The sequence below is a fragment of the Clarias gariepinus genome, chromosome 4 (assembly GCF_024256425.1).
Source record: "Clarias gariepinus isolate MV-2021 ecotype Netherlands chromosome 4, CGAR_prim_01v2, whole genome shotgun sequence".
Classification (NCBI taxonomy): Eukaryota; Metazoa; Chordata; class Actinopteri; order Siluriformes; family Clariidae; genus Clarias; species Clarias gariepinus.
Window position 1 is genome coordinate 37224716 of NC_071103.1, and position 288358 is coordinate 37513073.

Consider the following 288358-nt stretch of genomic DNA (forward strand, 5'->3'; position numbering starts at 1 on the left):
GTGGACAGAGCAATGTTTTGGACTTCATGTTTAGAACTGACGTCTTTTGCTTATCTAAAAAGCAAAACCAAACACAGACTCCCGGCTCATAAGGACGTGTTTAGCCGATATCTGCACTGCATTTAAATACGCGTTGCTGTTTCTGAAAAGGCCATGCATTCTAAACACATTCTTTAGTGCTCTAAAACAAGCCTGGCTATTTATTTCTGATATCTCAGAAGGCACACAGTCACATTCTTCACATGTTCTACAAAACTTTTAAACTAAACGAAAGAGAGAGAGAGAGAGAGAGAGAGAGAGAGAGAGAGAGAAAGAGAGAGAGAGAGAGAGGGGAGCTTTGTTTAAGGCCAAACCACTACTGAGAGTCACATGAGCTTTGAAGAAATTGGTTTAAATCCTATAATTGTATGGTGTTGCAATAAGAGGAGAATAAAGAGGGGGAAAAAGTAGGACAGAGAATAATGTGTTAGTTTAAATCTATTCTAAAAACTCACATTTTAGGCTATTAAAAATACTGACTAGTCAGGATAATATCTTACAATCGCTGCAAGAGTGAGTTAGAAGGTTTGTTGTTCTAGCTGTGAACATCAACGGCCATAGTAAGACTGGAGCAGTATTAAAGCAGAATGAGACAATAGGTCGACAGGAAATTTTGAAAAAAGAAAAAAAAAAGAAAGAAACGAGCACCCGGAGTCTTCTAGAAACAGACATGCAGGCCAAAGAGACGGAGAAAAGGCATTACAGAGCACTTTAATGATTGTCTCTGAGAGCATCCTGCACTAACTAAACAGCATCACCTGCTTCACAAACGAGAGCTTCGACTGGTTTTCACGTTTTCCTTTTGCAGTTTTTTTTTCCCGCAAACAAACTTTAAATGAACATCATAAACATCCCAAAGAGAGAAAAAAAAAAATCAACAAATTATAATAAAAAATAAAAATGAACTGAAAAAAAAATGAAAGCATTTTCGACGCAAGACACATGTTTCACATAACATCAAGGCTCATCTCATATTCAAGTCATGGTGCAGTTTGTCATACACGTACATAATCAATCCACTTAGAAAAGCCATGGCAGCATTATAATTTCACAACTGAAATAATAATAATAATAATAATCATAATAATAATAATAATAAAACACTACATTCCTATGAGGCATGTCAAATCCCTCAATGAAACACTGAAACAAAATAAAGCTCCACAGTTATCGAGCTACAACAGAAAAACAATCATTCAAATGAACTTTTTTTTTTTGTAGGTCTTTGGTCAAAGGTTAGCATCACAGTTTAGATGCAGTCAGCAAGGATTTGCTTAAGTCTTTAGCCTCGGCGGCTGTTCTTACGCGTTCGTAGCCCAGCACGGACATGGACTGGTGGCAGTAATCCTCGACTTGTTTGATCTGCTGGATGCTCAGGAGCGTCCTCCAAGCGCTCGCCGCCAGCGTGGCGTTCCTGGATGACACGATGAACGGCTTGGAGGACGAGTTTGTCCCGTTAGTCATGTTCAGGGCGAATGACTCGACGTCGTGATTGGCGCTGAGGTTAGCGAAGCGGTAAACCTGACGAAGTACTTTTACCGGATTTTCCACCAGGTCCTCGTAGCGCACTGCCAGATACTTTCCCTTCAGCCAGCTGGGAGGGTTCAACGCCGTCCTCAAGGTCCTGTAGGTCCTATCGCATATCACCTCCATGGCCCCGATAGAGTGGTAGTCGGCGCCGTCCTTTTTGTTCGTTTTGTGCGCGGCGTCTGCGAGCGGTAGCCGGCGAAGTTTAGGATCGCGACTCCTGACCACCTGCAGGTTCTCTCGGATCAGTCCGTGCCTGGATTTGATCCTGGAGTTGGCCACGGCCCTGGGGTCCCTTACCAAGTGGATGACTTTTAGCTCCAGTGAGGGATCTTCCATGAGAGGTGCCAGGACGTTGACGTCCAGAATGCGCACCCCTTTAATAACGATAGTGTTGTACTTCAGACACTCGTCCTCCAGCAGACGGAGGCTCTGTGGCGGACATTTCTTACACACCTTGTCGTCCACCATTCCCACCACGTCCTTTCTGTACGCGGAACACAGCGGGTACGAGCAAATCACTTTGTTCAGCGTGGCCCCAAACAGGCCAAGAGAGGTAATGTTTTTGCCCCCGGGGCTGTTATACAGCTGGAATACAGACAGATCGCAGCGGTACAGCGAGCTCAGCATGTCTCTGGCTGCACCCTGAAGAGACACCGCATCACCGGGGTAGAGCTTCTGCCAGATGTGCCACATGGGTTCGTACAGGAAGAACACGTCAGGGTTCTGGTTGAACAGCTCGCCGAAAAAGCTGGACCCGGATCGCCACGTGGTCAAGACGTAAACGAGCTGGCGTTTCTTAACCAGAGCGGGTCTGTAAAGGAACCGTATGTCCGAGCGGCCCTGGTACGTGGTGCTCCTCAGCTGGTGGCTGCACTGCTGCGGCTCTTTGCTCCATCTGTAGTTGGCCAGATTGAGCATGGTCAGAACCAGCAGGAGGAAATAGGCCACGAATAGGATAATCCGCTTCCTCCTCAGCACCTTCATCACGATGCCGGGCTGGTCGATTATTTTCACAGGGTTCTGGTACGTTCGGAGTTTCCTCCCATAGTCAGCGTCGCTCTCTCGAGGTCCTGCAGGTTTGATCTGCTGATACTGTTTGCCTCTCATCTGGAGCGGACCGACCGGAGAGCGGCTTCACCACCGCTCCGTCCACTTCGACTCACAGATCACGACGATGACGAAGAGGATGGGATTGTGTTGTGATGCAAAGCAGATTTAAAGCTAAGTAAGTCAGTACGAGCACTCAGGCAGTCATGATCAGATCCAAACCCCAGTGCAGATCTCCACTGTGCTGCTGCACTGCGCAATCAGACTCTCCATCATCCTGTAGGGGAAAAAAATCCTTCCATCTTGGTGCTGCTGCATGAGAGGAAAGAGCCCACGCATGCCGTCTCAGAGCGCTTCCGGTCGCGAACTCGGTTATAACGCGGAATAACAGCGCGAGCCTAGGACAAAGGAGAACAATACGCGGACAATAGAGCGGGAGTAACGGCGCGCGCCTCCATCACCGGGGCTTCGCTCAGCGCTGATCCGGCACGCGGAGGCCCTCCGGCGGCGTCTCTCCCGCGCTCACCTCGGCGATAGGACGCGGTGGATCTGATCCTGAAGTCGGTCGGCGTCCGTCTCTCTCTCTCTGCTGTGTTTTCAAACTGTCCTGCTGAACTGATTCAGTCCGAGACACACGGAGGCCCCGCCCACCTCGCACCCCTATTGGTCGACACATTCGTTTCGTTTTTTTCCTCCTCAGACGCTATTGGTCAGGCAAGATGTCAGTCAAACTTCCTTAATCCGTCCAACCGTTAGCAGTATGTTATTTATATACAGTATGTGTGTGTTTTAAAGGGCGTAACAAATATAGACACAAGTCAGAAAGAAAATAACAAGATTAGATAGATCAAAAAAAAAGAACAATATATATTTATTTCATATAATAATAATAATAATAATAATAATAATAATAATAATATATGCATAAAAACATATACACACAAACACACACATTATATATTATTATTATTATTATTGTTGTTGTTGTTGTTATTATTATTATACCAAAAACATAATTGAATTTTGAATCTAGAAGAAGATAAAACAAAACAAAAGAAAAAAATATTTATTAATATTTGTGATTATTGTCTTTTGTAAAATAATCTGTAATATCAGGAATATTTATGACTATCCAATTTACTGTGCCAAATGCTTAATTAATTTTTGTGATGTATTGAGAATGTTGGTTTAAATTAGCCTGTAATTATTTTATTTTATATATTTTAAAAAATAAAATAAACATGCTTATAAGAGACTTTATTTTTCCTGTCTAAACTTATAAGATCATACATGCAATGTTCCTTGTGTATTTTTTTTTTTTTTTGATTTTTTATTTATCAGCATTCATTCTTGGTTTCTTTTTTTTGTGTGTGTGTTTGTAAGTTTGATATAAATTTTCCGTGCAAGTCATACATGATTTATTCGCTCTGGTCAGGGTGGTCAGTCCAGAGCCCATCCTTGAAACACATTTATTCAATTTACTTTATTTACCCGTTCACCTTCAGTGAGCCTATTATCCTGTCGAACCCGGAGGCTATGCTAGGAACGCTGCAAGTGAGCATGCAAGGTTTCAGCCAAATACTCTGGGCCTTTCCCATACCCAGTCCATCTACGTACCTTAATAGTTTGAAGATAAAACAGAAAATCCTGAGCAAACCCAAACATACACTGAGAAAGCATGTGAGACTTTGTACAGACAGAAATCCAGAAAAAGTCACATCTAAACCTGGTGTACTTTAAAGCCTTTTGTGCCAAATGTCCTTACTTACATATATTTTACAACCAAACTAGATAAAAGGCAATTAGAGTATATGTTGCATCACCATCATCATCATCATCATCATCATCATCATTATTACTACTATAACTCTCATGCTATGTTTTGTATCCAATTATATACTCCTCTATTTATTTGCACAATCAGTGAGCGGCCGCCTAAAGCTGCACAACAGGATAGTCATGCTTAATTATGGCTTGTCATTTGGGAGTCCCTGTGCACTGAATATATTAATATTTATTTCTTCTCCAGTACACCTGAATCAACTCATAAAAGCTTTATTAATTAAGTGATGGTTTATGTCAAGTGTGTTAGAGCACAAATTACTAAAACATTCAGATTAAACCGTCACACACAGACCTGTGTGAGTTAAACCAATGCCCTAACATAGAAAGCCGTATATCTTTCAGATGATCATTATTTGAATATTTCTAATAGACGTGAACAGTTTTGGGTATCTTTCGAGACAGTCCCTAATGTCAAGTAAGCTATTTTTGTGTACGGTGTTATATGGTGTTGATTGAGTGTTATATTTTCTTACCTGAACATCTGCTTTTGTATTTCTGCATGTTGGAGGTTGTTAAACTCTTTGGAAGGGATCCAAACCATTCTATTTTTTAGAGAAGAACATAAAATACTGTAATGGCATGAAGTAGCAGCTGATAATCATATGTATTTTTAAAGATAATGATGAAGAGAGTAAGATATCTAGCTAAACAACACCAAATACATTTTTAACCTTCGTAGGAAATAGGAAAAAGCTGTAAAATAAAAATGACATAAATCAACTATATGCATTAAAGACCATGCTTTAAAAAAATGTATTTCAGGTCTAATTAAACCAAACTCTTTCATTTGTAGAGTTGAGTAAGTCAGGTGCTGTTATGGAGTGCCATCTACTGGTGCCATTACCAAACATACACCAATTATTATTATTATTGTTGTTGTTGTTGTTGTTAATAATAATAATAATAATAATAATAATAATAATAATAATAATAGTAGTAGTAGTACTGTAGTATAACTACTAATACAAATAATAATAATAATAATAATAATAATACAGTGCATCCGGTAAGTATTCACAGCGCATCACTTTTTCCACATTTTATGTCACATATGTTATGTCACAACCTTATACTAAAATGGATTAAATACATTTTTATACTCAGAACTCTACACACAACACCTCATAATGACAACATGAAAAAAGTTTACTTGAGATTTTTGCAAATGTATTAAAAATTAAAAAAAAATGAGAAAGCACATGTACATAAGTATTCACAGCCTTTGCCATGAAGCTTAAAATTGAACCCAGGCGCATCCTGTTTCCCCTGATCATCCTGTTTCCCCTGATCATCCTGTTTAGCCCGATCATCCTTGAGATGTTTCTGCAGCTTAATTGGAGTCCACCTGTGGTAAATTCAGTTGATTGGACATGATTTGGAAAGGCACACACCTGTCTATATAATGTCCCACAAATGACAGTTCATGTCAGAGCACAAACCAAACATGAAGTCAAAGGAATTGTCTCGAGGCACAAATCAAAAAGGTTACAGAAAATTTCCTGCTGCTTTGAAGGTCCCAAGTTCGAGACCACCAGGACTCTATCTAAAGCTGGCCGGCCATCTAAACTGGGGGGAGAAGGGCCTTAGTCAGGGAGGTGACCAAGAACCCGATGGTCACTCTGTCAGAGCTCCAGAGGTTCTCTGTGTAGAGAGGAGAACCTTCCAGAAGGACAACCATCTCTGCAGCAATCCACCAATCAGGCCGATATGGTAGAGTGGCCAGAGAGTCTCATCAGACCTGAGAATTTTGGTTCTCATGTCTGAGAGTCCTTTAGGTGCCTTTTGGCAAACTCCAGGTGGGCTGCCATTTGCATTTTACTAAGGAGTGGCTTCCGTCTGGCCACTGTATCGTCTGATGCACTGTATATGCATACTTTAAGATTTCATTAAATTACCTTTGATGCCAGCGCTCAATGTGGTGACCAGTTCGTGTGGTAAAAAAGTTGCTTATGCTCCCAGTAGCACTCTTTTACAGGCTGAGTCCTGGAATATGCCCTGTGCAACCAGGTTAAAAAAAAAACCTCCATAGATGTGATAACCTGGTCATTGCAGGTCATCAGCTGACTTCATTTTATTCCGACATAACATTGCTGAGCCCAGACCTGAGCGGCTGAAGCAACCCCAGATCCAGAGGCTTGTATAGTGAATGATGGATTCCCTTCTTACCCTGACACACCCATCGCTCTGGAGCCTCAAACTGGATGCACAGACTGTCAACACCACATGACCTTTTTTCATTGTTCCAAAGTCCAATCTTTATGCTTCCTAGCAAAGTAAAGCTTTTTTTTCTGATTAGTCTTACTAACACATTTTTTGCTCATGGTTCAGCATTATCCTATCAGGATTTGATAATTTGAGAATCTGAGATTCTGAGATTTTTAACCAGTTTCAGTAATTTCAAATCTCCTTAGATGCTTTCTTTACTTGATACTGGACACTTATTTGACCCTGAAATAACTTTTTATTTGGCTGTGCAGTGCAAATTTCAAATATCCATCTTATGAAATAAGGTAGAGGATGATAAAAGTGATCTTTTGTGAAAAAAACCTAGAAAAACATGAAAAAGGCTAAATCTTTATATATAGTCAGGTCCATACATTTTTGAACAAAGATACATCTTTTTTTGGCATTTTGGCTTCCATACACCACCACACTGAATATTAAATGAAACACTTTAGATGTGAGCAAAGTCAGGATTTTCAGCTTTAATTTAAAAGGGGTTTGACAGAAGTGTGGCATTAATCATTCAGGAATTACAGCCATTTTTTATACACACACATTTTAAAGGGGCTCATAAATAATGGAACAAATGGCTGACATAGCCTGGTCTTTTGACTATATTTTTTTGCAGGGAAGTTTTTCTTGTTTCATTTTTAACTATTTAGTTATTTAATTTTTAACATTTGTGATGTTTTCTCTATTCATTATGAGCTGATTTTTGAGGTATAAATGTGCTACATAACATTATTATTAGTAGTAGTAGTAGTAGTAGTAGTAGCAGTAGTAGTATAACACCACATTTCTTACCCCTTCTTTTCAAATCTACCCAAACTTCACTGAGCACCAGTTTGCAAAAGAAATAATAATCTGACCAGACCTCCCATAACTATTTTAAGTTTTCAATCTAAAGTCCGTGTCACTTTATGACTCTAATTTCCTTACAAATATATCAAGCCTGCAGCTTTGTGCTCATATTAAAACGATACCTGCCATTTTTCTATTTATTATCTTATATACATCCAAATGTATATAAGTTCCCCTGGAGACATAGCTTCATCTTTTCTCTGTATGGTTTCAGTGCTGCTCTTTAATCTCGAACATGTCGATTTAATCTAGAATTATAACTTTACTGCATGCCAGAGCACGGTTTGTTTTCATTTGAATCTTGGCTTTGCTCAGTGATTCTTCTGCATGCCCTCTAAAGGATTTTATTTTTCATTAAAGTCAGCCTCCACTGGCTGATTTGGCTGGCATCTGTGCTTGGGTTTGAGTAAAGCTTTTTTGTGGCATCATCCAAGTATGTACAGCGGTATTCAGATAATTCCTTAGAATCAAAATCATCCTGACTTTCCTTGGCCATGTAAGATTTTACTGAGAAGGAATTTGGCAATCAGCAGATTGTGTACATAAAAAAAAAAAAAAATCATATGCAAACTATTATTCAGATATAGGTCAAGAGCTTCAGGTAATCCTCTCTTCAAACATCAGGATGAGGGTTAAAGTGACACTGACCTTGGGATGATTATTAAATATTATTTAAAACACTATACTCAGCAAAACAACACCTTCAACCACTGGACAAACCTTACATGGCCTTTTCCCAATCTTTCTTTGTCCAGTTATTTTGGTCTCATCCCTACTGCAGCAGAATAGAACTTTGTCTCCTGCTGTTGGAGCTCATCCACATATTGTACGTTCTGAGATACCTTTCGGCTCATGCAGTTGTAACAAATGGTTATTCAAGCTACAGTAACTGTTCTTCCTATCAGCGAGAACCAAATGGTCTAATTTCATGACCACTCTCATCAATAATGCATTTGATTTACATGATTCTGTGTAATCTGACCATCACATCAATATCTACAGTATATCTGTGGTTCTTCAAACCTTTGACACAGAGTTGGAAGGGCACTCTTGGAACTAAGAGGTGCACACTTGCTCCAGAATGACAACGCCCCAGTGCACAAACTCCATGAAGACATGATGAGTGCTAGAACTTGCACGGAACCCTGACTGAACTCAACCCCACTAAACACCTTAAGGATGAACTGGAACTCGATCTGCCTCACCCAGCAATTGTGTGTATTACTTTATCATACTGGGGCAGGTAGGTTTGGTTAAAAAAAATCTTATTAAATAAAATTATTATTTAAAAACTGCATTTTGTATTTACTCAGATTCTCTTTGTGGAGGGAGCATAGGCTGAAGGTGATATTACTATATTATGATATTATATTATATTATGATATATAGTTGATGATCTCAGTCATTTAAGTGTGACAAATATGCAGAATTTAAATAATACAAAAAAGCACACACTATTTAAAGAAAAATATGCAACGCATTCAATCATGATAATCTATCATTTTACTCTTTAGGGTTGCATTAATCAAAGTAGTGTTTAAAGAATTCAAATACTGAGAGCATATATAGAAATATAGAGTGAATTAGAGTATAAGGGTGCCTGCTGAAATGATAATGATAATAATACAGCACTGTATAAACAGTAGCTTACCCACATGTATAGTTTATTTTATTGTAGCTAATTATCTTTGCAGCTGTACTGTCAAAAGTCAAATGCAAGTTGAAAGACATTTCTTGCATTAAAGTCTCTGATAATGTCCATAAAGCCTAGTCTTATCAGTTTTCTCTCAGTGGAGTAAGTGGATGGCGAATTGCTTGAGCATTTCCTGGCTCATTGTCTGGACTTCCAGGGTCAGGGGTAATGGAAGGGGTTAAGGCATTGGACTATTAATTGGAAGGTCCGTGATTCAAACCCCAGCCCATTGTTGGGCCCTTGAGCATGGCCCTTAACTGCTCAGATGTATAATGAGCTAAAATGTATCAGTATGTATCAGTCAGTACACACTACCGTTCAAAAGTTTGGGGTCACTTTCTAACTCCATGATAGTTCCTGATTTTTATTTCATTCTACATTGTAAAGGAATGCTGAAGGCGTCCAAAAAATGCATTAATCTCCTTTGAACAGTTAATGGTGAGATGTGTCTGCTACTTACAGTTTGCTCTGTAAAGACTTCATAACGCCTCTAATCTAAGGTGCTGTTAATTGGTCATTTTTCAGGATGATAACTCTAAATGAAGAGGTAGGTTTGGGTCTCGCCCTCCTGGGACGGCCTTCATGAGAGCCAGTTTCATTGTGGTGCTTGACGGATTTTGTAAATGCACTTGACAATACTGTTCTTGCAAGAACAGAAAGGCTGACCTCTGTATCTTAAAATAACAACTAATTGTTGTTTTTGTTGTAATTACCCATTTCCATATGTGTTATTTTATAGTTTTGAAATCCCCAATATTGTTGAAGAATATAGAAAATAAATCACTAAACAAAATCAAAGAAATGTGCAAGTGACCCCAAACTTTTGAACGGTAGTGTATATGTATTAGATATATAATGTGATCAAAGGTCTCTTGGGTCTGCTGAATGCAGTAAATGTACATTTCATTGTGGAGTGTGTATAGTTTTTCATACAGTTGCAAACGTAAATGCACCGATCAGCCACAACACCAACACCTGGTGAATTAAATAACACTATGTACCAGTAAACCCGGATGAGTGGATTATGGGCACCAAGGCTCATCTACGTACTCCAAAAGCTGGTCTGATCCGATCCCACAGAAAATCTAATGCAGCATAAATTGCTGACCGGTGCATGTTGAATAAAAACATTTCTGAACTCTTGTGTTAGTTTAAGATATATAATTATTTCTTAATCATATCTAAGATATATAATCGTTTTTAGATGTAACAAAATATAAAGAAATGTGACTCGTCACAGTAATCTCTGAGAATTAATCATATCGTATCTTTATTTATTTATTAGGGAAGATGGTTTTCTAAAGGGATTCAAACTTACAACCTTCCCAACTACTGGACTGCTACTGTAAGTAATATTTCCTCACTATAGAGCTGTCTGATGCTATGACCTGACATGTGTGTGACTAAATGAAACCTTTGTAACATTTCTGTTCATTTCTACAAATTCAGACGAATCGACCCACACTGTGGGGTTATGTAACGTCCCTGTTCATTCATTGTTGCCAGATTGTGCATTTCTAAGAAAACCCCGTGCGCAGTCCGTGAAATCTGATCGCCCTGGGTTCAGGTGGTCGTTCTGCGCATGCGCAGTTGTGAGCGTCAGTACCATCAGGACCAGAGCATCAGTCAGTGCGACGGAAATCATCCTACGTGTTTTATTCAGGAGAAATATTATCACTACTACATCTAATTACTGCTAGAGTGATGTTCGCATGAACATTGTGCGGAACTGATCGGGTTCTCCAGCTGAATGTCAGATTTCCGCACTGAACAAAAGTAGAGCTCGGGATCATTGCGTAATCATTTCCAGCTCATCGGAGAGCTCGTTGGTGTCTTTTTATTTCCTAATCCCTTCCAGTCGCAGGGGCTCAAAACGGGGGCTTCAGGCGCGCGGCCGCCCGGTGGGATGCGCCTCGGCCTCGGTGTGCTGTCCTATCCGCTCCCCGTGCTGATGGCTGCGCTGTACCGGGGCCCGCACGCCGCCTCTCCGCGCGCCCACCTCGCGCTCAAGGATGTCCGGGAGGTGCAGGAGGAGACCACGCTGGATGAGAAGCTCTTCCTGTTGGCCTGCGAGAAAGGTCAGCATCTCTCTCTCTCTCTCTCTCTCTCTCTATATATATATATATATATATATATATATATAAATAACACACACACACAAGTTTGTTGTCTTACTGTTCATGTAAAGACCTTCTGTTTAGAGTTACTGAACAGCTTTTTAACTACACAGTATCTAACCTTTAAAGAAACATTGTTGCAGGTGTTAAAGAAACATTGTTGCAGATGTTGACTAAACTGTTGCAGGTGTTGAAGAAACATTGTTGCAGGTGTCAAAGAAACATTGTTGTAACATTATTGTAGCTGTTAAAGAAACATTGTTGTACCATTATTGTAGATGTCAAACATTGTTGCCGGTGTTAAAGAAATATTGTGGCAGATGGTAAAGAAACATTGTTAAAGATGTTGAATAAACTGCTGCAGGTGTTGAAGAAACATTATTGCAGGTGTCAAAGAAACATTGTTGTAACATTATTGTAGATGTTAAAGAAACATTGTTGCGGGCGCTAAAAAAACATTGTTGTGGGCATTAAAGAAACATTGTTGTGGACGTTAAATAAACTGTTGAACATGTTAAAAAAACATTCCAGATGTAAAAGAAATATTGTGGCAACATTTTTTTCAGGCATGTGAAAGAAACATTGTTGCAGATGGTAAAGAAACATTGTTGTAAAATTATTGTAGATGTTAAAGAAACATTGTTGTAACATTGTTGCAGATGTTAAAGAAACATTGTTGCTATTGTTAAAGAAATATTGTAACAGATGGAAAAAAAAACTGTTGCAGATGTTGAAGAAACATTGTTGCAGATGTTGAAGAAACATTGTGGCAACATTTTTTTCAGGCGTGTGAAAGAAACATTGTTGCGGGCGTTAAAGAAACATTATTACGGGTGCTAAAGAAACATTGTTGCGGGCGCTAAAGAAACATTGTTGCGGGCATTAAAGAAACTGTTACAGGAGCTTTTTAAAGGTTAGATATAGTTAATAATCTGTTTAGTCATCCTTACGGGGCCCAAAACGTTAAATGTCCCAACCAGGACAAATTTTTAGTTGGTCCCTACAAGGATAGTTACTTTTGTAACTGTACAACCTACATTTTAAATCACATTAAGATCTAAACACACCCTTTGTAAATTAGTAATTTTTTCATGCAGTCAGGTACCCAAATCTAACTCAAATCTTAATCTTAGTGATCAAAACAAAGCATTTTTGCATTTTTGTTTCTTTGTTTAGGAATTATTTTGTAAGATTATTTGTTTCGAAAATAGTGTAGTGATTTAAAATAAAATAATTGTGGTGACCGGTGACATGTTATGATAAAGTCAAAACTCAAAAGAAGTTCCTATCCTGATGGGGATGTTTGGTTGCACACAAAAACCCTGTGAAAATATACTGCTAACCCCCCCGCCCCATCCACCCCCAACCCCCAAACACACACACACACACACACATTCTATAATCCCATAGCAGTCTCGAGTGTCTAATTGGTCAGCGTTGTCCTTACGTATCCAGCTCACATAATTGGTTTTGTCTTGACAGCGCACATCAATAATTTAGAACAGGAACGGGAAGCGTAAGACATTTTCCTCATTGCACAATAAAGGAATAAAATGTCCAAAATGTTGTTTTTGGGTTTTTTTGGTAATCTTCCTCTTTATGTTCACATTCTTACACCCAGTTTTGAAACCATTTTAAATGCAATTGCAGGATAAATGGATAGGAACAAAAAGATGTGGCTACACGACCATGTCTCAGCCTGTAATGGCATGAAATGGATGTTGTTGAGTAGGCAGCTTTATTGTTTTTGTTTTTTTTATTTTTTTCCTATGGTGCAGTCCTGGGATTGTCATTATTGTTTAGTGCCTATGAACTGCGGTTCTTAGATGCGAATAAAGTGTTAATGTTATGTTCTGCAGAAGAAAACCACATCAGAATCGCTATGAAGGCGCAGACGAGTGTCTGGTGGCCTTTTTTCCCGAAGGTGTAAGGCTTCCAGGCGAATTATACTGTATACGTAGAATGAATTATGCAATCAGACAGGTTTTACATAAATAAATAAATAAATAAATGAAAATCTGTAGATCATCTCAAAACCCTATTTAAAAACTAAGGTTACCAAGACCTCCGTGTCTTTCCATCAGAACAGGCAGATGAAAGTCAAATGTCTTCCTTACCATATAAAGGAAAGCTAAATCTGGCTCAGTGAAGAATATCTCTCTGTTAACTGCCTGTGTGTTTATGCTAACCCGGGCTCTGGACTCTCGCATGTCATTTTTATGAATTCTTCCAGTATAAACGTGATGCGTTTGTTTACATGACTCATTGAGAAATTAATAGTTCAATCAGAGAAATGTGTGTGTGTGTGTGTGTGTGTGTGTGTGTGTTATGAAGGTGATTACTACATGGTGAAGAAGCTGCTGGAGGAAAAACGCAATGGCGAGCTGAATATCAACTGCGTGGACGTGTTGGGGAAGGATGCCATCACTATCGCCATCGAGAACGAGAACCTAGATATCCTGCAGCTTCTCCTGGACCACGGCTGCCAGGTAAAGTCTTCTTTTTTCACATAATGGTGGTACATTTTGTGAAATTACTGCACCTAAGGCAAGATATACTTTTAGGTCAAAGCCTGGGTCTTCGTTGTTTTTTTAACCCAATGAAAGGAACATATCACTTCGATATTAGGGTTTTGCTGCAAATCTGTTGTTAATTACCACTCTGAGATGTGTGCAGTAGTTGTGGATTAATTTTAATCCAATCTTCTTGTCAAACCATCTTCAGTACTCTAACGTCCCTCTGATGGACTCGCGAGTTCCAGAAAATAATCACCATGTAATATTTGGGCCAGAATATAGACTAGGCCATGCAAGTCCTGTGTGTCGAGGTATTGTGGCTGTATTTTTTTTGGTTGATGAGCTTAAATTCTTTTCTTATACTGTATGTTCTGCAGCATCACTCCATTCTCATTTCCCTTGATGATGTGTAATCCACCACTAACTTTTACAGAGAAGCAGCATATCATGATTATCCGACCACTGTGATTTAGTCTTTTGCATCTGAAGTCATGACGTCTTTCCACCATGCTCGCGGCCACTTGTGACGGCAAACTCCACGTTATGTACCAGTTGCTAGAAGTAAAAACTTGCTTTTCATTTTCAGCAAGAAACCTCATCTGATAATGTTATATCATCCCAAACAATCCTTTTTTGTCCATAGTAATTGTTTCTAAGTCACTCTGAATCGCCCCTGCACTGTCCGTGTTGTTCTGTTCTTGGCTAGCGTGAGCTACAAGGCTAACTAGCTTCTAACACAGCTCTGAATTCCAAATCCTGCTCTAACCCTTGATTAAGGGCACTACTTGGTGTGTTGAAGAAGGGATTGTACATTGTATACTAGCTTTGCATTTAACGCTTTGGGTTTGACCCCAAGACATTAGTAAGCTAGTAATTAGCAGGCTTGTAATGTCAGTATTAGTAAGCGTTACCTACACATTATTTTATGAAGCGTAAAACACAGCGTATTCCATAGTATCCTCTCATTTGCATCATAACCACTGAATGAGCTCAGAGTAACACCACCAAATCCAGGAGGAATGGATTCACGTGTACACAGCGTGAAGTAATCGCGTTATGCAATCAAATTAAACTTCTGCACATCATTACTACAGTCTTAATCCATTTTCACATGCTTGTTTCTCTTTTGAATAAGTTGCAAAATCCAGCACAATATACCCGCTAGTTTATCAGATCATTTTTTTTGTTATATTTTTTACTCCAAAATACACCTCGAACCTAATAACTTTGGTACCTCGGCATATGAGCGCCCTTCTTTGTGAATTTTCACCTTAAGAGATGATATTTTGCAAGAAATCTATTCGGCATATGAAGCAGCTTTATCATATGAGTGACCGACTCATTTGCTCGTACTTCTGGTTGTGCACTTCTGATAGACTATTAAAACTTGTTTGCGTCAGTGGAAGGCCAGATTTTGTGGATTTTTTTGCATTTTGTGGAAGATTTAGTGAAGACACAGCACCATGGGTCTCAAGAATGTTATCAAGGACGGTAGCAGGAAGAAAAAGGAGCTGCTTTCAGTTTGTTTTTTAAATCAGCCCGTGCTGAGAGGAGTCATGAATTAGGGTTAAGTGAGGTTTAATGTCTTTTTATTTTACATTTTACTTAATTAACATTTCTTTTTTAAATGTTTTATATACATGCAAAAATATGATTATAACATCATAAATTTGGAAATGTAATAAATTTAATACATTTAATAAAATTGGTGATATTGTTAATATTTTTGGGTGGCTAGAACGAATTATCTGCATTTACATTATTTCCTATGGGAAAATGCGATTCACAATACGAAATTTTACTTTGAAAACTCTTCTCTGGAATGGATTTAATATGTCCGCAGCGGTACCGCTGTATCAAGAAAAAGACATAGTAGACTAATGTCGGTTAATGGTTCTTCTGCTGTACAATTCAATTCAATTTTATTTGTATAGCGCTATTAACAATTGACCTTGTCGCACAGCAGCTTTACACAATCAAAAGAACACTTTTGTGACTTTAGTCACATGACTGCAAAAGGTCAATAGGTATAAGAGTACTAGAAGAAATAAGAAAATAAATAGTAAATAAATAGTATAATTTAGATGAGAAAGCATGTGTATAATGTAGGTAACATGTGATTTGCAGCAGCAGCTTTCTATTTACAGGGATTGGTTTTTATTCCAGTTGTGTTTTTTATACTGTATGTGTGATCTTTGGAAAAGAAGCTGTTGGATGATGATATTCATGGAATCGCACTTGTAACCCTTCTTTCTTCACAAATGACTTAAGCTTCTATTTATCTCATTATTATTATTATTATTATTATTATTATTATTACTATTATTATTAATATCTGAGCAAAGGATATTGTCCCAAAGAAATCTAAATTCTCTGGTTTGTTTAGGCGTGCACCTCTGTACTTCCTTTTTTATCAGAGGAGTCGTGTGTAAGGTGTAGGACCTGAGATCATTTTGGTGCAACCTGTTGCATATTGGTCTCAGTGTTACTTTTGTTCCTGCTGCTTTCAGGCCATCCTGCAACTCTTTAAAGGGTCGCTGGCTTTTATCCTTATTAATATGAGGGTGTGCTTTTGTGGTACGTGTCCAGGGATGAAGAGTTGTGGGCCTGTGAACTTTTCACCTACATTTTATTGAGCCAGGGGGATTGACAGGGAAGTTTATGGTCTTTGAAATGGCTCTGTAACGTTTTTCTATTTGAATGTTGTTTCATAATGTCTTCCCTGAGAACATCTGGAAGCAGCTTCACCGTCACCATGATTCAAATAGCAATGTGAACATTTCACAATCAGTGTGAATATTTTTTATGGTAACTGTTCACAAAAAGTTTTTCTATAGATATATAGATACAGTAGGGATAGTACCATCATCTTTAAGCCTTACAGGCCCTATTTAATGGGTGTACTGTACACATTACAATTTAAGAGGCAACTGGAGGTAAATGGAAAAAAATAGATTATGGGGAGAAAAAATCTAACTGCTTATGTATCGCAATTAATGTATTATCCCACATTGATTGTGGGAGAGTCAGATCCTTTTTTTTCCAACACTCTACAATACACTCTGTATGCTCCCGAGTCTCACTAATAAGTCATTTTCTTAAGGCTACACAGCTGTTTAGTCCCAATCCCTTGAGTTCTCTTCGCATTGTGCATGTGGAAATGCTCTTACTCTCACTATTTTTACTCATTTTCCCACCAAACGTTCACCATTCAAAAATGTTTATCCGACCACAGATTCCTCGAAGGTGATGATTCACCACTAGGTTTTACCACCAGGTTGTAGGTTTTAAAGGTTGCAGTAATGAATTGGACAGTTGTTAGTTTCAGCGATTTCCATTGTGTTTTTCTTTGCTTCGTACAGGAGAATAATTTGACCTTTCTGAACCAGAGTAATATCTTTGCCATGATCACACAACATGTCTTCTTGGTTGATAAAGTAATGAGAAGCTCCTCAATGCCGTTAAGGTTAAATACCTATATTAACCGCTGCAGTAATTATCTAATGAAAGGCTCTTGGTTATTCACTTAGTTGGCAGTGTATCTATGCATTTAAGGTGGTAAAATGGTGCCGTTCCTCTATAATCCTACAGATGGCGAAGTTTGCTTAGAATTGTAACAAAATTTGAAAAAAAAAAAAAAATTAATTTGAGAAATGTATAAAATTTTGATGCATACAGAATCAGAATGTAAATAGGATCGTAACCTAGGTATTGTAATAATTGGGTGATTATATCACGTGATCCCTGTTGATTCCCATCCCTAATAAAAAAAAAAGTAAACAAACAATCATTATATATTTAATAACATATTTGAAAATTTTAAAACCCTCATGACATTTTGCTCTGGGAAAATAAAGCATGTTTGAAATCATCCTCTTGGGTGACATTAATTGGGAACGATATGGACGCTCGGACAGCGCTGGTTGCTTTTAAACATTAGAATGACTCGGATGAGATGAAATGACATCAGAACAACATTGACTACATGACGATGGGATAATGTTGAACGATGCCTCCTATATACAGCACCAAACCGACAGCGTGAGTGGGACTCAAACTTCCGGTACTGCGGTGAGAGCACTGTGTGCTAACCACTGGACCACTAGGGAGTAGCTGTTGATGCTAGGAAACGTACACACATAACAACAAGCACTACCCAAAAAAAAAAATATATATATATATATATATATATGTAAATACTGAACAACAGGAAATGAATGAAATAGTTAAAGTGGAAAGCAGCCAAAAGGGTACAAAAAAAAAACACCTAACGCCTGAGATCTATTGTGTGATAATGTTTAGACTCAAATTTATGAATAGAGTTTAAAAGTTTGTTATCCTGAGGTTGTATGTGCGACATTGTGTTTTTAAAAAAAATGGCATTGTCTCAACGCTGTCTCAGTGATGGAGACCATTTTACAACTATATTACAACAGTCGTCCACTTTTAGGGTTCCTCCTGGGTATTTGATGGATGGACAAATATTAACGATTATTTTAATTCAGTATACACTACCAGTAAAAAGTTTGGACACGCCTTCTAACTCCATGGTCTTTCCTGGTTTTTATTTCTTTCTATACTGTTAAACAATAATATCCCTTGAACAGTTGATATTGAGATGTTTATCTGCTACTGTTCTTCTGCTAGCAGATGAAGGTGCTGGTTATTAATTGGTGATTTCTGAGGCCGGTGATTCTAAATGATCTTCTCCTCTGTAGGTATGTTTTGGTCTTGCTTCATCATGGAGTGATGGGTTTTACAAACGCACTCGACACAATACTGTTCTTGTTGACCTTCATGTCTTAAAATAACAACTGACTGTTGTTTGTGTTCCTTTATTACATAATGTCATATGTGTTATTCCATAGTTTTGAAATCTCCAGTATTGTCCTAGCGTTCGGAAAATAAATCCAAACTTTTAACTTTTAAATACTGCTAAATTCAATGTCAGGTATCTTAAATCATTCCCTGTTTAGTGCACTTCTCCCTAATCCTCATCTCAATTCAACAATAAACTTTCCTGCAGGATTGAGATGCAGTGATTCTGCAGGTCAGTCAAGTCAAAATAAGAGGATCAAAAAAACCTTTGTCATCCTGGAACGTCAGCGTGTCTGGTTTGTGTTTATGCAGACATTTGCACTCAACAGTACGAAAAGCGGGACTTCCATGACTCACAGATGGAAACAGTGGGATTCTTTTAGGAGCACTAATGTACTGCTTGTTCAGAGCGCCATATTCACCAGAGTCATAAATTATTTCCATCTCACAGTAAAATCCTGATAGAAAACAGAAAGGCGGTGATCTTTAAGCTCATCTGGTTCTGTTTTATCTTCTCTTGTGATTTACTTCGGTTTAATTTAGTGTCATTTTATTTGTGTGGCATGTTATGTTAGATGCGTAGACGTTGTGGTTAAACAACTGTACAAAAAAAAGTAATAGTGGTGTTTAACATTTGCACAAATCAAATAAACATTTTGACTAGAAAAATGTCAAAGGCAGGGTACACCCTGGACAAAGTGCAAATCCATTACAGGGCACACAAACACATACAGTCTTATGCAAAAAGTTTATGCACCCTTGATAAATAACAGATTTTGGTGATTTTTTTTAATTGAAAAACACAGTCTCTCTTGGAAATGGAAAAAATGCACGACATTGATGCATAGTTACTTCTTATGCCATAAATTGAACAACAAAAAAAAACATTATTATGGCACTGTGCAAAAGTTTGGGCACCCTAAGAGTTCCAGAGTCTCAGATTCTTTTTACAAGGTTTCAGACCTTAATCAGCTCATTAGATTTGACGGTTAGCAACAGCTGTCATTAGTAAATGCCAATTTCAAAGCTTTACAAATACTTTGCGGACCCTCAACAAGCATGGTTTCCTCTAAGCAGCTGTGTAAGACTCTAAAAATGAAAGTTATTGATGCCCACAATGCAGGAGAACGCTACGAGAAGATAGCAAAGAGTTTGCAGTTTCCACCGTGAGAAATGTACAGTACTTAAAAGATGGCAGTTCAGAGGAACTGTGGAGGTCAAGATGAGATCTGGAAGACCCGAGAAAACTAAACTAAATAAAAGCATTATTTTTTATTATTTTTCATTTTAACTAATTTATTTTTACTCAGTAGCGAATATGATTTCAAATGTAGCGAAAGTACAATACGTTAAACAAAACATAAATTTTAGCATTTTGCATTGCATGCAATTTTACGTTGTAAAAGTAAAATTACAAATTTTAAAAACTACTTTAAAAAGTAGAAGTACACAAAAAAACTGTTCAATTACAGTAACGCGAGTAAATGTACAGTAATTCGTTACTTTGCACACACTACAGGCAGTTTGGGACCAGGCAATTAGCCTAATGTGCATGTCTTCAGACTGTCAGAGGAAACCCACCAAGCACGGAGAGAACATGCAAACTCCATGCACACAGAGACGGGAATCGAACCTGGAGACGCGAGGCGACAGTGCTAACCACTAAACCACCCTACTGCCTGTGAGACAACACAATGTATCTAATAAACGTAGCACAGTTTAACCACAATTTGTAGCCAAAAAAGTGTTTAGTTCATGTGCAGCCATGTATTTATGTGTTTGATAGTCGCTGTGTATGTATGAAAAAGTTTAGGACATGCCAGGAGTGCCACCAGTATAACATGGAACGCTGGTACATAGTGCAGTGCAGTGTGGCAGGTTAATGCAAAAAAAAAAAAAAAGGTAGTTTTCTACACTTTCCCTTCTAGGCAACTTTCCATGAATATGCCTCGATACAGCACAAACAGTGAGAACAGCGAGCACTTGCAGAGATGACCTTCTGTGGGTTACGCTCCTGGTGGAGGGTGTTCATGACTGTCGAGTCAGCAGTCTTTCCCATGATTGTAGCTGTGTGTATCGAACTAGACTGCGTGATACATTGTGTTTGTACTGTATGAACAGTAATGTACTAATATTTTGTGACTTTAGTATTTGAAATTAAAACAAAGAAGGCTTGAAGTATTTCATAGCATGTTATTGTGTCCGAGGAGGATGGTGAGAACCAGTGACATGTCCAGTCTGGATGGTAATAAAGTCTTTTTTTTTTTTTTTAGGAAATTACCCCAAAACCTCACGTACTGTACATTCAAATCCATTTGAATAGGGTGAATCAAGAGGGACTGGATTGCACAATTCGATGCTACAATTAACAGGAATTAACACCTCTGAGTAAGATGAGAAAGACATTTGGGTTAAAGAACAGAGAATAAAATTATTTTTTTTAAAAGACAGATATGTAAGTAAGTCAGCACTGAATATTTTTGACATTTAACAACCCCAGCCTGTACAGTCCTCTACATATGAATATTTTAGGAGTTACAACCTTTTGAAGATACAAACATGCAATCACACATGTTTATTTAGTCGCAGAAGTTGGATCACATGTCCGGTGTGCATAGTAAAAGCAGTGATGATGAAGCTGGTACTGCTAAGAAGTGAAAATAATTGAGAGAATGGAGCGAGGTGCAAAGATGGCAGACGTTGCTCATTCATTTAACATGAATCGTTCAACCATCCGCACAATTCTAAAGAACAAGGACAAGATCAGTTGTGTTAGTTAGAATAAAAAAATTCTGGAAATAAATTAGTTAAATGTAGGAAAATATGTATAAATAGGTAAAAGTATGTAAATAATCCATTCATTTATTTTGAGTGGATTCAGAGCCTGGAGCATGGCGAGTGGACACTCCCATTAGAGGACACAAGTCTATCGCGGGGCATGTTGCACACGTTTCCTGTTAGCCATTTCTGCTCTTTGCATTTCTTGGGACAGTCGAAGTAAACCAGAAAATCCACAAGAAATAATAAATAAATTGTCTCCTATTACACAAGACACTGTGCTGTGTGGGTAGTTTAGAGCACGCCACCTATAGGACTGTAGAGGAACAGCAACACACTGTAATACCACCTCAAATGCAAATATACAACTCTGGGAAAAAAAATAATAGAGCACTGCATTTTACTCCAGAAACGTCTGTAATATCATCATGAGGAAGATGGAGGGTCACGAACCATCAAGTAAAGCTCAGCTGTTGGTTTTTTGTTTTTTTTGCAAAAAGAGTGGCATAAAGTTACCCAACAGCAATGTGAAAAACTGGTGGAGAGCGAAAATGCATGAAAGCTTTAACTGCAAATCGGGGTTATTATTCCACCAGATACTGATTTCTTGATGTTATTAAGCCAAAGCATAAACACAATTTTTTTTACAAATGATTCGCATTTTTTTTTATTTGAGTTATTAAAGCGCTACAAATACTGCATGATCTTGGGTTATTTTGATGTGATGTCATTTCCTTTAAATATACATTTATACAGTATATTTGAATTTAGGAGAAATATTGTCAGCAGTTCACAAAAAAATGAAGCAAAACTGTCCACTTTTGTTTTATCACCTGTAAGGAAAGAAATCCGTGGTTAGCACTATTTTATGTTGAATCGTAATACCTATCTGAATCGCTTTTCCTCTCGTCTTTAATTGCTGTATATTATAAACTCCTAAGATGCTGACTATAAAATTTGTGTTGTTTACAGACGACAGATGCTCTGTTGGTTGCCATTGACTCTGAAGTGGTTGGAGCAGTTGATATTCTCCTCAACCACAGGCCCAGGCGATCCTCCAAACCCTCGATTGCGGTCAGTTTGTCATGTTTATCCCTCTCTCTCTCTCGCATAGTTAATAATTACTAAAAGTATTTCAATAAATAATTTGACACTTGGGCTGTCTCTTGATTTTTCAGCAGCTCCATGCTAAATTATTGTGATGTTGTTTGCATTGTATGCATTGGATAAAAATCAGAAAGGGGCAAATACTTTTCCCAGCATTGTACAAATTATGTTACTGTTATATATATTATATATATTTTGCCTGTTAGAGTTGTTACACCATTGTGGATTAATGCATCTGTGATGTACTAATGTATCAAAAATGCAAATGATGTAATATGCACTTCATATCACTCCACTTTAGAAATCTTCGTTCATCGTGTATTTCCAAAGTGCCGTGAGACGCCCAGGCTTATAGTGAGATTTTAATCGAGGGATTCCGGGGACATGGGTTTTATGAGAGTCTTCAGCCATTAGCAAATAGCTTTCTGTTCAATTAAAGTCCACTCAGATGGTAGTACTGGCCATTCCTAAGTGCGTTCTTGAGCAGCTGTGTAATCGTTCATATTCATGTGCTATGTGAGAGATTTGCATGAAAATAAGGAGCTTAAAATAAGGAGCTATCAGAGACAGATGGTAAATATCACAATGTTATGATCTCAGTGTACCGCTCCCTCAGTCTGTTTGTCTAAATCGAAGAATTATTTTAAGGAATGCAAATAAAACCAATCCGCCTGAAGACTATGATGATGGATACATGCAGCATCTAGCAATTGCTCAGTGTAGTTCTGAGATTCGTCTTACAACCTTCTGGTCAGTAATAAAAAGCTTAAGCCACAGACTGGAAATGTTAACGTACAGTAAAAACCTTTTACATTTACATTAATTGTGTGTGTTTGGTGGAAGTTCTTACAAAAGTGCTTTGAAGTTCCGTTTATTGGATAGATCCTTGCACTGATTACTAGGTTACTAGTTAAAACTGTTGGGAAGTTCTTTTATTTATTTATTAACTACAGTGGAACCTCGGATTACGAGCATAATTCGTTCCGGAAACGGACTCGTATTCCAAACACTCGTAAATCAAAGCAAAATTTTCCCATAAGAAATAATAAAATAATTTGTTCCACAGCCCAAAAAAATAAATACATAAAAATAATTAACACAAAATATAAAGTAAAAATAAAACAAATTAACCTGCACATTACCTTAAAAAAATTAAAAATAAATCCTGACAGATAAGTGTTTCCATTTATGCGCACAGGCGCTGTGTGTGTGTTTTTCTCTCTCCTGCGCTGCTGTGTGTGCGCGCGAGCATAATTTGACAAATTACACGCGCGCACACACATAACACACACACTCAAACACTGACACACACTAACAACGAGAAAGAGTGTGTGTGTGTGCGCGAACACCAGTAAGAGACGAGCACTAAGACCCAGCAGGGGAGATGATTACCCGCAGCGCAAGAGAGAGAAAAACCGTTGGCTCAGTTGTGATCACGTGACACTCGGCATCAAATCAAGAAGCGCATGCATGATACATAATCCTCGGTGCTTGTAGACCAAGACAATGCTCGTTTTCCAAGTCAAAATTGATAAAAAAAATATTTGCTCGTCTTGCGGAACACTCGTAAATCGAGTTACTCGTAATCCGAGGTTTCACTTATTTATTTAAATGGGGTAATTAACCCAAATATCTAAGAAACAGATAGGTCTTTAGTCGTCTCTTAAAGATTGCCAGTGAGGGACATCTAGAGGAAGTTCATTCCACCACCTAAGTGCCAGAACAGAAAACAGTCTACATGCATGTCTTCCTCGATCCCTCAAAGATGGTGGGACCAGTCGAGCAGTGCTGGAGGATTGGAGGGAACGTGATGCGGTGTGGGATGTGACCTTTTGCACCTGTTGCCACAAAGTTTGCCATGTCCACCAAGGTCCCGCTCACTTCTAGACGGCAAAAGGGAAGTTACTTACCGGACGCCAGCGCCGAAACCCACATACAGTACAAAACCAATCACACAGCTAACATTAGGCTGAATCCCAAAACTCAATCTAACCCCTGATCAAGGGCACTACTTGGACTGTGAAACAAGGGAGTGTACACCCTACAGTACATAGCGCACTACCTTTACATTTAATGCTATTTGGGATTCAACCATAAAACGGTTAGTAAGCCATTAATTAGAAAGTTCGAAATGCCAGTATTGGTTAACGCTTTCGTGAAGTGTAAAGTACAGCGTATTCCACAACATCGTCTCATTTTCACCAGAGCTGTAAATAAGTTAACGCTAATGCTAACGCTAGCATTCAGTACCAAATCCAGTAGGATTCACATATTTGTTCGCCGTCTGAGGTCATCACGTTATGATAACAAATCAAACTTCTTAAAAGATTAATTAATATCTTTATTACCATCCATTTTAACACACTTGATCCATGACGTAAAGAATATGAAAATAATTGCCAAAAAAGAAAATATTGTTTGCTAGGTTACTCTTGTATTTGTGTGACAACGCATCTGGTAGTCCTGTAGGTCATCAGGTAATCTGTCCGTTATGTTTATGGTTCTGAAATACACCACAAACATAATTATGTTGGTTTAATGGTGCTTGGTTTAATGGAACACTGTCTTGACTGACTTCATACAGTAGGAGTCACATGACTCTTTAAGCACTAGGCAATGACGTGCATGACATCGCTGAAATAAAAAAAAAATGGTAATGTGAACCACTGGAGGAATTAAGGGAGTTACAAGCAACTCTAGAGAAAGCAGTGCTCTTTTTGATTTTGTTTAGAGACTAGACTTAACAATATGGCTGCAGTAAAAAGGCGACCCGAAGTGAAATATGTAGATAATCTGGTTATAAAGTGGGTCACAATGAGTAACAAGAAGCAATAAACTTTGTCGTGAGTTCTGCTTCTACGTTCACATTTTCGTTCCTGAACCCGAAATGACTTGTCGCTCTACAGAAACTGATGCAGCGGATCAAGAACCCGGAATATTCCACCACCATGGACGTGGCCCCCGTGATCCTGGCTGCTCATAGGAACAACTACGAGATCCTGACCATGCTTCTGAAGCAGGACATCTCACTGCCGAGACCTCACGCCGTGGGCTGCGAGTGTACTCTCTGCAACGCCAAGAACAAGAAGGACAGCCTGCGGCACTCCAGGCACAGAGCATCTCTTCTCTCCTTCTTCATCCTTGTGTTCTGTCTTACTTGGGCCTACGGTTATTGTGTATACTAGGAAAATCATTCCACATGTAATAAAATGATGTAATTAAATGGGTTGATGTTGTGAGCTGAACAGGACGATAGAGAAAGATTTAAGTTCTATACAGATTTAAGATAAGTAATTCAGTATAAGGGTTATTGTATATTAGTGGCTCAGTGGTTTCTCGTTTTGAGTTTGATTCCCAGCCAATGCCCAAAACCAGAGCCACTGCATCCAGTGCCAGTCCCAAGTCTGAATAAAAATAGTAGGGTTGCGTCAGGAAGGGCATAAAAAACAGTGTAAAAGTTAAAAGGGTGCCGATCAGATAACCTGCTGTGGCGACCCCTTGACAGGAGCAGCCAAAAGACCAGCAACAACAATTCAATATTAGGGTTAAAAGACTGTCATGGTTTCTCCTGAAAGTTTTCAAATGATTTGGATGCACCTCCTGACATACCTCTATCTGGCCCACGTAAAAAAAATTTTCAGTACTGAAGTACTCATCGTTATAAAACATCTGTAATGATTGGTAGAGTTCAGCTGATCTGTAAGATCTGTTGGTAAGGTCTATTATTTCCTCAGGTTTCGGCTGGACATCTATCGCTGCCTGGCGAGTCCGTCGCTCATCATGCTGACGGAGGAAGACCCAATCCTCAGAGCGTTCGAGCTCAGCGCTGACCTCAAGGAGCTCAGCCTGGTCGAGGTGGAGTTCAGGTACAGGAAGAAAGAAATCAATATACACATTACAGGCAATTTAGGAACGCCAATTAGCTGTGGGAGGAAACCCAACGAAAACCATGTAAACTCTAGGGACACAGACCCCAGGCAGGAATAGAACCTTTGACCCTGGAGGTGCGGGGCTTTAGCGCTACTCACTACGGCATCAAGCAACCTAGAAAAGTAGAGAAAGAGAGAGAGAGAGAGAGAGAATATTGATTTTATCTTAACACCCCTCAAGTCCCATACACACAAGAGACTCAGTACAAGGCAGACTGAGCATTTCCCAACCTGAGTATTATAGAGTTACTGTGTAACAGTTGTGTGTTTATTAAGTTATGCATCTGATGACTGATGAAGCGTTAACACATAAGAGGTTATGAACACATTCGGATAACAAACTTATAATATCCAAGACTTACAAAAGGGACAAGAACAAGAAACAGTGCCATATTAAATTTATTTTCATTGGAACCGCCTGCCTTGGGAGTCTATAAAAGTACAGAGACAATACATCATTTCATCTGTTTTTGTTTCTCTCTCTATCTCTTTGTCTTAATAAGACAAAATTTTATAGCAGTGTTTGCTTTTTTTGGCGAAACAAGTATTTAATAAGAAATGTTCAACATTTTTTAAACATAAGAGAGTCGCAGAGAGATGGACAGAGTGAGAGAGAGAGACAGAGAGACGTGTCCGATAGAGTGAGACAGAGTCAGACAGACAGAGAGAGAGACAGACAGAGAGACATGTCTGATAGAGTGAGACAGAGTCAGACAGACAGAGAGAGAGACAGACAGAGAGACGTGTCTGATAGAGTGAGACAGAGTCAGACAGACAGAGAGAGAGACAGACAGAGAGACGTGTCTGATAGAGTGAGACAGAGTCAGACAGACAGAGAGAGAGAGACAGACAGAGAGACGTGTCCGATAAAGAGAGGGAAAGAGAATCAGGCAGAGTGAGAGAGAGAGAGAGAGAGACAAACTAAGAGAAAATCGGACAGAGAGACATTCAGACAGAAGGGGAGAGAGTCAGACACAGTTAGAGAGAGAGAGAGAGAATCAGACAGACAGAGTAAGAGGCAGACAAAGTGAAAGAGAGAGTCAGACAGTGAGAGGGAAAGTCAGACAGTAAAAGAGAGAGTGTCAGACAGAGTGTAAGAAAGGGGGTCAGACAGAGGGAGAAAGAGACAGACAGAGCGAGAGAAAGTCAGAAAGACAAATAGAGAGGTAGACAGATGAGAGAAAGTCAGACAGAGTGAAACAGAGAGACAGTCAGACAAGAGAGAAAGTATCTTATTATTGCAGTTATATATGGAATCAGTCATTATGAGAGTGTTGTCGTGTGATCATCTCATTTACCTCTACATGTTGTTGTCCTCCTTATCATCCTCACGTCTATCGGTGAGACCGGGTCAGAATCTCTCCGCTGCTAAAGAGCTGAAGCGAGAGTTTCAGCCGTACTCATATACTGAGGTCATTTCTGGCCAGTTTAGCAGTGATGGATAGCACGGAGCTGAATTCTTTGGCCCTGAAAGACAGCGTTTTTCATTTTAAACGAGCTGTCGTTGTCATTTTAGCCTGAACGCCAAAAAAAGTCTGCCATCAGCCGGTGTCCACATGGCGTGAATAAAATTTAATAAAAAAAAAAAAGACCATTCTCGTTTCACTGCATTGCTGAAATAAAAACCAGCAGTCTAACAGTCATGCCAGTAACAAACACTTGACCAGTAAGATTTATCTATTCAAACCAGCACTCGAGAGCTCTGTTTGAAAGTGTATGATATTTGTCTTCGCCATGAATACAGGACTGATTATGAGGAACTTGCCAAGCAGTGCAAGATGTTTGCAAAGGACCTGCTAGCCCAGGCACGAAACTCGCGCGAGCTTGAAGTCATCCTGAACCACACGTGCAGCGAGGATCACGTGGATAAGAGAGGACTCCTGGAGGAGCGCATGAACCTCAGCCGACTCAAACTCGCCATCAAGTACAACCAGAAAGAGGTAAGGAGACGCCACAAGGATAGTCACAAGGCTAATGGTGTGTATGCTAACTATACTACTTAGGTCCAGTCCGTCTTTATGTCTTATCAGTCACATGGTTATAAACATCATGTTTAATGGGGCACTTGAGAAGAACTACAACTGTAATAAAAACACTACTCGACTGGATCACACATCTGGAATTACTGTAACATCTGGGTGGGGCTCTTCTGTCTAGGGGCGGAGCTTATTTATGACAAAGAAGCCTGAAATAACATAACAGTTGTAAAGTTTTCAATCGTATTTGAAGCCGTCTAGAAACTCTTGAGATCGAACACAAATCTACAATATATAACACAAGGGTTGTTCAAGTCAAACCGGGACTTTTGATTGTGCAGAATAACAGAGCACAGTTATGAGAGTAAAAACTTCCTTTATTTCTCTATATAATCAACTTTTACACTAATTCACTTATCCCAGTGTTTCACCAGTGCTTGGACACCATTAAGGTAAAAAGTTTTCTTAGTACACCAAAGCCAAAAAGTGGACTGCCTGCTTCAAGTCCAAAACCCCGGCCTCCCAGGAACTCTTTTAATGACCCAAACATGTGGAAATAGCTTGGAGCGAGGTCAGGACTGTACAGGGACTGTGGCTTTCTGCAATGTGCAAGTAGTGCTGGTAAATGATGATGTGTACAGTTCACACATAATAAAAGAAGATTCACAAGTTTTCAGCAAGTCATCTGTCAATTTAAAAAAATCAGGCTGGATGCTTTCGTTGAATGTTCACAGAAACGACTGCAGCCACCTGAGCCAAGATCATCATTCATGGACGTACAGTCTTTTTTTAAACGTTTGCACTGTTTAAATAGTTTTTTGCAATTAAGAGTCTCATCACCGTACTGAGCTTGAAGTCTTCTGTAAATGTCAATCGCTTTTACACCTTCGTTTACCAGAAATTTAATCAGAAGTCCCAGTTTGACTTAAACGCCACATTTTTTTAAATTGCAGCTTTAGTTCAAAAATGCAATTTTATACATTGTTTTTATTTTCCATGTTTTAATAAAAGGCTTATTTAGGTGTTTGTCATGTTGTTTTTCAATAAATTAAAATTTAGAATTTATTTTAATTAGAATAAAGTTACCTTGATAGTATATAATATATTTAGATAACAGTAATAAAATCTTTCCAGGAGAAAATACGGTATAAAAGTATTATTTGTGTATAATAACATTTAGAAACTTTTGATGTAACAAAGAGTGACATATTTGGTCTTTGTCTTTGTAATGTTTTACTTACACTTCAAAGAGAAGATCTCTTTTAAAATAAAAAATAAAAAACTTTTTTGCTGTTTCGGGATCCATTATCAATGAGAGACATTTTGCTTAAAGTAAAAAAAAAAAAGTATGTACTGTACTGGATGTGTCTGTATCATTTTTGTTTGTTCCGGTTCAGTTCGTGGCGCAGTCGAACTGTCAGCAGTTCCTGAACACGGTGTGGTTTGGTGAGATGGCGAGTTACCGGCGTAAGCACACGGGGCTGAAGCTGCTGACGGTCCTGAGCGTGGCGCTTCTCTGGCCCCTGCTCTCCGTCTGCTACCTGCTCGTACCGCGCTCACGCGTCGGCCACATCATCCACACGCCCTTCGTTAAGTTCATCCTTCACAGCGCCTCCTACCTCACCTTCCTCCTCCTGCTCAACCTCTACTCGCTGATCTACGACGAGACAAAAAAAAAGACCATGGGTCCGGCGCTGGAGTCCATCGACTACCTGCTCATCCTCTGGATCATTGGTGAGTCCTCTGTCAGGGTCAGTATCATCATCGTCAGTGAGGCTTAGCTGAATGTTCCAGCATCACCATGTCAGATTACATATTCCTTCAATACAGACAATCAAGTAGCTGCAGTGGAATACACATCATCATGGTGATGCAGTGACAGTCTGAGTACTAGAAAGTATAAATGGTAAAGTGTGAATAGTGTGAAAACCAATCTTTCGACTTTTTACAACAAAAGTATCTCAGAAGACCAGGGCCTTCTACTTCTTTCAAAAGCAATCGCAAACACAATGAAGAACCACAATATGTACACGCCATGCAGACATCAGTTCACACCAGGTATGAGAGTAGATCCATATTACTCTAAATTACTATATAAGGTACAGAAAAATAAAATGCTGAAAAGAAAGGAGACAAGGCTATTAAAAGGAAAGAACAAGTAAAATAAAAGAGTGATGAAATGTAAAGGAAAGTGCTGAAAAGATAAGATGGAAAGAGAAAAGACAAAGACAAAAAAAAGACAAAAAAAAAAAAGGAAAATTAAGTGCTGAAAAGAAAAAAGAAAAGACAAAAAGTACCCTAAGTACACCTCATCCCTCCCCCATGAGAGAGCTCGGCCAATCAGCTCTCTCTAGACCTCCGGCTGCGAGAGGTTACAGCATCACCCGGGAACCGAACCAGCGATCTCCGGATGATAGGGCGAGAACTTTACCACCTCGCCACTCAGAGGTCCCGTTCCAGGGCACTTTATTTTTTTAAAATGTGTAATAATTTCCCTTTAAGGAAAATTGTTTGTCCCAGTCTAATGCATCGTGTTTGTGTAAAGCGTCACGATGACCTGCAGTCGAAACATCACAGAGTCGCGAAGTTCCATCCCAAAGTCGGGAAAATTTCCACTATATGGAGGAATATCATTGCGTTACTCCGTGTGTGGTTTTGTGTGTGTGTGTGTGTGTGTGTGTGTGTGTGTGTGTATATACATACCTGTACTCAGTGTGTTCATGGCTGCAGATGTGTGTAAACAGACTGGGAGGTCTAAATCCTATGAATGCAGCTCCACTGTGCTTTTTTTTTTTTGCTGTAGTGTAGGTTATTTAGAGCTCACAGACTCGCATTGTGTGGGATGGAAAAAGTGTGTGTATGTGTACGTGTACGTGTGTACGTGTGTACGTGTGTACGTGTGTGTGTGTGTAGGGCGAATCTCATTTACAGTAATTAAGCAGAACAGAACAGTGTTGAGATGCCAAACTGCAATTCGGAATCGTTTCGAGTGTAAACACACACACGCACACAAACACGCACACACACACACACACACACACACACACACACACACACACACACACACACACACACATTTATTGTTTAAATAAAGGATAAAAGACACCTTTCTTGTAATGTTTTAGAGACTTTTTATAAGACAAATTATGTCACAGTACACTTTAGTGAAGCCATGTCTGATGTTTTAATTACAAAATTTTACTATAATATTATTAATATTACTAGAAACTGGCTAGGTTAGGTGTTTTATAAATTTTGTAAATAAACATAAATAAAATGATACAATTACAAGTATTTTTATCAGGAAAATAAATAATAATAATAATAATAATAATTAAAGAATAATTCTTAAAAATAGAGAGAAATAGAGGGATGAGGGAAGGAAGAGATAGATAGATAGATAGATAGATAGATAGATAGATAGATAGATAGATAGATAGATAGATAGATAGATATAAATATTATAGCCATTTACTCATCCCATCCTCATAAATGTTAAAAGGTCAGAACAAAGGTCAGGTTATGGACCTGTTTAGGAGATAATGGCAGAATATAAAAGTATGCTGTAAATGTTGCATCGTAACTCAGACTTCCATATGTAGATGAAATGAAGCTCCTCAGCTATAGGGGCAAACAGTTATACCATGAGTCCAGTCTATAGTATCTATCTATCTATCTATCCAGCCTGGAGGCCTCATTTACACATGCTATTCCACACATGATTTAAATAGGAGCATTAAATCCAGATAGGGATTAACCACATGCACATGTGAAAATAAGAATACAGCTGTTTCTTTTTTCGAGCCATTACAGCATAACACAAAGTGATAAAATGAAGGACACAATGGAAACTCACACATGTCAAAAACAGAGAGACAGGACTAGAGGAGGGAGGTAGTACGGTAGAAGTGGAATTTGTTATAAAAAAAATTAAAAAAAATCAACCCTGGTGTGAAGTTACCATCTTGAGGAATTTTCCAAAAACAGCAGAGTGTTCAATTTGTTTTTCTACATTACCAGTTTCCCAACTATTAAAACTTTTTATTCATTAAATAACAAGATGTTATACTTTTAAATATTTTATTTACTTATAGTTATTTCATATTCAAGACCATCCCCAAGACATGTTAGTTCCTGCCCTCACTTATGTTATAGCAGCTATATTTATACACCATACATATATACACAGTGGCTTAATGTTTAGGACCTCCATGGTCAGGGTTTGATTCCCACCTCGGGGGTCCCGTATCTTCCGGGGAGGGGAGTATCTGTCGATCGATTTCGCCAGATGGCTCCTAGACGGACCAAATTACAGTAGAAAATCACATACCTATGTATTTATCTCAGAATATTTATATAGCTAAAGATTTAAACTAATTTCTTCTTTTTCATTTTTTTCTTTGAGAATGGTCGGCAAAGGAATGAAATGAATGTGTGCGTGTGTGTTTGTGTGTGTGCAGTGATGGAGAATCTCTCTCTCTCTCTCTCTGCAGGAATGGTGTGGTCAGATGTAAAGCGTCTATGGTACGAGGGCCTGGAGGACTTCCTGGAGGAGTCAAGAAACCATCTGAGTTTTGTTATGAACTCTTTGTACCTGGCCACGTTCGCGCTTAAAGTTGTGGCCCACAGCAAGGTTAGAGATAAAAGCAAATACCCATGCTCGTATGCTAACAGTAATAAAAATGAGAAAATGCTTGTAGGTATCAGGTGCGCAAATAGTTCATGCCAAGCGGCTACTGTAGATCTTTACACACCGCACCGAGGGATCTCTGTAAACTCTACTACACACTCACTGTCCACTTTTTTTTTTTTTTTTTAACCACACTTGTATATAATTTCCAGATACTCAGATACAAAGTAATAATTTATAAATAGTAGGTCATTATTCCAAGATACATGGCCAGAATGTCGAAAAAAGTTAGTCAGAATTATTCAATTCAATTCAGTTCAATTTTAGTTGTTTAGCGCTTTTAACAATTGTCATGATCCAAAACAATTATGAGATACTATGTCATGATTTTGAGATACTAAGTCATGAACATGAGATAATAAGTCATGACTTTAATGCAAAGTCACAATTATGATATACCAGACCAAAATTATGACACAGTAAATTATAAGTATGATATTGTCTTGTTTATTTAATAATGTTATGATTAAGATAAAAAGTCATGGTAATGAGATATTAAGTCAAGATAACAAAATACTTACATAAGATTACAGAATTTATTTCATGAGATTCTGAGATACTATCCAATGATTGAGATACTTAATCTGTCATGAATATGAGATGCTAAGACATTATTATAATTATGGGATAAGTCAACATTGAGAAATAAGACCATGATTATAAAATATCCAACCAGAACTAGAGAAGAAAATGTGAGTGGTGTCGGTCCTCAATATTACAAAGTTTTTCATATTTCTTTGTGGAAAGCAACATTTAAAGTGCTGGTTTAGTTTGTAAAAAAAAAAAAAAAAAAAAAAAAAAAAAGCATGATTAGCATGTTGTTAGCATTATGCTAACTATATTCTAGCCCATCCACATGTCTCTATGACAGTGAGATCCACGGTTAGGTTTAGTTACAAAGTTCCTATGGAAGTTACCATAGCAGGGAACGTAACTGTGAGCACTTCCTGTTTCAGTGGGGAGAACCTTCACTATTATATGTCAGTGGGGCAAAGTTGGGAACCTCTTGCTCCCCAGGTGTACCACTCATACCCTCTTGGAGGACATGTTCTGACACAGCTTACAAGCCTCTTCAAATCTGGTAAATTTTTGCTTTGCGCTAGAATCTGTGAAAATTGGTCTCAATGTTAAGTCTATGGGATTTTTGGGGCTCTTACAAAAATCATAGCACCCTATTCCCGCATAAGCTACACGTTTCGACACCTCTTTCATGGGTCTACAATAAATTTTATAAGACTAGTTTTGGTGCCAAACTTTGGTACGGAAGAATATTAAGCCTGTTAAATAATAATAGTGATGCTTTCCAAGCACCCCCAATTATAAGATAAAAAGTCTTGATTATTTAATATTGTTATGGTTGAGATACAAAGTGATGATTTTGAAACACTAAGCTATATTTATGTGATACTATGTCAAGATCTTGATTGAGATACATATTTATGATTGCAAGTCATGATTATGATTTACCACGTCATACTTTGATTTAGTGATATACTATTATATTAAGCTATAATTTCTGATTATAAGATTGTAAGTCATTATTATAAGATACTAAGACATTACTATGAGATACCAAGTCATGACTGTAAGGCTGTAAGTCATTATCATAAGGTACTAAGTCGAGCTGCAAGGTCATGACTATGATATACTAAGCCATACTTATGATATATTAAGCTTTATTTAAGAGATACTAAGTCATTATTATGAGATACTAAACCATTATTGTGAGATACTAGGTCATGAATTTAACAGTCATGATTTTAACAGAGCAAGTCATTATTACAACATGATGAGTCATGATTATGATACTAAGTCATTGTTGATTATTATTATTGATTAGTCTTTATAACGAGATACTTTCGGTCATTATTATGAGATATTAATTAGTTCATGTGTATAAGACACTATTAGAAGTGATACTAAGCTGTAATTTAGATATGAAGTCATAATTATAAGATACTAAGCCATAATTGTACATTACTAAGATAGCTAGTTATATGCTGGAGGTGGAATTTACAAAGTATATGATTTTAGCTGCTTTGAAGTGCGAGGTTATAGTTTTGAGTATTTCAGAATCTGCTGATCTCTTGAGACTTTTAAATTCTCATAAACAATAGTGTTCAGACAGAATGATGTGAAAAAACACAAACATCCAGTTCTATTGAGAGAAGCAACTCGTTGATGAGAGAGGAAAGCGCAAAGCATCTCAGAATGCATAAGATGTCAAACGTTGAGGGAGATCAAGAGCAGAAGACCCGAACGATCCTGAAACGGAAGCTGTAGATGGAGGGAAAAGACAATAGCAACTCGGAAGATGTAGTTTATGGTTTATAGTTTTAACGATCCATTGTAATGCAGATTTATTCCAAACTATCACAAATCAGGGGATTATTGTTTAAACATTGGAAATGGTTCAGTTTTTGTTATCCAGCTATAACAAATAACACAATATTTTTACTGGAAGTGAAATTACACATTCAATTCAGTTCCAGATTATAAAGCATTGACTTCTACCGTACTGAGTTTGTTTTATATCACAGTCCAAGTTTCAGTCATGGTTTAGGTTAAGTGCTTCAGTTGAAAAGCCTCCAGCAGAACAGCAGAATTAAGCATTTTTCCGGAACACGTTTATACATAACCTTTAAAATGATCTTCTGTCTCTGCTCTCTCTCAGACATATGGAAGGATAAAGAGTGGATTAGGCTTTAATCCCCTGTACATTACTCCTAAACTTCTTTACACAAAGTGCAGCTCTGGCATGTAACGTAGCATCGTTAAATCTCATCCTGACTCCCACGCATGACTGGTGTGTTCCTGCTTCCACAGCTCAATTCATTTATTATTATTATTTATCAAGGCTGTGCTGTGCGTGTCTTGATTCAGTTTAAGAGCGAATGCTCCAACTGGAAAGACTGGGATGCCTCTCACCCCATCCTGGTTGCAGAAGGACTTTTCGCCGTCGCTAACGTGCTGAGCTACCTGCGTCTCTTCTTTATGTACACCACCAGCTCCATCCTCGGCCCTCTCCAGGTAAACAACATCATCGCTGTTTATACACCGGTACACACACACACACACACAGGGCTCTATGAACAGATAGCCGCTACCAGCTGTGTTTAAGTACAGCTCATCATCAATACATGTAGAAACAGTCGAACCTTATCTCTATCCACTGCATCTGTAATGTAGGTCTGAGCTGCATAAGGAGTCATTTGTTCTTTAATTGTGTAAATAAACATTACATAGATATATAACACAATTTAAACTTCTGAGAGTTGATGTCAAAACGCATTTCCTCTCATAATGAGGGCTTCTCATAACCTGGACAAACTCTTCGTGAAGTCACCCATAGGTTTTCTGAAAAGTAGTTTTAAAGCTTAAAAGTGGGCGCTCTGTTCGTTGCCATCTTGGCAGGATCTGACTCCACCTACACCAATTTTAATCCGTCCATGGACAGATGGGCGGCGCTAACGAGTCTAATTTTAGCTTAGCTAAAAACAATTTCAGCTACTAAAACCAAGACCTTTTTTTTTGTAGCAGGTGGCAAGCATGTGTATTTCTTTGGTAAAGTTGAACATTTTAGTATGAAGCTTAATGGAGATTAAGTCACTTTTGGAGCCCCAGTGGACATTTAAGGAACTGCACATTATGGCACTACCGTGTTTGGCTTCACTTTCACACAACTGAAGGTTCCCCCTTGAGGCTACTGTTAATTGTTCGGAAATGACATCACTTTATTTTACTAATTTTAACTTTTATTTTAACAATCCCTTTTGCTTCCTCTTCCTGACTCCGCCCCTCAGTATGATTGGTGTGCAGTACGCACCTGTTTATGTATTTTAGTGTATATTTAAGCAATTAATTTTAAGACATCCTTTGTCAGGTTTTAACTTTTGGGTAAATTCTGAACATCAGTCGTTATTAATGATTATTTCTCAGGTTTTTATTACCCCTTTTTCTCTTCTTCCAGCTATCTCAGAATGTATGAGATTTTATGAGAGATAAAGATATTAGGATGTTAGAACATGTTAGAAAATTTATTTTTTTTTTACTTTTATTAAATTTATATAGGAGGAATACAGTAAAATGCAGGTTAAAATACATTGAAACTCTGAAACCCCTTTAATGGCTCACACATGTGGAAATGTCTGGACTGTACAGGCAATGTGGCTGTAACGCCCAGCTGAGTTTCTGGATCGTGCAAATGGTGTTGGTGAATGATTGTGTGTACAGTCCCCACAGACAGACACGTCTCTTCCGCAAGTTATCCCTCTTGGTTTGACTTGAATATTGCTTGTAACTTCAGCCTTTTTGTCTTTAGGCTGAATCTAAAATGGCTTTCGGTTTACTTGGTTTGTACCTTATGTCAGGGAGGTACAGTATAATGTAGCTGTATACACTATTAATGTTGTGCATTACATTTGTGACGTAGGTCAGGCGCCATTTTAATTGACTACAGAAAACTTTGCTCTTCGCGTAGATATTGTTTTATTTTATAAGGTAAAAGACTGAAATGTTCTTTACTGACAATGAATATAGATAGATAGATAGATAGATAGATAGATAGATAGATAGATAGATAGATAGATAGAGAAGAATGGATGGATAGATGGATGGATGGATGGATGGATGGAACTTTTTCCATTGCTTCAATATACCAAGACATCTTGGACAATGCTATGCTTTTTATTAAGTTTGTGACAACAGTTTGGGGCAGGCACTTTTCTATTTCAACATGACCGTGCCCCAGTGCACAAAGCAAGGGCCATTAATACATGGTTTGATGAGTTCAGTGTGGAAGAACTTGACTGGCCTGAACACAGAGCCCTGACCTCAACCCCATCGAGCCAGACCTTCTCGTCCCACAATTGTGCCTGACCCCATAAATGCTGTACAGAATGAACGGACATGAATTCAAACAGTAACACTCCAAAATCTTGTGAACAGTCTCCCTACCAGACACATGTCAGTTCTGCATTAGACCGGCACTTATATACTAAGCTGTACAGAGATTAAAATCAATTGTAGGTCGTTTATCTTTTAGTTAAATCTAATTCAGAAGAAAAACATTTCCCTTCTTACAAGCCTGTTATGTCTCTGTAGCTTGGAAATGATGCAGTGAAAATGTATGCAGTGTTTGGTGTGTGTGGTCAGATGCTCTGTAGATTTAATCTTAAAAACCTAAACAAAATCTATGTTTCTGTTTCCTGTAAGCTATTTAATGGTTTAATCCCTCAGCATGACAATACTATAAAAAGATGCTCCATTCTGATTGGTCAGAAGGTGTTTTTATGACAAGACAAATGGTATTAATTCCTATTAACTTCAAGAGAGAGAAACATGACCATAAAATAGATAACAAAACACAAAAGTGTGGTACATCAAGTGTCACCCAAATGAGGATAGTTTCCCTTTTGATTTGAGTTTTTACCTGAAAAACTGATAAATGGTATACATAGCTATATCTGTACATTTCTTAAATTTAAAAAAAATATATATATACAGTTAAGCCTTGTGGCACTGGTGGCTCAGTGGTAGGTGTTTCGCCTGCCATGCGGAAGGCCCTGGGTTCAATTCCCAGCCACTGGATCCAGTCCCAAGCCCAGATAAAATAGGAGGGTTGTGTCAGGAAGGGCATCCGGCGTAAAACCTGTGCCAAGCTTGTATGTGCGGACCGGATGGTCCTCGAACCCTTCCAGGGAGCAGCCAGAAGACCAACAACATACATTTAAATCTTGGATTGCGAGCATAATTCGTTCCGGAACTGTGCTTGTATATCAAAATTCACTTCCCTATAAGAAATAATGAAAACTCCTATTCCATAACCCAAAAATATCTATATAAAAATAATTAATACAAAATATGAAGTAATAATAAAACAAAATAACCTGCACTTTAACTTGCATTGTTAATGCACGCAAGGATGTTGACTATACGAGTGGCGCACGCACCTAGACCTAGCATGGAAAACAATTACCCTCAATCCTGCTTGTATTTTAAGATCTCTGTCCATTTTTTAACCAAGTTAACCAAGTTAAACCAAGGTTTTACTATATATATATGGGTAGGACCCGACTTGCGAACATATAATGAACAAATGATGAATTTCCACAGATACAAACGGGCTGCGGTTCTACTCCCGCAGTTTAATTGCGAAAGTAGCTCACAAAATCCTTAACAAAACAGAGTTCACAGTCCAGTACAGTGGAAAACCGTTCTGAGGCAAAATGGCAGCCGGGATTCCTTTTGCGATTTGAAGGCGCAGAGACAACACCGTTAAATTTGTGTGAGATTTATTTCCATAGGTGTGATTATGTTTTTTGGCCACATGATGGCAGTGTGGGGAAAGGAGACAAAGATTTAGGATTAGTATGCTTGACATTATATATTCTTGTCAAAGGCGTAAAAGATTCACTTTGTCTGACTTAAGAACAAATCAGACTTATGAACGTGCTCCGGGAATAGAACTCATTCCTAAGTCAGAGACATATCCTGTTTAATTCTGTGTAGCTGCAGTGTGACTTGAATAAGTGGGAAAAAAATATTATTATTATTATTACTTAATAAAAATTGAGAAATGTGGCTTGTAATGTGTACATAACCAAAACCTTTTCTGCATCCACTGTTTTGGGTGTCTGTATCTGCTGTGTTGGAGTTCATTTAGCATATTTAACTTCCTAAAACGTAACTCAAATCAGCAAACTGTACCTAAAATTAGCAGATGCTATTCTATAGAGACATGTAGAGTGATTCTAAGGTAGAGAAAGTATCAGCATCAACCTGACAGACATGATGTAGCTTTTATTCAGCTTGTATTTAAATGCCAGCTTGTTGCCTATAAATTAATGCTAGCTCACGTATAATGATCACAATCCATTAATACAGCGGAGCAGATGAAAAAGCACATCTTGTCACTCCACTTCTGATTATGATTATGGAGAACCAGATGTATTCTAGCAAACTCTCTCTTTCTGTCTCTTCTTGTGTCAGAACCATTCCTCTTTTTCCTTTGGTCTCGTTCCCTCTCCCTCCCTCAGTTCTTTGTCTGATCTTTCAAGGTCATAAACAAAATAGCACGGATATTCTGCATCATGTGAAACTCATTCTCAGCTTTTGCACAACAGTTATATAAAACCGTGGGAGTCAAATCCACTGTATAAAAATGTGCGTTCTTAACGTCGTGCTGTTTTTGGATGTCGTATTGCTTTAAAACAGCGGGTTAACTGTGCCCTGAGTGATGGGTTGTTATTACAGCTATAATCATCATTTCTAGTGCGCAAATACCTTCTCCATGCTTTTTCTGTTCTAGTAGACGAGCTCCCGCTGTGACATCACTGCCTGACATTACAGCATGGAAATGTGCTCAGAAAAATGGAAGGAATTTCTCTCTCTCACACACACTGACTCTCTGTTTTTCTCTCTCCTCATACTTGTTTAAGAGATTTAAGACGTCAGACATCCAGATATTTAGTGCACGGACTGATGTGTTGTTATTGCACTGTGTTTAATGGAGTTCAGTTGCAACAGATACTGATTTGTTATTTGCAATAACAAATATAATCAAATGATATTTCAGGCTTTATTACCAGAATATCACAAATATCATTGAATCGGTGGGAACCCTGTTACGAGTCAGTGTTATAACTCAGACTTAAAGAACAACGAAGTGCAGTTAAGTTAAGTCAAACAAAACCGGCAGGGATAGTCCAAATCGAAAGTCGAGTAAACAGGCAAGGGTCGGGCCATGTGATAAACAGGATCAGGCTGAACTCAGAAATGAGAAAACAAATTGGGCCAAAATTAATTGTAAGTAACTAAAGACTTGGTAAAGACATTGGAACAAGTCACAGGGAGTGTCACAAGTCACCTATTTACTTTTTACTGTTATTTAAAAATGCCTCATTTTTCAATGTCAAATAAGGTGAGATTTTCACATGAATTAAAAAAATATAATGATGTACCATAATAGAAAATGTGTAAAAATGACACATTTTGATGTTGACATTGGGTAACACATTGTAGATTCTTTTTTTTTTCTTTCTGTTTTTTTTCTTAACCTCATAGTAATATTTCTGAAATAAAACGAGGTAACACTTAGAAAAACAGATGTAAAGTGTGATACACACGCTGTGTGTGGGAAGCTGTTGTATCCGTTCCAATCTCTGATCAGAATTCTAAACTCTGTTAGAAACTTAAGACACCATGCATATGATTGGACATTGTGCCAAAGGATGTCAATCCCCATAAATTCTCCATATAAACATTACAATTTAATTGTTTAGAAGTTAAAATTGCATCGTTGTGTTTGAGGGGTCCAATCAATGTTATCTCAATGTTATTTTATTAGAGTCATCCTAACTGACGTTCTGATGTAAACATCATCTTAATGACATTACAACTATATACATTGAAACCTCGGATTGTGAGTAATGCGGTTTGCGAGTGTTCCGCAAGATGAGCAAAGATTTTTATAAAATTATGATTCGGAAAACGAACAAGTTTTGGTTTACAAGTATCGAGTATCATGGATCACGCATGTGCTTCTTGTTTTAATGCAGAGCGTCACGTGATCACAACATCATAACACTGTGTAACCACGTGTGTTCACGTGAAATATATTTTATTTTGTGTCTGTATGCGTGTGTGTACAGCGCGCGTGTAAAGCAAAAGCAAGTCGCATTAGAGAGGTTAAAGATCCATTTTCACTCTCTGTATCAGCCTGCTCTTGGTGTCTGTGTGCGCGCGTCATTGAACACCATGCCACACAGACCCCTCCTACTTTCGCTTCACAGACACACACACTCTTTCTCTCTGCTCTACATAGAAACACTGCTCTGTCACGATTCTTTTTAATGGTAAAGTGCAGGTTAATTTGTTTTACTTTTACTTTACAGTCATTAGAGAGATTTCTTGTTTATTTTTTAGATAAAACAGTGTTTTCAGCGCATGTGTGAAAAGAGTGGAGAAAGAGTAACTGTGTAAGATGAGAAGGGAGAGAGGGTAGCTTACTTTAAATTCACACACACACACACACACACACACACACAGTGCCTGCACGCACAAACTGAAACACTTATCTGTCGGAATTAATTTTTTTACTTTTTTTTAAAGGTAAAGTGCAGGTGAATTTGTTTTATTTTTACTTAATATTTTGTGTTAATTACTTTTATGTATAAATGTTTTAGGCTGTGGAACGAATAATATGAGTTTCCATTATTTCTTATGGGAAAATTAAATCCGGTTTACGTGAGATTTAGAATACGAGCCCGCTTCAGGAACGAATTATGCTCGTAATCTGAGGTTCCACTGTACAGTATAAGCACTCATCCAACTTGGTATGGTTTTTCCTGGGTATAAAATCACCAACACAATCAGCAACACATTTGCAGAAGTTATAAGCTTATAAATGAACAAAACATAAGAATTGGTTAATAAAAAAATAAGGTGAAAAGGAAATAAAATAATAAAACATAAATAAAATAAAACAGAATAAAATAAAAGCGCCTTTGCCAGCACCACACAGTGGACCTGGAGCAGCTCGTAAGCTTCAAGAGACGAGAAACTCTTTCAAGTTGTTTTTAAAGATTTATTAGAAAAGCCTACACATTACATAAAAGATGTCTTAAAGGATAAATTATTTACACTGCACTGAACTTCTGATGATGGTAAAGATTCCTGCTGACTCATAATATCAGAAAATAATCAGCTTTGCCTCATGGTGTTCTTCCTTCTGCTTCATCTCTTTGTTTTGTTGCTACTGAGAAGCTTTGTCGAGGATTATCTTTAAATCCTGTATTTATCCCGTATCTGGTGTCTGACCAAACCCCACTGGGTGTTGACTCAGCAGCCTTCCAGACGTTTTCCATAGAAGAGCTCTTGTGCTATTACCCCCCCTCCCTCCCTCCCTCCTTTCCACCCCCAGTGTCTGGTCATGGCTGTCTGGCCAAACTCCGGTTAAGATAATTTAAAGAAATTCTGAATCACTTCTGAGTAAGACATTCTCCTCATTGCTTTTTCTCCCAGAGTGAGAGTGAAGCATGGGCTGTTTGCATGGCCAGATTTGTTCGTTGTTACTGAGCCGGTCTGACCCTGTGCACTCAGCCATCTGGTGATGATGCTACGTCACATCTCGTACCAGCTAATGCTAAATCATAGCTGCAGAGCAGGCCTGTGAAAGATTAGCCTTGGGACTTGCTCTCTTCTCAACCGCACAGTGACAGGACAATAAATTACATGTATTGAAAAATGAGCCTGAAGCCCATACACTGTCCTCCAGACATTCAGAAGAGTCTAAACCCATGATCTAAATCCAAATTGTAAGAAAGTGTTAGAAGGCTAGTAGCTTACACATGGTGACTTTTCTTGGGCCAAGAAGTCTACATGTTCATAAAATGATAACGCATTAGAGTACTTGAATTACTTTTTTGATGTAATGAGTAATCTAAAACATTAGGTCTGCCATTTAAGTTATCAGTTATTTAGTTATTATTTAAAAAATGTAATCCTTTATTTAGACAATTTATGTAACCCGTGAGCCAGACAGCAGTCATTCCCAATCCGTTAGTCTGTGTTTGCGTGTGTGAAAGTCGTCCTACAAGCCCCGCCCCCGGTAACTCGCCCCCCTCTGGTATTCCTGCTGTTATACCGCTATCTCACCTATGCGGATTGACTATGAGAGGACCGACGCGCGGAAAGATAGAAACATAATCACAGCATCAAAACTCGCGGTGAATCATGATGAACCGTACTTACAGCGCGAAACTGCATAGGTGAGATAGGGGTATTAGTAGTTAACAGATTACGGGCCAAACTTCGCTTAGTAATGATGGTGGAATAATTATAAAGGTCTTGACTAAAACAACATGCAAGAGGAATCACAAAGGAGTTTTCATTTTCCCGCAGTGGAAAAGTACTCGAACTAGTTACTTTTATCAGAAAGTACGCTGTAATGTAACTGATTACTTTTTATAGACAGTAATTTTGTAACGTACTTTAAAAACTAACATCCCTCAACACTGATGTTATAAAAGCCAATGATGCTCTTTCCTCCACATAAAGACAGACTTCCATATATGGACTCAGAGACACGCCTATATTTGTAAATTTGGTTTTCCAAATCAGACGTCCAAGTTATGAGCTTTCTTCGCAATAAAACTTTAAAGTATTTTAGCCTGAGTAACATAAAAGGAAATAATTAAATGTAGTAATTCTTCAGGATTCAGGACTTCAGTGGAAAAGGGAGTGAGTGTATGTGTTATATCTGTCCAAACACAGTTGATTAATGATATTATTCATCAAAATATTTGCTTTTTCAACTCCCATTTACACAACCTTAGTCATACTTTGGAATACCCAAGTTTAATAAACAGCAAGGCAAAAATAGCAACTTAAAATGCTTCCTGAGCTGCTAAAGTTTACAGTCGCCTAAAAACGATGGTTCTTTTTAAAGCATGTGAAGTAGAAAACACCTTAACGGGTCATAATTAGACCTGATGTTTTCCTGAGGCTCGCTATGATTGCAGGTCTGGAAATGACAAATAACCGCACAGTTGTGTAGATACTGAATAAGTTCCTGAATTAATTCAAGTGTTTAAATGTGTGTTTATGTAGATCTCGATGGGTCAGATGCTGCAGGAGTTTGGAAAGTTCCTAGGCCTGTTCCTGCTGGTGCTCTTCTCCTTCACCATCGGCCTGACGCAGCTTTACGGAAAAGACCAGAAGGATCCGTCCAAGAGCAGAAATGACAACAAGGACTGCGAAGGCATCTTCTGTGAACAGCAGAGCAACGACGCCTTCCACACGTATAACTTATAGTTATTATAGCTTTATTCTCAGTTATCCAGATGGAGGAGCCTTACAACATGGCTAGCTTTAGCCAATTAACCATAGCACTGTTTTTTGCCACTTATTTTACCACTCATTCACATGACATAACTATAAGCTAAAGTTGATTATAAATTATTCATATTAAAAATGATAAAAAATCAAATTATTAGATCTGCCGACCCTTAGGATAAAAAGGGACAAACCTCAAGAAAAGAATCCAAAAGTGCTGTTGTTCATATTCAAAATTTTTAAAATGAATCTCAAATGCTTTTCTGTTGACTTTGTTTGCTCACTACATAGGGTATAACATAATGGTGTTAAACATCCTACTTAGTGCACTTCTAATAAATGCTGTTTGGGATTCAGCCGGAAAAATTGCACATTGTATTTTAATTGACAGGCAATTTTATTTTTTTATTTTTTTTGGGGGGGGGCTAGATTTAAGTAATAGCACCTTTGGCTTAATGTCTGTTTAAAATTGTATAATATCAAGCATGATTTATTATTTCATAAAACACTACACTGAATTTGCAGGTTTTATTTATTTTTTTAGTCACTTACTTATTGATTGATTGATTGATTGATTGATTGATTGATTAATTGATTGATTAATTAATTGATTGGTGATTAAAAAACGCTGCTGATTTAATGTTAACATTTTATCACAGATTTTTCAAAGTCTTAAAGTGTTAAAGTCACCCTGGCTTGTTTTCTGTCTCCTTTTTTCTTCAGGTTTATGGGGACGTGTTACGCGCTTTTTTGGTACATCTTCTCTCTGGCACACGTGGCGCTGTTCGTGACCAGGATCAGCTACACAGAGGAACTGCGCTCATTTGTGGGCGCCCTTATCATCGGCACGTACAACATTGTTGTCGTGATCGTTCTGACCAAGCTTTTGGTGGCCATGCTGCATAAGAGCTTCAGACAGATCGCTGTGAGTGAATGTTTCAGATTTTGACTATAGCTGGCACTAGTTATTGCATTGTTTAAGAAACTAATGCAGATTTCTGAATTTATAGAAAATGCTGCTAAAGCTAAACAATAGGTTAAATCTAACTGCTCACGTGTGCATTCTAATCCGATGCTTTTCTTCTTAACGTTGTTTTGACCACAGAACCATGAGGACAAAGAATGGAAATTTGCCCGGGCCAAGCTCTGGCTCAGCTACTTTGATGATAAATGCACATTGCCTCCTCCGTTAAACATCCTTACTTCCCCAAAGACGCTGTGCTACTTAGTGACCAGCCTGAGCAAGTGGATCTGTTCCCACACATCCACTGGAAAGATGAAGAGACAGAACAGTCTTAAGGTTAGTCAGTGTTGAACTTTAAGACATAATCCTGGCAAACTCCAGAGCGATCTGGATTTGTTAAGATTCTGAAGGTGGTTCAAGGGGGCTTCATTAACTGCTGCTGAATTCATTTATTTTCAGTATTATATCACAGTGATACCCCTGGTCAATAAGAAGCAGGGTGGGTGCAAAGCAAAATCTATCAGGGGCGTTTAAGACGCTCAAAACGGGACTTGCGATGAAACTTCTGGTGAATGAAGATCTCATGCACAGTACAATGAAGACCACATGCACAGTACAATGATGAGACTCTTACAAATACTCAGTAAAGTATTTGTATGGTGCAAATGTTTTTAAAAAAGGCTGTTTGTTCGTGAATGACGATCCCGGCCGAGGTGGCTCGGATCCTACCGCAGTTGTTTACATTGCCTGATCCTTGAAAATCGACTTAGAACTTGTCACTCCAAGACATTTCCACATGTTTTGGCCATTAAAAGAGTTCCTGGGAGGTCAGAGTTTCAGACGTGAAGCAGGCAGTCTGATCAGGGCTCTGTCGTACTGAGAAAACTTTCCACCTTGATGGTATCAGCACTAGTGAAACTCTGGGATAAGTGCATTAGTGTAGCAGTGGATTTAGAAAAATAAAGGGAGTTTTCATTCTCTTCTGTTATTCTGCACAATCAAAAGTCCCTTGAGTCCCAAAAGTTGAATGCCCTTTCCATTTATCATCTTTTAAATGAGATTATGTAAATGTAGATTAATCAATAAACAGAGTAGCTGGTTAGCCGGTTAACTTATTGCAAACAAAAGACAAGCTATTGTGTTTTTTTGCGCCTTTGTAGCTCAAGTTCATAGGGTAAGCAGTACACTTCCATTTCCATCAGCTTTACAATCTAGTCATTTAACTTCAAGTCCAAATAGAGTCTTAAATCAATAGGGTCATATCTATGTTTTTTGTCTTGACAGGATGAAGAAACATTAGGAAAACACTTCTGTAACATTTTATAAGACTTTGCTTACATCAAAGCATTAAGTTCAATTGAAGTTTATTTCTTAACTCATAGATAAAGGAATGAAATCAATTCCACATTGTTGCCTGAGAAATAAAAAACCAAGGAATTCGCTTTAGTTGTCAAAATACAATCTTTGCACAAACAAGGAGATTAAATCGAATCCCTCCTTTGGACATCATCATGAACCTGTGGTGCTGAATGTTCTTTCTGATTGGATTATTTGGTTCTGGTTTTCAGGCCAGATGAAAACAGAAACGAGGTCATTGTGCAATGGTCTGCAAGGTGGAGACAGACTTCTGGCGCTGTTTCCGCCTAGATTACTTTGACCAAAAATAGTAATGAACTTACACTGATGGAAAGCAAGTGCAGATTTCTGATCACAGCTCCAGGGTCCTGGTTTCCATTCTGAGCTTGAGTTACTCTCTCTCTTTCTTCTCTCTCTCTTTCTCTCTCTCTGTCTACTGTATCTCTGTGGTTGTTTCACAAGTTCTCCGTGTCCTTCTGGGTTTCTTAAGAGATCAGTGCTGTCCTTCCACCTTCCAAAAAAAAAAACAAGATGGAAGGTGGATTGGCTACAATAAGCAGTGAACTTCTCTGGTTCCTCTTGCCTTTAAAGCACCAGTTATTTAATCTAACCTGGTGTTATTGTGAATTTGACTTTATCATACAGTTATTTTTCAGGAATGGAGGAACCTGAAGCAGAAAAGGGATGAGAACTACCAAAAGATAATGTGCTGCCTGGTGCATCGTTACCTGACGTCCACGCGGCAAAAGATGCAGAGCACGGACCAGGCCACGGTGGAGAACCTCAACGACCTGCGGCAGGATCTGTCCAAGTTCCGCAACGAGATGAGAGACCTGCTCGGCTTTCGCACATCCAAATACGCCATGTTCTATCCCAGAAGCTAAAGCCGCGACCCGACGTTGAAGTCTAGCATGCTTGGAAATGTTCCTTCTTCAACTTTTACAGCAGGGACACTGACACTGGAAATATATAATGATATATTCATTCTACACGCAAGGTCTCCAGATTCAGAACTTGTCCAAGATTCCTGATTATCACGCGTGTTTTTTTAGGAAGTGTCTTTTCTTTGGATGGAAGTATCTAATAAAGGTGTTGTTTTTTTTGGAAAATCATGCATTTCACTTTTATTTCGTTTGGCTTTTATTTGGAAAGCTGTCATCTTAAATAAGCACTGCTTCTATATTAGATGTTTATATTAGAAATATATTAGAAGCCACAAAAAGAGAGCGGGTTACAGTTCAGGCAGTTTTTTTTTCCTGAAACCTTAAGGTTCAATTTATGGTTTCTAAAGCCAGTACTGCTAAAGCTGAAACTGTACATATAACACTAATCAGCCATGAAAATAAGAACGACTAATAGCTGAACACTGATTATCAATTATACCCCAGTAAACTGGTGACAGGATCATGGGCACCCAAGGCTCTTGGCCAATGCCTTTGGGGACCAAAATCCAGTCCGATCCTACAGAAAATCCAATGTAGCACAACTTGAGAAAAAGACTCAATACTGGCTAGAATAGAAACGTATCAGAACACTCAGTGCATCACAGTCTGCTGAGTATGGGACTCAGCTGGCAAAGTTTTCAAGGTTGTTGAGCCAAACTCAAAATTCCCTTTCTACCAATCTGATCAAGCATCCATCGGAGGCACTGAACAACACAGCCAATCTACCAACGTCCCAGTGATGGACACCGGACGTCTTGTGGCATCATGTTCTGAGCGGCCAGAGCCACACTGGTGGCACAAACGGGAACCCAGACAATTATAGGCATAATGGTTTGCATTGTAATGTTATGGCTGACCTGTGTGTGTTAAATAAGAACAACATTCTCTTTTTTTCGTTAAGATACCTCATTATTTCTAGATTAAAGTCTATAACATCAATAAATGTAACAGAAAATAAGGAAATGTTACTCATACAGCGGTACCTCAGCATATGAATGTAATCTGCCCTGGAGGAGAGTTCTTTAGATGCAATTTTGTATTGCGAAACGCATTTTCCCATAGGAAATAATGTAAATACAGGTAATCCGTTCCAGCCACACGAAAATATTACCAATATTACCAATTTCCAACACTATAATTATATTTTTAAATATAAAAACAATCAAAAGAATTAGGAAAGACGTAAATAAACTTAAACCTTAATTTATGATTCCTCTTGGCACCAGCTGCTTTAAAAAACAAACTGAAAGCGTCTCCCTCTTCTTCTTGCTACTGTCCTTGATAACATTTTTGGGACCCACGGTGAAGACAATTTAATGTCTTCACTAAATCTTGCACAAAATTTAAAAAAAAAAGGAAACTAGCTTCGCTTGACTTTCCAATAACACAAAGAAGTTTTGAACGGCTTCTGGACGTGCGCACAACTTATACGGTTTGGCTCGGTTCATTCGCTCTTGGTTCTTAAGGCGCAAATTTATTAGGCAGGAGGTTCATATGCCGTGGTACCGCTGTAGAAGGTAATCTCTAAAAAGAATTATATTTTAACTTTTTTTATCAATAAGGGATTTTAAAAAAGAGGATTTAAACTTACAACCTTCACCACTAGACAACTGCTGGACTATTACAGTAATGTTTTTTCTTTTCAGTTTTGAGTTGAAGATTGTGTTTTCAGTGATATACAGTAACTTTCCAAACCAAAACAGATAAAGAATGTTTATTTTATTTGTCACAAAACAATCTTTTATAAATTAACATTCACTATCAGGAAGCAGTTTCATATGAAAATATTTTATAATGAGAATTTCAGTACACACTCAACAATGAAACAAGTCTGCTCGGCACGTTCCAGCCTGGTTTTACTACGCATTTCGGGAATAAAATCAAACGAATGCAATCGTTTCAAAATGTCGCTACTAAATTATTGCACTTTAGTCACCACATAAGATGCACCTTGAATTTTGTACATAGTAAACACTTGTGTGGCTGAAAAACACTAAGCACGACTAACACCTTGAAGTTTATTCAAACATTTGTATATCTAAAAGGAAACCTTTGTATATGTACAAAAAAATGTAGTTAAAAAGAAAAAATACTTTATAAAATGAATGTTACTGTGAAGAAGATTACGTGCTGCAGAAACCACAGTGGAAGAATGTTGGCTCGTATCAAGTGAATAAATCTGCAAAATCCTTGGATTTAGATATTTTAGCCTTGATGCTGAACAGTCTTGATTTCACATACTGTTTTCCAATATGCCAGCAGTCCTAATCCAATTTTTCTTTTGCCAAAACAAAAATGTAGGCACATGATGTTTTAATGGCACGGTGAGCACCTCATGTTCAACAGCTTTATTCCAAATAATTTCTAGCTAATAATTATCATAATTGTATTTTTTTTTTATATATAAATAATGGTATTATAGTTTATAAATAATCTAATAATAGTAATAATAATAATAATAGTAATAATAATAATAATAATAATGGTAATAATAATAATAATAATAATAATAATAATAATAATAATTTAACCTTGCCTGTTGATTTTATGGCTTTTAATCAACAGATTAGTGTTTGTTTTAATGCATTTCTAATTATTTCTACTCATCTTTTTAAAAAATGTGGTGTTCTAAATGAAGGACACCGATCACTCATAACATTATGAACACCTATTTAATATTGAATTGGTCCCCCTTATGCCATAATAACAGTGCAAGACTGACACGTTTCTAAGGAAACCAGCATAAAACTTGTCAGCAATTTAATCTACACTAGCGCTGGATCAAAGCTACTGGATTGGACTACACAGGCCAGCCTTTACTCCTAATGTGCATCAGTGAGCAATGGTCGCCCGGGACCCTGTCATCAGTTCACCAGGTTTCCTTCCTTGTATAACTTTTGGTATGTCCTGACCGCTGCAACCTGAGAACATCCCACAAGACCTGCAGTTTTGGAGTTGCTCCGATCAAGTTGTCTAGCCATCACATTTTGGCCCTTCTCACAGTAGCTACAGTTACAATATCTCGTGCCAGTGGAACCTTGAAGTGGATGGGATACGTATATTAGGCAGCAGGAACGTTTAGTCCCTGAAGTTGATGTGTTGGAAGCAGGAAAATTTGGGCAAATGTTAGGATTTGAGTGATGTTGACAATGGATAAATTGTGATGGCTGGAGGACTGGGTCAGGGCTTGTGGGATGTTCCAGGTCTGCAGTGGTCAAAATGTACCAAAAGTCATCCAAGGAAGAGAAACCGGTGAACTGGCGACAGGGTCACGGGCAGCCGAGGCTCACTGATGCACATGGAGAGTGAAGGCTGGCTTGTGTAGTCCAATCTAATATAAGAGCTACTTTAGTTCTAATTGCTGAAAAGGTTAGTGCTGGTCTGCATAGAAAGGTGTTAGAACACACAGGACATTACTGTTTTGGTGACTCAATATTAAGCCGGATTAAGCCATAATGTTATGGCTGATCGGTGTATATTTGTTGATATGATAAAGATATTTATTTAACATTTACAGAAGGAGTCTCCGGTGTCAGCGCTTTGGACTGTACCAACTATAACATTATATTTTATACAAAGTCATAAAGGCTGAGGACTTCGCACTCTGTGGTTTTTCTTTATAACATGCCAAGAAGTTTTTTTTTTTTTCCTGTCTAATAAGTGTTTACAACTGCTGTGATCGAGTGCTGATGTGTTTCCTGCACATTCCATTCTTTAATTATTAATAATAGAAAATGTTCGTGCAGGTAAATTAACATGTGATTAGAGGAACATTCCAGGACATTGCTATTATTGCACAATAATCAGTGGCAGGGTGATGTGATACTGCCTGAGGTTAAGTGGTGGTAATTTTATTATAACAGCACGCCCGGGGGAGGGGGTTTATTCATTACACACTATGTATCTAGATTTGAGAAAATTATATACAGTTCTGTGCAAAAGGCTTGAGCCAGCCGTTATTTATTTACTCATCCACTCATTCATCTTCTACACCACTTTATCCCAGGAGGATTAGGACACGAGGCGGGGTACACCCTGGACAGGGTGCTAATCCATCGCAGGGCACACACACATACACACACTCACACACTATGAGCAATTTGTGAACGCCAATTAGTCTAACCTGCATAACTTTGGACTGTGGAAGGAAACCAGAGTACCCGGAGGAAACCCACCAAGCACGGGGAGGACATGCAAACTCCATGCACACAGAGACGGGAATCGAACCCGGACCCTGGAGGTGCAAGGTGACAGTGCTAACCACTACACCACCGTGCCACCTTATTATTTCTTCTTACTAAATAAAATGAAATCATGTAGATTAAATCAAAGAATTAGGAACAAATGTTTAACTGTGACAGGCTGCAAAGTGCCTAAAGATGTGAAAATTTAAAAATTATGTAACAACCTCAGCAGCGACCTCATTTCCCCTCTCGTCTGTTCCAACTACCATTCAGCATCTGCAGTATACTAATCACTGGCCTGATCATCTGTCATCATCAGTTTCTCACTGGTTCATGCTTCGAGTTAGATGTTTTTTATGCTTGAATGGTTCATAGGTTACTGTGTGGCTTAACAAACAAAAACCATTCCTCTAACACTGCTCAGGTACAGGGACTGGACTGAAAACGAGAAACAAAAAAGTTCTTCAGGAAGCCTGGAGAACTGTTTCTCAAGACTAGTTGTAAACCTACAAAAAAGTCTGGCTCTTTGAAAGCAAATTACGAAGAAATGAGTTTAGGTCATGACTTTTGCACAGTACTGTAAATCAACAAAGAAAAAAAAAAGAAACCCTGCAACTAAATGTGTTAAGGATTTCGGGACGGTAAGAAATAAATCTTAAACTTTACAACTTCTATACAACTTTTACAGTTTTTACAGTTCTAGTCTCAATGGGGGGGTCTCAATTTTAACAGCGGGACATTAAGGGTGCCTTTTCAGTAAAAACAAACAAGAGCGCTGGAATCCAGTCTCGCCTTCCGCACCGGCACTGGAGATCAGCCATCATGATTTCTGATTTCCTCCTTATCATATACACTTCACTACTTCCCCATTATCTCCATGCATACTCTGTGATATATATATATATATATATATATATATATATATATATATATATATATATATATATATATCACAGATTGGTCCTGATTTAAAAAAAAAAAAATCCTAATGAAGGAAATCACTTTCAGACAAATTCAGCTGGAGGAAGGAGTGAGATCAGCACCGCTTGTTCTTTAGGACGTTGAACGCTCGCTGGTTCTTGGACTTGAAGGCCATGACGAAGTGCTGCGGAGAGATCATCCCGCGGCCCTCTTCGTCCGTCTGGCCCATGAAGATGTAGTTCAAGCCTAGTGACAGCACACATAGAGAACCTGAATGCAGTGACGTTACGGCAGAGACATTCAGGACGGGTGTTCATCAGTACCTCGTGTTTCTGATGGTCCATATGCTTATACGCTGCCAGATAAGCATATGAGGTTCAAATTATGTTTTTTTTTTTTTTTTCTGAATTTCGTTTCCGACAGTGAGTTTTGCCGCTTACCTTACGCTCTCATCAAGCTTTCATTTATTCAGCTCGATGCCGCAGCAGTCTGAAGGCAAACTCAGAGCCATATCTTAAACAGGCATTAGGAACCTACTGACTGTAGCACACTCTGTCTTTATCAACTTAAACTGGTTTAGGCTGTGGCCATTCATGCAATAATTCATTCGTTCATTTATTCATTCAGCATTACACAGTAGCTGTGAAAAATAAATTAAATCTAAAACATTAAACGTGCAGAGTATCAAGCCTCTATAAACAGCTTGGTTTTATAACTGTGTCATTGTGGCTGTCTGAGTGCCGGAGTGTTACAGAACGTAATCGAGTGTAATTGGTGAAATCGTGCACCCGCAGGCACTTGGCAGGGGCTAAGACTCACCTCTTTTGACAGAAGGACATTTCTTGCACAGGATAACGATTTTAGTGCTCATGCTTTTTCCAGCCTGTTGGATGGCGAGGTTTCCTTCTTTATAAATGTTGATGATGGAGACTGTGGTGTGCATGCTTCCTCCACGTGGCACTGCTGTGATAATCGTCCCTGTGATGGCTGAGAAAGACCAAATCACGCAGAATTGATACGTTATAAAACAAAGCTGAAGGCGTTTATAAGCTTCATAACGGCTCTAATCTGAGGTGCTGGTTGTTAATTGGTGATTTCTGAGGCTGGTGACTCGAAATGAACGTCTCCTCTGCAGCATAAGTCAGTTTTGGTCTTGGTCTCCTGGGAAGATCTTCATGAGAGACAGTTTCATCATGGAGCTTGATGGGTTTTGCAAACGTACTCGACACAATACTGTTCTTGCAGGAACTGTTCCAGAACAGCTGACCTTCATGTTTTAAAAATAAAAACTGACTGTTTATGCTGTTGTTGCTTAATTACCTTATGCGAATTAATTCCCTTATGGTGTAATTTTATAGACACAATCCAGGATTGTTCTAGAATGTAGAAAAGAAATCACTAACAACAACAAAAAAAACATTGAATTAGAAGGTGTTCGACTGGTATTGTATTTTCTACTATGAATGATCTGTGAATAAATTGAGACGCAACATCTTTAAAACTGAACTGTAATGATTTCGGTAAACAATTTGCATGATGTAAAAGTTTGTAAAAAGCTTTAGATTTCAATTTTTATTCCGCTACTTGTTAGCCTCTTCTTAGCTGCATTACAGAACTAAAGCAGCAGCTCTCTCGGTTGACTGACTGTGTTTGGGGTAAAAGAGCAAACTGTCGGGGTTTTTTTTTTTCAATCCAAGTTAAATCCAAACAGTCAAGCTGTGAGGAAGCTAAACTTTTTGTCCCTGTGTAACAATTTGTGAAACAGGGTGATATAACCGATTTGGCGCGATTTGAGTGAAATTTTCTGCCACATTAGTCCAGGCCTCCGAGCGACTGGGCTACTCTTCCGTATGCAAATCCGAGCAAACTCTGCAGGAAATCATAATGAACGTATCAGCCCTGGCTTTGTAAACATGTCCCAGATAGAAACGTTTTAGAGAGAGGCCACGCTGAATCAACACCTCTATTTACGCCCGGTTTGCTTTCGGTCCGCTGCAGCCGTCTGGCACTGAGAGAACTGTGTTTTTCACACACACTTTACTGTGCAGGAGAAAAAAAACCTGAAGGAAGCTTTTCAGGCTCTTAAAACAAGCCACCAAGCCCAAGATAGTGCATATTTAAATGCATAAATACACACACTTGTTAAGTAGCAGGGATTCTGGGAAACATTTTTCCTCCTTATCAATTTTTTTCTACTAAATCTCAGTTTATATACCTTACATGTGAGGGTGTGTGTGTATGTGAGTTGGTGTGTGTGTGTATGTGAAATAAATCTGCTTTCTCACCAAAGTTGCTGGAGCAGTAATGAGTCTCTGGACTTCCTTTTCGTTTGCATTTCTGCTGACAGAGTGTCGCTGAATATTTCAAAGCTTCAAAGGAAAAGAGCAGAGAAAAAGATCAATAGACCAAGTACTGAGCCTTGGGGAACTCCTTGAGAAATTTAAGACAGATTCTTTCAAGTTCTTCTCTAAACTAGTCTCTCTAATTGAAAATGTAACAAGTAACTAGGTCTGCTGTAGTTTGCCAAAGAAGAACAATTGTTGGTAAGAATCAAAATATCATTAAAAATTTTAAAAGTCATATATTATTAGTAAGATGAGTCAAATGAATTGATTCAGTGAAACAAATCAGAATTCACATATCACTAATAAAAAATTAACTAAATAATTTCTAGATATTCATACGGGTCTCTAGTGTGTGTTTATCTAGTTAAAATAAAAATTGTGTTCATTTTTTTTTTTTTTTCATTTTTAGTAATAAATTTGCTCGAATAGGTGCTTTAAATTGTCCACCTGGTATGACATCATTGCAGAGAAAGGAACAAAAAAGGGGGGGGGGGGGGGGCATGGTCTGTCCTTCTGCTTGACTCCATAGTTCTCAGGGAAGTCCTGTGTTCTGTATACTGATAGGCTAAAAAGTAAGTGCTCTTCCACAAAGGGTGTGTGAAGGGAATTGACTTGCATTGAATCGAATTGAACTAATCACATTTATTTTAATTAATTCTTAAGTGAGTTTAGAATAGAAGTGAAGCAGAATGAATTTTAGGCATGTCATAATGTGTGATCTGAGTGGTGTTTCGTCTGGAACATCGACACACAATCTGGAGACTTACAGTATGTTAACTTGGTAAAAACAAGCATCAAGTGGCATCTTTAATGTAGACAATCAGTAGTGAGCAAACAAATGCGAAATAAATGCAGGACCGTGTCGCTACACAGGTGCTTCAGAGTCACGTACGTATGAGTCTGACTGTGGTGGGCTGAGCGGTTGTGGTTGGGGCGATGGTTGTTATTGGGATCTTCTTGTTCCTGAATTTATAGTGGCCGATAAAGCCGTCTGCTGTTAAGCTGAGGTCCGAGAGAAACTGGATGAGAAGCTGATTACCCTCAGAAAACACCGGTCTGGAAAAACACACACACAGATATACAGTACACACACCAAAATGCACTAATATAACTCCATTTGGGGTTTATGACTCTATCCTGATAAAAGTGGCCTACAGTGGGAAAACCACTTCTCTGAGAGCCAATCAGAAGTGTCGGTCATTGCACATGCAGCCTACACTCCTGACTAATCATGTGCTTGAAAATCGTAAAAACTGAAATGTAACCAAGGCAACCAAACTCTGCTACAGATTTTAGCAAGAGGCTATTTTGCCAGTCTCAGTACTTACTGTAATATTTGAGTAGTATTGTGGTTTGTGAGTGTGTCTCTTACGCTGGAGGGCTGTCTCCACAGTATTTCCCAATCCTCTTAGCATCGTTGATTTCTCCTCCGTTAAAGATAGCGACGTAGTCGTAGCGGCAGTAGTTGTCTCTTTCCACGTCAAACTTCTCAAATTTTACCTCTATGATCTAAACAATGTGAAACAAACATGGCAAACCTGCTCATATACATGTATGTGTTATATCAAATAACAACGAGCTCAATGAACATTGAATGATTCAATGGTAATAATCTTAATTTTAAGGTTTAGAAAAATAAAACCTAGAAATCCTCTAACACCCTTTTAACATGGAGCAACATGAAAGGATCTATAAAGCTTAGCTTTAACTTTAAGCATATTAAGCAGGGCTGCACGGTGGCATAGTGGTCGTCTTGCACTTCCATGGACCGGGTATGATTCCAGCCTCGGGTTCTGTGTGCATCAAGTTTGCATGTTCTCCCCGGACTTGGTGAGTTTCCTTCGGGTTCTCAGGTTTCTTCCACAGTCCAAAGACATGCAGATTAGGCTAACTGGTGTTCCCAAATTGGCTGTAGTGTGTGAGTGTTGACCAGAGGTCCTACGATGGTTGTGAAAATGGGAATAAATACAATGGTCACTATTGGCCTCCACGGTCCCTGGTTGGACTACAGAGATTCCTGGATGGATGGATGGATATTAGGCAGACCACTGAGTTTCCCTGTATTAGATTTTGGTACTGAATAAATGCTTTTTGTAGCCTGCTAGGAGTATTGCTACTCTTGTTTCATGATTTTTGTTGCAGGTGCTTTAGTTCTGTCTTGAATGCATAGTATGTTTAAGATCTATCTATGATGTTTGATCCAGGAGAGAGTGAGGGCCATTCTGGAAGTCTTAGCCATTGCTTCCGAATTGAAGGTGTCAACCAGTAACCGTGTGTTCCTGTGCTCATGCCTGTCACGCAATCCAAAGGTATAACAGAATAACCTCCAGGCTAAACAGATGGCAAGGTGATCTTTTTTAATGAATTGTCCTGGTTAATTGTGGCCAAAGGGGTTCCAAAACACATTGAGCTTATCTAGATATTATATCGCAAACAATAAGACAAATAAGATCAAAGGTTCAGTTTCCCACTGATGATTCTTCCATGCAGATCATCTTTTTTGCAAGCAATGCTACAAAGCAGAACAAATCACCCATATCATGTGGGATATCACCACGTCCCACATTTCCTTACTGTCATATGATTTGGGGTTTTGTTGTTGTTTTTGTTGTTGTTGTTGTTGCAGTTTTTGGCTTTGGCTTCCTGCCCACTGTGTTCCAGTACTCACTTTGACTTCCACAGTTCCACATAACTTCCATTTCTTAATGACATTTCAGACAGTGAAAATTGTGTGTGCGGGAAGTGCTTTGATATCCTTCCTCTGGTTTGTAAGCATTAATTATCTTCCAATGTTAGACCCTCAGGCGACTGCTGAGAGAAGCCCATGATTGTACAAAGTACGAGTCAGAGAAATGATCACCCTCTGTAATTTTTTTTTTTCATAACAGTTCATAAAATTGAGTACCAATGTCTAAGGGGTCAATTAGGACTAAAAGAGTGTTTTGCAGAACTTTAGCATATTCCAAAATGATTAGATTTAAGAGTTTTTCGTTAAAATCCAAAATAAGAAAGGGTACTTTAAACAGCTTGCAGCAATGTTTATGTGATTTGTTTATATATCACCATATATGGTTTAACAGAAGTCAAAATATATGTTTTACAAGGTGTGTTCAAGTCAAACAGGGACTTGTTTTTGAATAACAGAATATGTTTACAAGAATAGAAACTGCCTTTATTTCTCTATATAATCTCCTGTTACACTAATGCACTGTTTTGGCAGGACAATGCACAACGTCGGCAGGCCAAGGTTTCAGACGTGAAGTAGGTAGGACGTGGACGTGATCATGGCAACACTAGTGAAACAGTTATTAAAAGTCCTGGTTTGACTTGAACGCCCTTTATATTAAAATGATTCCTATTTGAAATATATGGATATGTCTAAAGAAATACATAATTTAAAACAGACTGCTTTACCAAATGAAAGTGTAGGAAAATCTAGCTCAAAAATTTCACATTCCCATCATTCAATTAACATTTAATAGGTTTTTACTAAACATGTAGAAACATCACCTGGTTTTTCGGTGCCACTATATGCCATGAGCACGTGACTCCTGCTGGATAGTCTTTATCTGGCCAGTTGGGGGTCTTAAAGGTTCCTGATGGCTTCACCAATCGTCCACCGCAATACTGATCTCCTGAAAACCGAATCAGATGACATCAGATTCTGTGACTTTTACCAGCACAGCAGGGTTAAGCCCAAGATCATAATCTCCTAATTAAAAGGGTTGGCGTTCATAATTCACAGCCTGTGATTTGCAGACTATAATAAGCACTCCAGGCTGTAATGAGTGACTGTAGCACATGAAAGTATGCGCATGTTGATGATCCTCTGCACTGAGCTGCTGAAAGCCTGTTGAAAATGTGGCCGCTTACAGCAGATGGCATTAAACATGAGAGAGACATTAAGCCTGCAACCGCACACGATGCAGAGGCTGGTCTGTCCAGGAATAGGACTCCACATCAATTTACAAGACCACAGCTCTCCCCAGATTGAGAAAAGACTGCTCTTTTATTTTAGTTCCAGCAGCACCCAAACTCTGACTACACAAACAGTACTTTACATTGCATCAGAGATCAATAAATATTTTTTTCCAACAAATTCTATTCTCAACACTCATCATTTATCAAGTGCAAAGCAATAATGATATTACATAGAACACCATATTAACATAATTTGTGTGTTACAATTTCAATAGTATATACAGTACAAGAGTGATTTGTGAATTTTAAAAGAACAGCAACTGAGGATTCTATGGTCTAGACCTCATAATTTATACAACGTTTACCGTAACAATCAGTTGCTTGCGGTGAAACAAAAGCATCAGTTATTTAAGTAGATACTAGAAAAGTGTACACCAGAAAAGTGAGAATCCTTTTTTTTTAGAAGAGAATGTTCAATTTAAAGATGTGTCTCTGAAAATTATAAGTACCAAGATTTGACCCATCTAAAATGTAGTAAAATGATTGTGTCAAGCAAGGGAAACTGAGTACACTGCCTAGGAGTCCTTGCAATTTGGGAAGAGCCCTTCAGCACTGACACAGAGTGCCATGGTATTCAGGGTGAGAGTGGATGGACGGCTCCTGATACCCTGCTTTGACAAAAAAACTGGCTCCATAGAGTGCCTGGATGTCTAGGTTAAGGCCAACTGGACTGCTCCTGATACCCTGTTCCAACAAAAATACCGGCAGCAGAGAACACCAGGATGTTTAGGGTGAGGCCGAATGGAGTTCTCCTGATGCCATGCTCTGACAAAAGGCTGACTGCAAAAGGCTGAGTGCCTGGGTCTCCAGAGTGAGTAGTAGCTCTACTCAAAGGCTTAGTCATGCTCTGCTTTCAGCCACGCTCCCATGCTCACCACACTGTGGAGGTCTACTCGAATCATGCTATACTCAGCCTGTATCATGCCCAGCACTGTCATGATCTGTTCCATCAATGCTGGGACTGCATGAATTGCTCTGCTCCAGAAATGCTGTGCCATGTTTCAGCAATGCCAGATCCTGGCCTCACAATTCTAGGGACTGTCCCCACAATGCCTTAATCTGTCCCATTAATGACATGCCTTACACCAGCAATGCCTTAACCTGTCCTATTAATGCCATGGCTCATTCCAGCAAGACCTTAACCTGTCACATTAATGCCATGTCTTGTTCAAGCACTGCCTCAACCTGTCCCATTAATGCCATGTCTTGTTCCAGCAATGCCTTAACCTGTGCCATTAATGCCATGCCTTGTTCCAGTAATGCCACGCTATGTCCCAGCAATATCATGCTCCACCTGTGCCTAAACTCCATCAGATAATTACCCTAATAAACCTGAGTCATGCTTTGCTCTGCCTCTGGTGCCAAGGACACTCTGCTGTCTCCACCAGCTGGCTTTGGGAACATTGTACATGCCCTGCATCCAAGCTTTAAGACGGTCATGCCTGCAGTGCACTTCAACTTCAGTGACTCAACCCTTGCTCTAACACTAGCCTCAAATACACCATGCCTTCACCACTGCTCAGTGTTGAGTATTTCATGTTTAGTCCGCACTTGAGCTTTGCTAAAGTCTGTACCCCAATGTCAAAAGCGTAATGTTGCCACCACTGGCTGGTTTCTTGGAGGGGATGTAGGTATGTATCGCCATCTATTGTAGCTTCAAGAACATTGTGCTGGTGCTATACTTCTCTTAAAGCTCCACAAAGTAAACACGTAAGCTCCAAGCCCCAGCCCAGACACAGTCATACTATCCCCAAGGCTCCACAGGGTGCCCTCTGTCCTCCCTAATGGCAATGCCAAGCTTTCGCCCACTATCCATGCCAAGTTCCAGTGTGCCAAGCACCAACCCGGCACCCACACCAAATTCCAGCATGCAAAAGTGCCAACCTGGTGCTGGTGCCAAGATTAGTTTCAGCTTCCAGTCCGGTTCGAGCTCTCCTCAGCCACAATGCCCAAGCCATATACATCATATCCTCCTGTGCAAAAATCTGTCCCAGCTTTTCTGCCAATGCTCTACAATCCCCAAGCCAAGCCCCCACTCCGCCACAAAATCTGGGGAACTGGTGAGGAATTGGTGGGCTGGTTGTCCTGAGCCACTAGTAGGCAAGTCAGGAGCCGTTTCTTAGAGAGAGGTCTCTGTCACGGTATCCTAATGGTTGCTAGTACATTTTGTGTTTGTTATGTGGCTAAACGGTAGTGAGTTAATTGTTTCCCTATTAAAGTTCTGTTTAACTAGCTATGCCTAGTCCTTAGCCTCGTTTCTTTGTTTATTGGTTAAACCTTGTTTCTTAAATAAAGTCTATTTTATTCTCAGCAACAAAATCAGCACTTAGTAGTAGCGTTCACACAGCACAGACGTTATAATGTTATATTTATGTGTAACCTGTTTTTAACCCCATAAACTGTAGACAGCAACCTACTGTACAGTAACTACAGCTATCTGGGAAAACAAACACGGGGTAAACCCCGCTCATTAAAATTCCAGCAGGCTTACACACAGCTAGCAGACTTATCTTCTGTCTTAATGAGTCAGAGAGAATCTCTGGGGCTCTGACCTGCCTCGGAAACACCGAGAAAAACACCAGTGAGAAATTCCACATCACTCTGTGACGTCCACCGCAGAATCTCACCCCATAGAACACTCGTGTCATATTTATCCAGAAGAGGAAAAAAAAACTACGTAACTTTTGCTTAAAATTCCCAAGACTGACCTTTGAGATATTTAAAGCACTAGCAGTGCCATTTTTAACCTTTCAGTCTAGTTTATTTACATACTGTACCCTCACCTTATGTCTTTCCTAGAGCAGCTAGAGGTTAAGGAAGGCCTCTGACCTCCTGCGTACACCTTGCGCCTCAATTACAGAGTAAATAAGTGACAATGTGGATTTTTCACATTTCTGAATAAACAGGTACACTAAGCTATAAAAGTATTGGCACCCATCAAAAGCACAGATTATGTTGTTTGCATGAATTGAACTGTTTTCATTCTAAAATCTCATTTCTTTCCTCTTATAAATCACTCACTCACTCTCATTCTCTACAACGCTTATCCTGTACAAAGGGGCCCAGGGGACTCGAGGCACTCTGGATGGGATTCATTTACACTTAGGCATTTGGCAGAGGCTCTTATCCTGAGCGAAAGTGATTCCAATCCAAGCACACACACACACACACACACACACACTATGGGCAATTTGGAAATGTTGATTATCTTACTCTGCCTGTCTTTGGACTACGGGAGGAAACCGGATTACCCAGAGGAAACCCAAACCTGAGGCAGGACTCAAAACCCTGACACTGGAGGTGCTAACCACTACATCACCATGCTGCCATCCTATAAATTTTCATTCTTATGATAATAACATTTTCTAGCAAAAACGTGCAACAAAAATATGATTTGAATTGTGTGCAATATATAGATAATTGAACTAAAAAACTATTATCTAACAAAACACAAGCCTGAATACATGCATAAACCAGGTAATGGGCATATTCATGATAAATCATAGCAACTAAAACACATTTTTTTACAACCCTTCTTACAAGTACCATAAAATATATCTCTCCAGCTATTTGCTTTATATTTACATTTATTTTAGTTTTATTACTTTTTTTTATTAGGGTTTAATATGATGTTTGCCACACCCGATTTGCAGCTATAACAGCTTCAACTCTCCTGGAAAGGCTTTCTACAAGGAATTTTTGACCATTCTTCCAGAAGCACATTTGTGAGGACAGACACCGATGTTGGATGAGAAGGCCTGGCTTACAGTCTCCGCTTTAAGTTCTTCCACGCCAAACTCGCTCATCCATGTGTTTATGGACGTTCCTTTGTGCGGCCGTCCCCAAACAGTTCCCTCAAAGTTGGAAGAATGAAATTGTCCAATATGTCTTGGTATGCTGTAGCATTAAGAGTTCCTTGCAGTGGCCGAGCCCAACTCCTGAAAAACAACCCCACACCAGTTCTAACATGACTGCGCACCGGTGCACAAATCAAGATCCACATGGATGAGCGAGTTTGGTGTGGAAGAACCTGACTGGCCTGCACAGAAGAGTTGAAGCTATTATAGCGGCAAAGAGTGAGCCAACATTATATAAACCCCTGTGGATTAATAATCGGATGTTACTTAAGTTGATATGCATGTGAAGGCAGGCGAGCGAATACTTTTGGCAATATAGGGTTTCAATTAATGTCTACTTCATCTGGTTGTCGTGTCCCACAGAGGCATACTAATACCCTACATCCTTTTAAACTTTCTGTCTCACCTCGTTCATGAGGGTTAGCTGCGGAGAACACTGCCAGGAATCCACTGCCGGCCGTGTTGGCATCTGACACCATCTGAATGAGCATCTTGTTTCCCGTGGAGATGAGGGCACCGGGCCTAAAGGTTCCACAGAATCGGCCCAGGCGCTGCCCACTGACATGCCCGCTGTAAACATCCACGTGATCATAGCGGCACAGGTTGTCACTTTCCAGATCGAGGAAGCGGAAGTTGAGGACGACCACTTTGCCTTGTGCAACCTGTAAGAGGCACATCAAGTCATCACATCACGCAATGAAAACAGTTTCCTTCATTCCATCTACTTTATATATTACATTTAGAGTAAGAAGTAATTTGGGCTTTTTTAGAATTAATACAGTATGAGGCTTCATACACAAAACTACAACCAGAGAGAAAAATATTTTATTTTATTTGTATTACTACGCCACAGTGCTGTCGACTTCTTAAACCTGATTGGTGTTGATTACTTTTTTTTTTATACCAGCAGCCTCATAATGCAGCTAAAAACCACATATTTATGTCAATGCACTTTACCTGTATATCATTAATTCTACCTACACAGTCCACATAATATTAAATTATCTTTTTTTTTTGTATGAAGATATTTATTTAACATTAAAGAAAGGTGTCTCCAGAGTCAGTGCTTCTTTTTCTTTTTGATGATGTGGTCCATCCAGCTCATTAGGTGTTGGATACTTCCCTCCTTGGGGATATATCCATAATTTCTAGGGCAGTTATTTAAGGTGTTGGGTTCCCAGTTTGACTTGTCATTCACTCACTATTTTGGGAACTAATTTTGTCATTCACTCGCAATTTTGGGAACCCCAATTAACCAATTAACCTAGTGTGCATGTATTTGAACTGTGGGACGAAAACCCACCAAACACGGGGAGAACATGCTAACACTGTGCACACAGACCCGAGGATAGAAGAGACTACACCAGCATGCCACCCCAAATTAAACAAATTCTTCATCTTCTATATCACTTATCCTGTGTACAGGGCATGAGGTGGGGTACACTTTTGACAGAATGCCAATTCAGTGCAAGTATATACACACACACACTCTACTGCCAATTTGAGGATGGCAATTAACCTAATCTGCATGTTTTGGGACTTTGGGAGGAAACAGGAGTACCCGGAGGAAACCCACCAAGCACGGGGAGAACATGCAAACTCCACGAGACCCAAGGCGGGAATTAAACCCTCGACCATGGAGGTGCAAGGCCACTGATCACTACACCACCAATATACTATATACACCTACATATACTATAGACAAATTAAAAAAATTAAAATAAGATGTTCTTTAATTAATTAGAAATGCAACAGTCATCAAAATGATGTGGTGCAACACTTAACCAGGTGGCAAGTCAACGGTTCCTAGCAAGTGAAGTCTCATTTTTGTAGCTCTCTACATCTTTAACAGTTACATCAGTTGTCATCTATGTGCTGTTTACTATGAACAAGATGTAATCCTTCCATGCGTCCATGATGAAATTATATTATATTAAGTTATTCTATTTATATAGCACATTTAAAACAACTAATGGTTGACCAAAGTTCTTTACATAGTTGGAGATCTGATATTTAATCTTTTGCAGGTTGTTACAGAAATGTGTTTGATCGAGAAAGTTTTAAAAGTAAGCTGTGATAAACTGGTGAAAATCCGTCTGTAAAACTGAATCTTCCTTCACACTCCTGCACGCGGTGGAGGTGCCAACATGTTCAAAAATGCACACAGAGTCTGAAGCAATCCTCCAGGGCTTTCACGCTGGCCAAGACCCAGATACAACACACCAAATGCAAGCCAGAAAACACACACACACACATGCTGAGGTCTTGCGGGGACGCACTGCAATGCTGTTGCATCATCAATCCGCTCATAAATATTCAAAATAAGCCTTGTCGCAAAATGCAAGTAGCAGTAAGATGCAATCAGAGTGCAGGTTATGAAATCTAGAAAGTATACTTACTGTGATCTTCCATACACACTTGGTGTTTGGAGGATATACTCCCGGGTAACCCTGACTACCGATGACTCCCGAATCTCCTGTTATGTTGCCACCACATGGAAATGACTGTCTGTGGATTGATAGAAAAATATTAATAAAAAATGTCTAATAAACGTCAAAAGAAACATTGAGTATGGCTGTATAGAGAGTTTAAATACATGTAATATGTTGATATACCATAAGATACTGGCTAGGATCGCCAACATACTGTAGCTAGCTAAACTAGCTAGCTAATTAGTCTTGAATTAGACTCAGGCAGAAATATCTAAATAATAATAACAAACAGCAACATTAAAGGGTATAAAATAAAAATCCCACACGATACCAGCTAAAAGCATTAACGTACACAGAGCTAGCGGAACTGAGTACTGTCGCTAGCTAATGTGGCAGCTAAATTTAACAAAGGTTCTTTAAAAGGACGTATCTTGAATTTGTATTGTTTCTTGCTCTAAATAATTGATTTCAATAGTCTGTTTTAGTACATTAGTATTTAGCTAACTACCACATTAGATAGTTAGTACATTAAATCACCCGACTAGCATTAAATAGAGTATCAACAATAAAAACTGTAAAACCATACAACATACATTACATTTATTCATTCATTCACCTTCTATACCACTTTATCCTTTAAAGACTAAGAAGGAAGCCAGTTCATTGCAGGGCAAACACACTTGAGAATACTGTTTAGCCTAACGGTGGTTAGCAAGGCAACAGTGCTAACCACCATGCTGCTACAACATGCATAAATACCAGAAATTTTACCCAAAGTTTAAAATATCTTTTGTTTACTGTGGTACACAACAGATTTAACCTGTTATATTTCTTGTATACGCTGGTTTAGCAATAACTATCACTCACTTTGTAGCCACGCAGATATACACAAGTGATACTTGCTTTGTTTAAAAAAAAAAAGGAAAAATTATTAATTATTAAAAACACATTTATATGATGCACCGTACTGTGCAAAAGTTTTAGGCACCCTGTGCTTTAGTAAAAACTTTATTGGTGTTTTTTATTAACTATTACTTGAAATATTTGTATGCCAGAAAAGAAAACAGCATATTATATAAGTGACCACTTTTTAGACAAAAAACTAAATGTAAGCTGCCAGAAATTTATTATTTTATATTATAATTGTTAGTATTGATTAACTAGTGGTTAAAAATAAGATCTGCAACAATTACTAATAGAGGCCAACTGGGGCAGGAATCACGCTGCCCCATGTTCAGGGAAAGTGGAGAGGCCAGAACACTCGTACAAAAACACTCATCAACAACTTATTTACAGAAAGACAACAGGTCTTAAAGGTATGAAATCTAATAAACATTAACGAGAAAAAACACAAAGCATGAATGTGTCTACAGTGTGTCTATTGTAATTATTTCACATACACTTTTTGGTTTATTTATACGTTTTAATTAGATTCTATATATTTAGATAATTGGGAGAGGGGTTTTGAGGATAATGTCTGTTTGTTTGAAATACATAGCATTACATGCTGACAAGTGAAGAAAAAGAAAAACGTGTCTGAATGTAGTCCAATTTTACCTCTAATCTTAGGTCTATTCTTAGGTCTTTCTAAGATGTACAGTATGAGGGCTGAAAATGTTGCTTAAGGCTGTCAACCCTGGTTAATGAGATAACCTTGAACAAATTTGGACAACGGTACGTCTAAAAGCACTCATTACGAGCTGCCAGCCTGCATCCTGGATAACTTCATGTTGTGCATGATCTTTAACCATGCTCTTAAAATTTTAAACTGTCTGTTCTGGGGCTATTCTAAAGATGTATTAGACAGTAGAGTTGCAGTCAGAAGATTACATACACTTACTGTGTCAGGAAAATGAATGTCACAGCAACTGGTCTGTTTCTGGGCCAGATTGATTGTACCTTATACGTTTTTGACCAACACTGAGGACAAATGGACAGTCCAAGGAGCTCAGTGCAGATATGTAGATTCAGGAACGTCTCATGGATCCGTCTCTAAACAACTGCTGACTAAAAGGTCAGTTCAAACAACTGTTTCTATGAAAGTATTATTGGGAGGTGGAGTGACTTTACCAATGGCTGAAAGAAGACCCAAACTGTCACCTTAGCTGAGCAAAAACTGGTTTAGAAGGTCAAAAATAACCCTAGGACATTAAGGCAAAGAACTGGAAGCTGCTGGAACACTATTGCCACTGTCAACAGTCAACTGAGTTTATTTCATCAAGGACTGAAAGACTGCTGAGCATAAGGACAAACTAAAAGTCTTTAAGAGGAATGTTTTGACCAGAGGAATGTATGGAGTTGTAAATGGGAGGCGGTGAACCCCAAAAGCTCTGTACCATCTGTAAAGCATAATGGAGGTCGTGTCATGCTTTGGGCCTGTTTAGTGTCCAATGGAACTAGTGTCCAGCAGGACAATTACCCCAAATACACATTATAGTTGTTTGTGGATTCAATAAAGCAGAGTAAATGTAAGCTTTTGGAGCATCATCTTTATTTGAAGTTTAATTTAATTAGACACTACAAATTCTTTACAAAAATATTTTAAAGAACATTAAAATTTTATGTGTGGTGTGTGTATATTTTGGACCCTGTGATTTCAGAAAAACAGAAAAAAAAAACCCGTCTGCTTCAATTTCTTCTGGTTTTCTTCTATTATAGATGAAAGTTGTACAATCAGCCTCAGAAATTCTGTTTTGCTTTAAAAATCATTGAAAACTTAATATTCCTAATAAAATCCAATAAAACTCAATATTGGTTTGCATCAGGGTTGCATCAGTTAGGGCATCCAGCATAACATTTGTGCCAAGTTGTGTGTGGACCAGATGGGGGCCAAAGGAAACAAGGGAAAAATTATAAAATAAAAGCTCAGTGACACTCTAATAGCCTGGGTCCAGAGCCTATCCCAGCAACGTTGAGTGGAAAATATGATGCATACACATTTACACCCAGAAGCTGTTTAATATAGCAATACCATCTTCTCTGGCATTGTTTGAGAATCAGGGAGGAAACCAGAGATCCTGAACAATTCCTGACTAGTCTAAGTACTCATCGTTTAGCTTTTCTAATTAATATCTATTGGTGCAGGTGTTTGTTTACATTGAGCAAGTATCTTATTTTATAGTAGATTATTAAACGTGGCACATAACTGTTCATAAAATTACTTTTACTCAACATTTTGATTTCACTTATGGTGCAGGTTAAACTGCAGGTATCCAATTACTGCAAAAGTTACATTAAAATCTGATAAAATTATGTTGCAATATGTATTGTTATAGCGATTATGTGATTATACTCAGAATATTTGAGACAAACTGGTTTTAAACTTCCTGCAGGAAGAATAAACATATATTGATCTGTTTATTCATTTTGGAAGGTTCAGTTTTTATAGTCTACTTTCCTTTCTTTTGGAGTAAGCCATGCTGTGTCATACTTTCTTTTCTGTTTCTTGAGGATTTTGGCGGCTTGTCACCTACCTACTTTACCGTCCTTTATGTGTCTGCTGCATACTCGTTAAATACACGGTAAACTAATACAACGATTGGCTCTGTTTAGTGATGCGTATAGCCACGCCCACTTAGAGGGACAAAGCGCTAAAATAGAAAAAAATATATACTGTATGCTGTGACGTAGGACAAAGCGCGAAATTAGTGCTAGATGGAATGATAAAAATGCTAGATGCTAAAACAAATGCGATGTAATCTGACACATCATAACTTCATAACTTCACTTCTATTCAACATTTTGATTTTAGCTTATAACACTGGGCTCTCAGTTCCGGTACTGTACAAGCCCTCACTTTGGACTGCTGCGGATATGTTTGCTCTGATCTTCACATTACTGCTTATTATTAGCATAAGGGCTTTAAACATATGAGATTTATGGCACTTTAAAAGACAAAACCAAAGTTTCGTTAAATTCTTTCTAGACTGTTTTTCTTTTGTGACGCTATGACAAAATCTACCTATTAAGGACAGACATACAGACAGACAGACAGACAGAACATTTCCTGAGACAGTTTTTGGGTTCTCTAATGTATAAAACATAAAGATATCACTGAATGAGCAAGTTCTGACCAATATAGATATAGTTAAATATGAATTCCAAAATTGAACATACAAACCATACATGAATAAATAATTCATGAATGAGTACCAGGTAAGCATAACATGTCAATCATTATAAAAAAACAAACAAATAAATAAATATAGCAAAAACATCATAATGGGAAAAAAATAATTAGGCATTATGGCTCCGCCCACCCCGAATTTAATCAACTGCGCACGCGCGCCTGTACCCGTGTGGGACGTGGTGAGAATGCGCGCTTGCCCTGATTGTGTAACCTCCTCCTGTACAATAAAGAGTAAAGTCACGCATTAAAAGGCATTAACGGTTTTGTGTCTCGGATGCTGGAGTTGCACCGGCCAGATGTCGCGTGTATAGAAAGACAGATGTGTGCGCAATAGAACGCCAGATGTGTAGAAAGAGAGGAACTCACCGCTGGTGTGTCTGCGCGCGCACGCTGGATGTGAGGAGCAGAACGCAGACGCACAGAAAGCTGCAGATCCTAAACATGATCCTGTTCATATCCAGCGCCATGTGAGGTGTGTGTGTGTGTATGTGTGTGTGTGTGTGTCCGAGTGGAGAAAGTGTCCCGAAGTGTATGGACAGAGGACAAGAGGAGAGGAGAGAAGAGGAGAGGGGGACGAGCTGAGCTGCTGAATATCAGGTCTGTGTGGCTCTGGAGGAGGGAGCAGCTGCCCCCGCTTTCTCCAAAAAACCTGCCATCAAACACTGGAGGAGTGAATAAGACAGCAAGCCGGGTGTGTGTGTGTGTGTGTGTGTCCTGACTCTATATCTCACGTTCAGAGTAATAAATTGTTATTTTATTCTGCCTCCCAGATAATGAGTGGGTTTTTTTTTCTTTCTGAGTGCAGTGTTAAAGATCAAAGCTGTGTTAAAGTGTTCAAGATCATGCATGAGAATTATGATGATATACACTTATAATTCTTGCAAATATAAATTAAAAAACACATTTCATGTTATGATATACAGTACATGCTTATATATCCATTGATGTGGGTTGTTATTTGAAAGCACTAAGAGATCAAAGAGATCAATATACAGTTACAACAGTAAAAATTATGATGATCAAAGATAATGCCTGTTTGTTTGTTTTTTTACTGAGTGCAGTGGTAAAGATCAAATGTGTGTTAAAGATCATGCATGGAAATTATGATGATATACTCGAATATAATAAACTCTTTATAATTACTGCAAAAAATCATGATTCTTAGTGCTACATATATATGTTTTATATATTTGATGTGGTTTGTTACATTTGTAAGCAGGGATCAAAGTGAATACAATTCCAACAACAACAATTTAGATAAAAATGATGATGAACAAAGATAATACCTGTTTTTCGTGCAGTGTTAAAGATCTCATCTGTGATAAAGATTGTGCATGGGAATTATGATGATATTTAAATAATAATAATAATAATAATAATAATAATAAATCTCCTTTCATGATTTGTAGTAAGTAATGTATAAATTGTATATTTTGTTTTAAAAAAGAATCCATTGATGTGGGTTGTTACATCTGTAACAACACTCTAGAGATCAACACTAAGAGATTAAAGTGAATACCGTTACATGATGATGGTAATGAGTGTTGATGTTGTTGTTGTTCTTCTTCTTTTTGTAATAATGACATAAATATATCCTGCCATCTGAATTGCATCATTATATTACACATAGGCTTCCCTCCAATTTACTGTTGCCATTGATGTGGGTTGTTACATTTGTTACAATTTAAAATGGAAAGCACAACAGATCAAAGTGTTACTATAACAAGATTGATGGTGGTGATTGTTGTTCTCCTTTTTGTAATAATGATATAAATATATCCTGCCATCTAAATTTCATTGTTATTTTACACATACAGTAGGCCTCCCCAAAATTCTCTGTTGCCATAGCAACCATGAGCACGGCCAGTGATGTTATTAAAATTATATCCATATACTGTACTTTTGGGGGTAAGGGGTAGCTCGGTGTTTAAAGTGCTGCAGCAGGTCCTTCACCATTAGATAAAACCGGGTTTCAAGCTGACAACCCTACCCTTTAATAAACTACCACTAGAAAGACAGATTCCTCTCCAGGGGCTGGAAGTGTTCGTGGCCCAAAGTGCCTCATTACATTTACTGTACATTTACGCTGGATGGCAGACACCCTCATCCAGAACGACTTGCATTTATCTCCCGACCATTACATCCAAATGTGCTGGTTGTCCATGTCTTCATGAATCTGGTTTGCACCACAACTACGTGCTTTCAGCTTTGATAAAGAACCAGATATGGGTGTGTTATTCAGGTGTCCACATACGTTTGACCATATTGTGTATCTTCAACAGCTGTGATGATGATAAAGTAACGTTGATGTGGTATAGAAAAGCATTACGTACTGTGATAATAGGACTTTTTTCCAGGATAAATGTGGTTTAAAATAAGAAGCGTGAACTGCATGAGGGACATGACTGAATCTGTTAAGTGTATCAGTAACAGATTCTCACTAACAGCTTTTGATAATGTATTTCTTATTTCATAAGTATTGATTTAAACCTTCTGCCTGTAAAAAAAAAAAAATTCACAATGCCAATTTATTTATTGACACGTGCATATAAAATACACAGAATGTAACTGGCTTCTTTTAGCGCCATCTAGTGTTTAATTCCTGTACATTATGGTTTCTCAGAAAACTCAACTTGCACAAGCCAGTTTCGGCTGCACCACAGTGGACCATTGGTCTCCATCTGACTCTGTCTAGCTTGTCCTCCCTCACCACATCCATAAACCTCCTCTTGGGCCTAAGATGGAAGTCTTAGTGTCGGTCCCAAGCACCTTCCTGTTTGCAGCGATGATGGACAGTTGCAAAGCGCAGAGGAAGGGAAGGTAAAGGAGTTTAAATATTTTGGGTCAACTGTCCAAAGCATTGTGGAGTGTGGTAGAGAATAAAAAAAGAGCGTGCAGGAGTGATCTGTGACAGAAAGGCGTGAATGAAAGAGAAGTTTCACAGGACAGTAGTGAGACCAGCGATGTTGTACGGTTTGGAGACATTGTCGCTGGGGAAAAAAACAGGAAGCAGAGGTGCTGATGGCAGAGCTGAAGATGCTGTGATTTGTTTAAGGAGTGACAAGAATGGACAGGATAAGGAATGAGATATGATATTAGAGGGACAGTGCAGGTTGGACAGTTTGGGGACAAAGTTAGAGAGCTAGATGGTTTAGACATGTGCAGAAGAGGGATATATCGGGAGGGGGATGGAAAAGATGGAAGGCCCAAGAGGAGGTTTAAGATGTGGTGAGGTAGGACATGCAGGAGGTTAAAGTGACAAGGGAAGACGTGCTAGACAGAGTCAGATGGAGACAAATGGTCCACTGTAGTGCAGCCGAAAGAAGAAGAAGAATTCTGATTTCTTAGAAGGTGTTAATTAGTTTTCTTTTAACAGCTGCTTCACCAATAACTCTGGTTGAGTGGATATACTGAAGTAGTCATGACGTTTTTCGTTTATGTTAATGAGTTAATGAAGTGTTAAGTACTTGCTGTAAAAAATAAACAACAACAACACACAAACAAAAAGTAGCATAAATTAAATTATTGTATTTTATTTTATGGTTATTGTATTTTATTTTATGATTATTGTATTTTATTTTATGTAATCCAGGTGTTGATCCTGATGTCTAGCCATCACAATTTGTTCCTTCTCACAGTAGCTACAATATCTCTTCTCGATATCTTGTTACAATGGCAGCTGGAAGTGGGTGGGATATATCAGGCAGCAATTAAACCTTGTGTGAGGATTTCTGTGAGATTGGCAAGGACCAGATTGTGATGGCTAGAGGACTGGGTCAGAGTGAGTCCAAAACCGCAGCTCTTGTGGGATGTTCCTGGTCTGCAGGGGTCAGGACACACCAAAAGGAAGGAAAACCGGTGACAGGGTCATGGACGGCTAAGGCTGGCTCGTGTAGTCTGTCCGATCTAGTAGAAGCGCTGTGGTCAGAACACATAGTTCATCACCGTTATGGTGGCAACAGCGGAACCTAATGTTATGGCTGATCAGGGTGTGTATACTGTATACTGTATACACATTACACGCGATGCTGGAAGTGATCTCCATTTTCTGCCAGACACATTTCGACGCGGTGCTCCATGTTCCTAAAGGTATCGGCAAGGATATCAGGGGGAATGGCAGCAATTTCACGTCGGATGTTTTCCTTTAAATCTTCCACAGTGCGAGGCTTGTTACAATAGACTTTTCCTTTCAGCATACCCCAAAGGAAGAAGTCTGGCGGTGTCAGATCTGGCGACCGCGGTGGCCAAAGCCCCTTTGAAATGACCCTGTTGCCGAAGAAGGACTCGATTTTTTCCATGCTCTTTGCCGACGTGTGACACGTCGCTACTCCATCTTGCTGGAAGTAACCTTCCGATAACTCGCGGCCATCCAGTTCATTCACAAACTGTCCGAAAATGTCCAGGTAAACATCCGTGTTCACGGCGGCGTCAAAGAAAATAGGGCCTACAATGCGCAACCGAGACATCGCGCACCATACGCCGACTTTTTGATCACGGACCGGTTGAGGGACTCCGAAGGGACTTTCAGCCGCCCATAGACGGGTGTTTTGTGAGTGAACGTAACCCGACAGATGGAACCAGGCCTCGGATGAGAACCATGTGACGTCTAGTATTCTTTTGTTGTCCCTCGCAAACGCCCGGAACCAGTGACAGTATCTCACTCTTTTCTCCATGTCGCTCGTTTTGAGCTCCTGCACGACGGTGACCCGATACGTGTGCGATTTCGCAGCTTTTTTCACAGTCGAATGAGACGGGCATCTCTGAGATTTCGCAGGCAACTGCTGCACACAAAGGGCATGAGATCTGGCCCTTTTCGCAGCTCTCTGACATGTCGAATACGACCTCCCGGTCTCTTGTGCGAGGCGTCTCAGGGACGTCGTAGGGGACTGCTGCAGACGAAGTTGCACCTCACTGATCGTGTCCTGCGACATTTTCGGACGGCCACCGCCGTGAGACGGGATCAGCGATCCTGTCGTTTCCAGTTTCCGTACCATCCTCTGAATCACGCTCTTCGAGGGTACGTCACGACCACCATATTTCTTCCTAAATTCACTCTGACATTGCTTAAACGACGTGGTCAGCCAGTAGGTCCGCACCATGAAGACGCGCTGCTCATTACTGTACACCACCATCCTGATGAGAGGTCGAGTGAAGGGGTGCGTACGGCGTTAAAGGGAGCGATGATGGATATCTGGCGCCCCTACTTCATTTATCACACAGGCATCAGGGCATCCAAGCTCCATATACTTGAAGAGCACATTGTACGTTGTTTCGTGCTAGCGAAAGTTATTACAGAATATTCGTGGCCTATTTTAAATGAGTCATTCTGCGTATACTGTATATATTATAAATGGATATATGTGTAAAAACATTGTATATATAAAATACTGTAAAACTATCGTCATGGCAACCCTGTTTTCACTCTACTTCCGGTGTTTTTAAGCCCGCCCAGAGGCCCTGTTACATAAACTTTAACGGACATTAGTAGTCTAAATATATGCCTGCTTAAAATGAACAATTATTTAACAAGACAACTGGATTATTAACAAATAACCATACGCTCTAATGACTAAAAGGTTTTAAACGTAAATATGTATATAATATGGATAGTTATGGCTTGTTTGTTTTTTTATTTTGGAAGATAAATAATTGGGACTATTTCTGGCCCTCTACAGTAAGGACCCCTAGAGCCGAGGAGCACAATTCAAATTTCAAAACAGTGCAGCTGGTGGTTGTGTACGTGTGTTAATCAGGTTAATGTCAGGGTGGATATACATCACTCAGAGTATCAGAGATGAAAATATAGTGTAGATTATTATTGAGTTATTTTAAAGAGATAAGGATTTAAGAGAGAGAGAGAGATAATGGAGGCAGAGGAGAAATCAGCGGGAGCTCCGGCGATGAGTGTGGACGTGCCCAAGCCGCCCTCCATCGAGGACTTCACGGTGCTGAAGCCGATCAGCCGCGGCGCCTTCGGGAAAGTGTTCCTGGCGCGGAAGAACAACAACTCCAAACTGTACGCTGTGAAGGTAAAGCGCCCGAACAAAAACACGGGGTTTAGAAACCATTCACACTAATGTCATTATAAAGGGGAAATAAAAAAATATACATTTTCCAAAATTTTATTTTTTAATTTATTTATTTTTAGTTATTAAAATATATTTTTAAGGACTCTAACTACAGGGTATAATCATATCTTTAACCAAGCCTCAATATGAAAGCTGCAAAGAGCAGAAAATCAAGATCAAATTCATTTGTCACACACACACACACACACACACCGTATGATATGCAGTGAAATGCTTGTACGACTGCCTGTGACCTAAAATAAAATAAAAGATTCTGGTTTATGTTTTAAACATTCAGTATCATCTTCTAAATCTAGATACAAACTGATTTGCTGTTAGTCAGCTACAGCAGAAACACAAAAGAGATTCGATGTAGCCGATTACAGAACAAAAACTGTACAAAGTATTCACAAAAAGCTGAAAAGTGTCTAAAATAATCCTATAGTTTAACATGGATCATCAGCAGATCATGACTATCATTTTTATTTATTTTTATCATTTTTAGTTTGTAATAAACATCTAGGGATGTAACTATCAAATATTTTAGTAATCAAGTATTCTACCAAAAATTTAATCGAGTAATCGGTTAAATTTTTTTTTTGCTTAATTAAGCAGCCATGTAAAATATATAAGAGAAACAAAGGTTAATTGTTTTCTTTTTAGAAAAATCTACTTTTATCTTTTAAATGCATACAGCATTTTATTAAAAATAAGCAGTCATTATTCACAATACAAGGAATAACTTAAAGTTGACTGAGATGAATTGCATTACAGTGCCATACATTCTTATTTTAAAGCCTTTTCTCAGATGCAAAAACTAAAAAAAGTATTTTAAATGACTTTAATTATCAAAAAAACTAAGACACGCATTAAAATATACAAGAGATTTAGGCTCCAGTCTCAGTGGAGGTGTGGGTTCAAATCCCACCGCTGCCAGGATGTAATTAGGGCAGTGGTAGCTCAGAGGGTTAAGGCACTAAGTTACTGATCAGAAGATCGGCGGTTCAATCCCCAGCTCCACCAGGTTGACACTGTTGGGCCCTTGAGCAAGGCCCTTAACCCTATCTGCTCCAGGGGCGCCGTATCATGGCTGACCCTGTGCTCTGACCCCAGTTACGCTGGGATATGTGAAGAAGGAATTTCACTGTGCTGTAATGTATATGTGACAAATAAAGGCTTAACTTTAACTTTAAAATAAATAATTAAACAAAAACAACTTAACTTTCAGAACTAAAAGTTTCTGAATCTACAACTCGGCCATAACATAAGCCTTTACTGACAATTTGTCGTTTTCTTTTGCTGGTTTCTTTATCTCTTGGCTCGCTGATATTTTTCTCGCAACAGAACGCTCCCTCAAATCAATACACAGCTAACTGTTTGCGTCCTTCCCGCGTTGTGGGTGCCGTAAGCGCATTTTCTTCGTCTGTGTTTACTGACTGCTTGCATCCCGGAAGCGCACTGTCACGCCAAACTAATATTTGCGTAAACAACATAATGCAAGCTTTTAAAATTAATTAAAAGAAGCTTTGAGGCATTAGATTTTGCCTCAATAATTTTTTTGTAATCGAGTTTGTTTCAGCCCTATTCACATGCTTACCTTGTTTAGAAGGGTTGCAATTATACATTCTTCCTTTTAATCAGTAAATACTTTTCAATATTAAGTTATACTTTAGTAACAGCATTTTATTTCTTTTTTGTTAATTTGCGGAGGGTTCCCACAGAAAAGAATCTTATAATGTAACTGATTCCACTCACTACCAAGTCTAAAATTGCCGAATTTCTTTAAAAAAATATTTCACTGCCTCCATATTTTGCAAATACTCACGATTTGTGAGAGTATTGTTTCTTCTTCTTTTGGAGTTTATGGACAGTTGTTGCAACACTGCCACCCACTGGACTGGAGTGTGGAGTGGAGGATTTGCTGAGAAAAAAGATTAAAAGTTTAATGACATTTAGACAATCAGTAACACATTTTAAATATATTTTAAACTCTCTAATAAACATAGGTGCATTAGATAAAAATCGGACAATAAACATTAGTATTATTGAACTAAATAAAAATTCGGATTGACAGGCTAGATGTGAGTCACAGCTCCAGTCTTAAAAAAATGTGCTATCTATTTTAATAATTTAATTTAAATATAATTAGATGTTTATTGTATTGTAATGATAATATGTACTCTAGACATGAAGTTTAACATGAAATTGTTCTTGAGCATTTAAGAAAATGTATAAATCAACACCGGGACTATTTAAATCAATCAATTAAGTGCTTGCTAGATGCATACAGTAATTATTCTATATGATTATTGTTAAAACTTATCGTGATTTCCAAGCTGTCAGTCAGTTATGATAGTAAATGGTGTGATTTTGGATCCAGTGATGTGTAATGATGGACATGATACTCAGAAACCAGTGTCGTGACTGTTCGGTGTGAACGATCTGTTTGCAGGTGGTTAAGAAAGCAGACATGGTGGATAAGAACATGAGCGATCAGATGCGGGCGGAGAGAGACGCTCTGGCCCTCAGCAAAAGCCCCTTCATCGTGCACCTGTACTACTCCCTGCAGACGGCCAGCAAGGTGTATCTGGTACGGAAAAGCACATCCTGGAACTATAAGAGTGGACACTGTGGCGGAAAAAAATAACTATTTAATAATTGTATTTCAGTTTCAGACTGAGACTTTAAACTACATCAGGTTTTCGTCTTTAAAAGCATGTCACGTCATCATGCAGTGCAGCAGGTCCTACCTGTCACGCCACCTCTTCCACACAGCCTCGCGATTTTATACCGGTCGACTCTCAAAAAAAGATCAGAATCAAGGACTTTATGCAAATGAAGCCTGAGAACAAATTATATCTCACGCCCACAAATGAACAGAAAGTGTGGGAGCAAATCGTATTTTGTATACATAAGTGAACAAAAATGTGAGAACAAGCTGTATCATGTGCTCACAATTGAGAAAAAATTAGAATTTTTTTTTATCTTGGGCTCATGAATTAAAATATGAACCAATTATCTTATGCTCACGAATGTAAAAAAATCTGAGAACAAATTATATCTCATGCTCACAAATGAACAAAAGCCATGAAGATCATTTTGTATCTCATGCTCAAGAATAGAAAAAAAAAACCTGGAAACGAATTGTATCTCTGCTCACGAATGAACTAAAAAACGTAAGAATTTGTAAGCATAGGATACAATTTGTTAACAATGTGAGAAAACATTTTATCTTCTGCTCACAAATATAGAAAAAAAATGTGGAAACAAATTGTGATCACAAATTAAACATGTGAGAACAAATTGTATCTTGTGGTCCTGAATTAAAACGTTAGCAAATTTTATCTCATGCTCACAAATGAACAAAAGCCGTGCTCACCAGTTAATAAAAAATGTGCGAACAAATTGTACGGTGGGGGGGAAATAAGTATTCAACGGATTTTCGAAGTTTCACGTACAAAGAAATGAAGGGTCTATACATTTTATCATAGGTTTATGGTAAAGGATTGAGACAGAATATCAACCAAAAATCCAGAAAAAGCACATGATACAAATGTTATGAATTAAGTTGCATTTCAATGAGGGAAATAAGGTTTTGATCCCCTACCAACCAACAATAATTCTAACAATAATTCTCACAGACTGGTTATGTGCTCTTGTGGGACACATATTAATTTAACAAGGCGCTCCTAACAACAATGTGGTTTGTATATAAAAGCCACCTGTCCACAAAATCTCTATCTTCCATTTAAACCTCACCACCATCGGCAAGACCAAAGAGCTGTCAAAGCAAGTCAGGAACAAGATTTTAGACCTGCACAAGGCTGGAATGGGCTACAAGACCATCAGCTAGAAGCTTGGTGAGGAGGAGACAACTGCTGGAGCGATTATTTACAAATGGAAGAAATACACTCTTTGTCATCAACTCAACTTGCTGTTTTCGGAGGAAGAGAAATGCTGACTATGACTCTAAGAACACCACAGTCCCTACAGTCAAGCACGGAGGTGGAAACATTATGCTTTGGGACTGTTTCTTTGCTAAAGGTACAGATTGACTTTGCTGCACTGAGGGACCAATGAATGAGGCCATGTGTTGTAAAATTTTGGATGAGAACCTCCTAAACATGGGTTGTGGATGGGTCTTCCAGCATGAAAATGACCCCAAACATACTGCCAAGGCAACTAGGGAGTGGCACTTTAAGGTCTTGGAGTGGTCTAGCCAGTCTAAAATTCACGGAGAGAGCTGTACAGTAACTTCAAGTTGCCAAGCAACAAGAATCTGTAAAGAATAGTGGATCAACATGCATCCTTACAACAACTACAAGAAACGTCTTTCCTCTGTGCTTTTCAGCAAGGGTTTCTCTACCAAATCATGTTTTGCTTGGAGGTCAAATACTAAAATAGAAATGGTATCTAGTGCTAACAAATTAACCAAAAAAAAAACAAACAAAAATGGGAGCGAATTTTATCTTGTATAATTTTCTTTTTGCTGTAATCTGTGTCGTTTAAATGCTTTATACGTCGATGAATTTTGCGGTGTGAAGAGCCGTGTATGAGATGAGGCTGTGTGTCTATTGTCCAGGTCATGGAGTACCTGATCGGCGGCGACGTCAAGTCTCTGCTCCACGTCTACGGCTACTTCGACGAGGACATGTCCTTAAAATACATCTCAGAAGTGGCACTAGCTCTGGACTACCTGCACAGACACGGCATCATTCACAGGTACCGGTGTGTTTTAGAAAAAGAGCTCTAGTGTGTGTTCACACGGATAAACACGACAAAACCCAATCTCGGCTTCTTCTCTTCTTCAGGGATCTAAAACCTGATAACATGCTGATCAGCAACCAGGGCCACATCAAGCTCACCGACTTCGGCCTCTCCAAAGTCAAACTCGACAGGGGTACGCTGACGCTGAAAAAGGCCTTATATAAGACATCATTTTTTTAATGATGCTTAATTGTAAAATCTGTTATAAACGTATTTGTGCAGTCTTTAGTGTAATGACGCTTCGGCTTATAAATGTTTTCTTCCCTGTAGAATTGAACCTCATGGATATATTGACCACGCCCTCTCTGGCCAAGCCGAAGAAGGATTATTTCCGGACACCTGGTCAAGTTTTGTCCCTGATAAGTTCTCTTGGTCTCGTAAGTACAAGAAGAATCCCGTTTGTAACTGGCGGTGTGTATTTGCGTAGTTAATTAATTAAGAGGACCGAAAAAGACCGTCAGCACTGGATCAGTAATGAATGCTTTTGTATAAACGTTGAAAATGTATTTATATCATACAATATAGGCATGTACTGAAATAATATTATTAAAAATTATAAACTTACAAATTAGCCACATACTGTATTTTTCAACATAATAGAAACAATCTGAGGGGGATATTACAAAAAACTTTTTATTTTTATGTAAACATTTGATGTTCCAATTAAGATACGATATTGTGCAGGTGTAAAGGTTATACAAATATAAATCACTATACACAACCAGTCAAAAGTCTGGACACCCCTCCTAACTCCATGGTGGTTTTTGATGTTCATCTCTTTCTACACTGTGAAACAATACTGAAGATGTTAATCCAAAATTCACAGTACAGTGAAACTTAACGCGGTTTGCGAGTGTTCCGCAAGACGAGCAAACATCTTTAATAAATTTTGACTTGCAAGTCTTGGTTTACGAGTACGGAGTATCATGTATTACGCATGCGCTACTTGTTTTGACGCTGACATCACATGATCACAACTAAGCCAACGTTTTTTTTTTTCTTTCTTGTGCTGCGGAATTATGGGTAATCGTCTCCCCTGCTGGGTCTTAGTGCTTATCTCTTACTGGCTGTTATGTGCACGCACGCGTAATTTGACACCGTGCCGGTTCTCACATTGTCTCTCTCTCTCTCTCTCTCTCTCTCGCCTTTAATGTGTGTGTGTGCGTTTGTGAACCGGCACGGTTCCACACACACACACACACAAATAAAAACACTCATCTGTCGGGATTTATTTTAATTTTATTTGAAAGGTAAAGTGCAGGTTAATTTGTTTTATGTTTACTTTATATTTTGTATTTATTTTTATGTATTTTTTTTGGGGGGGGTTGGCATGGAACAAATAATTTGAGTTTCCATTATTTCTTATGGAAAAGGTTTATTTGGTTTACGTGTGTTTTGGAATACGAGCCAGCTTCTGGAACGAATTATGCTCATAATCCAAGGTTCCACTGTAATCTCCTTTAAACAGTTGATATTGAGATTTATTTGCTACTTATGATCTGTAAATTCTTCATAATGGTTTTAATCTGAGGTGCTGTTTGTTAATTTTTGATTAAACAAACAAAAATCATTATTAAAATAGATGGTGTCTAAGCTTTTTACTGGTACTTTGTCGGAAAGGACTAAAATACTGACGAAATACTCATCATTGCCTTCTTAATACTGTATGTAACTTTGATTTCTTTTAAACAAGCTGACACAATAAACTTCCATCTTTTACACACACTATACAATCTTTTTATCTATACTTCCCTGTCTAATGGTTTGTTAGTGTAAATACACACTTTTACATCATGTATCTGTGTCTCTCCCGTGAAGAACACTCCCGTGATGGATGGGAAGCGTCACTGCAGCGCCTCGGCCGTGGCCAGTCCCATGACGTGTGGGAAAGCCGTGCACAGAAAGAGCTCGCTGTGTTCACCGTTGTTGGCTAGAAGACGGGAGCTCCCGCGTTCCCCCATCTGCTCGTCACGAGGCCTCGGTGCGCATCTCCTGGATTTTTTATTTTATTTTTTAACCTTTTTAATCTTTAGGATGAGTCTCATCTGTTTGCCTGAGCACTGACACCTTGACTGTGGTGTGTGTGTGTGTGGTTCATTTTAGGAGCCAACAGCGTATTCAGTCCCAGCATGCTGGCCAAAAGTCTGACCCCGAGGCTGATGAAATCCAGGAAGAGGTTCGAGTCTCTGGGCAGTGCTCACTCATGCATGCTGCGCTCCACTGACTCTGAGAGCTGCATCAGCCCGCTGTGGGAGGACGAGCAGGTAAAACTTTATACCTTGATGATATCCAAGCACTAGTGAACCACTGACATTAGTGTTGTAGGGGATTATAAAAAAATGGAATTTTTTTAAAATATTTTTTTTATTCTCATATCATAACTATGTTACGTTAATCTGCACAATCAAAAGTCCCACTTTGACTTGAATACTATAATACAGAAGCATAGACAGTAGTATTTGTCGCTTAATTTTTTCCCCCCTTTTTTTAAAAACTCAATTTTAAAATTGTAAAAAAAAAAATATAATAATAAATAAATAATAATAATGCATACGTTAAAAAAATATGCAGTATATGCATTTTAATTTGATAATGTTTTAAAAATATAATTGAGCTCAGTGGGAACACTACTTTGTATTTTTTGGGAACACTACTGTGTTGCTGGCAGTTGTGTTGTTACTAAATGTATTTATACAGGGTGGGCCATAAGTTTTTATACGTAGGAAAAATAAATTTAATTAAATTTTATTTGTGTAGCGCTCTTAACAATTGACATGGTCGCAAAGCAGCTTCACACAATCAGAAGACTCTACGGTGAAACCTCTGATTGCGAGTAGCGCGGTTTGCGAGTGTTCCGCAAGACGAGCAAAGATTTTTCATAAATTTGACTTGAAAAACGAACAAGTCTTGGTTTACGAGTACCGAGTATCATGTATCACGCACGCGCTTCTTGTTTTGTCGCCGAGCGTCATGTGATCACAACTGATCGAATGTTTTTTCTCCTTCTTGCGCTGCGGAATTGTGGGTAAGCGTCTCCCCTGCTGGGTCTTAGTGCTCATGTCTTACTGGTATAATCAACATCCGGTTTACTACAACTCTTTGTACATACATATTTTATTTTGTGTCTGTATGCGCAGACATTATGTTGTGTACAGCGCGCATGTACTGTTTATTATAACACTCGGGTGTACGCCCGTGTGAAGCAAAAGAAAGTCTCATTAGAGTGGTTAAAGATCCGTTTTCTCCCTCTCTGTTTCAGCTTGTCGTGATGCTAATGTGCGCGTACGTAATTTGACACCGTGCCTCTTAACACATGCGCACACACGTCGCCAGCGCGGATAAACAGAAACACTTATCTGTCGGAATTTATTTAAACTTTTTTTAAAAGGTAAAGTGCAGGTTAATTTTTTTTTATTTTTACTTTATATTTTGTATTACTTATTTTTATGCTTTTATTTTTTTGGTCTGTTGAACGAATAATTAAAGTTTCCATTATTTCTCGTGGGAATTTTTGCTTTGATCCATGATGTTTTGGAATACAAGCCCACTTCTAAAAACGAATTATGCTCGTAATCCAAGGTTCCACTGAAAGTTTGTATGAGATGTAAACGTGTATGGATCAAAATGATAATAATGAGAAAAATTAGAAAAAATAAATGTGTTTATTATAAATGTATATTTTATATATTGGTGGGACATGAAGGTCATGGTATATCAGGAAAAGATAGGATGAATAAATTGTCTCTTTAAAAAATACACAGTATATATTTTTTTCTATGTACGGAAACTTATGGCCCACCCTGTATATCCATATGCATCATGGAAATATTTTTAATTTGGTATGATATTAAATCAAATTAAAATTTTATTTGTCACATACACAGTCATACACAGTACGATATGCAGTGAAATGCTTATTATAAAGGTAACATCACTGATGACATTGTTTATTTTTTTGACACAAGTAAAGTTTGAGAACGCTAACAAGAAAATTACTGTGCAATTACAGAAACCAGAAGGAGATGAAAACGCCCCGCCTCCAAACATAAAGGACGAATATGGATCAGGTGTGGAGGGAAAGCTGAACGGTGAAATGTGGATTCCTGAAAACGACACTCCCCAGACTCCGCTTCATAACTCCTCCTCAAGATCAGTGTATGGAAATCAACAGTGCTCAGTCAGAGCGGTTTGTAGGAACGTAAAGCCAGATATTTCAGCAGGAAAGAGACTCCCATTCTCCGAGTCTGATCTCTACGTCACACCCGGGAAGACTCCGCTCAGAGCCTCGTGTCTTCTGAAGTCTGACACGAGCGTCGTCAGTGCTTGTAGATCTTTGGAGAAAGGATCCGCTCTGAAACCAGGCTCGTCAGTAAAACGAGTCTTTTTGGAGGTAGACAAGAGCCCTGAACAAGATGAGATCCAAGCCAAAAAGAGCAATGCCGAGTACAAGCGGTGTTTTCCCGTTCCGGAGGACGACTCCAGACTCCATACAGGTCTGACCGGGATTTTCTCCGCTGTGGGTTTGGGGAATGCCACAGGAATCCCCAAACAGTCCAGCCCTGCTAAAGTGGCCAAGAATCTTTTGTGCGAGCTGGAGGAACCGGGCGAGAACATTCCCATCTCCTGCCTCACTTCTTCTTCTCCTCAAGAGAGGAGACGAAGCCTGAGCTTGGACTCGGACAGCTCGGTTCATGAAATGTCTGTGATCACGACCACGCCTCCTCCCCGTGCAGAAAAAGAAGCCCTGGTGTCCTCGTTTGAGGACGAAAATGAAACATCAGTCGTTTTAGACGTGGCGTCCGTCTCAGCTTCTTTGAAACATCACGAAGACGATCATCACCTCCATATTGCCTCGAGCACTCTGCTCAAGTCGCCGCTGTTCCTCAAGCCTAAAAACGTTGTGGCTTTCAGAAGCTACTGCAGCTCCATCAACCGCTCCAACCTGTCCTACGGCTCGCGCCTCAGCCTGGCCTCCATGGAGGGCATGGACGTCTCAACGTCCACCTCGTTCCAGACCGCACCTGTCGCCGTCACGCCTGCGCAGAAGAAGAGACGCAGCCTCAACAGCTCACTTTACCAGGTAGGCGTACAGGTCCAGGGCTCGCGGGTCCAGGGCTCAGGATGTAGATTCAAATCTCAGGTTTATATTCATGCGCATGTTTTTGTAGGTTATTGTTTCCATAGTAAAAGAATGTTCACATAAACATGTATAAGCTTTTCATGGTAACAATGAACGAATGACGTTAATTAAGAATGAACAGTTAACAACAGTAATTGTTACTATGGCAAAGTTTTGTATAAGGAGACTTGTGGAAGGAGCCGTCAGTGTCGGTTATGTCTAACGTCTGATAAATTTCCAAAATTTATGAACGTCTTCATTAAAGAGGAGTTAAAGGAATCATAAAGGAATTTTATTGATGTACGTCTTTTATTTAATGATTTCCTCATTTAGTTTTGATTGATTGTGTTTTACATCTTAGACCCCTCAGCCGATGGCGCTGTCTCACACCCCTTATCGAACACCCAAAAGTGTACGTAGAGGTCCAGAACCAGCGGAGAACGCCCCGATCCTCGGGACCCCAGACTACCTGGCTCCAGAGCTGTTAGTAGGGAAGAATCACGGTAAGGGGAAACTTAAAACAAGCGGCATAAGATCAGCAATAAAGCAACCTTATATTACGCTCACACCAGCATTGTTTCTAGTTTTTAGTTTATTGCCAATCGCTATTGGTTTACTTGGGTAGGTCGATATCCACACAAGCTAGTAGAAATGGGGTAAAATCAAAAAAAAAAAATCTGTATGTATGATTAATTTATTTTATTTTTAACTACAAATTTACAATTTGCATTTCTCATGGTAAAATGTTGCAGTTCCTGTATAATCCTGCAGGTGGCTTTGAACTATTCACTCATTGGCCAGCAGCACAGATATTTGCTTAATTTGAATTGTAACAAATTTTTCTAAGATTCAATATGGAATATGGATATATGTATAAAATCGTCATGGTTACAGAATCGCAATATACACCAAGGTATCGTGGTATCGTATCGGGACGACCCCGGAGATTATCATCACTACAAGCTAGAGAATTTGTATGTGCAATGCAAAAAAAAAAAAGTTAATACATAAGTAAATGACATTTTATAATATTAAAAAAACTCAAATTCGCACTACCGTCTTTTACTCAAATTTATTTTACTACTTGTTTAATTGAAGATAAACCACGCTTGATTAAAATTGCATAGCTCGATTTAGTCTTCATATTGTTGCATGGAGTTGCTGCTGGTGTGACGGCAGGTTTAGTGCACCTGCCAACGTGTAATCACCAATAACTCGCCCGTTTCATAGGAACACCCGTCTGTTCATGAAAACGCACCATATTATAGCAATTTTTCCTGTGTAAACCCATTTTCATGTCAGGCTGTAATTAATTCTATCATGATTACATAAAGTGAACTAATGCGATATAATTGCCTGATTATATAACAGCTTAGGTGTAGACGGGTGTTCCTATTAAAATGGCCGGTGAGCATAATCATTCTGTAGTTAACTGTTTGGTGTTGTGCACACTGCGCAGCCTCCTCACTGCCCCTTGTGTTTTTAGTTTCAGGATCAGTTGCGTATGGTGAGTATGATGTGGAGTTTTGTGATGATGCATGAGCATCTTATACTTTTCCCATAAAGGAATACTTCATCCAAACACAAACACACACACACACACACACACACAAACACACACACACACACACACACACACGGCTAATAATGATGAGAGTTAATAGTTACATTATTAGCCACAAAACATTGGTTGAAGTATCTTTTATGACTTTTGCCAGGGGAAATGACTGACTAATTTCGGTGACATGAGCGCGTATCCTGCTTCTGTCATGGGCCGTGCTTGATGCTTGCGGCTTCAGTGATGCTCTGTGGACTTATGGGGAATAAAGGGAGATTTCCTTGGATAGCTGTGTAGCTGAGGATTCCCAGTCAGTCCCCAGCATTTAAGTTCATCATTAAAAAATGGTGCTACTTTAAAAAAAGCCATGCTACTAATCTGATTTTAATGTAATTCTCTGAGGAACTATTATGCTATTGAGACTTTATGAAAGTTTGTGACGTTCAGGGGAAGGGGAGGTGGTTTAAATTAGATATAGAAAATCCAAAATGGAAGATTGATTGCAAACTGTAGGATTTATACTGAAGAACATGATTGAAAACCGACAAGATGGAGAAGATGGAGGCTTGGGGAGAGGGGCGCAAGGGTGGAGGCTTAGTGGTTCAGTGGTTAAGGTGTTGTGCTTCTGATTGGAAGATCGCAGTTAGGACTTGAGTAGATGCACATTTCTACAGAACATTTCTGTCTTATTTCAGCACAAACAAAAAAGTTTCTGCTGTGGCCGTGTATTAATGAAAAGAATGCATGAAGTACAGATTTCTAGAATGACCAGGGCTTTAGGATGTGGAATTAACAACGAAGAAAGTTGTTAAAGGACTGGCTGGGAATCACAACGGCATCTGCTCTAATGGGATCTGATGATTTATTTATTCTTTTATTCTTCCCCAGTTTAAGTGGTGGTGCTGTGAACGTTATTTGGAGGACCAGCGGCCCAAAGAACTTTTATTTCATTTCCAAAACACACACACACACACACCCCAGTAGAAATGATGTTTTATATTTCATTGGAGAGTCGGTGTGGTGGTTTATTTGTTTATTTAATGTTATAAGGATGGAGGGTTGCATTAGAGAAAAAAGGAGATTTAGCTGGAAATTGAGCAAAACATTGAAAATGTGAACTTATTTAAAGAAGGGAACAATCCCGAAACATTTTTTTTTCCTTTAAGCTTAAGACCATCACTGATGAACATGAGCCAAAAAAAAAAAAAAAAAACGCACCAATAATTAAAATTACATACCTAACGTTAACTAAAATGTGATTTACAGCCAATAATCCCTTCTATACCCTCACTTAAGACATAAGTTTAACCTCCTGCTGCTGCTGTCACGGCTGTGCGGTAGACTCGCGGTCACGCTCTAACACACTAGAGGACACTGAGAGGATAGTAATGTGTTAAGTAACACTGATTTTGTTTTCTTCCTCTGCAGACTTCATGGTGGACTGGTGGGCGCTGGGCGTGTGTCTGTTCGAGTTCCTCACGGGAGTGCCTCCGTTCAACGACGAAACTCCTCAACTCGTCTTCCAGAACATCCTCAATCGAGGTCTCTGTTTGTCTTTTATAGTAATGTTAAAGTGATTTGAAATGAGTCCTCATTTTTAATGAGACACCAAAGTGTTATGAAAAAAAAGGTTTCTAATAAAGCAGGAAAGATGGTTTAATGTTACCATAAATGTGAGCTGTAGCTCTAAAACATCATGTCACGGATACGAGGACGGTGGAGCTCAAAGTTTCCCTGTGATTTGAATCTGAAACGCTACAAAACTCATGCGATTGTTATTATTTCTTATACCGTGTGCAGATATCCCATGGCCTGATGAGGAAGAGGAGTTGTCCTCCAACGCGCGAGGTGCCATAGAGATTCTCCTCAGTACAGACGTCAGCAAACGGGCTGGGCTTAAAGGTGAGGACTCGCCACGAGAGCTTTAGTAGCCGCTCACTCGCAAGGACCAATTAGAATTTAATATTAATAAGAAATAAAAATCCTAAACAATAATTCTGAGGGTAAAGTTTCTTTAGAATGGAGTTTTGTGTTCGTGGTTTTTCTTCAACATTTAAAAAAAGTTCAAGGCTGACTTTTTACAGGTTTTGTCATTTTGATTTTGCACCACCTCCCTTTGTGGATGTCCCACAATACTGGATAAAGTTTCTGAGAAAATTGTAAAGTAGGATCACACTGTTGCATCGCTTTTCCAGTACAAAACAGTGAAAACCGCTCATTCTCAGACCGCACGGTTCCGCTGGTACGAGAAGTTAAACAGGCTGTGAGTTATAAGAGGCCAAGTGCACCCCTACCGATTATAAATAGTGTTTGTTCTTTAAAAATGTGTTTTGTTGGCTAATAACTACGATATGACACACTTTGTGACATAAATCAAATCAGTGGTGGTGGTGACTTTTCCCAACTATTTTCCCAAACAGTAAGTGTTTTTTAACACTTTTTTAAAATTAATTATGTTTGTCCCCCTCCAGAGTTGAAAGAGCACGCATTCTTTGCCGGTTTGGACTGGGACAATCTCCAGAACCAGGCCATGCCTTTCATTCCCGAGCCACACGACGAGACAGACACGTCCTACTTTGAGGCGAGAAACACTGCGCAACATCTGGCTCTCTCTGGCTTCAGCCTTTAAAACTAATACACATGCATGCACACTTGCACATAAACACGTATGCTCCATGATGGAGATCATTTCTTGACTATGAATGTAAGGACTCTGACTCTTCCTTCCTTTCCTCTTCAGGGAAACTTTGCTTACGTTTTAAGATCACACACACACACTGTTAATCTGAGTCGCATTTCTACACAGACATTTTTTCACAGACATTTTTTCACAATTATTGAGATTTGAAACAAAGCTGTTCGGTAAGTTTCTATGATCCCACGAAACCACAGATCTCAGATCAGAACTCTACTTCTAACGCATTTTGTACATTTAAAAAAAATAATAATAAAAACCCTGTTAGCATTAGTTAATATTATTTGTTTGTGTGAGTAATATATTGTTCCTGCTGCTATACTATGTGTATACTCTTACTTGCTGAGGATTTCATAGATCTGTTTTTAACCTACAAAACTGCATCTTTTTCTTTTTGTTGTGCATTATTGTACCATGCAAAAAACAGGCTTTTATCACGTTTTAGTGTGTTTATAAATATGGATAAAATTACAACATGGTGTAGAAGCTCAAATAAAAATCCTTTAATATTGTCATCTTGGGGATGATTTTTATTTATTTATTTAAGTGTTCCTTCAAGATGGAAAAATTGTTATGGGTAGCCTCTAACAACATTTTAACTTTCTTTTAAAAATTTTAATCAGGCAGCAAAAAACAAAAAAGAAACATTTGGTAACTTCCAACTTCCTTTGTATATTTGTGTAAAAAGGTGTAAAATTTTAATTTTAAATAAGTTACCTAATGTGGTTCTTTGCCTGATTAAGGGATATGTCATAACTTCAAGGACTTTAATTTGTGACAACTTTAACTTTTTTGATATTCTTTGAAAAATGTTCAAAGTTTAAAGTTTCAGAAAAATTTCTAAGTATTTCATTGAATTCCTTATAAAGGCTTAAACCATTCACACCATTCATCTTACAACCTTCAATCTGCACTTGTAAAGAAGACGAGCGAACTCCGAAAGCTCTCTAAAAACTTTATTCGTGCTTCAGGTTAACAGTAAGAATGTGCACTGACGCTCCTTGGGGGAAAAAAAGTAATGTGGTCATTGATAGAAAGATAAGTGTTTCTAATAAAACGCAGCTTTTAGTTACATCATCTAATTTACTGTTTCAAAGAAGCCAGCTCTACATTACAGTATGTTACAATTAAAATCACTTTTCAGTTAAATCTATCATACAAGTCGATTTCTAATATACACATATTATAACTATTAACATTATTTAACAATTTACACCAAGAGGAAACAAAACTCAAGGTTCGAAGGATGAACAGAACTGCATTCGTAATGCAAAGTGTTAACGAACACAACAACCGTCTTGTCTTAGAATATATTGATCCAAGAAAAATAATTAAAGGACCATTTAGTCCCAGTTTGACTTGAACGCATCAAAGAGGGAGTAAGTATGTAAGTAGACATGTATATACAATAAATCAAAAAGTAAACGGTTTGTGCACAAGATGGATGACAAGAACAACAACAAAAAAAGACAGATTAAACCTTAGTGTTTCAGAGGTTATGGCATGACTTTTTTTCTTAGAATAAAAGTGTTATTAGGATGTGCTGTTGATTATTGTGTATAGATATTTAACACTAGTTGTTTATGGTTTCTGGCTAATATCTACATTTACAGGCGTGTCGATGCGAAACGTACAGCGTTAGCCCTAATACACTTGTTTTGTACGACTCTTGTATACAGTGATATGTAAATTTACATTTATTTTCCCTTCATAGCATCAACTTAAAAAATTATCCTTTTTAGATCTCCATACAGACATGAACTGTTTTATAAAGGTGCTTTCACACTTGGCGTTTACTTTTGAGGGGAAAAAAAATGATTGGAGAAACAGGAGATTGTTGTGGAGGGAAAAACTGCTGTGTTCTCTCGTTTAAAGTTATGTATGGGTAAGAGGGTAGATAGCGCTTTCCACTGAATATGTGTGAAAAGACCAGACTGGTTTCACTTGAGATTTGGCAATACATCAATAATAACTTACAAGTCATAGGTTAGCATGACTTTTTTTAGATTTATACAACATGCACTGTAACCAGCTAGCTACTTAGCATAGTTAAAAAAAAAAAGGTTGTTGCTTTTGAGTCAGAAAATTTTAAATTAGAGAATCTCATGACCTCAGTGAATTGCAAAATCGCGGGAGGTCACGTGACGTACATCATGAATTTACCTCACAACGTATTTAACATCTCATGAAAGGAATCTTCACATAAATGCTCGCTAATGAGAATTGTTCTCCTTTTTTGCACCCTGATTGGTTGCCAGGTAAAAAAAAAAAAAAAAAAAAGGATGTCACATTGTGCTTTTCTGTAAATTTTCCTGTTAAGTGTGATGACGAAAAAAAAAAAATTACATAAAATTTAAATTGCAGTGATAAACAACAGAGCGGGAGGAGGAGGGGGGAAAAACGCCAAGTGTGAAATCACCTAAAATCAGATTTTATTTAAATATGGAAATTAATATTTTTCATAAGCGTCACACACTTCAAGGTTTTTTTTATGTCACTTTCCTTTTTACACTCAGAAATTAAGCTACCAAAACTAAGCTGCTTTTCCTTATCGCTGGAGTGGAACTATCAAGGGTACGCCGTTCATTCCTCTTCTCCCTGGAAACGTGACAGGATTTCACAAAAAACCTTCTCTGTATTAACTTGTAACATTCTGATGTCAGAGATTTAAAGCTGGGAGAAAAACAAAATCAGGGCTCTTTAGGTGGGAGGGGCGTACTCTCTGACTATGTTGTCAGTCATGGTGGCGACAGTAAATCGTCACCGTCTGTGAGCTCAGGTATGTGGAAGAGGATGGATCGTGCTTTCCTCTGAACTCCACTTAAACTACCTTTTACGATGAGTTGATGAACCCTGTCCTAGTGGTACCCTTGATATTACCAGCTCAGGAAAAGGCTTTACTTCTGTAACGAATCTGCATGGTCCTAGTCTACATCAGCGCTGATATGCAGCATTTGTGAGTATGGCTTTGATTACGTCTCCAGCTCACATGTACAAACTCACATAAAGACTCATCATCCTTCAAATAACATTCATTCGCAACCGTTCCGCCTTAACCTCGGGATCAAAGCCAAACCCAAATCATTTATATTAAATTATACAGTTTAATTCCTACTGAGTTGATGTCTGTCTATTAGCAGCTTTATGGTGAAGCGCGACAAGTGGCATGTCTCCTTATTAACGCCGTATTAACGTGTTATAATGCCCTGTTAGATTTCAATATGAAAGTAGTAGTAGTAATAATAATAATAATGCAATATAGAATTTATCTTCACTACAAATTTTCTCAAACTAAGCAGTGTATGTAAATATTTGCACTTTTAGTATTAGACCAAAGACAAACCAAAAAAAAAAAAAAAAGGTACAAAAAGCCTTTTAAAAGCAGCACGTGTTTATCTAATCAGTCTTTTTCGATGCTCGCTAATCTCAGCGTCTTCATCGTAGTGCAAAAGCGAGAGTTAGAAAAGACGGGACGCGACAGGGGACCCCGGCGTCCGCACCGCATGCACCCGGCGTCCACCGCGTCTCAGCGGAGTCTTCTACAAGAAAGGATCAGATAGTAGTCGTATATATTAGTGTAAACAGTTCATATTGATATACAGGGGTGTGTTAAGTTATCACAAGTAAAGTTGCTGCTTTTATACATGTATTACATATTTTTATAAAACATTTTATGAAAATATGAAGACTGAATAATCCAGCCTAGATTAATAAAACTAAAGTTTTTCTTTTTCCATACAAAAAAGTATCTGATATAAAGTATATAAGGTAAAATGAGGCTTTAACTCCCTTTATACATAAGCATTTAGTTAAAATGAAAAAAAAAATCACCAAGAAAGGTTTTCAGACAGTGTTTTAGTGACTTTGCACCTGATTGAATAAAAACAGTTAAATCCTGCTGCAGTGTTGATCATTAATGCCAAAGTGTTACCTTCTCCACCTCTGGAAATACATGCGAATGAGCCACTGTGCGATGAAGGGCCAGACGAGGGCGAAGGCCACGGTGCCTGGGGAGACGTCAAACGGCCACCAGGACGGCTTCTGGGAAAAAACAAACAAACTCATATTAATAATGTTAAGTTCAACCAGGAGTAGCTGAGTCAGGAATCTGGGCTGTTACTGTCTTAATAACATCGAAAAAATACGAGAGGCGTTCAAGTCAAACTTGTGAGGAATTTTATGGTGTATGAAAGTGTAAAAAACAATTGTTGATTACAGAAGACCTCAAGCACAGTTCAAACTTTATATCTTGATGGTGTCCAAGAACTAGTGAAACACTGGGATAAGTGGGATTAGTATAGCAGGAGATTATATAGAGAAATAAAGGGAATGTTTTCTCTCACAACGGTTCTGTTATTCTGCACCATTAAAAGTCCTGGTTTGACTTGAACACCCCTTCTACCTTGAAAAAGTTCTCTCAGTCCTATTACACATATTTTATATATTTTCATATATAAAAAACACTGTAGCCAGCTGCAACTGCAGTTAAGGCTTTCTGCATTAGACGAGTGCAGGTGCAGAAAATCTGGTTCAGCTTTAAGTGTCAAAGTGCAGCTGGTTCTGGCTCAGACGTTAATCATGACCGTTTAAAATGTCAAATGTTACACAACCTACCCTACGAGTCCTGCTGGCTGGAGGAAGCAGATATTCTGAGGGCAAGGCTGCTGATCTCGCCTGGGGAGAGCAAAATGTGGAAATCACAGGAGAGTCGAAAGCACAAGCTGCTTTACTTAGATCACCGGTATACAGTCACTCTCTGTACTCTCACTCTCTCTCTCTGTACTCTCTTAGTCACTCTTTGTACTTACCGGCGGATCTTAAACAAGATGTATGAGTGTTTTGTGCCAAATTTGCAACAGAATCGTGGTAAAGCCAGACTAAACTGCTTTGTTTTTTCCGTCATAAACCAGATCCTGAAAACATAAACCCGATCCTAATAATTTAAAAAGCAGTCCTAATAGCAGAGACCTAGTTTTGATAACATAAAAAAAAATCCTAATACCATAAACCTATTCCTGATAAAAACCTGAATAGCCAATTCGAACCATTTTACACCTGATCCTGATAACAAAAATCTAATCCTCTTTACATAAACCTAGATCAAATTATTTTAACTTAATCCAAACTCCTGAAATCCTAATAATCTGATAACATGAACCCAAACCTATTTTAAACCCTGCCTGATAACATACACTTAGTCCTAACAACATAAAACCATCTAATCTAATCAACATAATCTTAATTTAAAAAATCCTATTGTAATAATTTTATGATTCTCCAAATTTCTAACTTGATCCTAATAACCTAAATCTAACCCTGATTACATGAACCCAATCCTATTAATTTTAACACCTAATCCTGATAACAAACACTTAATCCTAACATAAAACCTCACCCTAAGATAAACTTCTTCCTAATCATTTCTAACCTAATTTAAATGACATTAACCTACTAAATTACTAAAACCTAATTCTCATAATTTCTAACCTAATCTTGCTAAAACAAACTAATTAAATTTTATATACCCAACCCTAAAATCCTACGAAAGAAATGATCCTAGTTACATAAACCTAATCCTCACATGTAAAAATTATTTTCAATTGATTAAATGTAATCCTAAAACTTTAAATCACTTTGTAACTAATCCTAATTGAGGATAACATAAAAAAGGAATCCTAATAACTTAATATTTAATCTTAGTATTAAAAACGTATAAGGCACTTGATTTATATTCTGACTGGAAATCCAGATCACTTTTCTGTCGAGAAAAACTCCTCACTTTGTCCTTTATCAAAGGGTTTATTATACACTGAAAGTGTCAGCTGAAATACTACACTGCACCAGTTTTTCAGTCAGTGAAGGATTCTGGGCCATCCTTTACACCCGTGTGTGTGTGTGTGCGCTCCAGGCTCTCACCTGTGAAGCTGTAAGAGCCTCGAGTGTGTGCAGTCTCTCGAGTACGCTCTGCATGTCCTCCTGGAGTCGCGTTAAAACCACGACGATCTGCTCGTTCAGATCTCCACCACCAGCTCCATCAGACCCCCGGCGCTCCCCGGCACCTCCTGCACCCTGTAATGACCCTGTGACCCCTGACTCTGAAGTCCTAGACCCTGAGGTAAAAGAGGGTTATTTAAAAAAAAAAAAAAAAGCACCACATATACTAAGAAGTTTAATCTAAAGTGTGATTTTTACACTGAGGCTGTACCTCGTCCTCTCCTGATCAGAGAGCTGCCGTGTCTGCCCATGCTCAGGCTGGTTCTCTGCACTCCTCCTCCTCCTCCTCCATTTTTCTTCCCGTCTTCTCCTCCGTGCTGAACGCCATCCTGTTCTCTCATCAGGGTTTCAGAGCCGATTTCTGAAGAGTGCAGCTTCTCCTGAGTGCTGTGGCTTTTCTCCTGAGGGAGGATCACGTGATAATCACCGCTCTGCTGCATACGCGTAAACAAGATCATATGCTCTTATATTAATAATAATAATGCATTTTCTTAAAAAGTTAAATATACTCCAAATATATTCGTATGTACCATTACACCATTTATGACTAATTATAATAAAAAAAATAATGTCTCTGCTCTGAACAACAATATAACATGTACAGTGTTTTGCTGTTAGTAGTACAGGCAGTCTCCGACTTAAGAACGAGTTCTGTTCCGTTTGTAAGTCGGATTTGTTCTCAAGTCCCATAAATTCTTATTTAAACGTATATTTGTGTCAAACGTCTTTGACACAAGTATACAATCTAACGCACTTGACAAAATTTGTCCCGTTTCAACAAACATAAAATGTAACAGTGTTGTCTCTGCGCCCTTAAATTGCGAGGGGAATCCTGAACGCCATTTTGTCTCGGAGCTGTTTTCCACTGTATTAGACTGTGAACTCTTGTTTCGTTGAGGATTTTCCGAAATTAGGATTATTCACCATCAGGACAGCTTTACAGGACAGACATTTTCTATATTCATGCTCCTGGACTGATTCACTGAGACCGATGAGGCCGACTTATTTCTCCTACATTGAACTAGAAGTAGAACTGCGGTTTCGTATCTGCAGAAAATTATAACTAAGCCAGGGACTACTTATAATTATGTTAAAGGTGGGTGAACAATATATATGGTGATGTTTTCTATAAGGAAACAATTATATGACATTTATGGAAGGAATCTCCAGTCTCAGCGCTTTATAACAGTAAAGCTGTAACTTCTGCCAAGGCCTTTAGACAATGGAGCTAACCCTTACAGTAGCTGTTTAACAATAACAAGATACGCTGCATACTTTGCCTTATGAATGATATATAACAGTGTCCTCGCCCTTAAAACACTTCACACTTTAATGGGACGAGTCAGAAACAAAAAGTGAGACTGGATTGGGTCCAGATTCGGCGCAGAAGGCTTTCTCTCACCTCCTCCGCACCAAACTGGTCCACAGAGTCGCAGTAAACCTCACTGTCGGAGTCTGAGGCCACGTGATGAGCGCTGAGCACGTCTTCATCATCATCTGGGGAAATCACAATGACAAAAAAACAAAAACAAACAAAAAGAGTTTTTAAAAGAGTTTTAAAAGATTATTTTGCTAAATCGAGCAAAGACAACTAGGGAGACTTAAAATGCCTGGAACTACACGGGGGAGTTTTCTATAAGCAGAGGTTTCTTTAACATTTAAGGAAGGAATGTTAAAGTCTTCAGTGTACTCCAAAGCTGTAACTTGTAACAATGCTGCATGTGACAGCTTATCAGTAAAAATGTCGACTTCTAATGAAAGTGAAGCACCGTTTGATGCATTATATCTATAATGTACACTGCTGTGAAAAAGTATTCTTCTTTCTCACTCTTTTTGCTCCATATGTGGACAATGGCTCCGACCGTGGTCCACCAGAAATGGCTTGGAAACCCTTTCCAGACTGATAACATGTCAATTACTTCTCACCTGTCCTTGACTTGACTTTGTGATTTCTTAATTCGACAGGTCTGGCAGTAATCAGGGCCTGGGTGTGGCAACTTGGCTTTAATAAGTTCATTCATGATTCGGCAAGGGTGGGGAATTACTTTTTTTCACACAAGGCATGCAGCTTCATTTAAAAACTGCATTTTGTATTTACTTGGGTTATCTTTGTGTAAACACTTTGCAAGAAATAATTTGTTTGATGATCTCAATCATTTAAGTGTGACAAATATGCAAACAAAATAAAAATAAAAAAATCAGGAGGCCAATACTTTTTCACAGCACTGTGGAAACCACTCTGTCATTGTTTAATTCTCTGCGCTATGTCTAAGATTGGAGGAGCCAGCACCAAAGTCACACTTTAATCAAACACCGCTCCCTTAACGAGCGCGCTGTAGTGTCACCTGTAGCGTGCCCGTTAACGTGTCGTATCTCTCCGTCGTTCTCCTCCGCGTCTTTCCCGTTCAGGTCGGATTTAGAGCAGGGTGTGCCGTTCGTCACGGGAGACCCCTTCTGCTCGATCCTACCGTTCGCAAGTCCTTTTTCCGCTGAGGACTTTTTCTTCAGCGCGGAAACTAAAACATGCACAAAAAAATATTTTACAATATAACAACGTATTTCTTATTGTATTAAATTTTACACTTAATTACCTTTTTGCAGCTGTTCACTCTGGTCTTCCTCTTCATTCTCATCTCCACTGTCATCATCATCATCATCATCATCATCATCCTCGTCTTCCTTCTCTTTCTCCTTGATCGTCGGAGCGTCTGCTTTTTTAGGACCGTAGCCGTCCAAGGTGCCGTTCATCTCCATGGTCCTGATGACGCTTTTTGTGACGCTCTTTGGTGGTGCCGACATCATGTTGCCGAGGCCTGGGGATCGCCGCGGAGTCTTACATCACAGATTCTTAAACATTTATGACCTGAGGTAAAATCTAGTCTAACATATCATCGCTGGGACTAATCCATACAAAAACTAATCAGCTACATGTGGAGTCGAGGTTTGGGACTCGTTTCTACAATCTAAATGTTACACTACGTTTTTTTTTTTACTGTAGGAGGAAGACTACAGGGGAAAGATACATGTTTAATACACACTTGCCTTCAAGCTGTCTAGCAAATTTTTCCAACTGGGCTGAGCACAGAACCAAACGTACATTCAGCATGTTAGCATTAAAAAAATAATAACAATAAATTAATTAATAAAGAGTGATAAAACTGATTATGTTTAAACTGATATCAGGGAGGCATGGATTAGTTTAGACTATTGTATTTAAGACCAACGTATTTAATGAAGTATACAGGCAGTTCCTACTTCTGCAGGAAAACCACAGGCCTGCGGTTAAAGCTTTCATCAGTGAGAAGTACAGGAAAGAGTCCCCGCCTTCTTCACTGCAGCTGATAGTAATTTAGGCCACACCTCTTTCACTGAGACTAGCGGGAATAAAGGCCACGTCTCTTTCCAAGATACTGACCAGCAGAGAGGCCACACCTCTTTCACTGGGACTGACAGGTACGTTAGCCACGCCTTTTACTCAGGATAACAGGAATAAAGGCCACGCCTCCTTCACTGGGGCTGACAGACACTTTGACCATACCTCTTTTACTGGGGCTGACAGGCGCTTAGGCCACACCTCTGTCACCGGGACTGACAGGCGCTTAGGCCACACCTCTGTCACCGAGACTGACAGGCACTTAGGCCACACCTCTGTCACCGGGACTGACAATCGCTGTGGCCATGCCTTTCACTTGGGATAACAGAAATAAAGGCCACGCCTCCCTCAATGAGACTGACCAGAATAGAGGCCACGCCTCTTTCACTGGGACTAGCAGGAATAAAGGCCACGCCTCCTCCGAAGAGAATGAACAGTAAAGAAGCCATGTCTCCTTCAATGAGACTGACAGACATAAAGGTCAAACGTCTTACACTGGGACTAACAGGAATTTAGACAACCATTCCATTAATAAGAAATACAGGTTTAAAATCACACTGAAACTGATGATACTAAGGCCACACCTCCTTCGCTGGGATTAACAGGAATAAAGAACACGCCTCCTTCATTGAGACTGACCAAACAATAAGGTCACACCTCCTGGGACAGACAGGTCAAGGACCTCACAGGCCACGCCTCCTAATCTGAAAGTACCATGCTAAGAAGCTTTCAGTGGAACTCACAGGCTCTGATAGGTCAGTGAGGGGTACAGAGGCCACGCCTCCTGATCTGATTTGCTAGTCCTGTGCACAGTGTTGATGAGGATCTTGTCTCACCTACGGTCAGGTCTGAAACTTGGCTGATCTTCTTCTTCCCATCTACGAGCTCGTAGAACGGCCCGAGGACCTGCAGAAGCTGTTCCACCTGCTCGGTCATGGGCATGCTTTCAAGAATCTGAACACATAAAAAAAAAAAAAAAAAAGGTTCAGGTGATTAAATGTCACATAAAACTAATAACTATTGTTAAAATGGACAGACACAGATGGTTACCAGTTTGAGGTCATCCACGTACGCCGTCATGGCGTCTTCCTTTGGCATATCTCCCAGTGAGTGCCATGCATCCCTACAACACACACACACACACACACACACAGGACGTAAATACTTTTCTGCATTATTAGCCAATTTTTGGATTCTCCACACTGCTGATCATGTGACCGATGTCTATGTGCTATTTATTTAAGGACACTCAGATCTCTTTCTATCAGACTTGTTTCTATACAAGCAAACAGTCAGTTCTTAGTAAGTAAACTACGCCGTGTGAATAAACCTTAGAGGGACGATAAAGTTTACTCAGACACTCTTTTTTTTTTTTTTTTACACAATTAGTCTTCCAACCCTGTGCCAGATAAAACGTTTAAACACATCTGTAGTGCATTACACAAGGGTGACTTTAAAATTATCCTTGTTTTGCATGTAGAATTCATTTGTTTAACTAACTTTTAGAAGAGACAAATGCATAATTAAAAAAATATATATAATCTTATTTCTTTTCAATACACTTTGTCCATCTGTAGACACACTTTTGTATTCCCTCATTAAAAAAATGTTCACGGCTGCGTTGCGAGTCACGAATGAACCGCTGTCTTCACTTCTTCATCAGAAGGCTGTTTTCAGGGAACCAAACAGGTGAAAGTCAGATGGAGCGAGATCAACGGAAGGACACAGACGTGTTTGGATGTGCATCGTCATGCGAGATCACAACGCCCTCGAATATCAGTCCTCTGTAGTCGTCAGCTCTTCAATAAGCGCCTCACTGTAACGACCGCTGACGATTGTTGAACCTTTTTCCGAAAATGTTCCAATACTTCTGGCCCTTGAGAATTCCAGAAAACTGTAAGAAAACTTTTGCACTTAAAAGTTATGCAACGCATTATATCTTTTTTGCACAATCTGAACTCATCTGTGAAATAACGTAACGTGTGTATATATATATATATAGCTACAATCGGTATACAATTAGTGATTGAGGTTTATTTATATATACAGTATATATACATTATATATATATATATATATATATATATATATATACTGTATATAAAAAACTACAATCAGTATCAGTATTAGTATATCTCAGTTATCAGGTTTGGCTGATTGAACTTTCAACCCAACAACAATGTGGCTCATGTAACTAGGTCTAAGGTGAAATCCACAGATCAGAGCAATCTCAAGCTCAATAAATAACCCGGAGTTTGGCAAAGTTGAAAGCTAAAGAGAGACTGTGTGCTGGAGGATGTTTTGGTACCATTTGACTTTGCCGACGGGATCCCAGAAGCCCGGGCGGGGAATGTTGCACGGGCCCAGAGTCGCCTGCTTGTAGTAGCTGTAGAATTTCAGCATCATTTCATTGGACGGCTGAAAGGAACCTGCGGGATCAGACGGAGCATCAAAATTTTGAGTTCAAAATAAACCAGCTAATTATTACAATACACTCATCTGTTATCAAGGACAATATTTTTCTGGGTAGAGACTTCTTTAAAGAAATAAGGCAAACACATGCTTAATAAACGTGTGTGTATAATCCTTCGTGACCATGAACGATTATCCACCACGGAAATAATTCAGCTCATGTGAGCCTTAATGCTGACACACACACATCCCTTCTTAAAGCCCGGGCTGTGATTATAGAGTAGCTATCGAGATTCTGAAATAAAAATCGCATCTCGGCTATAAACTTAAAAGGCTAAAAAAGTTTTAAAAAAGGCTGCCTAAGAAGTAAGCAGAACTGTACCACCTTACTCTGGCTTGTGGCAGAATTCGAAAGTGAAAAGCAGAGGAGAGAAAGAAAGTAAAAAGCTGAGAAGAGAAAATTAAAATAGAAAAGTGGAGGAAAAAAAGAAAAAAGCCGAGAAGAGAAAAAGAAAAGCAGAGGAGAGAAAGAAAGTGGAAAGCCGAGGAGAGAAAGAAAGTGGAAAGCCAGCGAGAGAAAGAAAGTGAACAGCCGAGGAGAGAAAGAAAGTGAACAGCCGAGGAGAGAAAGAAAGTGAACAGCCGAGGAGAGAAAGAAAGTGAACAGCCGAGGAGAGAAAGAAAGTGAACAGCCGAGGAGAGAAAGCAAGTAAAAACCGGAGGAGAGAAAGTGAAAAGCTGAGAAGAAAAAATAAAAAGAGAAAAGTGGAGGAGAGAAAGTGAACAATGGACGAAAATGAACAGCCGAGAAGAGAATATGAAATTCAAAAAATAGAGGAGAGAAAATTAAAATTAGAAAAAAAAAAAGAAATTGAAAAGCCGAAGAGAGAAAGTGAAAAGTGGAGAAAAGAAAATTAAAAGCGAAAAGTGGTGGAGAGAAAGTGAAAAGCCGAGAAAAAAAAGCTGGGAACAGAAGGAAAGTAAAAAGCAGAGGAGAGAAAGAAAGTGGAAAGCCGAGGAAAAAAGTAAGAAGCTGAGGAGTGGAGGAGAGAAAGTGAAAAGCCGAGGAGAGAAAGAAAGTGAACAGCCGAGGAGAGAAAGAAAGTGAACAGCCGAGGAGAGAAAGAAAGTGAACAGCCGAGGAGAGAAAGAAAATGAACAGCCGAGGAGAGAAAGAAAGTGAACAGCCGAGGAGAGAAAGAAAGTGAACAGCCGAGGAGAGAAAAAAAGTGAACAGCCGAGGAGAGAAAGCAAGTAAAAACCGGAGGAGAGAAAGTGAAAAGCTGAGAAGAAAAAATAAAAAGAGAAAAGTGGAGGAGAGAAAGTGAACAATGGACGAAAATGAACAGCCGAGAAGAGAATATGAAATTCAAAAAATAGAGGAGAGAAAATTTAAATTAGAAAAAAAAAAAGAAATTGAAAAGCCGAAGAGAGAAAGTGAAAAGTGGAGAAAAGAAAATTAAAAGCGAAAAGTGGTGGAGAGAAAGTGAAAAGCCGAGAAAAAAAAGCTGGGAACAGAAGGAAAGTAAAAAGCAGAGGAGAGAAAGAAAGTGGAAAGCCGAGGAAAAAAGTAAGAAGCTGAGGAGTGGAGGAGAGAAAGTGAAAAGCCGAGGAGAGAAAGAAAGTGAACAGCCGAGGAGAGAAAGAAAGTGAACAGCCGAGGAGAGAAAGAAAGTGAACAGCCGAGGAGAGAAAGAAAATGAACAGCCGAGGAGAGAAAGAAAATGAACAGCCGAGGAGAGAAAGAAAGTGAACAGCCGAGGAGAGAAAGAAAGTGAACAGCCGAGGAGAGAAAGAAAGTAAAAAGTAAAAGAGAGAAAGTGAAAAGCTGAGAAGAGAAAATGAAAAGAGAAAAGTGGAGGAGAGAAAGTAAACAGTGGAGAAAAGTGAACAGCCGAGGAGAGAAAGAAAGTGGAAAGCCGAGGAGAGAAAAAGTGAACAGCCGAGTAGAAAAAAGAAAGTGAACAGCCGAGGAGAGAAAGAAAGTGAACAGCCGAGGAGAGAAAGAAAGTAAAAAGTAAAAGAGAGAAAGTGAAAAGCTGAGAAGAGAAAATGAAAAGAGAAAAGTGGAGGAGAGAAAGTAAACAGTGGAGAAAAGTGAACAGCCGAGGAGAGAAAGAAAGTGGAAAGCCGAGGAGAGAAAAAGTGAACAGCCGAGTAGAAAAAAGAAAGTGAACAGCCGAGGAGAGAAAGAAAGTGAACAGCCGAGGAGAGAAAGAAAGTGAACAGCCGAGGAGAGAAAGAAAGTGGAAAGCCGAGGAGAGAAAGAAAGTGGAAAGCCGAGGAGAGAAAAAGTGAACAGCCGAGTAGAAAAAAGAAAGTGAACAGCTAAGGAGAGAAAGAAAGTGAACAGCCGAGGAGAGAAAGAAAGTGAACAGCCGAGGAGAGAAAGAAAGTAAAAAGCGGAAGAGAGAAAATGAAAAGAGAAAAGTGGAGGAGAGATAATGAAAAGTGGAGAAAAAAAAGGAATTGAAGAGAGAAAACGAAAAGCGAAAAGCTGAGGAAATAATTTTTTATTCCCTTTCAATAAATCCATTTTTGTTTAATTTCTTTATTCTTGTTAGTCTCTAGTTCTTGACAAAAGTCTAATTCCACACAGATGTCAATGATCAGCCAGGGTTTAGAGCTACTAGACTAAAGCTAGTACACAATACACAAACAGTTTAGCGCTGAGAAGAGAATACAGTATGTCTTTCTTCAGTATCTCAGTCACGGATCTCTCTCGCTCTGTCTATTTTTGTTCCAAACACACCTTAAATTTAAGGAAAGGAATGTCCATTCACAAACTTTTAAACAGCCTCAGATTCGGTTACGAAAAGCTTCATTAAAGATCGTTCTTTGAGATGTACACCTAGCACTAGAGTTTTATTCTTCATATTAGACAAAAAAAAAAAAAAAAATTATACCTTTGTTTATTCTTTAATTACATTTATCATTTTATTAGACATTTATTATTACTTCGCTTCATCTTTGAGTTTACATTGTGCTTTGTCTTTAACTTATTATTGCTTTCTCTGACATGAAGCTTCTATAAAATAATTAAAATCGTGAAAACTGTTGGGGTGATGAACTGATTTCCTGGTGTTAACTGTAGAGTGTAGAGGTTAGAACCAGAGTGCTTTAACGCTATTCTATCTTTATATGCAGTACAGATACAGAATAATATTTTACCCTCATAACTGTGTTGTCATTTTGCATAATTGGAAGAAAATCATCAGCAATCACACAGACTGTCTCATAGATCACTGATCTCTTTTATCAAATCTATTTGCAGTTAACAATACAATAAAAAGAAAACTGAAAATGTACAGTACTTACTGTCATATTTTAACTCGGAAAAGATTCCCATACTCGACTCAAGCACAAATTCATCTGTCATGATCACGAAGTTGATATCTTGCAAATGAGAATAGACCTAAACTGAGCTGAACTAACACACTCTAAACATGTGCGTGTGTGTGTGTGAACATGAGTTAGAAGTAGCACATGACCTCTCAGAGATACCTGTAATACGAGGTGGTGGCAAAAAGTTCCGAGACTAGTTTTGTTACACGCCAGCAGATGGCAGCACAAGGATGCACGCACACTCACAGACATTCATAAGTCAGTGTGCCAAAAGACATTGTCCAGTGTACATCGGACAACTATTCTAACAACTGCTATTTCATCATGGACGGCGAGTCAGAACAAAGAGCGAATGTGAAATCCTGAGTGAAACTGGGCCAATCTATACCCATCCTCACGGAGACGTTTGATGTGATTCGGCACGTTTTACGATGCTGCTGCTACGAGTTGTTCTGAGTGGCATGTGCACTTCAAGAGCGGAAGAGCTTGACTGGAAGACGACGAGAGATCAGGAAGACCTTCAACAGGCTCAACCCCTGAAAATGTTTTTTATATTTTGTTCTATTTATTTCTTGTTAACGGTTTTTACTTTTTAAGGTCACTGGCGGTGGTTTAAGCATTTCACTGCATATTGTACTGTGTATGAAACAAATAAAATTTGAATTTGCTTTCGTTGTCGGTGTGTCGTACGGAACAGTACAGACGATCCTCGCGTGTGACTTGAACTTGCGCCACGTTGCTATCCAGTTGGTGCCCAGGCTGCTGACCCAGAAGGAACATCACGTCGAAGTCTGCCGAAATAGAACTCCTTCAGCGTGCCGCAGAAGACCTGTCTTTCATGTCAAGGATCATTACCAGTGACGGGAGTTAGGTGTACGAGGGCGACCCTGAGACGGAGCAACAGTCTTCACAGTGGAAGAGCATTGTCATTCACAGCTCGACCGAGTGCATCAACAATCACGGTGTTGTGCATCGAGAATTCGTCCCCAGGGGCCAAACTGTCATGTTTTAATGCGCCTGAGGGAGGACGTACCGGATCTGTTGCGCATAATTCTCGAAACTTTTTGACACCTCCTCGTATTTAGTTTTAAATAACTGACTTACCATTTGCAGGTAAACTTTGGATCACTTTGACCGCAGCATCAAACCTTTGCTCATGGACGGATCTGGATTCATCATCCATCATGATTATCAGGAAAAAACAGATTGTCTGATTAAATCTGGAGATAAAAAATAAAAAAAAAAACAGGAAAATATTTGGGATTCATTAAGTTTTAAAAAGATTGTCATGCAAACCCAAACCCCAGATTATCATTAACATTAACAAACAGACTACTACTACTTATTATTATTGTATTATTATTATTATTATTATTTGTTTACAGCCATGCATGCAACAACAAACACATCTACCTAATGTCCTTAACAAAACATCAAACATGGCGACATGTCACACACTATCTCCCTTAACCTCAAACAACCATCAGCAACTCGACAAAACACTCTTCTGTTATTAAAAATCCCAATTAAACACATTAAAAAACACCAACAACACCATAATCCCTCACCATTAGCTAAACACCTGCGATGAACACCTCGGAAACCTGACCTAGCCTCGAAAGCCCTAATGACAGTTGCATAAGGCACCTGGGAACTGTAGTTCTATTACAATACAAACACACATAATAAACGATCATTCCGCACCGCAAAGACCACAATGCATTGCGGGAGGGTCCTGCTAAGCCGGAAGTGTAGTCTGAACATCGGCTTTAGTTCATTGCCCTAGAAAACATTAAATTGTGTAGAGTCGTGCACAAATTTTCATTCATGATTTTGATAGTATAGTTATATGTTTAAATGTTTTACAGACTAAACAATTTGGCTGCATGACTCGCAAAAGTAGGTTATTATTATTCACGCGACCGGATGTGTAAACTACATATCCCAGCATTCCACTCTCTCTCGCCCCTCCCCCTCTCTTTCTCTCGCTCTGCTTAAAGTGATATTTTGATTTGATAATCGAATAAGGCGAGATGATTTTTATGCTTTAGACAACTTTGTTATTTTATTAAAGGACTGAAATATTTGTCAGTTTACTAATTTATTAAAAAGATGATTTAAAATACACCACCTTATATTTGTATTAGGTTATATATAGTAGTTTAATTTTTACATTTTAATTTCGTACTGTATTTAAACGTGAAAGAAGATTTAAACACCTCCATTTTTCTAGAAGTAACTTTGTTACTTCGATTTGACCAATCAGACTCCGCGCTCTTATCCGGGCACTCAAGCTGTGTTCCATTCTGGTCTGTTTTGTTCTCTCCTCTCAACCTCAATCCCCCGCCCCCCGAACACCCTAAACAACACGGCAGCATGCAATCATTTATAGAGATTTTATTATCCTAATACGTTTATTTTCGCCTATTCTTTTAATGTGTTTAGAAACACAACGTAAAAAGAAAAGGACAGTGTTCTTGTACGCGAGAGTTTATGGGACGTGTAGTTTCGGCACTCAAAATAATCACTACAACAAATTATTGCTACAAAAAAAAAGCGATTTACTTCCGGGTATCACAGTTTGGCTCAGCAACGCGCTAAGTCATACACTATATCCTGTAAAAATGTCGCATTCGATTTTTTATTTATTAAAAATCATGCAAAGTCATGTGTCTTGATTTGCCAATGATTTTATACATTTTTTTATAGCGATTTATATTTATTATAGTCAAAGTTAAAATGAATAAATAAGTATTATGCATATTTTTACACTATATACTATTGTACATAAGTACTTATGTGGGATCTATAATGTATACCAGAAAGTACGATAGATAGATATCCACTTTTAAAACATTTTTACAGTATGTTAAAAATATTAAAAATGTATTGTGAAAGATTTACTTCCGGGTATCGCAGCATATGTAATGGCAACGAGCCAACTTTTACACTAAATACTGTGGAAATGTCGCAATTAATTATTAAATAAAATATTATATATAAAACAACAACATATAAAACACAAAATCACTTTAACTTATTCGCCACTGATTTAAATAAATAAATTGATGAATAAAAAATGAATTAATAATAATGTCTATGGCCATCTATAATTTATATCCATTAAGAAAATCTATAAACATGCAAAACAATTGTCTGTGTCTGTATTTGTGATGTGTGTGGTTGTATGTATTTGTGTGTGAAAGACAGAGAGAGAGAGAGAGAGAGAGAGAGAGAGAGAGGGAGCAACAGCAAAAATAAGGAGTAAGTGTAATTATTAGGATTAATAATAGCAATAGTATTAAGGCGTAGTACTTAATTCATTTAGATTTTATGCTATACACCATTGTATTACACAGTATATAGAACTCGTGCACCATCTATGATCCATACTACAAAATACACTAAACAAACAAATATATTATAAAATACATAATAACTAACAAACCAGATATATACATTAATAGCAATAATAATTAGTATTTTAGGTATGCATAGAGTAGGTATTGTTTTTATTTTACACTGTATTATATTACATAGTGTAGAGAAACTTGTACGACATCTATAAAGAAAATCTATACACAATCTTTAAAAAAACTGAAGATAGATAGATAGATAGATAGATAGATAGATAGATAGATAGATAGATAGTGTAAGGAGTAGTTATTTGTGTTAATAATAGCAATAATAAGTATTGATGAGTAGGTATGATATGATAAACAAAAAACAATATATATATAAAAAATATATTTTTTATTAAATACATGAATACATGAATGAATAAATAAAAAGATGATTTAATGGTAAGGTTTATGGCAATATGGTTAAAAATAGAGAACCAGGCAAATGTAAAGAAGCTAAAAAAGGAGAGAGTGAGAGAGGAAGTAGTAATTATAAGTATTAATATAATAGAAGTAATAATTAGTATTAATTAGTATTAATAAGTATGTATTATTTTAATTTTACACATTATGGACTACTAGAACATGCGTTAAACAACGAAACAAATATACATATGAAATAATAAAATAGATTATATAGAACCACTGAAAAGATAGAACCAGTTCAATTTAAAGAAGCCAAAATAATTGTGTGAGCATATGAGAGAGAGAGAGAGAGAGAGAGAGAGAGAGAGAGGAAGACGCAAGAGAAAAGAGTAATCATTAATGAACAGTATTAATTATAGCTGTATTAATATTATTGAACAGATATTAGTTCTATTTTACCGTAATACACGGTATATAAGAACTCGTGAACCTCTATGCTGATGTATACTGGAAAATATGGTAAAAAAAAAAAAGTAAAGAAAAAAAAACAAAGAACACAAACAAATATTTCTATAAATGCGTAATAAAACATAATATTTAAACGAGTAAATAAATAAACAGAATAAAACAAAATGAAACCGTTTGGGTGGTTTACTTCCGGGTGTGACGGCGCGGCGCCATGGCAACAACCGTGTCCGTACTCGCATACTACCGTACTACGAAGTGTGTTCGAGCGCATGCGCTGAGCCGTGGCCATGGGTACTATGTAGTACGCGAGTGCGCGGCGCGTTTCACAAAGATCCTGCGCACCAGAGGAGGGCGCGTGTGTCCTTCTCTTTGTGTGTGTGTGTGTGTGTGTGTGGTGTGGTGTGTGGAGTCAGAGTGAAGGATCTGGAGTTAGTATGCGGAGGGATGTAAGATGGCAGAGCTGCAGATGTTGTTAGAGGAAGAGATTCCCGCTGGGAAGCGCGCGCTGTTGGAGAGCCAGCAGAACCTGAGCCGCGTGGCGGAGTACTGCGAGACCAACTATGTACAGGTACCGAGAACAGAACCGAGCCGAGCCGAGAACCGTCTGATCACATGTCGACGCTAATCTCTGTGTGTGTGTGTGCGTGTGTGTGCGCGCGCTGCTCTATTGTCGGGAACAGGGACAGGAAACCATGGCTGTGAAGTCAAGAAGGAGCGCGTTACATTTCTCTCTTAATCTCATTACACACACACACACACACACACCATTCTCTCGCTCTCTCTGTTCGTTCCTTTCTTGTTTATTTATTTATTATTATTAATTCTAAAGAGAGAGAGAGAGAGAGAGAGTGTATGTGTGTGTGTGTGTGTGTGTTATCCTGAGGGTGTGTCGTGCCAAAAACTCTCCTGTAAAGCCTCAGAGAAACCCCAGTGTTCATCAGGAAAAACACAACAGTTTAATCTTAGTTTGTTTGTTTTTGGTTTTCTTAGGTTAAAGCTTTCACGGTGCCAAAACTTCTTCTCCTTCTTTCTTTTTCTTCTTAACACTTTTGACCCAAAGCATGTCCTCACTCCTGTCTCTCTCTCTCTCTCTCTCTCTCTCTCTATGTAAATGTGAGATTCCTGTAGATTGAGTTGTTTTTTGTTTGTTTGTTTGTTTACTTGCTTATTTGCAGTTTGGGCAGACCCAATTTTACACTCATTTTTTATTTAGTCTGAAATTCATTGCTACACAATTAGCTCGTATTTTAGTTTTTTTTTTAATATTTTTTTACATTTATTTTGTGAGTAGGTCACGTTTATTATTGTTGTTGTTGTTTTTCATGTTAGCTGATGTAGCAGTAGCAAAACACTTTATTATTTATTGGTTTATTTGTTATTATTTATTTAATATATATTAATTATTAATTACTTTATGTGAATGTATTTAGTATGTTTTATAATTTTATATACCCTTAATTATACCCTTATTGATTACTTTCAGTTTCTTTTATTTCTTATTATTTATAGTACTTATTAATTTTAATTAATATTTATTTATTTTAGTTGTTAGTTATAATTTCTTTATTAATTAATTCTAGTTTTTTGGGGGGTATTTAACAAATCAATCAGTGTGTTGGTGATAGTAATTAGTAAATTTGTGATATTTTATTTAACATCTAAATAAAGATCCTACAATTTACCAACTTTATTTCGGGACCAACAAAATTTGCGGGAATAGAATAATAATAAAAAATAAAAAATAAACATTCTTTTGCTATCTGATGTTCAGTAACACAGGGAAACACAGATGAAGGGCCAAAACTTTTGGAAAATTTGAGCGTTGACATTTGGCAACAATGCCAGATGTTATGTTTTAAAATGTCGAGAAATTAGTGTAAGAAAGGGTTAAAGACTAAGTAAAAAAAAAACTAAAAACTAAACATTAGATCATCTGTATTTAGTATTTATATACAAGTTCGAGTCAAAGCGGGACTTTCTGATTGTTCTAAGAGTAAACGCTCCCTTTATTTCTCTTTATAGTCCAATGCACTTTCCAGTGTTTTACTAGTCACTGGATACCATCGAGGTAGAACGTTCTCTCAGTACTACATCAGTACTCTCAGTACACCGGCCTCCCAGGAACTCCTTTAATGCCCCAAACATGTGGAAATGTCTTGGATTGAGGTCAGGACCGAGGACGTGGCGATAACTCCCAGCCGAGTTCCTGTAACGTGCGAGTGGTGTTGGTGAGAGAGTTACTTAATGTTCACATAATGTGTTGTGAGAAAGTTTGATTTTCAAGGATCAGTTGTTTCACTCGCGGGATGTTCACGGGACGTGTTTAAAACATTTGCACCGTTCATTTGTTTTACTGCGGCTAAGCGTCTCATCACTGTCCTGTTCTTCTGTAACTGTCAATCGCTTTTACGTCTTTATTCACAAGTCCTGGTTTGATTTGAACGGCCTGGTAATTTGTATAAAAACATCAGGATACATTAGGAAAGTGTATTGTAGCGAAATATTGATGATATCAATCAGACATAACATAGTAGCTGTTAGTGTGTGTGTGTGTGTGTGTGTGTGTGTGTGAGATGCTTCCTCTTTGTATTTTCCCTGAATTCAAGGAATGAATGTGGTTTCGGTTGCAGCAGCTCATAAAATCCTCAGGAAGTGCTGATGTTCTGAAGTGTTTATTAAAGAGCCTCAGGGTCATCCTGCCACACACACACTGTTCTCACACATAGTTGAACATTCATAGACACACACACACACACACACACGCCGGGATACCATCACACAAATATACACACTGTTACACACAAACACACAGTAGAACACACACTGATACAATACACACACACACACACACACATACATACACACACACAATGCTATTCACGCACACTTCTGTACACACACAAACATTGCTGCATACACACACACACACAGACACAGTGAGTTTCGTCGTCCTCCTCTTGGTGGATTTCAGATGAGCGCCGTAAGAGCCGATCAGATTGTTCCGACACGTTCTCCCAGAACTTTCTCATCAGCTCTTAGAACTAAATCATCTGCTAGTGAGCTTCACGTTATACATTCTCAACCCCGTCCAATTTCACTATTTTATCCCTGATCCAATCTAAATTTCAGCCAATTTCCACTTGTCTTGTTGGGAAACTCGACAGAAGTAAGGAGGGGTGTGGGCTCCCACATGAACACCTCCGATGCACGTGCCCACTTTCTCACTCATGATGATTCCTAAACCACTACTGATCGTGTCGGGTTGCAAGTGACATAATGGGCGGTTTGAAATCCGATTTGAGCGAGTAAAGCGTCCAGACTGAGACACCTCTTTATAATTCATATTTGATTGCAAACCACCACTGGATGTGATTCAGATCGGATTTGCAAAAATTAGATGCAATGTCTTCTTTCTTTTTTTCTTTCTTTTTTTAATACAGACTACATGGAATCAATCTGATTCCAAATTGTCAGCCCAAATCAGATTTTTGCCAAATTCAAGTTAAAGTCAGTTTAGAAGCAAATTGCTTCCATATAGTCTAAAAACACGTTGAGTCTGATTATTGCAAATTTTGTCTAAATCTGATTTTAAACTACCTCTGGATATGGTTTAGATCGGATTTGCAGGAATCTGATTAAACGTGTTTTTTTACCGTTCAGACTACATGAAAGCAATCTGATTCCAAATTGAAAGCCCAAATCTGATTATTTTTGGCAAATCCAAATTGAAGTCAGTTTGGAATCAGATTGCTTGCATGTAGCCTGTACAGTTAAAAAAAAAACACACACACATTGAATCTGAGTTTTGCAAATCCAGTCTCAATCTGATTTCAAACGACCCCTGGATGTGGTTCAGATCAGACTTGCGAAAGTCAGAATCAGTGTGGTGTTTTATTGCTCAGACAACATTGGAGAAATCTGATTTTTAAATTGCAATCCCAGATCCGATTTTCAAATCAGATTCAAACTGATTCTAATTCGGCCAAAAATCAGTAACCAGTAAAAATAATCATAAAATCACTGACCGACTAACTTAGTGTAGTCCTGCGTACACAGCTAGCACGCTGTACATTTTAGCTCAGTAACGTTGAAATATTACAACGTAAACATTACGCTCTGTACCTGTAGTATTGTTTGGGTAAAACGAAAAGAATCATTAAGCTAATGTGATGAGAAATGACAAACTTGAGCAGCTGTTTATTTGTGAGAGAACGATATGAGAGCTCTTTATCTTCCTTTAAGTGTGTATTTAATCCCTGTGCTTTTTTTGAGCTAACTCTCTTTGATGAGGTGAAAATTCCTTGACGAGGACCCGTTTGACGAGTCGAGCCGGACGCGCCCGCGCTCACAAGAAACCCCGTGCCAGTACTTTTTTTTTGGTCTACTCTATAGTAAGTCAACTTGATTTGCAGGCCGGATCACTCAGTGTTCTGTCACGCTCATCTTTCTTTTTCTGATGGAGAGATAGAAACACGCCCTGGTGTGTGTTTGGGTTCATGTCTTGTCTTGACTCGTGGTTGTTTTCTGTGTGAGTTTGGCTCAGAGGTCTGAGCGCGCTCAGTGTGAGCCTTCGTAGAGATGCAGCAGCAGATGGTGGAACGAGGCCACTGCCCCACTTAATAACACAGTGTGTGTGTGTGTGTGTGTGTGTGTATACCATGTGCAGGAATATTCAGTCTTTACCCCAGTTTCTTCTTCCTCTTCTGTCCCTTAAGATAGTGCTGATACATTAAGTTGTGAAAGCCATAAGAACCTTGTTGCTAGGCAACTAAACATAATAGCGCACAAGCTGGCTAGTGACGAACTTAACGTTTACCTTAGAAACTCTAAGTTTACCTTAGATGTGTGGCTAAATTATTAAGAACAGACTAAATACAGCTAAAATTACACAATAGTTACATTTAACATTCGTTCATGGACATGGAAACTCAAAGAAACAGTTGAAGAGGCTAAATTTGTAAGAGCATTCTTGCTAGCAACTAGAAATAGTTGACACTTAAGCTAGATAATGTTGAACATGTAACTAGCAAACATTAAAACATTAACTTGTAGGTATTAATAAATTACCAAGACGCTAGATAAATCTTATCCTGTAACTTTCTTGAAACATCCATTTGTAAGAAGACAAAATGCTAAACAGCTGGACCAATACTAGCCCAAGCTAGCTTATGATAAATATTTAATTATCATGCATTTAGCTAGCTGGTAGAAGTGGTTGAAAAAGATAAACAACACCAAAGCATCCGGAATATCATAATTTACCTCAGATTTGTTGAAAAATTAGTAAGAATAGACCCCGTTAAATTAATTAACTATACTTAGTAGGGAATCAGCAGTCACGTCCTGATACGATATTGTCACGATTTAAGTTGATTAAACTTGCGATTCGATATGTATCACAATGTATCAAATGTAGCCCATTCCTTGTAGCATTTATCACTCACTTAAGGGATTTAAACAATACAAAATAACTTCAATTACAGTTTGAGGTTAACATTTAACTTTTAAATTAAATTAAACTAAAAGCTAAATTTTTTACAAAGCAGCAACATCTCCGTCTTCCGCTATAATTATTATTTCTAAACAAACTTATTACATAATAATTTACTCCCACCACATGAAAATGTGTAAATAGTTCAGAGTGCGCCACCTATAGGATTATAAAGAAGCGGATACGTTTTGCCACCTCTAATGCCTCTAAATTCTTTAAACTTTGGTTACTGTCAGATCAATCGGTTCATCCTTATTATAAATGCAAAAATAGTAAAAAAAAATAAATAAATAAATTTCGGAGTCTTTAATATCTTAATAATCTTTAATATTTTTGCACCGGTTGCTAAGTTCAAGGACCTGTTGATTATTTAAAAATAATCTTATCTGGAATGTTAGAAGATGAGGCACTGCGGTTTAAAAGCATGTATAAATGAGTTAAGCTGTAAATGGAAACGTTAACTCAAAGCTAGCGATAAAACAAGATAAATATAGCTAGCTATGAGATGTTTCAGTTTGGTGGAGCTAAATACGTATAACTAGCTAGCAGTTAATAACTACTGAATTTTTAATGCATTTATTGTCTCATTTTAACACCTTTAAATACCACATTTCTAATACTAATGCAAATTTTAGAAACGTGGTATTTAAATGTTAAAATGAGACAATAAATGCAGCAGGTTGTACAAAACTTAACACACACACATACTGTAATATAGAAATTCACTGGTTAAGTTTAAAAGCAAGCCTCAAACAGAATACCAGGAAGACTGATGTGACATTTGACTGGTTCAGTTCCTGGGAAATTATCAGTAAAACTTGAGTGATTTAAAAGATGACTCATTGTCAAGAATGATGATTTCTCTCTCTCTTTTTCTCGCTCTCTGTTCTTTTATACACACGCGATAATAAAATTATACAACATTGCGCTTTTCCCACACATTCACACAGAACCTAAGAATTCAGCGCTAACACACTACAGCGAGCGCTTTCAAGCAGCTGCTGTCCGCTATCTGAGAGGCATGGCATTTACCGCAACAATGTCATTGTCTGGGCTGACGGGCATCACATCGCATGTGTCAAAAATACCGCACATACCTCCGCTTTCAGAACAGCAAGGGCGGGGGAATTGAGTGTTAAGGTGCTATCCGTGCACATTTACAGTACGTCACTCACCTGCTTGGAGCTTTCTTCCTTCACATTTTACTGCCATTTCGCACTGAACAGTTGCTTAACTCTGAATTTATGTATCACGTTCTAGGATTAGCTCTTATTTAAAAGATAAGACTAGAATGAATTCTTGTAACCAGACATAACAATTGCATGTAAATAAACAAATTTATTTTACATATTCCTGCATCTCTAAATGCTAGCACGAACCCAGTTCTGTCTAATGTTCTTAGAAAGACTTAAATATTTTGAATGCTATCCAAAAATAAAAACCTGGTTCTGCTGATCAGTCTTAACCTCAGCTGATTTTTCAGTTTAAAGTTTTTAATGTACTGTGCTATCCGTACATTTAGCTTTAGCGCTAAGCAAGAGCATCGGGTCTGTCTATTTATGAAAAAAAAAGTGTGGTCTGATGTACTCTCTCTCTCTCTCTCTGTCTCTCTCTCTCTCTCTCTCTATATATATATATATAAAGATATCTTTGTTAGGTGCTAAATGTCCTTTAAGCACTTTAATCTAGAAGTGCAAAACAGAATAACAAAATCGTTCATCAGCGATTTGCAAACTAGTCTGAATGGTCCAATTGTTTTGTTATTTTGTTTTCAAATTAGTTTTTTTGTTTTCGGATTTGTTATTTTGTTTTCAGATTTATTTAGTTTTTTTGTTTTTCATTTGTTTCCAGGTTTTGATATTTTGTTTCCGGGTTTTGTTATTCTGTTTCCGGGGTTTTTTTTGTCTTCAGATTTGTTTTTGTTTTTTCTGGGTTTTGTTATTTTGTTTCCGGGTTTTGTTATTTTGTTTCCGGGTTTTTTTGTTTTTGTTTTCGTTTTTTTTTTTTTTTTTTAGGATTTGTTTTTTGTTTTCGGATTTGTTATTTTTGTTTTCAGATTTATTTTGTTTTTTTGGATTTGTTATTTTGTTTTAGGATTTGTCGTTGTGTTTTCTGATTTGTTATTTTGTTTTTTGGTTTTCATTTGTTTCCGGGTTTTGTTATTTTGTTTCCGGCTTTTGGTATTTTGTTTCCAGGTTTTATTTTATTTTTAGATTTTTTTTTTCCTGGGTTTTGTTATTTTGTTTCCGGGTTTGTTTGTTTTTTTCGTTTTTTTTTTTTTTTTTTTTCAGATTTTTTTTTTTTCGGATTTGTTATTTTTGTTTTCGGATTTGTTTTCGGATTGGTTTTTTTGTTTTCGGATTTGTTATTTTGTTTTCGGATTTGTTATTTTTGTTTTCTGATTTGTTATTTTGTTCTTTGGTTTTCATTTGTTTCCGGGTTTTGTTATTTTGTTTCCCGGCTTTTGGTATTTTCTTTCTGGGTTTTGTCATTTTGTTTTGCACTTCTCGGCCTCCGTACAAAATGCCACTCTCACACATTACGATTGAGGAGGGGGATCCTTTCTTTTTTTACACAGATTTTGTCTTGCCCCTGTCAGAAGTGATCCTGGATTCTGCCCCCTTGTTCTTTCATACAGGGTGGTGCAATATTTCTGTGTTAAACCAGCTGTGTGAAACGGGGTACTGACAGACATCTCTCTCTCTCTCTCTCTCTCTCTCTCTCTCTCTCTCTCTTTCTCTCTCTACATCTCCCTCACATTCTTTCTTTCAGACTGTATCCTCGTGCCAATACATCTGTCACTCACTGTCTTTCTGTTTTATTACTGTTTATCTCTCTGTGTGCTTAATTATGTCTTTCATTAAGTCTCTCTCCCCCCCCCTCTCTTACACTCTCTCTCTTTCAGACCCTCTGTTCATGTTACAATGACACTTTTTTTTTTTTTTTTTTACCCAGCTCATTTAAACCCTTTCGTATTGAACTGGCGTCTCATCCCCGGCTGTAATTCGGACACCATTTATAAGGATGACGTCAGGCTGTGGTGTGTTACCTTATCAGCACAGGGCATCCAAGCTACATGTGATGGTTTCCTAGCTGTGTGTGAGATAGAGAGTGTGGAAATCAGAAGCCTCAGCATTTGGTTATGTGTGGGTGTGTGGTTGGGTGTTGGGAGGAAGTCACACACGTCTGTGAAATTGTGCTTTGCCCTCATATATGAGACACGGTGTCGATGTTTCCCGTTGTCTTTCTTCAGATTCAGACACGTCATTATTAAGTCATTATTATTTTGTGTGTCTGTGGTTCACTGCTATGAGTAGAAAGGTAGCAGTGATGTGAAATAATTATGAAATACATTTTATAGTAATAGTAATAATAATAATGCTCTAATGGGCCCTGAAGCAAAAAGTGTAATTACCAAGTACTTTATGCACATAATGAACAAAAACTAAATATGTGTATTTTGTTTCCAATAAATTTGAGTGAAAACCTTCTGTTTAAAACCCTTTAAAAATAGTTTTACTTACTTTAACTAGTTTTAAAAACTTTAAATGAAAGTTGAAAACCCTTGCTTCAAATGGTCTTTGTACCTTTTGAGGCTTGAGAAATATTTTTCCATATTCCTCTAGATGGAAAGAGCAAACAGTCAAGAGTTAATTTAAAGAATTAACGTTTAAGGATCACTCACATGCATGAGCAGTCGATGTGAATAGTGTGTTAAAGTATTGTTACATTAGCTTAGCTATCCTTTTTAAGCCCATAGCAAAATTTTGTTGCTCAGAATGAGCTTTTTCTTGTCTCATGAAATTGAATTGTAATGAGCTGTCTCAGTAAAAGCTCGCCTTTGTCTTTGCTATTTCTCCTAAACCCCACTTAGGAGAAACAAAGAGATATAACCGAGACACAAAGCGAGACATACTTTTCAGAAACATTTGAGAATTCTGAGATGTTCATGAGAAACAGAACTGCATTTGAGGAAGAACCAAATGAGCCATATACAAGACCATAATAAAATAAAAGTCAGATATAAATGAGATGCATGAGACACAAATGAGAAATATTATAGTTTTATTGAACTTCTAAAAAATCCTCAAGTAACAGCATACAGTGTAATAAACTTACAATTCACACAATATAACAGACACCAGCAAAATCTGGCAAATCAAGACACTAAATGTCACCCAACATGACGGCTCATTTCTGTCCAGAAGACAAAGAAGAGATTAACATGAGATCTCATCTTGGAGTTTCTTTGCTACGGGAGTCGGCTCATATATGATCCGTAGAGGGTGTCTACGACTTGGGATGGAGACCGAAGGCTCTGTAGGCCACTATTCAGACACTACAGTGTTGCTGAACTTGAGAGGTGTCGTGTTAGCTTACTATTTGTAATTCCACACACACTTACATGAAAAACTCTGCTAAAATTAGCCCAGTTTTTATTACCTGTCTAAGACACATTTTTCCAGCCGAGGACGATTGAAAACCGGGGCAGAAACCCACCCTTTCTGGCAGCACCGGCCAAAAACAATCTTTTCCTTTCATGCATGATCATGCTGCGTTTAAGAAGAGCGCTCGGCCAATCAGTGTGCTGGACACAACACTATGATTTAAAAAAACAAAATAGAATAATAATCGAAAATTAATTTGTGGTAAGTTTCATTTCTGTACTTGTACGTAAGTGAAAGTTTTAGTACCTGCATGCAAATGACATCAACAGTATCAAAACTTCGTGTCTAAAGCTAACTAGAGGAACAAAATTTGAAAAAAAGGGGCGATAATCTATTATCTATTTATCTATTTAAAAATAATTGTCTGTATAAAACAACGGAAGATTTCTATAAAGGTAAACTGATTTCCGATCTGCAATGATTCTGTTTGTGATTGGATGTGATCTCCGGTCAGTCACTTTACTTTACAACTTTACAGAACTTTTGCAGTCACATGACCACCATGATGTCAGTCACAACGGTTTATGACAGAAAAGCAGTAACCTAGCAACATGTTTGCTTCTGTTCTGCTGATTATATTCCTATGCAGCATGTCGTGGTGGACTTTATTAATTATTCCAAAGTGAAGCAAGCGTGTAGGAATGAATGAAGAAGGCATTAAGGATGTGGATTTGCAGAGGTTTGATTTGTTGTCATAACGTGATTACCTCGCTGTACAAATATGTGTGATTCCTCCGGGCTTTAATGTGCTGGCGGTACCGTTAGTTCATTCAGCGCTTCTGCACATGAGATGATTCTGTGTAGAGTTAGTTAGCTTTTGTAGCGCGCGTTAGTCGAGTTCAGAGGAGTTGTTTTAAGATGGCATAACGTTTTCATGTGTGTTTTGGCTGGACATGCTATAAGCAGCGTCTCCTTTTGCCATCCAGGAGTGGGCGGGACCACGAAGGACAGACGTCATCATTTAAATGCCAAATTGTCCTTTTAAATACATGAAAAATTAAAGGCATTTACAAAAAATAATTTTTATCTACGTTTGTCATGCTCAGATCACCAGATCACAATGTAACGTAACACGCTGTACGCTCAACGGAAACCTTAACCTTATCTACTACTTCTTACCAAGCTTTATTTTTCTTTGTAGTTGCTCTAGTGACATTTTAACAAGTGGTCGTGTCGTTTCCTTTTCCGATAAGAGACTCAGAGAACTAATTACAGGTAGGAAATTAACTTGAATAAGGAATTGAAGGAACGTCAGATCTCACACATGAGGAATATTTTCAATGGTAATACTGTAATAAGAATCCTTTCATGATTTTCTCTTATTATTGTGACATTGTTTCCCATGGAACTGAGAAAAATCTCTCTCTTTTTTTTTTTTTTGGTTGCTTGCTGTTGTGAAATTAGGGGAACACAATTTGTATTTTTAGACTTGCTGCTGATTTTAGTTTTATTTTAGGATGCCATGATGCAACTTTTAAAATGCTGCATTTTTTATAGAGTTGCATTAATGTGGTGTTTTTTTTTCTTTTCTTTTTTTAGTAAATAATTAATTTCACACTCACCCCAAGTTTCTTTGCTTCATTTCAGACTGTATTACACCATATCAGGATCGATTAATTTAAACAAATTAAACACTTGCTGTGTTTGTTTCGGGAATGCGTGGTGGTGATGCTGCCGTCTCTGGTACCCATTCACCATCCTGTTGCACGCAAAAAAAAAAAAAAAAAGACAAAGGAACCCCAGTGCCTGCTTGCCAGATTGCGACTGTTATCAATGCTTATGTTTCATTTGGGACTCAATCGTCTCCTTAATCACCAAATAAAAGGCTTACTGAGACTCCTTTGCATTTTTTTTCTTGGCAAGCAACAGTTTCTTCAGCGTGACTAAACGCTTTAATGAGCGCAGAGCCACCTGGCATCGCTGTCAGGGAACACGCTGAGCATACGGGATCTGTCATCGTCTTCACAAATTCTCATTCATGTTCACTTGAAAAAATTTTTTGGGGTTTGTTTGTTTGCACAGTTCATTCTTGTGTCAAGTCTCGGTCCTGTCCCTGCTCTGCTTTTCAGACTTTTGCAGTTACGTAAATCTTTTTTATAATCTTGATGTGATTTCGAGGCGGACAGACGAGTGACGCACTACGTTCTCCTCAGGCTCTGGTTATTTCCCTCTTGTGACTCGATTCCCATTCAGTGTGGACACCGTGATGGCTCTGGCCATTGATGTGGCTTCACATTCATCAAGTCTGCGCTGTTTGTACCCGAGCCTTTGTTTTGAATCTCACACAGTCATGAATAGAGCAACAGAACGGCTTTCCTTTGGCAAATTTGCCGCCCTGTATATTCGCTATCTTGCAAAACGGGATATTTTGTGCGTAAAGAAATGAAAATATCTGCAAAATTAAAATAATAGTAGCTCAGATTCAAAGAACTTTAATATTAATCCCAGAGGGAAAGTGTTTATATTATACTGTAGTTTAAATTATTAAAGTATTAAATTGCTTAGCTATGAACTTTGTAGTAATTTCTTTGTGCTTTTTTTTTTTGCTAGTTACCAGATATACAAAAACGTTGTCTTTATCTTTGGTGAACGGATTTCGCCAGAAATCACCAAGCACGAACCTCATGCCGTGTTTACATTTAGCCACACCCACAAAATTCCAACTTGAAAGAGCTTCTAATAACTCCAGGAAACTGCGCTGCTACCGTAGACACGGAGAATACTTTCTCCTACTATAGGGCGCCATTACTTTTGTCCAAGTTAAACATCCGGTGTTATTTGCCATATTTCATGTTCCATTGCCTGTCGTTTTTCATGTTCTCATTGGAGTTATATTAACGTGTGTAATTGTGATAATTAAAGGATTTAATTATCCAACTTGAAAGAGCTTCTAGTAACTCCAGGAAACTGCGCTGCTACCGTAGACATGGAGAACCCTTTCTCCTACTATAGGGCGCCATTACTTTTGTCCAAGTTAAACATCCGGTGTTATTTGCCATATTTCATGTTCCATTGCCTGTCGTTTTTTATGTTCTTATTGGAGTTATATTAGTCGTGTGTAATTGTGATAATTAAAGGATTTAAACTTGACAGCGTGTAATCAGTTTTTTTTGCAAAACGAGTTTTATTCCTTATAAGACGTTAACACACTGACACGTCCACGTGAGTTAATAACACATAATTTCCCTTTAATTGTGTGTGAAAGCAGTTACACTGAATGCAGTGGGTTGTCTAGACTGTTGAAGTTAATATTATAGCTGGTTATTGAAAGGTTTATTTTGAAAACATAACTGTAGGTTCTTTAATTTTACGTAGGAAGTTTAATTATTTCAAAAATATAACACTTTTTGAAGAAACTTGCACTCATCAGCCTTAGTGCTCTTACTCTATTACATTATACACACGTTGTTTAAATGTAGATGCGTTTAACGCCAAACCCCATCAAACAAAGACGCCACGTTGCCAGACAAAAAAAATCATGGTTATAAATTATAAATAAATAGGTTATAAATAAATAATACATATAATAAATACAGCTGTATCTTGCGACTCATTTCTCCGGGTTCTGCCTCTAGTGCGGAAACTCTTTAGTATTCCACCTGGTGAGCTTATGGAATGTTTAATGAAGTCGGAGGCGAGGCATATCTTAACGTCCTCCACCATGTCCCAGCGGACAGACGGAGAGTCATAAAACTGCCTCGCGTAATATCTTTAAGTTGAACTTGACTCGAGTGGTGTGAAATATTAACAGATTTATTTGTTTGTCCTTTTACCAAGTAGATTTCTGCTTTCTTTTTTACGAACATGTCCGAGGAGTGTATGCGTAGAAAAGACACTCTGTGAAGCTTTTATGTAGCTTAGTGTTATACTGTAACCTCAGTATACGAGCTTAATAGTTATGTGTATTACCTTTATATATTTTTGTGTCTATTTTTAAAAGCACTACACAATTAAAATTAGGAATGCAATCGTCTAGGTCGAATTTCTCCATAGGAAATAATGTAAATGCAGATAATCCGTTCCAGCCACCCAAAAAATATTACAAATATTTCCTCACAGACATGAAGTTCTCGAATAAAGCCCAGATCCACATGATGTTGGCTAGTGTGGTATGATTGACGTGGGAGGGATTTTTGATTTCTGTGCCTTTGAGCTGAAGTAAGGACATGGGTGTTTCCATGTGTATGTTTTGTTAGCAAGAAGATATTTTTCTCCTTCAATCAAGAGACCTTTACATCCACTATGGCTGTATGTTGCTCTATCTTGATGAGACAGTTAGTCTCGTCTCAGATTAAAAGAAGCACTGCTGTGTTTACGGTTGGACTCAACTGAGTTCCTTAATAGATTTTTTTCTTAGTTTTGTTTTTAGTCTGACTTTAAAGAATTCTGACTCACACAAACTGTAAATCCCTGTAAAGTCTTGTTGTGTGAAGTTACCCCACGTTTTTTCTCGTATGCCCCCTGGGCGTGGCGTGGGGGTTGGGTGTGATACCCTGGGTGTGTCCCAACAATTTTTTTATGTTTATTTTTTAGAAAAATACAAGCTGAATCTTAGTAACCTGAAAGCATGATTTTAACCCTCAACGGTGCTGTAACGTGCGCTTCGGTGTGAGTGTGTAACGTTTGTGTTTTTCTTCAATCATGTTTTAAGAGTTTAATCGGTGCCTATTTGACGGTTAGCAAGTAACTTAGCTACGAGATTAGGCGCAAACTTGTTTATTGTAACCTCAGATACGCGGGATGGTTTTCCCAGATGGTTTGGTAAAAATGCTAACATATTAACTACTTATGTAGCTCAATAATAGAACCCTTGTGAAATTGGGGTGATAAAATGTTGCTGTTCCTGTATACTCCTACATGATTAAACAGATCTTTCAATCTATTTACACGTCAGTAAAAGGCAAATTACATAATGTAGCAAAATCTGAAAAACAAAAAAATGTGATTGCGAATCGGGGCGTAAAATCGTGATACTGACAGAATCGACTACAAATCGAATCGTCACCAAGTTATCGTGAGGACCCTGGTGATTCCCGGGCCTCGTCAGTATTAGCTAATATGGTTTTGGGTTTTGGTTCTGAATCACCGCTTCCATCTGATCCAAATCTGGCGTTCTGAGTAATGATACACATAGTTACGTTATGAACTGAGAATGTTTTTCTACGTCATTTTAAACCTCTCTGCTTTCGTGGAGATTTCAAGGCTTGCATCACGTCGCATTCTTTGCGTTCCCACTCCCACGTCCGTCGTGGTGTGTGTGTGTGTGATATCGGTCGACCAGACGCGTGTTCGGACATGTCTACACTTCTACACCCCGCTTGTGTAAATGCACTCCTAACTGGTGCGGTTTTCTGAGTTTCGCCAATGGAAGTAAACTTCCCTTTCCTGATTGTCTGGGATACGAGTCCCGCAGGCCTGGCGCTGTAACCGTGGGAGAGTTTAGGCATGCGTTGGGGGGGATGGCTTGACCTTTGGATGACCTTTTTAGATGTGATGTTTGCATAGCTCCTGACAGGGCCGAGATTACACCAGAGACCATTTGCCTTATTTATTTATTTATTTATTTTTTTTAGGAGTAGATTTCACAATACTGTTTCTAAAAAGAGGAAATAATGAAGAAGTAGAAAAAAATCAAAGGCGTGAAAGATGGATTTAATAAATAAAAAAATAAATAAATGAATAAATAAATAAGTTTAGTTATCAGCAGCCATCCAGGGCGGCTCCTCGCTCAGCTCCTTCCTGTCGTTAGCCGTTTTTCTCTCCCCAAGTAGCCTTGCTGAGATTTCTGGAAATGTCCAGGAAACTCGGGAATAATTAGGGTTCTCTTCCTTCGACTGGACTTTCATCTCACACAAAGGCGCTAAGTCAAAGAGCGAGCAATGATTCACAGCCGCGCTCCAACACCATGGCATGACTCCGTGACTCAGAAGTGTGTCGTATCATTTCTTCCTCTTTCCGCTGAAACAAGGCACCGACCTCGACCTCGGCGCAAACATGTGAAATTCCAAGAATTTCTCTCTCTCTCTCTCCCTCCTTCTATCTCTCTCCGAAGCGGTTTTTTTTCCCCCTCGAGATCTATGAAAACCCTTTTTTTTTGGCTGACAGACGAGAGCACTAAAAGCCGAACAAATCGCTGACACAGAGCCGTCTCTCGCTGAACTCGAGGCTGTTCTGACTTGTTCAGCTGGCGCTCTGAAGCCTCTGAGCTTTATCTGCTTAAAGACTTGGACCGGAGGGACGGAGCTTCTTTTCAGTTTGATGTACGGATGCTGTCATGTTATGGCATCGCTCCAAAAAACAAACAAAAAAAAAAACCCACAGGTTTTTACAGTAGTGTATTTTCCTTCACGTATTAACTTGAGAAATACACCATCCATGACTTCAGACAAGATTTGTCTCTTTGAGCTTCCCAGATCTCTCGAGCGCTTGATAGTGACGGTTCTGGCAGGAACTCTGGGATGACCTCATCACCTTTGCGTTAGTCAGAATGTTTCCTTAATGATGATTGATTGATTTCGCCAAAGTTGAGTTGATTTAGTTGAGGGAATTTTTATTTTTTTGTACTGTTTTATTCCAGAGCGAAATTTTTAGTCTTTTATTAATTAAAGAACATCACAAGCACTTCTGAAACGGATCAGTTCCTGTTGTCACTTAGGTATTTTTTTTTAGATTATGTTCCTAGAGCACCTGAAAATTGTTAAATAAAAAATGTGAATTTTGGATATGGTCCAAAAAATGTCTATTTTTCATAGTTTAAAAACAAAACTCTTTTAAATTTCAGCTTTTTACGTTACCCTTAAAAAAAAAAAAAAAAAAAAACAATGTAAGGGTAAACCTGTATACTGCTGTGTACTGCTGTGTCTCTCGCAGTGCTAGAACGTAAATCAGCAATGTTAACCCTCTATATGTTCTGTAACTCGTGCGAGCACGTTTTCTTGCTTTAGAACCCAAAAGAAATTGCTGCTGTTAGCGGTTTTACTACTATAACTAATAACTTACAAATTAAGAAGATGAAATAATTCATATTTTTCATATATATACTTTGCGTTAGGATTCAGTGTGGGCGGGGCATACATCTAAAAACAATCCGAAAAAATATATACTCAAATAACCTGCATTCCTTTGCGACTTTCTTTCCTTAAAGGTCTCATATTTTACTATTTCTTTAACAAGTTAACGCAGGTCTCCGAGCTACATGAGCTATGGACTAAAAATACCTCACTGATAATGTTTTATTGATAATGCTAAGATTATTTCACTCCTTTCACAAATGCGCCGTTTCAATGTCTATGTACCGGAGCTACTGCTAAGCCACGCCCCTCCGGAGAACAGCAGAGCTACGCAACAACCCGAGGTGGGGGCTCTTCTATGAGGTCACATGTAAGAGTCCCTCCCCCCAGCTTGTTTAGCTCTGGTGTTCTCCGGAGGGGCGTGGCTCAGCAGTAGCTCCGGTACATAGACATTGAAAGTGTGCATGATGTCTTTATAACTGTAAATACACAAACATCTATCTATCTACCTTTCTATTTATCTCTTTGCATCTTTTTTTCATAAACTCTCTTTAACCATTATTACCTTGTTTGACGTTAAAACCTGAGAAACACTCCATACTCCATATCTGTCATAAGAGAGCGATCAGGATTTGGCGCGTTCTCACTCAGCAGCTATTGTGTTAGCGAGCCATTAGCACACACCCCGCTGTAACTTCAGCCACAGAGCTGTTCCTCAGATTGGATTACTGACCACGCACCGACTTCATATCCGGGGTGTATCACTATCACGATAACGGCAGATGGAGCAGAGTGCTTTCACAGCACTCAGCGCTCGACACGAGTGCTCAGGGTGAACCGTGGGTCAGCGGTGCCCGTGAGTGTTAAGAAGAAAGTGAAGCGGATGAGAAAAATTCTTGTTCTTTTAAAAAGAAATCTTTGGTGTCGGATGGTAAACTGCATATAGTAAAATCTTAATAATAATGTAAAATCAGGGTGTGTGAATGAGTTTTATATTTCATTATTACTATTGTTAGTCATGAAATGCTGTTTATTTTTTAACAGATGAAAAATATACAAATGGTGTTTGAGTGAAAGCAGAATCAAAAGTTTAAAAGTTTATTTCTTTATATAATCCCCTGCTACACTAATTCACTCGCCACAATGTTTGACTAGTGCGCTCGGTTACCATCAGTTTTCTCAGCCATGATCAGACTGACTGAAACGCCGGCCTCCCAGGAACTCCTTCAGTGGCTAAAGCATGTGGAAATGTCTTAGAGAGAAGTCAGGACTTTTCAAGGATCTGGTGTTCCGCTCACTAAAGGTTCATGGGAACGACCGCAGTGCGCTCCGAGCCACCTCAGTCATTCACGGACCTACGGCCATTTTTAAAACACTCGCACCATTCAAATGTTTTACTATCTCAATACCACACTGCGCTTGTACCGTCGTCTGTAAATGCTAATCGTTTTTTTTTTTACGCCTTCGTTCATCACGAGTCCTGGTCTGACTTTAACGCCGTGGTTGATTTAGTCCAGATGTCGTTTTTCAGTAGAACCTAATCAAGAGAGTTTTCATCTCCTCTTTAAAAACTCGGCTTTATCTAGGGGTTGAAAAGAATTGTCGCGCTGACTCCAAGGCTTTACACTTTTTCTGTTTATATCAGCAAATATTAAATCTGTTGAGTCATCGTGCAGTACCCCCCCCCCCCCCCCACAGCACGCTTTGGAAAAAAGGTTCCAGTACTTCCCTTCCACTGAAGTGCTAATGCACGAAAAAAAAAAACAGCCATTCTGTCTGAGTGGGAGGGGCACACACTGTCAATCATAAAAGCACTGACCAGTCACTGGAGCCTGTGAGGTCGTGTATGAGGAAGAGGGCAGACAGCACTTTCCTCAGAGTAGGAGCGTTCTGATTGGCCTGAAGTACCCTAAGAAGTGCACAACACCGAGTGTTTAGCCACATTACAGTGCGATTCCAAAGCGCAGGGGGCAGAAGTGTTCAGGTCAAAGGGAACCGCGGACGGTGTAGGGAACGAGCAAACCAACGGCTCTTCACTTCACTTCTTCTATTACGTCATAGCGTCTCGCTGGAGCGTTGGAAACAATAGATTAAGATATTTATTATTATAATCATTTTTATCAAAGACGACATAATTTTAGTAGGACATAATAATTTACGGGTTCATTTAATCAAGAAATTCCTAACATTATAAGGCTAGTAATCTGTAGGCTAGTAATAAAAATCTCCTTAAATCTTGTAGATTAATCAATAATTTATTTACACGTTTCAATAGTATGTTTCATAATGGGATCGGTTTTGTTTCAGTAAATATTTTTACCACAAAAATAGAGCAAAATACCAGCAGTGGGGGGACGGGGGTAGCGGGTGATTGGATACCATTAAATTAGGGAGCCAATCGAGGGGAAAATGTTACCATGGTAACGCACATGGGAAGCGACGTCTGCTCTGGTGACTCGGCAGGGTGTTCCGACATTCCTCCTACAGGGAACACTCCCTGAGTAGAGACCAGCACCCTGTGAAGTACACTGGGGAATGGAACACAGCCTGTGTATTATGCCCCCTCTCAACTCCACAGGTCAAGAAAAGGAAAAAAAAGTGGTTGACTGCTGACTGTCTCATGCAACTTGGATGCGGTTTGGGAAAAATCAAACGAGGAACCTGGAGATGTGGCGTCTTGTTGGTGAGAGAGAACGAGGAGATTTACAACATGTCGGAGACACAAGACGGGGCTCCAGACGGCGGTTTTACATTTACGGCATTTGGCAGACGCCCTTATCTGTGCAGTCAAGGGTTGAGGGCCTTGCTCAAGGGCCCAATAGTAGTGGCGACTTTGTGGCAGTGGGGTTTGAACTTTATTATTAAGTAATAAAAAATGATCTATTGAAAAATAGTGTTAATTTTGTACAGAGACCGTATGCAGAGTGCTGTTATAGACAATTAATCAACACCTTCTGACCAATCAGACTCCAGAATTTATCAATGCTCTGATACACAGATATGCAATTTAATCTGTCTTTTGTTGGTCACTTCAATTCAATAAATCAGCTTTTCTGCTTTTTATTTTTGATTGAAGTAAACGTTAAATGGTCTGAAATCGAAGAAATCCTAAAAACATAGCCGAGCCTAAGCAGAGAGGGGAAAAAAACACCAGCATATTTTGCAAATACTCACATTTTATATTCTTTTTCTTCTTTTGGTGTTTATGAGCGGTTGGTGCAATATCGCCGCCTACTGGACTGGAGTCTGGATTTAAGGAAACAATACACAGTGTTTGTTAGATGGTTTATTAGTTTGTAATACTGTTAGAAAGAAATATAGCCACTTCAGACCTTAAACATCAGTGATTTAGAACTGGATCGAATAGAAAATTGTAATGAAAAGTCGTTAAAAAAAGTAAGTCTACCAGTGATTCGCAGCTCTATTATTTATATAAAAACAAGGATTTTCCTCCATGTGATGTCATTCTTATTACATTAGGAAAGCACCTCAAATCAGATGAAAATAAAACGCTCTGGGTGACTGATTAGAAGGTCAGCGGTTCGAGACCCGGTTCCAAAAACTTAGCAAAGAATGAATTTCATTGTGCTGTAATGTCCATGTGACAAAGATGTCTTCTTCTTCTCCTACCAAAAATACAGATAAGGAATTCGCCTGTCCCACTTAGCGTTACTGAATCATTTGTAATAAATCTCTTATCGCCTCCATATTAGAGCGGGACAGGAAGCTGAAGGGGGAGATCACACATACGTGTCGGCCAATAATCTGTCTAATCCTCCTCCTCCTCCTCTGAGTCGGTGTGTGTGTGTGTGTGTTTGTGTGAGTAGATGAGTGTGACGTTTAACACCTGCCCTAATCGACACCATATCAACATCCACATTTAAACACTCTACATCCAGCGCAGCGTGTTTAAAACATCTACGCTGCGTTGTAAAACCAGCCGAAACCAGATTCTTAAGGCTTTCCAAGGAAAAAGGATGTACAGCTGAGATTGTGTAACACAGGTTTTTTTTTTTTAAGCCTTTTAACGCTCCTGTGAGTGAGGAGGGGTGGAGCTTTTTGACAAAATACTTTTGAAATAGAGGAAAAACAAGAACAAGTAATAGGAAAGTAAAAGTGGGAAACCAGTAAGTACTTATGGGTGTATATTTAATAGACACTCGTTCCCGGCAGTCTAGCGCCGAAGTAAGAGTGAGAGACGTGATGTGGGAGGCTGAGTGTGGACAGGAAGGAAAAGACAAAGCTTCCTCCCAGAGGAACGAGGCACCGCCCACGCAACACATCCAACATTCAAACGTCTTTGACTTCACTAAATGTTTATTATTAACCACATAGTGGATTTTATTCTAAATCTAAACCATGTACCTTTTAAACTTGCGCTTTTGTAACTAAATCTCATCAGTTCCTAAGTACTCAGTTCAAAGTTCATACCAGGGTGTCCTCGAATCTGATTTGTTCAGAAAGTGTGAATAAAGGTTGTTCAAGTCAAACCAGAAAGTTGGATGGGGCAAGCGTTTTTTTAAAAAAGGGCTGTACATCTGTGAATAACTATAGCTAGTGGAACATCTCACCCCTGAAAATCGTCTTCAGGACAGACAGGACAGTGATCTCATTAGCTTCGAGAGAGAGCGAGAACTAAGAAGGTTTTCACAGGGATCACAGGATCGTTTCCAAGAATCGTTGAGGCCAAAGTCTGGTTCAGTTTGATCAGTGAGAACACAAGCGTTCCAGGCTTGGGTACCGTACTTGAAGAGCAGTGCAGCGCATTCGGGCAACGATCGGATCAGATATGGTGCGGAAGAGACGCATCTGTCTACGCACTTTTCACCACATTGCCTGGGCTATTAAAGGAGTTCCTGGGAGGCCAGCTTTTCACACGGTCCTGGCTTTGGCGTACTGAGAAAACTTTCTACCCTGATGGTGTCCAAGCAGTAATGAAACACTGGAATAAGTGCATTAGTGTGGCAGCAGATTACTGTTTATAGAGTAAAGGGAGTTTTTTTACTCTCATTCTTTTAATTTGCACAATCAGAAGTCCCGCCTTGACTTGAACACACCTCAAGAGGATCGTTCAGTTGCAAACTATTTTCATAGGCAGTTGGTTTATATTAATGAGCTCGATCTAAAAGTTGTTGATCTTTGCATGACAGCCGAGAAAGTCTTTAGGGCAGACGATACCCCTTCTACGTCATCACATTAGCTTCGAAAGAGAGAGGATACTAAAGGAGTTTTGACATTAGGCCTGGGGGATTTTTCACGAGAACCACGCCAAAGTCTGGTTCGTTTTGATTAGTGAGAACACAAATGTTCCAAACTCGGAGAGCGTACCCGAGTCCGCTTGGAGAGCGGTGCAGCGTTTTTGTACACACAGAAAATGTCTCTTATTTTGTCAAGTTTATGCCGCAGTAGTCTAGTATTACACAACCCCAAGCCATTTATCAGGTTAATCACATCAGGGATTTACATTTCACACTCGCCTTTTAGACTGCACAAAAACACGTAATACATTAAAGTTACTTCTCAATAAAGTTACAACTGTGAGTCTAAGTGGTTCAGTCTAATATTTACCAACCAGCCATATCATTTAAACCCACCTAGGATTAGGGTTCCACTTGTTCCACTGCGGGTCGGACCAGACGGGCTGGTATTAGGTGGCCATGATCCTGTTTACTAATGTATAATTGATAATCAATGTTGATCAATTGCGTTAGTGTTGTGGCTGATTGGCGTATTTTACTGTTTTTAAGTTTTGTTTTATGATAATGAAGATGCAGCGATTTGATTAAACCCATACAATCTGAATTTTTTTTTATTGCTGCTAGATAAAAGTAAACACTACATCTTCAGTTTAGCAGGTACAGGATCAATAAATATAAAAAGCAATATATATAAATACGCCTCCATGATGACGATGATGCGAGAAGCTAGTCCAGAAACCCACCTCTTCTCATTCCAGGAGCTGTGTGAGGTTTCGTTCTCTCTCTTTTTGTCCTCATACAGCTGGTGATCTTTAAGTATCTCGAAAGACTGTTAAGTTTTTTTTTTTTTTTTTTTTTTAATATCTATTTAATGGCTTTAAACGAGGTCGTGAAAAGGACACGCGTTTCAAGTTGATCTAATCTAGGCGCGAGTGTATGAGAGAGAAAGAGAGCATGAAGCCGTAATTTCGACTGAGCTTCTCTTTAGTCGAGCAGCGGTTGACCACAGGTTGATGGAGGCTCACCACACCCGCTCTCGGAGGAACTGAGCGCTTCTCGCTGCTCTGCGAGTTCCATGCGGTCGCTCTCGATGCAGCAGAGCAGCGTGACGAGATACACACGCAGAGGATCGATTTTAAAACATTAAAATGGGATGATGTCATCGGTTATCAGCCACGTTCGTGACAGACGGTGTGCGCTCATTTATGGAGTGTTTTATTCCTCTTGTACTACAGCGGTGATTCATTAAAAGGGGAGAGCAGCATCATTCAGAAAAACATTCATTCATAGTTTACATCAGGGTTTCGGAGCTTAGACGAATCTTTTTATGTTTATATATATATTTTTTTCATATATTAATTTTAATTTGAGACTAAAATTTTGAACTCAAATCTTCAAAGGACAAATAAAACTAAAATGCATCTTTTCCTTTTTTTATAAAACATAACTATATTAAAAAATATATTTAGTTTTTTTAATTAAATATTTTTTCATTAAGTTTTTATTTAGGCAATTTATACATCATCGCAGTAAAAAATAATAAAATAAATAAATACATTTTGCCAGATGTTTTTGCACAAATTTATGCAGGTGTGTATATAAACCTGTCAACATTTCCCATATTCATATGTACAGTACATTTGATTGTAAATTGTATTTTTTTATGATAATATGTCTAATATGAAATTTTAAATTATTTTCACCTGTTATACAACAACTAGCCAAAAAAAAAAGTAATCTATTCCAGTAAGGATAAATTATTGTCCTGCGTCAAGCAAAGGAAACAAACTAAGGAGATTTGAAGTTACTGGAACTGGTTGAAGAATCCTTAAGATCTCACAGGGTTGGGACTAAACAGCTGTGTGTCCATACGAAAACCACTTGTTAGTGAGACTCATCAGGAAAAAGGGCTTCAGTTCGCTAGGGAGCGTAAATATTAGACTTTGGAGCGATGGGAAAAGGTCATGTGACCTGAGGTCATTGTACTGAGCATCACATCTATGGAGGTTTTCTTCCCGTATTCCGTGTTTTTCACATTTAAAAATAAGTTCCTACAGTCATAAAGCCACGATCTCGATTCTGGTTTATTCGTCTGCATGGACGGAAAAATTAAATGCACGTCAATAAAAACATGCCTTTTTCTTTCTTCTTCTTCTTCTTTTTCCAGGCGCAAGATAAGAGGAAGGCGCTGGAGGAGACCAAAGCGTACACGACCCAGTCTCTGGCCAGCGTCGCCTACCAGATCAACGCCTTAGCCAACAATGTTCTCCAGCTGCTTGACATCCAGGCCTCGCAGCTCCGCCGCATGGAGTCCTCCATCAACCACATCTCACAGGTCTCTCACACACACACACACACACACAGACACAGAGTACATACAACTGTCTGTCGCATTCTCTCCTTGTCCTCTACTCTTTCACACATCAGCGTATAACTGTGTGTGTGTATGTCTCTCAGAATGACGTCATTCTTCATCACGTCTCATCAGTTTATATACGTAGAGTCAGGAAGCTGTAGATTAGAGTGTGTGAATCAATGTGAGTGGAAAACAGAAGTTGGAGAAACGTGTGTGTGTGAATGAGTGGGACGCTGCTACCTAGAGCTCTGTATGAAGAGGCTGTTAATAGACTATGAACAGACAGTGTTTTGTCTGGCCAGCTGGAGCCTCATAGAGAGAGAGAGACTGTGTGTTCCCTTCTTACTGATTGTGTGTGTGTGTGTGTGTGTGTGTGTGTGTGTGTGTGTGTGTGTGTGTGATTATTGGATTACTGTGCTTCAGGCTCTAATGCGTGTAAAAAGCTCTGTGCCTTTCGTACAAAACATGCAGCGCCAGTCTTTCTTTCCCAACAACACATGACCCATTCAAATATAGACTCCCGCTGGCCACTTTAATAGGAACACTCACCCCTGCGGGTTCACGTGAGTTACAGCTCGACACACCTGGAGGTTCCTGACATGTTCTCTCTCTCTTACTCTCACTCACTCTCTCTGATGAGCAAGCCAAGGGTGACGGTGACAAGGAAAAACTTCCTGAGATGGCAGTAGGAAGAAACCTTGAGAGGACCCAGACTCTACAGGGAACCCATCCTCATCTGGGTGATAACAGATAGAGATGATATAACACCATGTGTGTTGTGCAGCTGAAATTCAATATAACAGAAGTTCTTTTAATGAACATGAAGTCCAGTTCAGCACAGGGATGAATCAGTAGGTGCAGAGGGCAGATGGGTCTAGAACGTTATCGCTCCATCGTCATTATCGGCTTCATACTCCGAGGATCCAGATATTAGTTAATCCAGAAACACCAGTGCGGCTGATTATTTAAAGGAACCCACGCAGAGGTTCTCACTATCCGGTTGGTATCCTGGAGTCCAACACAGTGACAGACATTCGCCCCCCCCGCACAAACTCCAACCCTGGTCTTTTCTCTCTTTCTCACACACACACACACACACACACACACCTCTCTCTGCTGCATGGTTGAGTTTGTTCCAAACAGGAAATGAAGCAGGAGGGTTCGAGCCGTGGAAGCCCTCCTACCGCCTCCCTCGTCCCTCCTCCTTCCTGATGATGAGGCACAGCTCAATTTGTTGTATACATCGTCTCACACAGAGAGAGAGAGAGAGAGAGAGAGAATAAATAAAATGAGACTTGTAAATTATTTTAATTCAGGCACATTTTCTCACACAGCTCCATGATTTTCTTTTGGTTCTGTAAAGCTGCTCTGCGACAATGACAGTGTTAAAAGCGCCATACAAATAAAACCGAATAGAGTTTTGGGTAGCATATTGAATTAAGTGTAACGTAAGTGTGTCGTGTCTCACTCTGCACACTTTCTTTACTGATTTACACCGCTCTTAAGAAACGAGCAACGTGTACCACAGCAGAACCTTGGCATAAAAATTTTATTCGTTCTGGAGACGAGTTGTTAAGGCGAAAAGATTTTCCCAGAACAAATAATGTAGACGCTGATTATCCGTTCCAGCCAATCAAAAATACTACCAATTATTACCCAAAACAAAACACGTAGCTTTTAATTAAACGCATGTCATAGGAACATTGGTACAGTTTTGTGGGTTGGCTCATTCGAAACAGCCTTCGCGGACAGGAAAAAAAAACGTAAACTCGCTTCGCAACTTAGCCAGTGTTTTGCAATCGTTTGTTAGTTTGCAGGCAGAAAATGCTCCGTATGCCGATGCAAACTTACTAGCAAAGCTTGAAATCTTAAGGTGATCAGAAGTTGCTGTGTGCACCAAACAAGCTCAGAACAGACTCAAAGCCATGTGTCCGTCTCCTCTTCACTCAATCTGCGACACGACTCTGCTTCGGAAATGATGTAATGATTCAGTCCTTCTGAAAGCACTGATGCAGATCTTCCTGCACAGACAGATGTTTATTTGATCAGACAGACAGACAGACAGACAGAGGCACAGATTACACTATTAAATACAATATGACTCCTCCACTATTATCACAGACATGAGGGATAAAGTGCACTTCTGTAAGTGTTGTAATGCTGAGTGTAATGGCTTTAGTTGATCTCGCCAACGTGGACTAATGGGTGACGGATTGATGTTTTTTTGTTTGTTTTTTTTTCTTTCTCACACGTTAAAAGAACAGTGTGTGTGTTTTGTTGGGTGTTTTCTCACTAACAGCGTTGAAGGAGAGGCGGCTACTGATAACTGCAAGAAACCCACAAACATCTGGTGATCGTTTCCCGAGTCGAAAATAATCGCTCGATCATGTGCCGCTTTCGCTCTGTTATTAAGCCCTGCTCGATTAGGAAACTCGCTAGAACACAACAACACACATGTGCAAGTGTGAATAAGTCCGGTTTCGCATGTGCGGGTGTGTCTGAGTGTAGTGTTGCTAGGTTATGCGTTTGTGTGTGCTGATGTTTCAGCGGATGCCACCCTGAGAAAACTGCTGTAGCGTTCTCGTTTCCTGTTTGAAGCCGTTGTCAAGGGCAATCCTAGAAATATTGGATGTATTAAAAGAACAAAACGCTGCCTAGGGTATTGTTTTGGAATGTTTATTCTTCAGGTATCAAAACAAATCAGCATTTCTCTGACGGTGGGCGTGGTCTCTTCCGGCCCATTACTCCGCCCATTTCCTTGGACTCACTCGCTGCTTTGATGAGAATAAACAGAGTTGTAGATAAGAGTTGCTCCATGGCCTTGACTCTCACCAGATTTACAACATATTGAACAGAACTTTTCACCACCATCATCACGACATCACCGTAGAGTGGCGTTGTTGTTAGAAGGACAGTGTTTCAGGACATTCTCCAGCATAGACTCGACGTTCACAAAGCCAGTGGGTTCACAAAAGAGCAAACAAACGATTCTGCTACCCGTCTCCGTTGAGGGAGTGAATGTTCAGATACTAATACCTGAGTGGCAAACTGGACTTGTCAGTGAATTCAGTGAATCCATGTCTTATGGATCCTGCTTTGTGCACTGGTGCGCTGTCATGTTGGAACTGGTGTGGAGTTGTTATTCAGGAGTTGGGCTTGTCCGCTTACTTCCATTGAAAGGAACTCTTAATACTTCAGCATACCAAGACATTTTGGACAATTTTATGCTCTCAAATTTGTGGGAACAGTTTGAGGACGGCCCCTTCCTGTTCCAACATGGCTGCGCACCAGTGCACAAACCAAGGTCCATTAAGACATGGATAAAGGAAAGCGAGTTGGTGGTCCTCGTCCAACATCAGTGTCTGACCTCACAAATACGCTTCTGGAAAAACGGTCTAAAAACACTAAACCTAAACTTGTGGAGGAGTTGAAGCTGTTATAACTGCAAATGCTGGGCCAACATGTTAAACCCTATGGATTAAGAATTGGATGTTCCTCAAGTTCATGTGCATGTAAAAGCAGGCGAGCGAATACTTTTGGCAACATAGGGTATATATTATGCTGATGCTGATTTTCTTAAAGAATTTGGACATCTGCTATTAGACCTAATTGTTAACTCTGACAAAGTGTTGATAGTAGGTGACTTTAACACTCATGTAGATGATGCTAACGACACTTTAGCCCTCGCATTTATGGACTTACTAAATTCCTTTGGGGTTAAACAAAATATAAATAGATCAACTCACCGCTGTAATCATACACTAGATTTAATTATATCTCATGGTATAGATGTCACTAATATAGAGATTTTAACTCAAAGTGATGATATCACAGATCATCACCTCCTGATATATACTCTACCCGTAGAACAGATTAGCTGTGTCTCTCCACGTTATCGATTTGTTAGAAATATGAATCCGACTACTAAAGACAGATTCACAAGTAATCTACCGGATCTGTCCCAAATTCTTATTAGACCCCTAAATGCAGACGATCTAGACGAAGTGACCAGCAGCATGGGTACTATTTTTACCAGTACATTAGACACTGTTGCTCCCATCAGATTAAAAAAAAGTCAGAGATAAAACACTTGCTCCTTGGTACAATAGTCATACTCGCGCCCTAAAGAGAGCAACCCGTAACCTTGAGCGAAAATGGAGAAAAACTAAATTAGAAGTTTTTCGAATTGCGTTTAAAGACAGTATGTGCAGCTATAGACGGGCTCTAAAAACCGCTAGGACCGAGCATCTTAGCCAACTGATAGCAAGAAACCAAAACAATCCCAAGTTCTTATTTAGTACAGTAGCCTGCCTAACAAAACCTAAGATGCCTGCAGAGAGTACTCCACAACATTTTAGTAGTGAAGATTTTATGGACTTCTTTAATGAAAAAATCGATAGCATAAGGAAGAAAATAACAGAGGTTCAACCTCTAATAGCATCTCATGATCTAGTTCAGCCTAGAGCTTCACATTTAGATTTTCAGTGCTTTACAGGTATAGGACAGGAAGAGCTGTATAAACTTATCACCTCAGCTAAATCAACAACGTGCCTGTTAGACCCAATACCAACCAGATTTTTAAAAGAAGTGATGCTTACAGTTGGAGAGCCACTTCTAAACATTATTAATTCTTCATTATATCTAGGTCACGTCCCTAAACCTTTGAAGCTGGCAGTTATTAAGCCGCTTCTTAAAAAATCTAATTTGGACGCGAATGAAATAACAAATTATAGACCGATTTCAAACCTTCCGTTCATATCAAAAATATTAGAAAAAGTAGTATCAGCTCAAATATGCACATTTTTGCAGGAAAACAACATCCTAGAAGAATTTCAGTCAGGTTTCAGGCCCCATCATAGTACAGAAACTGCACTAGTTAAGATTGCAAACGACTTGTTTTTAGCTTCAGACCAAGGCTGCATCTCAATACTAGTCTTACTTGATCTAAGTGCTGCATTCGACACCATAGATCATAATATTCTCATAGACCGCCTACAAAATCATATAGGTATTCAGGGGCAGGCATTAAAATGGTTTAGATCATACCTGTCTGATCGATACCATTTTGTAGATCTAAATGGAGTACCGTCTGATGTAATGCCAGTGAAATATGGGGTCCCACAAGGGTCAGTTTTAGGACCTCTCCTGTTCTCAATTTACATGCTTCCCCTGGGAAACATCATTAGAAGGCATGGGATTAGTTTCCATTGTTATGCTAATGATACCCAATTATACATCTCAACAAAACCAGATGAAATACCCAAGTTGTCTAGATTAACAGAGTGTGTCCAGGACATAAAAGATTGGATGACCAATAACTTTCTTTTACTAAATTCTGCGAGGTTTCTAAGGCATCTTGAGAAGGACCTGCTCCAGCTAGATTCTGCTTTATGATGGCTGGAGCTACACATCCTGCTCCTGTGCTTCCAGTGATCTGACCCCATCTGCCCTCTGCACCTACTGCTGAACTGAATCTACACAACTTCTGATATATTGAACTTTCACCTGCACAACACACTTGATGTTATTTCTATTTGTTATCACCCAGATGAGGATGGGTTTCCTGTTGAGTCTGGTTCCTCTCAAGGTTTCTTCCTATTGCCATCTCAGGGAGTTTTTCCTTGCCACTGTCGCCGTCACCCTTGGCTTGCTCATCAGAGACATTTTATTCATCATTCATTCATTTTATTATTATCTAGACACATTTTTCTCACACCTACACACTTCCAAATATTTTCTTTTCTTTTCTTTTCTAAAAAAAAAAAAAATCTTTAATTTTTTTTTGTGAAGCTGCTTTGGGACAATGACCATTGTTAAAAGAGCTATATAAATAAAATTGAATTGAATTGAATTGAATATATTAGTATATACACGTCTACAAACCTGTCTTTGTGTCACCGCCTTTATTGCTACTGTATATTCTGGAGTTTCCTTCAGGATCAATAAGATATCTGAAACTGAATCGTTTGTGAGTTGAAAGAGTTGAGTCTTATTTGACTCATGAGTCAAATGATCTGACTCACTGACAAGAGCTAGGGGCAGTTAATAGTAGCTCTGAACTTAACTTAACTTATACACATCTCCTTTTATACTGAACATCCAGCCTCCCAACACACACCGTGTGTGACTGCAGATCAATCCCTGCTGTCCGATGTCTCCATGTTGAGTCTGGTTCCTCTGAAGGTTTCTTCCTATTGGCATCTCAGGAAGTTTTTTTTTCCCTTGCCACCATCACCCTCGGCTCGCTTATCAGGGACAATCTGATCATTCTGATTTATACATACTTCCTCACACATTTCCTCATTTTTTATTTTGATTCTGTGAAGCTGCTTTGCGACAATAACCATTGTTAAAAGCGCTATTTAAATAAAACTGAGCTGAATTGAATTAAAGAAAGAAACCCGAGACACTAATCACGTTTTGTCGCAACATTAGATATATTTTCAAATGTGATAGACACTTAATCTGCTAAATGCGATTTGCTAAGGCAATGATGTTGACTCTTATTAGACTGAATTAAACCAAACAACAGTGCATTATGGGTATTTTGTGTCCCTTTTTTGTTTGTTATGGAATAATAATTGTTTTTGGACACAGCTACTCAAAATGCTGCATTGTTAAGAGGACGGGCTATAACACGGTTGTACCCACCACAGCTGGCTCTGACTCAGCGCTCGCAGGAAAGCCGGCGAAGGAATTACGTTTGGGTCATTTCATTTACAGGGCGGTGTGAGATTTATGCAGCGCGGGAAAGCTGCCAGGCCGTAAACTGCTGCTGGGAGGGATGGAGGTGTGAGATGGGGTCATACTGAGTCACACATTCGCTCATCAGACTATTCAGGTCAAAACACACCGCGTGAAAACGCCATCATCTTAGTTCATGCAGGCCAACTGGAACTGTGTGTGTGTGTGTGTGTGTGTTCATGACTAGAGCTAGACCTCTGTGCTTGGTTTAAGAGTGCGTGTCGTCTAAAATGACGGGGCTGTAACTCTTTATTAGGACGTCACCGCTGTTAAATCACTGTCCTGACTGACCATAAAGCTTTAGCCGTAAACCTCAAGAGAGAGAGACACCTCCAGGCCTCCGTGATTCAACCTGGTTAATAATCTGGAGCTGTGATGACCGGAATACACCCCACCCCACCCCCCTGGGCAAGATCCTTATTTCTGAGTAACACGCCAACGTAATTATCCAGCCAATTAGTCCAGATGGAGTGTAAAGACTTTTTAGCCAAAATGACAGTATTGGTGCTGATTTAATTTTATTTATTTTAAAGTTATAATACCAAAAAAAAAAAAGTGCCAAACAGGCTACTTCTGAAGTTTATGCAACATGGAAGTGACCAATCTCGCTTCCCTAAAAATTTCAAGCTGCTAACATCAGCCGTTTTGGAGAGACGATTTTATACTACGTGCCCCCAAAATGGCCATTTTTCAATGTTATACCGTCTCACTTCAAACAATAATCATTTAAAATGAATTTTTTTTTATATTTCTTAATGAGTATTTATACTAAAATTGGTGTAAGCTTTTAGAAGGATAAAATAAAAATTTTATTTCATAAAAAATATTCAATTGCTTAAATTAAAGCACTCACACACAGTTTTTGGTAAAAAGCAAAACAATCTGTAGTGTCTGTAACCATTTCAGATTCATGTCGCAATATCTTAACAATTTTGTATTTTGAAATAATGCACTTTTTCAGGTTTATGTCTTTTCATGTGAAATCTAAAGTTTTATCTGAATGACGATTAAGATTATTGAAAGATTTGCGTTACGGACACTACAGAAGTGTTTGAGTTACAGACACCACAGAAGAGTTTGAGTTACGGACACCACAGAAGAGTTTGCGTTACGGACACCACAGAAGAGTTTGAGTTACGGACACTACAGCAAATTTAGCTAATGTGTTTCTTTTTATATGATAAAAATATAAATGTGTATGCATATATACAAAAACAGAGCATGGATCGGGATATAAGAAGCATTACAAGTATTGTAAAAAAAAATGGTGTTATATGATCCTATCTAAAAATTTACTTCTTCACCTAGGCGATTATCACCGATACCATGTCTTGATGGTTTCTGTTATTACTAACTCGACTTTCACTATCTTCACTGCGAAACTTGCAAAATTCTAAACAAAGCGCTATAAAAAAAAATTATACGTGACTTGTTGTTGATTTTGCACCAGATCAGATTTTACACAAAAGATATTCAATCCTTAATACAAACAATAATGCCCAAATCAAAATGTATTTATCTATTTATTGTCAAGCTGGTACATTTCATCTTTGGTAAAATATAATTTTAAAAAGAGGACTACTCTACTGAGTAAGAATGAGTCAGGATCATTCTTCACAGAACACTCAGACAGCTGGCAGAAATAGTCGTCGAATCCAGCTGTGGTGGGAGCGACGGGATCGGGTGGGTGATGTTTCAACGCCACCTGTGGAACCGTTTAGTCAGAGACTGAGTCAGTGACCAGGGATTGAGCAATGGGATGTTCGTAACAGCAACTCCGAGAGAGAGAGAGAGAGAGAGAGAGAAGGAAGTGAGGAAACTAGTGTTAATGCCCAGTTATACATCTATCAGGAACGGCTTCTGATTCGTCAGAAAAGCAGCTCAGATAGAGAAGGTCGTCTTCTGAAACCTGAATGAACGGTCCACTTCTACTAGTTCTAAATCCTGGAAAAAGTCAATTTGAAATCATGATTTCGTTACATTTTAACAGAACTTTTACCATCGTGTTTGACAGACAGCTAAGATTCTTTCACTTTCTTCCAAAAAGGATGCCCTTAGTCCTCTCTTAGACATGGCTCTGATGAAATAACACAACACCCCCAAACCCTGAAGGGAAGAAGAGTGAAAAAGAGACGGGAAAAGAGTTTTAAATTTAGACTTAATATGATTCACAGTTTCTGTGACCAAAACAAGCCATGCGTTTTTTTTGCTGCAAAGCAAATAATTCTTATGTTTATAAATAATTCTGTTCTCAAGGACGTTATCTAGTCTAGGGTTTCATTGTTTGTGTGTGTGAGTGTGAGTGTGTTGGGTGGTTGCAGGCTGGACGGTATTTTTACACACAGGAAGGAGGTGAAATCAGCCTCTGTGGCCTCTCACTTCCCTCCCTCTGCCAGCTGCATACTTGTGTGCTGTGATAAAGAACTGCAACTATTGGTGTACACACACACTCCCTCTCTCTCTCTCTCTCTCTCTCTCTCAAACACACACACATACACTCCCTTGTCCATCATCAGCGTCTTTCCACTCCCGCTTTATGACTCCGAAGCGCAGGAGTCTGCCTCACATCCGTCAGCTCTGTGTGCTCCATGTGCTCTTTGCCCCCATCCTGATTGCGCACTGGGTTTGTTCCAGGGGTTACCCGAGGTCATGAGCTACAAAACCAGCCCAGATTCCACGTTAAAATGTGTGTGTGAAACCTCATCAGTCACCCGTGCACCAATCCACCTCAGTTCCTGCTGCGAGGGTTTCGTGCGCTCTGTTAGACAGGAAAAGATTCTTAGGTGTTGCATTTGTTTTGCTTCCTGCTCCGGACGTCGGTTCGTTTAACTCGGTGCATGATGGGTGTGTTTTGTTTTTGTTTTTTTTTTTGTTTTTTTTTCTGAAGACAAAACCACATTGAGTGGACATTAGCGTACTGCGTTGTCCCATGTACAGCGGATTGTCTAATCTGCCTTTTCTGTTAGAACTCCTTAAAGATGTATAAGGACAGCGATGATTTCCTCACCTTAGTTTTTAATAATGTAATATTCAAAGCATTTTAAAGGTTTATTAGTCTGTTGTTGTGAAGTTGGTCGCAATAAGACTGATAAACTAACGCTCACGTCTCCCTTGAGCAATATTCTGAAAATATTGCTGATTAATAGAGATGAGGGAAAAAAAAAATTGATTTAGGGATGCGTTTGCGTGGCAGCACGGTGGCGGAGTGGTTAGCATTATCGCTTCGCACCTCCAGGGTCCGGGTTCGAGTCCCGCCTCTGGTCTGGTGTGTGTGGAGTTTGCATGTCATGATTAATTGGTTTCCTCCGGGTACTCCGGTTTCCTCCCACAGTCCAAAGAAATGCAGGTCAGGCTGATTAGCGTTCCCAAATTGCTCGTAGTGTGGGCGAGTGTGCCCTGTGTCCAGCGTTGGGTTCATTCTGTTTGTTCGTAGGCTGAAAATCCGATACACATTGCTTGCAAAATTTTTGTTCTTTAGACATAATTTCATAAGGAAGGGGTACATACAGTATGCTGATGGGGACACTGTGTTTGTTGAATCTCAATACAGATCAAACTGGCACATAGGTATCATTATAAGATCGTATCGGAAGGTCCCTGGAAGCTCCCATCCCTATGAGACACACATAGAGAACTGCCACATATGATATATGATATGATATATTATATATTTTACTTATGTCATCCATTTCTCTACAAACACACATTTTTTTTAAGGAACTGATGAGCATTTATGGGTTTATAAATCAGAGCATGTAGATTTGTCTGTGTGAACTTTTGGGCTTGTTCACCTCCAGGTGGGTGATTAAGCGCTGAAGCGAGGGTGAGAAAACAGCGCAGACACCGTGAGATCCAGGCTTAGATAGAGGCGTTCAGAGTGTCTGGTCTGCTGAAGGGTTGTTTCAGGTGAGCAGTGAGTAACTCCATCAAGATTACAGTAAGACTCGCAGGTCGATTCAGAGCACCGTATATTACAGGGTGTTGTGTTTCAAAACCAGGAAGTGGTCCGCGTTGTTTGAAAGTCTTGGGTGTGACCGTGCGAGCGGTTTTTGGAGAGGCACTGATATTGTATTACAAGACAGATATACACTGCTGTTATTTCACACAGAGAGGAATGAAAGGAATCCTGTGTATGTGTGTGTGTGTGTGTGTGTGAGGCTTACATTCCCTCAGCTGTTCAGGCCTTGAGATGTGTGAGAATGTTCACGATTAGAGAGGTGGAGGAGGATGAAGTTGTTCGTCCTGTAACACCTTGGACAGGGATTTATATCACAGCTGCTTCGTGTTTTATGTAACTTTTGTTTTGTTTTGTTTTTGGAAGGAGTCTCCAGTCCCGCAGACTCGTTTACAGTCAGAGGTCAAGCTGTAACTTTAAGATTTCCGACACAGGAAGGACAAAAGTGCTAGCGAATGCACACTGATCAGCCGTAATGAGCAAATGTGTCAGTTTCATCCCAAAAACAACTTTCAAGTTTCTGAACAGAAATCTTTAGAAAGCCCAGAAATATACACTTAAGTACTTGATCACATAGTTACTATTTGTACGTCTGTTTCTTTACAAACTCTCTGCGGTGTTTCTGTAAAAAAAAAAAAAAACTGTAATTACTTACAGCCATTAAGTGTGTGTGGTGTGTGTATGAAATTTTAAGACCCAGCTGCCTCCAGCTTATATTTTATACATCATTAAACAGCTAACGCCGTCAACCTGCGCAGGTTGCAGTCGCATCGTGGTTGATCTGCGTTTATCTTTATGTTGTTTATAGACGGTGGACATCCATAAGGAGAAAGTGGCGAGGCGAGAGATCGGCATCCTGACCACTAACAAGAACACGTCCAGGACGCACAAGATCATCGCTCCGGCCAACATAGAGAGGCCCGTGAGGTACATCCGAAAGCCCATAGACTACACCTTGCTGGATGACGTGGGCCACGGAGTCAAGGTACGTCCTGGTCTTTAGCTGATGAGATGCTTTTCTTTTTTTTTTTATACATATACTGTATATGCCTGTGTATGTTTGTAAGAGAGAGAGAGAGATTTGACTAAGAGGAGTTCTTGTGCAGCTCCTCCAATGCCAGTTTTTTCCACCATGAGTCTTTTAGGAAGCACTTAGTCGTCTTTCTCTGCTTTTCCTCAATGAGTTCTTTCAGTCAGGAAATGGTAACACAGCATCTACACACACGCTAAAGGGAAGTTCTTCCTTATGTTTGTAGTCTTGCCCAAAATTACAGCTCATTTTTCCCCCCTCAAGCCAGAAACAGCCGAGAGAGAGAGAGAGAGAGAGAGAGAGAGAGAGAGAGAGAGACTAACAGAGCCTCTCCCTCACCACCCAGAGCGCAGGAAACCTCCTCTAACAAAATCCTCTCTCTCTCTACCTCTCTCTGAATCTGAAGCTGCCTTTTCCATGATCCAATCCATCATTCTAATCACAATGATTCGATCAGGCCTCTGTTGTAGGCTTTACAGGCTGTGTTGGCTACAGGAACAGCCATGCAAATGGTCTTCTGCCTGCCTGAATTAAACAACACACACATCACAAAGCCGAGATTATTTTGACTGCAGCATGTCTCTGCGATATTCCAAACCGAAACAAAACCGGAGCACAAATTCAAATATAGTTGCAAGCAGCGATGAGTGGGCCCAAGCACTAAGCGTTGTCGCTTTATACATACCGATTGCATTATGACTTGTTTTTAGAATAAGGGGGAATTTTATGCTAAAACCTTCAAAACGCGCCGGATGCCAAAAAGCATTACACTATGATCTCACTCAATAAGATGTCACTCATTATAATGTCAGTAATTAATGTTAAAGTTTAAGGCATTGTCACGGTCGAACCATTTAAGAGATCAAAAATCCCTTCGCAATTTTGCATCCTCAATGTACTGAGATCACATTGGCCCGGTTTGGTGACGATCGAACAAATTTTCTAGTAGGAGTATATCAAAATCCATTGGGTACATTTTAAATGCAATGCGAAAGTTGTTCAGCTCAATGAGATTTAGAAGTGTACCGAATTTCACATGCATATCTGCAAGTGTGTATGAGCTATGCAGAAAATAAAATTAATAAATAATGATCCTTAGAAAAACTAGAGGGCCCTTCACACTATGACGACATAGGGCTTAGGCCCTAATCATACAAATGTAGAAACAAGCTTTAATTTAACCGTCTTTTATAGAAGATAAGAATTCAGGATCATGTTAGTAAAAGTTTCCCATTTTATAATAGTGTTTTTTTTTCTGTAGGTAAATTGTTTTATTTCCATTTACAAAAATGTTTTTAAAAAAATAGTTTTTATGTTTTAGTACAGGTACTCCCTGACTTACGAACAGTCGAGTATTTTTGCGCATGTGGGGGTGCGGGAGAAATGAGTTGGCCTCAATCAAGTTCACAGTCCAATACCGTGAAAAAAAGCTCTGAGACATTGTGGTGTTTGGGCTTCCCCTCGCGATATAAAGGCACAAGCTTCAGAACTGAAGTCGTTTGTAAGTTGGGGACTACTTGACTATAATAATAACCCTGTTGAGTTCTTACATAGCCCTACAAAAAACATTTGGCGTAACATATACGAAATGTAATGTATAATAAAATGATTACTTGCAGTAAATCCTCTTGAACTGTTTAAGAAGGTAACTCCCGCACAGTTGATCTTTTTTTGAAAATAAAAGTGGTGCAGCCACGTCAATTAGAACCTTCTCGAAGCTCCATCTGGATATTGATTCGATACAGCGAATAAACAACGGCCATTCCTATCATTGAAGGTCATCTTATTAAAGGTCATTTAAATTGTGTGCTCATCAGACCAGAGAACCCTTTTTTTTTTTGCTTTTTTTCATTTTTTCTTTTTTTTTTGCTTTTGCTTTGTAGCTTTGGGTTAATCCCAAACTCAACCTTTATGCTAACACTTCCCATAATTGTCCATTTGATGTGTGACGGGGTCAGACATACAGGCCTTGCCAGCCACTGTGATATCAAAAGTAGCTACAAACATGGCAGCTTGTCATTATGTCACTTTCACTCTGGTAATAATTACCTACATGTGGTTAAAAGAAGAAAAAATAAGCCTTCTGATTGGCCACAGTGGTTGATAATTCAGTGCTTTTTAAAAGTCCCTAGCTTCTTCTGTTTATAAGCAGGATGTGACATACATGCAAAAGGAAGTTGAAAAGGCCAGCTTTCTTGCATAACATGTTAAAGCTACATAAAGCTGTGGTGTTCAGTGTTATGCACAGTCAAGGTTTCCTCTCAGCCTTTAATTGCACTCGAGGCCGTCAAGACCTCAGAGACAGAGTGAGTTTATCACGGTCTTGGTTATTCATCTCGGTCTCGTTTTCTCTTTCCCCGCACGTACATACGTACGCCTCCTGATCCCAGAGAGCGGTGTGGGAAAATACTTTGCTGTTGTCCTCTCTTGTCCTCAGGCAGAGGCGTGTTTTTCTGTCTCTCTCTTTCCTCACTAACGAGTTTCAAGCTCTATCCAGCCTGCAGACATTCCACCGAGTCCTGACTCATCACATCGGAGGTTTAAAGCACCTTCAGCCAGACCAAACTCGCTCGCCCACTCGGGGGTTAACGCTGCTACTGAAAAACATGAGGTTTTTTTTTTTATGTGGCTTGTCGACTGATGCTGAATTTAGTCAACTACTTCGGAAACTCGGACAAGAAACTGTTGGCGAAACGTATTTCTTCCATTTGCACGTCATTTACACTAGCCCTCGGCTTGCCTTATCCCACACGTGGCCATATGTTTGCAGCCAAGTGGGTAGAAGTGACTGGTCTGGTTTAACGCCAGTTAAAATAAAACCTCACACGCGGTAGAGCAGGTCTTACTACATTTACATTCACTTATTTGATAGACTTCAACTCTCCAAGCGATTTTGACCAGTTTTGCCAGCCTCTGAGGACATTCCTGACTGGTCCCACCCACTACTGTAGAAAGACTGAACATTCCATCCAACTCTCACTTACTTGTGCCCGTACACACAGTTGTTTTTTATTTTATTTTATTTTATTATTATAAACACTGTTTGACAGAATCCGTTCCCTGAGTGACTTGGAGTGCATTCTGTGCAAATCTGCAGATTGTCTTCTCCAAAAGACATTCCTGCCTGCTCCTGCTGGTGCTTCTAATTCCAGATGCTCTCTCAGATTTATCTGCCCAAACCCTCCTGTGGTCTTATCCCATAAACCGTATTGACTAGTCGTACCGGTATTGACCAGTATAATTTTTTTTTGGGTGGAGGAGGGGGGTAGAGGTATGGGTGGAGGTGAGTAATGTTGAAAAATCTTAATTTCGACGAGATCACAGCGTTCGCAGTCCGAACCAGCCCTGAGACAAAATGGTGTCTGTTTAAGTTTGCAGTAAACACCATGTAGCGTTGTCCTCCCCATGACATCTTCCCAGGCTGCCTTTAAACGCTGCGTCACTGGGATTCCTCTCGCGATTCAGAGGTGCACTCTCACGAGTAATATGCAGAACCAAAACCCCAAACGTATGTGGTTAGGTGTTTTTTACGCTTTAAATTGTATATTTGTGTCAAAGGTGTACAGACTTAAGAACAAATCCAACTTACAAACATTTTCCCGGAACGAAACTTACTGTATGTTCAGCCTCATCTTCCTTCATGAGACCCACCCACTCTGTTTTTTTTATTTTATTTATTTATTTATTTATTTTCTTATACCCAGCCCCCGATACAAACCTTAATTCTGGCCTTTAACTCTCTGATCAGTCCTTAACGCTGCTCTTTCACTTTATACCCAGCCACACCATATTTTTCATACATTCCACCCTGAGGTGTCCAATTAGTCATTCCTCCTCTACATCCCAAGCCTCGAAACGCCTCACTCATTTCCTCACTTGTGTCCTTCATGCCATATTACACAACAGGGTCAGATCTCGCTGTAATCCACCTTTTCATCCTTGACTTGTACAAAAGACCTCAACATTGCTATTTGCTTTCTTTATGACTATTTGAGCTTCTGTCCCACACAAGAACACTGGCTATTAGTCAAAATGCTTTTGTATGAATGAATGTTGTTTTTCTTCCATCACAGTTACCTCACTGCCCACATTAGAGCATGCATTATTAATGCAGCACTTGATTCTCTGCTCGTTGTAGTAATTTAAACCTCCTTTCCAGCCAGTTTTTAAATTGTGTCTTTAGGTACTTTAGGTGCAGCCTGTCGCATGTAAAACACTCATTCCTGTTTTTTTTTTTATTCAATCAACATAATTTAATTTAATACGAGAAAATAAGTGTGTTCAAACTGTTGCACAGCACTGTATGTCCATCTTGAATCCAAGTCACTTACCCGTATGTCCAAATGGTGGGTAACTTGGTGTCAAGTCCATGTTGAAAATCATTCCTTGGATAAGTCACCCTCAAGTCTCTGTTTTGAGTGGGATTCAGATCATCTAACACATTTTAATATAACACAAAGATAACTCAAGTAAACACAAAATGCAGTTATTAAAACGATAATTTTATTTATTAACCCAAAAAAAAGCTGTCCAAACCTGCCTGTCCCTATGTGAAAAGAAATTGCCCTCCAAATCCAAAAACTGGTTGTGCCACCCTCGGCGGCAACAACTCCAATGAAGAGTTGCGATAATCAGCGCTAAGTCTTTCATATCGCTTTAGAGAAATTTTGGTCCGTTCTTCTTTGCAGAATTGTGTTAATTCAGCCACATTGGAGGGTTTTCGAGGATCTCAATCGGATTTAAGTTTGGACTTCGACTAGTAGACCCCTCCAAAACCTTAATTGTTTTTTTTCTTTTTTTGTGAGCTATTCGGAAATGGACTTGCTGGTGATTTTTAGATCATTGTCCATCATTCAGGGACAGTTGGGTTTGATGATCTCAATCATTTAAGTGTGACAAGAAATAAAAAAATCAGAAAATACTTTTTCACAGCATTGACTTTCGCAATAAATATGAGAAAAAGGGGCGTTCAATATCCTTATATACAGTATTAGTTTAATACAACATTTTATGTTTTACAAAAAGTGCCAAACTTCAGAGCAGTAATCTTTTAGCCCCGTGTCCGTTTATCCTAAAGATGAAGATCAGTATTGGTGTAAGTTTTTCTATTGGTCTGTTTTTCTCTTTCTGCCTCATATCTTATTCTTTTTTTCTCTCTCTCTTTTTCTCATGCCTGCATTAGTGGCTAAAAGCCAAGGTAAGTCCTGTTTGTCACGTGACCCGATCCCGCTGTAGCTTGTTATCGATCAGCCGCTTTACCCTCAACCCTTCTCCCTTTTTAGTTCAATGAAATTTCCTCTAATATCACGTGGTCCCCACATCACAGGGCTGGGCGATACGACTGGGAAGTAAATAATAATAATAATCCAAGACCATGTTAATCAGTTTTAAAGTTTATTCATGAAATGGTCCATGAAAAAGAGACGTGCTGATAAATCCGGTCTTGTTTGCTTTACTTTGTTAGCTCATTATTTTTTCGTTGTATCGCCCAGCCCTACAGCGTGATATATGAACATAGCTCTGTGTCTTAACACTGAATAGCTCCCGCACATGTAGCTTTTTATTTTATTTTTTGCAGACTGTGTGGGTTTCCCAGACTAAACGATTGCTTATATGGGCCCTGGAGCCTCTGAACAGCGCCGGTTATTTATCAAACGTCACACGCTAACACGGCAATGAAGAAAAAATATTTTAGCTTAGTGATAATATCCTTCTCAATGGTCTGCTGTTTTTATTTTTATTATTATTCAGCATCAGAAAGGCGCTTAATATCAACAGCAGTGTTTTTTTGTTTGTTTGTTTGTTTGTTTGTTTTTTATAATGAGATCTGGGAAGCCCACCGTCTCCCACAACTGTCTTGTTGTCCCTGTCTGGTGTTTTGTCTGTGAGTCAATGATCAAATGCTCACGTTGTGTTTTTTTTTTTTTATTTATTATTATTATTTTTACATCTCTCTCCAAGCAGCAACATGGAAACAACCAATCAATCAGAGGAGGAACGCTATCGAGGACCAATCCGCCGACGCAGAAGCCACCCAGTCCGCCCATGGCAGGGCGCGGCACTCTGGGGTAAGTAGCAGTTTAAGAATGGGAAGAAAGACAGTATGTATTATTATTATTATTATTATTATTATTATTATATTAATATGATAAACACATATATCAATATACAGCATATAGCAATATATTTGCATAAGATAATATTTATACAAATCATTTCTTTTCTCTGAAGTGTGTGTACATTTTTTTTGGCTAAATTAATTTCTATTCACACTGAATGTGATTGTGTGTAACTAATGGAGGAACCTCATCACACCAATGCCCTCCCGCAGGAGGAATGAAAATTTTCGGCTTACGGGCAAACTGAATGGATCCGTTCAAATCTTCACCAAGCGAAGCCCAACGATATCAGTGCACACTGCCTTCACCATGCGTTCAAATTCTATGTGATTTCTCACGCTTTTTTTAAAGGACAGATTGGTGGCGTGAATGGTCTGTCTGTTTTTAGTTTAAGCTTATCTTTTTAAAATATCTTCGTTTGTTTTTATATGAAACAATAATGCTTATAAGTGTTGGAAATTGTTAAAATCGATAATTCTTTGGGTGGCTGGAACAGATTATCTGCATTTGCATCTGCATTGTGAAGAACGAATTTAGATATATACTTGTGGTGGTGGTAGTCCTCAGAAGGCTGGCATATATATAAAACTACAGTAATATAGTTTTATCAAAGCTATAAAATAACACATGGAATTAGGTAATTACGTAACAACAAGAAAAACAACAGTTAGTTGTTATTTTAAGACACAGAGGTCGGCCTTTCTGTAATAGTTCTTGCAAGAACAGTATCGTCAAGTGCATTTGCAAAATCCGTCAAGCACCATAATGAAACTGGCCGCCTTCAGCATTCCTTTACAATGTAGAAAGAAATAAAAATCAGGAACCATCATGGAGTTAGAAAGTGTTCTAAAACTTTTGAACGGTAGTGTGTGTGTGTGTATATATATATATGTATGTATATATTTGTGTGTGTGTGTGTGTGTGTGTATGTATGTGTGTATGTATGTATGCCACACACAGCCAAAAAAAATTATACATATTATCAAAAAAACAAATCCAAAATTATGGACACTGGAATTAAATTTGTGTTTATAAGTTCCGCTGTACCAGAATACCAGAGAGTTGTTGGACACATAAAAGACATGACATGATTTTTCATTTGTGTATTTAATAAGAAATGAATCTCCTTCACAGGCGTAACACTTCTTATAAAACTCTCGAGCCAGTAAAACCTCCTACAGTGCCTAACGACTACATGACCAGCCCCGCCCGCCTCGGGAGCCAACACAGCCCAGGACGCACGGCCCTGCTCAACCAGAGACCAAGAACCCATAGGTAAGACACACACACACACACACACACACACACACACACACACACAATACACAATACACTTACACACTATACACAAAGTTGCCTCAGGGTTTTTTGGAATAACAGAAATACTAAAATGCGATGAACTGGTATATCATTAATATCTGAGGACGCTAATGGAGGACGCCCGGATTAGGATGTTTTAGACGCATCTCTTTCTTCCTGTTTCGTGTCTTGTTTCACGTCTAAGCTTAGACGAACGGCTTCTCCGCTTCCCCCTGAGTTACAGCCAATTCCTGTGCGCCAAATTTACTCCCATATCTGATGTGTGTGAGAGAGAGGGGCTGCCTGTTGCTGTATGTGGACAAATTTGAGTTATGACTGATTTAAGGCACCTCATTAGCTAAAACGTCAGAGTGCTGACTGAGAACATTTTAAACGCACTGCATTTGGTAAGTAATTGGAAAGTGAATCAGATCTCTTGATTAGAACTCGCCGCTCCAGTACATTATGTGTAAAATGTAACACTATCATGAACTGGTAGTGTTTGTTCACCCTGTTTGTTTTAGTACTTTTAGTACGATCCATACTTTGTTATAGATAGTTTTTTTTTTTTTTTTATGTTATGACTTTATTATTGAGTCAACACAAAAACCTTTCTGATTTTCAAACATCAGTATTCTACCGGCTGAGAAGTGCAAAACAAAATAACAACCGAAAACAAAATGAAAAATCTAAAAAAAAAAAAAAAAAAAAAAAAAAAAATAACAGATTCCAAAAACAAAGAACAAAACTGAAAACAAAATGACAAAATTAAAAACAAAATGAAAATAACAAAAACAAAAATAACGAATTCAAAACATATTAAAAAAGAAAACAAAACTGAAAAAACTAAATAACAAAACATCAACATATCCTGAAACAAAATACTAAAACAACGACAATTCAACAGACCGAAAAAGGTAGGTATAGTTTGCAAATGAAATACTTATCACTGATTGGTCGAGACATGTGTCACTCAAGATATACAAGAATAACTGCACTGTAAGAATTTCATTTGCAAACTATATCTTTTTTAATTTATTGTGTTTTCTGTTTTATTTTGTTTTTGTTACTTTGTATTTAACTTTATGTTTATTTGTTTGTAAATTAACAGTTAAGAAGGAAAATATTTGTATGCTAGAAAGAAAAGCAGCACATCTTTCAAGCATTTTTAGACAAAAAAAATGGGAGCTGCTCGATTTTGCATACAGAAAAGAAGCAGGTGTGACCGTCAAAGTCCTTAGGATAAATGTGTGTGGTTCTGCAGGATGCTGAGTAAAACTTTCAGTAGCTAATTTCCTAATAAAACTGCACCAGGACCAAAAGGTACCAGGACTAAAAGGTCCTCAAAGCATCATCATGCCCAATACTGACCTTTAGTCAGACAGACAGACATGTACAGGTGTATTTACTCTACAGCAATTATTTGCATATGCCCAAGACATTTGCACAGTACTGTATATGCATGAAAGGGATTATAATTAGTGTTGTAACTACAAACTACACACCCAGAGCGTCATTATAAACACAATACTTTTTAACAGGATTAACAGGAATAACAGTAATACTGTCATTGTTATTAATAATAATAATAATAATCATCATCATCATCGTAATCATCATCATAATGATAACAGTAGTAGCAGGGATGGACCAGAGTGTGTAATGGTGTCACCTGCTAAAAATTCAGGGTCGGATCATGTCATGTTTGTGGTTGTGCTTTGCCTGGAAAGATTATTATAGATTGTGGTGAGTTTTATGGTGGTTTTTGGTTAAATGTATGTGTGTATATATATATACACCAAATGTGCATGTGTGTGCAGTACTGTGCAAAAGTCTTAACCATCGTGTTATCTTTAGTACAATTGTTTTTATGTGCGGTTATCACGTCTGCATTATTATATACAATACCATTCCTTGTTTCCAAACATACCTTAAAATTAATAAGTAAATATCATTACAGAAAAATTTCTGCATGCCTGTAATGAAAACAACATACACAGTACATACATGACTCAGTTGTTAGATGGAAACAAAACAGAAAATAACCTAGCGTAGGCTTCTGGGTTTTGCATGAAAATAGACATGACAATAGCGAGTATGAGAAAATTTAGCAGAAGAACTCATTTCCTCCAGCACGGTTAAAAAAATAACCTACCAGTGGTTTGACTTATAAAACAGTGCAAACCTGTGCAAATCTGTATTGAACACTACGGATTATTCTCAAGCAAAAACCTTTTCATAACACATATTTCCTGTATTTATTTTTTTCACTCTTTAATGCTCTGTATTTATAATTTTTTGTACAAATGTTTTAAAAGGCATCTTTGCTTATGGCATTTTTTTTTTGGTAAGTAAAACAGCTGTTAGGTTTTACTGAGTGTTCTGGAGAATACAGGCATGCTTAATATACTTTCAATTGTTTTGACAGTTTTTTACTTAAAAGCTTTTTATGAATAATAATTTCTAGATCCAGTGTTTTTTTTTTTTGAAACACACAGTAAATCACAGCATGATTTACACGTGACCCTAACGCCGGGTCTGCTGGGACACCACAGCATTTCCATCCATAAGGAAAAGTTTTTCTCCTGTCATGCCGCTGTAGTTTGGTCACTAGTTTACCAGCAGCACAGTTCAGAAGCCAGATTGTGGATACAGACACAAATATCCACCGAAGGACATTTGTCATTTGTGATGTTGCCTTGGTAATGTAAAGACCTTCTCAAGTATCAGATGGAAAACTGGAAAAAGTGCTGGTTTTTTATGAGACAACAGAGACATGAAAGGATGTCGGATGCAGAACAGCCTGGCTCTGCTTTAACACGTGTTTTTATCATTTTCATTTCAATTAAATTTCTTTCTCTTGTGTTCTCTGTCTATCTCTGTTTTATTGTCTCTGTCTTCCTTTCCATCTGTCCCCCTGTCTATCTCTCTTTCTCATTTTTTTCTCTTACTCTCTCTTACATAGACACACACACACACACAAAATTTCTTCATCTCTGTCCATCTTACTGTATCAATTTTAATTTTTCACTTTCCTTGTCAGAGTCTCTCTTTTTTTGTCTCCACATCTCTCTGTCTACCTGTCTCTCTATCTATCATCTCTCTCACTCTCTTTATATCTCTCTCATGCTTCATACTCCACTTCTCAGTGTCTGTCCGTCTGTGTGTGTCTGTACCTCTCTCTCTCTCTCTGTCTGTACATCTTTCCACATTTATCTTTCTCTCTGTGTCTTTTACTTGGTCCTTCTTGGTTTTTCGCAGTTTTTTCTGTCTCTCCCTCCCTCTCCCTGTCTCTCGCTTCGGTTTGTTTGAATTCACATGTTGCTTTGATTGCATGACAAATATTAGCATTTATATTGGCAGAGTTACAGACGCAAACCCGTGAGAGCAAATCAGAAAAATAAAAACAGAAATAAATAGATAAAAACAAATACATGTTTTTACACATGATGTTGATCTCTCTCTATCTCTCTCTCTCTTTCAAGATTCAAAGCTTTATTGGCATGACAAATATTTACATTCGTACTGCCAAAGCTTTAAACTAAGTCACAAGAGTATAACAGGAGTAGATAGTAAAAAAACAGAATAGTACAGAAAGAATAATAATACATAAATGTATATAAAATAAACGAGTACAGGTGGTCCCTGACTTACAAACATATATTTATAAATTTCCGCATTCTAATGGGGAAATTCACTCTGAGGCCCCTCGTGTTTTTAAATCGCAGAGACAACAGTTCACTGTGGGATTTATTTTCTTAGGTGCGGTGTTGGGAAGGGGACAGATTTGGCCAAGTGGATTGGTATGCTTCATATTGTATATTCGTGTCAAAGGCGTGTAAGACTCACTTTATCCCTGACTTATGAACAAATCTGACTTACAAGCATGCTCATGGAATGGAACTTGTTCATAAGTAGGAAACTTCCTGTACAGACATTTAGTTATAGTCAAAGTCACGAGTGACTCTCATAAACATCAAAAAAAAGGAAAGCATACATACATTATAATGATGATGATAATCTCTCTCTTTGTCTCTGCAGTGGCAGCAGCGGGGGTAGTGGCAGCCGTGAGAACAGCGGAGGCAGCAGTATTGGCATTCCCATCGCCGTGCCGACTCCCTCCATCCCTAACTCTGGCCCAGGTAAAGATCGGGAATTCAACACTTCCTCTTCCTCAGTGTCATCCGAGTACAACACTGTTCCCTCATCAGTACATATACACCGCTCTGTGTGTTCCATTTTACAGTGTGTGTGTGTGTGTGTGTGTTTGTCCTTAGAGATGAAAAAAAATTAATTCGCCTTCTTTAAAGACATCATTTGTTAAATGTGATAACAGTTAGGAAAATCTTTTCTTCAGGAAACGTTCACAAAGACCAGGCAGAATGTTATCAGTATTTGGTTTGTGTGTGTATATGTGTGTGTGTATATGTGTGTGTGTATATGTGTGTGTGTATATGTGTGTGTGTGTGTGTGTGTGTGTGTATATGTGTGTGTATATGTGTGTGTATATGTGTGTGTATATGTGTGTGTATATGTGTGTGTGTGTGTGTGTGTGTGTGTGTGTGTGTGTGTGTGTGTGTTATGAGGTAGGACCAAAGTCCATGTTTAATCAGTTGAATGTAATCTCTCTCCCACACACACAACCAGTAGGTGGTTTTTAACCCGTTCATGCCTATTAGAACCATGAGCCAGGACAGAAAATCAATGCTAGGTGTTCAGGATTAGTGCAGCGTGTGTGTGTGTGTGTGTGTGAGTGAGTGAATCTCACAGCCTGAGTGCCCTCTTTGAGTGTGTAAGCGATGTTGTTAGTTGGAAAGTAGGCCACAGTGATGAACAGACAGACATGTGGGTGGAGCGGAGGGGAAGGTGTGTGTGTGGGTGGGGGGTTTGAAGAAGATGACCAAGTAAGAGCGACTGTGCTCGGAATGTAGTGCAGATGGGCGAGAGGAGAAGGGCCCAGTGGCACAGTGAAGGAGAGGTGCAGAAAGAGTATCAGGGCAATTCCTTCTTTTATTACTGTGTGTGTGTGTGTGTCTGAAAATGTTACAGCATGATGTTTCTAAAATTTACAGTGATAAAGATGATTTAGTACGATAAAGAGAGAGAGTGAATGCGTTTGTTGTGTTTGTGTTGTTGTCCGCACTACTGTGTGTGTTCATGTGTGTGTGTGTGTGTGTGTGTGTGTGTGTGTGTGTGTGTGTGTGTGTGTGTGTGTGTGTGTGTGTGTGTGTTCATGTGTGTCGCCGTCATCTTATGTGATTGTGCTGTATATTTATTACAGTTCAGTCCATGTTTGCCCCGCCCCCACCTCCACCCCTGTTTGGGGGTCCGCTGGGTCTAGGTGAGACACCTCAGTCGTGTGTGTGTGTGTAAGAGAGAGAGAGTGTATATACTTCATTTAAGTAAAGTAGGGTTTAAAAGTCTCCCCGCTACCAGGAACTGTTGTATATAAAAAAAATAATAATAATAATGCAGCTAACATAGAAATATTGTTTAAAAGTTGCAATATATTTTGAATATGAATTAATTATTGTTAGGATTCTAATGTGTAAGGTCTGAAAAAACACTCCACATTTCCACTCTCACTTGTCTGTGAACATCACGAGATGAGGGATAAACAAAAGTAGGATTAAGTTGAATAATATTAATTTAAATAAAATAAAAACTATTACACAGATTTAGCCAAAATAAATGTATACACACTTTAGGAAAAGGAAAAACGTGCATAAATATTTTATTACTAGATTTATTGCAACAGGTTATATAATGATAAATATGATAATATTGCGATAATATGATAGTATAATTAATATTATATTAATATAATATACATTATACTGTTTTTATTTTCCTGGCTTACTCTAGACCACTTTTATTTATTTATATATAAAATTCAACTGTATACATGTAAAATTATATATATATATATATATATATATATATTTATATATATATATATTAGTGCTGTCAAAATTAGTGCGTTAACGCATGCGATTAATTTGTAATATTTAACGCATTAAAAAAAATTTACGCAATTAACGCGGTTGCAGTTTTTTTATTTCCTGTTGTGGCCGACGTGTGTTTAACGTGCAAAGAAGTATGGATAAGACCAAGGAAGGACTTTTAGACGGAAAGTTTCAGTATAAAACTCTGCCGGATGGTTCTGTGGATAAAACAAAAGTAATCTGTACATTTTGCAAAGCCGAATTTAAATACCAGAGAAGTAATTCGTCTTTAACATATCACTTAAAAGCAAAACACCCCACCGAAACAATCTCTACAGGGCCTCGCCAATGTAAATTGCATTGATTGTTTTGAAATTCAAATGACACAAATGGCACATACCTGTGTTTTTATTTCTGTAATAAATATGGCTTTCAAGCCAACAGTTAATTTGGAGAATATTGATGGTTTATTGCAGGTATGTTGTTTACATGAAAAAAATCTGTGTTACAAGTTAAACAAAAATTCCAATAAACAATCATATTAGAATTTAAATAGTTTAATTGTCTTGAGTTTACATTAATTATTTACATTTAAATATCCAAAAAGTTTCAGTCTTTTAATTGTGATTAATCGCGATTAATTGCAAAAAATTGTGCGATTAATTAGTTAATTTTTTTTAATCGATTGACAGCACTAATATATATATATATATATATATATATATATATATATATATATATATATATAATTTTTTTTATATATATATATATTTGTATTTATCATTATGATTTATGATGTCATCATCATTTGATAATTATTCACACCTACAATGTAGTCTACTTTACGTCTACATTAAAATTTTGGTATGAAACTAAAATTTATAAACATATATATGTTCCCCATGCAGTTTGTTTCATTGTTTAAAAAATAGATATAAACTGTGTATTTAATTTAATCAGTACAGCGTGTTTACCCTTAATGGTGTTGCAAGTGATTAGTCACTAAGAAAAAATAAGTAATGATTAATAATTAAACTTTAAAAAGAAAAGTTTTATTTAATAGTTTATGACTAAAACAGTTCTTCGGTGTGGACTTTTAGACCCTACAGTGGGTGAAGGTGGTGGGGGTGATAATGGTGGTGGATATTTTACATCAGTGGTGGTGGATGTGCGTCTAGATTTATGACACTGATTTTGTTTAACAGAACAGGAAGAGAGGGGTAACACAGGAATAATCAGTTCTGCATTCAATTTACTGAAAAGTCACAAATTGACCAGTTCTCTGCTTTTGGTGCTGTTAAAGCTAAATGGCTAAAAAGTCCTGCCCTAAAAGTCCTGTGCGGCTGATTAATTCTGATTCAGGATTCAGGATAAACTATTTTGTCAACCGTGAGGGTTGCGTGTTTGGCTTCCTTAAACGCAGCAACATGCTTCCACGTTTCTCTCGTTAGCTAGCGGTGAAGAGTTGTGTATATTTTTCGTATAACCGTATAGCCAGTGTTATAAATTTAACAAGTTAATATGTTTTGTTTGTTGATGAATCTCAAGTTAATATGAACTTGAGATTGTTCAATATTGCAGTATTTTCAACTTTCAACCTGGGTGAAGTATGTAAGTCATTTAAATAAAAAAATGCATTGAAAAGAGTTAACCTTTTAAAAATCATAGCGTTAGCCTAGAGTTGAGAAAGTATCGTAGCTAGGGAAAACGATCCAAATTACACACACAAAGTTTCTACAAAATGTGTCTCGCTTTCACATAATACCGAAGTCGAAAAAAAACATAAGTTGAACCGACGTAAGACACGGATCGTATGCACTATAGTGTCATTTATTTAAATGTAGGAAGTGTTAATTTGTTTACTGTTATGAGTTTCAGCAGCCACTTCATGTTTATTACTGAAACGATTTTTATCTTTAATTAAAGCGCAGTAAAACTTAAAGCCGTTTCATACTTAAGAAATGAGTTCTGGTGGGTCATAAGGTGCTAAATAAAAAAAATAAAATACATATAAATGCTGTTGTTTTAAACAAGTGCATATTTATATCAGTCTAATGTTGATTATTTTACTACAGCGGTCTGTCTGAAGTGTCTTTTATTCCTCTTTCACCATGATTGAGGACTTTTATCAATGAACCTGTCATTCATTTGTGGTTAGATTTAATGTTGTGGTACATGTTAGTTCCTGTATTCACTTGTGTTACAGCAGCTATAAATAACTAAATAGTGGCGCTCTCTCTCTCTCTCTCTCTCTCTCTCTCTCTCTCTCTGTCTTTCTCTCTCTCACACACAAGCTTGTCTTCTTCCTTTCTATAGAAGTTTGTTAAGATTAGAACAGTAACAGAGAAACCTTAAAGAGTACACTTTCCCTGTGGTGGAGAACAACAGTAAGTGTAGCTATAAATAGATTTTAAAAAAGGCATTATGATGAAATTAATGAGAAAAAAAGTTAGTGGTGAAAAGTGAATTAAACACTTCAGGATATTCTGTTATAGAAAAATGATCGACTTTGGCGTAGTATTAGTAACTCTGCTTCATCATAGTGGTGTTGAGTCATTTTCCACTCAGAAAACAGGTTTAGAGAATATAACTGCATTCGGTAAAAGAGATAAACCAGTGGAACATGAGCACACTTTCCTCCACACTGAGGTTATCTTTAGAGAATGTGACAGGAAGCCAACGTCCCACTTCCTCAGGGCCATGAGTGGGTCTACTGTGGGTCTGTTCTTCACGAAGAAAAGCTGGATTTCATCCTGAACGCTGTGGAAAATGTCCACAGTAAGCATTCCAGAGGTGTGTGTGTGGGGTGGTGAGGACATAATCACCTCGCCCCACCTCGTCCTCCCCGTGCTTGTTGTTTCTGCTCGGTGTTTCTCTCTGCTGCCGTTTGTTTATTGTGGGGGACATGAGGGTTTGTTTCCTTTCTGTATGAAGGACGTGAACATCTCGGTTATCAGAGGGAACAGGAAATGCCTATCGAGGAAAACGTTTTGGTACAGCATTCTGTTTAAACACACACGGTTGTTTATTTACAACACAGATCATCAGTGTGTATGTGTGTGTTATATCCTTAAGACTGGATGTCTGGGGATTATTTATTACACTCAGATCAATGAAACAGCTTTATTGTTTTTATGTTACACTGATCAAATTGTTCAGGTCTCAAAGGTGTAAACTTTTAACTTGGATTTTAAATACCATAAATACATGTACAGTAGGTTTCACAACCAGAAAAAAAGCAGGATTTTATTTGGTGTGTTTGTCATTATGATGTAATGCGATGTTGTAGCTGTAGCTAGCTATTCGTTCCAAATCAGAACATGACTATGGTTATCACGAGGTGAGTTAATTAGCTGTCAGATTTTAATATCTTTCACACAATTTTTCACACAAACTTTATTAGGTGACTAGGTTACTTTACTTACTGCGTTACAGAGGGACCACTACGTAAGCTCAGTTGGCTCGCTTGTGTGTTCAATAAATCGTAAATTGTTTCCAGAATGTACTTAGTAAGATGACATACTACAGGTCAAATTGACCTTCATCTTATGTTATTTTATTTTTACTTCATCTCTAATGAATAGAATGATAGATTTTCTTCACTGTTTTTGTGCACGTTATTTGAAACCTATCAATCTTAAGCCTTAAGCCTTTCTTAGCAACTTTACGCCTCACCCATTTTTAACCACATTATCTGAAAATTAGCATGTTTAAGCCCTTCCTACTTATAATCACATTATCTGAAACTTTGCAACTTCTGGCCCCACCCACTTATAAACAAATTATTGGAAAACTAGCATGTTTAAGCCCTGCCCATTTTTTAAAATCATTTTAATCTTAAACTTAGCAATTTTAAGCCCCAACGACCTTTTTAATTGCATTATCTAAAACTAATCAATGTTAAGCCCCACCCACTTATGAACAAATTATTGAAAACCTGGTAACTACATTACCTAAACTTAGCAATTTTGCGCTCCACCCATTTAACCACATTTTCAGAAACTTAGCAACTTTAATCCCCACCTATTTTTAAACACATTATCTAAAACCTAGCAACTTTAAGCCCCACCCACATTTATGCACATTATCTAAAATGTAGCAATTTTAAGCCCCACCCACTTTTAATTGCATAATCTGAAACTTTAAGCCCCCTCACTTCCCAATTACATTGTTACACATCCCTGAAAAGCTTGTTGTAGGTGTTCTTAAAAATAACTTACTGAAGAATTTCTTAAAGCATTGATTTCTGAATGCGAGTTAGATCTATATTCTTACTTTTGAGAAGGTCTTTACACTCTCAGATATTTGAATCACTTCTTTATATTAAAATATTTTTTAATCATTTATAGAGTGGATTTTTTTTCTTTGCTTTTTAAAAATAAAAACAACATCGAATACAGATTCTTTTAATAAAAAAAAAATTCCTGTTAGCATGCAGTTTCTTAAATGGTAACAAAAATGGCTAATAATAATAACTGCTGTTAGTATTCATTTTTTAACAATATATTTAAATGTTTAATCTAAATCTTTTGGGTGCAAAATTTCTATTTGCATTAGGTCATTGAATAATAGGATAACTGGATCTAATTAATTTCGTGGGTTCGTGAAAGGTTTTTAAGCTTTGTTTTTTCACTTTGTTTCAGGGTTGTTGTTATTAAGCTGTTCTCATGTAGCCAGTTTGTCATCAGGACACAGGCTTCTTTTTAAATTACACAGTGCTCTATCGCTCTCTGTCGCCCGTATCAGGTTTCTTTCAGCACAGCTGAGCAATGTGGGTTTTCCTGTACTGCGTGTTTGGTTTCATATTGACTGTGTGTGTGTGAGTGTGTAAGTGTGTGAGAGAGAGAGAGTGTGGTGACACACCCTTGTGACTCAGTCTCTCATAAGCCGTTCAGTCCCAGGAGAAACCTCGGGCCCCGAACAGAGTTTGGACCTGAGCCTAACTACTTCCTGTCTTCATCTGTTTCCTGTTTGTTCGTCAAATAAACGCCTGTGTAGCTCACGCTGAGTAAAGCAAACAGTAAATAAGTGCTATTAATGTTAATGCAGCAAGCTTTAATCTATCACTTTAATCACCTCATTATCTGATTTAATGGCTACTTTCATTTTTCTAAAGCTGACTATTTTTAAAGCATAAGCTTTTTTTTTATTCTTATTTCCCAGGCTGGGTATTTTTAAATCTTTTGGATAACAGTGTAACATTTTTCTGCTGAACTTTTCCCATATGGATAATTTTTTCCCCTTTAACCTCATTCAGAGGGCCTTAAATTAATTCAGTGAAACTAATATTCTCCTATGGTTTTAAGGGTGTAACTAATTTTTCGTTTTCTGGGTTTCTCTCTCTCTCTCTCTCTCTCTGTCTGTCTGTCTGTCTGTCTGTCTGTCGGTGATGGCCGCGTTGATCTCTCGCCCAGGGCTCGGTCCAGCCCCCGTCTCTCAGTTTGGCACGATATCGCGACAGATGTCTCGCCACAACTCCACTACGTCGTCCATGTCCACGGTCTCAGCCACGGGGACGTACAGACGCGCGCCGTCCGTCTCCTCTCAGCTTCCTCTGCAGCACATTAATGTCAACGGTGCTGCTCCGGCCACCTTCACACACAACTCAAGTAAGACATATACGACAAATAATTATCAGAGGATCAATTTATTAGATCCACCTTCTCCTGTGTAAGGATTCACGCCACATTACTTTTTCTATGTTTCTTAGTGTTAGAGAATTCTTGAACTGAAATTGAGTTAAAATAAAAACTTAATTGAGATGATAATATGAGTCTGGGAGAAAAGTACATCTTGGAGATGAGGTTAAATTGTAGACTAGTTTATAAAGTTACATATGAAGATATATATTATACTTGTTATATGAAGTTTGATATAAATACTTTGATACATGAGGTTCTTTATATATACAAGACTAAAACAAAAAACTTAGGATGAAGGTTTTTTTTTTTGGTTACAAAAAGAATTCTGCAAGCTTTCAAAATCCAGTGGTCAAAAACAAAAGAAAGAATTTAATATAAATTATTGGTATAAAATGTTAAATGAACATTTGACATAATGCTAACACCACCATGCTTCGCCAAGTTCTCAGTTCGGTGAGCGCATAACAACCACAGAGCTTTATGCCAAGTCCAAAACGATTCAGTTCAGCTCTTTATTTATCATGTGATTATTTTTAATTATTTTGCATAGATTTGAGTCGTCAAGTCAAATAGGCTTTTTATTTTCATTTCAACCAAACACGAGTTAGTTTACGGTAAAATGAAACAAAATTCCCCCAGGTCCCATAAATCCAGTAAAGGCAGTTTCAGTTCCAGGTTTTAACACGAAATAAAGGAACGGTCAAGGAGGAGGATGTGAATACTTATGCACACCACTGCAGATCACTGTGTTCAGTACTGTGCAAAGGTCTTGAGGTCCCCATCGTTTCTTCAAATTAAGTGAAAGACTTAGTGCCTAAAGATACAATATAAAAATTGTTTGTTTATTGTAACAGCCCCAGCAGCGACCTCATTTCTCCTCTCGTCTGTTCCAACCACTCAGCATTTAGCATCAGGAGTATACTAATCACCGTCCTGATCATCTGTCATCACCCGTCATACCCTATTTCGAATAGACACCATCTAAACTTGTGAAAAAGAAACTTGTAAACATATCGTAAAACATTTGTGACACATTGCTTGAGGATTAGGAAGCAAGTCTATCCCTTGATTTCCCCTCTCACATGGCGCAGTGCTCGCATATTTCTGACTTTCATTAATCCTGTATTGAACTCCTACAGTGCAAATGTGCCGTTTCAGCCTTTTTTTTCCCCAAATCTTTGCTGGGTTTTTTTTCCTCCGCTCATTGACTCTGCAGTTCGCTGCAGTAAACCCAGTGCTGCGGATTTAATCACCTCAACGGGAATCCAATTTACATTCACAGAAATGCTGCTTTGGGTAACTTGGGTTTCTTCAGGAACTTGCTGAACTGTTGAGCTCACTCATGACGACCTATCGGCGCTTTTCCGCCTAAAAGCACAGGCGACAAATCTGAACCTGCAATTATTGGCATCTTGATAATCCAGGATAGAGCTCAGGGCAGTATGACAATATTTTATCAATATCGTGATAAATTACGTCACAACGTCCTTCTATATGTCATAATGTTGTTTAAGCAGTTAATTAAATTCATGCTGGTCAGCTATAACATGTTAAAAATTACTTTGTTTTATTCTTTTATATAAAAATAACGCACTTCATTTTTAAACGTATTCAATCTTAAAAGATATACAGTGTGTTTTAAAATATATTGCTAACATATTACCGTATCACTCGCTTGCTCCGATGTAGCATGAATTTTATCACGTATCATAGAAATAACTTCCAAAATCATGATATCTGTCACCCGTGATCGAGGAAGGAGTGATGAGACTACTTAAAAATTAAAACAATACACAGTAGTTGTAATAAATAGATTACACTGGATGTTATAATATGTTCTATGCTACGTTTTTTTTCCACTCATGAAAGTTACTTAGAATGAGTCAGGTGAGTTAACAGAGGATCAAGATTCAGATGAGGGTGCCAATACTTTAAAGACTCACCGGCGAATTGTCAAATGATCAGATTTGAGCTTGAGATCGGCGCACACTATGAAAGACACGCAACTGAGGGGGCAAATACTTTAGTGTTCAGTAAAGATTTTAAAAGCTCAAATTTTTACGAGACAATGTTAAATGAAAATTTATTATTATTATTATTATTATTATTATCACATGTTTTTTTTGTTGTTGTTGTTTTTTGCAATTTTTATATATTTTCCGAAAAATAACACAAATAATGTCCAATAATATTTCTGGTTATTAATAAAGAAATAAAACTTTTTGCTAAATAACTTTCTACAAAAAGTTCTCAAAACCCGTTATCCGTTTCTAGTAGACATTACTTCTATTATTATTATTTTTTTATTCAGACCCAAGGAGAAACTCAGGATTTTTCTTTTAACTATATTTGTCTATTTTTTTTCTTCTTTTTTTTTTTTTTGCTTTAATAAATTCAATACTCGCTCCTGCTACAGTGATCACTCCACTCAATGAAAGTCTTAATGATTAAAATGTCTGGTTTATTGGCGCAAACCAAAACGAATAAAGATCCATCGTATCGATCCACAGGTTATTCAGCAGCACACCAAAAAGTGCTGCTTCTTCTTCTTGGATCTTTCCTGTTCTAGCTCCTTTATGATTAACGACTTTTGAAAAATCATTCTGAGCAGAAAAAACAAACAAAAAAAAATTTTACTCTGTGTTTGTCTTTTCCGTAAGCTGCATTTGAATGAAACTGGAAACAGGGTTGTGTTTTTAATCACGCTGATGTATTATTAATCCTCTTTGTGTTTAAGGTCCTGCAGCCTTCAAGCGTTTCCCTCATCAATTCTAATTAATTCACTTTTTATTTCTTGCTCTTCTCCTCTTCTTGTTTTTCTGTGTTTTGTCTGTGTGTTGTGTGTGTGTGTGTGTAGTGTCTGTTGCTCCCCCGCCTCCCCCCATGCCTCAGCTCATTCCACAGATTCCCCTCACCGGCTTTGTGGCCCGGGTGCAGGAAAACAGTAAGTGCTGAACACACCCCCCCCCCCCCCCCCCCAAGTGCCTTCTGCATGTCCCTGTGTGTGTGTCTGTGTGTTTGTTGTCATCCGATGCATGTGGATGGAAATAGTTGAGAATGGAAATACAGCATGCACACATTTCGCCTTCTTTCCAAAACCCCAAACGTAGTGATGATTCAGTGCTGCATCTACTGCTTCATCTTTTCCTACCAGAAAACTCCGCCTTCAGACTCCAAGCCACACCCCCTGCCTGCAACTATCAGTGTTGTAGAAATCTATGATGGAGCTTTATTTTTTAGGACTTGTGCTTATTTTTTATACGTAACAGATTGTCATTGCCTAAAAACCTCGAGCAAGATGTTTAAGGTACCTGAAAGTGGGTGTGGTTTATATTAGGGATGCAACAACACCTATAAGGAAGTGTTTGGTCTCACCGAGGCAGTTTCGGAGCTAGTTTAGAGCTTGGACATTCCTGATTTTTTTTTTTTCCTTCTACACTGTAAAACAATGCTGAAGGTGTTTATCCAAAATACACAATAAACTCCTTTGAACAGTTGATATTAAGATGTGTCTCCTCTGCAGAAGAGGTCAGTTTTGCTCTTGCGTTCTTTGGAAGGTCTTCATGAGAGACAGTTTCATTCATCATGGAGCTTGATGGGTTTTGCAAATGCACCCGACATAATACTGTTCTTTTAAGAACTGCTCCAGATCAGCTGACCTTCATGTCTTAAAATAACAACTGACTGTTGTACATATGTGTTATTTTATAGGTTTAAAATCCCCAGTATTATTGTAGGACGTAGAAACAAAAACGCTAAACACAAACAAAGACATTTTCCAAGTGATCTCAACTTTTTGAGCGCTAGCGTACTTACTTACTTACTTTCCCAATTGTTGTTGTTAATGGCTTTTTTGCCACTAGCATTTCTTTGTTTCTTTATTGATGCTGAAATAAACTCCAGTATAGTCACACGTAGTGTAGTGTAGTGTCGTATCTACCACAAAAGATGAAGAAAATGGACTCCAAATGCAGCAGGCAGCTCAGATGCTTTCTAGTAATGATGGTTTGATCCCAAAGTCAACAAAGCCTTGTTGAAGTTCACCATCTGTGGTGTTACTGGCTTTTTTTTTTTTTTTGCCGCTAGCATTGCTGGGAAAGTAAAGGCGTACGCAAACGTATACATTGATGTAAAAATCTCTCTCTGTCATTAAATTTTTTCGTTTTTTTATTTCACTTTTAATGACCACGCTCATCGCTCTGCACGCACGTCAGTTGCCCTCACGTCTCTCTCAGAAATGAAAGATATTGTAGCATGTAAACCAGAAACAATGAGAATCTTATCGACCACCTGATACGATATTATCACGGTACCTTTGTGTCAATTCAATTTGTATTGCGATTCTGTAAGTATCACTAATTTATAACGGTCCTGATTTAATATTACCTTTTTTATGATTTTTGTTTAAACCATAAAGACAATATAAATAGTTTAGCTTCACCTCAACAAACTTTTATTTAAAGGAAAGTTTTGCTTTTTCTTATCTTTAACTGATGTCCCGCATCCGTTATTTGCTGCTTGTGAAATTTCAATTGTATAATTGTTGTCCTTAAATCCCGCATGACGCTGTTTGCATACGGCATGTCTCAAACCCGTCTCCACTGACGTTACGAAAGTCCAAGACTCGATTTAAGCTGTGAAAGACTGGCGCGTCTCTCTGGTGTGTCATCGACAGTAATTATTCCTAACTGAGCTTAGCGAGTAGTTCACTCAGGACGCTGCGCTGCCTGCCAAGGTGTAAATGGTTTAAACTATGCCCCCTGTAGGATTGTAGAGGAACTGCAGAGTTCTATTCTATTCTATTCTATTAAATGCATGTATTAGTTAAAAAATAAATAATAATCAGTGCAAATACAAAATAAAATATTATAAAAAAATAAATATTTTATTTTGTACATGATCTTAAATGCATGCAAACAGATGCAGTATAAGCTAAACATTTATATATACAGTATTAATAAAAGTTTAAAGTCGATGTGGTAATATGTTAATCGGCACAAAAAAGGTGATACAAAATTTTGCGAATTTGTATAGTATAAGACTTAGAGGTTTTATTAAGTGACTCGTTTTGTAGTATTTTGGTGTAGCTGATCGTCTTTATAGCCTAACAGAGCAGAATTCACCGTCTTCTTTCTGATCTTTAATCATGGAGTACAGATAGTTCCATCTGCTGTCAGATTATTATTTTTTCTGACTATCAGTATCGCTGCATCCTTAATTCTGACGGAGGGAACTTCATCCGTTGAGTTTCTACAACAACTGCATGTTGCATGACGTCTCTTTACTCTTCATTTCTCTGAATCCTCTCATCCCTTTCCTCAGTCTGTCTGTTTATACATCCCACATGAAGTGAACTTCAAATACATCAAACTGTATTTCCTGTAGGTGTAAAGGCATATATTGTTTGTGTTTAAAGGTTTGTCTGTGTCTGTGATTTTTATAGTACCACAGATCTCGACTTTGAACCTCCAACCTCCACACGGTGCTCTGAAGTGCAGTGTGTTTGTTTCTGCTGCCCCCTAGTGGAGGTTCTGGAGGGGCCCTACAGCAGTAGACTCTGGATCACACTGTAGTCTCAGATGCAGTGTGAGATCATTAGGAGTGTTTCAGAATGATTATCAGTCATTATACTTATCACTTCAAACAGTGAAGTAAAATACTTTAGATTTTTTACAGCCATCTACAGTAGAGCTCACAGACCACACCCCCTTTTTACCATAAAAGGAAACTCGTATAAGACAAACCACCGACTTTACAGTTCAGAAGTGTGTAACATCACACAAGTGTCAGGACAGGATGAAGGATAAGGTTTTAAATTACAGACTCAGGAGTTAGGAGAAGTATGCCGTTAATAAATCATTAAAAAAAAAAATGGGCCTTACAAAGTAATAAAAAAAAAATTATTCAGCCAAAACACAGTATTGGTGCTGATTTTATTATATATTTTTTATGACGATATACATATAATACAGAAAATGTTTGTGTCTAAGAGGCTACTTCCGAAGTTTATGCAACATGGAAGTGACCAATCGTGCTTCCAAAAAATTTCATGTTGCTAACTTTAGCCATTTGATAGAGATGATTTTACATGTGACCCAAAAAATGGCCCATTTTTCAGCGTACTGTCTCACTTCAAACAATCATCATTTAAAATACAAATAATTTATATTTCTTGGAGAATTGATGCTAAAATACTAGAAGTATATGACCTGTAAAATTAAGGATCCCCTAAAAAAAAAAAAAAAAAAAAAACCTGTAGTGTCCGTAACCATATCAAATTCAAATTGTAATATCTTAACAATTTAGCATTTTAGACTAATAAACTTTTTCAGGTTTGTCTTTTTATGTGAACTCCAAATCAGCCAAGTTTCATCTGAATGACAGTTGAGATCAAAGATTTGAAATTCAATGAAGTTACGGACACTACAGACATAAAAGGGCCTGAAATTGCATTTAGCAAATGTGAAGCATGGATCGAGAGATAAGAAGCATGTTCTAAAAAAATGGTGTTTTATGATCCTGTCTGAAAATTCTCTTGTTCGCCTAGATGAGACACATTTTAGCACTTTTGGCGATTATATTATATTATATATTTTTTCTCCTGCTTTCTTTCTTTTTGTTCATTTCTTATTCTTTCCCCGAGCTGTATATAAGTGAATCTGAGCGAATCATTCATCGTCTTTTCTAATTTGCTGCATGGATTTAATTCGACTCGAACCTTCCATCAGTCAGGATATGGATCTAGCCGTCTTGCATGTCCTCGAACCTGATCTTAACACCCGCATGCTGTGTGTGTGTGAAAGAGAAAGGGAGTTGGATTGCATGCCCAGCTCGTCCGTGCTTCTCCCGTGACTCGAACCACGTCTAAAATCTTTTCTCTCCATTTTTGGCTGTCAGTCGCCGACACCCCGACTCCTCCCCCTCCTCCGCCGCCTGACGAGGTGCCCATGTTCGATGAAGCTCCGCCTCCTCCCCCTCCCCCACCCGTGGACTACGAAGACGAGGAAGCGGCGGTGGTGCAGTACAGCGACCCGTACGCCGACAGTGACCCCCAGTGGGCCCCAAAAAACTACATTGAGAAAGGTGAGATATTTGTACTTCTTCTGTGATGTCTGCTCTCGTGTTCACCATCCAGACTTTTTCTTTATAATTTTTTTTTTCTGTCCTCAGTTGTGGCCATCTACGACTACGCCAAGGACAAAGAGGACGAGCTGAGCTTCGTGGAAGGCGCCATCATCTACATCATCAAGAAGAACGACGACGGCTGGTTCGAGGGTGTGTCTAACGGCGTCACCGGCCTCTTCCCCGGCAACTACGTCGAACCCATCATGCACTACGCTGACTGACGAGGCCGCGGGGGGTGGGGTAGCTCTATTAGACGTGTAGACACACACAGAGAGAGAGAGAGGGGTGTGTCAGTGGGTGGGTGGACGAGCGCCGGCTCCTGGGCTCGGAATAGATGATGATGATGATGATGATGATGTGCTGAGGGTGTGATCTGTGTAAATACCACAAGCCGGGTGTTTTTAGTATTTTTACAGTGAATGTCCATCAATGCCAAAAGTCTTCGTTTAGAAGTTTTAATCCAGTCCAAACTGTGTATGATGAAAATAAAAACAAATGTACACGATAAAGATATAAAACGTGATTGAAATTCTGACATGAAGCATGCCTACAGCTTTTATATCTATGATAACCTCCAGATTTAATTCCACTTTTTTTTTTCTTTTTGGTCCTGTTACTCAAAGGTATTAATGGACATTTAAAATTTAATTTGAATACTTAAATATTGTACAATTTATCCCCCTCATCCCAATCACGTTTAAAGTCATAAAGTCACGTTTATAATTTTTTTTTTATTCTATTAAGATTTTTTTTAAACAGAACATTGATTTTTATTTGTTGTTTGTTTTTTTCCTTGTATGTATTTTCAATCATGCACAAAAGACAGATCTGTAGATTTTCTTATACTGTAAACATTAAAGAACAGTATGTTACTCAATCAGTATACAATCCACATCTACCATTAATCAGCCAGGAACAAACTGCCTTGTGGGATTCACGGCGACTCGTCACCTCCCTGCTCGGATTAATGATCAGATTTGTGAACTGGTTCAGGATCGTGATTAAAACCATGGAAATATTGACAATAATTATTATTATTTTTTGTAAATGTTCATTAAGTTCACCAGCTTTCCTCTGATCAGTTCATTTGTCATTAACGTCACTGTGTCACTATTAACGCTTTTTTTGTTTTCCACACAATGTTGAAACCCAGGACTAGAGGATTTTACTTTTTAAAATAAAATACCAAACTTTTTGCTTTGTATCCATTTAAAGTGTTTTCTGATGATTGATCAAGTGTGCGTTTCCAACGAAGTGACTCTTACCTGTTAATATACAGTAGGAGCGGTCTCTAGGAGGTCACGCGCCGTGACAACCTTCTGTGTTTTGAGCGAAAAAAACAAGACATGCAAAGGTTGGTTTAATAGAACTAAAGCACACGCATTTAAAAAAAAAACTAAAGGTTCCAGGTCACAGTATAGATTTATTTCCACTATTTAGACAATAAATAGTGGAAATGGTAAAAGCACTATACAAATAAGTTTGGAAAAAGTGAGTAAATATGCATTGTAAATCCGAATGATCAGGTCGTTCCCGATGAGCGAACTGAGGGCGACGGTGCTGTGGGGAAAAAAAAAACCTGAGATGGAAATAATAAGAAACCTTGAGAGGAACTGTCTCAACAGGGAACCCATCCTCATCTGGGTGAAACAGATAGCAGGGATTGATCTGAAGTCATACCGCGTGTTAGGAGGGTTTAAGTTCATATGGAGTCTATGTTTGTTATTGGAGGCTCCTTGCACATCTCTAATACATTTAGGTCTCTGTATAACAGCGCAGATAAAGTTGCTAACTTTTTTAATGAGGTGATGTACGTATTTACGTCCAAGTGGGAACTGCGATATTTTTGACTTTCCAGTATAAAGCTTACATTTGAACATCTTTGCAACTCGGACAAAAAATAAAACTAACAACTTTGAATCTTACTTAAAAATCACGCAGATGCAACTAAAAACAGGAAACAAGTGACAATAACAAGTATCAATTAAAAAAATTTCTTTTTCTCGATATGTGTCCCTTATCTGTATTTTGATGTGTTCTGAATTCTTTTAAAACAAAGCTTGGTGTTTTACAGGAATAAAAAAAAAGCACAAACAGACTGTTTAACTTAAAAAAATATCATGTTTAATATCACAGAGTCGTCATGGTTGATTTAAGGCCGGGTCTGTTACTGAACATGATAAATAACAGAATGACACTTCGATCAGTTACACACGTCATCATTTGGCCTTTTTGTGGGACGGACGGATTTTCATGAGGCGTCTGTAAGAACATGTTAAAGCCTCCTGAAGCGCCCTCCTATCCCATAATGCCCTGCTTCTGTAGAAGAGGACACGTACAGTACAGTGACAATGTAAATACAATATTGAAAAGCCTCCTCCTCCTCCGTGTACAGAAGTACATCCTTCACCCACGCTAGCGCTGAACACGCTCGTCCTCTGTTTGCGGTTAGCGTTACCGCGGGAGCTTTTTTTTTTATTTAAGGTGCAGGGTTTCTGTTCCAGTCCCAGACTGCCACACGTCTTCACGCTGCTGTGGGTGTCCGAGTTGGAGTGTGATAAGACCAGACCAGACGCCCTGCTGTGTGTGTGTGTGTGTGTTTTTAGGTGACGGTAGAGGTGTGTAGCTGCCTGTAGCAAAGCTCTGGAGGACGTGGGTTCACTTGTCCCGGCTGAGGACGAGCTCAGTGAGACGGATCAGAGCGTCCCGCTCAGGGGACGGCTGCAGACGGCTGATCTGGCGCGTGGCCTCGTGGCAGTAACGCTGGGCGAGGAAGCTCGTCTGCTCCACACCATCACTCTGAGCAGACACGCAGTTTATAGTTATATCAAAGTTAACTTTTACACCGTGTAATACTCAACAAAGTTCATAAAGACATTCACGGTTAATCGTTTGTAAGATAGACGCTCTAGATGGCGCTCTTGGCACTCGTGACTCATTTGAAAAAGTTAAAAAGTCCTGCCCTGGGAAAAACATGTAACATGGCATGTATTAGGAATTTTTAACAACATTATAATTCATAATCGATCGCTGGTATGATCCTTAATCGTCCCAAACGATATGTAAAAGTAAAGAGAGAGCGTCACAGATACAGAGTCAGCCAAAAGAAATACATGTACACACACTTAAGGAAAAGAAAAAACGTGCATAAGTATTTTAATAATAAATTTATTGCTATATGTTATATATTGATATTATTATTATTATTGTAATATTAATATTATAGGTATATAATATACATCATTCTCTATTTTTCTTTTCCTGAAGTGTGTATACATTTTTTTGGCTGTATATCCGCTCTCGGTGGTGTTTGTTTCTCTCTCTCACTTGCACACACACACACACACACTCGCTCACCTCCAGGACGTATCTCCAGGCCCGATCGACATCTCCATCTGAACCGAAGCGTCTCATGATCATGGAGTGGAGCTCTGGAAACTAAGAGAGAGAGTCTGATCATTTCAGTCTTAAAACACTTCAGCTTTGAACCATCACAGGTAGTGACGGAAATCACCAGGGATCACCTGATACGATACTATCACCTGATACGATACTATCACCTGATACGATATTATCACCTGATACGATATTATCAGGTGGCGATTCGATTTATACTGTGATTCTGTTTGAATGAGGATTTTTTTAGATTTTTTCCAGTTATAATTCTAAACAAACTCAGCAAATAATTCACTGCTACCACTCAGGATGACGATGAGCTCCTCGTGGGGCTGCTTGCAGGGGACTGAACGGGTAAAAGTCTGATGGAGCGAGATCAGCACTATAGGGAGGACATGATTGGACGTGATTGGACACACACACATAATTGGACGTGCGTCGTCATGCAAAATCACGACGCCCTCGGATATCAGTCCTCTGTGTTTAATCTGAAGTTTAGGTTTCAGCTCTTCAATAAACGTCTCACTGTAACGAGCACGGCTGATTGTTGAACCTTTACCCTGATAATGTTCCAATACTTCTGGCCCTTGAGAATCCCTGGGGTGGAGAAAAATGTAACCGTTTGAATTTTCCAACTGATGGTCGACTTTTGGACTTTTTCTCGGTCGGCCATTGTGGATGTTTCCGTTCCGTACTCTGCCGTTTACTCACAGACACGTAGTGATGAATCCGTGTCTCCTCACCAGTACAGATTCTCCTTAAGAAACTTTCACCTTCCTTACAGTATCGCTACAAATTTTGACACGATTCTGTTTATCCTCTTTTGTAAGTTGTTTTAGCACCAGGTACACCTTCAGACCACAAAAAAAATATCTGGGAATCCAGGAGTTCTGGTTAAAAAATTATTCCAAGTGAGAAACTATCTGAAGAAGAAATCCAAAATCTTTCGATATTAAAGTGTTCGATGTGTTTTCAGATGAGGTCTGTGTGTGTGTGTATATATATAAACAGTGAAAGACGAGTCAGGTCGGTGAGGCGGGGCGAGGTACCTGTTGGCAGGCGAAGAGTACGGGTCCGGTGGCCAGACCCAGCCTGAGGTCCGCGGCTGACGGCTTCCCCAGCTGATTAGCGCACGAGGTGAAGTCTAGCACGTCGTCCACCAGCTACAGGAAAATCAACTCAAGTTTAACACACACACACCAAGTGAGCATGCAAGTGTGAAAGTGTGTGTGTGTCCGATAGCTGTACGTGTATCTAGTGTGTGTGACGGCGCTACCTGAAAGGCGATGCCCACGTTTCGGCCGTACTGATAGGCGATCTCGTGCACCTCGGGGTCAGAGCTCACCAGGATGGACACCTGTACAGGGAGGAAGACAAAGCAAAGAGGACGTGTTGGACCGGATGTCCTCGCCCGCGGTGTGTTATCCGAGAGGACAGAACGTACATACTGCTTTACAGCTGTTCGCTATGAGACTCGCCGTCTTCTTGAAGGTTTTCTCGAGGTAGTGTTTGAAGCGCTCGTTCTCGTTTTCTTTGGATCCCAGCTGCATGAACTCGCCTGTGACAGAGATAACGAAGCACCTCGTTGACTCCTTTTTTTTTTTTTTAAATAAAAATTAATTTTAGTTGAAGTGATTAAGCGTAGAGATTCTCTCGTCGTACCTCTTACCAGATCCTCTATGACCTGAGAGAGCACAGACACCACGGCGGTGTTCCCGATGCGTGCCAGTGCTGTGGACGCTGCAGAGAGAATGAAATCTCCAGCCAGGATGGCCTTCACACACACACACACACACACACACACACACACACGATTCCATAATTAATTCACCAGAAATCAATTCCATCAACTCATACAGATGTTTTCCACAGATGAACTCACTCACCTTTCTCTCACCCCACACTTCATTAATGGTGGTCTTCCCTCGCCTCATATCCGCACCGTCGATGACGTCATCGTGCACCAAGCTGGCCGTGTGGATCATCTCTGAGATCATGGCGATGGAGCGCTGCGCCGGGAGCAGATCCCTGAGTCACAGCGAGAAATTATCGTCAGTCACATGAACAACCAGTGACCATGGTATTAAAAACAGATTCTAACACAAGGTTGAATCCCAAATCATTCTCTAACACCTAATCGAGGGCTCTACTTGGTGTGTGGAACAAAGGATTGGACACCCCAGTGAACTAGCTGTCCATTTATGGACATGGATTTAACCCTGGAACGCAGAAGTTAAAGAAGCTGATCTTGTAAAGTGGAATAATTGGAAATATAATGAGAAAATTTACAGGGCTGTCCACCACCTGCATGGTTTATTGTCCTCACAGTTTGGCTACATAGTAAGAATTTACAACATTCACTCCTGTTAATTACACTAGCTGTTGCCAGTTCCGCCAGTGGTGGGTAGTTAGTAAGTTAGTTCCCCTGGGGGCAGTTAGTTAGTTAGTTTCGCAGTAAGTGGTTATTTAGTTAGTTCGTCCGATCTGCAGGTGGCAGTTAGTTAGTTAGTTCCACTGGGGGCAGTTAGTTGGTTAGTTAGTTAGTTAGTTAGTTAGTTAGTTAGTTAGTTAGTTAGTTCCACAGGTGGAGGTTAGTTAGTTAATTAGTTTATTCGACCGGGGCCGGTTAGTTAGTTTGTTCCGCAGGTGGCGAATACTTCGTTTGTTAGTTTCGCCGGTCTGGGTTAGTTAGTTCCACCGGTCAGTGGTAGGCTGGTTAGGTTAGGAAAGGATATGTGTTGGTGTAGCAAAATAACTGGTTAAATAAAAAAATCATAATCTGTTAATAATAAATTGTTTTCGTAAAAACTGTTGAATAAAAGTCAGATCACACTCGAGAGCTGCGCCCTTGTGCCTACAAGCCCATCACAGCCGTGCTGATATTCCAGCATAACAGCACCCCCACTCTTGCAGTATTGCTAGCCGCCTGGAATTGAATTAAGCTGATGTGGACTGATTTTCAAACCAGAACCGGTGTCTGGAACAAGAATCTTATATAAGATGAGATCTGTGTATCTCAGTGTGGAAGATAGGGTAGGCATCTGTACACACACACACTAGAGTGAGGAAGAGTAAAAGTCACCCATCTCTGTTGCTGTGAATGTTGCAGGCTCGAGCCATTAACACCACGATCATGGGTCGAAAGGCTTTCCCCTTTCCGTCGAAGTAATAATCACACAGTGATTTCAGCTCCGCTTTGGACACCAGTAGCTGCTGAAGTACACAACACACACACGTTAATGAGAGGAGAAAGAGAACAAGTAGGACAGCATTTGACAAAAAAAAAAAGGTCCATCCCTGGGGTACTAGGAAGGGGTACCTAATGAACGGGCGAGTGAGTGTATAACACACACACACACACCTTTTTAATGTCCTCGTACAGGTTTTTCAGGTCCTCCTGTGCCAGTGAGAAAGGATCTTTTAACTTTGCGTCACTGTGAACCCGACAGCAGCAAGTCTGGGGCGAGGGGTAAACACTCCTGTACCTGTAAAACACACACACACACACACACACACACCACCCTGTCAGAATGAGTGACACTCAAAACACTCGCAGTAATAGTGCTGGAGTAATACTGACCGTAGAACAGCGCAAGGCCTGCTGGGATGTCTGACAGGGAACAGCATCTGAGGGGGAACATAAAGAGTGTTTAGTGTATAAGTGTGTGTGTGTGTGTGTGTGTGTTCGAGAGAGAGAGAGAGATGTTCAGTGTACCTATATATGTATGTGTGTGTGTGTGTGTAGATGTACAGGTATATACATTATGTTGCCATGACAGCAGTAAATGTAAGCTGACAGTTGATTGACAGGTGTTGGATCAGTGGTGCAGTAACAGTGCATCAGTATGAGAGTGATCGCGCACACGCACGCGCTGTTCCAGTAACAATGTATCCGTGTGTGAGAGATCAAAGTGAGTTCAGAGTGAAATCAGAACAGGAGCTGAAACACTCCCACTGTGACCTTCTGCACTTCCCTCTGTGTGTGTGTGTGTGTGTGTTCTCCTCATACCTCTGTAATTAAACGCCCTGCCCCGGTTGCTCTCGCGCACGCAGTCACCGGCCTCCGCTGCACCCCACAAACTGCCCCTATTGCCCCCATCACCGCTCCATGCCCCCTCCAGCAGCGCCGCCACTGCGCCGCCATCTTGCCCTCAACCCGGTGCAGCACCGCCGCCCTCTGCACTTCCGCCTCCGCGAGGACCCCAGAGGTGGCTCTCACTTCCGCCTGAGAGAAAATCTCACAATGAGGAAGAAAAACAACAACAATAATCTTTATCAAATGTCTTTGATCAGTTCACATCAAAGTTATATATAAATTAACAGTGCACTTTCATATTGTATTTTATTCTTTATTTAGAAAATATTGGGAAAAAAAACAAAGAGAGTGTGTGTGTGTGTGTGTGTGTGAGAGAGAGAGAGAGAGAGAGAGAGAAAAGGGGAAAAAAAGTTATTCATACCAAAGTTTATTGAGTGTTTCCAGGTGTGACTGGAAGTGTTTATGTGATAAATATGGACAAGTTTAGTATCAGTGAATTAATTCGCCCTGTCCCTATTATAATCTCTTCAGCTAAAAAAAAAAAAAAAACTCAAAATTGAACATATCTTTAATAATATCATGAAAATATACAACATTTTATCAGTATTATTTATCTGACAAACTTTATGAGAGTGCAGGTTTTCTTCACGCTCAGAGAATTTTAAAGGCGCTTACAGAAAGCGTCACATGTGTACAATGAAAGAGACTTTTGGGAAAAAAATTTAGAATAAACTGATGTTAACGGAAATGACTATTAATCTGTGCTCTACAAACTACAGTATAAAATGCATTTTAACATGAAATATTCTGTGTACATGGTCTTGGGGGGTGGGGAACACAAAATCCAAAAGAAATAGAGTTGTGTTTTGTTCTACTATATGAAATATGTCTAATTGTCTTTGGATGTCTGCCTCGTGCCCTAAGCCTCCTGGGATAGGCCCCGTGTCCCCGCGACCCTGAATACAGGATAAAGCAGTATAGAAGATGAGTGAGTGAGTGAGTGAGTCTTTGGATATGGCAGAAATGATGTTTGCTGTTCTATCTACAAGCATGTGAACTTCGTCCCAGCACAAATTCCTTCTTAGACTGCAGTTAAACAACTTCCTGATATTCTTTATAGCAGAGTCATCCTCCACAATTAGATTTTCGCTGTGAGGCTTTTACACACTTACTGGTAACAGCACCGACAGCAGAGTGCAAGCATCCTCGAGCACTTAAATAAGTTAAACTAGCACAACAATTCACAGTATCTGAGTATAAAGGCTTATACCTCTCATTTTAAAATGTTTCAAAAATTTATAAAGTGTGACGAGACATTAACTAGCATTAGTTACAGTAAGCTAAACTGTAATAAATTTGATAAAAACATCTTTCGGGATAAATTATCTTCTCCTTCTTCTTCTTCTTGATCCATAAATTACCTTAAACATGCGTTTTTATAGAGTAAGCCTCTAAAACCAAAATATGAAATATTAATTATTATAAAAGGGAACCTCAAACACATGTGTCAGTTCACAATAAATATCATTAATTTTGTCTTGGATTGTATGGTATGCGCCAAAATATACAGTACTAAAGCTTGCTCATCTATGATTTTCTTTTTATTATTTTTAATTATACAATTAGGTTTCTTTGAACTGGCAGCATGGTGACATAGTATCATCCAGCTAAAGGTGCATTATTTACAAGCGGCGGCATAAGTCTTTTTCAAAAGCTTTTCAAAGCCTCTTGATTGATGTGCTCTTATTTCACACCTCTAATCAGTAATTATCAAGGAAGGATAATTCAATGGGCTAAAAATTAATAAAGAAAATTGGGGAGCCCATTAATAAGAGGTGTGCTAGAGATGGGTGAAAGGATGAAAGATGGAGAGACTGAAGAGACTTAATAAACACATAAAAAGAAAAGGAAGGAAGAAAGAAAGGAAATGATTTCAGATGTGATTTTTCACAGATTTATTTTTCATTACTTTTGTTGTCACACAGTATTATTCATATTGTCATAACAAGGGATGCAAAACTATTTTCTGGCAGTCCTGGGAATGAACTTCTCAATCATAGAACAATTTTTTTTATCCTGAACTCAGTTTAGTCCTTTTTCTTTTTTAATAACTACACAAAAGACTTAAAACTACTTTTACAGCACCTTTTAAATAAATTACATCCAGTTTAATTTAAATCTTGCATATCAAATATTTACAATATAAAATGTATATAAATTAATTTCTAAAGTGTGAGGAAATATGTATAAATCATAATGGTTCAAAATTACCAGAATTGACTGTGCACTCTGGGTGGGAGGAACTTAATCTCTCTCTCACCAGTCATGGGCATCTTCAAGCTCATCTCTGTGTTTTTTCTTGTGGTGATGTTCCATAGCCAATTCCCAACCATGTTCCAACTTTTAGGGCAATTTTCCATCAAGGTGACAATTATCACCATCATGTGCTTCCTCAAAGACACGTAATGCAAGCTGACTGCATCTTTAAAGACTGCTACTCACGCAATGTTGGAGATCATCGTAACACACTTGGAGGAAAGCGCTATCTGCCGTTTCTCACAGATAGCTGTGATGGCCTTTGTGTTGCTATGATGATTGATGTGAGACTGTGGTTAAACCGTGTCTCTCCCCCGAGTCTCCTGGCTACGGGTAGCTGTTGTATCACCCTGGAACCGAACTTGTGATCTCTGGATGATCAGGAAGAGCAACATACATACACATAAGTGCATGATCATTTACATTCTTTGCAGTTTATAAACTTTGTATGGAGGCTAAGAACTATTAGATCTCATGAAGTCTCTGCCTATACTACAAGATGTACAAGATGTTCCTAATTCCTAAGTCTCAACTCCAAATTCCTAAGTCTGAACTTTAAAAAAGTTAATTGAATGAATGTGTACAAGATAATGTAAGTGCACCTGTTTTTTCTTTGTGAAGGATAAAACATATGTTTCATGAGTAAAAACATCCTGTTGAGGCATTTGTCCTTCTTTTATTTCTTGTTTCTGTGTTAGCATGATGATAGATCCTAAGCCCAAGAGAGTTTTGTCTTACTGTCTTACATCAACTGTACAGAGCTCCAAACATACAACAGATGTGTAAAATTCTCTCTCTATCTCTATCATTCTCTCTCTCTCTCTCTCTCTCTCTCTCTCTCTTTCTCTTTAAACATTTAAACTTTTAAAAGCATCTTGGCGATGACAAGGGTGATGAGTATCTCATTTGTTAAAGATAAAGAGAAATGATAGCTGTCGTGAGAGCAGCATGTTTTTTTGTATCTCTGTTTTCTCTCTGTTTTTCTATCTTATTTTTCTTGTAGCTAATGGAGGACACACTTTCAGAACTTACTTTACTATGACCTTCAGGAATCTGAGTGATGTCAGTCTGCTCAAGCTCCAGAAGACCTCCATCACTCACCCTACTGTGATTCATCTAAAACTTACAGGAGCTATATATATATATATATATATATATATATATATATATATATATATATATATATATATATTTTTTTTTTTCTTTTTTTTTCAATTTTTTTTTAATGCACTTTGTCCTGTGCAGATCTGTATGATGGCGTATTAAATATTATCGAATCTTGGTGTTTTTACAGGCCATGTGGACTCTTTGTGATCTTTCCTCTCATCACTATTCCTTAGACTAGGTTACACTTTACATGCACAGAATTGAAAGGTAACCACATGTCTTTTTTATTCTCTAATACTTTATCCAAAGCTAGATGTCAAATTTTGTGTGTCAGAATGTTCATGATCGGGTACATCCTCCTGAGTGTGGTGTCATTTCCTCTGTGTAACAGTTACTACACAGTAAACCAACTCATAAACACAATTCTTTCTCTATGTGTATTTTGTAACTTGTGTTGAAATGTAGTAATTAACCCTTTGCTATGCCTTGAGTAACTGCATGACCGAGTCGGGTATTAGGAAAGCACAAAATAACGACTGACACTAAGGAGAGGAAGTAAAAAAAGGAATAAGTGTAGATAGATTATATACCATGGTATATACCAGCTGAATGTTTGTAAAAAAAAAAAAAAAAAGAGCTAAAAATGACCTGCTGATCCTTAATGTAATCAGTGATATTATTATTATTATTATTATTATTATTATTATTATTATTATTATTTGAGGTTGAAGCCCACGTACATGTCTGTGTGTCTCTCTGTACAGCAGAACTCTCTGTCTAACTTATTAATACAAAGAAATCCCATTCTGTAAGGTTGAGTATCTTACGCCTTGTTTACACTAAGTTGTCCTTCTTTGGTGCTCAGACAAATACACTCCCTGTTCGGTAATCGGAGAGTGAATCACAGATGAGAAATGGAAAAAGTAGATCTGATAAAGATGAAGTTTTGTCTTAAAACCACTCCAGCGTGTTAAAATTCACTTATACCACTTCAGCGCTGTTATTTCAGCCAAAGTGAAAAAATGAACTAATCCCAGTAAAAATATTCACTTTATCTTTTCTAATTAATATCTATTGGTGCAGGTGTTTGTTTACATTAAGGAAGTAGCGCATTAGTAGATTATTTTAAAGTAGATTATTAAATCCCACACATAACTGTTCATAACATTGTTTTCACACAACATTTTAATTCCACTTATTGTGGAGGTTAAACCTCTGGTAGATATCAAAGTGCTGCAGAAGTTTCATTAAATTCAGTTTAAAAAATAATCTGTCTGGGACTGAAATTTTTCTGAGACTGGTTTTGGATCCTCCAATGTATCAAATAAAATATAATTGAAAAAAATAATTAAAAGAGCGAGTTCTGACCCATGTACAGAAAAAACCTGTGTTGTTTTGTCCTAAACCCTACATATTTTAAAAGTCCTTTTCAGATTTTATTCTTATTATCTTTTAAAAGTCATTAGAATATGCTATGGTGTGGTTACGTCCTTAAAACTGGAGTGTAAATCTAGCATATTGTAGTATATTTAAGTCTGATGGTCATTCTACACTTTACCTGCAGGTTGCGCTGTTGCTTCACACTCTGGCTAAACCATAGTGGAGAATGAGGATGCACAGAGAGAGAGAGAGAGAGAGAGAGAGCAGGCTAATCTAGTCTCTAGCAAACCTCCAGTCTGGGCGTTAGAGTCGAGGGTCGGCTGCTCTTCGAGATATTTTTTATTTGTTCGTATACATCCAGGTCTTTTTTTTTTTTTTTTTTTTTTAAATATGAAGTTAGATGGTTGCAACAAGAGTCATACCGATTTAATTTGAATTCTAGTTCGACTCAACTTTAATTACTATTGAATTACTAAAAATAGTTGAAGTGATTGTAGATGTTAATCAAAACATTACCTACAATAAAAGTGAATTAATGAAGATGAATCCTAAGTTGAGATCTTTGAACAATGACTCTTAACCCAAATCCCAAAGTTTTAGCTAAGAATCACTTTGTTTTTGTGATTTGTTTTGTGCGTGGTGCCGACGCACTCTGACATCATTAGTAAAGCACTAAGGCAGAGCTAATGCGAAATACAATGGAGCTATTTTTTTTAAAAAGCCAACGATTCGGTGCGGTGAGGACACGGATAACATCGATTACCTGTGAATAGCTGTGCTGTGTGCTGCGTGGGTCTACATGGAGACCTGAGATAACCTCTCAAGCCCAGTATTGTGTGGGTTCTCGACTCCACAAGACCTCTCTGTGGGTGAACTGTGGTGTCTGGCATGACATTGCCCCGTGGTGGATTCTTTGGATGCTGTAGGTTATCGGTCGGGTCTCAATGGATCAGACAGCCCGGAACACTCCAAGGGTGCTTGGTCAGATGTAGAACTGGAAATTCTTTTGAGGCTGGATCAACAACCTTGAACTCGTTAAGTTCCGGCTAAGCCCCTGGGTGTTTCATGCCTTTCTTTCATAGTCAGGACAGACTTTAAAAAATAATAATAGAATGGGACCAGACAGGATAGCCTTTGGTCCCCATAGGCATAAATGATGTTCTTCAGCTCACCTGGTGTTAATGTTGGAGCTGATCAGTGTATATGTGTGAGTGTGATGTACTGTAGATGATACTTATGTATGGGTGGAGCAGTGGGCCAGGCAGTTGTTAAATTGGGCCACGTTACATTTGCAACCGCCAATACATCGTTTTATAGCAAATAAACAGAATTAAAAGTAATAAATCTCTACAAACAAAGGCAAAGCACATGTGCAGACTGTGTAACTATGATGTGCTGAACCGTATCTATTGTTAGACGTGTTGTGTAGAATAAGAGAGTGAAAGGGAGATGGATAACGGGTAGATCAGGATTTGATTTTTCGTAATGCTTTTGTAATGAACAGTTACATGGTGGATTTAATAATCTACTTTAAAATAAGTTACTTGCTCAATGTAAACGAACACCTGCACCAATAGATATTAATTAGAAAAGATAAACTTGATATTTTTACTGGGATTAGTTCATATTTTTACTTTCGCTTGAGTTCCGCTGTACAGAAAGACACACAGACATGTACGTGGGCTTTAACCTGAAATAATAATAATAATAATAATAATAATAATAATAATATCACTGATTACATTAAAGTTTACATTAATCAGATTATTTTTAGCTTAAATTTTTAAAACTATTTCTACAAACTCTTTTCCCCATCAACGACGGGTACTTATGCTAGTAAATTCTAAGATAATATCTGCTGCTGCTTTATGCATTGTTTTGACAGTTTATGCTGTGCAAAAAAGACAAGTAGGTCCTAAAACCTATCAAGTTTTTAGTAATTTTTTGCATTATGATGTTTTAATTAATATATAGATATAGGGGTCAGGATTGAGACTGTCTTTTTTCCCAACACAAACTGGGCAATATGAGAATGTTATTCCAATTTAATTCACTATGCAAACATGAGTCACAGATGCAAAATAGCACCGATACATATGATCATGTGATTTAATGTTTGTTTTTGTTTTGTTTCTTTGACGACAATTTAGAAGAATATGAGCTTCAACATTTTTTTTGCAACGCCACTTTCATATTCCGGTAGCAGTAAAAATAACTTAAGTCCTACCTGACATAGCCTCCTTGGTTGACACACACACACACACACACACAAACACACACACACACACTGCAGGACAGTGTGTTCTTTAATATCGTTCATTAACCAATGCTTTGTTGATGGTATGAATATGTACCGCTTGAACATATTCATATATATTAGACATGCTGTATAATAAAATAAATTTCTTGTTTAATATTTTATTACAAATTATTTTAAGCACATCCCATCGCACAGAAATATCAGCATTTGTGCGTAAAATGTACATTCAATATACATTAACTGTAATATTTCATTCCTGTTTTCCCCAGATCCATATCACCTACAAAAAGAAAGATGCAAGACAGTGTAACACTCATGGTTTAGTCCATAAAATATGTTCCCAGACAAATCCTTATATTTACAGCAGGTGTTTTATAACAGAAGTCAACTCCTGTGCAGAAGAAAATGGTGAATTTGCCATAAGTTCATTGCCCGCCTCGCTTTTTCTGCATTTTCACCATGAGTTCTGACATTAAGTCTCCACCAGAGGGCGCCGCTATTTGCGGTGTAGTCCTCTTTGGAGGTGGAGGTGCGACTTTCCTCAGGCTGCCAGTGGAAGGATTGAGTCCTCCTCCTCCGGATGGTGGTGGCGGAGGAGGAGGTGGAGGACCTCCTCCTGCAGCCGGTGGAGGAGGAGGTGGCGGTGGAAGATAATCCTGACCTATACCTGGTGGAGGAGGAGGAGGTGATGGAAGATGGTCTCCACCTAGCGGAGGAGGAGGGAGGAACGGATCTGGAGGAGGTGGAGGTAGATCTCCTGACATCATGGGAGGAGGTGGAGGTAGGAAGTCAGGAGGAAGCTCCATGTCATTGCACGGGGGTGGAGGAAGCGGAAAGTCTGAGGGTGGAGCAGGGAAAGTAGGCATGGCTTGCTGATGGGGACGTGGTGGGAGCTGCTTCTTTAAAGCCATGGAGGGTGGAGCAGGAGGAGGTGGGGGCAGGGTGGGGTCCGGTGGGGGAGGGGGCAGGATGTCAGCTGCAGGTGGCGGAAGGAATGCTGAGGCCTTAAACACACAAGAGGACAAATTTTAAAGATTAATCATATGTATAAATGTTTAAAATGCTAGTAGAATGCTAGTTGGAATTGGACTACGGTTTGTAGGAGGTCCTAGGTTCAAATCCCGAAGTTGTCCTTGTGGGGCCCTTCAGCAAGGCCCTTAAAAGATTAACTGCTCGCATGTACAGTATAATGAAATACGAATGTAAGTCGCTCTGGATAAGGGCATCTGCAAAATGCCTAAATGCAATATTATTCAAATAAAAGAAAAAGTCCACCACTTCCATTTCTAACTGAGCAAAAGTATTTACCTTCAAATTCACTTAAGTATCAAAAGTACTAAGCTTCTGGTCGCTAAAGTGCCTTGCAAAAGTATTCATACCCCTTGAACCCTTTGAACCACATTTTGTCACGTTACAACCACAAATGTAAACGTAATACTGTATGTGATCGACCTTCCCAGATGTGCAAAGCTGGTATAGACATACTGTACTGCCAAAGACTTTCAGCTGTAATTGCAGTGAAGGGTGATTCTACAAAGTATTGACTCAGGGCTGAATACAAATGCACACCACACTTTTCATATATATATATATATATATATATATTGAACCATTTATAATTTTACAATGATGTGCCACTTTGAGTTATAAAACCCCCAATAAAAAGACATTTTAAGGGGTGTGAATACTTTTGCAAGCATTGAATCAGGAAAGACCATGGAATTACTGTAGAAGGTGTGTCCAAACTTTTGACTTGTAATAGAGAAAAAGAAAAAAATCTACTAATAAAACTATTCAAATATAGTACAGATACTTAAGGTACAGTACGTAGTTAAGTAACTGGACTATACACATCTGGATTTCTTTTTAAAAAAGATTTGCATTTGGGCTGAAAAGCTAAATCCTGACACCCTCGTCTCAAACACCTTTCTGGATTTGTTATGTCTTAAGCAGGTCAAAAGGTCATCACAGATATAGACACAGGTGTGTGTTTTATAGCATTTTTTTTAAAAGAATTAATTTACAATCCATGCAGACTTTTACATTTAACAGTATTTTTAATTCATACAGACTTTCACAATGCACAAATTAAATTTATAAGCTAAATTATAATATTTTTTTCCTCATGTGAGTGTGATTACTCAGATATCACAGTCCCGTCTATTACTTCTCAGCTACATTAGCATTGTAGACCAAATAGAAATAAAAAAAAGCAAAACTTTAGACACCGCACATGGGTCAGTTGATTGTTTCCATATGGAAAATTGCGCGATTAAACATTTCATTTTTAATGCTTTTTCGCATCAAACAACGACAGTGACGCATCTCTCGCAAACATGCTGAATTAATCATGTGTAGTCTGGTTCTAGTTTCAGTAAAAGACTCATTTTAAGCACAAATTAAGCAGTTTAAGGTTTACTCAAACGTCTCGTTGTTGCGTTAATGTAGCAGCGTATAAAGTGCTATCCGAAAGTCCGCCCTGTTTCGAACCAACGTGGCTCTGGGAAAGATTTTCATCATTTACAACAATCTGGCCTCAATCTTTTTCACCCATCACTTTGTTATAGACAGCTGGGAAATATTTCTAACGCACAACACATCCCTTCTCCTAAATGAAAGAGCTAGCGAGAGCGCATACACGAGGCACTTGAGTCAATATCAGGTGTTAGTTGTTAAGACATGACAACAACACGGTGTGTTAAGAGCTTCCACGTGTTAGCGCTTGTTAAAAATATGTGTTGGTGGTACAATTAGTAAGGTTTTAAGCAGATTGTGTGTTAACAGGATGCGTTGTCTTTTCCATGCAATCAATGTAAGTTTAAGTTTTTTCTTTAAAAAAAAAATGTGTTAGCATGTTTACCTTGGGCGTTGGCTCTGAACGAGGCTGAGGAGCGTGTCCGTTGGCTGCTTTGGCTGTAAAACACAATAATAAACATTTCATATTACATTCCCTGTTTGGTTTCTTGGTGGAAAATAATTAAAGAGCTTTATAGAACTCCTAATAAGGTGTGGCTTTAAGTTGACATTTTTAACAAGTTTTTAAGGTCAAGTTAACATGAAAGTGTGCCTGTTTTATTATAAAATCAAAGAGAAATTAAATAACGTCAAGACTGTTATGGGCATAAAAACATAGGCATTGGGGGGGGGGGGGTTAAATTACGTTGAGCAAGTTCTCAAAGCTAATCGACTGTTTCCACTTGGTGCTACCAAATATACAATAATAGGTCACGCATTAAAGTTCACATCTTTGACTTGTTTTTAGGCCAAGTTCACATAACCAGCCTGACATGACTCCAATCAGATCCCCCCCCCCTCCCCCCCTAATGTGACACAGATCAGATTTTTTTTACATCAGCCTCAAAACACAATTTTGTAATCTTTTAGACCGGATCTGAGTCACTTACATTACGTATCACGGTCATGTCATCAGTCAGCACTGGCAGTGTGTGGAGTTCATATCCGCACTCGCAATAGCTGCTTAAGCAGTTAAACGGAGGCATCTGGCTCGCTTGACCTAAAGTGAAGCATCTGCCTGCTGTCCTCCAGAGCAACAATCCGAGCATATTTTTGCTAAAATTATATCCACTGTTTGAAGCGAACGAATAAGTAGTCACACAACTATGATGCGTTTTAACTCATGAGCATGAATGTGAACTGTCGTCACATGCAAATGCGTTCAGAGGCAGCCCTAAAAAACATCTGATCTGTGTCATATTAGGGTGAAAAAACCCAGAATTAAACCATGTGGCTTTTATTGTAAATGTGGACTTATGCAAGTTTCCAAACTGTGTATTTTAATGTCACAATTAAAACACAACTTGGATTCTGCTTCATTCTGGCATGCTTGATTTTTTTCACTCCTTTTCCATTCGTGCTGTTTTAGTGTCTGTATGTATGTTTAAATAATCTGCTATAAGTGCATCTTCCTAACCAATCAGAACACAGGAACAGGGAACATCTATTTAACACTTTTACTATGTTTCTGACACTAAATAGGGTAATAAAAATATGGGTAAGAGTGTCACCAATATCTAGTGATTTAAAATAAAAAAAAAACACAACTGTAAGAGCTGAAGTACTGCTGAGCACTGAGCTGTGGGAGGGTCTCTCCGTGTATGAGGTCACAAATGAGGGAAAATCTGATTTGCTTGTTTAAACCATAGCCAGTCCAAAAAAAATGGACAAAGGACAACCAGGGTAGAACGAAATTCTACATCTATATTCATATTCTAATAGCTAGTTGTCTTTCATGTCTGTTCGCTGTGATAATGAAGAAACTTTAAAACGTTGTCTACATTAAAGGTCTTATTAGATTAATTGTACTGTAGCAGCGATAGGGGTGCAAACTTTTGCACTCAGCTATATCAAGGTATTTTATAAAGAATAATAATGCACATGGCTTTAGTTTGCATTGAGCTTGGTTACCTTTCGGCGTTGGAGACGGTGTAGACGCAGTGGAGGTTGTGGGGCTCGGCTGGAGGCTCCGGTTCGTCCAAACTGAAGAAAGCGATGAGCCTTTTCTCATGGCGGTCTTATAGTTTTCATATAACGCCTTACCATACTAGAAGACACACACACACACAAAAAAAAATCGGAATAATTAAAAAAGACCAGGAAATACTTTTTCACGGCACTGTATACAGATGAATAAACGTGCCACATTAGACACTAAAAAAAGCTACGTATTTGGCATCTATTTGTAACATGGCTACAGTTCGAACCTATAACGTATATGCACATGTGACAAGTCCTCTGTGTGTGTGTGTGTGTGTGTGTCTCACCTTGGCGATACGGATCCCCGTGACCCAGAGGTGCATGGTCCATTCATCGTCACAGCACAGGTACTTGATGTACTGAGACTCCTTCTGGATCTGAGGATGCTGGAGACACATCACACACTCTTTATTAACACTGTGTATGTTACTTTTCATAATATAAAACCTCACTGTGCTAAATCTCCAGTAATTTGCATGCTTGCTGAAAATAACTACACATTATGCACTGAATGTGCTGATTTGCACAACTGGGGGTTTATGGTGCAGTTTGCTGATATCAGCTGTGGTCAGGCGCGGTTCCTCTCTGATGTGTTAACTGTAAAGCTGATAAAGCTATGCTGATGTTTCGTCTTTCCAGTACATACTTTGGAAGTGAAATGCACTTAATTTGGATTTGTCCGTCATGAATCTACACAAAATATTACTGATGTCTTAATACTTAGATGGCAGAGGAAAAACTTATTAATAAATGAATGAGTGCATAAATTTTTACTCCTGTTTCTAAAGAAAATGTAAAGCATCACATGATATCAAGGAAAATTACAAATACAAATAGACCAGTATACACACATACACACACACACACACACACACACACACTCTCTATTTCCGTGTTCACCTCCAGGGTTGGTCATTTTCTTAATCACAGCTTGTTAAGGCTCTTAGTGTGAAGGAGACACACACACCTTGAAATAATCATTTAGGAAAGTTGTGATTAGTCGCCGGGGCTCAGTGAGCTGTAATAGCCAGAGAGGGAACAGATTGCATGCTATATAACCTGTCTGTTTCACCTACTGCCAGATGGGTGGGTGTGCTGTAAAAACGTGGCCCTTTACTACACATATAATATAAGAGAGCACTTTTATTTAAAAATATAAATAAATTAGAAAACAGTTTCCTCTCGATGGATTGCGTATTAATCAGTCACTGTGTGTCTGGTCTTTAATTTTATTTTAATGCATTCATTATTTTTTTCTGATCTATGTGTACAGTATATTTAAGGCACGAGGGCCATTTATTACCAACATATTATGAGTTGTTCGATGGCGACTGACAGTTAGTGTAATTAACAGGAGCGAAAGTAGTTTTAAGTTATTTCCGATGGATATGATGTTGCTAACGTAAAAGGTGATGAAGATGAACCATGTAGAATATCTGCTACCTGGGTTCCGGGGTTAATTAAGCTGGAGTTAATTAATTCATTAGTTAGGAACCAGTGTAAGGATCTATCTAATAATGGAAACTTCAAAGCACTTTTGTAAGTTACTCTGGATAATTCCTAAATGTAAATCCCAAATACCATTAAATGCAAAGCCATTACACTATGTAGAGGCAAAATCCCTTGTTCCACCCACCAAGTAGTGCCCTTGTTTAGGGGTTACATAGGGATTTAGGATTCAGCCTTGTATTAGAAGCTAGGTAGCTTTGTAGCTCTTTTACAACACCAACCTACATCCATTGTTAGGTTACAGCGTTATCTGGGGTTGCTTTAGTTGCTCAGGTCGAGACCCAGCAACGTTATGTGGCAATAAAATGAAGTCAGCTGACGATCCGAATGTACTGAATGACCAGATTATCACATCGATGGAGTTTTTCTTTCCTGGTACATGGCCATATTCCAGGACTTGGATTGTGGAAGAGTGGTTCTGGGAGCATGTGGAATCATTTCACACATGAACTGGCCACCACATTGTGTGTGTATTCAAAGTTTAAAGGTGATTATATGAAATCTTATTGCGTAATTTTTTTTCTTTTTATATAGTGTATTATACACAATGATCACTGGCTTTTTTTCTTTTTCTTTTTTTAAATATTATTGCATCTCATTATAGATCAGAGCAGGTGAGGGTTAAGGCCCTTACTCAAGGGCCCAACAGTGGCAAATTGGTGGTCATGTGGTTTAAACCTTGGATCTGCCAAACTGTAGTCCAATGCCTTAACCACTGAACTATCCCTTTAACACAGAAAAACATTGATTGAAACGTTGATTTTTGACTTTCAAAGTCCAAGAGTCCAACGCTGAGAAATTCGCTGTGTAGGGGTGGAGCTCATAATTGCTTAACATAAAAAAATGAACTGTTGCACAACTTATGATGATAGGTACTAGGCAGGCTTGTGAGATTCTATGCAGTATGTTATCATCTTATAATGATCCTGGATTATCAGCAGTGGCTTTTGAGGGGTTTAGGCTGCAGGGATGCTGAGGTGGGAGGAGAATGGGGTGTGGCCTGGAATACACAGTGTGCTACACCATCACGGTGGGAAAAATACTAATGGCTGGAAACATGTCAGCTGTACCTTCTATTCAGTAGCATTAGGATCCAGTCCTTAAAAAAACCCAACAAGATCTGAAATGGTGCAAAAAACTGAAATAGTTTAGAAGCCTAATTCAGTGTATTGTACATTTACTTTTGATTTTCTTAGCAGAGTAACCCTGATAAACAACACCCAGTTTCATTTTCATGCCTTAATCCTCTTTTCATGTTTTGCAAGCAGCCTGATCTGAGCTGAATCTGAATCAGAGATTCGTTGCTCTGCTCTGAAGCGAGACAGCAGGCTGCTAAGGTGTGTAAGGAATACAAATCAGGAGAGAATTTGGAAATACAACACAATTTACTTTGTTGATCCTAAAGCTGCAGACACCACATTTTCCCGACAGACATTTAAACCCTCCGACTCGATAGCCATCATGATACATTGGATCCGCCGTTGATTCCTGATGCTATCATTAATCTACCTTAAGCCTGACTCTAGGCTCCTCTGTTTGCTGTAGTTACTCTTTTCCCTTTGCTATAACACTCCAACAGAGAAGCCCAGCACTTGCTTTTTTGATGCTTAGTCACCACGAGGCATGCTTTTCACAATGTTCTAAGTGCACAAGCTTGCGCCACAAATCTGAGCTAATAACAGTGCTTCAGTCCTATGATAGTCTGGTTTTATAGATCAATGTTTTCCCCTGGAGCAGATGGCTTCCACATCAGATGTAAAACTCTCCCCCCCCCAGGAACCACAATTTCCAAGCCGGACCACTTCTGATACCAAAAACAGGCTTCATGTGTGACCAAATGCACTGAACTCTGGAATCGAACCTCCTTGAGTCTCTAAAAAAACTCTAGCAGGGGTGAAAGTGAGCTAACTGGCATCTACCATAAGTCCTGCCTTTCTGCTGCTTCTGCTGATAAGCACTTTCAAGACCAATACATAGATGACTTTCAGATCCTTAAAAAGCTCGCATTAAGTTAACTCAGCACATCAGGTTTTCCACTGTGGTTCAGCACAGACTAAATAAAGTCATCAAACTGCTGCAGCAAACAAATATCGAGATCGACTCACACAGACGCTACGAAAACACAAAAACAAGTACTCCTGAGAAGTTCTCTGTGTCGGACCAGGGTACTTTTAAGAACTGTTTTTACTGTTTCCTTATGTACAGTACCTCCTCATCCCAACACCTATCAACTAGATGTCTAAGGATCTACAGGACTTGTAGACCTGCTGCTAGAAAGTTTAAAGCATGCAGTTGTTTTGAATGTCTTTTGCATCCTGTGAAGGCTCAAACTTGTTCCAGCATGAAGATACCCCTGTGAGATCCATAAAGCCAGCTCCATGAAGTCATGCTGTGTTAAATCTGAAGTGGAAGTGGAACTTGAGTGTCCTGTCCAGAGCCCTGACTGACCTCAGTGCTACTGAACACCATTGGAATGAACTAGACTTGGAGCCCCTTCAACATCCCAACATCACAACCTGAGCTCACTAAATGCTCCTGTAGCTCAGTGAGCACAAATCCACATAAAATCTAGTGTAAAGCCTTCACAGAAGCCTGGGGTTTACAGTGTTTCAGGGAATAAATCTGGAAATGGTTGTTCTTCAATATGGGTGGGATAGTCAGAGGTGCGCATACTTTTGATTCTATAGGAACATTGGTTGGAATGAACCACCTGAAATTGAGCATGAAGTGTTTGTCATGCCATGCAACGGATACGAATCATGCATATAATAAAATGCTGGTTCTTATTAATTTATTGCAGACGATCATCAGTTCACACATTTCAAATTTTATACATATTGTACATTTGATAAAACTTAAGAGCGTTTTTGTGTGTGTGTGTGTGTGTTTGTGTGTGTATTTTCGCGCTTGCATCTATGTGCTTGCATCAGCCAGATTGACGGATGTTCACTTTTCTTCCTCTTTTATGTATTTTCACTTCTTTTCCTCTTTTGCCCAAATGTTTCCCCCATTTTTCTTAAAATGAAAGAAGTAGCTCAAAATGTATGCAAAAAAAATTGTATTTATGAAACAAACATAGTAGAAAATGAGGAAGTGAACAATACCGACAGCTCCGCTTGACCTTTAATCCCAAACTCATTACAGTATGGGCAGAGGGTAAAGTTTCACTATCACTTAAAGACATAATATTAGTCCACTACTGTAAATAAATACCACTTAAAATACCACCCTATAAAAGAGTAGTCTGGGAAATACCACCCTGTATACGTTCTTCATTTCTGACTCGTGTGAATGATCTCTTGTTATGAATAAATAAAGCATTTGTTAAAAATGAACTATTGACAAAAACAGTGTTCTGTGAAGTAGAAGACACTTGGTGTGGTGCTGGTATAGGAAAATAGTCAACAATGTGGTGTAAAGCAAATTTTATATACTTATTCCAAAGTTGATTGTTTTTCTGTCCTGAAGACTGAAAGTACAAATAAATACAGCTTTACCTCCGACTGTTACAAAATGCTAACACTAGATACCCCTTCTATTCATAGTGTGTGTGTATATACATATGTGTGTGTGTGTGTGTGTGTGTGTGTGTTAACCTTACCTTGAGGATGAAGCAGTGGTCAGTGGGGGCTTTATATCTGCCTTTGTACTCGTGGCAGTAGTACACATTCATATTATCAAACTGCACAAGACACACCATGTCCTTAGATGCCTACCAAATAGAGAGAGAGAGAGAATGAGTAAGAAAAATATTATTTAAGACGCTGATTAAAATGTGCATTCATTTAAAACCACCGTTTAACATCTTTTACTGGTTGCAAGAAAAATTCCAAGTTCAGTGGAAACAGTGTGCAGTGTGATGGCGGCTCGAATAGTTGAGACTCTAAAATTACTGATCAGAAGGTCGAGGGTTCAAGCCCAAGCACTGCCAAGCTTCCACTGTTGTGCTCAGGTACCAGGGAGGGGTATTGTACTGTATCAGGGCGGTCTCTACCTGGGATACATGACCAAGTATAATTATTTATTTCTTTATTAGATCCCTTAAAGATGAATAAATGATATAGAGTAGTAAGAACTGTCCCCCTGTTTACATAAGACGTAGATATCTATTTGAAGGCTTTGACTGCAAAACGCTATAAACAGCATTTTCAAACATTTTCACTTTCCTCAGACAGACAAGATTAATTATAACAGAACTTTTCATTTCAAAAGCACGCCCTGTGGTCTTTTTAAAACATTTGAACGTACAAACTTCATTTCGAAATGCAACTTTGAATGAATGTACACTATTCCATTGCAAAACACGACACATCCATGAAGAGCCAGCGGCATCATGTCTTTCTTTTATTTGAGACCCCAAGCTAGACAGATCAGGACAGCTCGGAGAATACTGAAGCTATGAAAAAGACAACTCAGACTCGGTTCTGTCCTCTACTGTTTCCTTAGCAGTTATGAATGACTACGATAATTAATGAAGTGAATCTGAAACTGGTAGAGGAGGATGATGCTGTAATTAATATTGGTACTGTTTTTAATGTTTCTCATTGATCTTAAACAATCGTAAAATAGTATTTTGTGCAACTAAACTCCACACTCTTTTCATAGTTCCACTTTACTGTTCAGTGACTCACTAGAGAAACACAACCAGTGTATGAGTTTGCTATGTATACTGTATATTTACTTGACCACAAATACAACGATGGGTTGGTTTATCTACCGTGAAAAAACGGGGGGAGGTTAGAAAATTGAAATTTTTGTGCTTTTTAACAACTAACTAACTAACTAACTAACTAACTAACTAACTAACTAACTAACTAACTAACTAAGTTTTGACTCTATTCACTAAACACCATACTCAGCATTACTGACTGAACTTCTTATAATAAGAGCGGAGAGAGAAATATTAGAAATTGTTTATAATGTGTAGTGAAGGACTGAAGCATGTGACAGTAACTAGTGTGTGTGTGTGTGTGTGCGCGCGCATGTTTGTGTTTGTGTTTATGTGTGTGACAGGGTGTATGGCATATTTTTTTTATGTCTTAGACACCACAACCACCACACACACACACACACACAAACACACACACACACACACACCCACATACCTGTGTGCATTTCTGTATGTGTGTGTGTGTGTGTGCGTGTGTGTGTGTGTGTGCGTGTGTGTGGTACTGCGTTTTTAGAAGATGAGAGTAGTGAGGTTTTAGACACCACACTCACCACACACACACACACACACACACACACACACACACACACACACACACACACACACACACAGAGTAATATTTCTGTGTGTGTGTGTGTGTGTGTGTCCTCCCTGCCATGCTGACCTTATTCTTCCCCTTGGGTAGGTAATACAGTCCAGAGGCGCGCAGCAGGAAGTATCGAGGTTTCCAGGATTTCTTGCCTTCCTCTTTCAGATGCAGGACTCCCTCCAGGTCAGGCACGATCACCGACGGACCGCAGAAGTTCTCCTACACACCACCGAGAAAACACACACACATGCATAAACATCAGGTCTAACTGAGCACTAAAGTGTTACTTTAAGTCCATGCATATACTCATTCTCATCTTTTCAATAGTTACAAAGAGAAAGAATATGAATTACATAAACAGGTTTAAATGTCTTTCAGAGTTTATATGCTGAGTGTTTCACTTAACACTTTTGGAAGGAGGTGAAGCTGCCCGTTCTCGGACAGGCGGGTTTATACCTTGCGGTTTCTCAGGTTCATGCAAAGCTGTTTTTTTTTTTTTTTTTTTTTTTTTTTTAATACCTTGTACACAGATAGAAGCTGTGAAGGACCAAGTGTTTATAGCTTCTAGAACGCGAGTGAGAACAGGAAGTAGCTTGTTTTCTCAGATAGTTGACCTTAGAGTCATTAAAGAGTGACTACAGATAGAGCAAAAAGTATAACACATGCTTCTTTATTACATAAAAGATTCGAACTTTTGGCAAATTGCTGTGGTTTAATTAAAACTCGAGCGGCACACGTTTGTGCCGGCAATATAGCATATGACAATTACGAGAAAGAAAATATATATGTATATGACTTCAGACTGAGCATTTGAGTTTTCAGATGTTTCAGGTAAAACAAAAGCTATGATTACTTTTATAAGGGGGTAAATTTGGTCACTATCGAAATATGGGAATTATACGGGAATATAACCGAAAACAACCAGAAAAACATGTGATAGTGTGTATCAGTACTGCTTCTTTTCCTAGGTGACTTATTTTTTTTGTTTTTTTTTGCTCAGAGTATATGTTTCCAAAAAAAAACAGTAAAACTAAAAATGCTTTGGTTTAAAGAGCTACGTGGAAGAACACACTTCAGAACGAGGATTTCCTGGAAAAATAATCAACACTGTTTGTTATTTTCCTCTAACAGCACAACACTGTGTTTTATTTCCTACTTCTTTACCATGTAAAGCATCTACAGCAAATCCGAAACTCACGTACCTCCAGGAGGAGCTCTTTATCTTTATCTTTCATATCTTTTAGGGACCTCTTGTCCTTCTTCCACAAATAGAAGTTCTGAAAAAAAAGACAAAAGTTTTCATGTAAATATTCATGGTCACGTCGTGTAACAACATGCGTGTGTGTTTTATACAGTGTAACTGGGAGGGTTATCGTGGAAGTCGGTGCCGCTGTGTTTCTTATCAGCGGTTTGGATGAAGAACGAGGCCTCCTTTAGCTGTTTCCTTCCACTTTGGAACAGTTAATGATGGAAGACTATGAAGCTGTGTTATGATAATAGACCGAGTATAATGACCACATCTGCTGCCTCCTCGGTCAGACATATGGGCCGCAGCTTATATCTGAGAGACTCATAAATATAAGAAATGCACCGCACTGGCAGAGAGTAATTGAAAAATAAGTGGAGAAAAACAGACAAGATGCCAAGAAGAATTAATCTTTCTTTGCTCCAGGGCTCGAGTCTCACCTTATGGTGGTGGTGATGATGATGATGATGATGATGTGAGACAAATAAGCATTGTATCAACTGAAGGAATGACAGCGAAGAGAGACTGAAAACGTGGCGTGGGAAATGTCTCAAATTCAAGGTCTGCTTTACAGATGACTTTATTCCATAAAGCCAAAAACATTCTCGCAGAACTGAGCAGACAAGAGTACGTGATTCTCCATCAGAGTGAAGTCTTGGAGAAAGTTTGGTTCTTTGTTGAAACACACTCAATATTTTGATGCCAAACGCATGACTTAATAGTAACTCTCCTTTGTTCTCAGAATATATATATATAAAAAAAGTAACAAGGCCTGCGTCTTTACACTTCATCCATAAAACCAGCTGAAAGCCTGAGAAACAGTCAATGATTTTTCTTGTCACTTTACAAAGGCAAGGGATCAAATAAACTTGACGTTTTTCATTAACTAGAACTGTCTGAATTGATTTGAATTTATTTGCTGTAAAAATTCAATCACTAACCAAATGAATAAACTATGATATTTGTTGCATGGGTTAGTATAACCTTTGGCTCTGATTACTGCTGCAGTTCTTCTTTAAGTCTTTATGTCTTCATTTACATTTACAGCATTTAGAGAACGGCTCACATTGCTTGGTTATCTCATTTATACACCTGAGGAGTTTAGAGGGAAGGGACTTGCTCAAGAGCTCAGCAGTAGGACTGTGGCAATGCTTTTTTTTTTTTTGTTTTTTTTTTACCCAACACTCAGGCTCTGTAGTATGGACTGAGACATAACCATTAGAAATCTAACAGCAAATGTATGATTTCTGAAATATGTTGGGATTAAATAATAAATTAGTTCTTAAATCTTTTGCCAGTGCACAACACAATGCTACCACAACCATGCTTCACTGAAGGAATGGCTTTTTCAGGTGGATGGGTTGCTGTTAACATCATGCCAAATGCTGGGATGTGCTTTTGTATATCTATAAATAATAATAATAATAATAATAATACATTTCAGAGTTTTTTATCCATAAGCCAGTAGATTTTGTTTTTATTCATTTGTTCGTATTCAACATCTACAACTAATATAAAAAAAATTCTTTAAAAATCTTTTAAATGATTTAATTGTTTTAAAAAAAATACTTCATAAACATTTAATTCGGGGATATGAACATATTTAACTCAAGAAACTTGAATATGATGCTACCACTGACACTACCAGTGTGAGCTACCAGCACCGTGCTTTACGGTGCTAAAGAAGTTCAGATTTGGCCTCATTAATCCAGTGCTTTATATCTTTTTTGATGTCGCCAATTCAAAATTCAACAGAACTTTGTCTCCAATAAAGGCTTTCCTTCTGCCTCCCCCCCAAAAAAGCTCATCTTCATAGAGGTCCTGGGCTATAATTGCCCTGTGAACATCTGAATTGTGGATCTCTCCAGATCCTTTCATCATTATTGATTCTCTTGTATTGATTTCAATATTATGTGCAATTTTGTGTACTGTAGATTCATGACATTTAAAAAAAAATTAAGGTTAATAAAATGCAGGCATGTCCCCTTTCTCTTGGTTAATGCTAGTTGAAGATGGCCTCATCATTTTTGCTCAGGGACCCAACAGATCCTCTGAATTGTTCTAGTCTGATTGGCATTTCCAAATTGTACTGTAAATGATTAGATGTGTGGGTGTGAGTGCACCCATAGTTTGCATGAGGTTAATAAGTAATGACTCATCCAAGCTGAAAGCTCATAGTAAACTAACGCAACATGAACATCAGAGTGAGATTTTTCATGAATTTTTTTTTATTCCAGCAGTACTTGCCTGTGGGTTCTTGAAAACCTCATATCTGTCTTTTCTTTCTTGGAATATGACTTTGTTCTCGCTGTCTCGCACCCACGCAGAGAGGGGTTCCACCAGGTTCTCGTGGTCCTCAAAGCCACGCTCTGTAGAGGAATCACCAGGGTCACATCAGTTAATTTACTCCTACATATAAAGAAACTATGGGACAAAGTGTGTCCTTCCATAACAGCTAACAGTTAGCTTGCAAAAAACTACATGTCAATTATTAAGAAAGATTATATGTTGTTCCTATAGAAACAATAAGATGTTATTACACTGGATGGCCAAAAAAAGGGTCACCATTTCAGTAGGGCTAAATTATTGTTCTGCTTCAAGAAAGATAAACAATTAAAATTTTAAATCACTGAAATTGGATTAAGAACTCGGCAACACATTATTAAAACCTGTAAGGACTGTTCTGAATCATCAGCTTCATGGAAGAAATGTGCTCATAAAAAAAAAAGTCATAAATAGACAACTCTTAAACACTTAGCAAAAATGCATGGTAAAACCTGACAGTGGAAACCAAAGCTATGATTAATTGTGAAAATAAGAGCATGTCCACATGAAGAGTGTGATGAGAACTGGCCATAAGAAAACCACTTGTAAGCGAGACTCATGAGAAGAAAAAAACAATTACATTTGCTAGGTAGAGTAGAACCTCGGATTGTGAGCAACCCAGTTTGCAAGCGTTACACAAGATGAGCAAAATCTTTAAATACATTTTGCCATGTTAAACGAGCGAGTCTTGATTTATGAGTACCAGTAAGTATCATCGAGTATCATGTGGCACACATGCACCCACAAAAACACTAACGGAACCACTTATCTGTCGGGATAATTTTTTTTTGTTAAAAAGCAGGTAAATTAGTTTTATTTTTACTTTATATTTTGTATTAATTATTTTTGGATATTTATTTTTTTTTGGGTTGTGGAACAAATAATCTGAGTTTTCATTATTTTTTATGGTGGAAATTCACTTTGATATACAAGCACACTTCCGGGACGAATTATGATCGCAATCCAAGGTTCCACTGTCTTAAAAAGATTGGATTTAGAGGGAATGGAAAAAGGTCATGTGACATGATGAGTGCAGATTGAACCTATTTCAGAGTGATGGACGTGTCAGGGTAAGAAGGGAAGCGCATAAGCGATCATGCATAGTGTCCACTGTACGAGCCTCTTACAAAACGGCAATATGTGGCAATAAAATGAAGTCAGCTGACGACCTGATTGACCAGGTTATCACATCTATGGAGCTTTTCCTCAGTAAGGGAACATGTGTATTTCAGGACTCAGATTGTGAAAGAGTGGTTCTGGGAGAATGAGAAATAATTTTCATACATGAACTGACCACCACATTGCACGCTGTATTCAAAGCTGAAGGCGATCAATGAAATCTGCGTCCAGACAGCCTGTATAAACCTGTAATATGGCATAGTGGAAATGTAGAGTTCCACTGGGTGTACCCTTGAAATTACCACCCCAGTGAAAAGTTCTAATTGTACAACCATAGTGTTTTCATTGCCCACCCGGGTACTGTGGCGGCGTGTTAAAGCTGACAACATATCAGCTTCTGGATGAAAAAGCTCACACGCTGATAAAAAGGATTTACTGGAGCGAGTGTGCTGGTGGTCTCAGGCTGTTTACTGGTGTTAAATAGAGGTTGTGGGTTTGAACAGGAAAACCGTTTTAACTGAACACAGTGAGCCGTTTTCAGGGCATGGGCGTGTTTGTGTGTGTGTGTATGGTGCACACATGCAAACGAACAGCTTCATGACATGAGGAAAGAACATCACTGAGTTATTGGGACCCAGCTACTTCTTCAGACTTTATCCTCTGGGAAAGAAAATCCCAGTTAAAGTTAAACTGCTATTCTTATATTTTTACCCTCATGATCATCTGGTCGCAATTTAAAACGCATATGTTTTTCCCTTTCATGCTTTCCTTTTTAAAACCAGACCTCCATCTCTCAGTAAAGGATATGATAGATTTCTTTGCTTGATGTAGCTAAAAACACAGAAAGTGACCTTGCCTTCACAAAATTGTAACAGTAATCACAGATCACTACTGTAGATCTGACATCAATCAATCTGCATCAATCAACTGATTGTCCTTTAAAGTCAAACGTACACAACTCGTCATTGTGTGTGTCTACTGTATGTCTCACCTGTTTGCAGCTCTGGATTGGTCTCGCTCACACACCAGTCCACGTTGCCATCACAGTGGGTTTTCTCAAACAGGTTGTCCAGGACGTCCCTCACCGTCTGTCTCTCGTCCACCATCAGAGTCTTGGAGCTGCCGTCCGTCATCTGCACCTTCACGATCAGCTGTTCCACACACACAACACACAGTTCAGATACAACACTGGATAAACACATACTCACCAAGAAACCATGAACATCTGTACATGTAACTTATATTATGTAATATTTCGCATCTTCATTCAAGTATCAATCCATGCATGATGCTATTTATTTATTGTGTTGATTCAAATCTGCTTTTCCTCCAGCAGACCCTTATCATATCCGGTGCAGGATTCGGATTGGCGTCTTCTTCTATCTGGGAAGCTTGATTTGATAAAAAAGACTTACTATAACCAACCAGCCATGAAGTGCTAAATCCTTCATTATTAACGAAAGAAAACCCCTTTTTATATATAACATTGTAGAACCTCTTTTAAACTATTTACTTCCTGTTATCACTTATGCTTTAGCAACTACTAAGTGTTGCTCCCTTACTACACTAAAAAAGTAGCGTATCATGTTACAAAGTGGCCTCTTAACATTAACTGTCCTAAAGCCTTTGTACAACTTCACCTCTGAAACTGGAGACTCCTTTCATTGATGTTAAATTGTTAAAAAAAACTTCTTACATTATGTAAATCTTCACTTTATTACCAATTACACTTGGCTTTTTACTGAAGAAAAGACAGGAGGCAGAGTTGGAGGTAGCAGAGCTGAAGATGTTGAGGTTTCTCTTTGGGAGTGACAAGGATGGATAGGATCAAGAATAGGATCCCTCATCAGAGGGACAACCCATGTTAGATGTTTTGGAGATAAAGTCAGAGAGGCCAGATTGAGGTGGTTTGGACATGTTCAGAGGAGAGATGGTGAATATATCGGTAGAAGGATGCTGAGGTTGGAACTGCCAGGCAGGAGGTCTAGAGGAAGACCAAAGAGGAGATTTATGGATGCAGTGAGAGAGGACATAAAGTTAGTTGGTGTGAGAGAAGAGGATGCAGAGGATAGGGTTAGATGGAGGAAGATGATTCACTGTGGCGACCCCTGAAAGGGAACAGCCGAAAGACAAAGTAGACACTTGGCTTTGAATACCTTATATGGAGCATCTGATGTACAAATCACTAGCTATGCAGTAACTTCAGAAGAAGTATTAGATTGAGTGTAGTGTATTAATATAAACCTGTGATGAACAGATCAGAAATTCTACAGAACTTTGGTTAAAATATCACACCATGGTCTTATAGGGAAGTGACTGATCTGACATCTTCTGCTCTGTCTCTCTCTCTTTGTCTTTCTCTCACACACACACTTTCACAGCTTCACTCTGACAGATCTTTTCAGTTTCCTCATCACACTTCAAAGATAACAAACAGACACTGTACAGTATGTGTAGACAGGAGACCTCAATCTGCATGTAGTACAGTATATCGTCACCTCAGCGCGGGATGAACAATTCGAACGATTATGATGAATGATGAAGAAGTGTGTACATTCAGTTCAGTAGAGCATGACCTAATACATCTTTAACAGGAATGTCAGGTCAGGTCAGGGTCACATATTAGACTTGAACCCTCTCACCAGGGTGACGGTCACCTCCCAAAAAAAGATCACAGCCACTTTAAAAGGATATGTTTTTTAATTTTATTTTTGGACAGGCCACGTCCACAATCAGTAGAGAAATGTAGAGACTGCTAGTGTTGTTGCATGACCAGTTCAAGCGTTTTTTTAGTTCCAATAGAAAAAGATGTCAATTATACAGAAAACTCAATGAAATAATGGACTTATTAGTTGATTTACAGGCTTATGCTAGCTTTGTTGGCAGATTACCAAAGCAATCTAACTACGCGGAATCAGCAGAGGAACCAACAACCCTTGTTACTTCCTTTTTAAGCGTTATTTCTCCTCATAATATGTCTGTATAAGTCTATTCAGAGGTCATGTATGACAGGATAAGGTGAACCCATGGTCAAACTGTGCATGTAAATGTGAAGTAAAATAGTGAACTTTCATTCACTCTCACTCATTCTCTGTAGAGTGCCATGAAAAAGTATTTGCCCCTTCCCTAAACGTATTTATGTGCTTTACATATTTGTCTCACTTTCATTTCTTTAGATTGTGTTGCTGTTTTAGATTTTAGATCTTCGACAGACATTTTCTCACTCACTCACTCATCTCCTATACCGCTTTATTCTGTATTCAGGGTCGCGGGGACCTGGAGCCTATCGCAGGAGGCTTAGGGCACGAGGCAGGGCACACCCTGGACAGGGGGCCAATCCATCAGGCCTGGATGTGGCAAGCGAAATTCGCAGTTCTTTCATGATTTAGCAAGGGGGAAATTACTTTTCACATAGGGTTAGACAGGTTTTTCTCCCTAAATAACTCACTCACCCACTCATCGTCTATATCGCTTAATCCTGCGTACATGGTTGCGGGGGCACTGGAGCTTATCCCAGGACATTTCAGGATACAGGGGGTGCACAGTGGATAGGGTGCCGCAATCACAGTGCATACACAAATACATAAACACACACTTGCATACTCACATTCATACAGTACAGGCAATTTGTGATTGCCAATTAGCCCAATTTGCATGTCTTTGGAGGAAACCGGAGTACCCAGAGAAAACCCACCAAGCACGGGAAGAACAAACTCAAACTCCACGCGCACAGAGGCGGGAAATTGTTGCTCTATGTCTCACACAAACATAACACACAGTTAAAGTTTGCTTATGTTCTAGTGTGAATATGGGGTCCAGAACAAAATGCTGCAGTTTTCTCAGGGATAACCCGAACATAAATACAAGAGCAGTCCTATTATTTTTTTTAGCTGAAGGCAAACCTAATCAGTAGACCGATCTAACTTAGCAAAACGGAGCAAAATATACACACAAACAGGGCTGATGTGCAATAATATATACAGCAGCACGAGTGAACCGTTATGAGCGAGACTTCAGAAAGATTTACTGGAAGTCTGGGTTATTTATGGGGGGAATGCTGATTAGGAACAGGTGGTGGGGATTAGAAGGATGTTAGAAACTGGAATGAGGAATTATAGTTGGTTTTGGCTGAGGATTCTGGGAAATGGAGTTTATGTTGGGACATGGAGTAGAGAGGTAATATACTGTAGAAAAATAAATGTATGAATGTACAGTACAATGCCTTGCAAAGTTATTCATGGCCCTTGAACCTTTCCAAGTTTTGCCACATTACTTATTATATTAAGATTCATTGTGATAGACTAACACAAACTGGCACATAATAGTGAAGTGGAAGAAGAACAAAAAAATATATATATACAAATAAAATGGGTACATTTGTATTTAGCCCCCTTTACTTTGATACCCTAAACTAAAATCCAGTGGAATCGACTGCCTTTAGAAGTCACCTAATTAGTAAATAGAGTCCACCGGTGTGTAATTTAATCTCAGTATAAATACAGCTGTTCTGAGAAGCCCTCTGAGGTTTGTTAGAGAACGTTAGAGAAAACACGGCATCATTAAGCCCAAAGAACAGACCAGACAGATCAGTTGTGGATAAGTTTAAAGCGGGGTTAGGTTATAAAAAAACAAAAAAAAAAAACAAGAATGAATCCAATTCCTGACACCCTTTTTAGACTTTTACTTGTAATTTATTGTTTTCCTTCCACCTTACAGCTATATGAAACTTTGGGTCTATCACATAAAATCCCAGTAAAATACATTTACATTTGTGGTTGCATGTGACAAAATGTGGAAAAGTTCAAGGGGTATGAATACTTTTGCAAGACATTGTATGTATGGATGTAAGTAAGTATGAATGTCTACTTACATAAATATCTATAGGTGTAATGTGTCTAATGGAATATAGAAGTAACTTTATCATTAACAGTAACTTAAGGTGACAGAAGTACACAAACTCTATACTCAAGTAAAATAACAAGTATTTGCCTAAAAAGTACTCCACTACAAGGATTTGTACTCAAACTGAATTATTAAGTACGTAAGTCCTCTAAAATGTATTTTAAGTACAAATGTACAAGAAGCCTACAAATAGACTGATTGTTCTTGATATCTATCGGGATTGTTTATCAGTAACACAAAGTATTTTAAACGCAACGGAAGTCGATACGGTTAATCAGGCGAATGAGGAAATCTAGGGGGGCAGGGGTAGCTCAGGGGTTAAGCCATTGGACTGTGGCTTGTGTTCAGAATAGAAAATCAATTAACTTTTTTGTGATTGTCAGCTGAAAAGTAATGTTTTGTAAAAAGATTTTAAAAACTACAGTAATGGAATAGATGTAATTCTACAAGTTTGTGTAATCTACATCTGATTATACTGTATGTTTATATTCTTGATGAATTTTTTTTTATAAAAGCTGTTTTAGAATGCATGATCTCCAGATGACTAGCTCATTTTCTTTTCTTTTTTTTTTTTTTTTTGTGTGTGTGTGTTTGCAATATGGGTGGAGTCCGTGCAACTGCATTAATTCAGCACATGCAGCTTGAAAACCACTACACATCTCTTGCCTTTTTTTTTTCTCCGTCATGCAATCCATTAAGTGAAATGACTTGTTTTTGGGGAATGGTAAGGCCAAAAAGAAGGATGTTTGAAGGGCGTGTGCCATTATAATCACCCCAGCGGTAATGAACTACAGGTCCGCATTACTTTAGTATGTACAATACAGTATGTAAAACAGGATATTTCTGCAAGTTGGCTGTTGTGCAAATACTATAATATACACTTAAAAAAAGCGTGGTGTAACTTTTTGAACTTGTGACTATTTAGTTCTTTTATTTCCCCCTTTCTCTTGCTTTCTATCACTAGCACTGGTTTTGCTGCATTTGGTCGTCAAATGCAGCAAAGATGAGATGCATGTACGTTGCTTTGTCTTGTTCTGTTAAATTCATCCAATTCTCCACTGGGATCTTTGGACAGTATTGTAACCTTATGCTGGAATTTGGGTTTATATACAGTTGGTTGATAGTACAGTCTATATACAGTATTATGATAGAGAGCTGTCATGAATTATCAAAATAAGAGTTCATTTGGTAGAAAAGAAGGCTGATTTTATGCTGTAAATTGAATTTTTTGGCGTCGCTTATAATTTTTCTCATGATCTGTAATCATTGTTGTATTTAAAAAACATTATTGTGACAAAACTGTATAAGATGGATTTATAGCTTTTCGAAAAACAAAAACAACATAAAATTTACACTTATATAACCCATACAATTTTGTCGAAATATTTCGCTATTGTGCTTTTTAATCTTGCTTGTGACATAAAGGAAGCATGCACAAAATAATCTTTATCAGTTTTGAAAAATCTTCTCAAAATTGGTGAAAATCGAGTTTTCGCATTTTGCTCTCAAACTTTTCATATACACTAAATACGGTAGACTTTCATTTCAACCTCTGAGATCTCAACTACTAACAGTTTTATTTCTCTTTACTAAATAATGCTCAGTTTTACCTTTCTATTTGTTTTGCGTTCACTGCTGCACTTTTGTGTGTTTATACACTTTGTGTTTCCTTGCACTGATGAACGAAGGTGAATTCTTGTTATTTGACAAAGAAACAAATCCTGATTTGAACTCGTCTGATTGTTTCCTCCCTCCTCTTCTCCTCACATGACTTCATTTACATAGTGCTTACATTTTCACACAATTTAGCAATTATAACAATTTTATGGGTGATCTTTGGGTAAATTTGGAGCTTTGGATCATCTCCCAAAACAATAAGTGAAATAATCTTTTTGAACAATTACTGTAACTTCATTTCTTTCTCCTCGTTTTCTTTATACAAATTCAGAATTGTGCTGTACGGTTTGTTATGTAGATTAGAACAATATGCATTATTGCAAACACAAGGCAAAACTTCATCCAAATGGTAATGGTCTAGTATAAAGATTAGAGATCAGTAGCTGTGTGTTTTGAAGGAATTCAGATTCTTCAAGGTTTAGCAACCAACATTGTTTAATCTCGAGAAATGACTTAATTCACTTAATTCCTTATTTGAAAAGGGGTTTTTGTTTCAGATCACCTTTCAGGAAAGACCAGCTGCAAAATGAGACACCACAAAAACACAAGCATTTGCATCTGTTCGTAGCCAAAGCATGTGTTCCTTTGTTGTTTCCAGATCCGTACTCACTTCTGCTCTTATAATGGATGAACACATACAGCATATCCTCATGTCGCCACAGATGTTTACCATCAGGCTGCTTTTAAATATCCAGCAAATACAGAAAAAGAGACATGTGCTTGAGAGAGGGTGTGTGTTTGGGCTTGTAGCATCTACTGTTTGTCCATCAATAAACTGGTCCCTACACACACAATGGTAATACAGGTCTCTTTGGATCTCTCTTGTACATAGTGCACTTGCAATCTTTTATGGTTGTTAATAATGTACATCTGCATAAATGTATAAATAATTTTAGTTTTCTTTGTTTGATTTATCTTTTTAACTTTTCTTATTTACTTTCTACAGAATTTACTCATTTGTCATTCTGGCAGTCCGTCCCCTGCAAAAATATTTTATAGAATGTGTATAAAAAAAAACAAGGGTCGGGCTTAGTACTGTACTTAAGGTGTTGGATTATGGATCAAAAGGTCACAAGTTCAAATCTCAGCATAGCTGAACTATCACAGTACTGCTAAGACCTTGCATGTCTGTTGTAAATGTAAAATTTTTATTTGGGACGCATGTTCTATAGAACTTTTACTTATAAACAGTTAAGCTGTTTATAGAACTCTATAAAACGGTTAATAGGACTCTTTAGAACTTCTGCTTCAAAAAGAATGTTTTATTGAAGTTTTACTAGTTCTGTAGTCCTCCATAGACCTGCAGTCAGACTCTATATAACTTTTGCTTTAAGATGCATGTTTAGTAACATTTTTACTCAGTTTTATAGAACAAATCTCTATAAAATCTCATTTAGTCTGAATCTCTATAAAACCTCTGACTAAAAATGCATAATTTTATATAACTCTATAGACCAGCAATAGGAATTCTTATAATGTTTGCTCTGGGATGCAGTTTCTATAGAATTTTACTTAATTAAACTAAATCAAAGATGGATACTCTATAGAAGTATTTACTAGTTTCATACTGTATAAACCTTTAATAGGAGGCTATAGAACCTCCTATAATTTTTCTTACTACATTTTATGACATGCAGTAGAACTTCATTTATCTTGGGATATGTTCAGTAAAATTTTTACTTAATTCTATTAAACTTCAGGAGGGCTCTATACGATATCTGCTTGAATTTCAAGTTCTATAGAATTTTAACTTCGTTCTACAGAACACCCTAGACCTGCATTAACACTTTATTGAACTTTTGCTTTGAGAGGTATGTTTAATATTCTTCCCCTCCCCTAATTCTATTGAACTCATTAGAACTGAAATAGAATTCTAATATATAATTATATTTAATTAAGTATATCTTTTTTATTCTACAGAACAATATAGACCTTCTGTAGAACTTCTAATATGACATTACATTTGATGAATTAAACAAAAAACAAACCAATCCAGTTAAATACTGTAGAAAGGGACTTTGAGACATGATTCCAATGTTCTATTCACCTTCTTCACTTTGGCTTCTTTCAGCTTTTCCAAAGCGAGTTTGATTTTGTCGGCTTTCATCTGTTCTTCTATTTCCTCCTAAAAAAAAAAAAAACACGCACCAAAAAATCAGTCATGTCAGAGTAACAGAGGAGTTATCACCCAAAAACAAACAGATGACCCCGCAACCTTGTTAAAACAGCAGATGATCTTTTGACATACAGTACAGAACAATATGACTCAGGTGGTTAGGTGTTTCAAACTCACTATGAATATAACGTAATTAAAATCTCATATCTCTTTCACATCTCTTTCATTTCTCAACTTTAGAGACACGGCCTCACAATAATGAAAATAATGTTTTGCATAATAAAATGTATGACTGTGTTTGTCTTGAATTTTGCTCTAAATATTGTAAAAAAAAAGAGACTACTTAAGCTTAAACTTACTGTAAGTTAAATCCGAAATCCGAGTGTGTTCTGTACAGTAGGTTTATATCAGAGAAATTCCAAAAGATCTAAAACCTAGAACCCTACATTTTTATAAATGTATAAAACAATTGTAAAAATTGCTAACAATTATATAAAAAAACATTAGAAATATAGGCTGTGTTTGCTTAATCAACCAGATTATTGTAAATTTTTTATGATTCTTTTTATCTTGCATAAAAAAATCTATTTGTTCTTCATTTAAATTTTCATTATCTTTTTTTTTTTTAACTTTACAACCTGTAAATCTAACAGTGCTGTTTAGAATTTTTGTTTTTATATTCACTGTTACTGTTTTAGCCTTTTGGTGTTTTTTACTAATGTTATTTTATTATTATTATTTTAAACATAATTTCTTTTATTTACTTTATGAATACATTTAATTTACTTTAACTTTTACATTTTTCAGGCAGGGTTTAGTTCTATAATTATTCTCTTACTTGAGATGAAACTTTCAGGGCATGACAAGTTGAAATACGTACACATTCATGTGTCACTACACCTTAATATAACAACTTGAGAAACGTGTGTGTGATTCACCCCTTACTGTTAAATATACTGTATGTTTTGTGCACGCCGTGTGTAACTGATTGTTTTGCTCACATTCACAATCGCATTAAAAAAACATGCAAATGTGTTAAAGATTAATGCGGGTAAACTGTGGGCCGTGCGGAGGAGGTGCTGTCTTGAGAAAGCGAGTCTGTGTGTGTCTTTGTGTGTATGACTCAGATTTACCGTAGAAGGCTTAGAGTTTGAAGGAGGCGCAGGTGGTAATGAAGTGTTGCTGGTGATAGAGGTCAAACCAGAGGTGTTACTGGGCAAACGGGTCAGTTCAGCTTTAGACTGGGAGGGTGGGAGTGCTGGAGGGGCCGTGGGAGCTGCGGGGGTGAAATGAGCTGATGGAACATGTATAGACACCGGTGGTGGAGGTGGCATGGGATCCTTTACAGTCCCCCTCTCGGAGGCAAACTTTTCTTCTGTGGCGTTCAGGTCGGCCACCAGATCAGCCATCAGAGCATCCAGATCATTGTCCTCCATTTCATTTAGAGAGGCTGCGATGTTAGAAAGAAAAAGGTTTTAAAATTAATATAATCTCCATCACAAAGTACACAAAAGGACAAACTGTTCTTTTTTTTTCTGGATGTGAAATGAAGGTTTGTCTAACAACAAGACGTCTGGATATTGATTACTGACCTATTCAATTTCTCAGCCAAGTCAAATAAGCTTTAAACCTAACAGTTAAGTGTTACCATGCAAATGCATTAAGAAGCAGATGATCTATATAAATAAAAGAAAGGTTTTGTCTGTTTGTTGGTCAGAACTTGCTCTTTCAACGGTACCTTTATGTTACATGCATTGGAGGACCCAAAACCAGTCTCAGATATTTTCTGTCTGTATGCTTGTATGTCTGTCCAGCCAGATTTTGTCACAGCATCACAAAAGACTGGACGTATTAAATCAACATGTTTAGCAGAAGTAAATTAATGAGCAATTATGTGCCAATCAGAGGTTTTGACATCATACTGCACCTACATCAAACTGTGGGCGTGTCTTAAATCGACTGCTGGACAGAATTTAATGAAACTTTTGCAGTACTTCGATATCTACCTGAAGTTTAAAGTGAAATCAAAATGTTAAGTAAAAGTGATGTTATGAACAGTTATGTGGCGGACTTAATAATCTACTTTAAAATGATCTACTAATGCACTACTTGCTCAATGTAAACAAACACCTGCACCAATAGATATTTATTATAAAAGCTAAACTGAATATTTTTACTGGGATTAGTTCATATTTTCACTTTGGCTGAAATAACAGCGCTGAATTGGAATAAGTGAATTTTAACACGCTGGAGACGTTTTCGGACAAAACTTCATCTTTATCTGATCTACTTTTTCCGATTGGAGTTTAGGGACGTCTGACGACGAAAGAAGTACAACTTAGTGCGGACAAGTTTAAAATAAATGCACTGTCATTTTAGTACAGTACCCATTATAATTTAATTTATTACAACTGTAACTGTTCATGGGGTCAAATTCTGACGATGATGTCGCCATCTGTAGCTGGGACTCCAAGCAAGCAAACCTACAGTTACCATAGCACCTGTCAATCATCAGTGACGCCAATGAACTGTGGCCATCTGTGTGGTCATATATGTGGAAGTGGGAGGATAGAGCTTTCTTCTTATTGTTTTAAGCAGATTAAAAAGATGTGGTTAGCTGTGTCTGTGCTTTTCAGAGGAAGTGTGTGTGTAAGCATTTACCCTCTCTGGTTGGTAACTGTTGTGTAAAAATGGAGAGCTGTCTGCTTGGCATGAATTGTCCAAGACTTATTAAAACAATAAACCGAAGCAATATTCATTAGAGTTTTGTAGAACCAAGATTAACCCTCATATTTATATTCATGGTCATATTTCCCCACTATCATTTCCATCACCACAGTCATCTTATCTCTCTCTGTTAGGACACTCTCTCATCAAAGCAACCAACCACCAACCAGTGAGGGTGGAGACTATCACATGCTTCCTCTGAGACACATGAAACCAGCCGACCACATCATTTTAAACTGCAGCTCATGCAATATTATGAGGCGGTGTAACACACTCGGAGGAAAGCATTATCATGCCCTTCCGCTCGTCTGAGCTCACAGATGCCCATGTTTGGCTCGTGTCACCATGACCATTGTGAGAGTGTTGGTACAATGATGGACAATTTGCTCTGTAGACTCTCGGGTTCAAATGGGTGCAACATCACAATCGAACTTGCGATAATGTTGAATGAACACTTCACCGCTGCGCTACTCGGAAGCTAACCCTGGATGCCAATCAAACCTAAACTTATTTTTTCTTTTGGCATGCACAGGGGTTGGACAATGAAACTGAAACATCTGGTTTTAGACCTCAATAATCCATTAGTTTGGTGTAGGGCCTTCTTTTGCAGCCAATACAGCATCAATTCATCTTGGGAATGACAGATACAAGTTCTGAACAGCGGTCAGAGGGATTTTTATGCCTTCGAGCCTTGGGAGTGACGCGCCCATCTAGCACAAGTATTGGGCCTAGGGACTGCCATGATATTGCAGCCCAAACCATCACTAATCCACACCCATGATTCACTCTGGGCATGCAACAGTCTGCGTGGTACGCTTCTTTGGGGCTTCTCCACATCGTAACTCTCCCGGATGTGGGAAAGACAGTGAAGGTGGACTCAACAGAGAACACTACATGTTTTACATTGTCCGCAGCCCAAGATTTTCACTGCTGGCTCCATTGAAACCAACGTTTGGCATTGGCACAAGTGACAAAAGGTTTGAATATCAAAGCCCAGCCATGTACATTGACCCTGTGGAGCTCCCGACCCACAGTTACTCCTGTTGGATGTGGTTTGTCCTTCTTGGTGGTATGCTGACATTACCCTGGATACCGTGGCTCTTGATACAAAGACTTGCTGTCTTGATCACAGATTCACCAGCGAGACGCGCACCAACAATTTTTCCTCTTTTAAACTCTGATATTTCACTTATAATGTTGTGTGCATCGCAATATTTTAAGCAAAACTGTGCTATTACTCTGCTAATTAAACCTTTACACTCTGCTCTTACTGGTGTAATGTGCAACCAATGAAGATCGGCCATCTGGCTGGTCAAATTTAGCCATGAAACCTCCAAGAGTTTCAGTTTCATTGTCCAACCCCTGTAGGTACTTTAGAGTATCTTGCTAAAGACCAGCCCGGGTCTGATGATGCAAGGAGAATATAGGCCAACTCCTTAAAATGAACAAAAACATATTCAATTGTCACCAAGACTGATTCTTTTCTTGCTAACCACCCATGTAGTTTAATGCTAATCTGATTTTCGCTGCTGTCTACATAGTAGCCAGACAGCCTTCATGCGTCATTTTGGGTTCACTTTATTATAAATTACTGCAATTTTACAGCTAATTAACACCATCTTTTCCAAACAAGGTGATAAAAGGTGAAGATCAGAGACTTCCAGAAAAAAGTAAATACAGTACGTGTAAAGGAAAAGCCACATGCTTTTATTTCCCCCCACTTTAGTTACCATTGAGATCTGTAAAGCCGATAGAAATGTTGATTTCCTGGCTGGACGCGGGGGTTGGCTGATACTCGGGAACTTCAGCTTCCAGACTCTGAGGGGGGAAAAAAAGCACAAAATAAGGAACAAGTTAATGCAAAGAACTCTTATATAGAAATTTGTGTTCACACTAATACTTTCAGCAAAGGGAACTTTCAGTTCTGCATATGTAAAGGGTAGTTGTAGCGATTTCCCTCATACTGTAGATGAAAGCTTGTGAAGTGTTTGATGAAATGTTTTTTTTTTTTTTTTTTAACTTCCTGGTCTGTTAGAACCTGCAGTGCACTCAGGTGTTAAAAGCAATATTTTGGTAACGCATTACCGAAATCACTTCTGCTTTGTGGTATGCAAGTGTTACATTTAAATAGACAAAATTAGTTTTTTTTTTTAAATGAAGAATAAACTTAGTACAAAGTGAACAGGAAATGTGAAACATGCCAAAGGCTTAAAGAAACCCACATGTCTTATTGGACTGAAGGTTGACTCACATTTAAACAACTCCTTTTGTACAGCATAAGCTTTGCTACACTTTTGGAGCTACATTAAAGTAATATCGAGAAGTTTTCTGTTTCTTTTCAGGGAGTCACTTGGCTCGTCTCACCGATAACTCACTTTTAAGAGGCAGCTCCTACTGGCTCAACTTTTTACTTTTTTCGTTTGATAAATGATTATGGATTTCTTTGTAATTGATATTCATTTAAATTCCACTTTCAAGCCAATATACAGTATACTTTATCTTCAAGCGTGTGTTCAATGGACTCTTTAGATTAAACTTAAAACACATTAAATATGTTGAGTTAGAAATAAACCACTTGTCCTGTCTGATGTAAATCCAGTGTCTGAATGTCAGACTTTGTTAAAATGACCAGACTGAAGATTAAAGAAAAAGAAAAAAAAACTTGTAGTGCTGCTGTTTAAAGTTAGTGGAAAATAAGTCAGGTGAGTGAGCATGGCAAAAGTTAGAGTTCCAAATGTGTTGTGTAATAAAATTGCTAATATTAAAATGTAAAATACACTACATGGCATAATAATAATAATAATAATAATAATAATAATAATAATAATAATAATAATAAAATAATAATAATATTTATTATTATTTTTTAATAAATATTATAATAATAATAATAATAATTATTATTATTATTATTATTATTATTACTCACTCACTCACTCACTCACTCACTCACTCACTCATCACCTATACCACTTTATCCTGTATTTAGGATTAGGAAACTGGAGCTTTTCCCAGGATGCTTAGGGCATGTGACGGGGTACACCCTAGACAGGTTGTCAATCCATCACACTCACACACACTCACACACATTTACACACATTTACACACTACTGCCAATTTTGGGAACACCAATTAGTCTGCATGTCTTTGTACTGTACGAGGAAATTGGAGTACCCGGAGGAAACCCATCAAGCACGGGGAGAACATGCAAACTCCATGCACATGAAAGCAGGAAGCGAACCCAGACCCTGTAGGTGCAAGGTGACAAAACCACCATGCCACTTTATTATTATTATTATTACTAGGTATATGATTGTGATGATTATATAATTACCTAATGGCCATGTACACATATATTTTAGGACAAATTGCAGCATCAAAATAAACACTGTTGATACTGTATCTTTAAACATAATCATTAATGCCTTCATGCCATAGAAATAAAATGACTCATAGATCTATCTATCTATCTATCTATCTATCTATCTATCTATCTATCTATCTATCTATCTATCTATCTATCTATCTATCTATCTATCTATCTATCTATCTATCTGTTTGTCTAACTAGCTAGCTAGATAGCTAGCAAAAGCACCAATCTCTCTTCCATTCTGGATTGATCATTAATCTGTTTTGTGTTCTTTTGTTTTCAAGGTTTTAAAATATTATTGTTTAATTCCATGTTAACTTCTGTTTATCAGTCTTTTTAGGGCATTAAAATTCAGATAGACTTCAGAGATAAATATCATTATATTGAAAGTCATAGTGTTGATGGTGATGTAGAGGTTAGGACTGTCACCTTGCACCTCCAGGGTCCAGGTTTTATTCCCACCTTGGGGCCTGTGTGCATGGAGTTTGCATGTTCTTTACATGCTTGGTGATTTTCCTCCAGGTACTCTGGTTTTCTCACAGTGCAGATCTGGCTAACTGGTTTTCCCAAATTGCCCATTGCGTGTGAATATGTGTGTGTGTGTGTGTGTGTGCCCGTCTGGGAAATCCCTTCATATGGTAAAATTATAAGTTTTTGAAATTACATTTTCCCCCCATACTATATTTAGCTTTAAAGAGAACTTTAGAATTTCTTTAAGTTCCAGTTTTGTTTTCTCTTTTAGATGTTTTTCACACATAAAGGTCTATTTTTTTTTAAATGTAGTTAAAAAACATTTTTTAGGAAAGACTTTACTAATAAATGGTGAAGAATTGTTATATAAAATGACTTTATAATGACTTTAAAATAATTTTGACAATGTGACTTTGATTAAATCAAATTGAATGATGTTATTGTATTATAAATTAAAAAAATTTAATGTTTAAAAGGCTCAAATATTCACAATTCCGCATTATTTTTATGTCCCTATTAAATGTAAGTTCAAATGATTTTTGATCTATGTTAACTTTTGATCTTATGTTAACTTCTTTGTATAATAGATCAGATAGAAACTGATCAGACAGACTTTGGGAATAGGGTCTCCTTTGACGTGAAGCTGCCACACTTATTTTTAAACATGTTTACAAAAAGCCTGGTTATGACATGGATATTAACGACAGCACTGACCAATTAACATTTTAGGAATTTCCTTAATGTACTACAAGCATGGCGCAGCTGGTAAAGACTGGATGTCGATCTGACTGAGATGTCACCGAGATGTCACTATGTGTTGCTACGTCAGTAGAGCTCTCACCGCGACCTCTTTGCGTTGGGCTCTGACCGTGGTAAGTCCATTTCACCTTGTAGAAGACCGCATTACGTTCATATTACATTTTTCTACCATGTTTATGGTTCGCATGCAGCAGGATATCAGCGTTCAGAGAATTGTCAGGTTCAGAGAATTTAGTATGAATGACCGGATCCGATTTATTATTTGATTTAAGTGTCACAAAACATTATATTTTTAATATTTATTATTTTTAAGTTCTCTCGGGTAAGTTTTTCACATAGCTTCACTTTGCCTGTACATTTCTATTATTATTTTGTAATCTTTGAATTGTTAAAAAAAATCACAATGCCTTCTGGGTAAGTTCTGTTCCACTGTGCACATCTAACAACTTTAACTTCTGATGGTAAAGTGTTGAAACAGATGGCAATGAAAAATCATCCAACATGACATGGAGACAATAAATAGGGGTTGAGGAGAAGAAAAAGCAGCAGAATTCCATATGTGGGTTTGTATTAGCTCACATTCAGGTGAAAATGGAATCCGGACCTGTTTAATACTAAAAACACAGCAGTGCTCCGGGGACGCGAGGTCTTTTGAAAGGAAAGAACAAAGAAGTGGTAATGAAAAATGCCTTACCTGCGTGAGGAGATCCATCTCCTGCAGCATGTCCGTAAACATGGCATCAATGTCGTCCATCTAGGAGAGAAAGGAAACCACAACCTGTGATGTTTTATCCATCAAGAACATCTGCAGCAAACGCTAACTAAAGTCGGGATAGTCTCAGATTAGGACCACCATCATTAAAAAAACAAGCAAAGTTTATCGACTTAAGTTACAGTTAATTAGATCAGAACCTGAAATATTAACAATTTTAACAGATATTTTAATAAGGTTTAATATAGTCTTTAAAACTCAGAGCATTTTAACCACTATTTGTGTTGCAGTTTTTTAATAAGCATACACAGGGATTGTGCATTATAAAGTGAGTGAGCTTTTTTCAGCAAAACCTAGGCAATGAATAAAGTGAATTTTGTAATCAACTACACAAACATGACTGAGAAAAAAAGGGTAGCTTAGATACACATGATCACGTGTTTTGTGGTTGTTTTCGGTTGTTTTCATGACCAAATTATAAAAATAATTATAATAAAAATATGCTTTGAGAGTTCTACATTTTTGCATGTTTGCATATATATATATAGTGTATACAGTCCATGTATACAGTCCATGTACCCATTCAACCTGGTTAAGAGCCTTTCAAAAGAAAGGTGAGCATACATATTTCAGTCTTTATGGTTTAATTAGAAAAATACCCCAAACACCTGTTATTACTTTGTAATTGTGGATGATTATGCACATGAAATGCACAAAAATAGAAATACATAAAATACTGTAGCTAAGAATTAGTAGTTATTGGAAAAATAAGAAATAAAACCTAGGCAATTCTTACATTCTTTATATGATAAAATCGTATATTTGGTTTATTTAAATAATTTAATAGAAAATACTTTATGGTACATTTACCCATATGTAACATATTGTCAGTATCAAGGTAACATTAAAATATTTTTAAACGAGCAAATTAGATTTCCTTTTACAATGTGACCTCATATAGGAAAAGCACCTCCCCTGGCTTACTGCTCAGCTCTGCTGTTCTGTCGAGCTCAGTAGTCGCTTATTAACAGTGACATCGAAATGGTGAGTTTAGAGGAGGATTGAAATTAAGAGAGATTAAAGTATAATAAAATGCACTACCCATGGGGTATTTAAGCTGGAGCAATAACTTACACACGCTTTTTGAGTTCTGTTTTATCCTGTTAAAGAAATAACAAAATATGAGACCTTTAAAAGCTATTTTGTTGAAGGTTATTGAAGCATTAATGCTAATAAAACCTTAATATAAATAATTTCTACTTCTTAACAACAGTTGCAACCCCTTATATATGTTTTATATGTGTTTTTCAATAGCTTGTGCAGCATTCTCTGGTCCTCCAGATCTAACTCCCAGTCAGATATCTGTGCTTTAAAGCAGAACAGAGTAGTTTCCATTATAACTACAGACTTATAAAAAAAAAAAAAAAAAAAAAATGAAGCCCATGGCTAGAAATTGCACAACAGCCGATGTGAGGATAAGGGCTGGCTTTGCATAACTCTTCCAGGCATGTATACTTTGTCAGGACTTGCAGTGCCTTGCGAGAAGATCTGCTACTAAAACATCGAAAGGTTTGAGTGGAAAGAATTTAATGAGAATTCTTTCCATTCAAACTTTCATTACAAAGAAATAATACATAAATAAAATTAAAAAAAAAAGTTAGATTGGTAAAATAGATTCTTTCTTCCTCTTTTTGTTTTAATCGTGTGACGTTCACATCAATGTAGAAAAATGAGCTAAAGCCCAGGTGGTCAAGCTGAAATCTATTATAGTTTGCGTTTCCTCCTGAGTTATGACATGCAACACATCCTGTCCCTTTTTATAAAAAAGAACCTGAGGCTGGTCAGCTCTACTAGCAATTTCTTCAGAGATGTTGGACCCAAGTCAGTTGGAGATGTATTACAGTGAGCTTTATGCATAACTGCTGCCAGATAGTGATGTATTTATGCACTCCTCCACACTATTAGTTCAGGGGAGTTAAGTAAAATGGGATGAAAAAATAATCTACATGACGCTCTACATGAAGAATGAAAACTGATACTTTGCGGCTTCTCACCTTTTAACCTGTAACATCTAATATCAGACTATGACAAAGATAAGACTCTTATCTAATCTACTTTAGAGACTTCGTTTGTCTCTGCATTATCAACTCTGTGCACTGATCTACAAGAACGCAATGCAACAGTCAGACTATGTTTGAGCTTCAAGTGGAGACAAACATACTATAAACCTCTAACTAAATTTTGATGCAAAAACAATCTTGATTGAAGTTAGGATTTGCATATTATAAAAAGTCATGAAAACGTTATATTTAACACAGTTTCAGTGATATATATATATTAAATATAACTCAAATTCAAGATAACATGAATATATTTTTATTATAAGATGTTTTCTTTACTGTTGGTCAACTTAAAGTGAATGTATTTTATTCCGGAATGTTCATTATTTTGTTTATTAGGTTCACACTAAACAAAATCATATTTTTAAAAATATTTTTAGACATTTAGATGCAACCCTAGGATTTAAACAAGCTAATTAGATTTTTTTAATATATATATATATATATATATATATATATATATATGACCTCATATAAGAAGAGCCCTGGCTTGCTGCTCAGCTCTGCTGTCCTCTGCATGGGCGTGGCTCAGCAGGCGCTCATTTACATAGACATTGAAATGGTGCATTCGTAGGAGGAGGAGTGAAATAGAAGAGTCTGAGGTATGAGGTAAAACATTCCCTGACGAGTATTTAAGCTGGAGCATTAACACACACTTTGAGGAACTTAATGTTCTATGGAAAAATGTTATATGGAATAAACAGATTATGTGTTTTAAATAGAGCTGCATTAAACCTGCCCCAATGGTCTCTAAAATAAAATCATGCATCTCAAATAATAAAAAAGAAATACATATTGTAGAAGTCTGTTTTTGGATGACAAAAAAAATTACAAGTAGCTGTAGTAGGCCACCATGTGCAGGGCGGAGCTTAATTATTAAGAAAAAAAACAACTTAACTGTATAGGATTCTTTAATTAAAAAAAAATAGTTGAAAAATTGTTCAAGCATTAAACTGTAACTATATAATCCCTGTTTTGGCTCACTGAATTAAACACTATTAGTGCTTCCCAGCTTTATACTGTAGTAGAGCCGGACAGTGTGTACAGTAAATCTTTCTAATCTTTCTAACAAAAACCAAAGCCATGACTGAAGCAAATCTAAAAAAATAGTTCTTGTTGTTTATAATAAACTATAATACATTTCGTGATTTGTGACAAACATTGATGTTTTAATCCATTCTAACAGATAAAAAAGTTTATTTCTTTGTTTATATTCGAATAAATCAGCAGACACAGAAACTAAAATAAATTTCTAAAACTAAAATAATTTTTTTTTCTAATTTCCGATTTTGTGCACAAATCAAAAAAGTGGCAAAACAAACACACGCCCTCACATTCCATTTATTTTTTATGTATTTAAAAAAAAAACATTTATTTATTTATTAAATATCTTTTTTATTTTATTTATATGAACTACGTACATTTAAACAACATCTGTTCCTGAAAGCATGGTTAATTACTTGCCCTTTTTAAGGGTGTGTTTTTTAAACATGTAAATATTAAATACTGTATACCCATTTTTTTCTTTATTTTTGATTTGAGCACAAAATCCAAAATCAGAAAACAATCAATTCTCCTTTATTGTTATGTTAGTTTAGCGTTACTATAAAACTAACTAAAACGTACTAAATAATTACTGCCAAAACAAATTATTTTCCCTTATTTTTTTAAATTACTTTTATAATAAAAACAAATGATACATGATACTCAGGGCCTGGTTTATTAAATTCCCAATAAAGTGGGTTAATTTAAATTGGCATTCGCATTTATTGGTTGTTTCTGTAGGGACGTAATACCATAAATTATTTTACCTGAAAGAAATCTTTAAAAGATTGACTTATTTTTGTTTATTTTGAAGTTCAGACTTCAGAAAGAGTCCTGGTAAAGTAGCATGTACATATTTTACACAACCTGTAAATCTTGTCTAATGTATGATATTGAGTAAGTAATAACAAATAATTTAAGTAAGTAATAAATCATTTTATTTTATAGCAGAGACAAACTGTCATTCCCTCACTCTCTCTCTCTCTCTCTCTCTCTCTCTCTCTCTCTCCAAAACCACAGCTTGTCTGAGCTCTTACTAAGAAGCCGGAAAGCACAAACCCATCTGTCCTAAAGATTTCCTGATGCAGATAATTTCCTTTTCAAAACCACATGGCTATTTTGAAGTACTGACAGTTGAGCCTTCTTCTATAAATGTTAAATTAACCTCTTCTAACGAAAAAAAGAAAAACTATAACTACATGTCGTTAATTTTTTTCAATCAGATTATTATTGCTTTATTGATTAGATTTATTAGATGCAAACGTGATTAATGTGAAAATGTGATTAGTTAAAGTGATTTGTGTTAACCCTGCCCTGACTTTTGCACTTTTTTTTTTTCGCTTGAAATGCGTTAAATTACACATTAATTAAGTTCAAGTCATTCTTGAGAAAAGTGCATTTTTACATAAGAGAGAATGCAATTTTAAATATAAGGGACGTTTAAGTCAAACCGGGACTTTTGATTGTACAGAATAACAGGAGAGAGTTACTGTATAAGAGTAAAAACGTGGTTTATTATCTCTATATAATCTCCTGTTACACTAATGCACCTATCTTGTCCCAGTAATTCACCAGCGCTTGGACGCCATCAAGGTAGAAAAGTTTTCTCACTTGGCTGGGGTTATGATCAGACTGCCAGCTTCATGTCTGATACGCCGGCCTCCCAGGAACTCCTTTAAAGGCCCAAAGATGTGGAAAAGGATTGGAGTGAGGTCAGGACTGTAGGCAAGGGGTTGGGGCAATAACTCCTAGCCTTAGTGTTGGTGAATGACTGTGTGTACAGTTCCTACAGAGTGTTTACGGGAACGACTGGAGTCAGCTCAGAGTCACCTCAGCTGGGATTATCACGGATTATTTACGGATATATGGCCTTCTTTTCTTTTAGCGAGTCTCATCAGCGTAATGTGTGGTCGAAGTCTTCTCTAAATGTCAATCGCTTCTATGCCTTCATTTATGATGTTTCATCCTAAATCCCAGTTTGATCTGAACGTCCTTGTATAATTTATTATACTGAACAGTTATACCACAGTGCTAGTGATTAATGTTTTATATGCAACTAGTGGTGCTGCAATTCACGATTATACATGAATTTGCTTTTTTTTTTGTGTACAATTGATGCTGTAGTAAAAAGCTTATATAAGGCAAGAGCTTTTTTGGTAACTAAAAAGTTTTGTGTACGCCTGACCATCACTCTGTTGCTGTTATGATACACTTAAAGTCATATAAGTTTTGATAAGGGAAGTTTACAATGAGGATATCTTTATAAATATCTATAATTATAAATAAATGTGACATGCTGTACTTTTTTCCCCAAAAAATGTATATATATATATATATATATATAGTGTTATTTTGGTAACTCTACTTTTACACTGACTTATTCCTCACCCTATTAATAAATGTGCAAAGATCAACAGTACATTTTAGTCTTGCTTTTTTATCCTTTTGGCTTAAAAGCTTTTCTAAACAGGGAATAAAATTAGGTCAGTCGGTGTATGACTCACACTTTTGTACATCCCGTCTAAATGTCTGAGCAACAGAATGGTTACAGTGGAAAACAGTTCACTGACTCACTAAACTAAGTTTGGTCTGGACGTAGGATCCTCTTATAAGAGGAAATAAAATGTCAGCCATGTCTTTGTTAATTATCAATTGCTTACACAATGCTTTCTGTTGATCCTTTGTTGTCTGCGAGATCTGGACTTCCCTAAACCAAATATCACTTGGAAATGGATACAGTACAATGGAGAACATCTCAGAGGTATCTATATCTTCTCATGAAACAGAATTCGACCCATTAACCATCTATCAATAAACAAAATTAGGTACATAGAGAAAACAGAGGCCAGGGGTAGCTCAGTGGTTAAGGCATTGGACTACGATTCGAACCCCACAACCACCAAGTTGCCACTGTTGGGCCCTTGAGCAAGGCCCTTAACCCTCAACTGCTAAGATGGGTAATGAGATATAAATGTAAGTCGCTCTAGATAATGCATAAATGTAAAACATTGACTTAAAATTAAACTATATAACTCATTCATTCATTTGATTGCAAGAGCATTAGTGAGGTCAGTCACCGATGTTAGGGATTCTCCATTTCCAGTTTATCTTAAAGGTGTTATTTAGGTCGAGTTCAGTCGAGGCCTTAATTTTTTTTTGTGCTTGTAGGGCGTACAACAGCTTGATAGGAGATATATTTGTTAAGCTTATAATATTCCAATATATATATATATATACATTCCCTGGACACGTTTTTAGCAGTTTTCCATCCACTTATACCTTTTTTAATTCTGTATATATTTTAAAACATCGTTTTGGAGCTGTAGAGTTTGGGATTTGTGTTCATTCAGTTGTAAGAGCGTTAGTGAGGTCAGTCACAGATTTTAAAATGTTAAGGAGTCTCCAGTTCCAGTTCATCCCAAAGGTGTTCAGTGAGGTCGAGTTCAGTCAGGACTTTGTACACACCATGTCTTCATGGAGCTCACTTTGTGCACAGGGGCATCATCATTCTGGAACATGTTTGGGGTTTCTGAGTTCCAGTGAAGGGAAACTGCAAAGATTCAGTATCCAAAGACATTCTGTATAACTGTGTGCTTTTAACACATGTTTTACGCTGGATGCGCTTTCTAACACATCCCTTCCATTTGATCCGGACTTGGGACCGGCATTGCATGCAGTGGCTGTGTAACATAGGGTGTGGCAACCACGTGTTCCCCAGTGTGGCACAAACCTGGATCCTCAGATCCCCAAATCAGTCTTAGCCACATGAGCCACCACTTCCCTTTTTAACTTTATGGTAATGGTTTGGGAAGTAACATATGAGTGTGATGACCAGGCGTCCATTTAACCATATAGTGTAGTAAAGTGGAAAAACATATACAAAGCAAAAACAGAACAGCAAATCAGAACAGGCAACAATGAATCAGAAACACAAAACACAGAGACACAACAACCAATCAGAACAGGCAACAGCAGAACACCAAAAACAAGCCCTTCATCTTTGAACTTTTTATCTCGTTTAAAAGGAACAATAATATAAGGACTTAAACAAGGATGATGTGGGGAAATAGCTAACAGATACCAGAAAGGCAGTATTGATTGAAACTGTATATGGATGTCACAGTTGCTGATGGAGTGATGGAGTCAATATATCTGCCCCACTGAGCAGAAAAATAATCAGCCATCAGTGTACACAGGTTTCCCAAGATCACAATCTGATAAGAAAACTACGAGCAGATGACAATCTGCTATAAATGTTAGCGGTAAGAACTGGTTTTATTACACATCTTTAATATCTAGATGCATCACACGCACATACAGTATGACTACACAGCGAGTGAGTGACCAAGCAAGAGTGAGAGAAACTGATTCAGAGTTGTTTTGCACGATACAACACCACTATAAAACTCTGATCAAACTAACGCATGCATTTCAAAGACTCAGTGCTCTGTGCAGAATCTTCACTGCATACAACAGCTTGATTTCTATTTTCCAAAGCTTGAGAAGAACGTTCAGTGATTTTGTTTTGTTAATATCCAGGCACCTTATTTGCCTGATTACACACAATATGAGCTGAATGTGGAAAAAAAAAAAAGCTAGAAATGTGAAATAAATGATCTCAGGCATCGAACCCTGAGCCCCTGTCTAGGAGATAGGTTTGTTAAGGCTTATAATGTCTCAGTGTATGTTCTCATTCATCGACCTGGACACTTCTGTTTCTAGCGGTTTTTCGTCCAGTTACGCCTTTGTTCTGGTCAAAACAAAAAAAAAAAAAGCAAAATAAACACCTTAAACTACTGCCAAAAGTAACAACAAACAAATTAATTGACAAGGTATTAAATGTGTAAATTAAAAACCAAGTAAATTTCTTTTTTGTTTTCTGTTTTTTTTTTTATTATTATTATTTTCGGGGATTTGGATAATATCTGTATTTAAAATGTATTTAATCAGAAAAAAATAAAACAAACCAAACAAATAAATGAATAAATGAATAAATAAATGGCTGATTGCACGTTATTGATAATGAAAATGTCCGGTTGCCATTGTGTTTTCAGATGTGCTGTTTTGTTTTGGTTTTGATTTAGTGATTGCTGATTTGGTGTTGAGATTCTGGTTTGTTTTTTTGTAAAAAAAAAAAAAAAAATCCTCTAATTTTTACATTTTGATGTAAGACTGACCTCAGAAAGATGCCTTTTTTGTTTAGATTTGTCTTTCTTTCTTTCTTTCTTTCTTTCTTTCTTTCTTTCTATAATCTGCAGCACCTGTGTCCTATATTGTAAGATGATTTTGAAGATCAGGCCCTCGGGTGGAGCGTTGATGTGTTTCTAACTAGAGGAAGTGGTTAAAGCAGCTTCCTCTAACTCAGTTTTGAAAGCATCAGTAAAGTTTCCAACAGGAAGCAGGCAAAAATACTAAGCACTTCTGACTTGTTCGCATAAGAGTGTAAAATGAGAAATACAACAATGCCCTTGTTTCTCCCATAACACAGATAATATATACTGTTATTTGTTACATATTCCTTTTTATGGATTTTAAATTGTGATTATTTGCGTTGCATATTAAGGGACGGAGCTTAATCTGATGCGCAGAACAAATCTTTTGGATAAAGATGTTTATAGACTGTATGATTACAGCAGTTTGTTGCAGCATGTGTTGTGAAATATAGGAGGTCTCTAGAAAAAGCAAAAGATGTAAAACCTTTATTGTAGGGTTGTTGAGGAAATCCTTAAAGTATTTATAGTAGGTAGGACCCAACAAAATATGAGTTCCCTTTTGGAAAAATATAGAGGAAAAAAAGCTAAAAGCATTAATTATGCAATGCAACTTTTTGTAATGCTTTTATTGAAATGAAAGCTCTTTGGTTGTTCTTGTGTCTATAGAACCCTTTAGAAACTATTTCCAAAAAAAGAAAGTATCTCAACAAACACTTTAGCAAACACTTTTTGAGATTGACAAACCAATAACCAAACCTCTTCTTTTCCCAACCAAGCAAATCCTTTACATTAGAAACGTTGTTAGAAACGTTGTATATATATATATATATATATATATATATATATATATATATATATATATATATATATATATATGAATATACATATGTCTGGACCATGTTAAGGGACCTTGCTCGAAAGCTCAACAGTGGCAGGTTGGTGGTGCTGGGGTTCCAACATGGGACCTTCTGAACAGCACTCCAACACCATTTTAACCAACTTCCTTCATTGATATTTTAAACAAATTCCAGCTTGGGCGGGACTTCGGAAATGCTTCCCTGCTCAGACTGGACATGTTATCAATGACCCAAATGCTTTGCCACCCTACATTTTATCTAAATTAATAATTTGAGATGAGTGTAACATTTGAACAGCTTTAGGTGTACCACCAGATGAACCCTACTGTGCCAAAGTGCATTTTTAAAGTTGAAGTATACATCAGTACAGTACACTGTGAAATGAATCAACATTGCGCCAAAGCGAACCCACCTTTTTTTTTCTGGGGTCCCACCTAGATACTTAAAGGATTTCCTCAACAAAACAACCCTACATGGAGTCATGGTACTACATAAATCAACACAGAACTATGCAAGACTACATGTAATCAAAAAAATACTAAGAACCCTAAATTACATAAGGTGCATTAGTGTAATCTATCAAAACACAAGACAATGTGAAAGATGATGGTCTGAGTTAACAACAGTGCAGCGCCGACTAGTACAAAAATTGGATTTGGGTAAAACAAGATAATGCAACATTGGTCATAAATGTGATAAACGTAAACCTGACTTGCTAATGGAGATCTTTAAAGTACTTTAATGGATTTGGTGTCCAGTTTAGTGTGAGTTTTTGTATGTGTGCATGTGTCCGTGTGTGTGCGTGTCTCACTCCAGTCCCTGGATGTTGAGCAGTCTGATGGCTTGTGCTAAGTCCAGATCATTTGACTGGTGTGATCACGCTACACTGTGCTCAGATATGGTTCAGTGAACAGTTGAACTCAGGGATCAGGTATTCTAGTCTTCTATTGAGTAATAGCTAACTGTATTTGTGCATGAAACTTGGAACTTGAACACTATCACACCAATTACACAACTGTCTTTAAAAAAAAAAAAAAAAAAAAAAATTAATCAAATTGTTTTTTTTAAAAAACCTTGCATACATTTTATGTTTAAAGCATATGATCACATTAATCAGTGTAACAAATAACTATTAAGGATCATGTCAACCCCCTTTTTGAGTTTACAGTTGGAAGTATAGTTATCTTGCACTTTTTTTATGTAGAAACTCTTTTGACTTTCACTTTACTGCTTAATTTTTAAGCTAGATGTTTTTAACTTATTTGCATACAAAGTTTCAGCACCAGCTACTGTACATTTTCCTTTTACATAAACTAATTTTAGTACTTCTTCCACCCCTGGTTATGACTCCACGAAGCGCCTCTGGTGGTTTATTCCGGCATAGATTCGGAATCATGTCACCTGCCGAAGCGCTGTGGTTTGAGCTTGCAGCTATTGCGGTAGGTGTCGAGCAGATGGACAGAGGTTGTGTGGATGATCGCTCATTTCGAAAGTGAGCTGATACAGCTGATGTGTTCAGATACCCTCAAACCACACCCCTAAGCGGGCCCGGCATGCACACACACACACGAACCCTGCCATAGACACAGGAAATGAAGCAATCTGACTGCAAGTAAATGCATCAACCAGTCTGATCTACAGCACACGGCATAGTGTGAACCGAGCCACAGCCTACAGCAGGCTAAGTGGTCTATATGTAGAACTCTAAATCAAAGAAAGCGTTTTTCTTTTAGAAGAGGTTCTTAAGAAAAGCAATAACTATCCGAAAACCTATTTAAGCGCTGTTTCTATGAGCTGAAATCTTTACTGTTCGCTTTTTGCTAGGAAAAATGCTCAGAGGGTCTACAGTACGTAGAACCTACTGTATGAGCCTTATTAAAAATGTTCTACAGAGAGAAAACTATTCAGAGAAGGCCTTTTGTCCCTAACCAGTAGTTGATGTTGTTGAGGGACCCCCTAAATGGTGTACTTAGATTCTTCCAACAATGGGTTCCTTTTTATAAAAGAGTCTTAAAAGCACCAAAACCATTAGAACCCAAATGACCCTTCAAGAACTCTTTATAAAAGGTAAAACCTTTACTCTATGTTTGTTGCTATTGCAGGAAACTCTTAAATAGGTCAACAGAGAACTTAGAAAAACATAGAAGGTTCTTTAAAGACTTAACAATTAACCCTCCAATTAACTGTCTAGAAACTTTTGTGGAAGGAAATCCTTAGTTGTAGGTTTCTTCAAGGGTTTACCCAGCAGCAATAACAACACTACCACAAAGAGTTTCCCTTTTACAAAAAAAGTGTTTTAGTGCCATTAACCACTCGAAGAACTCTTTAGAGATGGGGCACCTTCATCTCCTGTCTAACTTAATAATAAATTCGCCCCAGAGTTATGACGTTTCAGAAACGGTGTGTTTCCTTATAGCCCCATGTGCTTGTTAATAAATGCTGATTCAGTGCAAATTACCAAGCATGCCGCATTTACATCTAGCCGTGCCCACAAAACAGAGCTAAAAAAACAACCGCAGACGCATTCTACTGCTTCCTTCTTTCGCAGGGTGCCATAACTTTTCTCCCACTTAGTCCTACTTATGTCTAGCCTTATTCGTCACAATTTATGGATTTGTTTTTGGAATGTGTCCTATAATTGTTACTGAATGCTGAAAACACACTGCTGTAGGGGTTTAGGACTAGAACCAGGACTAGGACATGCTGGTTAATCTTCTGTCGCAAATATTTTACTGTACATATGGGCGTGAAATATTGTATTGTAGATGACTCTGAGTCACTGCTGAGTTCTCTTTACTGCAGCAGTACAGTAATTACTTTAGCCACAATTGCTTAAAAAATAACTTTTCATCAGAATAAATCTGTTTCCAGATGGCAGACTGGTTTCTGCTTCATACTCCAAGGCCATTTCAAACAGTTTAACCATCTTGTCTTGAGCTAAAGTATGGCGCATGTCTGTTTATCATACCAACATACTAACACGCAGCCGTTGTGGTCTTACTCTGGTGTGAACTTTGGACTAAAGCCTGCCTGGGTGTGGTGGCAACTGAGAAGTGTTTGTTATTCTTGCTTAATGATAATGATTAGTTTGATGATTGGCTGAGGGTGAACTGCCAAGCAACAGTTTCTTTTCTCTCTTTTTTAAAAAAAAGGAAAAAAAGAAAGAAATCCTTTTTATCTGGCGTAGCGTATTCAACATCATTTGCGTTTATTATCGCTTCTTACTTATAGTCCTGCCATGATACACTCACATCTGTTCACCATGATTATTGTCAGAATCTGTGTGCGGCTGTCTTATACAGCAGGTCTCAGGTCAGTTTATTACAGTAACAACCCTATATACACAGCACATCTATATTTACAGAAATCAGTTATTATAATAACAACCCCATTTAAGCTTTAGTTATATATGCACAGAACAGATCCCAGGTCAGTTATTATATTAACAATGTAGCAGACAACCTTATCCAGATCTGCTGTAAATAATATCCATAAATAACATATATTACACTTATAAACACTGTACAATTAACATTTAAATTTACAGCATTTGGCAGATGAATAAATGTATAAAGAATAAATATATTCTTGCAGGGGTTCACTATGTTACCAACTAGAAGTACCGACACTGTTTGTTTGTTTATTTATTTATTTTATCATTCGTTATGGGTATTAACCCAAATACCTAAAAAAAAATTAAATAAAAACAGATAGGTCTTTAGACGTCATTCAAAGAATGCCAGTGACACGGCTATACGGACATCTAGAGGAAGTTTATTTCACCACCTAAGTGCTGGGACAGAACACAGTCTATATGCATATATATATATATATAGACACACAAAACAGATCAGTTATACAATAACAAACTCGATATACTGTAAAACAGAGCAGATCTCAGATCAGTTGTTACAATATCAACCCTATTTATACCCAACACTTACGTACATGGAGCAGATCTGAGACTAATTATTACAACAGCAGCCCTGCACACACTGTCAGTTACACACAGAACAGATTCCAAATCAATTAAAACAGAAACCACCCTGCGCAACTGTAGATATAGAGCAGATCTGGCTATTGCAATAACAACCCTACAGTATGTACACTGCACTCTTAAATACATAGAGCAGATCCCAGGTCAGTTATTACCATAACAACGTTCCTAGATCTGGTATTACACATAAAACAATGTGTGTGTGTGTGTGTGTGTATACAGTATGTGTGTGCGTGATATGCATAAGATGTCTGCACCAGTAGTTACTATTTTCTTTTAAAAATACATTACACACCACCTCACTACCCTTATATACATGGAGCAGATCTCTGGTGTATAAAACTTAATACAATGTGTGTGTGTGTGTGTGTGTGTGTGTGTGTGTGTGTGTGTGTGTGATATGCATAAGATGTCTGAGGTACCATTTTCCTGTAAAAATACATTACACCCCACCTCACTCTTGCGCGCGCGCACACACACACACACACACACACACACGTGTTCATTCACACTGCATATCTATTATGCTATTTTTTGGTCTCATTTATCATTCTTATTGTTTTTAATGTAATTTATCTTTCATATTGTGTGTGTGTGTGTGTGTGTGTGTGTGTGTGTGTGTGTGTGTGTGTGTGTGTTTTATAAGACAAAAACTACATCCTAGGCAGACTGACCGTCTATCATGTTGTTATTATTTTTTGGCCTGATTTATTCTTTATCTTTATTTTATTATTTTACTTTTTTTTTTGTTTGTTTGTGTGTTGTTTTTTTTTAAACAAAAACCACATCCTATGCAGTTGAGAAATCTGGGTGGAATCTAGAAATAACCCGACTCTGCCTACTAAGTCAACATAAAATTTTTATAAAAAATATTTACAACGTAATAAACGTTGAACCTTGATTCAGGTGAGCCGATAAGAAATCTCTAACAGGTACTGAGAAAATCTACTCTGGTAAAGTGAACAGAGAGAGGAGGTCTTGTGAACGTGAATACCGTTACACAGCTATCATAAGCACTACAGCTATCGCACACGACTACTACAGACACTACAAAGGGCAGGTCTTACCTTTGACGTGATCCTGGAGTCAGTCAGTAAATAAGAGTTTCATAGATAAACGTTTTGTTCAGTGAAACAACTTTCCTTTTGTCCAACTGCTTTTCTTCTACTTCTTTTTTATCCCCCACCTTACGATCAACACCCGCTCATGCAGATGGGTGCGTGGAGCTCGAGGGCGGCTGCAGGGTTGACTCGCTGTCAGTTTCTTAACTTCCTGCTCTATGCGGAAGTTCAGGTCCAGACCTGTTAAGTACATTCCACTGTTAGGGAAAGATTAGACCCACACACACACACGCACACACACACACACCACTAACATACCACTAAGACACATATTGCTCAATGATGCACTAAAGGGACTGCATGTAGAGTCACCCTGTAACATTATAACAATGTTTAATAATGAACCCGGGCATGTAATAGACAGACATTCATTATGAATGGTAATGAATTTTATGGTGTGTGTGTGTGTGTGTGTGTGTGGGTGTGAAGACACCCACTGAAAATAGCAGTGTGAATACACAAAGATGGAAACGGTGGCTACTCAATAATACGTCAAATATAAAGAAGTATGTAAAAAATTGTTTAAATGTACAGAAATATAATATTTATATAAAAGTTTCTATCTGTTGGACATGATTTTATCCAATGGACTTAATTATCTAAAGTGAAATAAAAAAACTTTTTTTTGTCTCACAATTCATATAGGAAAAAAAAAACTTGTGTTTATATATTGTGCTTTTGTGTATGAGCCAAAATTTGCATAACGAGTTATTCGAATCATTCTAATTAGTTTGATGTAGATGTAGAATACAGATTGTTCTGTTGGATTATTTTTTTAATCTTAAAAAAGTTTTTTAACAGTGTTGTCTGTTTTTTTTGTGGTTAAATTAGATAACATGTAGTAAGTTTAATATCAAGCATTGAATGCTCATATACATGTATACAACATATATATGTTTGAAAAATCGTGTGTGAAATGTGTATGCTTTGGGTATTATGGGTACCAAACGCTTCCATGATTTGCATGCATATTAACGTTAAAAAGTTTATTATCTAGCTAGCTATTCTGTAATGTTAAAATATACAGTATGTATAAAAAAACCATTTTATCTGTCTTTCCATAGATTAATCTATAGTCAATCTGTGTTTTCTTTTTTTGCTTTATTTCTTTTTTTTATTACACCAAGTAAACCACACCCTAATTAAAGGGCGTTTTCATTTAAGCCTTACTTTAGCTCTTCTGCAATATGCTGACTAAGACACGCTTATGGTGCTTTTCTTTTTGTAGACACTGACATGATCAAGCATTTTGTTATTCATCTTGAGTAAGTTTTAAAATTTTAAAATGTGGATGTTATATATATATATATATATATATATATATATATATATATATATATATTATATATATATATACTGTTAATATCTTGGGAGAAAAAAAGTGTACCCTATATGTTATAAAGTAGCTGTCAGCATTCAATAAGGGGTGCTATTTCTTTTGAGAACCTTCTCCTTTTCTTACTTGCCTATATTTATTTATTTATTTATTTATTGTACTGTGTTTGTGTAATAAGTAAGATATTTTAATCACAGTCAGTGCCATTGTTGTGTTTTTTGTTTTTTTTATATCCTTTTCAGTACATCTGTTATATAAATTATAAATGACAATCTCAACTTTTTTTGTTTCACATGATCTCGCCTCCACTCTGACCCAATGATCAATGATCTCGCTGGTGCCAGTAAAGTAGCTGTCATTTCTGTTAGACCAAAGAAAGAAAAGTCCCTTTTGTATATTTTTAACTGTGCATCACAGTGCATAACATGTGGATGAGTTTGAATGGTTACATACTTGTACGTGATATATATATACTCAGCCTTTTTCAGGACTGTGTATTTCAACAATAATGTTGTAAAAATCCAAATAACTTTACAGATCTTCATTGTAAAGGGTTTAAACAATGTTTTCCATGCATGTTCAATTAACCATAATCAATTAATTAACATGCACCTGTGGAATGGTCGTTAAGACCTTAACAGCTTACAGAAAGTAGGCATTTAAGGTCACAGTTCTAAAAACGCAGGACACTAAAGAGACTTGTCTACCGACTGTGAAAAACACCCAAAGAAAGATGCCCAGGGTCCCTGCTCATCTGCGTGAACGTGCATTAGGCATGCTGCAGGGAGGCATGAGGACTGCTGATGTGGCTAGGGCGATAAATCGCCATGTCCGCACTGTGAGACGCCTAAGACGGCGCTACAGGGAGACAGGAAGGACGGCTGATCATCCTCGCAGTGGAAGACCACGTGTAACAACGCCAGCACAGGATGGGTACATCCGAATATCACACCTGCGTGACAGGTACAGGATGGCCACAACAACTGCAACTGCAACAAGTCACACCAGGAACACACGATCCCTCCATCAGTGCTCAGACTGTCCGCAATAGGCAGTCCATGAGGAGGAGATGCACTGCAGTACTTCAAGCAGCTGGTGGCCACACCAGATACTGACTGGTACTTTTGATTTTAAGCCTCCCTTCATTCAGGGACACATTGGGAAACATTTTTAGTTTATGTCTTATGGTGTTGACTCTTTTAGTGTTCATACAAATATTTACACATGAAGTTTACTGAGAGTAAAAACAGTTAAAAGTCAGAGGAAATATATATATAATATGTATTTAGTGAGAAACGGGTGATTAGTCTGACTGGTGATGTTGAATGGTTGAAACAGACGATAAGGGAAGTGAGGTTGCTGCTGAGGTTGTTACACTCACTCTCATTCACTTATTCTCTGTACAGCTTATTCTGTACAGGGTTGTGGGAGACCTGGAGGCTACCCCAGGGACTTGGGCATGAGGCTGGGTACAACCAGGACAGGGTGCCAATCCACTGCAGGGCACGCATGCACATACTCAGTCACACACTCGCTCACACACTACAGGGAGTTTGGAAACACCAATTAGCCTGATCTGCATGTCTTCAGAATATGGGAGAAACCAGAGTACTCAGAAAACCCACCAAACCCAGGGAGAACAGCAAACTACACTAATAAAGCTGTCTAAAACTGCCTGTCCCTATGTGAAAAAGGAATTGCCCTTAAACCTCTTTGCACCACCCATGGCAACAACAACTGCGCTCAAGCATTTGGCAATAATAACTGGTCTTTCACATTGCTGTAGAGGAATTTTGGTCCACTCTTCTATGCATAATTGTTTTTATTGAGTCACACTGGAGGTTATTTTCCCAGCATTAATGGTCTGTTCGAGGACATGCCACAGCATCTCAAACGGATTGAAGTCTGGACTTTGACTAGAAAAAGTTAAGTTTCTGAAAAATCAAGACCTTTGCAGAGTACTGTATGTTTCTGATTGACACTGATATGGCAGTGTGAGTTGCAATGGGATAAAGAGAAGAGCAGGACCACTGGAAGGGAAATTCATGTCTACATTTCCACTTAGTATTTGTTAATGTGAAAATGATTGACTGCTCTGCAGAGGATACTCCTCAGATCTCAAACGGTTTTGCGATCTGGCTTTAATAGCGTACAGGAAAACGCTGGGAATTAAGACATGGTGTCATCCTGTTTGAAATATATTTTCCAGGCTGAACTTAGACGTCCCTGTCTGGATGAGTATGAGCAGTTTGGGAAAACACCCAGATGATTCATCTCAGCATGGAAGCATCACACGGGTCATGATCTGTACTGCAGTCATGGTGATGTGAGCGGACTGCTCGTGGTAAGATACGACACGAGAACTGTTAAAGAAAAGGAAAAGTAAGGCATTTTAAAAGATGTCTATTAATAATATATAAAGCTGACAGCGTTGAGAAATGTAAAAGCATTAATGAGGTCTCATTTGCATGATCCTAGCCATGTTCATTAGTCTTGAGTGGGCAATATGATGGTCAGGGAACCAGGTGGTACCAGGTGGGAATGCAGCCTGAGTGGGACTCCAGACAATCACACACTCGTTCACACCTAGCAGTGATTTCGCATGTTTTTGGATGTGAATGAAAACGTAAACAAGGCTTAATGCACACAGATTTACACCAATTGGTATACATACTGTATGGGTGGGGTGTTGGTGGTAACAATGACACATTAGTAGTAGTGAGAATTATGCATTGTTTTGTTTTTTTAATAATGTTATAATTAATTAATTAATTATATCAAATAAAGTTTATTCTGTATGAGTTATTTTAGCAATATCCAACCATGTTCCATGTACATGTGAATAAATTGTGCAGATAAAAGCACAAATAAGAGTAATGAGTAAAGTTATCTTAATTTGGATGCACTCACTCAGCTTCTATACCGCTGTATCCTGTATTCAGGGTCGTGGGGACCTACAGCCTATCCCAGATTTTTTTCAGTGTGTGATGAGTGAAGTTGTGAGTAAGGAGCTAAATTGACCTGAATCTGGATTTAAAAAAATCTAAAAAAAAAAAATCATTGTCCATTAAATTCATTAAATAATTAAATCAACTCATAAAATCCAATAATTAACAAAACAATAAAACATGAGCTCCAGGGTTAGGGTTCAACTCCCACCTTGGGTCTGTGTGTTCTCCCTGTGCTTGGTGGGTTTCCTCCCACAGTCCAACAATGTGCAGATCAGGCTAATTGCCATAGTGTGTGAATGTGTGTGCTTGTGTGCCCTGTGATGGATTGGCACCCTATCCATGGTTTTATGCCTTCAGGTTTGAGGGTTTGACCCGAGGATAAATGAAAGTTCCCAAAATGTTTACCTGAGTTCCAGAGGTGATGGTCGGCCTGCCTGGGTTCTTTGGCTGAAATTGTTAAACCAGCTCTGTGCAATCTCAGGGTTTCTTTGGACATGCAGTCACTTCAGTACATGCAGTAGCGTCAGAGTGTGAGAGACAGGTTCATCATGGAGCTTGATGGGGTTTCAAATGCACTCGACACAATACTGTTCCTGCAGGAACTGTTCCAGAACATCTGACCTTCATGTCTTAAAATAACAACTGACTGTTGTTGCTGTTGTTACATAATTTCCTAATTCCATGTGTGTTATTTCATAGTTTTGAAATCCCTAGTATTGTTGTACAGTAGAATGTAAAAAAATAAATCACTAAAGAAAAACAAAGAAATTTGCAAACGATTCCAAACTTTCGAGTGGTGGTGTATAAGCTGTCAATTGCTTAAAAATTTTAATCAAATTAATCAGGAGGTAAAGACCTTTTTTTAAAGTGCATTTAATTAGTTTTAACATGTGTCATATTAGTTAACATTTTTTTATTTTTACATCTTCAAATCCCTTTTCATGTTAATGTTAAATGTTTTTTTTAATTAGTTTTAAAACTGTATGTTTATTGCCTTTTAATATAAGGGTTGATTTTCTGGAAAGCACTTTGTGACACTTGTTTTGAAAAACAAGTAATTCTCTGTAATTCTGACAAAATAAATTAATAAAACCAACTTTATATTCTGAATTATAAACTAAAGAGTTTTTTTTAAAAGCTTAACAGAACAATCGTGTAAGGCTTAAACACCATATTGTGTATTTTATCTTTTATGGACTCCATACAATTGTAAAAACTTAAATAATCAAAAAACGAGTTTCAGTGATTTATGTCTTCAACCGTTATTTATCCAAAGAACCACTCAGGAATCATTTTAAAGAGTGTTGAGTGTGAGGAAAATGAGGCATCAGTTCTGAAATGAGCTTCATTTTCAGCTTAAGTGCACATGTGGATGAAATATGTTTTCCTAGAGAACATAAACTTTTTTTTTTTTAATTAGAGAAACAGATGACTAACAACTAAAATAATCAGGATATGAGGCCATAAAAAAATGACATATTCTGTTAGATTTCCAGTGGAGAGCACATGAAAGGAGAAGAGTGTAGGAGATCATGAATGATGAGGTTATGTAGATTCTGGGCAAAGAAAATCCTAACCTGTTGCCAGAAATACATGCAATTTACCAAGATTCTGGTTTCTGTTTTTATCCTAATACTAAGTGGTCCTGTTTTTAAAATCATCATAATAAGTATGAAATATTTCCTGTGTATCAAAACTCCAGGCCCCTAGCCCTTAAAACTATCAAGAGTTTTTACTTTCAGTAAACGTAATGTGTAAATATTTGTATGAACACTAAAAGAGTCAACACCATAAGACATAAACTAAAAATGTTTCCCAATGTGTCCCTGAATGAAGGAAGGCTTAAAATCAAAAGTACCAGTCAGTATCTGGTGTGGCCACCAGCTGCTTGAAGTACTGCAGTGCATCTCCTCCTCATGGACTGCCTATTGCGGACAGTCTGAGCACTGATGGAGGGATTGTGTGTTCCTGGTGGGACTCGGCCAGTTGTTGTGGCCATCCTGTACCTGTCACGCAGGTGTGATATTCGGATGTACCGATCCTGTGCAGGTGTCGTTACACGTGGTCTTCCACCGCAAGGATTATCAGCCGTCTTTCCTGTCTCCCCGTAGCGCCGTCTTAGGCGTCTCACGGTGCGGACATGGCGATTTATCGCCCTAGCCACATCAGCAGTCCTCATGCCTCCCTGCAGCATGCCTAATGCACGTTCACTCAGATGAGCAGGGACCCTGGGCATCTTTCTTTGTGTGTTTTTCACAGTCGGTAGACAAGTCTCTTTAGTGTTCTGCGTTTTTAGAACTGTGACCTTAAATGCCTACTTTCTGTAAGCTGTTAAGGCCTTAACGACCATTCCACAGGCGCATGTTAATTAATTGATTATGGTTAATTGAACATGCATGGAAAACATTGTTTAAACCCTTTACAATGAAGATCTGTAAAGTTATTTGGATTTTTACAACATTATTGTTGAAATACACAGTCCTGAAAAAGGGAGGTTTCTTTTTTTGCTGAGTATATATAAAAAAACAATTACAAAACTTAAAATTAAATAGTTTAAGAATTAGACAATGAGTAAAAATTTCCCACACAATATGCGAATCATGTTCATAAGCCATGCCCTTACGTTCACATCAATAAGTGGAGAAAAATTCCACTCTAATGGCAAAATGTGTGTGCAGTTATGTGTGGTCAAAACCTCAAGCAATTTGTGCTTGATCCTTAATAAATGTTCTTTAAATAATGAAACTTGCTTATTAAAAAAAAATACCCATCTCTTTAAAAAAAAAAAAAAAAAAACATTACAATTTACATAGACAAGCAATATTTTATCATGTGCAAGTTACTAAAGGAAATTTACTAAAGAAAATATTTCATAAAAACATGTTAAACTACACAGAGAGAGAGTTAACCGACTCATGATCTCATTTAAATCGCAAATCTCCCCAATTATAAAACAAGATATTTGTATAGTTAAATGAGTAGCTACTCATTTTTTAAAGAACCAGGATAGGACATATCCTGTGATTGTGGCAAAGATGTTTCTCTGTTTCAAAAGTGTCACATAACTGAAAAACAACTGAGTTGTCTCTGTTGGGCTCTGAAGGTCACAAACCCTCAACTGAATGATTGTATAATATTAAAACAAAAAAGTAAGTGGCTCTGGCTAAGGCCAAAATGTCAATTAGTGACTATAATGTGACTTCCATAAGCTGACAGTGTGTGGTGTATGAATTCAGAACAGGGTTAACCCAGATTAATGATAAGAATGCTAGGCTTTACGTTTGCTAAAGATTTTTGGTCTGCATTAATTATTCGATTTTACCTGCATATTTTGCCAAATTTCAAGTGTGGTGTTATACTGCTACTGAGTTAAAATTACTCCAAATTATACCTTCCACCATTTAGTATAGTAATCATTTTGTGTTCTTACCCAATGATCTTTTATGGAGTATTGTGGCCGCAGCTCAATTTAAACGAGCTGTGTTAGAAAGGAGTTTCGAAATTTAGAGTACAATAAACAAATAAATAAAATAAAATAAACTACTACTGTACTACTGTACATAATAAATAAACATTTACATGCAAGTTTATTAAAATTTCATAAATGAGACCCATTAAAATATTATTTATTTAACACATAATACCTTTAATACATATACTGTTTAGTGATATTTCATTTTGTTAAGCATCTGCAAAACACATTCCTGTTCTCATTATAACTTCTATAATAATAAATCATTCCATCAGCAGCTGCTATTTTTTTGCTTTCTCATTAAACTGTTTACACAGAGCTGACACATTTCCACATTGTTACCAATCATACATTTTTCGGTTAAATAGCATGCTTTTAATCAGTTTTTAATTAGATAGAATTACACAAGTGTCCACCAAATATATAAATAAATAAAAAAATGTATAGCAAAAAAATTGGGGCCACTTTTATTACAACCTTATGGATGATCACATCATTTATTTCCTTCAAAGGGTTGGATTGAATTTTTTTTTCTTGTATTAATATCAGGAGAGTCAAAACACTTCATAAAGTCTTCTCCAGCACATTCTGAAGATTTTGAGTGGGGTTAAGGTCAGGATTCTGTAGTGGTCAGTTCATGTGTGAAAATGATTCCTCATGCTTCTAAAAACCAATCTGAGCTCTAAGATATGACCCATGCCATCAGGCGAGGAGCAACTACATACTGTTGATGTGATAACCTGGTCAATCAATACATTCAGACCATGAGCGTACATGACCAGCTGATCAACAGCAGCAGAACCAGATCTTAACACTGGCTTGTACAGTGGATACAATGCAAGATGGGTGCATTGCTTCATTAGCTCTTGAAGCTCTGGATTTGGCTCAATCTAGGCTCATCAGACCACATGACCTGTTTCCTTCACTCCAAAGTCTCATCTTTATTATTTTTTTCTGATTAGTCTCACGAATGAGGGGTTTTCCTATGAACACTCAGCTGTTTAGTCTCAAACATACAGTATGGGTTCTCCTCATATTGTGTGTGTGTGTGTTTATGGAAATGCCCTTACTGTCACTATTAAACATCACTCTTATTTCTCCTGTCCATTGGTTCACAATGCAACTTCACCATTTAAGTCATCTCTGATCATGGCCATTCATGACTTTGTTTAGACACATTTCTTCCATGAAGATGGTTCACCACTATGCTTCCAGTGATGGACGTCCTTAATTAACGCCATTCCAATTATTTCAGCAGTCTCCTCAGTTGTTTTTTTCGCTTGATCCAGGCAAATAAATTGACTTTTCTGAAACACAGTATGATCACAAGATACAGTACGTTTTTTTTTCACATGCGTGTTTAGAAAATAAGAAGTTACTCAGTGCATCAGTTAGAGTTGGATATAATAAAATATTGGTAAAGATATGTTTCCAGATCTAACACATTAATCACCTCAGTGATTATACAATCAAAGGCTTTTAGATATTTGCTTATTTAAGGAAATGGCAACTTTTTCTTTTTTCACTGAGCAGTGTGTGTTACTTCATTAATATTGATTAATAAATAAACTGCCTTTACATTTTGTTGCTTTCAGTCATACAACTCCCGTTAAATAGGTTACAAATAGGATTTTTTTAAACCAACACTCACATTCATGAAAAATATTGTTTATTGCAAATATTTTTATTATGTATTTCTGTAAAAATTTAGTGATTAAAAAGGATCCAAATACATTGTAACATGCTAAAAAATGATAATACATTACACAATATAGACATTTACCCTTAAATTAGATTTTAAACAAGTCAGCTTGTTCCTAAGCGAAGTGTCACTCACTGACTATTACGGCGCACTGACACTGGAGACTCCATCCATAAATGTTAAAAAAAAAAACATCTCCATAGAGAAAACTTCACAACAGCTAGTACACATATTTCTTTGCTAAATAACACCAGGTGTATTTGTAACAGTCCTGGACCAGATTTACTTCATGGCTCTGAAAAACCTGATTCACTCAGGGTTTAAATGACCCCAGACAGACAGATGGTGAGGTGTGAGAGACGCGCTGAGGTCTGACTGAAGGCTAGGCCTGTCCTTTAAAACCATTAGTGCTACTTTATCCTGTGTGATGTATCTGGAGGTCCAGACCTCACGACAGCCCAGAGAATGGACCAGTAATAACACCACTGTTCAGCCTAGGTGTGTGTGTGTGTGTGTGTGTGTGTGTGTGTGAGCGAGACTCTGTGATTTATAGCAGTGCAAGTGAGCGTGAACAGACTATTGATTATACAGGAATGCAACAGCACCCTCTGGTGAAAAGAATCAATAAAAAAAAAAAAAAACAATAGATATATAAAAAAAGATAATTGAAAAAAAAAGATTTAAGATTTGATTTGAGATACTGAACTATAATTATTAAGTAAATAAAATTACCCCGGAAATGCAGATAAAGTCTTAAAACCTGCTTAAACCTGACTGAGCTAATAATAATAATAATAAAAATAATAATAATAAAAAATAATAATATAGACTTATATAACAAACCTATAAATGAAATACACTTATAATATAAAACACATTATTAAATAAGGAAATAAAACCGAACTGCACATGAAACAAATAATTCTTCTTTTAAGTAAAATAAAAATAGATACAAATGAAATAAATTAATAAATGAGATGAAGCTGTGACTGATTCCTGTGTTAAACCTGCCTAAATTTATATTTTGTTTAAAAAGTAACAAAAAAGAATGGAACATTTTAATAAAAAATGCAATCATAAAATTGTGACAAAAATGTTTCACAATAAATCAGGTTTAAAAAAAAACTAAACAAAACACCATTAAACGAAACAAAAATTGTAATGAGAGAAAAATTAAAGAAATAATCTTTGACTTGTTGGAGAGCTGCATATAAAACTAATATTGTATCACATTTCTACATTAATAAAAAAAATAAAAACATTTAAAAGCATCAATTTAGAAACAGGTGAATTGCTGCTTTACTTGCTTTTAATTTACTCTCAAATGCATTGCTCAAAAAGTTTCCGTGTTTCAGTGTTAGTGAGAAGAACATTCATAAAGTCGTGACCTCGCAGGTGACCTCGAATAAAAACAGTAATTATCCCTGAGATTTGTGTCTCTGTCAGTCAACTCCAGAGTCGAGCACGAAACAGTTCCTGTTCCTCTGAACTCTGGCAAATAAACCCTGACCTGTTAGGCCTGGACTCGCTGAGTAAGACAGCTCGGGGAGAAAAGACAGCAGCTGTCCAAACACCATCACCACCACTAATATCACTATCACTGAGACCCACAAGAGCCTAAAGAGAGGAATCTTAATCATGGGACATGGGAGGAGATTAATCATGAGACTTAAAAACGTTAGCTTAAAAACTGGTCTAAAATTTATTTTTAATTATTACAAAAAACCTTCTTACAATCTAGTCTTGCCAAATGTGATAACATAAAATAAAAACAAAAACAAAATATAATAAAATATTAAAATACATAGAATTTATGAACATATGTTATATAAAAAATGAAAAAGATTCATGTTGTCATGAATTCATTAGGTTGGTTTTAGCCATAGTTCCTTTTCTTTAAAATTTTTTTAAAAAAATTTTATTAAACAGGTTTATTAATAATAAAAATAGTAATAATTGGTAATTTTATCAGAACATTTTCATAAGTTTTTTTTTTTTTTAAATAACTCATACTACTACTACTACCACTAATAATAATAATAATAATAATAATAATAATAGGCAGTTCATGGTTCAGGTTATACATTAATATGTATAGACTTATCAAACTTAAATTTAAAAAAGTCAAATTCATGTACTTTAACATCTGTATTCAATACTTTAACAAGACATAAAAAATATCATAAAAGGTAAAAAAAAAATACAAATATAAGGTCTGGATAAAATAGAAAACTTGACACTATAGTGCTGTTAAATAATAATAATAATAATAATAATAATAATCATCATCGCCATCTCATCTTGTTTCATATAGCAGTTCATTAACAGTAAACTAAATAAATTATGATAATTAAACCAAAACCACATTTAAACCTTGTTAAGTGTAAACTCTCTCTCAAACAGCTAGCATGTGTTTTACTCCCTGTGTCTAAAAGCAGGAAGTCTCGGTCTCTCCTTTATGTCTAAATTGGAGGATAAATAGGACTTGAATGGGGGGCTTAAAGGAGGGGTGGATATTTGGCACAAGTCCCGGACCAAATGTCTCTTATTTTCTCCGGCTGGGTTTTTTGCGTCGAGGTATGAGATCCTCTTGTCTGTAACCCAATCCGCTCTGATGCTCTAATGCACCGTGTGCTAAAGTGGCTTCGAGAGAAAGAAAAAGAGAAGAGAAGTGCTGAAAAGGAAAACATAAAAGCAACAAGAAAAGAAATAAAGTGCACAAGTGGAGGAGAAAAGAGGGGAGAGAGAGAGAGAGGGAAAGGAAAGTAAGGGGTTAAATCCAGCTTGAGGAAACCTGATGCTGATGAATACACACACTGAGAGAGAGAGAGAGAGAGAGAGAGAGAGAGAGAGAGATTGGGGTTTGGGGCAGAGGGACAGACAGAGAGACACAGCGCCACTGGAGAGATGCTGTGCACACGCTGACAGAGCTGAAGATCAGGCAGCAGGTAAACACTTCCACTTAACATACTCAACACTAAATATCCTCACTATATGTAGGGCTATACAATTGCCCAAGGAGGGGTATTAAATGGTGCCATTTCTCTTCTATTTAGGGCACTGCATGAGAGAGAGAGAGAGAGAGTAGGAATTTAGGACTATAACAGCAGGTATAAGAATGACATAACGATGTAATAACAGCACGTATAAGAGTGACACTTATGTTTTTTAAGGTATTTGTTGATAGAAAGATGTTAATGAATGTTAATGTGAAGCCTATTCCAATGTGGATAACTCTTTACACTTACTTGTAAATGGTTACATTAATACCTAGAGTGCTGTGTTTATTCTTAGAGTGCTGAATTAACACCTTAAAACACCTGATGAGTACAAGTGTTGCATCTCATGTTGTTAATGCGACGCAGAAAATGTTACGTTGTAGAGTATCACATAAGAGAGAGTGACGGAGACTAAATACCAAATGAGTCTGCTTTGACCAAATGACATTAACACATAAAGTGCTGTGTTAATGCTTTCATGTCTGAGCCTTTTATCCATTAGATAGATAGATAGATAGATAGATAGATAGATAGATAGATAGATAGATATTTATGGCATTTATTTATTTATACGCAAGCATTAAATCAAGTAAATGTGAAAGCTAATTTAGCTTGACTTACGCTCTTACATTGTTTACACCTTTCGCTATTCACACCTGGCAAATACCATATACTGTAACCTTAACTGTATTACATTAATGTGACTCAATACCTAATACCCAAGTTATATATATATACATTTATATAGAGACCTAGTGCAATGCTGTAACAGTTGATGCAACACTGTAAAAGTTATTGTAACCTGGTAGAAGTTATTGTAGGCATTAATCTAACACTTCAGTAGTTACTGTAACACTGTAGAAATAAATGTTACATCATATTTCTATCTGAATAATTGAATTAACTGGGTGTTATTTTTATGTTTATTGCTTTCAGGTAGATGAATAAAGTCAACATGACACATCAGGAGTAAATGTAACACTATAAGAGTTATTGTTATTTAGATATGGTTGATGTTACAGTTTGGGAAAAAGTGTAACAACGTCGTAGTTAATGTACTGTAACACTGTAACAGTATAAAAGTTAATGTAACACTATATGAGTTAAAGTACTGTAACACTATAACAGTGACCGACATTGTAAGAGTGTATGTAACACTCTAATGTAACCCTGTAACAGAAAGTGTAACACTATGTGGGTAATAAATATAAGTAACTGTATACAGTAAGTTAATGTAACATTACTGTATATTAGTTAAAGTTACACTATGTAAATGTTACATTGTAACAATTAATGTAACACTGCAAAAGTTAATGTAACACTGTAGGAGGAAATGGGAAAAAATCAAAAGTTAATATGACACTATATTAGTTAATGTAACTTTGTAACAGTGTAACAGGATTTAAGGCAACACTGAAGAACTTAATACTTAACACTGTATTTCTCTGTGATGAGCTTAATCTCTTAATCTCTTTCAGGTCGATGAATAAAATCAAGATGGCACCAGTGAGAATCGCGCTGTTCCTGTGGTGTCTCCTGTACACTTGTGTATCAGTGCGGAGTGTGTCAGAGCTGTGTAAAGGTTCCCGCTGCTTAGAGTCAGCAGACACCAGACCATGTTCAGGATCACACTGTGACTCGAGTCGATCATCCAGACCTACACGTCAACACAACCCAATAACACACAGCAGATCGGCACCAACCCACCAACACGGAGTCTCGCACCTTTCTTCACCTGACGTGCTGGAGTCACACACGGCTTCTCATTCTCACACTCACGCCAGGGAAAGGATGCGGATTGCAGAGGTTGCGGGTCACACGTGCACCGGAGCGGATTGCATTACCACCAAAAGACCGCCACAGGCAATTAACGATACACGAGAGTGCAGGGGGCTGGAGTGCAGACTGCCTTTAAGGATCAGGACCAAGCCCAGAGCGAGGCCGTGCCCTCCAGACGGCTGCAGACCTGGCTCAGACGACGCTCCCGTGCACGTTCCGGACAGAGCTGCTCAGTTTCTGGGGGAATTTCCGGATATCGGATATCCTTCATCAGAACTTGGAGGCGCACCACTGGGAGTGCAGCTTACATGTGACATCAAACCAGGTGGAGTGAATCAGTGGATCCAGCTGTTCTGACCTTGTTTGGGTTTTATTTTAAACCTAATCTACCCTCCCCTTAAGCTAAGCTAATTTACCAAGTCACCTTTTTTCCCTTTACTTCTACCAGCACACGCTCCATATGATCATTTTTTCAATGCTCAACTGGAACACGATTGCTTTTCCGCATAGACGTACACATCTGTTCAGCTGTACTTGGATGCCTCGTGGAACTGCAGCAGAGGGAAAATCTCTGGCACTCGACCGCCTAGAATATTTTTCTGCTTTGATGTCTTTCCATGCTAGTTTCCTAGACTCAAATTGCAGCCTTGACAGGAAGGGAGAAGAATAGGAGTAAGGTTGAACATTTTTGTGTCATTAGAAAGTCCATATTTCATCACACGCAAGCACACACACGAAGTAAAATAGTGTAAAAGCAAAATTCTTCAACTATAATCAACAAATTACAAGCAGTGCCTCTCTTTGGATAACGTGAGATCAGAGCTTACTTTGAGCATTTCGAGCTTGTGCTTTTTTGTCCATCAGGTCAAGTTAAAATGATAGACACCAGGCTGGATTGCAGTGATGTGCTGTGATGGAAATCTTGCTAAAGTTAGCCAAACTTCTGTACCCTCGCGCATACTGGTAACAAGAAAATTATGGTATACATTCAGGCATCAAATTTCTGCAATATTGCGATATTTGCCAATAGAATCTGACATGCTGCTGAGACAATTATGTGTGCTAAACAAATGGCATTAGCCTGTTTTAGTTTTAAAACTTTGGTGGACATACTTTCCCAGTTGAAACATAATTAACTAAGACCACAAGTATTTCATTTCAATAATAATCACAGTCAAGTAAAAATCTCAGAAATGCTTAAACGTTACAAACAAATCATAATCACACCAAATTACACCAAGGCGTCCTTGTCCATCCCTGTCCAAGATATTCCCTCTTACGTTTTCTTTCATTTCACAGTCCAAGTGCTGCACTCACAGCCCAATAATCAAAAACGGTATCACGAAATTGTCAATATTAGCACCTCTGCTCCAATTGTAATAATATCTGTAACTGGATTGAGGGTGAGCTAGAGATCTGTAACGTTAACTCTCAAGTTTCCAGAGGTGAACTGGTTTCTTTGATATTGTCTCTGCATTGTCTCTGCGACTTTTTGTAAGACTTTTGTCTATGTTATGAAATGATCTTGATTGAATACTGTACGTCACTGCTTGCAAAACACAAGCAACCATTAATAAAATGAATAATAGATCAAAACAAATCTCCCATTAATGACGCCTGAAACTAAACAGTACTGAGTGCGGTCCATCCGAACTGAATATAACATAATGCAATGATTGTAGCAACACTTTGGCGATTTATTATTGAGTTCGTCCTCTTATTGTCCTGCTCCACTCTACCTTTAAATAATAAACCCTCAGTAACTCAAAAACAAGCTGCTGGAATAAAAACGGTGAAATATATTTTTCATGGATGGAAAGGTCATAAATAAATAGCGCTATGACTCCAATAAACATTACAAATATCATTCTACACACTTGCAGAATGAGCCCAATATTTAACCAGTTTATTTATGTTCATACAAACAAATCTGTTCTAAAGTTGGTGAAACTTAGGTTATTTTACACTCGCAAAAAGTTTAAGAATCCCTTCTGTATGTAGTCTTTGTTTAATAAAAGTATCTGTGGTATTACTCTAGCATTAAAGTGTAGGAGATCTCGTTTCGTCCACTAGCTAATACTAAATAGGTGCATCTGTTGACTTGTCTAACTCTAAGCAGTAAAATATTAAACAGGAAGCAATAAAGCAGGATGAAGAAAAAGAATCCACTGGACTGTGGTGTCCCATGGGGCTCCATGCCCAATGTAATGTTCAGTGGTCTCCAGTTTTTCTTTACAGGAAAAAAAAATATAGTGTCTGTTTCTTTTCCCAGGAGAAAATGAAGTCCCGTCGGAGGATGCCCTTGTCTTGCACCTGCAGCTTTCCAAAGGCCAGGAGAAGCTTGTGGAGGCTCTGCGGGCTCAGCAGTTAGTGATCCGCGACCTACAGCAGCGTCTGGAGGAGCAGCAGGGAGCGCTTCTGACCCAGCAGCGCGAGATTCTGGAGCAGCAGCGGCGCATGTACGAGCAGATGGATGTGGTCAAGGCGCAGTACGGCATGCTGTCCGAGACGGTTAAGCAGGTGTCCTTTCAGGGCCTGCAGGGGGAGCTGCAGAGTTTTTTGGAAAGCCAGCTGGCGGGAGTGCGGAGCCAAGCTCGCAGCCACCTGCAGAAATCTTACGCCGTGCATAAAACGGATGCCAAGGTGATGGACGTGACCGGGGACACGGATCACGCTCTGCTCGGGTGTCATACCGCATGCGGTTCTGAAGAGTACTGCAATTTTCAAATGCAGCCACCGCAGTGCCAACAGTGCACCATGTGTCCACCTGGGTTCTTCCTGGTGTCGCAGTGTTCACCCAATGCTGACAGGATCTGCCAGGTATCACACCAAAACATGAAAACCTGTGAACGACTCATTATTTAACAAAAGGGTCTATTGCTGATCTTATTTATTTAAATAACATCATGTATATTATTTTATACAGGACAGGGATGAATGTCTGGAAATCCCAACGGTGTGTGGAGAGCGAGTGAAATGCCTCAATACACCAGGTACACAAATCCACTCTAGAGTATGATGTTTCAACGTTAAAATGCTAATGAATGGAAATGACTCGATGAGCTCATGACCTCGTTTAAAGTGCACAAATTAGCAGCCGGATCTCTGTTGCATTATGTTACATGTCCGCTTGCACATTTCAAATATATGCAAATGACCACAGTTGCAATAACCAGGCAGGGAAACATTGCTGCAAAAATGACTCACAAAAATTGGGCAGGAAGATTGAAACTTCTTTCATGATATAGTGGTTAGTTTCAATTGTTTTACAGGAAATAATCTACGGTAAAAACCAAAAACTGACAAGTGATGTCAAATTTAGATTTGCACAAGAACAAAATACATGACCCCTCTACTTTTTTATACTCTACTGCATGTTGATACAAATAGACCCCTCGATTGTGTCAGGATAAAAAAAAAAAATGGCAGGCTTGTAAAATACAGATGAAATCAACCAAATTGTTGTAATTTGCCGTAAACGATTCCTATACCTGTGTGGACAGGTGGCTTCCGGTGCTTGGGCGTAACTGAAAGAGACATCTCTTCAGGCCTGTGTGGTCACGAATACTTCTACAATCAGGAGCTACAGGAGTGCCAGGCATGTTCAGACTGCGACGGGGAGCCATTAGCTGTGCCATGCGGCGCCATGAGCGACACTGTGTGTGGAGCAATCTCTGCAAGCACATTCTCTCAATCCTGGTCTGCCTCGGTCTCGTTACCCCCGGCTCGATCAAAAAGCAGTGCTGTATTCCCAGGTCTGCAGTTGAGCATAACAGGAAAGGAGGGGAGTGACCTTCTGGTCAGCCACGATGGTTCCATCAGCCTCCATCAGCATGGTCTACTCTGGCTGGATCACAACTTTGCCTTGAAGCACAGTTGCCGCAATTTCCTTCAGGTCGGTGTGAGGCTTAGCGGTGGCAGCGAGGAGGAAGGTCGCGACCTTAGTGGCGTACGTGTGGAGCAACCAGAAAGAAAGCACTTCCAGGGTGTGAGTGTGAGTGCAGTGGCTGAGGTGGAGCCCAACCAGACTCTGTGGCTTCTGCTCAAGAGTCCAAACCAGCACTGCAACCAGAGCAAAGAGCTCCAGCTTTACGAGCTCGGGACTTCTGCGTTCAGCCTGCTGTGGCTCTCGCATGACACCGGAGCTGTCGCAATGACTGCACAGACGTCCACGGCACCTCACTATCATGGGAATTATCGGCCATCGTTTCGAGTTGCTACCGTCTCTGACCCTTATGTAGTGGCACTGACTCATGACAGTCGTGGAATTCGCTTCACCGAGCGTGGCGTCGTCAAGTTCGTCCTGCAACAGGCACTTTACGCCATGGGCCACACGTGTGTTCGTGAAGGCTTCTCACTAGTTGCATACATTAATGCAAACGGGACCAACCAGGAAGTAATGCGCTCATTTAAATCCGGTGTCAACTATCGGGATACCTCTATCACCTTGTCCGCTACTACCATCGTAGACTCGGGTGACTGGCTTAACTTTGAGATCTTCACTCCGACACAGTGCAACGTCCGATACTTCGGAGACAGCTCTGGAATTAGCATGCTAAGCCTGCTCTGGATTCCAGCTGCCATTTCCTCATCCCTGATGGCCACTGTGTCTAAGACAGGCCTTCCATCTGGAGCAGTAAGAAACAAACCTTTGTTGTTTCAGCAGGTTGGTCCGGATGCCGAACACATCCGACTTGCTGGCGCAGGACACCAACATCCACAGAGGAATTTTCTTTTCCAAGCAGCTGGGACGGTTAATGTGGCACTCACTGTGAAGCTCATCCACTCATGCAATGTGGTGAAGCTGGTGGTATATCAGCAGGGCCAGGACAGGATGAATTCAGCTCCTCTGGCGCAGCAGGTCGGGGGTCAGATGCCCGAGGGTAGCGAGTGGACCAGTGTTGGCGTCAGGGCTTCTTTTGAGGTACAGAACGGCACATCCATTTACATTACATTGGACTGTGTACGTGGACGCGTCAATCAGATCACACAAGAGGAAGGCGCCAACATTTCCATCCTCTGGGTGGCTGCGTGACACCAGGATTGGCAGGAAAAAGTGCTTTCAGCAGATCAGATTCAGAAGGCCTTTGTTGTAGTTTGCAAAAACGAGGTACATAATTACATAATATATTTCCTTTTCTGTGGTCACAATTTAGCACCATTTAAAAAGAGAAGAAAAATAAGCATATAAAATGGTCATTTAAGAAATGTGGTCTGTCCGAAACTGAACAGATGGTTGGCAGGGTCATTAAATAGGATATCTATAATAAGATGGTGCTATTTAAATCCAGTTATATCCTTTTGTTGTTTTCTGTTTTTGTTTACCGGGTTTATGTTTGTATTTGTGGTTATTTTGCTTAATTTACAAATTTTACTTTATTTCTGAACAAAAAAGTACTGACTGCTTTCCAAGTACTTCGGCTGGTTGAGTCGTGACCAATCTTTATTTAGGGAACTAAACTTTTAATTCTTTTTAATGTTGTACGTTGTACAGTTGTGTGTGTGTATGTATGTGCGAGAAAGAGAGAGAGAGAGAGCAAGAGAGATGATGTTGGCATGTACAGTATATATGAAATGCTACTCCGCACTTCAATACTTTAAACATTGTACAGTCTTAAGAAAATTGCTAAAATGTATTAATATTCAAAAGATATATAAATATATTTTAAAATTTATTTGTTATTAACTACGAACATATATCTTACATTCACATTTTGTGATCAATTTTTTTCATGAATAATTAGATTGGAGTTTTTATAAAGTATATAGACAAAATCAAATCAGAGAGAAAGACCAGATTTGTACAGTATAGGAAATGATGCATAATTACGGATTTGTTGTATCTTTCTACAGGAATTTATATAGAAATAACATAAAAGAGACAAAAGGCAAACATAAACTGTATTTGAGTGCAAAAGTTGAGTTGCACCCCCCCCCCAAACAATCTCTATATGCATTGTTCGTATGAGAAAAATAATGAAATAAAAAATATTTAATTTAAATATTGATGGACAATTCGGAGACAAAGACAGTGTGTCCAGATGCAACAACAAACAAACAAACAAACAAAGAAACACACATCATCAAACATGCATCAGTGGATCGTCCAGTCAAATGATAAATAACATAACCTTCAGCAAGTAATTCAAGCTAGAGGCAATATATATATATATACAGTATATATATATATATCAATCAATCATTTAATATCGATTAATTGTGTTAACTCCTTTAGTTACTTCTAACATAAAAGGTTGCCAAACCAGAACATACAAACTGTACATACATTACATTAATTGCTTTTGTCCCTTTTTTTTAGTTTCTTCAGGTTATTTTACTTTACTTCACACTTCTCCAGCATGTGTTGTGTTACACTGCCATATATTTTATATGTAGATTGCGAATAACAAAGGTTTAACATTGTGGTAATTTGCTGATGTTATTGTTACAGTGATGATCACAATGAGAATGCAATCATGACAATATTGTTTTACATTTGTACTGTACATGTTTTCAGTGTAAAATGTTTGTCTTTTTTATACAAACTTGTTTGTGCGTTCTTCAAGGACACACATGATCCTACAAACTAGCTAACTAACTTTACACTGCCATCCTAACAGGACAAATACAGAAATGTCATGGGGGTACAGCAGGTACTCTACTTCTGACTGAGACATGGAGTGTAAGAGTACTGTATCTTTAAGTGTCTATGATACTGTAACAATTTTGTGCATGTTGAATAGCTCAATCTGTTGTTTAACCAATTTTTTTTTTTTACCCATATTTAAAAAAATATTGAGACCATTCAGATGATTGTGCTTGGAAATAATACTAATTTATTTATTCTGCAAAAACAAAAAGAGAGAAAAAAATTGAAACGTGATATTTTGTCAAGCCGGAATAAAAGTTGCATCTATTTTGACAAAAGCTTTAAACTGTTTTATCAGAGGATTGCCTGATTTTTTCCCCCACGGTGATCCCGTGTGCTGTAAAAACCATGAAATGTTAAGGTAGATTTGATATAAATTAGATTTAAATTGCACTTGTCATGCACCATCTCACCCTTTAATGATTACAATTTCAGCTGCATTCTTGACCCGTTGCACGGGAAAGTAAAGGACCTTCTGTTGGATTTACTTGGCTCAGAGTCCAATAAAAGCATTGGATAGCGTCATGTCTTGGTTAATTATCAGCAGCTGTTCCATGAAAACATTTATTGAAGTTTGATTATGTGAGAAAAGTTGAACGTACTCTTCACCTTCCATTAACTTGTAGTCACTATTTACCTCGACAGACTGAAGCCGTGTTATACCTGGGATGCTCTGGACACACTGTTATTCATTTATCAAACCATTAAAAGAAAACACTGTTCTACTGAACATTCTTAATGAAAACCCTTCTTTTAAATCATGTACTTATGAAACATGACGAATATCGTATATATTTTATATATATATATATATATATATATATATATATATATATATATATATATATATATATATATATAATATATATGTATACTGTATGTAATACACCATGCATAAGACCTTGCAATGCCTGATAGGGACTTACAGGATTGTATGCATACAGTATCTACAGTTGGTTCAAAAATATTGGAACAAGTATAAGTTTTTGGCATCTGGCCTCTATACACCACCACATTGAATTTGAAAGTAAACACTCAAGATGTGAGCAAAGCCAAGACTTTCAACTTTAACTCAAGGGGTCAAACAAAGTATGGCATTCAGGAATTACAACCTTTTTTTTTTTCATTTTTGACATTTGGGGGGACATATTTGACATTTTGGGAGGCTTTTAAATTATGGAGCAAACATAATCAAAAACATAAGGGTTGCCTATAATGCTTAGATGAAAATCCTTTACAGTTGACAACTGCCTCAAGTCTGGAACCTACAGTATGGACATGAACAAATAGATTTTCCTCCCTTAAGATGCTTTTCCAGACTTTTATGCTGTACTATATATTCTTACCTTTATATCTATATTTATATATAAAAAAACAATACTCCTTAATCCGTCTTATATGAATCTTAGATCCATAATACATAATTTTTCTTCTTATCTATATACGGCGGTACCTTGGCACACAAATTAAAGGCGTGTGCTTAAGATGTAATTTGTATTGCCAAACACATTTTCCCATGAGTAATAATGTAAATGCAGATAATCTGTTCCAGCCACTCAAAAATATTACCAATATTACCAATTTTCAACACTATAATCACATTTTTGCATGTAAAAACAATCAAAACATTTAGGAAAGATATGCAAATATTGTAAATAAATTTCACTTTTTAAAAATAAATTTCACCTTTTTAAAGAAAATTGTTGTTGGAAGGTGAACAATTGCAGTAATTGCAACAACAAGCGTTTCAACAACCTTATGCAATGTCATGACATTTTTTTCCCATTCAGAGATGCAGCCAGGATTGTTCATTAATCTCAAGAGAGTCGAACTACTTTGTAAAAAGCCTTCTCCAGCATATTTCAAAGACTCAATAGGGTTAAAGTCATGGCCAGTTCACATGTGAAAATGATTTATCATGCTCCCAAAACCTCTCTTTCACATTCTGGAATATATCAGGGAAGAAAAACTCCATGGATGTGATGTCCTGGTCAATCCTGGTCAATCAGCTGTTTGCCTTTTTATTGCCACATAACATTGTTGAGTCTAGACCTGGGCAACTGAAGCAACCCCAGATCATAACACTGCCTCCAGAGGCTTGTACAGCGGACACTACGCATGATGGATGCATCGCTTCTCGTGCTTCCCTACTTACCCTGACACGACCAACACTCTGGAATCTGCACTCATCAGATCACATGACCATTTTTCATTTCTTCAAAGTCCAAACTTTATGCGTCCTAGCAAACTGAAGGCTTTTATTCTGATGAGTCTCATATGGCCACACAGCTGTTAAATCCAAATCCTGTGAATTGAAATGCTCTTAGTTTTACTATTAAACAGCTCTGATTTCTACAAAAATAAAGAAATAAGTTACTTATTTTTATGTATTTTTTAATGCAACTTCACCAAGTATTTACGTCATCTCTATTCATGTCATTGATTATTTTTTTTCCAACAAGCAAATTGAAAATCCTTTGAAAATAGCAAAAAAAGTATACTTTTTAATATTGTTTTTTTTTTTTGTGAGCAGACAGTGTCAGAATTCGGAAGCAAAGCTAACTCTTTCATCTTTAAGATGAAAGCTTTTACTTTTTGTTGATTGTATGTTCCAAGAGAAACTATGATGTAATGAAGTAATTGTAGTTGTCTACATTCTAGAACTGTTTCTGGCCGTAAAAGTGGCCTTACATGTTGCTGCCAGGATTTAGTTCAAAACTAAATGAAACACTCAGGAATCATTAAACGTCCAGGATAAACAGTTTTTTTTTTTTTTTTTTAGTTTTAACCCAGAATCAGCACGACTGTACTCACAACTGTAACTCACGGCTGGTTTTTGGCCGTTCTAATATCTCTATTTGTTTATATTGTTTAAACATGATTACTCCCTGACTGAAGCAGCAGTCTGGATTCAGTCAGAATGTGACTAACTGCCCCATATAGTGAAAGGCTAAAACACTGTTTTTCTGTCTGCACTGTGAATTAAAAGCAGGTGTGAAATGTTTTCAGCTCCAGATGTTTTATATTCAAGATCAAATGAGATCAGAAAAGTAAGCAGCCTCAAAAAATCCACTGCAGCCAGAAAGGACAGAAGAGAGAAATACACACTGTCATAGACATTCAGCAGGTCTGGACATCAAACCATTCTCACATGATTAATGCTGATTACATCACTATGTTTTTGAATTCTCGATTCTGATTGGTCAGTAGATGTGGATTAATTATCAGACACTAGAGCAGCTCCAAATCACATGTTCATATTAATGCATTTCTATCAGTACTTAGGGTTTTTTATACTAATTAATGATCACTTTTGGTCTGAGCCACTTTGTCTGGGATCTTTACCTTCTTTAAAACGTTTGCAAATGACAATTTTTTACTGCGGCTAAAAGTCTCATTACCATATCGTGCTTGAAGTCTTCTGTAAATGTCCTGGTTTGACTACTTATAGAAAACAAATTACACAGGAACTTGTAATAGTTAATATGCTGAAGTTTTACATAGGGAGATATTTGTTTAACATTCATAGATGGTATCTACAATTCCTGACGTACTGTACCAGTGTGATTTTTTGAACACAATTGGAAAAAGGTGTTAGACGTCCAAAAGATGTTGGAACATAAACAGTTTCTTTATTAACTTTGTGTGCTGAGGTTGAATTCTGTCCCACTCGTACATCACTTTGGTGCTGATGAACAAATGTTAAACATGAACATGAAAAAGCAGCAGGTTCTGTCTGAAGCTCTGACTCTGAATGTCAACAAGCAAAGGCCAAAAAGATGAGTTTTTCAAATCAGATTGAATTTACCTCATTAGTTGTAGATGTTATTGATCAGACATTGGCCTTCAGAATCATTTCAATCTCAACGTCTTGCAGATGTGTCTCCATCATGGCTTAGTTTTCCTGCAGAGCTTCGACAAGCTGTGGGATTTTTATGAGGGAAAAGTTATAAAGTCAGACTTAAGTTTTAATAAGTACCTCTCCCAAATATTTACATGTACTCATTTGGCGGACGTTTATTCAATAAAATCCAATCTGGTCGGTGAGTAGTACAGAGCATTAAAGAATTTTCTATCTATTGTGTCTACGGAATGTGCTGCACAGCGATGAGAAAACCTGTAAGTTCACATAGGCTTAAGTCTGATTTGTTTTTGTTTACAGCATTTGGCAGATCCCTTATCTAGGGCGACTAACATTTTGATCCCATTTTACATCTAAGCATTTAAGGACCAAACAGCGTCAACTGGGTAGTGCTGAGGTTTGAACCCAAGACCTTCCGATCAGTAAACCAAAGCTTTAACCACTAAGCTACACCTGCCCTTCCCCAGCTTAGTTCTGCATCAAGTCTGCTCAGAGCCTAAACAAGTGGCCTATGGTGTTGTGAGCATATATACTGTAATGGTGGCGCTCAAGTCAAACTGTGACTTTTGACATTCTGATATACAGTATAATCCCCTGGTACACTAGTGCACTTATCCCAGTGTTTCACTAGTGCTTGGATTCCATCAAGGTATAAAGTTTTCACAGTACACCAGAGCCATGATCAAACTGCCTGCTTTACATTTGAAACCCTGGCCTCCCAAGAACTCCTTTTGACTTGAACAAATCACCCCAGCTGGTATCATCATTCACTCAAACGTTTGCACGACTTAGATATTTCACTGTGGCTAAGAGTCTCTTCATCGTACTCTGCTTAAGGTCTTCTGTAAATGTCAATCGGTTTCATTTACCATAAATTTTAGACTTGAATACCCCACATACTGGAGTGTCTGTGCTGCACTGCAATTACACCACCCAACCCAGCTGGAGGTGGGGTTCTACAGTATGCCACTCTAGTGATTCTCTCTCCAACAATCAAGCTCCTTCCAAACCCTTTCGCCAGTTTTTTGCTCAGTCTGTTTAGTAGGGCAGTTCATATAATACATAATGTACAAATATACATACAGTGGTGTGAAAAACTATTTGCCCCCTTTCTGATTTCTTATTCTTTTGCATGTTTGTCACACTTAAATGTTTCTGCTCATCAAAAACCGTTAACTATTAGTCAAAGATAACATAATTGAACACAAAATGCAGTTTTTAAATTATGGTTTTTATTATTTAGGGAAAAAAAATAATCCAAACCTACATGGCCCTGTGTGAAAAAGTGATTGCCCCCCTTGGTAAAAAAACAACAACCTTAATTGTAGTTTATCACACCTGAGTTCAGTTTCTGTAGTCACCCCCAGGCCTGATTACTGCCACACCTGTTTCAATCAAGAAATCACTTAAATAGGAGCTACCTGACACAGAGAAGTAGACCAAAAGCACCTCAAAAGCTAGACACCAAGATCCAAAGAAATTTAGGAACAAATGAGAACAAAAGTAATTGAGATCTATCAGTCTGGTAAAGGTTATAAAGCCATTTCTAAAGCTTTGGGACTCCAGCGAACCACAGTGAGAGCCATCATCCACAAATGGCAAAAACATGGAACAGTGGTGAACCTTCCCAGGAGTGGCCGGCCAACCAAAATTACCCCAAGAGTGCAGAGACAACTCATCCGAGAGGCCACAAAAGACCCCAGGACAACATCTAAAGAACTGCAGGCCTCACTTGCCTCAATTAAGGTCAGTGTTCACGACTCCACCATAAGAAAGAGACTGGGCAAAAACGGCCCGCATGGCAGATTTCCAAGGCGCAAACCACTTTTAAGCAAAAAGAACATTAAGGCTCATCTCAATTTTGCTCAAAAAACATCTCAATGATTGCCAAGACTTTTGGAAAAATACCTTGTGGACCGACGAGACAAAAGTTGAACTTTTTGGAAGGTGCGTGTCCCGTTACATCTGGCGTAAAAGTAACACAGCATTTCAGAAAAAGAACATCATACCAACAGTAAAATATGGTGGTGGTAGTGTGATGGTCTGGGGTTGTTTTGCTGCTTCAGGACCTGGAAGGCTTGCTGTGATAGATGGAACCATGAATTCTACTGTCTACCAAAAAATCCTAAAGGAGAATGTCCGGCCATCTGTTCATCAACTCAAGCTGAAGCGATCTTGGGTGCTTGGGAAAAAGGCGGTTCATGCTAGAAAACCCTCAAATAAAGCTGAATTACAACAATTCTGCAAAGCTGAGTGGGCCAAAATTCCTCCAGAGCGCTGTAAAAGACTCATTGCAAGTTATCGAAAACGCTTGATTGCAGTTATTGCTGCTAGGGGTGGCCCAACCAGTTATTAGGTTCAGGGGGCAATTACTTTTTCACACAGGGCTATGTGGGTTTGGATTTTTTTTTCCCTAAATAATAAAAACCATCATTTAAAACCTACTAGTCCAGACATTTATTTGTGTCTTCTGTGCAAAATCTAGAGACTGTTGTGTGTACAAATCCCATAAGATAAACAATTTATGAAAAACTCAAACCTAACCAACGTTTATTTATTTTATTTTTTTTGCCATCCTGATGTTTAATCTGAAAGCTCTTTACATGAATCCGTATAATTTCAAGCATTTTGTCCTGACGTGATTGGATAACTGCACAAATAGTAAAACTTAAAGGTCAACCTTAGGTTTCTGATCGTAGACAAGAGTCATTTAGTACTTATCAGAACAGAAAAGTTTTTGGCTTTGACTGAAATGGAGAGTGTGTGCAGTGATAGGAACACCAGCTCAATCGTATGTAACACCAAAGTCTGTGAGAAATATGAGGAGGTCTTTTATCTAAAGCATTTCCTAATGGGAGTCTTTGTTCTTTTACACTCCCTTCGCTTTAGGAATCACTTTTCATTACAAGGTCATCACTGAAAGGTTTAATCATGCACTCTGGAGAGAACCATGAGGCCATCGCGGACAAATAAAGAGCAATCAGGAGGATTCATTTACTTTCATCAGACATGGGCCCTTGGAAATCTAGTCATCGCTTACAGAAGAGATTTCCATGCCTTTCGTGTGATGTTGATATTTCCATTAGTGGAAAGTTGCAGGTAATTCCAAGCAGCCGAGTTTGATAAATGTGAGGTTGTTGTTGGCTAAAACTTTTCCAAAAATGCGATTTCCAAAGAGATCGTTTCATTTTAAAAGTTATTTTAGTCCTTTTAAACAGTGAGCCAAACTGAATGATCTCAGTCTGTTAACAGAAGACATAGGGAAGGGAAACAGATAACGTTGCTCCAGAACACGTCAGGGAAAGTGCAGAAGTTCAGCTGTTCTTCCTTAAAGAAACACAGCCAGCTGGAGCTCCTGCTGAATCAAACGTGTCGTCTCGCACGCTGGACATTCCTCAAATGCTGAGGTTACGCAAATAAGGATTTGCATGCAATTCTCCAATCTTATCCAAACTGTACATTTTATTCAAACCTGGAAAAAAGCGACGTAGACGATGAGAGATGATGAGCCGTTCGTCCACCTTCCATCATGGCAATACTGATGTCGGGTGTGATGAATAGACGCCTGATTTGTGTCATCTTCAACATGTCTCAATGCTCCTGTTTTACTCATCACCTCTGAACTTTGACCCTTTGACTTTAGTGTTTGAGAAAGAAACAGACCCAGTCGTGAAACATCTGGTTTTGTTTAACAAGCCTGCAGGGGAAAGGTAGTCACTATGACAATACTAGAAAAAAAGACTTTATGATGTGTTTCATGTCCTGATGCTGTAAATGGAAGCCCTTCACTTTCCAAAAGCAGTTTATGCCTCAGCCCTACCTTTAGTGTTTGAGCTCAGCAGGTTACGTCTATGAGTGTTTGCTCAGCACAAAAGATTTACAGCACAAATTAAAATATAGATTTTTTAAAATTTGATTCATGTCGTCTGTCAAAGTTTATGAATGCTTTTCTAAGTTCATGATGGTAAAATGTTATTTTTTTTGCTTCTTCGCCAATTGATTATATCATTTATAAAAAAGGCAATGGCTGTTTTTACTGACCGAACTAAAGACAGCCATAAAAGAAAAAGAAATGTTTGCAAACCAGCAGATTATCAATCATTCCTATATTCAGAGTTATCTCTAAAACCAAAAAATATTTTTTTCACAATAAATCTCTAACTTTTTTCAGCTTAAAATTAAATAATAATTGTTAAAACAAGATCATTGATCTTTAAAAGTTAAAAGAGTTTAAAAGTTTAAATCTTGGCGAGTATGAAACAATTTGCAGGACAAAACTTAATATAAAAGTAAACCATGCATTATTTCATGTAACATATTTTAAAGTTAGCGGTGTAAATAAGTTAAAATTATACATTATTATAAATTAAAATACAATTAAGATTGCACTGCAGAAATTACACCTAAGCAAGTAAAAATATTGTGAATCTAGTAAATGTACTGTATGTAGAATTTCTTAATATAAGATTATAACAAGTTGATTACAAGATTCAGCCGATTTATAGACATTTTAAGAGAAAATTCTTGTGAGAATAAAGTGTCTAAATTAGACCTAAATATTGTGTTTTTGGTTTGCTGTTTGTTTATTATTTGTTATAATAAGAAATATGAATTTCAAAAAAAAATCATATTAGAATATTTTTCCTTGCTCTCAGTTTTTGCAGTAAGAAGGCCATTTTAAAGGGCTAACTAGCAAGAAGGTCATGGCATGAGCATGACTATAATCACCAAAGTAAGGTAGTGCGTAAATACTTACGAAGGTTTATTCACCAGGAAATAAAGTTGTCAGAAACGCAGTGCTCAAGTCATAAAAATATACGACTCTCTGACCTGATGGAGCGTGGCAATCAGCAAACCTTACAGTACAAATCATAAATTCATAAATCTCCCTAATGTCATGATGACTTCAGGATCACAGACAGAACTCAGATTATTTACGATCCTGAGCTTCAAAGGTCATTTTGAAACAGGAATTTTTAGAAAAGATCACAGAGACGTCACCATGATCAAAACAATTACTACATGACTAAAGGCCAGTTCACACAGGATGCTTCTTTTTTTTTCCTCCTTTCACCTTGTGCAATATCTTTCTATAGATTTATGCCTGTGATACTCAACAACAGAGAAAAAGATGAATAGATTGTTAATTCGTGTCACATTTCATTCAGCTGTGTTGTCGTTTCTGCGGGAGAACGATGTGGCAGGCTGTTCCTGTGTCCTGTGCATCACTAACACGTCTGTACATTTGGGTGTTAGGTTTCAAAAAAGCCATGCTGTTAGGGCCAGTAGCACATGTGGAACGCAGTGCATGCAGTGTGGATTAAACCAACAACAAATGTTGTGTTTGGTTCATTGCATGAGAAAATAAGGCAGTTAATAAATAACACATTTCTGGGTTGTTGTTTTTTTTCCCTTCTCCCTGATTATGCATGAGCATCACTCCTAACGACTTTTATGGACCAACAGGTTCCACAATCGTGACATCATGGAGTTTGATGTGATTAATTGCTTGTAAGGGATTAATATTTTTTTTCATAAAGTTAATAGTTTATAGAATGTGTGGTGTAAAAGGAGATGAAGTGTAAACCAGAGTACCATAAGATTTACCCTGTGCTCACACTAGCGAGCTTAATTGTTCGTGTTCTGCAAATGTTTGCATAACAGAACCATGATTTCGGTATCAGTGGAAAAAGACATCTTGACAAAAATACATTTTTGAAATGTACTGTATTCAAATTAAACTTAAGGTATCAGACTGACAAACACAAACAACCAAATGAGTGACTGGATCAATTCAAAATGGCATGTAAGAGTTAACCATTTCTTCTGCAATTAGTTCACTCGTCTTGTTTGATGCACAAAAAAAAAAGATGGGGGAAAAGCTTTGGAAAAAAGCAGCACAGCTGGATGGCCAGTGTACTGTACCTACCTAGTACAATTAGCTTGCTTTGCTATTCTACCAGAAAGGCTAGTATGAAGTTACAGGAAAAGCAACTAGTTTGATGCATTCTACTTTAAAATAAACTACTAATAATCTACTTGCTTAAAGTAAACAAACACCTGCACCAATAGATATTAATTAGAAAAGCTAAACTGAATATTTTTTACTTTGGCTGAAATAACAGCGCTGAAGTGGTATAAGTGAATTTTAACGCGCTGGATTCATTTTAAGACAAAACTTCATCTTTATCTGATCTACTTTTTCCATTTCTCATCTGTGATTCACTCTCCGATTACCGAACAGGGAGTGTATTTGTCTGACCACCAAAGAAGGACAACTTAGTGTAAACAAGGCGTAAGATACTCAACCTTACAGAATGGGATTTCTTTGTATTAATAAGTTAGACAGAGAGTTCTGCTGTACAGAGAGACACACAGACATGTACGTGGGCTTCAACCTCAAATAATAATAATAATAATAATAATAATATTAATAATAATCACTAATTACATTAAAGCTCATCAGATCATTTTTAGCTTTAAACTTTTTCTACAAATTTTCCCCATCAATGACAGATACTGTACTTACACTAGTTAACAAATAAAGACCTCAGCTTATCAACAGCACTAGTCCTGAGCCTTATTTCTAAGGACCACTGCCCTGCACATTTAAGTGCTTTCTCAGCTCCCAGCACACCTGATTTAACTAATCAACTCATTTGACTAACCTTTTCTTAATTGAAGTAGGTGTGGTCAAGCAGGGAGAACACTAGAATATGCAGGGCGGTGGTTCTCCAGCAATAAGGTACAGCACATTCTCTACTGCACTTGACTTTCATACATACATGAGGGCTCAGTCAGCAGCTGTGGTGCCTTAAATACTCTGAAAAACATGCATAAAATCAAAGGGGAAAAAGATGCGACATTATCTGGAAGTGTTTTGGGGTTTTCCAGAAGATATTCAGAGAAAAGGGCGGATAAAACAAAACACGCAAAATATTACTAGCACAAAAAGAACAAATCTGTAAACACTCAAAAATCACAAACGCACTGCTGAGGCAATGAACTAGTTCTGTACAAGGACACTGATCTTTACAACTCATCTGCTCTGTGTGTGTGTGTGTGTGGTTGGGGTGGGGGGGCTTCATGGTGGCGTGACAAACTCCTGAGAAGAGAGTGCCCCCTGGAGGCAGAGGCATGACCTAAGAAGAGCAGAGATTCATTTGTTTCTGAGACTCATTCAATCCAGGGTTACACACACCAGCGGGTCGGGTAATGACGGCAATTTTGATGATTGTGGCTGAGTTATAAAAAGGCCTGAATATCACATGCTAGAGCTGAAATTAGTGCCACCTTCAGGACTTGGAAAGGAAAATGATGCACCACAAATTTCACATTGATTACAAGTTTTTTCACTTCTTATTGTGTAATGTGGAGAAAAGATAAATTTAGTAATAGACATTGTCACAAAAGCGTCTCTACAGAAATAGCAATTCTGGTTATGAATAAAAATGTGTAGATTCAAAAATCTGTAGCTTTATGAATGAATCATATTATGATCATAAATTGCACAGCAAAATACAGGATCTCATGTGTACAATTTTTATTTTTTGACATTTAAGAAGGGCATATCTAAAAATAGAAAAAAAAGTAAAATGCAAAATCAAACTGGGTAAAAAGAAGGCAAAAGTAATTATATCAACTGAAAAAAAAAATCAAGAACATTAATTCAAGAAATTTTTATTATTTATTGTTTATCATTTATATAATGTCAATATTAAATTAAGAAACGTATTCAGGTGTTATTTTTAATTCAATTAATTTAATATTAAATAAAAACAAACAAACAAACAAACAAACAAACAAAACAGACCATCAGAAATTAGAACATAAATAATTGCAAAATTTTAAAATTCAAAACCAGTATGAGTGAGAAGTAAGACATGTGACTAGGTCATGTGACTACTAGGATATTATAGTCATTATCAGCCATTTTGTGGCTGAAACCAGTGCTAAACTTAATGAATTTTGTCACATAAAAATTACATATGAAATTAAATAATTTGTGTGACATTATCTTAAAAAAATAATTGAGCAATTAAAAATCTTATAAGAATATTACAACTTAAAAGAACAGATTATGTGTAAAAATCACATGTCAAGATAAATACACTGTAAAAAATAAATTAGTTGAATTAGGAAAACATGAATAATTGATCATGCATAATACATACATCAAAATAAGCAGACTATGTGAATATTATGAATGTAATTAATTAATAAAATTTTTAAAATAATTTGTTTATAGAAATTGCATTCAAATGTCTATTAAAATGACATCATTTGAAATGAATAAAAACCCATGTGTAAATTATTTTGTGATGTGAATTTCCTGTAAGAGGTAAACCAGTCCAGAGGAAGATCAAAACTCAAAAACATCCACCTGCTTCCCAGAAGTGATTTGGCTTCATATTGCTTTTTTTGAGGACAAACAACGTAAAGTTGCAGATGAAAGCAAAAGAGCACAGCAGCCCATTTGACTTTCAGAGAACATACTGAATGTGCAGAAGTGCTGTGCTAGGTTTTTATGAGTGGCTATGAAGTGCTTTTATCTTACTGTTGAAATGACTGAAATAAAAGCTCAGAGTGCTGCTTGTCCTGTCTCGAGTGTGTTATTTCCAAATGGGACAGATACAGAATGTACACTTAATACATATGCACTTTGTGCACTACTGAGTGGAGGGGAAATAAAAGAAGGAAAAGCAAAACTGACCAGAGTCATCAGAGCCCTGGCTATCGGAAACCATAATGAGTCAAGCTGTGTCAGTGTGTTTTCATTAAACAAGCTGAAGGTTTGTATGTGTGAAAATTGATTGTTGAAATGTTTCTAGAAAACCTTGTTCCAAATTTCAAACCAGTAGGTGGGGGTAAACCACCAATTCGTGGTTTGATAACTATCATAAAAAAAGAAGAAGAAAAAAAAAGGGGCTGGTGAAGGAACAACCTTTTAAGGAGTGAAAACAAGTACTTGTTTAATGTAAATTTTACAACACTTAATATAACTATAAATTCATTTAAAGAAGGTGCCATTTTATAAATAAAAATCATCTGCAGCAATCCACCAATCAGGCCGATATGGTACAGTAGAGTGACACCACTGATGGAAGCCACTCCTTAGTAAAATGCAGATGGCAGCCCACCTGGAGTTTGCCAAAAGGCACCTGAAGGACTCTCAGACCACGAGAAACAAAATTCTCAGGTCTGATGAGACTCTCTGGCCACTCTGCCATATCGGCCTGATTGGTGGATTGCTGCAGAGATGGTTGTCTTCCTGGAAGGTTCTTCTCTTTCCACAGAGAACCTCTGGAGCTCTGACAGAGTGACCATCGGGTCCTTGGTCACCTCCCTGACTAAGGCCCTTCTCCCCCGATCGCTCAGTTTAGATGGCCGGCCAGCTCTAGGAAGACTCCTGGTGGTTTCGTACTTGGGACATTCAAAGCAGCAGGAAATTTTCTGTAACCTTCCCCAGGACTTGTGCCTTGAGACAATTCCTTTGACTTCATGCTTGGTTTGTGAAATAAATCTATAAATAAATCTATTAAATATAAATCTATAGTTATTGTAAGTGTAACTTACAATAAACGAGAAAACCAGGAAAACAAAAGTTCACCCAAAAAACTTAAACCAATACAACAAGAAATTCACACTTACTAAAACTAAAAACCAATACAAGAAATTAAAACCAACACACACAAAAAATAAAAATACCTTAGTAATACCTAACTAATAGAACAAGAAATTAACATGAAAAATAACTAAAGATCAATAAAACAAGTATTTCACACTAAAAAAAGCCGCCTCCCAAAAAGTAGAATAAGAACATGACGTTTACACAAAAAATTAGTTAAAACCGAAGACTAAAGTTACACTAGAAAAGAAGTATGAAACAAGACAATCACACTGAAGAAATAACTAAAACCAACCGAACAAGAAATTTACACTAAAATAACTAAAAACAATAAAACAAATAATTTACGCTAAAAGTAACTAAAACTAATATAAAAAGAATTTGAACCCAACAATATTCAAATATTTTTAGCAATTATTTCAATAACCCTTTATTTTTTATTTTTAGGTCAATATGTCAAAATGCCTCGACCTGCCTAGATTGTCATATTATAATACAGAATGTTCTGAATTCAATCCTTCATGCAAACCCTTTTATTAAAAAGTAACTTGGCCCACCTTTGTGTCTAGTTTATTTTTATTTGTTTCAGAACTTTTGCAACAATTTTGGTGCTTTTTCTGCATTATTTCTCATCTCCTGCTCAATAAGCAGCTCTTACTGCTAAGGCACTTCTGAAACGCAGTCACCACCCACTATGGTGGTGTGCTTATACAAGTGTTTTCAAGCCTTTTGCGAGATTGTCATATTGATAAATTTTTTTTTAATGGCATTAGATGTAAACAGAATCTTTTTTGCAGATAGAAGAGCAAAAACCAAATGCTCAAAAGTATCTGTACACATATAAACAGAGCTTAGTATAAGATAATTAAATTCCTTATTATCAACATTATCCTTGTCGACTCAGTTCAAAAATTAAGATGCCTTAAGTGTGATGAATGAACTTGAATCACTAAGAAGTGCAGAATCACCATAAACACACCCAGATTCAGAAGGTTTTCACAAGAATATTTATTTTTGATTTCCCAGTCACATACAGTACATTTTTTTAAGAGAACTGGAGGCTGAATTTTAATCTGTTTTGACACATTGGCTTACAAACGTCCTCTGAATTCAAGTCACAGACACTCACATTAGCTTTAACTTATATAATGATGTTGACCCTGTCTGGTCAGATGAAGATAAAGCTCATGTAAGGTCTAGCCGCTGTTCCTCGGGCACCAAGCTGCTAAAGAGCGAGCGTGCACTGCCCTTAAAGGTCTGAATGCTGCTGGCAAAGGGGCAAAGCTTTAGCGAGAAAGAGGAAGAAAAAGAGGTAGAAGAAGACAGAGTGCAATACAGGGAGGGATTTAAGACTACATATACAGTATAGGCATGCTGGATATCTACACACATTAATATTAGAGACGCCGAAAGAGCCAGAGACAGAGAGAGAGATAGAGATCAGATCGCAGAAGCAGACAATTTCTAGCCACACAGAGCATGCTAGCTTAGCGGATAAATATGTTCGAAGCGACACTACTACACAGAGCCATCAAGCTAGCGACAAAGCACTACATTTAAAGCAAAGCTATACGTTCAGCACTAAGACTATCACACAGTAGATATTTGGGTAAATATTGTACATCACAGGCTTGGAAAAGCGAAGCGTTCATGCACATGCAAATCCTTGCAGGCCCGATAGTAGCAACAGCAGCAGCAGAAGAAAAGTAGACAACGTAAAGAACGTGCCGGGGACAGTACAGCTTTTTTTAAAGTAACTTATTTTGTGTCAGCTTGCTAATTCAGAACGAGGACAGACCTTACACCTTACACCTCCATAAAAAATATAAATAAAAGGAGGAAAAGCATTGGTTATACATGTAAAGGATACGGATAGGTAGCATCGATGTGTTTAGCGAACGAGAAATGCAAACCGAAGCAAATTTAAACATCACACCCGATTTTTCATCCAAATCCAAAACACATTCAGGCGAATCACAGTTTCATCAAAACAGTTCAAACTATGAACATCCACTGGACTTACAGGAAATCTAAAGTGCACAAAGTTCCCCACACAGAGAACGAGACAATACCAGCAATAAACACTAAGGCAGTACAGTACAAATGCACAGAAATTACATATTGGCACATAATGTCAAGTAGATCACTTCTGCACAAAGATAACCGACTTCGGTTGAGAATTGGCTTTCCATAATAGCTGGAATTTTACATCATTGAAATCTAAAATATATTTTTTCTAAGATCTTTTTTTTTTTTTTTTGTAGCACAAAAATGCAGTGAAATTAAAGCATGTCCCGTCACAGATAAATATGAAAAAGCGATTCATGTACATTCACAATGCAGGTAAAGATAATAATAATAATAATAATAATAATAATAATAAAAAAATAGAAACCATCAGGTGCAGCAAGTTCAGTGGTGAATTTATGTAGGTTGAAACTTAAGGAAAAACTGCGACTGCCAAAAGACTTTACAGCTAATAAAATCCTAACTGAATTTAAAGTCAGGAAGTAAAAAAGTAATTAGTGAGAGTTGGTACTCTGTAAGTGCACCCTCTACTGGTGTGGCAGTCTTAAATCTCATTAAGCTTCTCTGATTCAATGTCAGCAATATTGCTAAATGACAACCAAGTTTTAATTTTCTTTTTTTTTTTGGTCTAAGTGCATGTACTTAGCAATATTGCTAATATTGTTCTTCATCGCTAGAGGTTAAATTAAATTCTAGCACAAATACACTACAATACACTACATGCTTACAGTATGTACCTGAAAGTGAATTATTCACAGGGACAGGTGACTGATCCTGTCATAAGAATGAAATGTTTCATCGCTTAACGCCTGCGTGTATATATATATTTTTATTTATATATATAAACGTGTGTGTGTGTGTGTGTGTGTGTATAAGATCTATTGGTATTTTTTGCTATCTGCTAAAGATACAGACCTCACACACCTACATCTATTCTATATTTACTGGATTATTTACTGTATAAACATTTCGGCTCATTGTCAGAACCTGCTAACTATTTTAACTTAGGATTAATGCTGTCTACGTCCTAGTCTATAAAAGTCTTTTGTGCTCTGGATACAAACGCTTTGCTCCGGATTGAACACCTCTGCTGTCGTTCAGCTATTTGTAGACAAACACTCTCAGACAGGAAGTACAGATATCCATCAGTGACACCGTCTAGTCAGAAAGAGCCGCTTTACTCTCACGCCTAGGTACAGACTCGGGTTGTGATAATTATAATAATAATAATAATAATAATAATAATAATAATTTATCAAAAGCTATTTATTAGTCATGCGGCCCAAGTACCCATGGACAAGGTACAAGGATAAGCTTTTCTTCTATTCCTCACACACTTCTTTCTTGATTTAAAATTTTTAAATAATCTCTCTTGGCATATCAGCCTTGTAGTTTTTAATTATTATTTTAGTCGTAGCTGCAGGAAAAAAGAGCCGACTGTACCAAAAGGTCTTAAGACCTGCTGTTTTTGTCATTTGTTCTTTTACAAATATTTATTCCAAGCTTAAAGCAGGCAAAAAACAGATTTCAATTCAAATCTTTTTTTTTTTTTTTTGCAACGATGTCTGTAGTCTGTAGAATAAATATTTATTATGGGTGATTTGAAGCAACCAAGACCGAATGTTCTTGGACTATGGGAGGAAACTAGAGCACCTGGAGGAAACCCAACAAGCTTGGGGAAAACATGCAAACTCACACAGAACTGAAGGCGTGATTCAAACCCACGACCCTGAAAATGTTAGGAGCCGTTGTGCCGTGTCACCATGGCATTTCTGTAGGTTACAATCTCTGCTAGGAAACGATTACCTCAACTAAAAACCCGGAATCTTCACTTCTTTGCAGCGTGCTCTTAACCATTGGAATTATTTTATAGATGAATTTCTCCATGGGTGAAACTAATCCAGTCTGAATAGGGCTTAATGCTTTTACTGTATGGACTAAACCATTTTCCCTGGTAGTATGATAAACATCTGGATGGCAGCTGGATGCTTCTTTCTCCATTCTTACTTGAAATGTTATTTTACTTTTTAGCACATTTCAACCCTGATCAAATAATAATAATAATAATAATAATTATTATTATTATTATTATTATTATTAAATATTAATAAAATTTCTTATAATTTTAAAATAATTTTCAACTGATGTATCTGAATTAATTCTAGTCTAATCGTATCAACACATATTATTCTTGTCACTCATTCTTTTATTCAGTTTAGAATAAGTGCTTTATGCTCCATGGTTAGGTCTTATCACTGCTCTAGTTTAGACCTTTTGGTTCAGTTGGCTTCAGCTCCTCCCGCTTACTCTTTACTTTTTCAACTAAGCAAATACAATACAAGAGTTGTGCTCATTAAATACAAATAAACTAACGAATAAATAAATAGAATTCTACTGTATTCTCTACTTAACGACACTCAAATGCCGCCTGTGCTTGTAAAGGCGATACCGAGGGAAGCCAAAGTGCTCTCTTTCTCTCTCTCCTACATCTATACCAATAAATCTCCTTCTTTCTTCTACCTTCTAAAATGACGGCTGGCACATAGAATATCTGGTCAGAGTTCTCTTATAGATTTGCTATAAATTGTGACCTATTGCACATGATTAAAACAAGTAATTCTTCACACTCACACCACACACATAAAGCTTACGCTAACATAGACAGGAGCGGACATTAAGACTTCTACAGGGTTTTGGACCAAGACGTCCACGACGGTGCTATAATACTTAAATATGGACTTTTTGACGTTAAACATATTTAACTAGATTAGATTTTGGAGAAGAGGAGGAGGGGGAAAAAGCAAGAAAATTACCATACATTCACAACAAACGTTTTGTACATCGAGACACCGGGAGCGTTACAGATCCTGTCCGAGTCGCTCGATCTCTTCGATGAGGAAGTCGATATCCTCGAAAGTGGCGGCTGGGTTGGAGATGACCATGCGGAAAAAGTTGACCTTGTCTCCTTGAGGTTGGTAGCTCACCATGGTCGTCCCGTACTCCATCATCCGAGCTTTGATCGTGGGAGCCACCTGATAAAGAGACATTTTACACTCAGTCATGGAGCTGTAAATTTATCAATCTAATCCACATCCTGAAAAGTTTTTCAAGACCTACAGTATAAAAACTTATACTTCCAAAAAAACAGATAAAGGTGTGTTTATTTATCATTTGACAGTGATGGGAATGGGTGATGGTTTGAGGTTGAAGTTATTGACTGCTCATCTGGTCTTTCCATTAAAGTCCAGGTTGATTACGTTGATGCAGGAGTGTGTCTGGCATAGGAAAGAGCGAGAGGCTAAATTTAGCAGCGGACATCTGCAGAAAGACGTGCAGAAGTAATCTAACAATGCCCTGGTGAAAATAAATTATTCGGTACGGATGTCTCATGTCACTTTTTATTTCTGGCAGCTGTTTAAACGCTATTGGCAGAAATGGTACCCTGGGATTTTTTCTCATCTACAGAAATAAAACAAGAGTAGGTGGTTATTGTCTTTGATATGTGACTGAGGTCACACTTTGAAAAACCCCAGCCTCCTTTTTCTCCACATTGCTTTTCCAGTTAAAAACTACCTGCTACACTACAATGGCAAAATTATCTCTCCAAATGACATACAGTGTAAAAAATATACACATACTTAGATTAAAAATTCACTTGTCCTGAAAGTCCTAAAAGAATTTTAATGTTCCGAGCCGGAGGTCTTTCAACTTATTGTTAGTGATGATGACTGACACCATCATCACACTTAGCCAAGATAAGAATAATTATATATATTTCGGCGTCTTATAATAATTTTTTGAACTCAAAAAGAGAAAGTCCAAGAAGCTCAGTGCAAATAGATCTAAGGTAAGGAATGTTACTTTGAGTTATTTTTAATCAACTGTGGTTTCCAAGTTCAGTCCAAACAAGTGTACATACAGTATTATCAGTTTGACAGCAAAATGCCAACACCATTTTTGGACTTTTTACTTTTTTTGGAAAACTATTATTCTCTGACGTACAAAGTTGGCTATAACAAAATGTTTGTTATTCTGTGAATTATGGTAGTGGTGGTGTCATGCTTTGGGGCTGTTTTGCTGCCAGTATCACTGATGAATTCCACAAAGTGAATGGAATCATAAAGAGGAAGGAGGTCTACCTTCATCAGAACCTCACATCATGGTTACAACTTGGGTGATCCAACATAATGTTGGCTAAACTCAAATCAAAACTGGATTGTGGACTGCATAAAGTGGGCTCACTGTACACTTTTGGAGCTTTAAACATATCGAGAATTTGAGTCAGGAAGCAAAAACAACAACTCAACAAAAAATTTAAACTAGAAATTCTGACAAAAACATTTTGAGAGAACTCTGTGGATGGTGTCCAAACGCATTTGCTGAAGGGACGTTTAATTAACGAGTAGATGAGCTGTAGATTTTTGATACTATGTTGATTTTAGAATCTTTTGTTCTTTATATTCTTGTATTGAAGATGAATGCTGTACAATCATTCTGCATTAGACGAAGACCAGTTCGAAGAAATAATTAAACGTAAATGTAAAAAGTCTAGTCTGTCTCATTATTGATTTTTATGCCTCTGATCCACTTAAAACCAATGTAGAAATGTAATCCAGTCACCCAGTTGTTGTAGGATCATACTGAGTCCATGTGAGTCCAACATTTAACCATGTCCTTTTGAAAAAAAAACGTCCTACTAACAGTCTGACAGATGGACCGGTTCATAGACCGAAAGTAAAAAGTGCAGGAAAAAAAAACAGAAAAATAACCTTAACATGTACTTGGAAGTAAGTAAGAAAGTTAAAGCCCTGTATAGGAAACAGGAATAAAGTTATTTCAGATGTTTGACCTTGCTGTGACCCTAATCATGTTTGGATCATCTCCTAAATCTAATAAGATGATTACAATCAGAATTCCATATAATAATAATAATAATAATAATAATAATAATAATAATAAGAATATATCAATATATATATTAATATCCATAAACCTGGACTTCTGTTGGGTATTTAAGCAGTGATGACCAGTGAGACCTCCTTTTCCCTTCTCACTCACCTTGTGTAGACGCTTCATCTTTTCCACTTTGTCTTCTATGTAGCGCAGGCCAGGCGGAAGGTACCAGAAACACACGTTGGTGTGTTGAGGCTGCGAATACACACACATAAACAAACAATCAAACAAATAAACAACAGCATGAAGGTCTACTTTTCATTTTCACCATAAAACCCATGCACACACACAAACACACACACACACACACACACACACATGTGTCACTCCATGAAACATGAAGCTCATTGAGATGCAAACGCGTGGAGGCTGAGGTGGTGTGATTAGCCTCGCCACTCACCGGCTGCCTCGTAATGAGAATAATTGTCGCTGTCACTTTTGGAGCTGCTGTGTAATCTGTTCAATCAAAAGACCAATTCATGCACAGACAATAAGGCGGGATGTTCAGGATGGGGGGAGAGTTTTTTTTTTTTTTTTTTTTTTTTTGTGTGTGTGTGTGTGTGTGTGTGTGTGTGTGTGTGTGTGTGTGTGTGTGTGTGTGTGTGTTTTATGGAGCAGGTAGCTCATAGAGAGGCATTAAACTCCATTATAGCCACTCAGCCCTATTGTGTGTCTCCAGAGGGCAGCACTCGTAAGAGGCAACCATTACACACTACACTGACTACACACACACACACACACACATACACAAAGCCCTATAATTTAACATGGCTTGTGACTCGCAGCTGACCAGGCGTTACTATTTATGCAGCATCTCCGAGCTCTCAATGCTCTCTGTCAGGGTTTTGTTTTTTGCCTTTTTCCGCAGAAAAAAGGAAGAGTTAAATTGAAAATGTTGCATTTTCTTTTGTGTGTGTGTGTGTCTTGTGTCCTGCTTTGATTCTATCAGTGTTATAATCCTCACTCAGGCCAGCAGCCCTGTGAAGAGGCCACACTGCCAACAAGCATCATTTCCATTTAGATTAGCCAGGGCCGCTTCCCCTGCCGTCTGAAAGGGAGCGCTTTCACAATCAGCACCGAGGCGCTAAATGGCTTTATATAAACACTGCTGGCAGCGCGCTCACCCCCCGGGGCATCTCAGGGAGGAAAAAAAAAGAATAAATCAGCAAGGTAAATGAAATATATTAAAATATCAGGTGTAGGAACTTGCCTTTCCATCAAACACCATCTCGTACCCTTCTCTGTCCTTGATCTTGTTGTAGAGATATTCAGACAATTCCAGACACTTATCTATCTGAGCCTCGAAGCCAATAGTGCCCTGTGTGGGAAGAGAGAGAGAGAGAGAGAGAGAGAGAGAGAGAGAAATAAATATCATTTACAAAAAAGGAAACAAAAAGAATGCAAATAAATAAATGAAAATCAAGAAAGAAAGAAAGGAAAAAAAGAATATTGAAAAAGAAAATAAAAAATGAAAGTTGAAAGAATGGAAGGAGGAAAAAAATTATAAAATGTAGCCAGGAAAGACAAAAAAGACAAAAACAACGAGATATGAACAAAGACCAAAAGCAGACGGACAAGACAAAGAAATAAAGAAATAATAATAATAACAACAACAATGCAAACAAAAATTGAAAGAAGCACAGGAAAAAAAAAAAAAAAAAAGAAAACACCGAGACAAAAAAAGGAAACAAACAAACAAGTGAAAATAGCAGGAACATAATAAGTAAGTGTCATAAAAACAAGGAAGGAAGGAAACAGAAAAATCGGAAAGGTCTGTATTGGGAAAAGGCGATGAGGAAAAAACAAACAAACAAACAAACAAACAAACAAAAATAAGGGAGGCAGAATTTATTTTATAAATTTTTTAAATGAAGATTTCAGAAACAGCTCCTGTGTGTTTGATGATAAGGCAGCGTGTTGTAGAGCTCCACACATTCTCTCTGCTTAGTGTTGAACGTGTGTTATTGTTTCATAACAAGTTGCATTAGATAAGAGCCAATCAGGATGCAGTATGCTAATGATCCAGTGGAGGAAACAGTGATGTCTGTAACCTTCACTGGATCCCTCGATGAGGTGAACTACAGTCACACTAACAAGTGACATTATGTAAGTAAATTGATTTATGTTAGTTTTTGCCATAGAACATAAATAGAGCAATTAATTTTTATTTAGATTAAAGAATTATTTACCTAGTTAATATAACTATATGTACAGGTACTGTGTTTGTTTTAACCCTAACCAAAACTTTTTTTAATTTGCTGCTTCTTAGTGTAAATGCTGAAAATCCTCTATATCTCAAAAACCACAGCACTCTGCCCGTAGCCAAGTGTTTTAATCTAATTCGGATCTTGTTTGTAGGTTGAAACGTCCTTCTTGTCTAAATCTCTCTCTGCATCTGTACCTTCGCCCGCCACATGAGCCAGAGCTTGAAGATGTCGACGTGACGTCCACACTGCAGCGCCTTGTCTCCGGTGTCGTAGCTCAGGTCGTAGTGTTTGTCCTGCTGGAACAGATAACACGCCTGCATCTGGTTGCAGCTCTGCATCAAACCCTGCAACACAGAAACAACACGGAGTGAAAATAGAGCACTTAAATAAAACACAGTCATTAAAGATGGAGACGCTGTAATGATCTAAAGCCTCACTCCTCACCTCCTCTCTGACGAGCAAAGCCGAGCACTGCAGGGGCACCGCCATCATCTTATGAGGGTTCCACGTCATGGAGTTCGCCCTGAAAGTGGGAAAGTGCAAACGACACTGTTTTAAGTGTGGATCAGGTAAGCATGGTCACACCATTAGACTTTTATTTAATAACTCAAACTGAGTTTATTCATTTATTTAATGACTTGATTCAGTGAGATCCACTTTACATCTCCATTAAAAATCCCCAAACCAGTACAATAACATTTCAAACTAGTTTAGCTACAGTATCAGGTTTTTTCTTTGTGTGCTCATGACAATAAAACCAAGACAATATAAATAAACTAAATAATATATTCCTACCAAAGAGCCATGAACTGTAGTCCAAATAGTTATAAATGTTGTACTTCAATATGCAAATACTGTATACATCATTAAAGCATGATGGTGTTACTTTATTAATAGGAATAAAATTAATGAACTTTTATTGATTTATTTCTTTATATATTCATCTGTTTATTTATTTAGTCTATATCTCGAGAAAAAACTATTTAGTTTTTAATAAATTTTCAATCAAAAATAGAATAATAATATAAAAATAATCGATATAATTATTATTTATTATTGAGTAGATTTATTTAGTAAATGTATTGTTTATAGGTAGATTTATTAGTAGACTTATTATTTATTATTAAGATTACAATATTATGGCTTTCTTTTTTCATCTTTTTATTACTTTGCACTAGTCATGCCATGAAAGAATCATCATAAATTAAATAAAACTCAATTTAATTATTATACTGAGTGGGCCATTAATATATTTCCTCTTTTAGATCATTAAAAAAATGATATTATAATATTTAATTTAATGTTGGTAAATGTAAATAAATAAATTAATAATTTAATAAAAAAAATATTTAGCACAAAATCCTAATATAGTGGTGTGATATAGTACTGTATAGGTAACATCCTAATATAGTTGTAATTAATGTACTGTATCTAAGAACTAATATTTATTATAACTAAATAAAAATAAAGAAATTCAGATGAACTGAAAATCTTGATGACAAAGATACATGTTGTAACCACATTAATGCACATTAATACAAGAATAGATGTATGAATTCCTATAAACATTATATCGTATAATTGTATCATGTCCCTTGTCTGTGTCAGTGTGTGTGTGTGTGTGTGTGTGTGTGTGTGTGAAATAACCTAATCGTAAGTATAAAGACCTGCTCTCTAGTAAAATGAGAAAACAAAATGTAATCAATAGAGTAATAACATTATCTGAGTTTAGAATCAGATACGATCGGCTCAGATTGTGTGTCTTCAGCTAATTTGGTCATTAACTCACATGCTTACAGTAAATGTTTTCTTGTCACACAAGATAATTCACACACTGCTTTTTGTTCTCCTGAAAGTCTCACAGATCACACACAACTTCACAGCTGCAGTCGGCGACTTCTCAGTGGGAGAGAAACTTAACATCAACAATCTGATGGCGAATCAAGCCAGATTTCTTCCTGCAGCCCGAGACGCCGAAGATACGGATTTATTTCACATGCAGAAGTTATAAAGATGATGTTCTTGTCAAATCCAATCATGTTTAAAGAGCAACAGGATATTAGAGGCCGGTCCTTTATAGTTCTGCTTAAAATGTACAATTTGGATTACATTGTATTTGAGTTTATACACAAGCTCATTTCATCATGTTAATAAAGCGAGGAATAATGCATAATGCGTTTTAATTTCTCATCGTCACTGATTTTACAGCCTGTATGGAAGTGTTTTATTCCTCTTACACCACATCGATTTACCAACGATTACAAATTTAAGGACCTTCAACAAAGCAAGCTGCAGTATGTACTGAAACTGGAGACTCCTTCCATAAATTTGTACATAAACATATTGATGTTTTATTAATATCAATGTTTACATCTTTTTTGTTCAATCAATGAAACATTTTTCTTTTTTTAGGATTTGATTATGTGAAGCATTTGTAATACTGTACAAGTGATAGATAATAGAAGATGATAAAAAACATAAGATATTAGAACAGTACATTAACATAAAGCTGTGAGTTACATTACAGCTTGAAGTATTGTTCAAGAAATCTACCATACTGTGGTATTTAATGCAACAACATTCCACAATTAACTGCATGTGTGTATGTGTGTGTGTGTGTGTGTGTGTGTGTCTGGGCCAATGGGAAACAGCATTAGCAGACATGTTGCATATTCTGTACTGAATGGAGGAAAAGACTATATGATTTATAGAGTGTGAACTCGGCAGTAAAGGCAGTGCTGACCTCTCGACGCCGTTGAGTTTCCACCGGTGTTTCCGGGACATGAGCAGACTCCCTCCCCAGGCACCCTGCGCAGGAAAACCCAGGAGGTTAACACACTCCAGGAGACGGATAACAAGACTGTTTAACACATCGCTCCGCAGCATGAAGGTCACAGCATGCATCAGCCTACCTGTCCACACTCGGGACAGTCTCAGTACAAACGAATCTCCTTGTCCATGTCCTCTAATGCATGCTGATTTATAAGTGAAAACAAATGACTGATTAAAAAATATATATGTTTGGTTACTAAATAATTTTTTGTATTTCTAAACAGATCTATTAATTTGGAAAGTAAGTGAATGTCTAAAAACACTGGTCTTAAAACCAAAATTTGGTGTATATTTATTTATAAAATATACAAAGGACATTTTACAGTTCAACCTGCTATAGGGCTTGGAAGCTAAACCATTATTTTTTAAATGTGTTTTTCTTTAATAATATTTTATTTTATGAGGTGTGTTCAAATCAAACCGGGACTTGTTGTTGATGAAATTTCTTGAAGGCATAAAGCAATTGATTTTTACAGAAGACTTCAAACATAGTACGGTGATGTCGCATTCTAACTATTGTATTGTTTGTATTGTTTATTTATACATTGTTCTGTCCCTACTTTATATTTGCCAATTTTTTATTTGCTGCTGTAACATAGGAATTTGCCCAATTTGGGACGACTAAAGGTATATCTTATGTTATTTTTATAACATCTGAATGGTGCAAACATTTTAAAGAAGGCCGCACGTCTGTGAATGACCATCCCGGCTTGGAGCTTACTGAAGTCCTTTCCATTAAAATTGTTAAAAAACTTATTATTACTAAAAGACACATCTGTCCTTGTGAACTGTACTCACAATCATTCACCAGAACCGCTCGAACATTACAGGAACTCGGCTTGGAGTTATTGCCACATCACCCGTACAGTTTTGACCGCAAATCCAAGCTATTTTCACATGTTGGGTTATTAAAGGAGTTCCTGGGAGGCCAGGGTTTCAGTGTGACACAAGCAGTCTTATCATTCAAATTAAAAATTTTATTTGTCACATACACAGTCATACACAGTATGATATGCAGTGAAATGCTTAGAAATCTAAACCCTGGCTCGGGCACACTGAGAATTTTTTTTACCTTGATGGTGTTCAAGCACTAGTGAAACACTGGAATAAGTGCATTAGTGTAGCTGGAGATTATATAGAGAAATAAAGGGACTTTATACTCTCAGAACTGTGTTCTGTTATTCTGCACAATCAAAAGTCTCAATTTGACTTGACCAATCCTTGCATTTAAGACACATTACAATAAATACATTTATTTATTTATTTATTTATATGAACTGTCTTTAATAAATTTACAAGGTTACCTATTTTTTGGACTTAATAAGGGTAAAATTTCAGATTTAAAAAAATGCATTTAAATATTAAAATTTATTTATTTATTTATTTATTTATTTAATTAATTATTTAATTATGTATTTATTTACAATTCCAAAAGTGAATCACCTACAGTAGTAGATGAGTATGACTGAGTAAATGCGACGCTCAAGCAAGCCTGTACTTAATTTATAAAAAGTCTGTATTTCCAGGTAGTATTTGGTTATAGTGTCGAATTTTGGGGATTTTACATATTAGGGTTTATATCTCCTTCTATTAAATCCTAATCCTAGCAAGGTCAACACAAATAAAAATAAAAATATGGCTAATATTCTAATATAAAAATGTATAATCAACGTTTCCAAACTGCTAATTCTTCGTAAAAATGTGTTTAAACATTAAACGCTGAAAAGTCCTTTTTTTTTATTTGAAAATTTATTTGAAAATAAAATGACGTGAAAGAGTTCAAAGTTTGAAAGTACTGTATAATGTTTTCTCCTTGAAACAGCTTATGAGTGAAAATGCCCCACTTGGCAGAGGTAAAGCTGTGATGGTTTACATTTAGATTCTATTCACATTATGGCGTTTGACAGACGCACTTATCAAGAGGGACTTTGAAGCTCCCATCAGTAGATAGGTCTTTACATGGGTTTACTAGGTCACTAACTAGTACTGTCAGTGTAACGGTTATTTATTTTCATTTATGTATTCATGTATGTATTTATTGTGAGGGTGATTAACCTAAATATCTAAGTAACAGAGTAACAGATAGATCTTTATTCGCCGCTTAAGGACTCGACTGTACGGACATCTATAGGAAACTCATTCCACCTTCTGAGATCAGGACAGAACACAGTCTAGACACAGTCACAGTCTAGTGTGTGTGTGTGTGTGTGTGTGTGCTTGTGCGTGTGTGTGTATGTGTGTTTAAATGGGCCTAAGTATAAGTTCAAAGGCCTGCTCTCGAATAAAATGAGAGAACAAACCATTGTTATTCATCTTATTGGTCTCTAGAGTATAAAACGAACACACACACACACACACACACACACACACACACACACACACACACACACACACACACACACACACACGCACACACACATACACAAAGTATAATAGCAAGTAGGCAGCTTTTAAATGTTATTATTTTTCCAAGGGATTTCATTTATAGCACCAAAATAAGTCTTATCAAATTGAAATGTTATATTGCATTACCAATTTTATTTGCGGTAACGAAAATGATTAATTTTTAGAGACAGAACTTAATCATAATACAATTCTAAATAGCCAAAAAAATATTTTTTGTATAAAGATTATGTTATTCTGTTTTATTTTTACCAGTCCTGGAAAAAAACAACACCTAATAATCCATATGAGAGCCTTTAAAGCAAAAATAGTTTCTTCCAATCAGTGATGAAAAACTATAACTGGCTATAAAGTAAAAACAAGATTAGTGTTTGTTTGTTTGTTTGCATGTTTATGTTGACTTTTATTTTTCTCTTTGAGAAAAAATTATTTTTTCATTGATTTATTTTTAACCAGTGTTTTTACAGTGCTTTCTTTTTATTGTATAAAACGTGATGTGTTTAACAGTCACCAGAGCTGAGTTCAGGGTCGTAAGACTGCAACAGGATGTGAATACTTGGCAGGGTGAAGAACTTTATGCAGTGATGATGAGCCAGCAGTGACAGCACACTTGGAGCACTTTACAATATCTGCACATCACATGTGCTCTTAACACATAGACACTACATCATAAAGTAAAGACAGCAGCACCCAGTCACCCCATCATGGCACAATCACCAAACGACCAGACATCTACCACATAGGAACATAAACACCACATCAGCACACTGTTAGGACCTGCAAATTCACCACATTAGCACCCAGTCACAACGTAAAAACCTTTAAAGCTTAAGCGGCACAGATACGTGCCAGCAACACAGCATAGGTCAATGACGATTATATATATATAAAAAGTGCTTAAATGTAAGCTTTGCCGGTGTGTTAACTGGGAGGCTTCCTTTTTAGGTTTTTGGATATGTCAGGTAGAATAAAAGTTATCATTACTTTTAGAAAGAGTGCCAGAATAGTGGAATCATGGAAATGAGCATATTAAAACAATAAAACAATAAAAAGACATGATCATCTGTGCTATTTCTTTGCCTATGTGATCCATTTTCTAATTTTTTTTTTTTGCTCATCCAAGTTTGGGTAGTTAGTTAAAATTAACAAAAAAAAAAATCAGTTTATAATATTGCCTAATTAATGCTCAAAAGATGGACATGTCAGTTTATACTGCACAATCCTGAGCTCTTTTATTTAAAATAAATAAATAAATAAAATATTGGCTAAAATGCTCCAAGCTCTAATGGCTAGACACCAAATCAGCACAGTCACTATCAGTTCAGTCACCAAATTGGCACCCAGTCACCATATCAGTACAGTAACCAAGTCTGCACAGTCACCTCATCAGTACAGTGACCACATCAGGATATAGTCATCATGTCAGCACCCAGTCATCACATTAGCACAAAGTCACCACACATCGAGCAGATTCACCACATCAGCATGCAGGAACTGGATCAGTACAGTTACAATATCATGACATAGCACACTCTTACCACACCAGTTCAGTCAGAAAATCAATCCAATCAACCCTTCTGGACAAAATCACCATCTCAACACCAAATCAGCACAGTCCTCACATCAGCACAGTCCTCGCATTAGCACAGTCACCAAATCAGCACAGTCCTCTCATCAGCACGTCCTCTTATCAGCACAGTCACCTTATCAGCACAGTTCTCACATCAGCACAGTCACCAAATCAGCACAGTCCTCTCATCAGCACAGTCACCTCATCAGCACAATTCTTGCATCAGCACAGTCACCTCATCAGCACAGTCACCCTTATCAGCACACTCCTCTCATCAGCACAGTCACCTCATCAGCACAATCCTCTTATTAGCACAGTCACCTCATCAGCACAGTCACCTCATCAGCACAATCCTCTCATCAGCACAGTCACCTTATCAGCACAGTCACCAAATCAGCACAGTCCTCTCATCAGCACAGTCACCGAATCAGCACAGTCACCCTTATCAGCACACTCCTCTCATCAGCACAGTCACCTCATCAGCACAATCCTCTTATTAGCACAGTCACCTCATCAGCACAGTCACCTCATCAGCACAGTCACCTCATCAGCACAATCCTCTCATCAGCACAGTCACCTCATCAGCACAGTCACCAAATCAGCACAGTCCTCTCATCAGCACAGTCACCGAATCAGCACAGTCACCAAATCAGCACAGTCCTCTCATCAGCACAGTCACCAAATCAGCACAGTCACCGAATCAGCACAGTCACCAAATCAGCACAGTCCTCTCATCAGCACAGTCACCAAATCAGCACAGTCACCAAATCAGCACAATCACCAAATTAGCACAGTCCTCTCATAAGCACAATCACCAAATCAGCACAGTCCTCTCATCAGCACAGTCACCTCATCAGCAAGGTCCTCTCATCAGCACAGTCACCAAATCAGCACAGTCCTCTCATCAGCACAGTCTCCTCATTAGCACAGTTACCAAATCAGCACATTTACCAAATCAGCACAGTCCTTTCATCAGCACGATCCTCTCATCAGCACAGTTACTTTATCAAGGCAGTCCCCACATCAGCACGGTCACCATATCAGCACAGTCACAGAATCAGCACAGTCGCCACATTAGCACCCAATCATCAAATCAGTGCAGTCCCCACATCAGCACCCAGTCACCACATCAGCACCGAGTCACAACATCAACAGGTTGTCATCACATCAGCACGGTGTCACAAAATCAGCACAATCTCCAGATCAGCACACAGTCATTCCCTAAGTATTTCAGCTTACAGTCAACACATCAGAACAGTTATTCCATCACATCACACATCAGCACACCATCACCACATCAGCACACAGTCTCAATATCATAGTAATAAAAATGTTAAACTCACATCCACATGCATCCAAATGTTATACTTTTTACAGATGTCTGAGATGGCAATTAGAGGATCAAATGCGCCATACACTGTAGTTCCAGCTGTGGCGCTCACAAAGAATGGTACATAACCCTAAGGAAGAGAAAACACATTAAACAAAGACAATAAAAAAATAGATAGATAGATAGATAGATAGATAGATAGATAGATAGATAGATAGATGGATAGATAGATAGATAGATAGATAGATAGATAGATAGATAGATAGATAGATAGATAGATAGATAGATAAAAATGCCAAACATGATGACCAACAATGCTGTGCATAATTTTTTTTAAGTGTATTACAGAGTAAGAATAGAAAAGAAACAATAGAACAAATGGATACAACTAAATAGGTTAATAAAATAAAAGGAATATGAAAGAAGTTACACACAAAAGGATAACACAATATAATGATAAACAAAAGAAGTACTACAATAAAACAGGATAGGAATGGGAAGTAATTAAATTAAATAGAAGAGAGAATTAAATGAAAAGAAATAAAGTAATTAAAAATATTAAAAATCATTAACTATCAAGGAAAAAGTGATGAAAATACATATGGGGGGCTATAATCAAATAGAATGTATTAAATTGTTAATGAAAAGTATATATTTAAGAATTTAATAATAAACAGAATAGAACAATTTGCAAAGAAAATATAGTACATAATGACAAAAGGTAATGGAGAATAGAATAGAATAGAATAGAATAGAATAGAATAGAATAGAAGAAACAGAAAAAAAAACAAAAGAAAAAGAAAGAAAGAGAGAAATAAGAAAAGTCAGTTAGAGTTTATGGTCACAGTAATGTCTGTGTTGGTTTTGGAGATCGCATCAGTTATGCTGTTTTGCACTTCTGCTGGAAAGTTCAGACAAAGTGCAGACTGATGAGACAGACTTAAGACATTTAAACAGGTGTGTGTGTGTGTGTGTGTGTGTGTGTGTGTGTGTGTGTGTGTGTCAATACCTTCTGCTTGGCCTCCACTATCCTTCGCTCCAGGTCAGAAGGGATCAGCTTTCCCCTGTCAGAGACAAAAGCACCATTCCATCACTGGAGCCATGTGTGATTATCATTAAGACATGTTTAAGTGTATTTCTCATTTCTCCAGTCATGGACAAAAAAATATCACTATGGAATATCCAGACCTACCTCTCATCAGCTTTGATACAGATCACGCTCTCTGTTCCTATTCCAAGAGCGGCAGCTCCCTTCTTGATTGAGAAATGACTCTGAAATGAAGGACAGAGTAGTTCAGGCAAAAGTTAAAAGGATTCAGATGTCGAGAGCAGAGGTATCAAAACACATCGTGTGGGCCAGGACAAGACCAAGAAAAGCTAAGAATAAAATGACCAAATGCGCCAAATAAAATTATAAACTGTTTTTAAAAACTTTATCTTGTGCACCATATAACAAAATATGAATAAAACAAAATAAATTAATTGATAAAAGTAGAATGATGAATGTATAGAATACAGAAATACATTATATAATAGAATAAAAAAGTCACTCAACAAACCTAATGTAAAATAAACCTTTTATATTGTTAAATGAAATGAAACAGAACTGTATAAAAGCACAGATATAAAATGATATAGAATGCTAAAATAAATAATGGAATTAAAAGATAAAAAACAAAAACAAATATATAATAGAATGATGTAAGAAATAACCAATATAGAAAAACAAACATACAAACAAATGAAACAAACAAACAAACAAATAAAAACAAAACAAGAAAAGAAAAGAAATAAAAAATGGTAAAACAGAATAAAAAAAGGAAAGGTGATAAAAAAGAAGACTTAAACCAAATAGCCTGGCATAGCATGATAGAATAGAATAGAATATAATATAATAGAATAGAATAGAATAGAATAGAATAGAGAAAAAAATCAGCAGCTGATTAAATGAGCTAATGATCTGTGACACTTCATTAGCATGTTAAAAGAGATTAATGTGGTTATCGTAATTCTTTTACTAACAGGATGTGTTTAAAAGTAAAAACAATTGTTACATACTATAAGAATACATTAACCGGCCACTTTTCAACTTGTTTAACTTTTTACACAATTACTTTTTCACAACTTTTACACAATTGTCTAATCAGCCAATCACAGGACAGTGACTCAATATATTTAGGCATGCACTGTAGACACGGTCAAGACGAACTGCTGAAGTTCAAAGTGAGCATCAGACTGGGGAATAAAGATCATTTAGGTGACTTTGAACATGGCATGGTTCTTGGTGTCAGACTGGCTGGTCTAACTATTTTCGAAACTTTTGATCTACTGGGATTTTCAAACACAACTATCTCTAGGATTTACAAAGAGTGGTGTAAACAATTCTCTAGGCAAAAGTGCTTTGTTGATGCCAGAGGTCAGCGGAGAACGGCCAGACTGAACTCAAATAGCAGCTTGTTACAACTGAGATATGCCAAAAAGTGACTCTGAACACACAACATGCTGAAACTTGAAGCATATGCGCTATAGCAGCAGAAGACCACACCAGATGCTGCTCCTGTCAGCTAAGAACAGGAAACTGAGACTACAATTCACATGGACTCACCAAAATCGGACAAAAGAAGATTGGAAACACATTGCCTGCTTTGATGCGTCTCAACTTCTGCTGTGAGCTTCAGATGGTTAAGTCAGAATTTGGAGTAAATAACATGAAAGCACGGATTCATCCTGCCATGTACAGGTGGTGGTGATGTCATGGTTTGGGGGGTATTTTCTTGGCACACTTTGGGATCCTAAGTTTTAATTGACCATGGTTTGAATAGTTTAAATGTCTCAGCCTCCCTGACCATGTCCATCCCTTTATGAGCACAGGATAACGTGCCATGTCCCAAAACTAAAATCATCTTAACTAACAATAAGGACACTACACTCAAACGGCCTCCACATTCACCATCTCAATCTAATAGAGCACCTTTTGGGGTGTGGTGGAACATGAGACGTATCTGCAGCAACTGCGTGATGGTGTAACGTTAACATAAAGTAAAAATATCTAAGGAATGTTTCCAGCAAGTTGAATTTTG

General features: G+C 37.9%; 10 protein-coding genes across 24 annotated transcripts in view; 4 read left to right on the forward strand and 6 right to left on the reverse strand.

Moving 5' to 3' along the window:
- Positions 1–734: 734 nt before the first annotated feature.
- Positions 735–3191, reverse strand: chst2b (carbohydrate (N-acetylglucosamine-6-O) sulfotransferase 2b). Its single transcript, XM_053495455.1, has one exon. The coding sequence runs from the start codon at positions 2674–2676 to the stop codon at positions 1282–1284; it is 1395 nt and encodes a 464-aa protein (XP_053351430.1). The 5' UTR covers positions 2677–3191; the 3' UTR covers positions 735–1281.
- Positions 3192–10853: 7662 nt separating this feature from the next.
- trpc1 (transient receptor potential cation channel, subfamily C, member 1) lies at positions 10854–48413 on the forward strand. Its single transcript, XM_053495213.1, has 13 exons — positions 10854–11316; positions 13690–13844; positions 22440–22541; positions 25481–25683; positions 26309–26440; positions 28248–28443; positions 29877–30213; positions 32973–33112; positions 36053–36199; positions 44780–44970; positions 45728–45929; positions 46110–46304; positions 47981–48413. The coding sequence occupies exons 1-13, from the start codon at positions 11145–11147 to the stop codon at positions 48206–48208; spliced, it is 2400 nt and encodes a 799-aa protein (XP_053351188.1). The 5' UTR covers positions 10854–11144; the 3' UTR covers positions 48209–48413.
- A 4998-nt stretch (positions 48414–53411) lies between these two features.
- Positions 53412–70599, reverse strand: pcolce2b (procollagen C-endopeptidase enhancer 2b). The gene is made up of 9 exons (XM_053494442.1): positions 70484–70599; positions 65956–66064; positions 63963–64218; positions 59229–59353; positions 57091–57227; positions 56611–56774; positions 55659–55742; positions 54193–54360; positions 53412–53619 (listed from the first exon to the last, which is right to left on the reverse strand). The coding sequence occupies exons 1-9, from the start codon at positions 70582–70584 to the stop codon at positions 53489–53491; spliced, it is 1275 nt and encodes a 424-aa protein (XP_053350417.1). The 5' UTR covers positions 70585–70599; the 3' UTR covers positions 53412–53488.
- Positions 70600–75852: 5253 nt separating this feature from the next.
- On the forward strand, positions 75853–90839 carry mastl (microtubule associated serine/threonine kinase-like). Of its 2 annotated transcripts, XM_053493650.1 has the most exons (13): positions 75853–76146; positions 78638–78775; positions 80768–80907; positions 80997–81085; positions 81223–81329; positions 82771–82933; positions 83056–83216; positions 84962–86032; positions 86433–86574; positions 87558–87578; positions 89058–89171; positions 89430–89531; positions 90101–90839. In XM_053493650.1, exons 1-13 carry the CDS (start codon positions 75982–75984, stop codon positions 90256–90258), a joined length of 2571 nt encoding a protein of 856 aa, XP_053349625.1. In that variant the 5' UTR covers positions 75853–75981; the 3' UTR covers positions 90259–90839. The 2 variants fall into 2 exon arrangements, with proteins under 2 accessions (XP_053349625.1, XP_053349626.1); XM_053493651.1 differs by lacking the exon at positions 87558–87578.
- Positions 90840–91259: 420 nt separating this feature from the next.
- acbd5a (acyl-CoA binding domain containing 5a) lies at positions 91260–107074 on the reverse strand. Of its 4 annotated transcripts, none has more exons than XM_053495074.1 (13): positions 107017–107074; positions 106553–106668; positions 102000–102120; positions 100742–100814; positions 100528–100645; positions 98910–99131; positions 98664–98834; positions 97721–97815; positions 96530–96719; positions 96241–96434; positions 94939–94998; positions 94256–94365; positions 91260–93863 (listed from the first exon to the last, which is right to left on the reverse strand). In XM_053495074.1, exons 2-13 carry the CDS (start codon positions 106632–106634, stop codon positions 93851–93853), a joined length of 1449 nt encoding a protein of 482 aa, XP_053351049.1. In that variant the 5' UTR covers positions 106635–106668; positions 107017–107074; the 3' UTR covers positions 91260–93850. The 4 variants fall into 4 exon arrangements, with proteins under 4 accessions (XP_053351049.1, XP_053351047.1, XP_053351046.1 ...); XM_053495072.1 differs by having other exon boundaries at positions 94256–94362; positions 96530–96752; XM_053495071.1 differs by having other exon boundaries at positions 96530–96752.
- A 3009-nt stretch (positions 107075–110083) lies between these two features.
- On the forward strand, positions 110084–173249 carry abi1a (abl-interactor 1a). Of its 11 annotated transcripts, none has more exons than XM_053495127.1 (12): positions 110084–110251; positions 133998–134165; positions 145694–145870; positions 151098–151112; positions 151877–151983; positions 153169–153309; positions 157375–157475; positions 158615–158674; positions 164693–164887; positions 167778–167864; positions 171818–172003; positions 172091–173249. In XM_053495127.1, exons 1-12 carry the CDS (start codon positions 110135–110137, stop codon positions 172264–172266), a joined length of 1530 nt encoding a protein of 509 aa, XP_053351102.1. In that variant the 5' UTR covers positions 110084–110134; the 3' UTR covers positions 172267–173249. The 11 variants fall into 11 exon arrangements, with proteins under 11 accessions (XP_053351102.1, XP_053351103.1, XP_053351109.1 ...); XM_053495128.1 differs by having other exon boundaries at positions 151880–151983; XM_053495134.1 differs by lacking the exon at positions 167778–167864.
- An 897-nt stretch (positions 173250–174146) lies between these two features.
- On the reverse strand, positions 174147–178921 carry pdss1 (prenyl (decaprenyl) diphosphate synthase, subunit 1). Its single transcript, XM_053493891.1, has 9 exons — positions 178803–178921; positions 178524–178654; positions 177328–177469; positions 177104–177215; positions 176890–176999; positions 176718–176798; positions 176491–176604; positions 175403–175483; positions 174147–174844 (listed from the first exon to the last, which is right to left on the reverse strand). The coding sequence occupies exons 2-9, from the start codon at positions 178574–178576 to the stop codon at positions 174704–174706; spliced, it is 834 nt and encodes a 277-aa protein (XP_053349866.1). The 5' UTR covers positions 178577–178654; positions 178803–178921; the 3' UTR covers positions 174147–174703.
- Positions 178922–186680: 7759 nt separating this feature from the next.
- Positions 186681–233727, reverse strand: apbb1ip (amyloid beta (A4) precursor protein-binding, family B, member 1 interacting protein). The gene is made up of 14 exons (XM_053494324.1): positions 233524–233727; positions 219208–219267; positions 215644–215731; positions 212320–212636; positions 211118–211195; positions 203483–203642; positions 201295–201416; positions 199004–199078; positions 197877–198020; positions 196145–196255; positions 191322–191420; positions 190966–191101; positions 189401–189453; positions 186681–187544 (listed from the first exon to the last, which is right to left on the reverse strand). Exons 2-14 carry the CDS (start codon positions 219265–219267, stop codon positions 186966–186968), a joined length of 2022 nt encoding a protein of 673 aa, XP_053350299.1. The 5' UTR covers positions 233524–233727; the 3' UTR covers positions 186681–186965.
- A 12166-nt stretch (positions 233728–245893) lies between these two features.
- nell3 (NELL (neural EGFL like) family member 3) lies at positions 245894–253061 on the forward strand. Its single transcript, XM_053493889.1, has 5 exons — positions 245894–245986; positions 247516–248141; positions 250089–250636; positions 250743–250809; positions 251320–253061. Exons 2-5 carry the CDS (start codon positions 247520–247522, stop codon positions 252849–252851), a joined length of 2769 nt encoding a protein of 922 aa, XP_053349864.1. The 5' UTR covers positions 245894–245986; positions 247516–247519; the 3' UTR covers positions 252852–253061.
- A 19133-nt stretch (positions 253062–272194) lies between these two features.
- gad2 (glutamate decarboxylase 2) overlaps positions 272195–288358 on the reverse strand; it is a 25939-nt gene continuing 9775 nt past the window's right edge. Inside the window, exons 8-16 of the mRNA XM_053494404.1 lie at positions 286471–286550; positions 286288–286342; positions 285292–285408; positions 279887–279951; positions 277588–277666; positions 277338–277487; positions 276147–276254; positions 275042–275131; positions 272195–273015 (exon numbers count right to left, since the gene is read on the reverse strand). Coding sequence (XP_053350379.1) covers positions 272842–273015; positions 275042–275131; positions 276147–276254; positions 277338–277487; positions 277588–277666; positions 279887–279951; positions 285292–285408; positions 286288–286342; positions 286471–286550 — 918 coding nt within the window. The 3' untranslated portion in view covers positions 272195–272841. The remainder of the gene's footprint in view (positions 273016–275041; positions 275132–276146; positions 276255–277337; positions 277488–277587; positions 277667–279886; positions 279952–285291; positions 285409–286287; positions 286343–286470; positions 286551–288358) is intronic.

Bases quoted from the DNA above. Each gene is read 5' to 3' on its own strand.
- chst2b (XM_053495455.1), bottom strand. From the start codon at position 2,676: ATGAGAGGCAAACAGTATCAGCAGATCAAACCTGCAGGACCTCGAGAG.
- trpc1 (XM_053495213.1), top strand. From the start codon at position 11,145: ATGCGCCTCGGCCTCGGTGTGCTGTCCTATCCGCTCCCCGTGCTGATG. The intron at 22,542-25,480 runs GTCAGTTTGTCA...GTCGCTCTACAG, and splicing joins CCTCCAAACCCTCGATTGCG to AAACTGATGCAGCGGATCAA. The intron at 26,441-28,247 runs GTACAGGAAGAA...CCATGAATACAG, and splicing joins CTGGTCGAGGTGGAGTTCAG to GACTGATTATGAGGAACTTG.
- pcolce2b (XM_053494442.1), bottom strand. From the start codon at position 70,584: ATGGCGCTGGATATGAACAGGATCATGTTTAGGATCTGCAGCTTTCTG. The intron at 66,065-70,483 runs GTGAGTTCCTCT...ATCAATCCACAG, and splicing joins CGCGCGCAGACACACCAGCG to ACAGTCATTTCCATGTGGTG. The intron at 55,743-56,610 runs GTACGTGACTCT...TTTCCTTTGAAG, and splicing joins CACCACAGTCAGACTCATAC to CTTTGAAATATTCAGCGACA.
- mastl (XM_053493650.1), top strand. From the start codon at position 75,982: ATGGAGGCAGAGGAGAAATCAGCGGGAGCTCCGGCGATGAGTGTGGAC. The intron at 80,908-80,996 runs GTACCGGTGTGT...TCTCTTCTTCAG, and splicing joins AGACACGGCATCATTCACAG to GGATCTAAAACCTGATAACA. The intron at 82,934-83,055 runs GTGCGCATCTCC...GGTTCATTTTAG, and splicing joins CTGCTCGTCACGAGGCCTCG to GAGCCAACAGCGTATTCAGT.
- acbd5a (XM_053495071.1), bottom strand. From the start codon at position 106,634: ATGATGGATGATGAATCCAGATCCGTCCATGAGCAAAGGTTTGATGCT. The intron at 94,999-96,240 runs GTGAGAGCCTGG...TGCTCTCCCCAG, and splicing joins AGGCTCTTACAGCTTCACAG to GCGAGATCAGCAGCCTTGCC. The intron at 94,366-94,938 runs GTAGGTTGTGTA...GTTTTTTCCCAG, and splicing joins CAGCCAGCAGGACTCGTAGG to AAGCCGTCCTGGTGGCCGTT.
- abi1a (XM_053495127.1), top strand. From the start codon at position 110,135: ATGGCAGAGCTGCAGATGTTGTTAGAGGAAGAGATTCCCGCTGGGAAG. The intron at 110,252-133,997 runs GTACCGAGAACA...TTCTTTTTCCAG, and splicing joins GCGAGACCAACTATGTACAG to GCGCAAGATAAGAGGAAGGC. The intron at 151,984-153,168 runs GTAAGTAGCAGT...TCTCCTTCACAG, and splicing joins GCAGGGCGCGGCACTCTGGG to GCGTAACACTTCTTATAAAA.
- pdss1 (XM_053493891.1), bottom strand. From the start codon at position 178,576: ATGATCGTGGTGTTAATGGCTCGAGCCTGCAACATTCACAGCAACAGA. The intron at 177,000-177,103 runs GTACGACGAGAG...TCTCTGTCACAG, and splicing joins CATAGAGGATCTGGTAAGAG to GCGAGTTCATGCAGCTGGGA. The intron at 174,845-175,402 runs GTGAGCGAGTGT...GTGTCTGCTCAG, and splicing joins CCTGGAGATACGTCCTGGAG to AGTGATGGTGTGGAGCAGAC.
- apbb1ip (XM_053494324.1), bottom strand. From the start codon at position 219,267: ATGGACGACATTGATGCCATGTTTACGGACATGCTGCAGGAGATGGAT. The intron at 199,079-201,294 runs GCAAGTACTGCT...CTTTTTTTTCAG, and splicing joins AGGTTTTCAAGAACCCACAG to AACTTCTATTTGTGGAAGAA. The intron at 191,421-196,144 runs GTAAGGTTAACA...ATGTGTCTCCAG, and splicing joins ACCACTGCTTCATCCTCAAG to CATCCTCAGATCCAGAAGGA.
- nell3 (XM_053493889.1), top strand. From the start codon at position 247,520: ATGAATAAAATCAAGATGGCACCAGTGAGAATCGCGCTGTTCCTGTGG. The intron at 248,142-250,088 runs GTGGAGTGAATC...TTCTTTTCCCAG, and splicing joins TACATGTGACATCAAACCAG to GAGAAAATGAAGTCCCGTCG. The intron at 250,637-250,742 runs GTATCACACCAA...TATTTTATACAG, and splicing joins ATGCTGACAGGATCTGCCAG to GACAGGGATGAATGTCTGGA.